Source organism: Oreochromis aureus, linkage group 20, assembly GCF_013358895.1.
Source record: "Oreochromis aureus strain Israel breed Guangdong linkage group 20, ZZ_aureus, whole genome shotgun sequence".
NCBI classification, from domain to species: domain Eukaryota; kingdom Metazoa; phylum Chordata; class Actinopteri; order Cichliformes; family Cichlidae; genus Oreochromis; species Oreochromis aureus.
Window position 1 is genome coordinate 7,224,879 of NC_052961.1, and position 250,136 is coordinate 7,475,014.

General features: G+C 40.0%; 15 protein-coding genes, 2 long non-coding RNA genes, 1 other non-coding gene and 1 pseudogene across 28 annotated transcripts; 11 read left to right on the top strand and 8 right to left on the bottom strand.

Moving 5' to 3' along the window:
- The first annotated feature begins 1,527 nt into the window (after positions 1–1,527).
- On the top strand, positions 1,528–3,296 carry LOC120435128 (P2Y purinoceptor 1-like). The gene has a single exon (XM_039604110.1). It carries the CDS (start codon positions 1,619–1,621, stop codon positions 2,591–2,593), a length of 975 nt encoding a protein of 324 aa, XP_039460044.1. The 5' UTR covers positions 1,528–1,618; the 3' UTR covers positions 2,594–3,296.
- Positions 3,297–11,862: 8,566 nt separating this feature from the next.
- LOC120435105 (P2Y purinoceptor 1-like) lies at positions 11,863–13,632 on the top strand. The gene has a single exon (XM_039604063.1). It carries the CDS (start codon positions 11,955–11,957, stop codon positions 12,927–12,929), a length of 975 nt encoding a protein of 324 aa, XP_039459997.1. The 5' UTR covers positions 11,863–11,954; the 3' UTR covers positions 12,930–13,632.
- Positions 13,633–17,154: 3,522 nt separating this feature from the next.
- Positions 17,155–49,147, top strand: LOC120435060 (UDP-glucuronosyltransferase 2B20-like). 4 transcript variants are annotated; one of them, XR_005609498.1, is made up of 4 exons: positions 25,699–25,769; positions 30,368–30,459; positions 48,718–48,890; positions 48,973–49,147. XR_005609498.1 is itself a non-coding variant. In XM_039603865.1 (3 exons), the coding sequence occupies exon 3, from the start codon at positions 35,854–35,856 to the stop codon at positions 37,447–37,449; it is 1,596 nt and encodes a 531-aa protein (XP_039459799.1). In that variant the 5' UTR covers positions 17,155–17,231; positions 30,368–30,459; positions 35,852–35,853; the 3' UTR covers positions 37,450–37,503. The 4 variants fall into 4 exon arrangements, 3 of the variants coding, with proteins under 3 accessions (XP_039459799.1, XP_039459800.1, XP_039459798.1); XM_039603865.1 differs by lacking the exons at positions 25,699–25,769; positions 48,718–48,890; positions 48,973–49,147 and adding exons at positions 17,155–17,231; positions 35,852–37,503; XM_039603864.1 differs by lacking the exons at positions 48,718–48,890; positions 48,973–49,147 and adding an exon at positions 35,852–37,503.
- LOC116322697 lies at positions 23,749–24,356 on the top strand (annotated as a pseudogene).
- A 3,027-nt stretch (positions 49,148–52,174) lies between the features above and the next one.
- LOC120435307 lies at positions 52,175–54,802 on the top strand. Of its 2 annotated transcripts, none has more exons than XR_005609631.1 (2): positions 52,175–52,210; positions 54,652–54,802. It is a non-coding gene; the product is annotated as an uncharacterized LOC120435307 (long non-coding RNA). The 2 variants fall into 2 exon arrangements; XR_005609630.1 differs by lacking the exon at positions 52,175–52,210 and adding an exon at positions 52,273–52,884.
- Positions 54,803–61,455: 6,653 nt separating this feature from the next.
- Positions 61,456–66,130, top strand: LOC116322021 (UDP-glucuronosyltransferase 2A2-like). Of its 4 annotated transcripts, none has more exons than XM_039604661.1 (2): positions 61,456–61,537; positions 64,009–66,130. In XM_039604661.1, exon 2 carries the CDS (start codon positions 64,011–64,013, stop codon positions 65,610–65,612), a length of 1,602 nt encoding a protein of 533 aa, XP_039460595.1. In that variant the 5' UTR covers positions 61,456–61,537; positions 64,009–64,010; the 3' UTR covers positions 65,613–66,130. The 4 variants fall into 4 exon arrangements, with proteins under 4 accessions (XP_039460595.1, XP_039460594.1, XP_039460593.1 ...); XM_039604660.1 differs by lacking the exon at positions 61,456–61,537 and adding an exon at positions 62,556–62,688; XM_039604659.1 differs by lacking the exon at positions 61,456–61,537 and adding an exon at positions 62,604–62,805.
- Positions 66,131–84,167: 18,037 nt separating this feature from the next.
- On the top strand, positions 84,168–94,569 carry LOC116322004 (6-phosphofructo-2-kinase/fructose-2,6-bisphosphatase). 3 transcript variants are annotated; one of them, XM_031741968.2, is made up of 14 exons: positions 84,168–84,382; positions 89,607–89,732; positions 89,821–89,917; positions 90,153–90,219; positions 90,391–90,465; positions 91,217–91,273; positions 91,357–91,478; positions 91,595–91,802; positions 92,000–92,146; positions 92,716–92,820; positions 93,120–93,249; positions 93,368–93,430; positions 93,522–93,586; positions 93,873–94,569. In XM_031741968.2, exons 1-14 carry the CDS (start codon positions 84,331–84,333, stop codon positions 93,930–93,932), a joined length of 1,374 nt encoding a protein of 457 aa, XP_031597828.1. In that variant the 5' UTR covers positions 84,168–84,330; the 3' UTR covers positions 93,933–94,569. The 3 variants fall into 3 exon arrangements, with proteins under 3 accessions (XP_031597828.1, XP_039459995.1, XP_031597829.1); XM_039604061.1 differs by lacking the exon at positions 84,168–84,382 and adding an exon at positions 88,291–88,450; XM_031741969.2 differs by lacking the exons at positions 84,168–84,382; positions 89,607–89,732 and having other exon boundaries at positions 89,866–89,917; positions 90,153–90,223.
- Positions 94,570–95,110: 541 nt separating this feature from the next.
- On the top strand, positions 95,111–106,641 carry itih6 (inter-alpha-trypsin inhibitor heavy chain family member 6). The gene is made up of 17 exons (XM_031741921.2): positions 95,111–95,258; positions 95,976–96,011; positions 96,783–96,937; positions 98,610–98,720; positions 98,873–99,123; positions 99,343–99,512; positions 99,595–99,711; positions 99,838–100,009; positions 100,134–101,702; positions 101,849–101,881; positions 102,982–102,999; positions 103,111–103,158; positions 103,249–103,269; positions 103,408–103,452; positions 103,543–103,656; positions 103,738–104,121; positions 105,290–106,641. The coding sequence occupies exons 1-17, from the start codon at positions 95,154–95,156 to the stop codon at positions 105,550–105,552; spliced, it is 3,612 nt and encodes a 1,203-aa protein (XP_031597781.1). The 5' UTR covers positions 95,111–95,153; the 3' UTR covers positions 105,553–106,641.
- Positions 106,136–114,567, bottom strand: gdi1 (GDP dissociation inhibitor 1). Its single transcript, XM_031741947.2, has 11 exons — positions 114,278–114,567; positions 113,196–113,303; positions 112,918–113,017; positions 112,003–112,137; positions 111,719–111,917; positions 111,407–111,538; positions 111,205–111,304; positions 110,888–111,059; positions 110,091–110,235; positions 109,904–109,958; positions 106,136–108,919 (listed from the first exon to the last, which is right to left on the bottom strand). Exons 1-11 carry the CDS (start codon positions 114,320–114,322, stop codon positions 108,767–108,769), a joined length of 1,344 nt encoding a protein of 447 aa, XP_031597807.1. The 5' UTR covers positions 114,323–114,567; the 3' UTR covers positions 106,136–108,766.
- A 1,576-nt stretch (positions 114,568–116,143) lies between these two features.
- On the top strand, positions 116,144–122,128 carry LOC116321996 (V-type proton ATPase subunit S1-like). Its single transcript, XM_031741955.2, has 10 exons — positions 116,144–116,307; positions 117,598–117,718; positions 118,559–118,633; positions 118,729–118,922; positions 119,019–119,056; positions 119,196–119,281; positions 119,379–119,605; positions 119,727–119,762; positions 120,837–121,074; positions 121,183–122,128. The coding sequence occupies exons 1-10, from the start codon at positions 116,189–116,191 to the stop codon at positions 121,393–121,395; spliced, it is 1,347 nt and encodes a 448-aa protein (XP_031597815.1). The 5' UTR covers positions 116,144–116,188; the 3' UTR covers positions 121,396–122,128.
- Positions 122,129–122,265: 137 nt separating this feature from the next.
- On the top strand, positions 122,266–125,964 carry LOC116321997 (protein pitchfork). Its single transcript, XM_031741956.2, has 5 exons — positions 122,266–122,778; positions 123,449–123,547; positions 125,091–125,224; positions 125,304–125,421; positions 125,830–125,964. The coding sequence occupies exons 1-5, from the start codon at positions 122,629–122,631 to the stop codon at positions 125,893–125,895; spliced, it is 567 nt and encodes a 188-aa protein (XP_031597816.1). The 5' UTR covers positions 122,266–122,628; the 3' UTR covers positions 125,896–125,964.
- A 36-nt stretch (positions 125,965–126,000) lies between these two features.
- On the bottom strand, positions 126,001–131,609 carry taf8 (TAF8 RNA polymerase II, TATA box binding protein (TBP)-associated factor). The gene is made up of 8 exons (XM_031742030.2): positions 131,455–131,609; positions 129,535–129,694; positions 129,147–129,245; positions 128,999–129,061; positions 128,762–128,886; positions 128,501–128,648; positions 128,247–128,389; positions 126,001–126,503 (listed from the first exon to the last, which is right to left on the bottom strand). Exons 1-8 carry the CDS (start codon positions 131,500–131,502, stop codon positions 126,363–126,365), a joined length of 927 nt encoding a protein of 308 aa, XP_031597890.1. The 5' UTR covers positions 131,503–131,609; the 3' UTR covers positions 126,001–126,362.
- A 362-nt stretch (positions 131,610–131,971) lies between these two features.
- On the bottom strand, positions 131,972–132,871 carry g0s2 (G0/G1 switch 2). The gene is made up of 2 exons (XM_031741988.2): positions 132,784–132,871; positions 131,972–132,652 (listed from the first exon to the last, which is right to left on the bottom strand). Exon 2 carries the CDS (start codon positions 132,632–132,634, stop codon positions 132,281–132,283), a length of 354 nt encoding a protein of 117 aa, XP_031597848.1. The 5' UTR covers positions 132,635–132,652; positions 132,784–132,871; the 3' UTR covers positions 131,972–132,280.
- A 2,409-nt stretch (positions 132,872–135,280) lies between these two features.
- camk1gb (calcium/calmodulin-dependent protein kinase IGb) lies at positions 135,281–146,843 on the bottom strand. Its single transcript, XM_031741996.2, has 13 exons — positions 146,645–146,843; positions 144,672–144,783; positions 141,268–141,393; positions 141,022–141,096; positions 140,787–140,925; positions 139,257–139,380; positions 139,041–139,116; positions 138,728–138,840; positions 138,562–138,640; positions 137,479–137,566; positions 136,763–137,112; positions 136,579–136,675; positions 135,281–136,258 (listed from the first exon to the last, which is right to left on the bottom strand). Exons 1-12 carry the CDS (start codon positions 146,766–146,768, stop codon positions 136,618–136,620), a joined length of 1,464 nt encoding a protein of 487 aa, XP_031597856.1. The 5' UTR covers positions 146,769–146,843; the 3' UTR covers positions 135,281–136,258; positions 136,579–136,617.
- Positions 146,844–151,690: 4,847 nt separating this feature from the next.
- Positions 151,691–175,252, bottom strand: mical1 (microtubule associated monooxygenase, calponin and LIM domain containing 1). 2 transcript variants are annotated; one of them, XM_031741931.2, is made up of 25 exons: positions 175,096–175,252; positions 174,499–174,587; positions 171,093–171,400; positions 170,047–170,254; positions 169,426–169,533; positions 169,155–169,250; positions 168,811–168,966; positions 167,983–168,083; positions 167,460–167,717; positions 166,331–166,446; positions 165,539–165,665; positions 165,129–165,207; positions 164,816–164,963; positions 164,491–164,681; positions 163,269–163,375; positions 162,898–162,960; positions 162,548–162,779; positions 161,815–161,876; positions 157,682–158,495; positions 157,493–157,602; positions 157,104–157,217; positions 156,242–156,335; positions 154,697–154,790; positions 154,360–154,433; positions 151,691–153,038 (listed from the first exon to the last, which is right to left on the bottom strand). In XM_031741931.2, the coding sequence occupies exons 3-25, from the start codon at positions 171,348–171,350 to the stop codon at positions 152,845–152,847; spliced, it is 3,804 nt and encodes a 1,267-aa protein (XP_031597791.1). In that variant the 5' UTR covers positions 171,351–171,400; positions 174,499–174,587; positions 175,096–175,252; the 3' UTR covers positions 151,691–152,844. The 2 variants fall into 2 exon arrangements, with proteins under 2 accessions (XP_031597791.1, XP_039460961.1); XM_039605027.1 differs by lacking the exon at positions 175,096–175,252 and adding an exon at positions 174,696–174,714.
- Positions 160,929–161,047, top strand: LOC116322055. Its single transcript, XR_004199602.1, has one exon. It is a non-coding gene; the product is annotated as a 5S ribosomal RNA (ribosomal RNA).
- A 2,000-nt stretch (positions 175,253–177,252) lies between the features above and the next one.
- src (v-src avian sarcoma (Schmidt-Ruppin A-2) viral oncogene homolog) lies at positions 177,253–208,848 on the bottom strand. The gene is made up of 12 exons (XM_031741948.2): positions 208,409–208,848; positions 188,934–189,195; positions 188,732–188,831; positions 186,833–186,931; positions 185,569–185,672; positions 183,541–183,690; positions 183,203–183,358; positions 182,162–182,341; positions 181,719–181,795; positions 181,483–181,636; positions 181,065–181,196; positions 177,253–179,765 (listed from the first exon to the last, which is right to left on the bottom strand). Exons 2-12 carry the CDS (start codon positions 189,184–189,186, stop codon positions 179,557–179,559), a joined length of 1,614 nt encoding a protein of 537 aa, XP_031597808.1. The 5' UTR covers positions 189,187–189,195; positions 208,409–208,848; the 3' UTR covers positions 177,253–179,556.
- Positions 208,849–211,110: 2,262 nt separating this feature from the next.
- On the bottom strand, positions 211,111–222,750 carry kcng1 (potassium voltage-gated channel, subfamily G, member 1). The gene is made up of 4 exons (XM_031741905.2): positions 222,622–222,750; positions 221,535–221,692; positions 214,873–215,709; positions 211,111–212,705 (listed from the first exon to the last, which is right to left on the bottom strand). The coding sequence occupies exons 3-4, from the start codon at positions 215,653–215,655 to the stop codon at positions 211,926–211,928; spliced, it is 1,563 nt and encodes a 520-aa protein (XP_031597765.1). The 5' UTR covers positions 215,656–215,709; positions 221,535–221,692; positions 222,622–222,750; the 3' UTR covers positions 211,111–211,925.
- A 21,285-nt stretch (positions 222,751–244,035) lies between these two features.
- Positions 244,036–246,960, bottom strand: LOC120435157. The gene is made up of 3 exons (XR_005609555.1): positions 246,829–246,960; positions 245,349–245,442; positions 244,036–244,397 (listed from the first exon to the last, which is right to left on the bottom strand). It is a non-coding gene; the product is annotated as an uncharacterized LOC120435157 (long non-coding RNA).
- Between the last annotated feature and the right edge of the window lie 3,176 nt (positions 246,961–250,136).

A 250,136-nucleotide genomic window follows, 5' to 3' on the forward strand; every position in this document is an offset into this window, starting at 1 on the left:
ATCTCTAAGGAATACAGTGAGGATTACCTGAAATACACTGTTGGCTTGACATTCACTGGGTTTGTTATCCCATTCCTGCATGAGGGCAGGCGCTCCTCTGTGTGTCTGAATAGTGTTTTCAACTTCCTGGTTTACCTTCAAAGATTTCACCAGATTTTTGAGCATTTGTTTGTGTCAAACTACCAGATTGTACCTGTGATGCAAAGGTTTAACAAGATTTTAACATGAATTATTCACTTTGAAATTGTCCCTTACAGTTGGATGTTAATACTGCATTACGTATTACACTGTACTTCATTATCACTCTTTTTTCCTGAATAATAGTTTTGGCACAAATGGCTATATAAATGTATATTCATAGTTTTATCTCCAGGTTTGTTGTTATTCTGTTGCCTTTTATTCTGTGAAACTAAAACCCAGTGGAATGCATTTTTTCTGTGGGAGTGTTCGGGTTGCCTCGGTGGCCACGCACCTGTATTCCATGCCAGGCAAATATCTGAGAACTATTTCACCAAGCACAAATGGCAGCTCCACGCCAGTCCGTTAGTCACCCTTAGTGGTAACTTGGCTCTCTTATGTTTCCTTCCTATTTATACAAGTATTCTCTTAATATTACGCCCTTGTGCTCAGGTCACCATCCGGCATTTGAAAACATCTCCTGCCAGTCCTCCTGCCTGTTTTGCGTGCAAGGGAACTCCCTCAGCCTCCGTTTCTCCCTCCTCGGACTTTCTCCCACGGACAGCTTCCCCTCCGAGCCCTACAGTCTGACTGTGATTGTAACCCGTATTTTAACTCGTGTTTAGTTGTTAACTCACCACTTTCCTGCACTCAGGTAATTGTTCCCCTTTCTGTTGCAGCTTCCCACGGTCCTGATCACAGCTTCCCAGGGCATTTCAGTTCCTTTTTCCTCCGTTTGAGTTATATTATCATTCCCTTTGTTGTTCCTGTTCATTTTTGTTAAAGAAATAAATTTGTACATAGTTCCTGTGAATTTTGTATTGAGTCTGCTTTTGAGTCCCGTCTGTGTGTGTGAACCAAAGTTCATGACACAGACAAGAACTTTCACTTTCACATTCAAAACTCTCACTGAAGGGAAATTTTTACCTTTCTTTTCAGCCATAAAACTGCCCACCCAAGCATTCAGTACAGCTAACCCTGATAAATACATGATGCGCCTGCCCTTGGTCTGCTAAATTCACTCACCTGTCTCTCTTCCTGTTAGAGTTACATGTATTAATACTGACTGCTGACCTTTTACAAAATAACATGTGGATGTTGACTGTGGGTTTCAAACAACATTTTTAGTAGAGCACCTATTTTTATTTTTAGAAATCCCCTTTTCTTGAATTTTAACCAACAGGGTATGTAATTTTTTTAGCACTTCCTTTTTTATGCACAGACAAGGAAACAGCCTACATAGAGATTATACACATGTGTGAATCTGCATGCATCTGTGCATGAGGCGTTACTCTGAGATGTCAAATAGGATTTTGAGATGACTGAGATGTGTCAAACAGGAAGTTTTCTTTGAACAAATAGGTCATACCTTCTCTGCTCTTCAAACACCACCTCTGCCACTGAAGAGTTTGAATGTACTGTCTTCTTCTTAGGAAACAGAATGAATACAACTTACTGGTTTCATTCAGTCTATGAATATAGAACTCTGCCTGCTATTTACACCACTGGTTTCATCATTGGTCTGGGAGCTAATGTATGGGGACTAAAGTCTCTGATTCAGAAATGGAAAATTCTTGGACACATTAATGTGTTTCTTCTGAACCTTGGAATTGCCAATTTTCTGTTCCTGCCAAGTCTCCCATTTTTGTCGGCGTACTACTTTATGAGGAGTAAATGGATCTTTGGAGATGCCTTCTGCAAGATCACAAGATTCTGCTTCAACCTGAATTTATACGGCAGCATTGGATTCCTCACCTGTATAAGTGTGTACAGGTACCTGGCTATTGTCCATCCGATGAAAGTGATGGGAAGAATAACTGTGACTCACTCTGTGGCTATCTCAGTTTTGATTTGGCTGTTGGTGAGTGTTCAAAGTTTTCCAGATATGTTCTTCCCTAAAAACTCAAAAAATAAAACTGAAAAATGCTACCATACCACATCTTATGACTATGTGGAGGATTACCTGAAATACAGTGTTGGCTGGACTCTCACTGGGTTTGTTATCCCACTCCTTATCTTACTTGGCTCCTATGGACACGTGACTCTTGTTCTCTGCCGCATTAATACCATTGATAAGGTGGTGAAACAAAGAAGCTTAAAGTTGATGTTCATCTTGATTTTGCTCTTTTCGGTTTGTTACATCCCCTTTCATATTTTTAAGAACCTCAGCCTTTATTCAAGAGTTTTGATCAAACAGAAGATGCGTCCAGATTGGGATAAGGGAGTGCTTAGCGCTCATCAGATCAGCCGTGGTCTTGTGTGTCTGAATAGTGTTTTGAACCCCCTGGTTTACCTCCATGTCATGGATATTCCTGCTCAAATCAGACAGATGCTTCAGCGGTCTCGTCAGATATTTACTCGTTTCTTTCTGTCAAAGTACGGCAATGTACCTGTGGCACAAAGTGCAGATGTTTAACAGGAGTTTAGCATGAATGATTGAGTTTGTTTATTATACTGTGCTTCATCCAGTTAATTATTGCTCTCTTTTCCTGTAACAACAGTTTGGGCACAAGTTACTATATAAAAGTATATAAATACTTCTATTTCTGTGTTTGTTCTGTTGCCTTGTATGTTGTGAATAACTGAAATCCAGTGGAACACATTTTCTATTTTGGTTTAAAACACATTGTCTTTATTTTTTATGCATGATTGTAATTGCTCTGAATAAGCTTCACTCATTTTGACGGAGTCAGTATCAACAACCAGTTGCTAACATATAATTTTTCTACAATAAATGTAACTTAGTCTTTGAAATATGTATTTTTTAAACACCTTACACCAACAACTTTTACTTCAAGAATAGATCAGGAGAGAGCACTGGCATACTACTAAAATTTGTTTCATATTTAGTGCATTTTTAATTGCTGCCTCACAGACTGCTTCCGTGCTCTTATCAAATGTTTTTTATAGGTGTGGCTGAGTGCGTGTGGTACAAACCACAGAAAAGCAGCAGTCATTGTACAACTGTGACACTGACACCTTTAAAAACTGACTGCATTGTACATTACATTGTATTTAATTCTTTTAAACACTGCATTCTTTTTATTATTGATGCGTTGGAATTAGTGGTCACATATCTGTGCATAGATCATGTTAAACATGTTCAAAATAAACTGATCATTTAGATAAACTTGCACTTGTTATGCCTCGTTGTGTTGGAGTAATAAGATGATTGTTACTGTCGGGGTGGGGGATGAAACCGTGCTCTGCAGGGTTTCTTTCTGTTTAAACACCTGTTAGGGAAATGTTGGTGTCCTGATAATACAAGTAACTCAGATTGTTATTATCATCCTGTATTAGCTTCAAATACTTAGCCAAAGCCACTATCAATGGCAAGTTGTTAATACGAACATTCTATTGACAACAGAAATTCTACAGTTATCCTCCAAAATCTCATAATTTTAACACTTCAAAGCAAGCATGGCATCATGAAAATTTCGAGCCCATTTTTTTCCATTTCCATTTACTTTTGTGTGATTAGTAATCATCCTCAGAATGCTGGCTGTCATTACAGATGATGTAGTGACTGTTGACAAAGATACATTTGTTGTTGCTACGACACCGAAAGCACTTTGTGGATGTTTGGGGCTAAAAACCCCCCCAATAGTTACTTCCTCTTGCAATAATAATGCACAGCACAGTTTTAAGAAGAGGTCAGGGATTACAGCTTCGCTGCCACATAACTCTAACAGGCAGTCATGCTTAACCCCTAATTACTAGTTTGGTCAACCATGAACAGAAGATACATGGTACTCTTGCATATTTGCTCTGGCAAGACTTAAATAAGTGATGAAAAGCATGAAAGTGTTTAAACTTTGAAATTAAACAACCCAGAAGGGTATAGAAGAGTGATGGTTCAATCAAATAACGGGCTCTTTTAACTTCCTCATTTCTTACTTTTATCAGCCAAGCATGCAGGATTTAACACTTTAAAAAGGGAAATTGCTTCATTGCTGCCTACAGCATGCAAACATGCAGAGCTTTCTGCTTGTTTGTGTACAGCAACAAATGACCCTGCTCAAGGCCACAAGCCAAAACACGTTGGTCACTTCATAAAGTTGTTCCCTGTTACTTTAAGTGTGGCTGGAGTCTTCACATCATCAGATTGTTTGTGTGCAGCACCCTGTAAGCTACGAGCAGATCCATGTTAGGAAGGGGTTAGGGATTACAGCTGTGCTGCCACATTTTCAAGTTACATGGAATTTAATTTTATGCTACACTCCAATGAAGCAACAAGCAAACCACTGGTACATTCATAAATTAATTACATGTAAAGTGCCAAAGAAATGTATGCACCTTTGTGCCAACACTTCTAAACATCTGAGGTCTCTGTTTTGACACATGGGCATAAGAGTTGCAAGTTCGATTCCCATCCAGTAAGGGTCCTGGCTAGACCCCCCATGTTAAAAACCAAGCCCTGGAATGGCGCGGTCTGCAGCCTGTCTGCAGCTTGGACACAAAACATTTCACTCCATGTTGTGCTCTGTATGATTGTGTATGTGATGAATAAAGCTTGTTTGTTTGTTAAGTGGAAAGTTTACTGAGATGGTGTTGCTGCACATGAAAAAATGGCAACATGTATGCACTGCAAACAAAAGACGTGTGCCCTATTTAATACTCAGAAGTGAGTCCATGTGGTCAGCAGTGTAAAATGACGTCTCCTTGATTCAATGATTTAAGCATTTTTGAATGAGTTGTTGGACTTGGAACCAAATAGGACACTCTCTTCTGCAGAGTGCACAAGAACCAATGCCTGGCAGGTTGATGCAGGATGCCAGCCCCCTGCTACATTCAAAGTTAAGAAAGTTTGGTTATCCTCCAAACAAACAGAGGTTTTAGACAAACCTCTAAAATCTCTGTCCAAGAAACTGGCTCCATGCTACATTGGTGCTTATGAGATAGAGACAGTAATGATTCCTTCCACTAATGCCAGGTTAAGCTTGTCTTGTTTAGTTATTTGTGCCCTCTAGCCAACCCCCCACCACCTGTCGTGGTTATGGTCATATAGCATACACCCTTAGACCTTCAATACCTTGAGGAGTGGGAAGGATATGATCAGAGGAGCCGTCCTGGATTCCTCAGTCGTTCATCTTGGATCCATCCATCTATCCTCACTAAGTTCTTCACTTATTGGATGAGTGAATCTGGGTGGCCATGGGAGGTGACTGCTGTTGTTGGCCCTCTGTGATAACCTGTGTCTGTGCCTCCTTATGTCCAGCTTAACCCCATCTGGCTCAAGAACATATTACTTACCTGAATCCTTGGAACTGATCTTAACTTTCAATCCCTCACCTGTAGTCTGATTCCTGCTCCTACTGCTCCTACGCTCTAAACAACGACCCCTCCCAAAAACAGACTCATTCAAGTGAGCAACAGTTTCTCAATACATTCTTGGTCACCGCTTGGTCACCAGAAGAGAAACATCTGGAACTGTTGGATTAACTCCCGTCTGCTGTTCTCCTCTCCTGTAACGGCATCTGTTCACAACAAATTGTGGTTGTGAATAATAAAGACTCTGAATCTTATAAAGCTGTCTCAATTGTGTCTGCATTTGAGTCCTCCATTTTGCTTCAGCCTAATGACAATGAGTACAGCTACTGTGCATGCTGTCATGGCAAGAATGGGAGTGATATTAGATGCCTTCAGTTAGATAACCAGATCCTGCTTCAGCTGGACTTTGTATGGCAGCATATACAGTCATGTGATTAAAAAGTGGTTAAAGAAGTGCTTTACAAACAGTACAAAACTGAGAAAATATAATTCTGATTATTTCAGTTCTCTTTTGTTTAGAAGATGTTAAAATATGATTGTTTAATTCTATATATTTATAAAAATAAAAACAATATTAAGGAGTTCACAGATGCTTCAGAAACTCTGTGTTCATATTTTAAATTACCACCAGGGGAGACTCTTACCTGTACTGTCCTTGCTCTGGTGTCACCCTGTAAACACACTTGAACCTGATATATATTACTATTCATCTATACTTTTTATGCTGAATTATTCTCTCATAGATAGCTGCGTGTAATACTAACTGCTAACTAAACTGCTAAACCAGACCATAGGACATTCACTGTTGGTTTGCTGTATGAAGATTTTAAAACATAATGCTTAGCAGCACTTTTTATTATGGCATATGACTAATTTCATAAAGGACATTTAATTGCAATTTTATGCCCTGATTTCACAAAAATTGCACTTTAATTGCATCTGCAATTTAATTTTGGAAGAATTACAGCCTTAGCTGTGCAGTAGATCATATTATAAAGTGCTGCTGCTTAATTAATTGAAAAGAAAAACATATCCACCGTGATATATTTTATATTTTCTTAGTACTTTTCAAGTCATAGAATAAAACGCTTCTTGTGAACAAGCAGTTTAATCAGTTTTATTTTCATAGTGCCTAGTCACAGAAACGGTCACCTCAAGGTGCTTTATATTGTAAGGTAAACACTCCACATCAATACAAACAAAACTCTAGCAACCAGATGATGCACTATGTGCATGTATTTGTCGAAAGGAAGAAACCTCAAGAATCATGCAGCATTACTAAGGGAGGATTCAGGGTCATTCAGGGCCCAAACTATACTTTGGCAACAAGGCTAATTTTAAAGGCAGAGAGGGTGTCTGTCTCCCAAATCTAAACTGGGAGCCTGAAAACTGAAGGCCTGAAAACTGAAGGCTCTGCCTCTAATTCTACTTTTATATACCCTTGGAACCACAGGTAAGCCCGCAACCTGGGAGCAAAGTGCTCCATTGGGGTGGCATGGTACTATGAGGTCTTTAAGATAAGCTGGTGGGGTCCGATTATTAAAGACCTTGTATATGAGGAGAAGGATTTTTGAGCCAGTGAAGAGAAGCCAGTATGAGACACACATGGTCCTTCTTTCTGGTGAGTCCTCTGGATGGCAAAGTGATGCCGTCCAGAGTAAGCATCTGGTTAGATACTTAGTTATCACGTTTCTAAGAAGTACAAAAGCTTAAAATATTATTCATAAGAACGAGCTCATTCAGGTCTTTGTGTCTTTATGACATTCCTGCAGTTTAACTAATAAATGTGTGTGTTATCTGACGTTATGGATACATAAACCTTGGAATCATATATATCTGCATAGCAATGAAAATGTATACTGTGCCTTCTAATAATAGTTCCTAATGGTCACATTATAATGTAAACAGAAAAGGCATGTTGCAGAAGTAAGCAAATGGATGCTTGCTTGTGCAACACGAGATGCACAGATATTTATCTTAAAAGTTACACTTTTTTTAACTTGTAGGGCGTCGAGCCGGGACAAAACGCATATAATCTAATTTTCTTCCACTTCTTTACACTTACTTGCTGGTGGCTATAGCTCAGGAGGTAGAACAGGTCATCTACTGATCGAAAGGTTAGTGGTTCAACCCAGTCTGCATGCCAAGTATCCTGGGCAAGATACTAACCCCAAGATGCTCTCTGATTCATCCACTGGAGTGTGAATGTTAGCTTAAGAAAGCACTGAAAAAGCATAGAAGAAAGTGAATGTGGCATGTTGTATAAAGCGCTCCAATGATAAAGACAAAATTAAGATGTTTATTAAACTTTTAATGAACTTTGCAGATTGTCTCGGTGGAGTTAAATAAAGTCAACTGTCTGCTCCTTGCTATCTAAAATATAACAGGGCATTGGAGTAAATTCTCTACCATCTCACACTGCTGTTTAATCAGTTTTCTGTTTGATGTTTATTCAGCTTTATTCAGCTGTAACTTTAATCTCAGCCGAACCGATTTACTTAGGAACAAATAAAACACTGAAGAAAGCCAAACAATAACATTTTTAAGTTATCTAATTGAGTTATATATCATGTTTAACCTGACCGCAGGGGGTTTGAAAACAATGTGCTGGGAGTCCAGTGTTCTCACCAGCTCTAGTGTACCTTGACCTCCCGGGTCACCTATCGAGCTAGTGGGTAACAGATGTCTCCGAAAACCTTGGAGCACTTTTTGCAAATATGTGATGTCTTGATAAATCGAGCAGATATTTGAAGTTTACACAGCTACATTCTCACCTGAAAATATCTTAAAAGTTTATTTTGTGACCCAGAAAGAGTAATATTAAAACTACGTAGCTGCCGCCATTGTTGGAAACTGGAATTGGCTGGGCCGCGCTATGAATTCTGGGATAGGTTGAGCCGTGAAGAACACACCCAGCCCATTCTTCAAATCTGGGGAAAAGGAGGACACATTTGTCGGCCGCATTTGGAGGAGTCTTCGAATTTGGATAGCCTTCATCGCGTCGTGGTCACATAATCGGTCTACAAATGCGGCCCCCGAAGGATGCGGCCCCTGAATTTGCTGCTTCTTCTTCTTCTTCTTAGGCGTTTAATGCCAGCTGGCATCCTTGTAGATGCATTGCTGTCATCTTCTGTTTCAGTCCGTTATTACACTCTTAAATCCTACTACTTATTCCTGCGTCTTTCAGGATCTTACAAAGCTTCAAACGACGCGTTGACTATTAAATTAGTCGTCAACGATTTTGATAGTCGACGTAATTGTGATGCACCTAATCGTGGCAGCCCTATTGAGGAATTGGTTTCCCTCTCCCGCAGAATTGATAATCGTGCGTGAGAGAGGGAAGCTGAGCAACGGTCCAGGCTTCTAAGACCTGTGTTGCGTCCCGAGTTCCGCACTGCACCGCCTATTCTCCCGTCTGTGCCCGCAGCTACGGGCGCCCGCTTGGCATCACACCCTCCTCCAGAACCCATCGGTAGGTGGTCAGTGAACGGTGTTCCCTTGCCAGAGGAAAGGGAACACCGTTTTCGGGCCGTGGACTGCTTGTACTGCGGGAAGCCAGGACACGGCATCGCGGGCTGCCCGGTTCGCCCAAACGAGCCAGCCCACCGGTAGGCCCAGGAATACAGGTGGGGATTGCTTTAAGTTCAGCAAGACCCCGATTTTTATTAACTGTTGCCATAGTGACCACCAATAAGACCTTCACTGGACTCTGGAGCAAAATTTAATGGACGTTTAGCTAGCAAGAGAGTTAAAATTGCCACTCACACCGTTAGAACCTCCCTCCATTACTCATCAGACTGCACCAGTAAAATTAGTCACCTCCGTAAACCATAATGAATTAATTCCCTTCTTCACTCTTCCTTCTCCTGACACCCCACTGATTCTTGGTTATCTATGGTTACAGAAACAATCCTCACATTGATTGGGCCGCTGCGGGTCTCTTCTTTGTGGGGAAAAAGTTGCTGCATGCAACCTTGTATAGGGCTTTGGAGCGTGATGTCACGGGAGGGGGCATGGCTACGATTTTTGGTCGAGCCGCCATGTTAATAGGCCAAACAAAGGGCTACAGGAGCGAAAGCACACGGAAACATCAGCTATGGCTCGTACTTGCTGTGTTGTCGGTTGCAATGTTAGATCACACGATCAGGAAGGGAATAAGCTGGAAAATGGGCTCTCTTTTTATTGTTTCCCCTCCTGGAGGCAACGCGAGGGATCTCATGTATCTGATGTTACCAAACGAAGACGTCAGGCTTGGATAGCAGTGGTGAGACGAGCTGATATCGAGTTCTCTGCCATCATTTTTTGTTGGTGTGCTCCCGACATTTTCATTCTGGTAAGTTCTAAAGAAATTCATATTGCTCTTTATAGGCTTTTAGTTTTATTTTCAATGCGCTGAGGTCATAGAAAATTAGAACAAACATCCTAATGTGTGATGCAGCAGAACTATGTTCTGTTTATGGAGTAGCTTATCGGTGACAACTCCTCCAGAGTAGCAAGTGGAATTTGCCTTTTTTGCTGACGGCTCCTTTTGCCTTTCACTGCAGACGGTGTCTTCATGTTTTCATGTAGAGCAATTTTTGGGGCAGCTGCTGAGGAGAAGTCAATGTTATGTGCAACCTCTGGCTGTATCCTGGTCATATGGTCAACGTACTCACAACGTGGAGGCTTAAAAACGGCCAAATCTTGTACCCAACCGTTTGTGAATTAGATGCGCGCCTCCAGGGATTTATAATTCCGAAAATGATTCGCCGTGTATGCGCTGACTCCACAGACAAGGTACGAGAATGTATCAGGGTAGGACAATGGCGGTTGGTCTTCAGGGTTTCTATTCCACTGCTGTATTTCATACGGGTCCGCATTACCAATGCATGCTATTTTTTTCCAAGTACCGTCTCTTGGCGTCCGGGCGCAATCAGTCTCGATACAGTCCTTTGACTTTTGAGCTGATTTTAAGCATGGTTCTGGCAGTCGTCCTTCTAACACAGTGTGTTTGTTTTGATTCATGGCCTTCTAAGACGGTGCCGCGATCCCATAATGCACTGCGGCGTTACGTCAACTCCAAAGCCCTATTGATTACCAGGGATTGAATGACATTACCATAAAGAACAAATACCCACTGCCTAATCAATTCTTTTTTTGAGTCTCTTCAAGGGCCCACCACTCTTACTAAGTTGTATCTACAGAACACCTATCACCTTGTTCAGATACATGAGGGGGATGAGTGGAAGACTGCCTATAAAACTCCACTGAGGCACTTTAAGTATTTGGTCCTGCTGTTTGGCTTAACTAACTCCCCTGCGGTTTTCCAAAACCTTGGTCAATGACATGCTCCAGGATTTTTTGAATGACCAAGAAGACCAAGAAGCGACATGCACACTATGCCAGTCTCTGCTGCACCCCAGCCCCTGAATATCGGCCTAGTCTAGTTAGCTGCTAAGAACATCCTGCTGCCCATACATCCAACGTTCCATGTCTCGCAGGTTAAACCGGCCCTTTGTCAGGTCACCGTCTGGCATTTGAAGACATCTCCTGCCAGTCCTCCTGACGGTTTTGCATGCAAGGAAACTCCTTCAGCCTCCGTTTCTCCCTCCTCGGACTTTCTCACACGGACAGCTTCCCCTCCGAGCCCCACGGTCTGACTGTGATTGCAACCCGTATTTTAACTCGTGTTTAGTTGTTAACTCACCACTTTCCTGCACTCAGGTAATTGTTCCCCTTTCTGTTGCAGCTTCCCACGGTCCTGATCACAGCTTCCCAGGGCATTTCAGTTCCTTTTTCCTCCGTTTGAGTTATATTATCATTCCCTTTGTTGTTCCTGTTCATTTTTGTTAAAGAAATAAATTTGTACATAGTTCCTGTGAATTTTGTATTGAGTCTGCTTTTGAGTCCCCACTGTGTGTGTGAACCAAAGTTCATGACACAGACAAGAACTTTCACTTTCACATTCAAAACTCTCACTGAAGGGAAATTTTTACCTTTCTTTTCAGCCATAAAACTGCCCACCCAAGCATTCAGTACAGCTAACCCTGATAAATACATGATACACCTGCCCTTGGTCTGCTAAATTCACTCACCTGTCTCTCTTCCTGTTAGAGTTACATGTATTAATACTGACTGCTGACCTTTTACAAAATAACATGTGGATGTTGACTGTGGGTTTACACCATAAAGACTTTAAAACAACATTTTTAGTAGAGCACCTATTTTTATTTTTTAGAAATCCCCTTTTCTTGAATTTTAACCAACAGGGTATGTAATTTTTCTACCACTTCACTTTTTATGCACAATCAAGGAAACAGCCTACATAGAGATTATACGCATGTGTGAATCTGCATGCATCTGTGCATGAGGCGTTACTCTGAGATGTCAAATAGGATTTTGAGATGACTGAGATGTGTCAAACAGGAAGTTTTCTTTGAACAAATAGGTCATACCTTCTCTGCTCTTCAAACACCACCTCTGCCACTGAAGAGTTTGAATGTACTGTCTTCTTCTTAGGAAACAGAATGAATACAACTTACTGGTTTCCTTCAGTCTATGAACATAAAACTCTGCCTGCTATTTACACCACTGGTTTCATCATTGGTCTGGGAGCTAATGTATGGGGACTAAAGTCTCTGATTCAGAGATGGAAAATTCTTGGACACATTAATGTGTTTCTTCTGAACCTTGGAATTGCAAATTTTTTGTTCCTGCCAAGTCTCCCATTTTTGTCGGCGTACTACTTTATGAGGAGTAAATGGATATTTGGAGATGCCTTCTGCAAGATCACAAGATTCTGCTTCAACCTGAATTTATACGGCAGCATTGGATTCCTCACCTGTATAAGTGTCTACAGGTACCTGGCTATTGTCCATCCAATGAAAGTGATGGGAAGAATAACTGTGACTCACTCTGTGGCTATCTCAGTTTTGATTTGGCTGTTGGTGAGTGTTCAAAGTTTTCCAGATATGTTCTTCCCTAAAAACTCAAAAAATATAACTGAAAAATGCTACCATACCACATCTTATGACTATGTTGAGGATTACCTGAAATACAGTGTTGGCTGGACTCTCACTGGGTTTGTTATCCCATTCCTTATCTTACTTGGCTCCTATGGACACGTGACTCTTGTTCTCTGCCGCATTAATACCATTGATAAGGTGGTGAAACAAAGAAGCTTAAAGTTGATGTTCATCTTGATTTTGCTCTTCTCGGTTTGTTACATCCCCTATCATATTTTTAAGAATCTCAGCCTTTATTCAAGAGTTTTGATCAAACAGAACATGCGTCCAGCATGGGATAAGGGAGTCTTTGGTGCTCATCAGATCAGTCGTGGTCTTGTGTGTCTGAATAGTGTTTTGAACCCCCTGGTTTACCTCCATGTCATGGATATTCCTGCTCAAATCAGACAGATGCTTCAGCGGTCTCGTCAGATATTTACTCGTTTCTTTCTGTCAAAGTACGGCAATGTACCTGTGGCACAAAGTGCAGATGTTTAACAGGAGTTTAGCATGAATGATTGAGTTTGTTTATTATACTGTGCTTCATCCAGTTAATTATTGCTCTCTTTTCCTGTAACAACAGTTTGGGCACAAGTTACTATATAAAAGTATATAAATACTTCTATTTCTGTGTTTGTTCTGTTGCCTTGTATGTTGTGAATAACTGAAATCCAGTGGAACACATTTTCTATTTTGGTTTAAAACACATTGTCTTTGTTTTTTATGCATGATTGTAATTGCTCTGAATAAGCTTCACTCATTTTGACGGAGTCAGTATCAACAACCAGTTGCTAACATATAATTTTTCTACAATAAATGTAACTTAGTCTTTGAAATATGTATTATTTAAACACCTTACACCAACAACTTTTACTTCAAGAATAGATCAGGAGAGAGCACTGGCATACTACTAAAATTTGTTTCATATTTAGTGTATTTTTCATTGTTGGCTCACAGACTGCTTCCGTGCTCTTATCAAATGTTTTTTATAGGTGTGGCTGAGTGCGTGTGGTACAAACCACAGAAAAGCAGCAGTCATTGTACAACTGTGACACTGACACCTTTAAAAACTGACTGCATTGTACATTACATTGTATTTAATTCTTTTAAACACTGCATTCTTTTTATTATTGATGCGTTGGAATTAGTGGTCACATATCTGTGCATAGATCATGTTAAACATGTTCAAAATAAACTGATCATTTAGATAAACTTGCACTTGTTATGCCTCGTTGTGTTGGAGTAATAAGATGATTGTTACTGTCGGGTGGGGATGAAACCGTGCTCTGCAGGGTTTCTTTCTGTTTAAACACCTGTTAGGGAAATGTTGGTCTCCTGATAATACAAGTAACTCAGATTGTTATTATTATCCTGTATTAGCTTCAAATACTTAGCCAAAGCCACTATCAATGGCAAGTTGTTAATATGAACGTTCTATTGACAACAGAAATTCTACAGTTATCCTCCAAAATCTCATAATTTTAACACTTCAAAGCAAGCATGGCATCATGAAAATTTCGAGCCCATTTTTTTCCATTTCCATTTACTTTTGTGTGATTAGTAATCATCCTCAGAATGCTGGCTGTCATTACAGATGATGTAGTGACTGTTGACAAAGATACATTTGTTGTTGCTACGACACCGAAAGCACTTTGTGGATGTTTGGGGCTAAAAAACCCCCCAATAGTTACTTCCTCTTGCAATAATAATGCACAGCACAGTTTTAAGAAGAGGTCAGGGATTACAGCTTCGCTGCCACATAACTCTAACAGGCAGTCATGCTTAACCCTAATTACTAGTTTGGTCAACCATGAACAGAAGATACATGGTACTCTATTGCATATTTGCTCTGGCAAGACTTAAATAAGTGATGAAAAGCATGAAAGTGTTTAAACTTTGAAATTAAACAACCCAGAAGGGTATAGAAGAGCGATGGTTCAATCAAATAACGGGCTCTTTTAACTTCCTCATTTCTTACTTTTATCAGCCAAGCATGCAGGGTTTAACACTTTAAAAAGGGAAATTGCTTCATTGCTGCCTACAGCATGCAAACATGCAGAGCTTTCTGCTTGTTTGTGTGCAGCAACAAATGACCCTGCTCAAGGCCACAAGCCAAAACACGTTGGTCACTTCATAAAGTTGTTCCCTGTTACTTTAAGTGTGGCTGGAGTCTTCACATCATCAGATTGTTTGTGTACAGCACCCTGTAAGCTACGAGCAGATCCATGTTAGGAAGGGGTTAGGGATTACAGCTGTGCTGCCACATTTTCAAGTTACATGGAATTTAATTTTATGCTACACTCCAATGAAGCAACAAGCAAACCACTGGTACATTCATAAATTAATTACATGTAAAGTGCCAAAGAAATGTATGCACCTTTGTGCCAACACTTCTAAACATCTGAGGTCTCTGTTTTGACACATGGGCATAAGATGAATGCATGCCAGAGCAAGTATGGAAAACATACACAGAGGCAGATCTTAGAGCATCAAGTCGCAAGTTCGATTCCCATCCAGTAAGGATCCTGGCTAGACCCCCCCCATGCTAAAAACCAAGCCCTGGAATGGCGCGGCTATGTCTGCAGCCTGTCTGCAGCTTGGACACAAAACATTTCACTCTATGTTGTATTCTGTATGATTGTGTATGTGATGAATAAAGCTTGTTTGTTAAGTGGAAAGTTTACTGAGATGGTGTTGCTGCACATGAAAAAATTGCACCATGTATGCACTGCAAACAAAAGACGTGTGCCCTATTTAATACTCAGGAGTGAGTCCATGTGGTCAGCAGTGTAACATGAAACATGTCTTTAACAGCTGGCAGGATGTGATATGTGCGCTGGCCTCATTCTAAGAAACAATGTATAGGTACTTCAGTAAAAAACTTTACTTTAATGTTGAGCTGATCTTATTTACATGCAAGGTTTAGACTCATGAATGCAGATTTTGCAGGTAAATATTTATTTGTTTTGCCTCTGGTGAACTTTTGCACTAGTTTAATGAGCAACTTGATAGCAAATAAATGCTGAACAGCATATTCTCTAATTATGCCAAATACAAATACAATGTCTGTTTTGCATTATAGGAAAACATTGAAAAATGTGTTTTTAGGTGGGAAAGTATTTTTGGAGACAAGATCTTTAGCACATGTTGAACCCCGAATGATTAGTTTGAAATGCACCGAATTGCGAATAAAAAATGTAATATAAACTGAAGTACAAAACTAAATATATTGCTTTGTGCATAAACTGCCTGATGTGAAGTTGCTTAGTCATGCAGCTTAATGTACTCTCGCTCAAAGACTGCTGATAAACATGGAGCATTAAAATAAATTTTAAAAGACTTAAGTAAGAGACCAACCTGGCTTCTGCTCCGCGGCTGCTGAGTGACCCCTCATCTGGGACTCTCCTCAGCTCTTTCTGGGATCGTGACGCAGCTGCCCCTCTGTTGGTCTTCCTTGGTCTCTTGTGTTCTGGGGGCCTCTGGATGTCTGGAGTTTTGATCTCCTCCATACCTGCGTCATGCCCTGGAGGACGGGGCAGTGGCCCCCCACACCCTCTAGCAGATCATTACATGAAGGAACCTTTTAAAAAAAAAAAAAAAACCAAGCGCGTCCATGCTCACAGGTGTACACACAGGTGATCACACACAAACTACACCCTTTTGGCTCTTACCTCAAAAGCACACTGTGCGCTGTCGATCTTCGTGCTGCACAATAATGTTTAATATTTAGTATTTACTGTCATATTCCCATAGATCATTGTGATGATGTTTATTACTCTCGTTTTCTTCTGCTTGCTTTCTTCTTTCTTTCTCAACAGGTGATCCAGGTGATCGATATATGTATTTTTGTCTGCTTATTCTGTTGGTTTTGGTTTTTGCCCTTTTTCCCCGTCCCTCTTCCCGCTGTTTTCTTTCCCTCTTTCTTTCTCCCTTTCCTTCCCCAGTCAAGTCTGTCCCGTATTCAGCAAGTGAAAATAAAATAAACAATAAAAGGTGAATCAAATGGACCATTACGGCAAGGCTGGGATGGTCCATTTGGTAAAGTAAATCCGTTGGGCATCTTTCTTCGCCTTTAGACAATAATTCTGATGGCAAAAGAGCCAAACGGGACAGGTTAAAAAAAAGAAAAGAAAAAAAAAATGAAATGCACCGAATTGCGAATAAAAAATGTAATATAAACTGAAGTACAAAACTAAATATATTGCTTTGTGCATAAACTGCCTGATGTGAAGTTGCTTAGTCATGCAGGTTAATGTACTCTCGCTCAAAGACTACTGATAAACATGGAGCATTAAAATAAATTTTAAAAGACTTAAGTAAGAGACCAACCTATTAGTCTTTTTGAAGGGATTTAACATAATTATAATGTTCTTTTCCCTTCTTCCAGGTAGAATGTGTGAGGAGATGATATATTGTTCCATTTTAAACAGTTAGTAAAAAAAAAATACATATGTAGATATCAGTAGAGAATCGAAGGTACCTCAGTTTGTTTTATACCAATAGAGTGACAGCTGTAAAATGATGCATTTCAGAAAGTAGTGAAATTCTATAGAGATTGTGTTTTACCAGTAAAGCAGGAGGGTACACCAGAAAAAAAATACGGGTGGGGGGTTAAAAGAGGAATGGTACAGTTTGCTTGGACTCTAAAGGAGCAGAATGGACGAGTTCAACCAAGGACATGTGGAGTTATACATTCACTTGTGCTTCAATCAGCGAGTGAACAGGACTGTTGATAATAGACTCAGACCTTTAAAATCTCCTTCATGTGGATTTGAAGTTAAGCAAAAACTCAGGCTTGAGGTGAGGATCAATTTTACTGGCAAATTTTATCTCCTCATTTAAAAAGGTTATATGGACAGTGTGTTTTATGTGCTGAGCAGATCTATAGAACAGTGCGACTCTTTGTAGAACAAGATTTTGCACCTCTTACATGGTCAATGATCACTTACTGTAAGTGGAGAGATGACTCATAACCAGTGTTGGGACTAACGCGTTATTAAGTAACGCGTTACAGTAACTACGTTATTATTGTGGTAACGAGCACGGGAACTAGTTATTATGCCAAAACCAGGAACGCGTTACTCGTTACTGGGATTTAGATAGGCTCGTTACTCGTTACTTCGTGTGGTGGATATCGCGGAGCTTCCACAGATTCAATAACATTAGCAAGTGGTGGAGGCCAGCAGGTGGATGAAGGAAAGGGAGGCAAGAGCAGAGACCGAAGCGGCCGCCGGTCCGCGTGTCAGGTGAACTGAACTTCAGGTAGAAGTTATGACCTGCAGTCTATCGGAGTCAGATATAAACCAAGTTTAGGTGGAGTTTATTTTCGGTATGCTGACATTTTCGTACTGCGTACTAGCTAGCATGACGGAGTTTCTATACAGCTGGGTGGGTGCTATGTTACTGATGTTGAACTTTATTTTGTTCATACGGTTAATTATTAGAGTTGCCAACCGTCCTGTAAAAAACAGAATCGTCTCGTATTCAGAGAAAATATTACGCGTTTCGTACTGAGGTGAAAAGGAACACAGTTTGTCCCGGACTTCAGCTACAATGAAAAAGACACAAAGCTGAAGCTGCACAGCTGCCTCTTCTTCTCTCATTCTCTCCCGTTTCTACTTCAATCACGAAACTGATCAATGATCAGCTGATCGGCTTTTCTCTCTTGTTTATTTATCGCCCACTTTGCGCCAGAAAGAGGAAACCAGCGGAGGTCGCGCTAAACAACAGCAGCACGTTTAAGCTTGATCAGCTGTTGTTAGAATTTATTTAATATTAATTTCTAGTATCAGCTGATGTTTGCTGGAGCCACAGCTGTAAAGCTGCTGGTCATGATATCAGTTTGGTTATCTGGTGAGAGGGAAACATGCAGATGAAACCAGGAGATGTCCTTACTGAATCATCAGAGCTGAACAGGTGATGGAGAAACAGGTTTACCTTTTAGGTGACATGAATGAGTTGGAGGGAAGTTATGAGCTGTTTCTGAGAGACAAATAACGCCAGGATCCTTTTCTACGTAGCTGACAGCTGGTAACTGTGCAGGGGCGGATCTAGCAAAGTGTTGCCAGGGGGCCAGGTAGGGCATTAACAGGGAAAGGGGGTGACAAGGAAATACTTTTCTTTATTATTCTCATATAAAATGTCTCGCTTTTAAAAAAATAATTATCTGAGTCTTACAACAAACAATTGATAGATTGATACATATATACCATCCGAACAGTGTACATCACTGTCACAACAGTGTTTATTTTCATTCAAAGGCTTTATGATTTTTCCTATAATGGTGGGCGGTCTCTAGTCAAAATGCCGGGGACGATTTTTTTTGTCCCAGTCCAGCTCTGTATGCAGCTCATCTGCAGCCTGGTGTTACCTACATCTTTCCTATTCAGAAGGCAGAATTTCCAAGTTCTGAGTACAATCAAAAGCACCACGACTGCAGTTTTTGTGTTGGATGTAAAAAGCAGGCTAGAATCATGGCGGCGGTCAACGACGGTCCAGGCGTGGGATTTCTCTCGTGGAAATGTGCACATTATTTTTTCCTTTCTATTGGTAGGTGGCACAGTGCACTTGTGGCAAGTAAGCAAGCTAGAAGACTGGCAATCTGGCTGGTATCCAGTTACGGAAGCAACACATTAACAAGAGAATTCTGAGTAAAACCAAAGTTACTTTCCCTAGTAACTAGTTACTCTGAAAGTAACGAGTAACTTGAAGTAACTGAGTTACTTTTTTAGAGAAGTAACTAGTAATGTAACTAAGTTACTAATTTAAAGTAACTTACCCAACACTGCTCATAACCACAAAAATTATTTTAATTCATAAAGACAGCTCATATGTGAAGAAACATGTCCTGTGATGACCCCCTTATCACTTGAGCTGCACTTTATCTCAGTTTAACACTAAACCACATGTTGATCAATAGCGTATCCTAGATGTAGTTGAGCATAATGAAGTGTTGGGTGAAGCTGTGATCAAAATATGTTAATATGAACTGATGATTTGTGATGCAGTCAAAGCTTTAAATTCACAAAAAAACAAAACAGAGCACAAAGAACCTTACTCTAACAAAGCCCCCCTATGTTTCACAAGAAAATCTTGCCTCCCCCAAACACATCCTCCAAACACACACACCCATATTTTGTTTTTAAACTCCATTGCACTTTATTTCACACCTCAAACCTTTAGTAAACAATTAAAAAATAAAAGTAAACTGCAATAAATTACAGGTAGCAATAAGATAAACTACTAACTCTTTTATGCTACGTCCACACCTAGTATTATTTGAAAACGAGTATTTTTGAAAAACGCAGCATTTTCTATGCGTTTGGGCCTTTCGTCCACACGTAAGCGTCGTTTCGAATCACTGAAAACAGAGATTGTTAAAAACTCCTGCCAGGTTGGATACTTTCGAAAACTCAGGTTTTGCGTTTACGTGTGGACAAGGAATACGGAGTTCGTCACGCAACGTCAAAGGTGTGTGCCTTTTTTCACATCCCGCTGTGCGCCACATCACTGTTTACATGAGATGAATTTCTACAATGGTGGACAGAGATAAAATACTGTTGCTGTTAATTTGACTATCTTGAGGTTTTACACCCTTACATATACACACACAGTTACTGTCCCTCCATTTAGAAAGGCAGAGGCGTCATGGTGTAATTATTTTATGTGTAGTTGTTTTTTTCCTGTGTAATAATATTCAACATTGCTATAAATACATTTTTCAAAAAATGACTCTCTGTGCAAAATGGGTTCAAAAACATAAACAGCTGTGGGATACTGTTAGTCTGTCATTTGGACAGGGGTAACAAATTGTGGCAGGATCAGCCTGATATTATTTGTATCCCGCTGTAACTTTACTGTATAAAGAGGTAACATCTCCAACATTTCAGGAGTAGTTAGTCATTATAAGAAGTGTTTGTGAACTAAAAATCAAGAATGTGCGATACTGTTGGTCTGTGATTCGGACAGCCCAGCGCTGCTCCCGACGCAGGGAAAACTAATTTTGCAGGGGTGACCTACCTTGGCACCTGTGCAGGTGAAGCCAAAGGCAAGATATGCTTCATCATATTTTCTAGTCTTTGGCTTGGAAGAAAGTTGGTTTGGAAACGTATCTGGCAATGCTTCATCTTCTGCTTTGTGTAGGAGCCCCGTCAAAAACCTGTCTATTATGCTAGCAGCGTCCAAACTTTCTTTTTTAAATTTTTTTTTTTATACCGCGCCCCCATGGCAAATCTTAATACAACATACACAAAAAGTCCATTTAAAATACAAAAACATGTTCCATATTCTAAAATAATGTAAACAAATGGGCATAACAGGCATTTAAACAAACTCATACACACACATACTGCTTAGCAAATACCAAATAGACATACAAATTATAACTAACTTTGTTCCGTCATTCCACCCATCCATCCATCAATCCATTCAGCCAGCAATGTAGACCAAACTCCTGCAGTGGTTGTACAGGGACCAAATGGCTTGCAGCAACAGGCCAGACACCCTATGCTCCTGAAGCACCTCCAGTGTTGCACTATGAGGGGTCTGGTTGAAACCCTTCTCCGATTCCACAAAACACATGTAGACAGGTTGGGGAAAATTCCGAACACCCTCGAATATCCTTAAGAGCATGATGACCTGGTTCAGTGTTCCACGAAAGGGACAAAACCTGTATTGTTCCTCTGTATCTGAGATTACACTAACACTACACTAACTCTAACATCTATGACCTAGACACAAACCTTCCCAGGGAAACTGAGAAATGGGAATCCCCACACTAGTTTGCCAATCCAGTCTGCCTCTGGAATGGCACTTGCTCAAGGTCCATCCTTCATAATCCCAATAGCCAGACTCAATAGCTGGGAATCAGACTGATAGGGTTCCCACTTTGGCCTCCCATGTACACATTGCACCCAAACCCTAGGGCATTTCCTGTGGGCTGAGCACTCACGAGCATGTAAACACCTCACAGTATCCCATGTAAACTTGGGATAGCTCAAAAATTTCAATCTCTTTGATATCAGAATAATATCAAAGAGCTGCATGGTGCAATGCAGCTATCAAATGATCAAAATCTATATAAATGCCACATTCCAGTTTTGTTGAAAAGTAGTTGAGTAATTGTTTGCTTAAACTAAAACCATTTTCAACAAAAGGGGAATTGTTCTTCTGAAGGTCAAGAACTTTTTGAACTCAAACTATTTATTAATTCAATAATGTGTCTCTTCTGCAGAAATGGGGCCATATCCAGCCTTGGCAATTTTTGTAGTGTTTTCAGCAGCTCTGACTTCCTCGTGTGATGGTGGAAAAGTGCTAGTATTTCCAGTAGATGGAAGCCACTGGCTTCACATGAAAATCCTTGTGGAGGCTCTTCATTCTCGTTGTCATCAAATCACTTTAATACGTTCCTCCACTAGCTGGTACATTTCTGAGGTCTCACCTTATTACACCTCCATCCAGTGGCGGTCCTAGCCTGTTTGGCGACCTGGGCGAACACCCCCCCCCCGACACACACACACACACACACACACACATGAAGAGAGAGAGAGTATGCATAGTATGGAAATGGCTACTAAACAGACATCATAATTCGTCATACCATGAGAACAGGACAAATCAACAATTGACACTGACTAATTAATATTATATTATTGTATATATTGTTTGGAGTTTTAGTCTGTTACTGTTACTATTTTTACCATTTCTTCTTGGAGGAACTGTAACCCACATAATTTCCTTAGGGATTAAGAAAGTATTCTGATTCTTAATGTTTTAGGATACATGACCTGCCATTATCCAATGACACATCTGCTTACCTGTATCTTTTGCTCGTTTCTCCTTGTAGGAGCCATAATTAAATGTATTGAATTTTAATGATCACTGGGTTTTCATTTGTTTGGTTGCTATGGTGATGTGTAACGGGAGTCACGTGGGTGGTAGCGGTGACATTAAGAGGGCGTTGTCAGTCTGTCATTCACTGGTTTGATTTTGACAGAGAGGAGGGCTGGGTAGCCGTAGTTTTTGTTGACCGCAGCACAACGAGTTTCCCCTTGTTGCTTTAGAGCCTGTGAAGTTTTAAGAGTTTGAATCGCGAGCCGATCACATTGCTCTGTAAACTTTTCAAGCACTTTAATAAACAAGCAAGCAATTCCACCTCTCGCTACACTCCTCCTCTTCTTTTCTCTTTTTTTTTAAAACTTTAAAAACGGGTTGTAGGTGAGACTTTAAATCAACAAAATATAAAATATACATTTTAAATTGTTATTGATCCCTTTACCCCGAGTCCTAAAGTGTATATTTATTTTTTTACTCTTAAATATTTATTGTTCGTTTACTTGCACTGCTGTAACTGGGCCTCGTCGTCTCGTCTCTCTATATTCTGAACTGTATGTAGCGGAGATGACAATAAAGTTTACTTTGACTTCAGCAGCGAGCAGGCGCACCGAGGGCTCTCGCGCTCACTTTTGGCGCATAGAAAATTTTGAAAAAACATCTGTGCAAATTATAAGTCTGTATCATAATGTCCGGTGTTTTCGTGTTTGTTGGTTTGTTTTTATTTTGTTTTATTTTGCGAGTTGGTAATTTTTGCTGCTCCAGCCAGCCAGAGAATCCCCCGCCGCCCCACCCTCTCCTCCCTGTGCCGCAAGCAGCAGGCGCACCTCGTAAACGGAGGGCGCCCTCCCAGCAAATGGGCGATAGAAAGCCGATCGGTGCTGACATTCCCAATATGCGCTGGCATGATGTCGGGGCAGCATGAGTACGAGCAATCTTATTTTTTTGCCGATGCCCGTGATGCCGCCCCCCACCACGATGCCGCCCCGGGCAACCGCCCGTGTCGCCCGTATCTAAAACCACTACTGCCTCCATCACAATTACCCAGGAACAGTCCCAAAACATAGAAAGTCAAGACTTCATGACCTCATTCCTGAAGACGTCACTTGAGATCCGGCGCAAAAGTTCACTATGGACATTCACTGAGTTTTACAGCAACCTTTTTAAAATGGTACATGAAAACCACCAAATTGTGACAAAGCTTGTCAGCAGGATTTTTGAGAATAAGACACTGATTAAAGAGCTGAATGAAACTGGATATGATCTTTGTCTGACTGATCCTGCATTTCCAGGTGGACTGCAATTGGCAAATTATCTTCAACTTCCCTTGGTTTACAATGTACGCTGGTTTTTCAGTGGAGAGGCACACCTTGCCATCGCTCCTAATCCATTGTCCTATGTTCCTGCATTGTTCTCCCATAACTCTGACAAAATGGACTTTTTTCAAAGAATCAGAAATATATTTTATCACAGCATATTGATTTACATGCACTACTATGTTGCCAGTCCATGTTACCAACCTCTGTGTGATCATTATTTTGGAAAAGATGTTGAGCTCATTTCTCTAGTCCAAAAGGCTGACCTCTGGCTTGTGCGTGTTGACTTTACATTTGAGTTCCCTCGTCCCACCATGCCCAATGTTGTTTACATCGGAGGCTTCCAAGGTAAGCCTTCAAAGTCTCTCCCATCAGAGTTTGAGGAATTCGTCCAGAGTTCTGGTGAACATGGGGTGATCGTCATGACATTGGGCACCCTGCTGAGTGACCTTGGACCTGAGTTAACAGAGATTTTTGCCTCAGCATTTGCCAGCCTCCCTCAGAAGGTTGTGTGGAGACATGTTGGGAAAAGACCAGCCACTCTGGGAAACAACACCATGCTGGTTGAATGGCTGCCTCAGAATGATCTACTAGGCCACCCCAAAACCAAAGTTTTTGTCACACATGGGGGCACAATGGCCTGTACGAAGCCATTTACCATGGTGTGCCAGTTCTGGCCATTCCACTCATCTTTGACCAGTATGACAACGTGGTGCATATGGAGGCCAGGGGAGTGGCTGAAATAGTTGACGTGACAAAATTGGATGTTGACTCATGACAAGTGTTCTGAAGAATATTTTGGACCCAGAAAAGCCCTACAAACAGAATATGCTCAAACTGTCACAACTTCATCATGATCAGCCCATGAAGCCTCTTGATACTGCTGTTTTCTGGATAGAGTATGTCATGAGGCACAAGGGTGCAGCACATCTACGCACTGAGCCATATAAGCTGCCTTGGTATGCCTATCATTGCCTAGATGTGATGGCAATCCTTGTAGTATTTGGCTTGCTTATCATTGCTTTAGTTTGGTTTTCTTGTCAATGTCTAATTACATTTTTGTTGAAGACAAAGAAGTCCAAGCATGAATAGATGTGATAATAAACTTTATCATGTGACAATAAGTAAAAGATACAAAGTAAGAAGCAGTGTTTTGTGTTACTTTATTTTCTTTTTTTGTTTTAGTTTTTATTTCTATTTAAAGTTTTATATCATCACCTTTATTTTCAGAGTGGCAAATATTCTTCCACCTTACTTTCAAAGAACAGAACTAGCAGGTGGAGCGGTGTTCGGCTGTTTTTTGCTAAAAATTCAAAAGTCAAATCCCAGATAACAATAAATGTTTGACCCTACTGAGGCCCACATCTACAGTTTTCTATGGCCAAATTTGTCCTTGACTGTAAGCATTGACTCTGGTAAATATGGCTACTCCTCTGTTGCTTAAAAAATTTAAGGTCAGATGTTAGAGACCAGAATATAACTTAATAGGTTATTCCAATAACCAACTGAGTTATGTCAAAACTAGTCCAGATCAAGCCCATATGTCTGCTATTTCAGAGCTCTGGGAAGATAGCAACACTGACAAGATGTGCAGCAGAACAATAAAAGTCCTTCACGTGTAAGAAAACCTAGTTAAGGAAACCATTTAAAAGATAGTACAAATCTCAGCACATGTATTACCAACAATTTGTTTCTAAAAAACCTTCATAGCTTATAGCCTCATCTCCTGGTTAAAGTGTCATCCATTTTTTGTGCGTACATTTTGAGCAGAAGAATCTAAGTGCTCTTTGGACATGGTCATAAGGTCATGAGGCCAGTGTAGCTGAAAGAGGGAAAACAACCATTGTGTGCACAGGTGCATTTTCGACAACTAGCTGCTGACTCTGGAGGCACATACGTCATCTTGTGCTCTTCTGCATCTCTCATTTTCTCAAAAGCCCTGACTGGAGCTGCCACACCTCTGAATAATGCAAAGTGTCCATCTGTTGTTTCGACACACTTGGCTTCTTTGTGTAAAAGCAAGTGAGTCACAAAGACAAATATTGCAAAAGTGGTAGAGTCTGATAACATTAGATAAGAAAAAAAATGTACAGAAATCAGTGGCCTCAGTGGATCCTTTCGTAGGTTTTGACACGTGTGTTTTCACTTCCTGGTTTTTTGGGGTTTTTTTAAAATTTGATTTGTCATTGCTGTAAGTAACTCATTTAATACAATCTCACCTGTTATAATTTGAAGTTCATTCTATACTATCTCAGCTGACAAGCTAGGTAAAATTAGAGGAGAAGAGAAGCAACAACAGGGAGAAACCTGATTGCTCTCTTGGACACTCCTTCTTAGTATTCAAACATAACAGTGTTTATGAGAAACTCTGCTGTTTTCTTACGTCTGTGTATCGGTTTTTGTGGTTTAGACAAGGTTATCAAGGTGGGGGTTCAACAGTTTCTGTGTGCTCAGTTTTCACGTTCTTATGCACAGCTTTTTTTTTTCCAAAGCTACAGACATCTAATCCACAGCTTCATACAGCAGATCTAGGTCACGATTTTGTTGCATCCTGTGTATACTTTGCAGTTGGGTGCGGTAATAATGAAAACAACAGTTTAAGATAATGCAATCATTTATAAAGTACACAGAGCTGTGTGCCCAGCAGATATTTAAATCTGAACATCGAAATGTACTTTAATTTTATATATAAAAACTGACTGTCAAGCATTTCTTAATGTTATTCTAAAAACATTTGCATGCACAACTTGTTGTTCATGCTCTAAATATAACAGCAAAACTACATACTTAAATAATGCAGACCTGATACATAAGGATTTGATGCTTGTGCAAGAGCTTTAACTTAGCCAACTTGTGCTGATCATTAATTAATAATTAGAGAAAATAACAAGGTAAATATGGCAAAAGCAAGGCATGCAGTGTAGCATAACACCTATATACATCCTTACTAGGCATTTTAACAAACTCTGACCATGCAGTTCATTATTCTGAATTGCCTTAAGTCCAAACACAATAAACACCTAAATCAGGACAACATAACCACAATGAACTTTAAACAGTGGAGAGGGTTGTTTTATTGTAACACTTAATAACATCACGCTATTACGTGTTAATAAGGTATTAGTAAGTAATAAAGCAATACTGCTCCTTAGTATGTCATGTATAAGTACAGAAATGTTTACTATTTATTAATAAGCTCATATATAATGTGTTCATGGTATCATTTAGAAATTCTAAAGTGTATATATAATGATTAAGATATCAGATCACTGTTGAGTGTGTTAATAGATGTTTCATGAATATTATTTTCTTATTTTAATTCATGGTTAATTCAGGCACTTATTAGATGTTAAGTATTTTGTGAAAATGAAAGTACCTCAAGACTTGAGGAAGTCTCAGCTTTCTTCACAACAGAAAAATGACATAACATTGACAGAACCACCCCAACCCCTCTGTAAACCACTCCAGTGTCAGCTGGAGTTTGAAGTCAAGCTACATTATCTTCAAAATGCAGAGATAAGAAACCACCAAACCCATCACCTTCTGTCACTCACTTAGCTTCGAAATTCTAATTAGTCTCTATTAGTGAAGGGTCTTTAATTTACCATATGAAATGCCCTGAGGTAAGTGTTATTGTGGTTTGGTGCTATGAAAATATAAATTGGATTGAACTGATAATAAAATGCTATGAACAGAATCAGTGACAGAGGGCAGCTTTAGCAGAATCCAACACCAACAATGTGAACCAAGGTTACACTGTTGTATAGGGAATGGATAGCCCCTCAAAAACAGGCCTGATACCACATACCCCTAAAGCCCTCACCTCGATTGTTACATCTCCAGAGACTCACATCTTAGGTGTCAAAGTACCAGTTTTCGCAACACTCTAGTGATTCAACTTCTACATGCCAAATATCATTGGGCAAGATGCTAACCCCAAGCTGTTTTCCAGTGCATCTATCAGAGTATGAAGGGACACAGATGCTCTTACAAGGAACAAAAAGAAAAGTGAAGCTATTTATAAACACAGTGCTACTTCTGCTAAGTAGCTCTGTATGTATAAATATCGCTACTTACCGGATTATTTGCACACAGGTGCAAATAACCAAGATAATGAGACATGGGGTAGTGAAACTAAATACAAGAGACAAATAGTACACAAAATAAAACAAGAAGTAACTAACAAATGTGATAATATTAAAGGATAGACACACACCTAAACAAAGCAATTTTCAACTAAGGTCTAGAAAATTTGAACAAAAAACTCAAAAAGTAAAAGCAGAGAAATAACTGACAGAAAAGCTCGAAGTAAAAGCTCTAAATACTCACAGCTTCTGAAAACTCTAATAATACTCAAATACTGTGGTTAGTTTTAATTAAAAAGCAAATTTCTGTGTTGCTGCATTTATTTTTACTGTTTTTTACTCATTCCCTGGTCTACTTGTTTGCTAAGCTGCAGTTGAACAGCAGTTCAGCAGCTGTTTGATACACTTGATTCTCAGCATTATGTAACAAGTTGCAAAAAAGCCTGATAGCACTGTGGACCCAGGAGTGGTCCATAATGAAGTGGGGTGGATAGCATTTTAATGTCTAATGTACCTGTTCCAATGTTCAAGATGCATTTTTTTGTTATGAAATCTGTGAGATTAGGATCAATCAACTCCATTTTCACTTTTGCACTATATGCTGATATATGGTAAATAGCGAGGTCTGTGGAAGACCTATTGTTTTGCTGGCTACCCTTACAACTTTGTTAAAATATATATTATTCTTGGTTCTAACATTCAGGAAAAAATGGAAATGTTAAAACCAATTCAGTTCAATCTACCAATAAAAGATAATGGTGATTATTTTTCTATCCTCATGAAAAACTTACCTCACGGAAAAAGTACAGCTGCTGATCACTCTTCTTGACCACTGCTTCCATAATGGTAATGAATTACCAAAAATTACTGCCACTGGCCATTCCATGGTATTTATATTGTTCCATCAATCAATATCTGTGCTCTTAATATCCCATATGGAAAAGATATATATAAATCTTATAAAGTTTGTATCTGTCTTGTGTGAAATTTGTATGAAAAGCATACAAGAGTGAAAACAGATGTAAGATCCCTTGAAAAATTACATAAATGAAACTTCTATGTTTTGGGTACTTACTAAAACAATATATGAAAGTAATGAGAAAGTGGCCACTTTCATGAGTAAATCATATAAGCCTTATATGATTCACTATATGGAGTAGGCCACATCTTATGCAAGTCTATTATAAGTTTTTACTATTTCTTTTCCATATGGGATTGTTCTGCAGTCAGAATTGACTAACTTTTCTGAACAATGACTGTGTCGTCTGAGCATTTACTTAGTAATTAGTAATAAACAATAATAAACACTATGTATGAAAGGGTTAAAGGAAACTGTTGCAATTAGCTTGGATACTCTAAGAAGCTCTGGCTGAAATCCTCTTTGGGGGGGTAGGAGTGGCAAAAAAATTTCATAATGAGTCCTGCATACAGGGTGTTCAGTATGTGAGCCCATTATACAACACAACTGGAGTCTATTGGGGTCTGAGGTAAGGATCGATTTTACGGTCTGCATCTGTATCATTTCTCTTACATTTTATGGACCTTTCTTGCTCCCTAAACAGGCCTGCAGAAAGACTATAGAGGTCTAATCCTCAGCACACATATTTTTGCCATGGTCATATATAAATGGCTCATTTCGTGTTTTTTATTTACAGTTTAAGACAAATAATCTAAAACAGAGACACTGCTTTAAGCCTAGAGAATGCATTTTATTCAAATTCCTGAAATATATTACGTCATCTTTTCTTGCTTCATTAGTATAGGAATTTGTGTGTTTACCAACCTGCAGTGCATGGGGCAAACGGTTTAGCAAGAAAACTAATTAAGCTTTGATGCTGTAACTTGTGTTGATCATTACTTCACAATTCCTGGAAGAAATGGCTACGTGTAGCAAATATAGTGTGATAGAATATCAACATATCTTTATTAGGCACGTATACACGCAACAACACACACACTGGCTACTCTTACACAAAGACTAAAATTCAGTTTGAAAGGAAATTAAAAACCCAAACACTAATAAGCAAGTCAAATAAATCTTAAATTGGCAGCACAGTACAAGAAAAGTAAACAAATCCCCATACCAGCAAGTGTAAAGCTTTTCATCCCCATTACACCCCCATGACAGTCAACCAGGAGCCGTCCCAACCAACTGAGAGTCAAGAAAATGTTTGGTAGACAACAAGACACTAATAGGTAGCTGAAAGAAACTGGATATGATTTTCACTGGACTGATCTTGTTTTTCCAGGTGGAATGCTGTTGACACACTATCACTGTATCAGCTTCCCCTGGTTTTAAATGTTTCAGTGATTTAAAAGATTTTCCAGTGGTGAGGCAGTTTGAACTGAATATCTGACTGTCTCAGTGTTCAGATAGTTAAGCTACTTTTTGTAGGAAAGAATTGAGAAGCAAGAATTAAGAACATGAATGAGCCAGCAAAGGGGCTACACGCTCTACTCGTCAGTTTCTCTCTATGTACGTTCTCATGGTAGGGGTTGTATTCAATTTCCTCCCAATCTTAAAACTCCAATACATACTTGTTTAGCTATACTGTCATAGCAGCTGTTTTTGGCATGTATCGAAAGCCATAGTAATCTTTGGAAGGTTTTTATTTACATTAGGTAAAGAGAGCAAAGAGTGAACAGAACGAAAAGTTTAGTCAGACATGTACAGTTATACATTTACTCATCTTTCAACCCGCAGGTCCTCAGTTCTGTTGCACAAGCAGCTCAGATATATAAATTTTCCTTGGCTTGGGCAGAAGGTCACAGGGACTAAAGCTGCAGAGACTTGAGGTGAGAATCTATTTTTTTCTCCTCAGTTTTTGAATATTGTTGAGATTTTGTTTATCTGCTAAAATGTCCTACACAGCAGCTGTAGAGGTCATAATTACAGCTTCATCAAGCACGTCTAGGTGACAGTTTTCCTATATTGTAGCAATAGAACTTTGTAAATGATGCAACATGACATGAATAAACAACACAAAGCAGATATTTTAGACTTTAATGTTTACAAGAACTTCGACTTGGTTAACCTGCCATTATTCGACAATTCCACAACAGCTCAACAGGGAAAAGGAATGCATGCAGTGTGGTTAAATACATTGTGGTTTCTACATCATACTGTAAAAATTTGTTAGCATTTAAACCAGCATACACTTCAGGCATTCGATTCACCATAGACACACAGACCCACACTGGCTACACTTAAATGGAGTTTAATATTCTGTTTAGAATCAGTTTAAAGCCCAAACACAATAGTAATTACAATAAGTGTAATAACTGCTGTTCATACATCCATTTTCAGGTAGCTGATTAAATATCAAATATCTGCCAAAGAGATGAGTTGTTAGGGAAAACCACTGAATGATATTCAGTATTAAATACTTTTGACTTTTGACGCTTTCTTTCAATATACATTTGTTTGCTCATTAGTTTGGATCATATGCTAATTTACTTCTTGCATAGAGGTCGTGTAGAAGTTTACCGCCATGTTAAAAAAGAAATAAAATATTATTTTATTGGTTTAGTAAAAACAAAAAAGGTTATACACATAATAATAAAATTAAGTTAAATAAGTTTATCCATTTGCACTTTGAAGTGCTGTACAGTCGCTTTTCCAGCATTTGGCTGAGTCTGAGCAAAGAGTATAGAAATGTTCATTTCAGTTTTCAGCCTGTTTTTTCTATTATCATTTACATCGTCAATAAACATCACATGACCTGTTCCACTGACAGCTATACCATGCGCCCATACCACAGAAGTTGATCCTAGATTATATTCCATTAAAGACACAGACACCTGGGTACCTAATGGCCAAGTAGTAATTCCTATTATATTTCTTTGATGTCCATTTGAAGTCCGCTGCCTTGAGAAGCATGTATTGTTGGTGTAGCTGTCATTAGGTCGACAGCTGTCAGTGTTCAGAATGGAGTATAATCAAAGCTTTACAATGGTCGCCACAGTGATTCTGCTGTGGAGACATGTACACATAGAAATGGAGGCTAGAATGCTGCAAGATGGATTACGAATTAACCTTTGACACCCAAGTACACTCCATCTATCCATCCATCCATCCATCTATCCATCCATCCAGCCATCTTCTTTCGCATCTCTGGGGCCGGGTCATGGGGGCAGGAGCCTAAGCAGAGAAGCCCAGACCTCCCCTCTCCCCTCTTCCAGCTTGTCCGGGGGAACACACCATGCATTCCCAGGCCAGTCAAGACATATAATCTCTCCAGTGTGTCCTGGGTCTGTCCCAGGGCTGCTCTCTGGTGGGACATGCCCAGAACACCTCACCCAGGAGGCGCCCAGGAGCCATCCTTGTCAGATGCCCAAACCACCTCAGCTGACTCCTTTCAATGTGGAGTCAGCCTCTCTAAGGGAGAGGCCAGCCACCCTTTGGAGAAAGCTCATTTCCACCACTTGTATCCACGATGTAGTTCATTCGATCACCATCCACAGCCCGTGACCATAGGTGAGGGTAGGAACGTAGATCGACCGATAAATTCAGAGCTTTGCTTTTACACTCAGCTCTCTCTTCACCATGACAGACCGGTACAGCGTTTGTATCACTGCAGCCAGAGCACAAATCTGCCTGTCGATCTCCCTTCTCCCATCACTCCTACATACACAAGTAAAAGCATTCCACTGCTTGGCTACACCAAGAAATTCTGTCCATAAAAATTCTGAACAGAATCGATGACAAAGGGCAGCCCTGGTGGCGTCCATAAACCACCAGAAATGACTTCAACTTATTGCTAGCTATGTGGACCAAGCTATTGCAACAGTTGTATAAGTAGGGATGGGTATCGTTTAGGTTTTATCCGATACCGGTGCCAAATCGGTACTTTTGAAACGGTGCCGGTGCTTAAACGGTGCTCGAACCGGTGCTTAAAGAATGGAGAACACAAACTTCGTCCAAAAACCTCTCATGTTTTTATTTTTAGCAGTCTCTTTTTTTCTGCAAAATGATTAGAACCGTCACCACATATAAACATCATCTGTGCAAAGATTTATGTTTTTAAAGTGAAACAGTGAAAAATTACAGCGCTGTCAATACATGAATATCCAGACGTACAAAAATGTCCAATTCTTGCACACAATTGGACACCATGCCAGTTGATTTTTTTAGGTATTTAAGAGCAGTCATTAATTAATTTTATTAACATGCCTAAAAATGCTTTTTTTTAAAAATGCGTTTTTGAAGAATTAACCATACATTTACATGGTAATGGGCCTTTTCTGCCATGGAGCGCTTAATTGGCCTCTGGCCCTTTAAACTCTGAGGGGCTGTAACTTTGGTTTCTTTTGGTCAATTTGCATGATTGACACCTCTTTTTAATTGTTTGAGCCAATAGAGTCACAGTAACGATGCCACGTTCACGTTACGTCAACCAATCAGACGTTGTAATGCCAAAACCCACGTGGGCCCAAATTTACTGCATGTGACGTCTGTCCAGTCACGTGTCTATAGGTGGGTCTAAAATGGAGGTTGTTGACGGAAAACGACTCTGATGCGGCTAGGTAGGCGTGGTAACTGCTGATAATCACATGGCTACCGGCGAAAATAACGGAGGAAATATGGACGGTAAGCCAATTTCTGTCTTAGCGCATTTGCGCCGCTGTGTGTTTTTGTGGTCTTCTTTTGCTGCTCATTCAGTGAATTTTGGTCAGAGTGTGGTGAAACTTGGTGTTTGGAATTGGTGATAGCTCTGGAAGATAACCAGCTTTTCTTTATCCGGTTACATGAAGTCTGGAGAATTTCTGGTTCGCCTTGTTTGTTTAGCAGACTTGTGCGCATTTACATAACTGCTCGTTTAATCATGGCTTGTTTTCGTTGAGTTTGGTGGTTGTAGAAATGGTTTATATGACATTTTAGCTGAGATTCAGAGGTTTCTGTGGATACCACACGTCTGGACTTATATTTCTCACCCCGTGTTATAACCGATCAAAAGTGATCTCCTCCTTTTTGCTCGCGGTACCGGGGGCGTGGGGCTTAAAGCACTTGTTGCAGGCTGCTGAGTTTGCATCTTTTGCTGTGAAGTACAGCCAGACTTTTGACCGCTTCGCCTTGGGTATTTTTAATATGTAGCTCTGCTCTAAAAGAACGTACGTACCTGGGCCCGCCTACTATCCTTGTAAAGGTAAAATGATTGGCTAGAATCCAAAGTGTATGACATCTCAAGAAAAAAAAAAAAAGCACTGAAATAAAGCACCGAAATGTGCGCTGCTTTTCGGTCTGGTTACTACCGTTTATGTCAGAACCAGTACCCATCCCTATGTATAAGGATGGCCTGTAGCAATGAGCCAGACACCCCAGCTACCAAGGGACACTCCGAGGGACACAGTCAAATGCCTTCTCAAAGTCCACAAAACACATTTAGATAGGATGGGCAAACTCCCATGCACCCTCAATTATCACTGAGAGGGTAAAGAGCTGGTCCAGTGTTCCACAACCAGGACGAAAACCGCATTATTCCTCCTGTATACGAGGTACAACTAATGGATGGATTCTGCATTCCAGGACACTGGCATAGACTTTCCCAGGGAGGCTGAGGAGTGTAATCCCCCCTATATTTGGAACACACCCTCTGCCCCCCCCCCCGTCTTAAAGAACCACCATCCTGGTCTCCCAATCTAGAGGTACCGCCCCTAATCTCTACGCAAAATTGAATAGGCGTGTCAACCAAGACAGCCCTACAACATCCAGAGCCTTCAGGAACTCAAGGCAAATCTCATTCAACTTGGGGGTTGGGGGACCTGCTACCAAGGAGTTGTTTAACTGCCTCAGTGACCTCATGCCCAGAGACAGACAATTTGTTCCCCTCGTCCCCTAGATTCTGCTTCCACACAGAAGGGCCCAAGTACAGTTATTAAAGTAATACACTACATTATTGCATTACCAAAATTTAAATGTGATTACAGTAATGCATCATTCTCTTAATAAATAATGAACTACTGTGTTTGTTACTTTGCTTGTTGGCCATAACATTGCATCTGCTATGTTTGACAGATGAGGTTGTATTCTTCATATCATGAGCTGTCTCTCCTCTTCTTCAGAATTTTCTGCTTTCATCATTCTAGTTCGGGTTAATCTTGTTTTTTGTTTTTTTTTTCAGAACTGTGAGTTTTGAGCCTCTGAAAATGGTGGACTGTATAAAAGCTTTTATAATTCCTAAACAGTTAATAGAACATTATTAAATAACTCCATTATAGTCTGCAGTTTAATCACATCTTGATTGTTTGATTGATAATGAAATGTGGCATACAGAAATTGTGTCATCCACAAATATGACATAGTTAGCTTTTGTAGGTAGTGGGGAATTACTTGTGTGTTATAAACCATTAAATAGCAGCAAATTAAGGTGCTAGACAGCTATTATATGAGTGGAGGATGCTACATATATTACATAACTGTTCTCTGGTTCTTTGGTTATATACTTATGCTTTATTCATCAGATTACTGTCTTTGCGATTTGCTTGTTCATTTTGAAGTAATGTTGTTGTTGTATAAGATAGCATCTCCTTTTAAAGGGATTTAACTGCTGAGGTTCTCAAGTGTCAGTAACTTCTGGCTGTTATCTCAAATCCAGAAATTGTCTATGAGCTGAACATCAAGGGTTAAAAAAAGAGTAATGAATAAAAAAGTACCAAAACAAAACAAAAACTTCTTTTGCGCCTAAAGGTGTTTGGTTTATAATATATGTCAAAATTATTAAGTAGAAAATGTGACCACAAGTGTTGTTTCTCTATTTCACAGTATTTGACCCAAGAAATAACTGGTACATGGGTCTGTTATCAAATTATTGGTAAATATATATATATATATATATATATAAATATAAATAATGCAAATATATTTGATGTTCCAGTTACTGTGCAAATGGACAGTTGTTTGCTAAGGTTAAAACTATGATCATTTTGGAAGAAGTCCATATTAGAGATCCTGTGTTCAATTCAGTTCAATACACTTTTATTTAAATCACTCGCAACACTAGTCGCCTCAAGGCACTTTATATTGGAAGTTAAAGACCCTAACAATAACAAGGAGAAATCCCCAAAAGCCAACAATCATGTGAGCAACTAAGTATGGCCACTTCAACAAAAACGGATACTGTTCTTCTGAAGCCCAAGCACTCTTTGAATTGAAAATATTTGTTGATTCAATAATTCGTCTCTTTTGCAGAGATGGAGCCATATCCAGCCTGGACTTTCTTAGTGTCGTTTTTAGCTATGACTTCCTCATGTGATGGTGGAAAAGTGCTAGTGTTTCCAGTAGATGGAAGCCACTGGCTTAACATGAAAATCATTGTGGAGGCTCTTCACTCTCAAGGCCACCAAATCACAGTGCTGCGGTCCTCTTCAAGCTGGTACATTTCTGAATTCTCACCTTATTACACCTCCATCACGATCATCCAGGAACAGTCCCAGCCCATTGAGAGTCAAAACTTCATGAGCTCGTTTTTGAAGAGGTCAATGGAAATTCATCAGAATGACGGCTCACTCTGGGCATTTTTTGAGTTTTATTGGAATCTTTTTGACTTATTCGGACAAAACCAGCAAGTTGTGGCAAAACTTACTTCCAGCATCTTTGAGAATAAGACGCTGATTGGGGACCTAAACAAAACTGGATATGATCTTTTTCTGACTGATCCTGCGTTTCCAGGTGGTGTGCTGTTAGCACATTATCTCCAGCTGCCTTTGGTTTACAATGTACGCTGGCTTTTTAGTGGAGAGGCACACCTTGCCATCGCTCCTTCTCCATTGTCCTACATCCCCATATGCTTCTCCCATAACTCTGACAAAATGGATTTTTTTCAAAGAATCAGAAATATGATCCATTACATCATGATTTTTTACATGGACTACTATGTCTCCAGACCACCATACCAGGCCTTGTGTCATCGTTATTTTGGAAATAATGTTAGTCTCATGTCTCTAGTCCAAAAGGCTGACCTCTGGCTCATGCGTGTTGACTTTACATTTGAGTTCCCTCGTCCCACCATGCCCAATGTCATCTACATCGGAGGCTTCCAGGGTAAGCCTTCAAAGTCTCTCCCATCAGAGTTTGAGGAATTCGTCCAGAGTTCTGGTGAACATGGGGTGATCATCATGACATTGGGCACCCTGCTGAGTGACCTTGGACCTGAGTTAACAGAGATTTTTGCCTCAGCATTTGCCAGCCTCCCTCAGAAGGTTGTGTGGAGACATGTTGGAAAAAGACCAGCCACTCTGGGAAACAACACCATGCTGGTTGAATGGTTGCCTCAAAATGATCTACTAGGCCACCCTAAAACCAAAGTTTTTGTCACACATGGGGGCACCAATGGCCTGTACGAAGCCATTTACCATGGTGTGCCAGTTCTGGGCATTCCTCTCATTTTTGACCAGCATGACAACTTGTTACGTATGGAGGCCAGGGGAGTGGCTAAAATAGTTGACATGACAAAATTGGATGTTGACTCCCTGACAAGTGCGCTGAAGAATATTTTGGACCCAGAAAAGCCCTACAAACAGAATATGCTCAAACTGTCACAACTTCATCATGATCAGCCCATGAAGCCTCTTGATACTGCTGTTTTCTGGATAGAGTATGTCATGAGGCACAAGGGTGCAGCACATCTACGCACTGAGTCATATAAGCTGCCTTGGTATGCCTATCATTGCCTAGATGTGATGGCAGTCCTTGTAGTATTTGGCTTGCTGATCATTGCCTTGGTTTGGACTTCTTGTCAATGTCTAATTACATTTTTGTTGAAGACAAAGAAGTCCAAGCATGAATAGATGTGATAATAAACTTTTTCATGTGACAATAATTAAAAGCTACAATGAAACTAAGAAGGAGTGTTTTGTGTTTATTTTATTTTATTTAATTTTATTTAATTTTATTTGTTTTTATTTCTTTTTAAAGTTTCATATCATCACCTTTATTTTCAGAGTGGCAAATATTCTTCCACCTTACTTTCAAAGAACAGAACCAGCAGGTGGAGCGGTGTTCGGCTGTTTTGCTAAAAATTCAAAAGTCAAATCCCAGATAACAATAAATGTTTGACCCTACTGAGGCCCACATCTACAGTTTTCTATGGCCAAATTTGTCCTTGACTGTTAGCATTGACTCTAGTAAATATGGCTACTCCTCTGTTGCTTAAAAAATTTAAGGTCAGATGCTAGAGGCCACAATATAACTTAATAGGTTATTCCAATTAGCAACTGAGTTATGTCAAAACTAGCCCAGATCAAGCCCATATGTCTGCTATTTCAGAGCTCTGGGAAGATAGCAACACTGACAAGATGTGCAGCAGAACAATAAAAGTCCTTCACGTGTAAGAAAACCTAGTTAGGGAAACAAATTTAAAAGATAGTAAAAATCTCAGCACATGTACTCTCCCTCCAACTATGGGAGAAGCGGTTATTTCACTCAGTCTGAAAAAGAATAAAGACCCTCTCCAATGTAGTTCATACCGGCTGATTTCACTGCTAAACACCGATGTGAAGATTCTCACTAAAACTTTATCACAGCGCTTAGACGTAGTGTTACCAACTATCATTTCAGACCAAACTGGCTTTCTCAAGGGCAGATACTCTTTTTTAAATGTTAGACGCGTCTTAAGTATAATTCATGACTTTCCCTCAACCGATACACCTCAAGCCCTACTGTCACTTGATGTTTGAAGGCCTTCAACCGGGTGGAGTGCGATTACCTTTTCTATACTTTGAGCAAATTTGGTTTTGGCCCCAGACTCATATTATGGGTTAATACTCTCTACGATTCACCAATGGCAGCTGTGCATACTAATAATATGAACTCTTCTTATTTTAAACTCCATAGGGGCACTAGGCAGGGCTGCCCCCTATCTCCACTTTTGTTTGTCATCGCTATAGAGCCCTTAGCATCAGCCATACGGCAAAGTACCAGTATCACACGAGTTGTCCGAGTAGGCCAAGAATACAAAGTCTCCCTTTATGCAGACGATCTATTACTTTTTATAACTGACCCCTCCCTAAACACCTCAGAATTACTAAGCACTCTGCAACGGTTTGGTTCAATGTCTGGCTACAAAATAAATCCTCAGAAAAGTGAATTCATCCCAATCAATGAAGCTGCAAAAAATATCCCATCTAATCTAATACCATTCAAAATCAATAATAAAAAGTTTAAATACCTCAGAATCTGGATCTCCAGCTGTTACAAAGATCTTTATAAAGCAAACTACCTTGCAGAGTCTGAAAAAGGACATCCATTGCTGGAACTTATTATCCCTTTCCCTTTGTGGGAGGATTACTATAATTAAAATGAACCTGTTGCCAAGGCTCCATTATCTATTCCCAAACCTCCCTATATAGCTGACCAAACATTTCTTCAGCTCTTTAGACAACTTAATATCATCATTCATTTGAAACAAGAAGAACCCACGTATAAGAAAGAGCATCCTGCAAAGGCCACCCCCACAGGGTGGACTGGCTCTCCCTAACTTTCTGTTTTATTATTGGTCAGCCAATATCAGGGTACCGCTCCACTGGATGCGTGACGCTGATCATTTAGTTGTTCCAAGCTGGCTCCTCCTGGAGAGCTCATCCTGTGGCCAGGTGAGTCTCGGAGCATTGCTGTGTGCCGAGGATCCTTTCAGTCAGGCCAGTCTCTCACTATAATCCAGTTGTGATAAACTCAGTTCGTATTTGGAACCAGTTTAGGAAAACCTTCAGGCTTTCTCTCTTTGCACCAGTTATTAGAAACCATATGTTTGCTCCCTCCTTATCAGGTGGAGGCTTTCAGGTTTGGTGTAAAAATGGTATTCTGTCAATGCAAGACCTTTACCTTAGCAACAAATTTGTCTCTTTTGAGCAGCTGGTAAACAGGTTTTCCATACCCGAATCTAACCTTTTTAGATATTTACAATTACAAAAATTTGTATCCTCACATACTGATTGCTTCCCCTCTCGTCCACCTGTCTCTCTGTTAGATGATATTTTTAAAGTTGCATTTGAACAGAAACAAATTATTGGTAACATCTATAATAAACTAATCCAACACAGCTCAACTACTCTTAATCATCTAAAAGTAAAGTGGAAAAAAGATTTAAATGTTGAAATTTCAGGGGAAGAGTGGCTGAAAATTATAGGAAGGATCTATTCATCTTCAATTTGCCAACGTCATACTGTTATTCAGTTTAAAACTGTACATCGACTACACTGGTCAAAGACTTAATTGTCCAGATTTACACCAGATCTGGATCCTACCTGTGATAAATTTAAGCAGGCTCCAGCCACCCTTCTACATATGTTCTGGACATGTCCAATGCTTCATCAGTTTTGGCAATTAGTTTTCTCTACTCTTTCAAAAATTTTAGGAGAGCCATTTAATGACCCTGATGATGGCCACAAGCCGAAACACGTTGGTCAGTCAATAAAGTTGTTCATCTTTCCTTAAGTGTTGCTGGAGTTCCTGCACAGCCATTTAATCCATGTCCCTTTGCTGGTCTATTTGGTACCATCCCACAGGGGAAGCATCTGAACAAACATAAGCTGAAAATGATAGCCTTTTGTACTTTGTTAGCTAGGAGACGTGTGTTGTTACATTGGAAAGACTCCTCGCCCCCTTTTGTTCACAATGGATCACAGACATTATGCAGTTTCTTAAACTGGAAAAGATGAGATGCTCCTTCAAAGGATCCACGTCCAACTTCTACACTACCTGGCAACCATTTCTGACATGTATTGACCAAAGTATACAAATATATAATATATTGACCCCGCCCCCTCTTTTCCCCTCTCCTTTAATTCTGGCAGATGGGAGGGTGCGGTTTCAGTTTATAAGCAGTATACTCTACTGCTTGTATGTTAAATTTGTTGTTTGTGATTGTACAAAAATCTCTTTCAAGTTCAAGTTCAAGTTCAAGTTGGCTTTTATTGTCACTTCAGCTATATACAGTTGTACACAGTGAGGCGAAACAGCGTTCCTCCAGGGCCAAGGTGCTACATGCAACATAAATTTACAACATAAATTAACAGAAAATTACTAAACTAGCTAGCTCGAGACAGGGCAGACTGACCTAGCATAAATTACAACATAAATTAACAAAAACTAACTATCTAACTAAAACTAACTATTCTAACTAGGTAAGTAGTGCAAAGATGTTTTTAGAAACCGTAAACATACTTGGTATGTAGGTAGTGCAGGAACAGTAAACATAAAAATTATTGTGCAAAAAAAGAGCATTTTCAGATTGATGTGTAAGTCCAGTCTCAATGCTTTGAGGTAGTTGAGTTGAGCTGAGTGATAGAGTGTGTGTGTGTGTGTGTGTGTGTGTTTGTGTTTGTGTGTGTGTGTGTGTGTGTGTGTGTGTGTATCAGTCCAGTTCCTTTTTGTTGAGGAGACGGATGGCTTGTGGGAAGAAGCTGTTGCACAGTCTGGATGTGTGTGCCCTAATGCTTTGGTACCTTTTTCCAGATGGCAGGAGTGTGAAGAGTGTGTGAGAGGGGTGTGTCCGATCAGCCACAATGCTGGTGGCTTTGCGGATGCAGCGTGTGGTGTAGATGTCCTTAATAGAGGGGAGAGAGACTCCGATGATCTTCTCTGCTGTTCCCACTATCCGCTGTAGGGTCTTACGGTCCGATATGGCACAGTTCCCAAACCAGGCAGTGATACAGCTGCTCAGAATGCTCTCAATAGTGCCTCTATAGAAGGTGGTCAGGATCAGTGGTGGAAGCTGGGCCTTTCTCAGTCTTCTCAGGAAGAAGAGACGCTGTTGGGCTTTCTTGTGCAGGAAGCTGGTGTTGAGGGACCATCCGAGGTCTTTCTCCAGGTGAACGCCCAGGAATTTGGTGCTGTCAACGATCTCCACAGAGGAGCCGTTGATGCTCAGCGGTGAGTGGTCGCCTCGTGTCCTCCTAAAGTCAACAACCATCTCTTTTGTCTTGTCAACATTCAGAGACAGGTTGTTGTCTTTACACCAGTCCGTTAGCCTCTGCACTTCCTCTCTGTACGCTGACTCGTCGTTCTTGCTAATGAGACCCACCACGGTCTCATTAGCAATAAAAAGACCTTAATTTTAAAAAATCTCAGCACATGTATTACCAACAGTTTGTTTTAAAAATCCTTCATAGCTTATAGCCTCACCTACTGGTTAAAGTGTCATCCATTTGTTGTGCCTATATATTGAGCAGAAGAATATGAGTGCTCTTTGGACATGGTCATAAGGTCATGAGGCCAGTGTACCTGAAAGAAGGAACAACCATTGTGCACGTGTACAGTTTTGACAACTAGCTGCTGACTCTGGAGACAGATACATCGCCATGTGCTCTTCTGCATCTCTCATTTTCTCAAAAGGCCTGACTGGAGCTGCCACGCTCTCTGAATAATGTGTCCATCTGTTGTTGAGACACACTTGGCTTCTTTGTGTAAAAGCAAGTGACAAAGTGGCAAAGACAAATATTGCAAAAGTGGCAGAGTCTGATAACATTAGATAATTCAATTCAATTCAATTTTATTTTATTTATATAGCTCCAAATCACAACAACAGTCACCTCATGGCGCTCAAGGTAGACCCTACATTATTACATACAGAGAAAAACCCAACAATCATATGACCCCCTATGAGCAACCACTTTGGCAACAGTGGAAAGGAAAAACCTCCTTTTAACAGGAAGAAACCTCCAGCAGAACCAGACTCAGGGAGGGGCGGGGCCATCTGCTGCGACCGGTTGGGGTGAGAGAAGGAAAACAGGATAAAAGACATGCTGTGGAAGAGAGCCAGAGATTAATAACAAGTATGATTCAATGCAGAGAGGTCTATTAATATTAACATATACTAAGGGACAAAGGTGACTGAAGAAGAAATACTCAATGCATCATGGGAATCCCCCAGCAGCCTATGCCTATTGCAGCATAACTGAGGGAGGATTCAGGGTCACCTGATCCAGCCCTAACTCCATGCTTTATCAGAAAGGAAAGTTTTAAGCTGTCAAAGTACGCCAGCTTCACCCGATTCTTTGATGGCAAGAAGTCACTTGGAGACATGAAGTCCAACTTCAACTCTTTATTCAGCAAAGTATATGCATATGGAGATTGCGCATGTCAAACTGTAGGGCACACAGAGTATGCTCTAAGGATGATCTGAGACATTTCATCTCAATAGAGACTTAGAGCTTTTTATTGTCATTGTGCAGTTTCTTGCACAGCGAAATTGGGTAGCTGGACCACAAAGGTGCTAAAGTAAGAAAAAGAGAAACCAATATACATCGAAGGTGGAAAAAAAATAAGTAAATAAATAGAATAAAATAAAAAGCAGTGTATATATATACATGTGTGAGTGGAACTATATACATGGTGTATGTGTAGGAAACATTGAAACAGACTGGGACCAAAATAATTGCACTTGAGCCAAAAATATTGCACAGAACATGGAAAGACTGAGATATTGCACACAGATGATCAACAGCAGTGTCAGGGTGGATGTGTTGGGGAAGTCTTTACACACTCTTAGTTTCCATTAATAGTTCTGACAGCCCACGGGAAGAAGCTGTTCTTTAGTCTGTTGGTTTTGCACCTGATGGATCTGAGCCTTTTTCCAGAGGGCAGGATGTTGAAGAGGTGGTGGTTAGGATGGAGGTGGTCCTTTATAATTGCCCTGGCTCTGGAGAGACATCTTGAGCTGGCAATTAAGTCCAGGAGGGAGTGGACAGCCGATCACCTTCTCTGCAGTTCTGATGATCCTCTGTAGTCTCTTCTTGTCAGCTGTTGTGCAACCAGCGTACCACACAGGGATGGCGTGCACCAGCACACTCTCGATAGTGGCACGGTAGAAGGACACTAGGAGTTCAGTCTGCAGCCTGTTCCATCTCAGAACCCTCAAGAAATGGAGGCGCTGCTGGGCTTTCTTTACTAGGGCTGATGTGTTTGTGGACCAGGATAGGTCCTCAGATATGTGGGTGCCGAGGAACTTAAAGGAGGACACCCTCTCCACATAGTCACCTTTTATGGAGAGGGGGGGGAGGATCAGTCCTTGTTTTGCGGAAGTCCATGACCACTTCCTTGGTTTTCTTGGTGTTTAGGGTGAGGTTATTGTAGTTACACCATTCTGACAGCCGCTGGACCTCATCCCTGTAGGCGGTGTCATCATCGTTGGTGATGAGCCCCATCAGAGTGGTGTCATCTGCAAATTTGATGATGATGTTGCAGGGGTGCGTTGGGGTGCAGTCACTGGTGTAGATGGTGTATAATAGTGGACTCAGCACACATCCCTGTGGTGAGCCAGTGCTGAGCGACAGGGTGGATGATTGCTGGTTGCCAACCTTGACTGATTGTGAACGGTCTGTGAGGAAGTTTTTGATCCATGCACATGTGGAGGGGGGGGAAGTCCAAGTTTACCAGCTTGTCTATAAGAATGTCTGGGATGGTAGTATTGAAGGCCGAGCTGTAATCAACAAAGAGCATCCTTACTGATGTCCCAGGATTCTCCAGGTGATGCAGAGCAGAGTGGAGAGCAGTGGAAATTGCATCCTCTGTGGACCTATTTGCCCTGTAGGCAAACTGGTGGGGGTCAAAGCTGGGTGGGAGGCAGTCCTTTATGTGTTTTAGGACCAGCTTCTCAAAGCACTTTGCAACCACTGGAGTCAGTGCGATGGGTCTGTAGTCACTGAGGCTACTGATGGTGGTGGACTTGGGGACTGGGACTATTGTTGATGATTTCAGGCAGTGAGGGACAGTGGCATGTGTCAGGGAGAGGTTGAATAGTCTGGTGAACACAGGAGCCAGCTGGTCGGCACAGGCTTTGAGCACTCTACCAGGTATTCCGTCGGGGCCAGCAGCTTTCCTCTGATTCACTGATGCAATAGAGCTACTTTTATACTTTTCCAGTACCCCCCTCCTGCCGTTGGGTACCCTTTCATCCTTTTGTTCTTTCTTTTCATCTTCCACATATGATGCATACTTTCTGACCCTATCTCACAACTTCTCAAGCACCACTCTTTCATCCATCATTAAATTGGTTCCCTTTGTCAGTTTTATGGCCAAACTGAGTCCAAAAGTCTGCAAGACAGCAGTTAACAGTTAATCAGTTTGACAATTTTGTCAGGCGCACATGCTATCTATGCTAAGTAAGGGTTTTTCTCGCCTTCAGGCGACTGAGGCGAGAACCAGAATCTCAGGTGCATGACCAGCAGGGCCGGGTTTGTTTACTGTATAGGCTTTGAAGGGGCTGGACACTACGTGGGACAGTACAGATAAACACAGGTGAACGCTGAGAAAGGGTCCTGTGTGCATACTTCAGCAGTGCCAAGCTGAATTAACCCTATGTTGGACTAGTCACTGTTGGCCATAATATAATCAAAGGTTACTTATTGATCCTAATTATCACATTTTCAAACAATATTGATCAGAGTGTGTTTATACAACAAGTGGCACAAACTTTTCATTAATATAATGGTAGCTATATTTGACCTAAATATATGGGTCACGTGGTTTAAACATACTAACCTGTATGTTTAAACCACGTGACCCATATATTTAGGTCAAATATAGCTAAAAGCTTAACACAGCGACTCCACTATATAAGACACTTCATTTGTCACAGACACACCTGTCTCATTCTGTTTCCCGTTTTGACTTTAATTTTAACACTCTCTCTCATGCTCTTCCTGTTTCCACTAGCCTACACATAATTTCATATCCCACTATCAGGCTCTTTTAACCTTTGAGCAACAACACCTAGCTTGCGTACTGAATATTTACACAAAGCCTTAAAAGTAGAGATAGTGTCTGTCTCCCGAATCCAAACTGGAAGCTGGTTCCATAGAAGAGAGGCCTGAAAGTTGAAGGCTCTGCCTCCCATTCTACTTTTAAATACTCTTGGAACAACAAGTAAGCCTCCAGTGTGAGAGCGAAGTGCTCTAATGGGGTGATATGGCACTACAAGGTCATTAAGATAAGATGGGGCCTGATTATTCAAGACCTTGTATGTGAGGAGCAGGATTTTGAATTCAGTTCTGGATTTAACAGGAAGCCAATGAAGGGAAGCCAATATAGGGGGAAATATGCTCTCTCTTTCTAGTCCCTGTCAGGACTCTTGCTGCAGCATTTTGGATTAACTGAAGGCTTTTCAGGGAGTTTTTAGGACATCCTGATAATAATGAATTACAGTAGTCCAGCCTTGAAGTAATAAATGCATGAACTAGTTTTTCAGCGTCACTCTGAGACAGAATATTTCTAATTTTAGAGATATTGCGCAAATGGAAAAAAGAAGTCATACATATTTGTTTAATATGTGCATTGAAGGACATATTCTGGTCAAAGATTTCTCCAAGTTTCCTCACAGATAAGAAAAAAAATTACAGAAATCAGTGGCCTCAGTGGATCATTTCTTAGGTTTTGTCACGTGTGATTTTACTTCCCCTTCATGTTTTTTTTTTTTTCATTTAAATTGATTCAACGTTGCTGTAACTCATTTAATAGGATCTCAACTCATATGATTTGAAGTTCATTCTATACCATCTCAGCTGACAAGCTAAGTAAAATAAGAGGAAAAGAGAAGCAACAACAGGGGGAAACTTGATTGCTCTCTTGGACACTTCTTCTTAGTATTCAAAAATAACAGTGTTTATGAGAAACTCTGCTGCTTTCTTATGTCTGTGTATTGGTTTTTGTGGTTTAGACAAGGAGAGAGAGACTTAGGTTATCAAGGCAGGGGATCAACAGTTTCTGTGTGCTCAGTTTTTTTTCCCTCCCAAAGCTACAGACATCTAATCCACCGCTTCATACTTCAGATCTAGGTAATGATTTTGTTACATCCTGTGTATACTTTGCAGTTGGGTGCGGTAATAACGGAAACAACAGTTTAAGATAATGTGATCATTTATAAAGTACACAGAGCTGTGTGCCCAGCAGATATTTGAATATGAACATCGAAATGTGGTGTAATTTTATATATAGAAATTGACTGTCACGCGCTTCTTAAGGTTTTTCTAAAAACATTTGCATGTTAAAGCTTGGCTTTAAAGGGTTGGTATTTTGAAAGTACCTCAAGACTCATGGTCTAAGTTTCTAAGAGAGATTTAAGTGCCTGGTGTTTTTAAAAACACTAGAAAGTGATGAGAATTACTTTCATTTCTAAACATATCTGCATGTGTGTATATTAACATGCCGGTCAAAACTGATCAGTGAAACCAGAGGGAGGGCCAGCTTGCCTTGTTCACACCATTCACAGCCATTCACACTCTGATGGATGCATCAGAGAGTGACTTGGGGTTAGTATCTTGCCCAAGGACATTTGACATGTAAACTGGAGGAGCCAGGGAATGAACCACCAACCTTCCCATTAACAGATGCGTACCTCCTCAAATACAGCCACCCCAACCCCTCTGTAAACCACTCCAGGGTCAACTGGAGTTTGAAATCAAACTATATTCTATTCAAAATGCAGAGACAAGAAACCACCAAACCCATCACCCTCTGTCACTCAGTTAGCTTCGAAATTCTAATTAGTCTCTATTAGTGAAGGGTCTTTAATTTACCATATGAAATGCCCTGAGGTAAGTGTTGTTGTGGTTTCCCAGAGGAACCCACCCGAGGGATTAATAAAGTTTTATCTAATCTAATCTAATCTATGAAAATATAAATTGGATTGAACTGATAATAAAATACTATGAACAGAATCAGTGACAGAGGGCAGCTTTAGCAGAATCCAACACCAACAATGTGAACCAAGGTTACACTGTTGTAGGGAGTGGATAGCCCCTCAAAAACAGGCCTGATACCACATACCCCTAAAGTACCCCTCACAAAACCACCTAAAGGGAGAAGTCAAAGCACTTTCCCAAATCCACAAAACACGTATTAACTGGCTGGGCAAATTCCCACACACCTTGAAATATGCTTGAGAGGTAGACTAGATCTTTGTCCTCAGTCTGTGCTTATATTAGAAGAAGATCCTTGAAGTGCTCTTTCCACAGCCAAGCTACATCCTTATTAAACCTTTCTGGGGGTTTTTTGTTTTTGTTTTTTAAACTACAACAACTAATATGAAGAATATGAACATGAAGAAACTAGATTTTGTTTATTTGAATTTATTCTAAACAATAAAGTAGAAAATATATCTTAAACTGTGTCAAAATAGTAAGTGTAACAATGACATTTAAGGAACACTGAAGACTTGTAATTTGTAGTGACTCAATGTTTCAAAAGGGGTAAAATTTTCCATTTAGTTAAAAAGGAAATCAATGTGTTCCTGCATGACGGCTCTATTTTTACCCTGTTTTGCACTGTCCCTATATTCATATCAAATAGTACTCTTTGCTTTCAGTAAGAACATTTATCTGCATATCTCACCTCGATTGTTACATCTCCAGAGACTCACATCTTAGGTGTCAAAGTGCCAGTTTTTGCAACACTCTAGTGATTCAACTTCTACATGCCAAATATCATTGGGCAAGATGCTAACCCCAAGCTGTTTTCCAGTGCATCTATCAGAGTATGAAGGGACACAGATGCTCTTATGCAAATAATCCGGTAAATAGAGTTATTTACCGGATTATTTGCACACAAGTGCAAATAACCAACGTACTGACACATGGGGAAGTGAAACAAGAAGTAACTAACAAATGTGATAATATTAAAAGAGACGCACACCTAAACAAAACAATTTTAAACTAAGGACTAGAACATTTGAACAAGAAACTCAAAAGCTAAAAGCAGAGAAATAACTGACAGAAACCCATATGGAAAAGATATATATAAATCTTATAAAGTTTGTATCTGTCTTGTGTGAAACTTGTATGAAAAGCATACAAGAGTGAAAACAGATATAAGATCCCTTGAAAAATTACATAAATGAAACTTCTATGTTTTGGATACTTACTAAAACAATATATGAAATTAATGAGAAAGTGGCCACTTTCTCATTACTTACTCATTAGTATTAATGAGTATTAATACTAATGAGTATTAATGAGTAACTCATTAGTAAATCATATAAGCCTTATATGATTCACTATATGAAGTAGGCCACATCTTGTGCAAGTCTTTTATAAGTTTTTACTATTTCTTTTCCATATGGGAAGGCTCGAAATAAAAGCTCCATGGGACACCAGGCCTGGTGGGTGTGTCCCGTTGGGAGGCTGGCCACTCCTGAGGAGGAGGATCTCACACACCTGCAGCTGATCTGGATCGTTGAGGGAGCTACATAGAAGTGTAGCTGATCGCTTCCCGACGCTGAATTATCATGTGACTTCACGTTAGTCTCTTCGACAGTTAGATAAGGTTAGTCTCTCACAATTGTGGTGTGTTCTGACGGCTCCCTCTTTGCTATTTTCCAGGTGGAGTGTGGAGTCGAGAGGGCAGTGAGCATGGGGTGCTCATACACTGAGGAGCGGAGACACAGGACACTACTCTGGGACGAGGACAATGCAAGGGAGTCGGGAACGCACTGGGGATTTGTTGTTATAGTATCAGTTTACTTCACTGTAAATAAATGCACTGCTTTGCATTGAAGAGTCCTGCATTTGGGTCCTAATTTCCCCACATCCCCAAGGTCTACCAGCGCGACCGTGACAGGTCTTTGTTAAACTTTGTTAAAATATATACTACTCTTGGTTCTAACATCCCCAAACCAGGAAAAAATGAAAAATGTTAAAACCAGTTCAATAAAAGACAACGGTGATTATTTTTCTATCCTCATGAAAAACTTAACTCACTCAAAAAGTGTTGAACACTCTTCTTGACCACTGCTTCCATAATGGTAATGAATTTTAAATTAGTGCCAGTGACCATTCCTTGGTATTTATATTGTTCCACCAATCGGTATCTGTGCTATTAATATTCATCTGCAGTTGGAACTGACTGACTTTTCTCAACAATGACTGTGTCGTCTGAGAATTTACTTAAGAATGTAACTAGTAATAAACAGTAGTTAAAAATAAACACTATGTATGAAAGGGTTAAAGGAAACTGTTGCAATTAGCTTGGATACTCTAAGAAGCTCTGGCTGAAATCCTCTTTGGGGGGGTAGAAGTGGCATATTTTTCATAATGAGTCCTGCATACAGGGTGTTCAGTATGTGAGCCCATTATACAACACAACTGGAGTCTATTGGGGTCTGAGGTAAGGATCGATTTTACGGTCTGCATCTGTATCATTCCTCTTACGTTTTATGGACCTTTCTTGCTCCCTAAACAGGCCTGCAGAAAGACTATAGAGGTCTAATCCACAGCACACATATTTTGGCCATGGTATTATAAATGGCTCATTTTTTTTTTTTTTTTTTTTGCATTTACAGTTTAGGACAATAAAATAATCTAAAACAGAGATAGTACTTTAAGCCTAGAGAATGCATACATTTTATTCAAATTCCTGAAATATATTACGTCATCTTTTCTTGCTTCATTAGTATAGGAATTTGTGTGTTTACCAACCTGCAGTGCATGGTGCAAACGGTTTAGCAAGAAAACTAATTAAGCTTTGATGCTGTAACTTGTGTTGGTCATTACTTCACAATTCCTGGAAGAAAGGGCTACGTGTAGCAAATACAGTGTGATAGCATATCAACATATCTTTATTAGGCACGTATACACGCAAGAACACACACACCGGCTACTCTTACACAAAGACTAAAATTCAGTTTATAATGAAATTAAAAACCCAAACACTAATAAGCAAGTCAAATAAATCTTAAATTGGCAGCACACTACAAGAAAAGTAAACAAATCCCCATACCAGCAAGTGTGAAGCTTTTCATCCCCATTACACCATGACAGTCAACCAGGAACCAACCAACTGAGAGTCTGTCTTTGAGAACAAGACACTAATAGGTAGCTGAAAGAAACTGGATATGATTTTCCTGGCACGTGCAGAGGGGGGGGGCGGAAGGGGCTTGAGCACCCGCCCCTTTCCTGATGGGTGCCCAAAGTGCCCTTTTGTTGAGGCAATTTTTTTTTTAATTTTAATTTTTTTTTTTTTTTTTAATGTGTGTGTGCGTGTGGAGTCCTGTCTGTGCCCATCAACAATAATATTTAACTATTAATCACATTTTTGCTAAATAAAAGGATCTGGCTTGCATCAGTCACATGATCACCATTAACCAATGATCGCCCTTGACGGCAGAACGCGCTGGTTACGAGCCGGGAACGAGCTCACAAAGAGCACGCGCATTTTTTGCGGTCCGGAGCTGTAGGAGAAACACAAATGACCTCAGAGACACAGACTGATGCGACAAAACCAGTAAGTAGCTGTACAGCGCACACTGTAGTCTGCAGCACACAGGAGTATTAGCTTATTACGTACACGTTGGTAAGCTGTCTTGTGGCAACTGACGAACTGAAACAAACGAGCGTGCTGTGTGTGCAACAGCGCGACAAACTTTACCTGTCCTTTTATTAACTGCACAAGTAGTGCTGGTCATAGCTGCTGGCTCACTGGGTAAGGCTGTCATGGGTCTGTAGCTCTGTCCACCGTTTTAGGGAACATATTTAGTTTTAAAGTAAGTTACAGGGCTTTTCCTGCCTTTCTGGAGGGCTTATATTTCACTTAAAACGATCTAATATGCATGTCCACATAATAATGGATTATTATAATTATAATATTTAAAAAAAAAAACACTGTATTTTAAAGAACATACATTAAGAAACAGATTATATTAGATTTATATTTTAAATAAGACAAAATGCTGATTTTACAGCAGCAAAATTATTGTATCTCTACAGTTTAAAAATGTAAAAAAAAAAAAAAGCTTTCTTCCTGCACAGAGTGGATAGTGAAACAAATGGAATCATCATAAATACATTATTATAAATTTATTATTTTTTTTCCCTCATTGCTTTATTATTGTAGCTCTACTAATAAATAATAAGGGAAGGATTCTGGATCAGCATCATGATGGAAACTTGTGCCCACAGTATATACAGTATTCTGAAGAAGGTCTAAAATGTCACTGTGTGCACGTGCATGTGTGTGTTTTATGTATATGTATTTTTGAATTATTACTCATAATATAACATTGTCCAGACATGGCTGGTAAGGACATGAGGAGGAAACAGTAGGAGCTGTGTGAGGCTACTAAAGGCAGTGGATCCCTCAGCAGCTGGATTACAAAGAGCACAGGTAACATTAACACATGTACCAGTTGTTGGAGAGGTATTCCAGTATAAAAATAATAATAAGCACAACTGAAATGTTTTGCTTCTATAACATTTTTCTGTCATCATTAAGTGTGGAAAATTAAATAATAGTTTATTGCAATAGCAAGTTGTGCCTTGTTCTCAGATGGACAGCAAGTGGAGAGTGACAGATGAAATGAGGGGATGGAAGGAGGAAGAGAGGCAAAGAGTGATTCACAGGCAGGGTCTAGTTTATTTCTCAGTTTTTTGTTGCCTTATGGTTCCAAGCGCTGTCACCAATCTTTGCAATTTGTTATTATCTCATGACACTTGTTTAATCAGCTACCATCTCTCCTATGGACTTTTTAATGTCTACAGTCTCAGATCAACACAGCCCTGCCCTCCAGCACTATCAGCAGCAGGAGCAGCAGCAACCCCTCAACAGCAACATTGTACCCATCAGGTAAAACATAGGCTACGTTTGCTTTGCCTCACAACAGTGATATAGTATGATGCGATCCCATATTAGATTCTTGATGAATGTGTGTTGTTGTTATTCACCCTGGTTCAGTGTGCCCCTTTTTAGCTTTGAGCACCCGCCCCTATAAACGTCTCTGCACGGCCCTGATCAAGACAATACATTAAAGAGAAATACACTAAAGAGAAATCCCACAACACACACTATCACTGTATCAGCTTCCCCTGGTTTTAAATGTTTCAGTGATTTAAAAGATTTTCCAGTGGTGAGGCAGTTTGAACTGAATATCTGACTGTCTCAGTGTTCAGATAGTTAAGCTAGCTAGTTAATTGAGAAGCAAGAATTAAGAACATGACATGAGTGAGCAAAGTGGCTACTCTCATGGTAGTGGTTGTTTTCAAATCCCTCCCAATCTTAAAAATGCCATACATACATGGTTAGCTATACTGTCATAGCAGCTGTTTTTGGCATTTATCGAAAGCTATAGTAACCTTCCAAAGAGTGAACAGAACGAAAAAGTTTAGCCAGACATGTACAGTTATACATTTACTCATCTTTCGACCAGCAGGTCCTCAGTTCTGTTGCACAAGCAGTCAGATATATAAATTTTCCTTGGCTTGGGCAGGTGGTCACAGGGACTAAAGCTGCAGAGGTTTTAGGTGAGAATCTATTTTTTTCTATTCATTTTTTGAATATTGTTGAGATTTTGTTGGTCTGCTAAAATATCCTACACAGCAGCTGTAGAGGTCATAATTACAGCTTCATCAAGCAACATACACACACAGACCCACACCGGCTACACTTAAATGGAGTTTAATATTCTGTTTAGAATCAGTTTAAAGCCCAAACACAATAATAATTACAATAAGTGTAATACCTGCTGTTCACACATCCATTTTCAGGTAGCTGATTAAATATCAAATATCTGCCAAGGAGACGAGTTGTTAGGAAAAACCACTGAATGATATTCAGTATTAAATACTTTTGACGCTTTCTTTCAATATATATTTGTTTGCTCACTAGTTTGGTTTTAGCATTGCACTTTTAATAATTTTTGGATCATATGCTAATTTACTTCTTGCATAGAGGTCGTGCAGAAGTTTACCCCCAAGTTAAAAAAGAAATAAAAAATTATTTTATTGGTTTAGTAAAAACAAAAAAGGTTATACAGATAATAATAAAATTAAGTTAAATAAGTTTATCCACAGCTGTCAATGTTCACAGTGGAGTATAATCAAAGCTTTACAGTGGTCGCCACAGTGATTATGCTGAGGAGACATGTACACACAGAAAGGAGGCTAGAATGCTGCAAGTGGGGGCCTGCTACCAAGGAGTTGTTTAACTGCCTCAGTGATCTCACGCCCAGAGATAGACTCTCTCGTCACTGCTGTGTTTGACATATGATGTTGTATTCTTCATATCATGAGCTGTCTCTCCTCTTCTTCAGAATTTTCTGTTGTCATCATTCTAGTTTGGGTTAATCTTGTTTTTTTTCAGAACTGTGAGTTTTGAAAATGGTGGACTGTATAAATGCTGTTATAATTCCTAAACAGTTAATAGAACATCATTATACAACCCCATTATAATCTGCAGTTTAATCACATCTTGATTGTTTGATTGATAATGAAATGTGGCATACAGAAATTGTGTTGTCCAAAAATTGACATAGTTAGCTTTTGTAGGTAGTGGGGAATTACTTGTGTGTTATAAACCATTAAATAGCAGCAAATTAAGGTGCTAGACAGCTATTATATGAGTGGAGGATGCTACATATATTACATAACTGTTCTCTGGTTCTTTGGTTATATACTTGTGCTTTATTCATCAGATTGCTGTCTTTGCGATTTGCTTGTTCATTTTGAAGTAATGTTGTTGTTGTATAAGATAGCATCTCGTTTTAAAGGGATTTAACTGCTGAGGTTCTCAAGTGTCAGTAACTTCTGGCTGTTATCTCAAATCCAGAAATTGTCTATGAGCTGAACATCAAGGGTTAAAAAAAGAGTAATGAATAAAAAAGTACCAAAACAAAACAAAAGCTTCTTTTGGGCCTAACGTTGTTTGGTTTATAATATACGTCAAAATTATTAAGTAGAAAATGTGACCACAAGTGTTGTTTCTCCATTTCTCAGGATTTGACCCAAGAAATAACTGGTACATGGGTCTATTATCAAAATATTGGTAAAATCATTTTGGAAGAAATCCATAGTGCAGTTTTATTTAAATCACTCGCAACACTAGTCGCCTCAAGGCACTTTATACTGGAAGTTAAAGACCCTAACAATAACAAGGAGAAATCCCCAAAAGCCAACAATCATGTGAGCAACTAAGTATGGCCACTTCAACAAAAACAGATACTGTTCTTCTGAAGCCCAAGCACTCTTTGAATCAAAAATATTTGTTGATTCAATAATTTGCCTCTTTTGCAGAGATGGAGCCATATCCAGCCTGGACTTTCTTACTGTCGTTTTTAGTTATGACTTCCTCATGTGATGGTGGAAAAGTGCTAGTGTTTCCAGTAGATGGAAGCCACTGGCTTAACATGAAAATCCTTGTGGAGGCTCTTCACTCTCAATGTCATCAAATCACAGTGCTGCGGTCCTCTTCAAGCTGGCACATTTCTAAATTCTCACCATTCTCACTCAGTGTTGTGTGGAATTTTGAGATGTTGTGGACCAATGCAGTTTAACGGAGGTACACAGTCTACCAAAAGCAAGTTGTAATAGCATACTGATGTTACGGTGTCGTTCTGTGACCCAGTGTTTATGTATTTTGTGGTTTAATTGATATTCCTTGATTTAGTGTTATTCATGGTTCAGTGAAGAGCAAACTCAGTGACATGAGTTTGCTCTTCCTAGTTTAATCATTTATATTTCTAGTTCTTAGGTTCATGTTCATTTACTCTGTTCCCTTTCACTCTTGTTGTCTTGGCCTTGCCTGTTGTGTCTCTCGCCCCCGTCTGTGTCCCTCGTTCTCTCTGTCTCCTCAGTCTGTCTTGTTTCTCCCCCGGTCCCAGTGTCAAGCAATTGTCTGCGTCTTAGTTAGTTTCCTGTTGTATTTTGACAGTATCTTGTCCTGTGTTCAGTTTTGCTTCCTCCCTGTCACAATGTGTCTGATTACCCCCAGCTGTGTTCCCTCGTGTTTTTAAGTCCTCTGCTTCCTCTGCTTTTTACCATGTCGTCCACATTGCTGTCCGTGTTCTCCCCCCCACCCACCCACCCCCTGCTGCCTAGTCTGCTTCCATTCTTGAGTTTTTATTTTCTAATGTTAAGTTTTGTTATCATGTATTTCATGTTTGTATTTTGCTACAGCGAAGAAAAGCTGTTTCCTTTAGTTATCCCTTTCTGTTCAAGTCCTGCATTCCTTGCATTTGCCACAGCATGACTTTGCCACAAGTCATGCTGCTCTTCTACACCACTACAAAGACCTGTTTGTTTATCAGTCAACTGCATAGTGTGGCAGAAAAGAAAAAGAGAGAGAGGGAGAGGTGACAGGACTAACTAAACACAGCAAACTGAATGAGTTTTCAACAGAGAACGATCACAGGAAATGGGGTGTGTTCGAAAATACCTCCTATCTCCTTTTCCTAACTTCTTTTCCTTAACCTCAATAAAAAATCAAACACTAGCAAAGAAAAGTGGGTATGGGAATTATTAAAGACCTAGGAAAAGAAAAAACCAGCGTGCAGAAAATCAAAATTATTTTGCACTAGTCTCTTCAACAATGTCATACCAGATGCCTGACATTTTGAAACCACAATGTGGCGAAGATGAAGAGCAAATGGCGCATCTAACTTCACCACAAATGTTCTTACCCTCTTGTTTCATGCAGTTCATGTAACAAGAACAAAATACCATGACGAAGGGTGGCATTTTAAAGAAAAGGGGTTTACTAACAGTCACTTTTATGACTGAAAGCCTTGGACAGTGGGATTTTTGCAGCTGGACTTATGGCATATGCCTTTGTATTAGTTTTCCTTTTAGCAGGATGTCTATTGCATAAACACAATTTAATAAGGTTTGAAGCACACAGATCATTGCAGATTGCACTAAATTTAATGCCAATAGTTAGTAGTTGTGATAGTTGTTTCAAGTGTTGCAAAAAAAGTGAACTATTACACACAGATTTCAGATTTATATGGTGGAATATTTTATAATAATTCAGCTGTCCTCTGGACAAACCATCCATTGCACCTGTATAATGGTCATCAGGACCTCATGCACTGTGCCCAGCGACTTACATCAAAAAATTATCCCTTAATCAAAAACATATTTATTCTCCTTCAGCAGCTTGACCCACTGTAAGCATTAATATTATAAAATTTTAGGCTGGAATACAACAACAGACATTACTTATACAAACTGAATTGCACAGAAGCTAGACTGAACTATGTCAGAATTTATTTTCTATATTTAAGGCTATTACCTCGTAATTTGCATCACAGATTTGTTTAATCCTTTACTGCACATACAGGGAGTGCAGAATTATTAGGCAAGTTGTATTTTTGAGGAATAATTTTATTATTGAACAACAACCATGTTCTCAATGAACCCAAAAACTCATTAATATCAAAGCTGAATGTTTTTGGAAGTAGTTTTAGTTTGTTTTAGTTTTAGCTATTTTAGGGGATATCTGTGTGTGCAGGTGACTATTACTGTGCATAATTATTAGGCAACTTAACAAAAACAAATATATACCCATTTCAATGATTTATTTTACCAGTGAAACCAATATAACATCTCCACATTCACAAATATACATTTCTGACATTCAAAAACAAAACAAAAACAAATCAGCGACCAATATAGCCACCTTTCTTTGCAAGGACACTCAAAAGCCTGCCATCCATGGATTCTGTCAGTGTTTTGATCTGTTCACCATCAACATTGCGTGCAGCAGCAACCACAGCCTCCCAGACACTGTTCAGAGGTGTACTGTTTTCCCTCCTTGTAAATCTCACATTTGATGATGGACCACAGGTTCTCAATGGGGTTCAGATCAGGTGAACAAGGAGGCCATGTCATTAGTTTTTCTTCTTTTATACCCTTTCTTGCCAGCCACGCTGTGGAGTACTTGGACGCGTGTGATGGAGCATTGTCCTGCATGAAAATCATGTTTTTCTTGAAGGATGCAGACTTCTTCCTGTACCACTGCTTGAAGAAGGTGTCTTCCAGAAACTGGCAGTAGGACTGGGAGTTGAGCTTGACTCATCCTCAAACCGAAAAGGCCCCACAAGCTCATCTTTGATGATACCAGCCCAAACCAGTACTCCACCTCCACCTTGCTGGCGTCTGAGTCGGACTGGAGCTCTCTGCCCTTTACCAATCCAGCCACGGGCCCATCCATCTGGCCCATCAAGACTCACTCTCATTTCATCAGTCCATAAAACCATAGAAAAATCAGTCTTGAGATATTTCTTGGCCCAGTCTTGACGTTTCAGCTTGTGTGTCTTGTTCAGTGGTGGTCGTCTTTCAGCCTTTCTTACCTCGGCCATGTCTCTGAGTATTGCACACCTTGTGCTTTTGGGCACTCCAGTGATGTTGCAGCTCTGAAATATGGCCAAACTGGTGGCAAGTGGCATCTTGGCAGCTGCACGCTTGACTTTTCTCAGTTCATGGGCAGTTATTTTGCGCCTTGGTTTTCCACACGCTTCTTGCGACCCTGTTGACTATTTTGAATGAAACGCTTGATTGTTCGATGATCACGCTTCAGAAGCTTTGCAATTTTAAGACTGCTGCATCCCTCTGCAAGATATCTCACTATTTTTGACTTTTCTGAGCCTGTCAAGTCCTTCTTTTGACCCATTTTGCCAAAGGAAAGGAAGTTGCCTAATAATTATGCACACCTGATATAGGGTGTTGATGTCATTAGACCACACCCCTTCTCATTACAGAGATGCACATCACCTAATATGCTTAATTGGTAGTAGGCTTTCGAGCCTATACAGCTTGGAGTAAGGCAACATGCATGAAGAGGATGATGTGGACAAAATACTCATTTGCCTAATAATTCTGCACTCCCTGTAGTTATGTATTGTATGGTAGTTTTGGAAGTAGTCTGTAACACTCTGATACTAACAGACACAAGACATAACCCCCTTTCTCAGGAATGTGGATAGGGGTTGTGATTCCTTCTAGACAACAGGGCCATAACTTCTGGTGCTAGGAAATGGTCTTCTACTCCTTTCCCCTTCTCTGACTCTACAGACTTGACTGGAGGACAAGAGGTGGTTGCCACGATGATGTGAGAAGGGTCATCTCCATATAGGGAGATGTCCGAAAGGTGCTGAAGATGAAACCTGAGACAGACATTGGGTCTGAAGGCTTTCCTTCAACTGCTGACCAATCATGTTAACATTCTGTTTTTATCACATGGAATAAAAGTGTTTACTGCCTGGGTGCAGCCGGCAGCCTTTGTCTGCGAGCCAGAGAGACGGCGGTCTATTGCACCATATAAAACTAATCTGAAATTCTAACCGTTTGATAAGAAATTTGAGCATATTTTTCTTCTCTCATGAAAAAAACCCAACAAATTGGCGCATCAACACGGGCCTTGATTGGATAGAAGAGAAGGGGACCATTGCATCTGGGAATCTGGATTGGTGGTGAGAGTTGAGCCTCGGTCTGGTCAAAGCACTGAACTGGTTGAACCGAAGTAACTGAACACTTGTGAGTGAAAAATTTTTTTAAAAGGGGACCCCCCCCCCAAAATTAAAGTATGCAGATTGTCATTAAATTAATTCTGTTGTGAGTGATCAATCTGTAAGGTACCAAGAAATTATTGGAAATCAATCTCTTTATCAATTTTACATTTCTTGACTATAAAAGTTGAGGTTTAAAAAAAAAAAATCTAGAATAATTTTTTTAACTCCTTTAACCCATCCGTGTTGGTATGACAGTCCAGCCAAGACATTATTTCTTTGAAAAAATTTTTTATTTGCTTAACCTCTCTGTGTTGGTATCAAAGTCTAGTTGAGGCCTTAATTGTTATACAACAATTTTATTTTTCATTTTACCTCCAGATTGGTATCAAAGTCCAGTCGAGGTAATGAATTGGTTAAAAAATTGAGGCCGGTAAAAATAGGGAGTACTCACTGTATTTAAAGTATCTTAATCGGAGAGGATAATGAAAGCAACATAGTGAAAATTCTGTGGTACAACATATTTTTAAAGCTGTTTGGGACATCGTACTTCTCATAAAAACAGCAAATCTTTCTCTGTAGTAGTTCTTTGTTTTTCTTTCTAATTTTCCTCCTTATGTCGCGCAAACAATAAAACGGAAGTGGTAGAACGCTAAGGGAAAGTGAAGAAGTAGGAAGCATCGGTCTATTCATCAGAGTGCAACACCCTGTGTCCACAGAGGTTATTACAGCTAAAAAAAAATAGTGCCAACTCGTCGGAGGACTGAGCTCGTGCTATCTGGCTCAATCCGGTGGGAGGGTGATACTGCAGGTCACTCCCCTGTCCCTGGTGGGCGCAGGTGGAACTGAAAATAGATGACAAAATGAATAATTAAATAGAACAAGAACACTAACTAAATTCATTAAACACAATTTTAAGAAAAACTATTTGAAGATATGTCTGAAGTTTCTCAGTTATCCAGGTCATCACAGTCTAAGGAGCTTGGAAAGAGAAGCGTCTGGACTTCTTTAAGTTGCTTAAAGACGTTTCACCTCATTCATTTGAGGATAGGATTTTTTTTAAGTCATTAATTGATTAACAAAAAGACCAGAGTAATAATAAAGCATAAACAAATACTGACAATTTTCAAAAATAATAATAATAATTTAGAGAAAGAAATTGAAAATGATAATAATAACAAAATAACAGTTGAGGTTGAAATAAGTAACGACAAATTAAAAACAGGAAATAAATACAAAAACAAAAAAATAATTTGAGTAGGACAAATTCAAAATTAAGACAAAATAAAATAAAAGTAAATTCTGAGAATTCAAACCAGAAGAGTGGAAGATTTTTAAAAAAGAAATTACAATGGCAACCGCCATCTCTTTACCACTTAAAGAAGAAGAACCAGCACCTCCCATCAATATGAGACAGTTCAAGGACTTTGTAAAAAAACAAAAAAAAAAAAAAACAAATGTTGGAAGGATAAACAGAGAAGAAGAAGAAAAGGGAAAAATTGGAGAAAAGATTACATCTGGAAGATGTGGGAAAGGGAGGATTTGCTTCAACATAGGAACACAACTCCCAACTAAAGATGCAATAAAAGCCCTACATCAAAAAGCAAAAGAAGAACATGATGAAATAGCCTGTACTTGTTTAGCACTTTACTTAGTCCCTAAGGACCCCAAAGCACTTCACACTACATTCAGTCATTCACACACTGGTGATGGCAAGCTACATTGTAGCCACAGCCACCCTGGAGTGCACTGACATAGGCGAGGCTGCTGGACACTGGCGCCACCGGGCCCTCTGACCACCACCAGTAGGTAACAGGTGAAGTGTCTTGACCAAGGACACAACGGCTGAGACTGTCTGAGCCAGGGCTCAAACCCGCAACCTTCCGGTTACAAGACGAACTGACAACTCTTGAGCCACGATCGCCCCCACGTGTTGCATGGGAAACACATGTTCCATGGGAAAAAGGAGGTAGAAAACTTTAGGGTCCAAGGAAAGCTGATATAGATACACATACAGATACAACAAGCAGTAGCAGAAGCCTTAACAGCACAACAGCAGCAGCAACAGCCTCTTTATATATTGAAATGAAGCATAGAACTGAAGACTTTTTCTTTTGGCATTTTTGAAGTGTTCATAAGCTTTAAAAGTGAAAAATGCTCAATGGCTGTGGTCACATGCATACATTTCTTTCACTATGATTCAAATGATGACATTTAGAGGTCATAGTAGTACTATATAAATAGTTAAGCTAATTTATGTAGGAAAGAATTGAGAAGCAACAACTGAGAACATTAGACAAGACAGCAATGAAGCTGCACTCTTGACAGGTCAATTTCTCTCTTTTTACATTCTCATGGTAGTGGTTGTTTTCAAATCCCTCTAAATCTTAAATATCCAATCACAGATGTTTAGATATAACTTCATGGCAACTGGGTTTTTTTGTTTTGGGCATTTATTGAAAGCGACAGTAATCTTTGGAAGGTTTTTTATTTACACTGGGTAAAGAGAGCAATGAGTGAACAGAATTAAAATGTTTAGTCAGACATGTGCAGTTACACATTTACTCATCTTTCAACCAGCAGGTGCTTGATTCTGTTGCACCAGCAGCTCAAATATATAAATTTTCTTTGGCTTGGGCAGAAAGTCACAGGGACTGAAGTTGCAGAGACTTGAGGTGAGAATCTGTTTCATCTCCTCAGTTTTTGAATATTGTTGAGATTTTGTTGGTCTGCTAAAAATGTCCTACGCAGCAGCTGCAGAGGTCATAATTACAGCTTCATCAAGCATGTCTAGGTGACAGTTTTCCTATATTGTAGCAATAGAACTTTGTGATTGATGCAAGATGACATGAATAAACAACACAGAGCAGATATTTTAGACTTTAATGTTTACAAGGACTTTGACTTGGTTAACCTGTGATTATTCAACAGTTCCACAACAGTAACCGCTGAATAGGAAAAAGGCATGTATACAGTGTGGTCAAATACGGTGTGGTTTCTACATCATACTGTAGAAAGTTGTAAGCATTTAAACCAGCATACACACACAAACACTTGGAGTTTAATATTCTGTTTAGAATCAGTTTAAAGCCCAAACACAGTAAGTGTAATAACTGCTGTTGATACATCCATCGATGATCGATGATCAAATATCTGCCAAAGAGACAAGTTGTTAGGGAAAACCAGTGCATGACATTCAATATTAATTACTTCTGACCTGTCACACTGTTGCAGTTAAACTACAGACATCATCACACTGCAATTGAATCACGTCTCATATGTATAACTGACCTCCAAATGTTATCATTTTAATGACAGTGAAAAAAATGTGTGCATGTGATCACAGCCATTGAGCATTTTTCAATTTTAAAGCTCATGAACACTTCAAAATGCCAAAAGTCTTCAGTTCTATGCTTCCTTTCAATATTCAAGATTCAAGAAGTTTATTGTCATATACACCGCAAAACACAAGTGGTTACACAAAGCAATGAAATTCTTACTTTGCGAGTTCCCTTCACACAACTAAATAAACAACTAACTAAAATAAAGAATAAACTTAACTCTGAGCATGAAAAATAATAAAGTAAAACAAGTGCTTATGTAGCACTTGTAGTTTGCATCAAAGCAGTCCTGAAGCACCAAATCAGTCTCGTCACTCTAACTTTAATAATTTTACTTACTGTGGGGGGGGGGCTTGTTCCAGGAGCTGCCTGTATGCTGTGGTCAGACTGTCTGAAAAGGAGGCGAGGCACTGCCTTGTATGCGCCCCTTACGTTCCTGTAGACGTGGTTGCAGTGATTCAAATCCCCGGCAACAACAAACACGGGTGAGCGGTCTCGTGTTGACGTCGTGCAGTAGTCCTTGCGTTGTGGTCCGATCGGACGCGGCGGGATGTAGACAGCCAGCAGAAACACAGCATTGAACTCCTTCGGTAAATAAAAAGGTCTGCACTTCACCATCAGCACTTCGATGTCCGCACAACAGTGTTTCTCCACCACCTGAGTGTCCACAGACCACCTGTTGTTGACATAAACGTATACACTGCAACCTTTGTTTTTACCCGAGGCAGATGTGGGGTCTCCGCGGTGCACGGAGTGTGTCTGTAACTGAATGGCCGAGTCTGACCTACTTGCCGTAGTCCAGGTTTGCGTAAAAATCCGAGCACAGTATTCTTGTGAGGGCGGACGTTAGCTAACAAAAGACTAGGCAGCAGTGGTTGGTGGCTCTAGCCTTTAGTTTAGCATGTAGCCCGCCTCTCTTGCTGCGCTTCCGTCTTGGGTGCGCTGGTCGACGGCCACTCTGAATACTTGAGCCCGGGGGTGTTGCGGGCTGCCGGCTAGAGTCACCAGGATCCAAACACGGTAAAAAGATACAGTCCAAAAGGTCTGAACCGAGCCCATGGTGAACTTTTCCGATGTCCCATAGTGTCTCTCTGGGTATATATTTGCTCATTAGTTTGGTTTTAGAACTGCACATTTATTAATTTTTGGAACATAATTTACTTCTTGCATAGAGGTCATGCAGAAGTTTACCCCCATAGTAAATAAAAAATAATATTTAAATAAAAAATAGATCAAATACTGGAAACAGGGAAATAGACCATAAGTGTTATTTCTCCATTTCACAGCATTTGACACAAGAAATAACTGGTAGATGAGCCTATTATCAAAATATTGGTAAAATGACATGTTTCATATCCTATAACTGGTGGTGACAGCTATTTGGCCGTTGAATGTTGTGATAAATTGTAGAAGGAATGACCCTAGGAACATTTGTAAGGTGACCACAAACAAATGTAAATAATTAAAATAATTGTGATGCTTCACTTATTGCTTATTGTGCAAATGGGCAGGTGTTTGATAAGGTTAACTATGACAATTTTAGAAGAAGTCTATAGTAGATATCATGTGTTCAATTCGATTCAGCTGAATTTTATTTATGTCACCCACAATAATAGTCACTTGAAGGCACATAATATGGGAAGATAAAAAAAAAACTATAATAACAGAGAGAAAACGAAGCAATGAACAATCGTGTGTCCAATTAAGTATGGCCACTTCAACAAAAACAGATACTGTTCTTCTGAAGCTCAACCACTCTTTGAACAGAAAATATTCAATGATTCAACAATTTGTCTCTTTTGCAGAGATGGGGTCAGATCGAGCCTTGGCTTTCTTCCTGTTTTTTTCAGCAACTCTGACTTCCTCATGTGATGGTGGAAAAGTGCTAGTGTTTCCAGTAGATGGAAGCCACTGGCTTAACATGAAAGTCCTTGTGGAGGCTCTTCATTCTCAAGGTCATCAAATCACTGTGCTACGTTCATCCACCAGCTGGTACATTTCTGAATTCTCACCTTATTACACCTCCATCACGATCATCCAGGAACAGTCCCAGCCCGTTGAGAGTCAAAACTTCATGAGCTCGTTTTTGAAGAGGTCAATGGAAATTAATAAGAATGACGGCTCACTCTGGGCATTTTTTGAGTTATACTGGAATTTTTTTAACCTTTTAGTACAAAACCAGCAAGTTGTGGCAAATTTTACTTCCAGCATCTTTGAGAATACGACACTGATTGGGGACCTAAACAAAACTGGATATGATCTTTTTCTGACTGATCCTACATTTCCAGGTGGTGTGCTGTTAGCACATTATCTCCAGCTGCCTTTGGTTTACAATGTACGCTGGCTTTTTAGTGGAGAGGCACACCTTGCCGTCGCTCCTTCTCCAGTGTCCTACATTCCCATATGCTTCTCCCATAACTCTGACAAAATGGATTTTTTTCAAAGAATCAGAAATATGATCCATTACATCATGGTTCTTTACAGGGACTACTATGTCTCCAGACCACCATACCAGGCCTTGTGTGATCGTTATTTTGGAAATAATGTTAATGTCATGTCTCTAACCCAAAAGGCTGACCTCTGGCTCATGCGGGTTGACTTTACATTTGAGTTCCCTCGTCCCACCATGCCCAATGTCATCTACGTCGGTGGCTTCCAAAGTAAGCCTTCAAAGCCTCTCTCATCAGAGTTTGAGGAATTCGTCCAGAGTTCTGGTGAACATGGGGTGATCGTCATGACATTGGGCACCCTGCTGAGTGACCTTGGACATGAGTTAACAGAGAGCTTTGCCTCAGCATTTGCCAGCCTCCCTCAGAAGGTTGTGTGGAGACATGTTGGGAAAAGACCAGCCACTCTGGGAAACAACACCATGCTGGTTGAATGGATGCCTCAAAATGATCTACTAGGCCACCCCAAAACCAAAGTTTTTGTCACACATGGGGGCACCAATGGCCTGTACGAAGCCATTTACCATGGTGTGCCAGTTCTGGGCATCCCTCTCATTTTTGACCAGCATGACAACGTGGTGCATTTGAAGGCCCGGGGAGTGGCTGAAATGCTTGATGTGACAAAATTGAATGCTGATTCTCTGACAAGTGCGCTGAAGAATATTTTGGACCCAGAAAAGCCCTACAAACAGAATATGCTCGAATTGTCACAACTTCATCATGATCAGCCCATGAAGCCTCTTGATAATGCTGTTTTCTGGATGGAATATGTCATGAGGCACAAGGGTGCAGCACATCTGCGCACTGAGTCATACAACCTGCCATGGTATGCCTATCATTGTCTAGATGTGATAGCAGTCCTTGTAGCATTTGTTGTTTTGTTAATCAGTATATTCATTTGGGTTTCCTGTAAATGTCTATTTACATGTGTCATGAAGACCAAGAAGTCAAAGCGTGAATAGATGACGTGACAATAAATAAACTTTGTCATGTCACAACAGTTTAAATATAGAATGAAACTGAATAAAAATCATACATACTGTCCAAGAGTCTGTAGGACAGTTTTCCTTCACAACTTGAAGCTTCTTGTCCTGTGGTTACAGTGTCATCCTATTCATGACCACAAGATTTTCAGCAAATGATTCCAAATTGCAATTGTATAGTCCTGTGATTTAGCCCCAAACACTACTGCTCAATGACTATTAGTAATGAGAAGCATTTGGGAAGATGGTCTGTATCTTTTAATTGTTGGGTGAAATTATGTCCTCTCATCAACTTCAACCCAAATACTCCAATATAATTGAAGACCTTGGGACCACAATCAGAAAGGATACAGGATGCACCCCCCCCCTAAATGTATACCTTGCTACAGCTCTGAAAAAGTGTAACTAGATAACGTGATCATAAATAAACTTTGTCAGTGTAACAACAGTTTAAATATACAATGAAACTGAATAAAAGTCATACATACTTTCCAAGAGTCTGCTGAACAGTTTGAGTTTTCCTTCATGTCTTAAAGCCTCTTTTCCTGTGGTTAAAGTGTCATCCTGTTCATGACACAAAGATCTTTAATTACAGAGTCTAAACTGCAAGTATATAACACATACCATATCTCTGTTACAAATTGACCCAGCACGACACACACACAGTGGTCTGGTTGTTATATTAGTGAGTAGGAAAAACTGGGCAAAACTTGTGGTTTTCACGTCCATATATCTTTTCTATCTTGTTTTCTGTATTTCCAAGAATTTATTTTCTGTAAAGATATGTGAGTGGGAAACATGTATGACTAATCAGTGTTGTGCGGAATTTTGAGACATTGTGGACCAATATAGTACACAGGAGGTATACAATCTACTAAAATCAAGTTGTAATAGCTCACTGAAGTCCAAAAATGCAAAGCCCAAAAGATAACAATTGTCCAAACCACAAGTAAGTTTATAGCACGCTGATGTGTCCCCAAATACTACTGCAGGTCAGCTGACTACTGGAAAAGAGAAGCACTTGGTAATCAAGATAGGGGATTTTTAAAAAAAAAAAAAGTCATGTTGCTCTTCTACGCTTCGATTTTTTTTAATTAATTTCACCATTTCCTTCATGTAAGAAAAGACAACCTCTGATTTCAATGAGCAGTTTTGGGGGTGAATAAACTATTTGTTTATCAGTCAACTGCATAGTGTGGCTTATTCAAATCACTTGCCCAATGACATTTGGCATAACTTGCAGTTCTCAGTTGAGTTTTCTATTGTGTTTTTGGACATCTGTGTCCATCTTGAAGTCTTAAAATTTTTCTAAAGATGTATCGATGCAGAGCAGTTGTTATGGACCAGAAGTCCAGTACACAAGAGGTACAAAATCTACAGAAACAAAGCTGTAATAACACACTAATGGCTAAAAATACAAAAGTCCAAATGATAACAAATGTCAAGAGATAAGAAGAAAAAAAACAGTCTAGTGAACATAACACAAAGAAAAAGTCACCATAGCAAAGAAAAGTGGGTATGGAAATTGTTAAAGACCTAGGAAAAGAAAAGAGCAGTGTGCAAAGAATCAAAAGTGTTTTGAGCTAGTCTCTTCAACAATGTCATACCAGATGCCTGACATTTTGAAAACACGATGTGGTAAAGATAAAGAACAAGATGTGCATCTTCACCACAAATGTTCTTGCCCTTTTGTTTCATGCAGTTTATGTAACAAGAACAAAATACCATGACGAAGGATGGCATTTTAAAGAACCTCAGGACCTCCTGCACACATGCAAATCAAAAACAGAAATTATGTAAACAAGAACAAAATACCATTACAAAGTAAAGGGGTTTACTAACAGACACTTTTATGATTGAAAGCCTTGGACAGGGGGATTTTTGCAGCTGGCCTTATGGCATCTGCCTTTTAAGAGTTCTCCGTTCAGCAGGATGTCTTTAAATTAATGCATAAACATAATTTAACAAGGTTTGAAGCAAATTGCACAAAACCTAATGATAGAAAAGGGATGTCTTATGCCTGATATGCTTGTGATAGTTGTTTCTAGTGTTGCAAAAAAAGTCAACTGTTACACACAGATTTCAGGTTTATACAGTGGAATATTTTATAATAACGCAGCTGTCCTCTGGACAAATCTTCTGTTGCACCTGCATATCAGTCATCAGGACCTCATGCACAGTGCCCAGTGACTTACATCAGAAAATATATCCCTTAAATCAAAAATATATTTATTCTCTTCAGCTGCAGTTCTTTAATCTGCATTTCAAAGAGAAACACATGAATTAAATGTGAGCTTACACTGTCTTATTTGGTTATTAGGCTTTCAACACTCCTTCACACTAGCTCAGCAGGTCTGCAGATTTTACTGCCACTAATGTTTTGTTGTAAATCTGTCCCACAACCTACAAAATTAAATACATTTTATTTAATATATTGGCCTACTTGATAAGGATACAGTCTAACTCCTGTCCTCATCCCTGTTTAGGATTTCTATGACCAAAGTAAAACTCCATCCATCACTTGTCCTGGTTGACCCATAGTAAACATTAATATTATGAACCTTTGGCCTGGAATACAACAACAGACATTACTGATACAAATTAAGTTACACAGAAGCTTGACTGAACTATAATCAATTCACATAGATCAAAATCTTGATTTGAAATGATGAGCTAAATGTGAAGCTGTGAAAAAAATTGAATTCGACAAGAAATGATGACCTGTTCCAAATGTTTCTAAAAAAAAAAAAAAAAAAGGAAGAAACTGAGTTTATTTGGATTCATCTGATGCTCAGGAGAAGGCAGCAGCAGGGAAAATTTCATGGTTTGAGATAGGAGTTCACCTGTATCAGGATCGCTTTCATGCATAATTGAGGATGCCAGTGGGGCAGTGTAAAGACCGACTCGACACACTGTTATCTTGATCACTTTTTTGGAGCGTTTATTGGCATTTCACACATCCAGTTTTGTTTGGTTCAGCACCCGGTTCCACCAACTTTCCAGCTGGTCTCCAGCTCACACTCCTCTCCCTCTGGTCTCGAGCTTCACTATAAAAAGGAGACTCTTCATTAGAAAAATCATCACCACCTGTCCCACCATCCTCCTTGAGCTCACTGCACCACCCCTCCACCACCCCTGCAGCTAAGCAAGGGACCACACCTCCACCTCCATCGCTCAACTGAGGCCAGGAAACCATCCAGCCAAACCTGCCACCCTGGGAGAGGAAATCGGTCACAGCCATCTGCGCCCCTGACATATGGACGGCCTTGAATTTAAAGGGCTCCAAAGCCAGATACCACTGGGTGATCTGGGGGTTGGCATCCTTCATGCGATGGAGCCACTGGAGCGGGGCGTCGTCTAAGCAGAGGGTGAATGAGTGTCCCAGAAGTTATTACAAAGGTAGCCGGCTGCCCACCAGATGGCAAGGCACTCTTTCTCCACTGTGCTGATGATTTTCCCTATGTCCCTTTAGCTTTACCCACCAAGTTGGAGCAATTTGACGTCTTCTGATTTCTAGCAGTTGTTCACCCATTTCAACTTACAATACAGACACTGGGGTAGTTTTAATGGCCATACAACAGAACCTCATTGCTTGATACTGAATTTTTTTCCAAGTTATTTAACAATATTTTAACCGTCGAACCGTAAACAAAACACCCGAAATCTAGAACTGGTCCAATGAGACCTATATATAAAGCTTCTAATGCTGTTCTATCTGCACCCCATTCACTGCCTTTTAAACATCTTAAAATATTCAAAACCTTTTTACATTTCTTAGTTATTTCCCAATATGTGTTTTCCATGTAAGCCTTTTTTAAAAAAAAAATCAAGCCAGATTCCTAAATATTTAAAACAGTCAACCGTTTCTATTCCATTCCCATACAATTTAAGATTAAATTTGTATCTGCTCTCTTATATGTAATAAGCAGTTTTGATTTTGTAACAGAGAGCCTAAATCCCCATTCCAGAGCCCAATCTTCCACTATTTATAGTTCTTGCTGTATGTTAGTTGTGAAGAACCTTATATTTCTTCCTCTCTTCTAAATGACTCTATCATCAGCAAACAATGAAACTTCCATTGATTAATCAATATTATTAAATACCTCATTAATGATTAGGGAAAAATAATATTAGACTAAGAATACTTGTGTAGTACCATTCTGTACCTCATAAGCCGCACTGAAGTCTTTTCCTATTTGTACAAAAATCTTTCTTAAAAAAAATCCTAATCCATTTATAAATTTTTCCTTTAATACTGATCTAATGCAACTTGATCAGGAGCCCTTCTTTCCACATCATATGCCTTCTTAACATCTAAACGCACAACTGCTACACTTTCCTTATTGACTTGGGCTGAGCTACCTGTGTTTTTCCACTGTTTCCCTGTATGTCTTTCTCTGGGCGGAGTTCTCATCAGTCCACTTCCTTAGCTCACCTGACGGAGATCAGGACAACCAGCAAAAGAGTATTTAGGACCAGCGCTGACATCTCTTCACCGCCAGTTCATCAGCTGACCTCACGTTAGTAACAGGCTACGTTTGTGTCATGCTCATTGTTTCTATGTTCTAACTAACCCATTTTCCTTGTTTGTCCTTCTAGTCATCTCTTGGAGCCATCATTCTATTTACCTTCAGCTTGCATTCCCAGGATGCTGGCCTCTGGGCCCCCCGTGACACAAATAAACCTGTGTTAAAGATTCCCTTTGTGTCCAGCAAGTGAGTCCTCTGTTCAGTCTGTTTCTTGACACAATTACTTGGTTAAGTTCAGTATTTAAGCCCATGCAAACGTAGACAGGGATTATACTTCCTGCGTCCAAAAGTCCAGTTGGGTCGCAATGACAAAAATTTCATCATCAGACAGTGAGCACGAGAGCCTGTGCAGATGTCCATGTGCCAGCCTTTTTCTAATCATGCAGACTCAGTCACTGTGTCCATGTCCACAACAGAGTGTAATCATGGCTATACAGTGGTTGCCACAGTGATTCTGCTATAGAAGGAGAAATAGAGACCACAATGCTGCAGGGCAGATTAATGAAGAACCTTTTGTGGCCCAGGCACAATTAGCACAATACTATATTACCAAATTTTATTTATTTCACTAGAGTAATGTATCACTTGGTTCTTAAATTATGAATTGCTGTGTTGCTGCTTTCTTCCATTTGTGCAATATCTCTAAAATTAGAAATATCCTGTCTCAGAGTGATGCTGGAAAACTGGTTCATGCATTTATTACTTCTAGGCTGGACTACTGTAATTCATTATTATCAGGATGTCCTAAAAACTCCCTGAAAAGCCTTCAGTTAATCCAAAATGCTGCAGCAAGAGTCCTGACAGGGACTAGAAAGAGAGAGCATATTTCTCCTGTTTTGGCTTCCCTTCATTGGCTTCCTGTTTAATCCAGAACTGAATTCAAAATCCTGCTCCTCACATACAAGGTCTTAAATAATCAGTCCCCATCTTATCTTAATGACCTTGTAGTACCATATCACCCCATTAGAGCACTTCGCTTTCGCACTGCAGGCCTACTTGTTGTTCCAAGAGTATTTAAAAGTAGAATGGGAGGCAGAGCCTTCAGTTTTCAGGCCCCTCTTCTGTGGAACCAGCTTCCAGTTTGGATTCGGGAGACGGACACTATCTCTACTTTTAAGATTAGGCTTAAAAAATTTTTTTGTTTTTGCTAAAGAAAATAGTTAGGGCTGGACCAGGTGACCTGAATTCTCCCTTAGTTATGCTGCAATAGGTGTACGCTGCTGGGGGATTCCCATAATGCATTGAATATTTCTTCTTCAGTCACCTTTCTCACTCACTATGTGTTAATAGACACATTTTGTGGAGAGTCCTACATTGTTATTAATCTCCGGCTCTCTTCCACAGCATGTCCTTGTGACAAAGTGGGTGAGAACACCACTTGTCCATATTCTTAGTTAACATTCTTGTTTGGTTTAACCATATTTCACATGTAATCTGCAATAGGCAAACATTTACTATCCCGGGTTTGTTTATGTTTTGCACTTTTACAGATTATATAATATAACATCTTGGTTTACGTCAATTCTTACAAGTTTGTTAAGTTAACATGTTATCTATTTCAACTGTTAATTTGTATTGTGTAGAGCTTACCTTACCTACCTGTCTTCCAGAAGCAAAAGGAGGAAATGTAGTTTTACTTCCTGCTTTATAGCTTCTGGGTTTATCTGAGGTCACAGGAAGAGACCAAGTGCAGGAGGGGAAGAACTCTTGTAATTTAATAAAGTTGATTTTAGAGTGTTTATGGATAAATAGATTTAATGTTGTAGTATGTATTGATTACACCATAGAGTTTATTTTGCCAGAAAAGAGTAGTAGAGGTTTAAATATAATTATGTTTATCGTACCTACCTACTGAATGGAATAGTCCAGAGGAGAAATTGTTTGGTTAAGTGGACTATTTAAACAGAAGAACTCAGGTGTTTGAGGGGAAAAGTTCAGGTCAGTGTAGCTGTGTGCAGTTTGACCTTAATTTCTGTTGACTTAAGTTCAGTTATGTTTATTTGAACAGAGTTCATTTGGAGTTGAGTTTCTTATTTGTTTCTTTGTAAATATTGTTTGGGTCACACAATGGTGAATAAATCACGTGCTACACTGGACAGCATCAGTCTCCTGCACTTCTTTGACCGCTTAAGTCGAGTCCTACCACATTTGGTGGCAGCAGCAGTGGTTTTCCAGGCCAATTAAGGAGTGGAGAAGATGTCTACCCGAGCAAAGAGAGGGCTTGTTCCAGAATGTGAAGCAGATGATTTACAAGATGGCAGTGACCAACAAGGGGCAATAAGTGGCCGTATTGCTGGACAAGACAATGTGGCTGAATTGTCCAAACTGTTGCAAACTCTGATGCAACAGCAGGCTGAACGAGATGCTAAACTGGAGCAAGAGCATAAGCGCCAGGAGGATAGATGGAGACAAATCCGGCATCAGTTTGCTCAGCTTCAACAGCAGGTGCAGCATGGCAATCAAGAGCGTCAGTTACTTGAAGTACAAGCATCTACATCGGCTTCTTCAAGAGCACCCACTCCAGAACCCTCTCCCAGCACACAAGAATCAAATAGGCTTGACTTGGAGCCAGTACATCAACCCAGTGAAGCACAACTTTCAACACTGGTGAGACATTCAGGCTGGAAGGGGCCAAAAATGCAACCTTACAATGAAGGTGAGGACATTGAACATTATTTAATCACCTTTGAAAGAATTGCTCATGCTTGCCAGTGGCCGCAAGATGAGTGGGCTCTTCACCTAGCACCACTGCTAACTGGTAAAGCACGTTCCGCTTATGTAGCCATGGATATTGATGACACTATGGACTATGCAAAAGTAAAGTGTGCTGTCTTGCAGAAATATGAAATAAGTGTTGACACCTATCGAATGAGGTTTCGTTCTAGTACCTTTGGAGCAGAGGAAACACCAAGGGAGCTGCAGGTCCGTCTAAAGGAGTTGTACATCAAGTGGATGAATCCTGAAACGAAGACAAAGGATCAAATCGGAGATGCCATCATCATGGAACAGTTTCTCAAGGTTCTGAATCCTGATCTTCGGACATGGGTTAAGGAACGTAACCCAAAAACTTCCAAGGAAGCAGCAGAACTGGCTGAAGCTTTCTTAGCTGCTTGTCGACCATCAAAAGATTTCACACAAGCTAAGTCAAATTCCAACATGCCATTGAACAAGTTAGGTGGTGGCACTGACTGGAAAGTTAAGCACACAAGACAGAACTGGTATAACTCAGATCCTGCCAGATCTGAGACAAAGAATAAAACCAATAAAGCATGTCATTTGTGTGGTCAACTAGGTCATCTTAGAGCTCAGTGTACAAAGATGTCTGTTAGTAAAAATTACATGTGTTCTGCTAGACAAACTGAGGTCAGTGAGAATCACAAAAATGAATTTGAATGCCAGCAACATGAGCCATCAATTGGGGTATTTGTTGCAGACAAACCCTGTGTAGCTCTGTTAGATTCAGGAAGTAATCGCTCTCTGGTTAGACAAGACAGTCTTCCTAGGGATGTGATCTTTTCAGGAGCAATAGTGGATGTATGCTGTATTCATGGTGATAAGGTATCGTACCCAGTTGCTGAAGTTGCAATTGAAGTAGAAGGCCAGTGTTACACTCTTTCAGTGGGAGTGCTGCAAACTCTGCCTTATCAAGTGGTGTTGGGCCGTGATCTCCCAATACTCACAGAGCTAATAACCAAGCATTCCTGTCAGGCTGAAGCCGTTGAAAGTTTGTTAGCGGTCACAAGGTCAAAAGCTAAGGAGCAACAGGTTAATGCTTCGGGTTGGGATGAATTGCCTTTCGCAAATGAGGTTGCACCATTGGACGAGTCTAGCACTCGTTCTAAACCAAAAAAGAGCAAGAGACAGAGGAGACATGAAAAGGTGAAGGGAACAAGAGTAGCTGAACACATTTTAGATCCTTTAAAGACTGAGTCTCTCCCCAGTGCTAGTCAGGTTGCTAGGCTTCAGAAAGAGGATCTAACACTTAAACCATTGTTCTCTAAATGTGTTCCAGAGTCAACTAAAGTTGAAGGAAGGCAGGAAGTGTTTGTGGTTAAGGGAGATTTGTTGTATCGCCGTAGCAAGATTGGTGACCAGTTGGTAATCCCCCAGAGTTTGAGATCTACCATTTTGAAAATGAGTCATTCCATTCCCTGGGCAGGACATTTGGGACAATCTAAAACATTTTCTAGAATGATTCCCAGATTTTACTGGCCCCAACAGTTCAGTGATACGGTACAATACTGTAAAGCTTGCCCACAGTGCCAGTTAACAGCCCCAGGCAGGAAAGCAGATAGAGCTCCGCTTATCAGTATGCCCATCATTGATACACCCTTTTCACGCATTGCCATGGACATTGTTGGCCCACTAGAACAGAGTAAAGCAGGTCATAAGTACATACTTGTAGTTTGTGACTATGCCACAAAATATCCTGAAGCCTTCCCCCTGAAGAAAATAAAGGCTCGTCAGATTGTTAACTGCCTGATTCAGTTGTTTTCCAGAGTAGGTATCCCAAAAGAAATCATCACAGATCAGGGTACCAATTTCACTTCCAAGATGCTCAAAGAAGTATACAGTTTGTTAGGGATCCAGGGTGTCAAGACCAGTCCCTATCACCCACAGACCGATGGCCTTGTAGAGCGGTTTAACAAGACCTTAAAATCAATGCTCAGGAAGTTTGTGAATGAAACAGGGTCAGATTGGGATCAATGGCTCCCATTTTTGTTATTTGCCTACCGAGAGGTTCCACAAAGTTCTGCTGGATTTTCACCATTCCAGCTACTTTATGGGCATCCTGTCAGAGGTCCAATGGATGTTCTGAAAGAAGCTTGGGAGGGTTCGATGTCAGAGCAGAGGTTTAGTGAACTCTCATATGTCCTCAAAATGAGAGACAAGCTGGAACATTTACAAGAACTTGCTAATAACAATCTGGCCCATGCGCAACAGCAGCAGAAGCAAAGATATGATAAAGTGTCAAGAAGAAGAGTCTTCCGTGAGGGACAGAAAGTTCTTCTACTGTTGCCAACTTCTGAGAGCAGTCTTCTTGCTAAGTGGCAGGGGCCATATGAAATCACAAAGAAGACAGGTCCAGTCACATATGAGCTTCATTTACCAGACCGTCGAAAGAATCATCAAGTGTTCCATGTCAATCTTTTGAAAGAGTGGACTGACCAGCCACAGGACTCAACATCCATGTGGGCATGTACAGTTGTGGACGAGGAAGAGCCTCAGGAGCAGTACTTCCCTTCTTCAGCTGTCAAAACTGTGTTTCCAGATTTACACCATTTGCCTTTGGAAAGACGTCAGGAGGTGCAATCACTTATGACCAAGGAACTCTTCAGTTTAAAGCCAGGTCGTACACACCTCATTGAACACAAAATCACTTTGCATTCTCCAGACCAACAGCCATTTAGAGATACCACTTGCCGTATCCCAGCTAAGCTATTGCCTGAGCTGAAAAGTGAGCTGGAGGAGATGCTGGCTGCAGGAATCATTGAGCCTTCGCACAGTGAGTGGTGTAGCCCTGTTGTGCTTGTACCGAAGAAAGATGATCTAAGCTTAGATTTTGTGTAAACTTTTCTAAGTTAAATTCTGTGTCTGCTTTTGATCCTTATCCAATGCCGAGGGTTGATGAACTAATTGATCGTTTGGGAAATGCTAAATTTTTGACTACCCTTGACCTCTGTAAAGGTTATTGGCAGGTTCCCTTGACAGACTCATCTAAGGACTTAACAACATTCAGAGTGCCAAGTGGACTGTTCGATTCACAGTGATGCCTTTTGGTTTGCATGGAGCACCAGCTACATTCCAAAGGTTGGTGGATCGAGTGTTGAGGGGTGCAGAACAATATGCAGCTGCATACATCGATGACATTGTTGTTTTCAGTGGTACATGGGAAGATCATCTGAAACATCTTGCTGATGTGTTTCAACGTATCACAAATGCTGGACTTGTCATAAATGCCAAGAAATGTCACATCGCCAAGCCCGAGGTGCAGTACCTGGGTTATGTAATAGGGGGTGGAGGCATTCGCCCTCAGGTGGGAAAAGTGGATGCTGTTGCTGCAGCACCCTTGCCGAACACAAAGAAAAGGTTGAGATCATTTTTGGGATTAGTGGGTTGGTACCGTCGACTAATTCCAAATTTCTCATCAAGAGCAGCTTTATTGACTGACATGACGAGAAAATCTAGTCCTACAAAGGTCAGGTGGACGAAAGATGCTGAGAATGCATTTAATGATTTGAAAGACTGTTTGTGTCAGAAACCTGTTTTGCAGTGTCCAGATTTTAACCTTCCCTTTACAGTACAAACAGATGCCTCTGAAGTGGGTCTGGGAGCTGTTTTACTGCAAGGAGAGGAAGGTCAGCAGTTGCCTGTTCAGTACATCAGTCGAAAACTTTTTCCAAGAGAAATGAGGTATTCGACCATTGAAAAGGAGGCATTGGCGATTAAATGGGCTCTAGACACCTTACGATATTATCTTGTTGGGAAAGAGTTTGTTCTTGAGACTGATCATCGTGCTTTGCAATGGATTCATAATATGAAAGACACTAATGCCAGGATAACAAGATGGTATTTATCTCTCCAGCCTTTTCGTTTCCAGGTCCAGTATAGACCCGGACATAAGAATGTCATTGCTGATTTCCTGTCCCGTGACTCAGAGGAGTAACGGTCTTAAGGGGGGGGGGAGTGTGACAAAGTGGGTGAGAACACCACTTGTCCATATTCTTAGTTAACATTCTTGTTTGGTTTAACCATATTTCACATGTAATCTGCAATAGGCAAACATTTACTATCCCGGGTTTGTTTATGTTTTGCACTTTTACAGATTATATAATATAACATCTTGGTTTACGTCAATTCTTACAAATTTGTTAAGTTAACATGTTATCTATTTCAACTGTTAATTTGTATTGTGTAGAGCTTACCTTACCTACCTGTCTTCCAGAAGCAAAAGGAGGAAATGCAGTTTTACTTCCTGCTTTATAGCTTCTGGGTTTATCTGAGGTCACAGGAAGAGACCAAGTGCAGGAGGGGAAGAACTCTTGTAATTTAATAAAGTTGATTTTAGAGTGTTTATGGATAAATAGATTTAATGTTGTAGTATGTATTGATTACACCATAGAGTTTATTTTGCCAGAAAAGAGTAGTAGAGGTTTAAATATAATTATGTTTATCGTACCTACCTACTGAATGGAATAGTCCAGAGGAGAAATTGTTTGGTTAAGTGGACTGTTTAAACAGAAGAACTCAGGTGTTTGAGGGGAAAAGTTCAGGTCAGTGTAGCTGTGTGCAGTTTGACCTTAATTTCTGTTGACTTAAGTTCAGTTATGTTTATTTGAACAGAGTTCATTTGGAGTTGAGTTTCTTATTTGTTTCTTTGTAAATATTGTTTGGGTCACACAATGGTGAATAAATCACGTGCTACACTGGACAGCATCAGTCTCCTGCACTTCTTTGACCGCTTAAGTTGAGTCCTACCACAGTCCTTCATCCTGTCTTCCTTCACTCACCCCAACCGGTCGCAGCAGATGGCCCCGCTCCTCCCTGAGCCTGGATCTGCCGGAGGTTTCTTCCTGTTAAAAGGGAGTTTTTTACTGTCGCTAAAGTGCTTGCTCATAGAGGGGTCATATGATTGTTGGGTTTTTTTCTCCGTATCTATTATTGTAAGGTCTACTTTACAATATAAAGCGCGTTGAGGTGACTACAATTTGGCGCTGTATAAATAAAATTGAATGGAATTGAATTGTGTTTCTTCCTGTTTGATGGCCATAACATTGCATCTTCTGTGTGTGACAAATGTTATGCTATGCTTCAAATCATGAGCTGTTTCTTCTCTTCTTCAGACTTCTCTCTTACCATTTTTTTGGTACAAGCTAATTTTATCAATCAACTATTATTATAGCACTGCAGTGGCACAACACTTATCTCTGCATGCTAAAGTTGGTTTCTTGGTTGGTTGCTTGGTCACACACTTCTGCTTTGTTTTTCCTATTGAGGTCTTTACAATTTGTTTATTCCGTTTGTAGTAACTTTCTTGTGGCATAATATAGCACCCTGCTTTCAAGGTAAACATCGAACTGTTAGGATTAATGTTTAAAAGATTAGAAAAATCTTCAGATTAGAATTTAGATTAGAACTGTCATTATCTGCTGACTAATAAATCAGATCATCTACCGATCCAGAAATTGTCTATGATCTGGACATCAAGGATTTTGAAAAACATACAAGCAAAACCAATCAAAGAAAAAAAAACTTCTTTAGGAACTAAAATTGTTTGGTAAATGCAGTATATCAGTATATGCTACAGAATATGTGACCACCAATTAATAAGCTCATGTCCAATCAATCTTAGTCCCTCCTCTGTGCGTCTTCTCCAGTGTCACCTGTGTGTAGTCAGTTTCGTCTGTTTACTAGTGTCAACTTTGTGTCTCTCTCTCTCTCTCTGCTCTTTGCTGTCAACATATTCTCATTGTAGTGGTCATATTCAATGCACTCACAATCTTGAAACTCCAATACATGGACGTTTTAGAGATAACATCATAGCAGCTGGGTTGTTTTTTCATATTTGTTGATCGCTCTAGTAAATTTTAGGATGTTTTTTATTTACTTTTGTATATACTGATCAAAGAGACCAAAGTAGGAAAAGAGTGAACAACTTCAGTCTGACATTTAAAATTATATATTGACTCATCTCGCAATCAGAAGGTCATCAGTTCTTATGCACAAGCAGCTCTGACATATATTTTCCTTGGTTTGAATTTGTGCTCAAAGTCACTGAAGCTACAGTGGCTAGAGGTGAGAATCAGTTTCACTATGAATCTATAGCTGTCACATGCGTCTGCAACATGGTCTGCAATGCACTTTACAAAAAGTATAAAAGAGCCCATAGAGACGTTGCTGTGGTTCTACTGTAGAAATATGTACACATAGAAATGGAGCCCACAATGTTGCAAGACTGGCTGCTCGTCAGTCCCTTTGTTTCACCCTTTGTGGCATAAGTACAAGTAATACACTACATTACTACATTAACAAAAGTTTATTGGTAGACAATCCTTTTATCAAAATACAAAAGTTTAAAGCAGGAGGTGCTGAGTGGTTATTCAAGGACTGACCCTGGGAACATTTGACAGGTGGACAGAAACATGAATGTAAATAAATGTGATGCTCCAGTTATTGGGCAAATGGGCAGTTGCTTGATAAGCTGTTTGCTGATGCAAACCGCTGGGATGCTGCTGAGTAACATGTTGGGAAAAGACCTCAGAATTATATACAGGGAGTGCAGAATTATTAGGCAAATGAGTATTTTGTCCACATCATCCTCTTCATGCATGTTGTCTTACTCCAAGCTGTATAGGCTCGAAAGCCTACTACCAATTAAGCATATTAGGTGATGTGCATCTCTGTAATGAGAAGGGGTGTGGTCTAATGACATCAACACCCTATATCAGGTGTGCATAATTATTAGGCAACTTCCTTTCCTTTGGCAAAATGGGTCAAAAGAAGGACTTGACAGGCTCAGAAAAGTCAAAAATAGTGAGATATCTTGCAGAGGGATGCAGCAGTCTTAAAATTGCAAAGCTTCTGAAGCTTGATCATCGAACAATCAAGCGTTTCATTCAAAATAGTCAACAGGGTCGCAAGAAGCGTGTGGAAAAACCAAGGCGCAAAATAACTGCCCATGAACTGAGAAAAGTCAAGCGTGCAGCTGCCAAGATGCCACTTGCCACCAGTTTGGCCATATTTCAGAGCTGCAACATCACTGGAGTGCCCAAAAGCACAAGGTGTGCAATACTCAGAGACATGGCCAAGGTAAGAAAGGCTGAAAGACGACCACCACTGAACAAGACACACAAGCTGAAACGTCAAGACTGGGCCAAGAAATATCTCAAGACTGATTTTTCTAAGGTTTTATGGACTGATGAAATGAGAGTGAGTCTTGATGGGCCAGATGGATGGGCCCGTGGCTGGATTGGTAAAGGGCAGAGAGCTCCAGTCCGACTCAGACGCCAGCAAGGTGGAGGTGGAGTACTGGTTTGGGCTGGTATCATCAAAGATGAGCTTGTGGGGCCTTTTCGGGTTGAGGATGGAGTCAAGCTCAACTCCCAGTCCTACTGCCAGTTTCTGAAAGACACCTTCTTCAAGCAGTGGTACAGGAAGAAGTCTGCATCCTTCAAGAAAAACATGATTTTCATGCAGGACAATGCTCCATCACACGCGTCCAAGTACTCCACAGCGTGGCTGGCAAGAAAGGGTATAAAAGAAGAAAACTAATGACATGGCCTCCTTGTTCACCTGATCTGAACCCCATTGAGAACCTGTGGTCCATCATCAAATGTGAGATTTACAAGTAGGGAAAACAGTACACCTCTCTGAACAGTGTCTGGGAGGCTGTGGTTGCTGCTGCACGCAATGTTGATGGTGAACAGATCAAAACACTGACAGGATCCATGGATGGCAGGCTTTTGAGTGTCCTTGCAAAGAAAGGTGGCTATATTGGTCGCTGATTTGTTTTTGTTTTGTTTTTGAATGTCAGAAATGTATATTTGTGAATGTGGAGATGTTATATTGGTTTCACTGGGAAAAATAAATCATTGAAATGGGTATATATTTGTTTTTTGTTAAGTTGCCTAATAATTATGCACAGTAATAGTCACCTGCACACACAGATATCCAAAAACATTCAGCTTTGATATTAATGAGTTTTTTGGGTTCATTGAGAACATGGTTGTTGTTCAATAATAAAATTATTCCTCAAAAATACAACTTGCCTAATAATTCTGCACTCCCTGTAATAGGTCAACCTAAAAGCAAGGTTTTTTAACATGGTAAATGGCTTTGCATGTACCAAGATATGTATCATGGTGTGCCAGTTCTACTCATAACTCTCATCTTAGGCCAGTATGACAACTTGGTGCGTAGGAAGGCCCATTAGTGTGTGTCTTCTGTAAATTTCTTATTAGATGTCTGATCAGGGTGAGGAAATCCAGGCATACATAAATATTGTGACAATAAATACATGCTGGCGCCGCAAAGGAAGTTTACACTGAACCGGAATTGACAGTAATTGATAATAAAAAGTTAGAATCAATGTTAGAATGACAGTTTAAACACAAAAATATGTTATTCACATTATTCTGATTATATTTGTGTTTTTGCTATTTGCTGTTTTCTGTAAATGAAAAGTAGATATGAGAAAACTTCAGTTACACTTCCTGTAAACCACACTCTATGACATGGGGTCACTGAGAGAAGCTTGTGGACAAACCCACAAATACCTATGTGCTGTTTCTCATGGGTTCATAAGCTCTCAGGTGTGAAATACAGTTTAAAGTTTGTTTGTTTGTTTGTTTGTTTGTTTGTTTGTTTGTTTGTTTGTTATCTCCAAGGCAGTGTTGAAAATGAAATGTTATCTCCAAGCCAGTCTGTATCAAGACAATCCTATGGCCTTGTTTAAAAAAATTAAATTCTTATATTTACTTTATACTTAAAGTAAAATCATTTCTAGATGACGTTCCTAAAATGTAAATAGACCTAAGAGCAGACCACACCAACCTCCCAGATGAAGAACTACTCAGCAACACAAAGGCTGAGTCTCTGGCAATGGGTCTGGTATGAAGAGCTGGACCAGGACCTGGCATAACTCACACGTACTGACTGAAGATGCTAGCAGCACTCCATGAACACCTGACAGCATATATAAGGGTTTTGCTAACAGCGGGTACTAATTTAGAGGGGGTAACACAGGACAATAATTATGATTATTAAGGATACACACAAGGCTACAAAATTATCAAACTACTGACCGATTGCCTGCCTCCACAAAATGAAAGTTCCTCTCGGGTATCAAAGAAAACTAGGTAAGTAGGCACATGAGTCAATACATGACTACAGATTAGCAGGGTATTGGAAATAACACCAGAGGACCAAAGCACCAGCTTCTCATTTCACCAGGTTGATAAAGTACGACAGGACTCTAAGACCAGGCAGATCAACCTAAGCACCGCCTGGATTGACTAGAAGAAAGCTTATGACTCGATGCCCCAGACATCTGTATTTGAGTGCTTGGCATTGTACAAGGATAACAGCGCACTAATAATGTTATCTCCAAGGCAATCCTAAACCAGATTATTGCAAAGAGCACACATTTAGGTGTGGAGTGGCCATCAACCACTTCCCTGGGTCTGTGTGGCTTCTCTGGCTACTCAGGCTTCTTCCCTCCAACCAAAGACATGCACAGCATTAGGTTTATTAGTGATTTTAAACTGACCATAGGTGTGTATGGTTGTCTGTCTCTATGTGTTCGCCCTGCACCCTTTTTTCTAGTTGCTAGACAGTTCAAAAACCCCTGTGACATGAAGATCGAGCAAACTGTTCACCCCTACCGGGACCCCACCCTGGAGCCAGGCCTAGGGTGCCTGGGCCTTAGTCCATGTGGCCCGGCCAGGCACAGCCCGAAAAACATGGGCCCACCCTCCTGTAGGCCTACCACCCGCAGAAGGCAAAGGGGCTGCGTGCAATGCTTATTGGGCGGTGGCGGGGGCAGACCCTGGCAGATCAATCCCCTGTTACCAAGACTCGCAATTGGGACATGGAATGTAACCCCTCTGGTGGGAAAAGAGTCTGAGTTAGTGCGTAAGGTTGAGAGGTACCAGCTAGACACAATCGAACTCAACTCACATCTTGGGCTCTGGAAACAGTCTTCTGGTGAGGGGCTGGACTCTGTCTCATACTGGAGTTGCCCTTGTTTAGAGGTGGCAGGCTGGGGTGGGTATTTTAGTATCCCCTCGGCTTGCTGCCTGTACATTGGGGTTTTTCCCAGCGGACGACAGGGTTTGTTCCCTTTGCCTTCAGGTCAGGGAACGGGTCCTGACTGTTGACTGCACTTATGCGCCAAACTACGATCCAGAGTGCCCAGCCTTCTTGAAGACCCCGGGCAGGGTGCGTTAGGGTGCTCCACCTGGAGACTCTGTCGTTTTGCTGGGAGATTTCAACACTCGTGTGGGCAAAAACTGTTAGACCTGGAGGACTGTGATCGGGAGGGATGGCCTGCCAGACCTGAATCCAAGTTGTGTTCTATTACTGGACTTCTGTGCAAACCCCACTGTCCATAACAAACACCATGTTCAAAGATAAGGGTTGTTTGGGCTGTATGTTCTGGACACTCAGGTGAAGAGAGGTGCACAACTGTCAACTGATCACCACCTGGTGGTGAGTTGGATCAGCTGGCAGAGGGGGATACTGGACAGACCTATCGGGCTTGGTTAGCATGTGGCACTTCGGAGGCAGCAGATAGGTACCAACAGGCAAAGCAGAATGCAACTCGGGCAGACGCTGGAGCAAAAACTTGAGTGTGGGAGGAGTTCAGAGAGGCCATGGAAAAAGACTTTCGGACTGCCTCAAGAAAATTCTGGGCGCCTCCTATGTGAGGTGTTTGGGGGAGACCCAGGACAAGCTGGAGAGATTATATTTCTTGGCTGCCCTGGGAATTCTTTGGTTTTCCCCTGGACAAGCTGGAGGAGGTTGTAAGGATGTCTGGGCTTCTCTCCCTATGCTGCTGCCCCCGCAACCCTGCCCTGGATAAGTGGAAGAAAATGTATTGATGGATGGATAGAAAATTAGATAACATAATGTTGGGTAGGCTTTAAAGACTTATCTCATGTTCAAGTCTGGGTTTTATATAAATATCACATTATCCCACTGCTTCCAGTGGCCCAACAAGCCCAGTGAGGCCGAACATATATCACACAGTCGACGACAATGATCTCCCTGATGATCTCCCAGGCTTTTTCCCTGTAAATCAGACGTGCGTGATAAGAGATAGCAATTTGACATGAATGCTGCCATATCTTCATTTGCAAAACAGCAACTACCATCTCAATGACCTTTGCACTTATTATGATGCATCCTCTGAGTGCTGCTTCCCCTTTCATTATGTTTGTTGTGAACTCTGGCCCTGGCAAATGGCAAAGGACAAGCCCAGTGTGCTGCTATCATATGTCAGCATGTTGAGGACTCCGAAGAGTGGGAGTGGCGGTGAGCTGAAAATACTTTGGCACTCTGTTCAGGTTCTTTAAAAAGAGCAGTAGTCCTGTTGCCACTGACCACATAATCCTGTCTGTTGATTGTGCTGATGGTCTGTTGGTTGTTTTGTTGGAGTGTTGCACAGAATGGAGCTTCCCCAGCTTGAACACGCGAGGCTCCGAAGACATGATAGCGCAGGTGAGATCACAGATTAACTACCTTTAAAGAGAGCATGTGTCTTAGCAATACCCAGACGAAATACTGCAAGAAAATCTCTATTAATATGTGATTCAACAACACGGACATACTGAATGCAACATAATTATGAGCAAAAAATTTAATGTGTTCATACGAATCAATGAATCAACTTCCATTTTAAATGAAAATAAGAATACAAATCGCCCACAAACAATGAGAAATTGCGTTTGTAGCTTACTTTATTGTTGTTCTATACCATCATCAGTTGCCTTGTTTATAGGTAATAAAGTGATCATGAGTGAGTAACAAAGAAGTGAAGTAAAGTTATGAGATAATAAAAGGCTCATGCACTTGAACAGGTAAACAAGAAAGTAAAACAGAAACTAAAACAAGCTCACAAATAAGTGATCAGTGAGCGTTATCACAGAGATCATGGAGAGATTATTATTATATTCAAATTTTTTACTATTTGGTGTAATTTTCTAACATGTTAAATGACTTCTTTTAAGTTGGATGAAGGATAAAGAAACATTATAAAGCGCTCCAATCCTGCATGGCCGTTGTTTTTGGAAGTACCTCTTAAACTCCTACCAGGGAGAACAGCCAATAGAATAGTATGTTCCTTCTGTTGAGCTTATCTCAAGGCTAGCTGCCCTTTAAACATGGTCCAGAACTGGGTCACGATGTTCTCTGAAGTTTGAGTAGTTGACATTAAGGTTTGAGTACTTGGACTTGTGCAAGTGTTGCAAGCAAATGTCATGAGTGGCTAATGATGGCAGGGAGGATTTTCACAGTACACTGTGTAAAGTACACTTTTTTTCAGAGGCTCAAAATTGATTGGCAGTTGATTGACAAGCGGTTTCATAGGCAGGTGAGACCTGTTCCCTGTTCATTACATGACAGATAAATCTGACAAAATATCTGAACTTGATTTAAAGTGTCAGATTTGTATTTTATAGCTTTTTCTTGTAATTTCAAATATGACACCTAATAAGACTGATAAACAAAAGTAAATCTAATGAAGTGATAGCACAAACTTAAGGAGTTTTAAAATCTGGCTGGCTGATATATTCTTATAAAGGGTGCACTGATCAGCTCAGCAACACCAAAAGCCTTGAAATACCACAAAAGACAACTTGGGGTCACTAATGTTTATTGTCGATAGGACTGCTGATAGTAGAAGTAGAAGGAATTCTGAGGTGGACAGGCCTATACTCTCTGTTCAGATTCAGCAAAATGAGGCAAAACTAATTGGAGAGTCCATCACAGTGCAATAATGGATAATGAGCCAAAGCACACTGCAAACCAAACCCAAGAGATTTTCAAGGCAGAAACAGGATGTTCAATGGCCAAGTTTGTCATGTAATATTTCAGTTATTTAACAAAAAAATGAATGGCAAGAGGCCCACAAACAAGCAGCAAATGAAGCCGACTGCAATAACGGCCTGACCGAGTATCTCAAATGTGTATTAAATTACTCCACTTTGGTTTATGTATGCAGTGGTGCAAAGTTTTGCTCAAGTGCTCTGCTCAAAACTTGCAGGTTGTCTTTTTCTCGACACTTGAAATGAGATTTGGAGTAACAGCACACATAAGGAGCTACTGTTGCACTGAGAAGAGAAACTGAAAGCCACAGGGGATCATTCAAAGCAATTGTCTCCAACTCTGCAGCGCAACTTGTTTTTTTTATTACCATCACCTGACAGATCATTAAAACAAGTAATAACAATGGATATAAAAAGTTTATTTACCCTGGAGCACCATGAATGTACTACACCGTCTTAGCTGAACTCTGGATGTATAGTACTGTGCAAGAATGAGCCACCCCTCATTTCTTTATATATTTGCTAGGTAAGTGGGAAATAGGTGCATTAGTTTATTTTTATTTATTGAAGTATGTGCAAACAAACATAAAAGTACAGCATAAAATGCAAAAACAGACTTTGCACAATTTGAATGACCTTGAAAATGAATGTCTGGTGTGATCACATTTATTCTTACTAACACAGCCTGAGCTCTCTCAGGCAGCTTTCTTGTTATTCTTTAAGGAGTTTTCAGGAATAGTTCTCCAGACTTCTTGAAGACCTTTGGTTCTGTTGTCTGTCAAGATGATCTCATAATGCTTCAATAGTAATAAGGCCTGGGCCCTAAGGAGGCCAGTCCATGACTGACAGTGTTTGATTGTCTGTTTTTCTATCCAGATATCCATGTGTTTGGGATTATTGCCATGCTAACAAAAACAAACCCCTTGCCAATCAGATGCTTTCTAGATGGTTTTACATGGTGGATTAAAATGCAATGGAACTTTTCTGGGTTCATAATTCAAAGAGTCTAGCTGAAATGCCTTGACTGTGTTTTACAGAAGGTTGTAAGCACTCACTGCTGTACTGCTCTCCTGATCTCCTCAATACATATTGACAATAATTTACATGCATTTTCTCCTTGTTTGCCTTCTTTAAAAACTGCTTCTTAACAGCTGCTCTTCCACTGAGAACATTTCTGATGAGGCTTTAGGGAATAGTACATCTGATTGATCATATGCACCTCTCAGGTCCCATCTCAGGTCTTTCTTTCCTATTTCTTAAAGACCTGGATTTGAGATACTGCTTATGTCTTGTATACTTTTTTAGGCCTGTCACTTCTTTTTGTCATTTTTCAGGTTTCCTCAAATTCTTTGAGAACGTACTGCACATCATGCTGTGATATTCCAGGTTTTCAGCTAATAACTCTGTGAGAATCACATTGTTGATACAAAAGTGTTATTTAATGCCTATCAAACTGTGTTATATTTGCCATTTTTCAGAGATTCAACCAAAGAAATGGGACCAAATTATGTTTTGTGACATGCTAGAAAAAAGTACCTTAAGATACAATTTAAATTGCTTTGTTTTCTGTTATTGGTGGACACAACACTGATTTATCCTTTGAGTTCGGTGCTTTTTGTATGCTTGAATGATTCATAGCTCAAGAAAGTGATTTTTCCAACCGCATACAGGCACACTCATTCTTCTTATGCAACCTTTAATTACCCTTTGACAGGAAGTGAGTGACTTTTTTTCAAAACACACGTAGTTTATGTTTACTTCATTGTGTTGCCTTTGTTGTTTGCACTTCAAAGCTCTTCTTTGTATCTTCGCTTCCCACTCAACTTCGAAAGTGTTAAGGTAGGATGCCCCTCCCACTTCTGTCTGAAGCCCCTTACTATTGAAGAGTCCCCCCTTTCCACCATCACCAAATACTTGCTCATAGGGGTAATGTGATCTGTCTAATGTTGTCTACTTTTGTGCATTCTTTAGCCATAATATAAATAACTTTTAGATGACTGTTGATATGAACTGGTGCTATACGAATAAAATCTATTTGGCCTAAATTAGGCAGAGCAGTGGTGGTTAGTGCTGTGGAATCGTTGTTGTTGGCTTATATGGAATTATTTAATTATTTGAAATTTTGACTGTTTTGATTATGAGCAACTACACAGAAGGTCAAAGGCCTAAACTGCCACCTAGTGGTAAGAAAGGAGAAGACTGGCACTGTGCTTTTTATACAGCTTGTGCAGCAGCACCAAGTGCTCAGCTCATCTGAATTCATGAGGGTCCTTCTGTTACACCAGCGCTTCCTTCATCTGTCTCTCTTCACAGTTGTAGCTCTCTGACTAAAAGCTAGCTGTCTCTCCTCACCAGATGTACAATACACTGGATTTGTTTGCTTCCCTGCTGTTTGACTGTACAGCAGAGATTTTGGCAGCTTCTCTCAGGCCTTTTAAATCATGAAACAGATGGAGAGGCAGACAAGCAGCATGGCCTCAGTTCCTCCCCCTCCTGCCTACCAAGTAGCTTACTTCTCCTTAGCAACTGTCACCTGACCTGCAGTAGTTAGTGTTCAGTGCGGCACACATATGCACACAGATCACAGGACTGTGTGTCTCTGTTGTTAACTCCTCGACCTGCTTCACAGGCCACATGGCTTTGGCAATTAATATATCCACAGAGCATAAAAATCTTACACAGACACCTCTGCTCAAGATCTGGGTGCCATGGACTGGAGGCAACTTGAACCGCAGGAGAGGGTGTAAGTTTAGTAAAAGCCTGTCTCACTTTGAGTATGAGATTACAGTGCATTATCTTCCCTGCTGTTTGTTCTGCCTCTGCTTCAACTTATTTCTTGCTCCAGCAGAAGCTTTCATCAGCATCAAGACGTCCAGCAGTCATAAGTCTGTTTTACACTCTAATCTTTCTCTCCTGTTAATTTTGAACTGAGCTCAGGCCTTTCAGGGGAGACGCGTAGAAAGACAGCAGTGTGAGAGAGACATAGACATAGACACAGCGATGGGATTACAGCCAGCCTAGACCAAACCAGGTCTGAGTTGGCTCTCAGTTCAGTGTCTGGCATGGTCCTTTGAGCATTTTGCTGACACTGCATACTCCATTCATAATCGAACAGTCTGGAGGCTAACTCTTTCCATGTCCTCATATGGACATATGCACAGGCCATCCGGGTACTTGTTGGGGTACAGCTAGCCGGCAAGCAACAAAGCAGTCTACGTTATAAATTACTGAACTTTGAGACACAGTAGTATTGAGACTACTGGACCATTCCTTGGTAAGGTAAGATGCATTTATAAAGGCACCTAATGAAGTTTTCCTTTGCTCACTGCTCCTTCATAAATAATAGGTTACAAAGTCTAAACCAATTTAGGTTTTTCCAGTGAGATTAATGTTGTTACACTTGGAAATTGTTGCAGTAGCTGAGCTGAGCTTTAACAACATGCAGGGACATCTGAACATACTTGGAGATTAAAGGCATCTTGTCCTGTCAGCCGTATGGTGCAGTGTGCTTCTCTGGTTGCTTCTAAGATGTGACAACCTAAAGAGGAGAGACCTGTCATTTATAAATCTTCACTTTTCTAAAGTTTTATTTAATTTCTGTTCTGCTTTTGTGTCCGTTTGATTTTTTGTGGTCAGTTGGGCAGTTGTTTTGTGCACACACACCAAACCCGTGCAACTTACTACACCAACCACAAACTTGACATTTGAGCAGCACTGTGAAGCTCTTATTCTCTCTGTTAATGAAAACGACCTCAGCAGCCAGAGACATGTTCTAGATTGCATGTGACCCACTGAACATGAAACAGATGCTCTAATGCTGAATAATGCAGTCAGCTCACAAGTCCCAAGTGTACCTGAAAGAATTCGTTATGTTTTTTGTGTGTTTACTTTGTTCTCAGCCTCTGTGCCTCAGTTCTGTAACTCTCCCACAATGATTGTGATGGTTGGATTGCCAGCCAGAGGGAAGACATACATTTCCAAGAAGCTCACTCGTTACCTGAACTGGATCGGGGTTCCAACAAAAAGTCAGTTTTCCAAGTGAATTCTTGAATCCTAATCATATAAGTGTCAGAACGAAACAGTTAATTTATCTCTGTTTATCAACTCCATCAGTGTTTAACGTGGGCCAGTACCGCAGGGAGGCCGTCAAGATCTATAAAAACTTTGAGTTCTTCAAACCTGATAATGAGGAAGCCATGAAGATTCGCAAGTAAGTACACTAAAGATAAACTACTCAAAGGTGGACCTGTTAAACTCATTTAAAACAACAGACTGGCCATTTTTAATATGGGCTTCTGTAACAGTATGTAAATAACTGAAGAGAATTTTGTAAAATCATGGTGTGACAGATTTGATTTGTCTTCATTTTCACACTACACTCATCAATCATTCATATTTTTGCAGTTTTTGTCCCTTTGCATATACGAGTGTCACTTCTCTCACAGGGCCTGTGCAGCAGCTGCACTCAAAGATGTTGCTTTGTACTTCACAAAGGAACAGGGGCAAGTAGCCGTGAGTAAGAGGACAACTAAAACTGTCCTTCTGATTTTGAAAAAACGTTCTCTATCTATTTTTTTTCTTATCATTGTAAGAGCAAAAATGTGAAATATATGGCATCTATACTGTACAACCTAATTATGTCACTGTTACCATATGATAACACCTGTGTCCTGTCTCATGCAGGTGTTTGATGCTACAAACACCACAAGAGAGAGGAGGGCAATCATTCTTAGTTTTGCAATGGAAATGGGCTACAAGGTAAGTGTTAAAAGGCTATTTAAAGCAATTATTTGGGGGGTTTCTTGTTTAGAATGGAATAAATAAAATAAAATAAATCTTCTGTCACTATATATTCATGAATCAAAGTCATGTATCACAACCAGTTAGCTTAGGTAAGCTAAAGGTCACTACAGGATTTTTGCCCGTGTATTACAAGCCCAAAAGTCCACCAGGCCTAAAATCATACACTAGAGTTTTTATTTTTTTTTATCCTAAAACTATTTTTCTTCACATAAAAAAACAAAAAAAAAAAAAGGCATTAAAGAAAACGATTTTATGGCGTAATACTGTTTTACCTGTTTAGATGATCAGTGCATATACAGCCATAGTCAATGTGAGGTAATTTTTTTTAGCTGTGGCAGTGGTTGAGTCTAGCAATGGAGGCAATCCTGCACAACTAAAAACATCATATATTGCTTTAGTTTAAAAGCTAAGAGTATAATAACCTAAATATTTATTTGGATATATTTTTTGTGTATGCCTTAGAGAAAAGCCAGGCTAGCTGTTACCTTGTGTTTCTGGAAGCTGAGCATCTGGGTATTGTAGCGTTGTATTTACTGTCAAGTCCAAAGAATCATATTGACCTACCAACTTAATAATGTCAGTTCCTGTGATTTTTGTACAGAGTTATATCAACACTTACCATGTGGTTCCTTTATGCTAACCACTAACTATACTGTATTTACTCATGATGTAAAAATACTTTTTTCAACTGACTTCTTGAATGCAGGTGTTCTTCGTGGAATCCATCTGTGATGACCCAGAAATCATTGCAGAGAATATCAAGGTGAGAAGCACATTTATGCTATAACCTTTTTGTGTGTAGACTTCAGTATTTACAGAAGCTGTTGTGCAATTTTTTCTTTTCAGCAAGTAAAATTCGGCAGCCCTGATTATGCAGACCGTGACATAGATGAAGCCATGGAAGACTTCATCCAGCGCATCGACTGTTACAGGGCAAGCTACATGCCTATAGATGATGAGAAAGACAGGTGCGACCTATGACACCTTTCTTCCAGTGAAGATAAGAATGCATAACAAATACTTCCTTGACTTTTGACATTAATTTTAAGTTTTTTTTTATCTTCAATGCCATAAATTTGATCAGGAAACTCTCCTACATAAAGATCTTTGATGTGGGAAGTAGATACCTTGTGAACCGGGTCCAGGACCACATTCAGAGCAGAATAGTTTACTACCTCATGAACATACACGTCACACCGAGATCCATCTACCTGAGCCGCCACGGAGAGAGCGAACTCAACCTGTTAGGTCGGATTGGTGGAGACACGGGCTTATCCCCTAGAGGGCAAAAGGTAATTAGGCTGACAAATAAAGACATATAAAAAATTGACATTTTCTGAAGCAGCAAAATTAGTTATCTGTGGTTTGTAATCTTAAGCATTTCATGTGGTGAGTAAAATTGCAAAAATGTGGTATAAATGCCAGTCCATTTCCTAAAAGGTCAACTAGCTTTTTTAATCATTTTATGAATCATACTCTTTCTCTTTAGTATGCTAGTGCCCTGGCGACCTTCATCAAGGGACAGAAAATCAGTGACCTCAAGGTGTGGACGAGTCACATGAAGAGGACCGTCCAGACTGCAGAGGCTCTGGGAGTCCAGTATGAACAGTGGAAGGCACTTAATGAGATAGATGCGGTGAGTTATAAAACAATAATACCTCAGCAACACTAATTCAATTATTCTAATAAATGATTCATTTTGTTTTTCTAATGCTTGGATAGTTGATATGATTACATAGACAGTATGTTTTTTCCTTTGGTTCAGTCTGTAATAGACCAAAATATATTAAAACCATTATAAAATTATCCGCAGATGTTTTAAGTTTGCAGAAGAGGCAATTTTGAGTGTAACATATATGAATATTTGATCAAGTGTCTTGACAGGTGAGCTGCAACAACAGTGTTTATCCTCTAGCGCCATCTTCAGTCCAAAATGTAAATTGCAAACGTGGTTACTGGCATCACTATGAGCTTCACTGTGTACTTGGTGCTAGTAAGGAAATGTTGCTATTGTACAGTTATACACTTTGCATTTTGCTCACATCACTACTTTTTCTAAGTTGTTAGCCTGGATGTTATAATTTTAATCTTAATCTGCGATTAAAATCTCCAAGATACTGAAATTTCAATACCTAAGAGGTTTTGTGCTTTTATGCCATGGCACACTTGCAAAAAAGATCTTCATGTTATATTTTTCCCACTAAGGGTGTATGTGAAGAACTAACTTATGAGGAAATTCAGGAGAATTTCCCAGAAGAATTTGCACTGAGAGACCAGGACAAATATCGCTATCGGTACCCAAAGGGTGAGGTAAGCCCTGCTCTGAATGAGCTTTAGAAATATATTTTAAGTAACCAAGCAAGCATAACTGTGATTTTAATAAACACACTGCTGACACCTGGAATCTTTCCAGTACAAATACTTTTCTCTGTTGGCCAGTGAGCAGCTTACCAGAAGTAGTTTGCACATTGAAGAAATACTTTTTAGCTATACAATTTGTGTCCCTAACATTTCCGGAAAAATGTACCTTAAGAGACTCAGAATAAAATGAGCCTGGGTTAGGGTCTGCGTCTTGTGTAAAAGCTTTTGAAATGATGTCTTTTGTCCAGTCCTATGAGGATCTAGTCCATCGTCTAGAGCCAGTCATCATGGAGCTCGAGAGGCAGGAAAATGTTTTGGTCATTTGCCACCAAGCTGTGATGCGCTGCCTGTTAGCCTATTTCCTTGACAAACCTGCAGGTAGAACAAAAAAAATGCTCATACTGTGCACAGACATGTGATACAATATACAAAAGTTTCTGATATTTTTTTAATTCCACAAACACTTCTTCTAATATTTACATTTGTCTCTCTGAAGATGAGCTGCCTTATCTAAGATGCCCTCTTCACACTGTGCTCAAACTCACACCGATAGCCTACGGTAGGTGGTAATATATGATATATGATATCCCATCTTTAGTGTATTGCATATTCATTCTATGTAAATCTTTTTCTTACATCTTCATTTGTAGGATGTAAGGTTGAGCCATTTTTCCTCAATATTGAAGCTGTCAACACACACAGAGAGAGGCCAATGGTGAGTTTACATAACTGCACATTTGTTGTAATACTTAGCTTTGCCAATAATTCATCTGTGGAAGTAAAGTTGTATCATTTGTATGTACTGATTAAATAAATATGTGTGCAGTTGTGAAGAAACAATGCTTTTGCTTAATTATCCCTTTTTCACTTACATTGAACTTATTGATAAATGGTAATACTACATACTACTCGTACTAAAGTTAGATCTGATTCATCGTTCTGTTTTTCAGTAACTTCCACTTCAGTCTTGAAAGATTCTTTTGTTGCTTTTGTTTTTGCAGAATGTCAACGTCAGCAGAAAACCAGAGGAAGCTCTGCAGACTGTTCCTGACCACATATAAACACTGTTTGCTGGGAAACTGAGTTATGTGAAACTGGATTTGTTACTACTGATAAGCTTCACTAAATTTTAGAGATGCACTCCAGTCAAAGCTGAGTGTGGGAAAATAGAAGTCAGGAGGTCTTTGAAGCTGAAGAGGTGATGCTAGACACGGGACTACATCAACACCGAAGCACAACGAATGAGTGAAAAGGGCATAACCTACAGCTGGCTCTGTTTTCAGGATGTCTGTGGAATATTTCTGTCTTATCAGACTTAATGTGGTTTTCTTTTCTGAAAGCACACAGTGTTTACAAATGATTTATAGACAGTAATAATGCACTTTGTCTTGAGCTGAAGGCAAGAATAAAATTGTAGATGTAGATGGGTTTTCATTGTCACTCTTAACCTGGGCCTTCATGTACATTTAACTGTGGTACAGATAACAAAATGTGTTGTCGATCATCAAGTTATGTAATTAGGAATCAGCACCATGGACAGCACCCAAACAAAACATTTACTTTATACTTGGATGACTGTAACTACTGTAATGAAAATTAAATAGCATGGTGAGTTTGAATAAATAAAAATTGTACATAGAAAATATATAGGAATAATTATCTCCAACATGTGAGAAAATAAATTCGCATTAAAATTCAGGAGTCTTTGTTTTATTCTTCCAATTGCCACGTGCAACAATTAAATTCTAAAATCTTCCCACATACCTAATGACCAATGTTACTGTTTCCTTTTTTTTTTTTTCTTTTTTCTTTTAAATAATGGCTGTTTGAGGAGTGAAACGAAAACATTTGGCAGTAATTAGAACAAAAATACAACTATGATTATTTTAAGGAGCGCTGTTACGCAAAAGCTGAGGAGGGGGGGATGTTTTGGTGTTTTTCTGAAGTTCTCGTTAAGTCCCCAAAGTTTCCAGTATACATGAATGCATGCTGGAAGCGGCCTCCTCCTTTTCCGTGAAAACTCGTGCAGGTTTCTAAATGAACTTCACTCTCTTTGGCATTTTTTGTTCCACAACACCTCACGGATGTTTGGCTCCTTTCTGAATGTATTTTTATGTCAATATCAAAGCCGCAGTTTAGGTGACGCGAGAGAGGGGGTGGACTGCCCACTGCAAAAAGTGTAAAAATCAGGCGTGTGCTCTGCTCTGCTTGCTTCAGTCAGCGTGAGACCACTGGACGATTTCCTTATTTTTCAGCCCCAAGTCTAAATTATTAAGGGCAAAATGTTTTTAAAGGTTCCCTGTGTTCTAGTCTTCTTCACTTTGTACATGCGAGAGGGATTATCAGAGGATTATGACGCAAAAGTCAGCACGAATATTAATTTACAGGTAAGATTTGGGGGTTTTTTATTACACAGTTAATGCTGCTTTCTGAAATATCATCCCTATTGCATTATGACGATATTAATGACGCAGAGCTTTATATTTAATGTTATTAAATGCAAAAACATTAATTTAAATCCAGTAAATCTCAGTCAACTCTTTGCAAAATATTTAAAATTTATCAAAGCTATATTTCCTAAAGTGAAAGTTTGCACAATGGAGGACTATATAATAAGATCACCAAAAACGATCTTATTATATAGTCCTATTTTTATATAACCCGTATAATTAATGTTGCGTAACTTTCTCTTTAGGGGGTTTCCACACTTACAGCTATTTGTTTATGCTAACTTCGCACCAATACACAGGATATTTGGTAATGTATTGACACAGCAATGACTAGTGTATTGAGTTAACATTGGACACCGAACCGTGCAATCCTGGCCTGGGCCTGCATACAGTGAAAGCATTTATTTCCAGTTCCACTTCCCCTCCATTCATGAATGACTTTGATTCAAACTGTTATGACACTCAATCTTGACCCAACCCTCACACAGGAAGATTGTACAGATTAATTCAAAAAGGGGACATTTTGGACAAATTATTGAACCAAGAATCTCTTGTTACACTTACAAAATGTGCCATTTCCTGAATCCACTTAAAATACCAGTGTGGTTTGTTTTTTTGTTTTTTTTTTTACGTGGTGCCTTGTTTCTTTTCCAGAGAGCAAAACGTCAAAGCAAACCAACAAAACCAGCGGTAAGTCTGTGCATTTTTGTATTAGTGCTGAGTATTGGCTGTTCTGTGGCTCTAACAGCTGTGCAGATTTTATTCTGTTCTGTTGGTTGCACAACCTGAACTGCACAAGAAGCTTCACAGTCAGGGGAAACAACCACCACTGCCTCTCAGGATATCTTCAGTAACTCCACTGTGGGATTTTTCCTTCAGGTTACTTCAGTCTGTAGCAGTTCCCTGGTAACATACAGTAATTTTTGGGCAAACCACAGCTTTCCTAAATACCACTGAGGTGGAAGCCTGATGTGGCTGTCTCTGCCCCCTGCCTGTCGCCTTGTCCTGCACTAATGTGGCCAGCATTAACCAGATTGGTCTCAGTAGGCGCCAGCAGTCCCTAAGTAAACAACAGGAGGGCACAGACACCATGCAGTGAACTGCCTAGTGTTGTTTCACTGGCTTGATGCAGGAGAATCAGTGATATAAGAAAAAAGAAACAAAAAGGACAGCACATTGACAATAAGTTCATATGCATGGCTGTCTGTTATAGCTGGATGTTGGTGTCACATCAATGTAAGTGTGGCAACTGGGAAAGATTCAAACAGGTGGCAAAACTGCACTAAACTGTCATTTATTTTTTTATTTCTATTTTTGCAGTCAGTTGATTTGAATGACGTCTTGTATTTTCACAGTAAAACAGGGCTTTGCTCCTATGTGACGAGAATCTCCTGTAAATCCTTCAGTTTGATGCTTTCTTCTCCAACCTTTAAGTTATTCACTTATTTTTTATGTCTCCAGCTGAAGGTGACAGACTACCTTGTTAAGTGTTCAGTGGTGTCCCGCTATGCTGTTACTACAGTTCAGAGTTCAGTGTGGAACCAGCTCCCAATAACTAAGGAGGCTGCCTTTGAGGTGGACCTGCCCTCCTCTGCTTTCATCTCTAACTTCACCATGTAAGTCAGTCGAGTTTTATCAAGTCTGCTACCTATGGTACCATCTCTTTGTCAGTGTTATGTTTGCTTTACTTCTTCTCTACTTGTTTGCTGTTACTTTAAAAGCCTGAAACGGCACCCAATCTGTATCTCACTCTTTTGAATAATTATCTTCTAGTAGTGTTTACTATATATTGATTAAAATATAATAACCCATAGCTACTAAGTCCCACATGTTAATGTGGGCAAGAAAAAAAAAACACTTTTGATTTGCTATATAGTGAGAAGATACGATACAAATAATAGAAAAAAATGCAGTATCAATATAAATATGTAGAGTATCTCACATTTGAGAATAGTGCAATTACGCAAATTGAAATGAACAAAAGTAAGTGTTTTAGTTGGTGGCCTGAATCATAAAGTAAAACTTGAGACAAATTAGTAGAAATTATTACATGTGTAGATCATTTTTGCAGTAGGAAACTAGAATTCTGGTCTGGAGTAAATGCATAATTTTATGACTGAGAGGTTTCAAAACCACTCTCCTTTAAAAATGCTAAATATAAACAAGACAAATAAGTCAACACTGCAGGCCAAACAGCAAGCCCGGAGTTGAATTTGGGAGCGGAAGCAGGTCAGGAGGAGGAGGAACCCGAGGGCAGATGAATGCCAAGCTTTGTAAACCTAAGTCCGAAAGTTAATAGGAGTTTGCCCAGTTCCCCTTTCTCCCCCACACAGTTTACTAAGGCACTTTGCCAGTTCAGATATGCTGCATAGACACACACTTACATCAGCTGTACATGTGTGTGTGTGTGTGTGTGTGTGTGTGTGTGTGTGTGTGTGTGTGTGTGTGTGTGTGTGTGTGTGTGTGTGTGTGTACACAGGAGGATTTCGACTTGAATTTTTTAAGTATGTGTGAGTTTGGAGCTCGCACAGCTTCTTGCATCCATAATTCTTGACATTTCTCTCTCACTCCTTGTCACACACAGACTTGCATGCATTCATAAATGTTTTCACACAGACATTCAGAACTCATAAGACTGCCTGTATGTCACTAAATACCCAGAGGAAAAAAGTTGTGGTATATGTATTGCGTTAGTTCTTTGGCATTTCGGCTTCCAACACTAAGAACTCTATGTGCAGATCACTGACGTACAGCCGTTCCTTCACCCTTCAGCCAGCCACACATATAAATATAAGCACCTCCACTTTCCACTCTGCTCTCTCATGCCATTCTGCTCTGCTTTTCAAACAAGACCCGCTTCAAGGCTGCGGGTTTATTTTAGTTAGCCCTTGATGTTTTTTCCCTTTGGATATATTTGTTCTGTGGACCTGACCTTAATTTAGCACCTTGTCACGTGCCAGCAGTGGTCACGATGCCTAGAAAGTGCACTGTGTGAATTGAATCTCATTTTTGAGCGCTGGTTTTGGTTGGGATTTAGCTGGAAGATCATCAGCTTGTGAGCTCTCTCGCTCCATTATTGTTATTTTTACATGGAAATTACTCTTTTCCACTCTTCCTGTTTATAACCCTCACCTCCTTTTCATGTTGTATGAACTCAATATGTATACAAGTTTGTGTGCCAGCTTTGTAATTTCTGTGGAAATACGATGTGCAAGGTAAAACAAATCATGTTTAACATCCCCGTGTGTGTCACACAGAGAGGTATTTCTTCTTTCCTTTTCCCATCAGCACTTCCAGCGGCAAGGTGTATGTGGCCCAGGTGAAGGAAAGGGCTGCTGCCAGGAAAATCTACGACGCAGCTAAGAAGCAAGGAAAAACAGCAGGACTTGTCGCTACCAAGTCAGTCTTAGGGAAAATTGGAACTTTTTACCACCTTTGATAACTGCAGAATATTATGTTTTGTTTTGGGGGGGTAGTTTTTTCATGTTTGCAGTATCATACTACATTTACAGAAATACAACTTTGCAAATGTTACATTTATGGTTTTGCAGAGAGAGGGAAATTGAGAAGTTTCGTGTTGCAGTGAGTGTGCCATCAGGGGCTAGGATGTCCTTCTTCCTGACGTACGAGGAGCTGTTACAGCGTCGACTCGGCCGCTATGAGCTCACTCTGGGTCTGAGGCCCAGTCAGCTTGTGCAGAACCTCACATTAGATGTCTGTATAAGAGAGAGGACAGGCATCAGTTTTCTCAAGGTCCTTCCTCTTAGGACAAGCCGAGCGGTCACCAACACCCCAGCTCGAGGTAAAATCTGAACGATTAGCCATCAGAATATCTGCATTTGCATTATTTGACTTAACATACTGTCTAGTTTTTGCTGTCTGTAATTTCATACCACACAGGGATGTTATATTCTTAAATGGTTGGTGAGAAAAATGCAAATAAGTCTACTTACTTTGATGGAAATTCTGTAAATTATCTTCTATTGGTTTTGAGTCCAACCTCATGGCTTGTTTCCTACAGCTAATACCGATGCCCCGGCCTCTACTCATGTCGAGCAGAGTCCTGAGTGTGCTCGAGTCCGCTACACTCCAACTCTAGATCAGCAGAAGAGCATTTCTTCCAATGGTCTTAATGCTGATTTCATCATCCAATATGATGTGGATCTAAAAGACCTCATAGGTGATGTTCAGGTCAGCAGCTTTTCATTCCTGACTTTGTCACCGATTGAAGCAAAGGTTGCTTTTAACAATCTCTTTTCTCACTCACTGTCAGGTATTTGATGGCTACTTTGTGCATTACTTTGCACCTAGGGGACTTCCTGTGGTTCCTAAGGATGTTATATTTGTGATTGATGTCAGCAGCTCAATGATAGGCAATAAGATAAAGCAGGTAAAGTGGACAAAGGCTCATTTGGATGGCTAGAGCTGTATTAAGTGTCTTAAGATGAAGAAACTTGCTCAGATATGACAGCAACGTCGGTTTTCTGTAAATAATTCCAGTAATTTCTGTCAGTAGACAAAGCAAGCTATGAGCACCATCCTTGGGGACCTTAGAGAGGGAGACCACTTCAACATCATCACCTTCTCGGACAAGGTTCACACTTGGAAAAAAGGCAAAACGGTGCGGGCAACTCGGCAGAATGTATGGGAAGCCAAAGAGTTTGTGAAGAGGATTATAGCAGAAGGATGTGAGTCCAAAACTGATACTGACTGAACTGCTGCACCGTAGACAATTTGAATCATTGTATCAGCTGATTGTTAAACTTGTGCTTTCAACAGTAATTCTCTCCTTTTTCCACTCCTTTGTATCAGGGACCAATATCAATGCAGCTCTGCTCTCAGCTGCCCAGCTTGTCAATCCTCCATCCTCTGGCCCTTCCAGACGCACCTCATCTCATCGTGTTCCTCTGGTAATTTTCCTCACTGATGGGGAAGCAACCATTGGAGTCACATCTAGTGAGACTATCCTCAGTAATGCCAAGAAGGCTTTGGGCTCGGCCTCTCTGTTTGGCCTTGCCTTTGGAGACGATGCAGACTTCCTGCTTCTCAAACGCCTGGCTCTGGAAAACCGAGGTGTAGCCAGGATGGTGTATGAAGACGCAGATGCAGCCTTGCAGCTCAAGGGCTTCTATGATGAAGTAGCTAGCCCTTTGTTATCAGACATACAGCTGTCTTATCTGGATGATCAAGCATTTGATGTCACCCGCTCCCTTTTTCCAAACTACTTCCAAGGATCTGAGTTGGTTGTGACTGGGAGAGTTAAGACGGGGGTCAAAGATTTAAAGGTGCTAGTCTCAGCTATAGATTCAAAGCAGCAAATGAAGCTGGAGAACGACGTGTTCATTTCCCAAGAAAATGGGACTACAGATTCACTAGAATGTTCGGGAGATTTAGAAGGGATATCCAGCTTTGTTCATCGCCTCTGGGCATATTTCACTATCAAAGAGTTTCTACTGGCTAAACTGAATTCTACTGATCCTGCAACTCAAAAGTTGCTAACAGATAAAGCAACCAACCTCTCCCTCAAATATAACTTTGTTACACCAGTCACTTCTTTAGTTGTAGTTAAGCCAGATGAAGATGAAGCAACTCAAAGTCCAACCACTCCAGAACCCACCACAGCTGCCACTATAACCACAACAGCAACAACTACAGCTACAACCAAAACGTCAGGTGCTGGTGTAGCAAAAAAGGCCGGCTCACCACCTAACCCTAAGCATAAGAAGTTAAATCCAGGCCTGCCTAAGTCACCTCCAAATACCCTAAAACCCCCCAAAACATCAGTGGTTACATCATCCAAAAAAGCAGCTACAACCTCAAGTCCGAGCTCTATGAAAACAGCCCCTGCACCATTCTCTGCTAAAAAGCTCACTCCTTCCCATAATGACCTGAAAACGTCTCCTCCTTCTCCTCCAGCTGGAAAGATACCCACTTCTCTGCTTAAAATTCTAAAAACAGCACCACCTCCTGCACCTGGAAAGGTCTCCACCCCCCTGCCCAATGCCAAGAAAACAAATACTCCCACAACCACCCCTATGCTGACATTCACCACCAGTATCTCACTGCCACTCAGTTCAGTCAGAACTAACCCTGCCCCCCTACCCAGTACAGCACGGACAGCTCTCCCTCCTGCCAAAGTGACTCTAAGAGCAGAGAACAGCACCTCGTATGCTCACCTGCCCGAAAGCACTCCTTCCCTCACTCAGTTGTCATCGACACTAACCTCTCCCACTCCAGCCCCAGCTCCAGCAGTGGCAAACAACAACACAAACTCAAATGTTGACACAGACCTGAGGATTGCCACCCTAGTGTCAGCTACCTTTGCTCCCATGCCTGGTGTAACAGATGGAGAACAACTGTGGGAGGCAGCTCAGCTTCTAGGTAGGTTACACCTCATCTCATCTGTTGTGTGCTGAGCCTGATTCGCAATCAAAGTCTTTTTTGCAACCTGGGAGTTATAAGGTGGATGTTGAGGAGTAGGCTGTTTGTTTATCATTTATTGAACTGTTTTGTTGTCTCTCCACTAGATGTCTCTTCTTCCATTCAAATTCAAAGACGAGGTAAAACTGGATTTCCTCTCTATAATAACAAACGCTTTGTTAGTCAAAGCGTTATTTGTATATATTTGTATAGATTTGTACCTGTTTATACTGGAGCTAGTAGTAATAGTTATATCATATACTAGAATATAATTTACTTAAAGGGGACCTACTGTAGTGCTCTGTACTTTTATTCTTGGATTCTAGAGTAGGTTATCTTAATTCTAAATTTAGAATAATTCCTGTTCATCTTATACTGAACCTTGACACAGCCCTTTAATTTATCTGCTATATGAAATCAGTTAATAAACCCTTTGATTAAAGGCAAAAAACCCTTGACTGGTAGCACCTCGCAAACAGAAGGCTTCACTGCAAGTGGGCAGGACTAAAAAGTTAGGACACACTCGAGATTATGGACAAGTTTAATAAAAAACTATGATGCACAAAATGAAACTCTTGTATATAGTGAACATACTGTAGTGGTCAGATATGCTAAATGCTGACATCCTGATCACTCTTTGGGTATCTTTATTTGATAGCAGGACCAATTTCCTGGTTCAGTATGGCAAAGGAAGCTCAGCTACCTGCAGGTCACTGAAGAACTCAGCTGATGTTGTTGTGTTGTTGTAAATTTTTCCTGTATTATAGAAAGCAGGAAATTTTGAAAAATAAGGAAATGCTGCACTTTGACCGAGTTCATCCAAAGACAAAGAAAGAGGGATGGACAAATAGGATAAAAAAATAGAAAGTGATAATGGAGCATAATAGTTCCCCTTCATAAAATTGTCTCTGGAAATTAAAGCATCTGACAACATTGGAGGGGAAATTATTCTCTGGTGGAAATGTTTGCTTTAAAGAATTAAAGAAATGCTTTATTTTCAGTGTTGAAGCAAAAACAACATAGGATGTTGTATTATATATATTTTAAAATGATAAATTTGCATTTTAAAATACTGTACCTATAGCGGTCAGATAAATGCACCTGAAAATCATTCTTAAACACAGTTCTTAGATTCAGTAACATTATCTAGCTGTTAAAATACACCATGACAACTTGTTATATGCAGCACAGGAGAAGAATATAAATCAGTAATCATTTGCATCTCTTTTCTATTAAATAGATATTGACCTGGTGAAAGGTAAGCATCATGATTAAATCATTGTATTCTGTTATTTCTAAAATCAACTCCTTTGGTGAGCAGTACAGTGTGAAGTGAATCTACTTTTCATACATTGTTTCCATTTCTCAGATTATGATGCAACCTATGAATATGATTACGATGAAGATCAAGATAACTGTAAGTTTTCAATGTGTATTGGAAGCAATACTCTACTCTCACCTACAACCTGAAATGTTTCTTTACAATATGTGTCTGACTTATTTTCAGGGTATATTACTGACACATTTGGTGAGTATTTTGAGAATGCAAAAGCTGCATATAAGGTCATTAATTGCAAAGATGCTGCTTGCAATACAGTCCTGTCATTGGTTTCAGTGCTTGGGAGTGAGGAGGATTGTCCTTTAGCTGAATGTCTTATGTTTTTAGAGCCTCAACCCAAAATGGGAGCCATCAGGGGATTCTCCTCATCAGGTTGAATCAACATTTTATTTATTTTCTCTTTAGTATGCCCTTAAAGTAATTTCAGTAGTTAATGTTTATCCTAAATATTATCTTTTGCAGTTGATGGAGATCCTCATTTTGTGGTCCAACTAGCAAAGCTTCACCAGAACCTGTGTTTCACAGTAGATGGCAGGGCTAATGATGTCCTCAGACTGCTGGAAGACCCAGAGAGAAGTATGCAGAGCAATAAGATCTATAGTCTGACATTGTCATTTTGGTGTTTAAACATCTACATATGTCTCCTTTCTCTTCAAGATATCATTGTAGATGGCCACCTAATGGGGGCTCCCTCCAAAGATGGTGCTGAAGACCGTTTGCGAAACTACTTTGACCAGCTCACAATCTCCGCGGTCACGGGCAACTCTGGTGACATCATGATTACACTCACGCTGGACGCTGTAGTCGTGGAAGGTGAAGGGCGGGATACGCTTCCCATCAATCAGCAGGGATCAGTGACGAGGCAAGGCGTGACTGTCACTGTGGACAACCACCAGAGCTGCTGGATCGAGCTGGCAGAGGGCGTGCAGTTCCTGGTCCTGTTCCATCATTATAAACATCCAAGCTACCTGCAGTCGGCTCACCTGGGTTTTTACATCACAGATGGGCGAGGGCTTTCTGACTCCACCCAAGGCCTTCTGGGTGCGTACACTAAAGCTTCCACTGAAAATGAATATGTTGTTTTGTTTTGGTACATATGGCATAAAACACTTAAAATACTTAATTGCAGATAAAAGCTCCCGCTTATAAAACCATTTTAAATACGACACTGTTAGCTATTGTGTCCAGTGGTTTAAAAAACAGCTGGCCACAACATTAAATTTTCATTTCTTGATATCTGTGATATCAGTTATAGAAAGAGAGTTGTTTGTACTCAGTCTTATGAGCTTAAAAAAGAAGACGACTGGACTTCTTTAGTTTTCTGGAAGATGTTTCATCTCATCCAAGAGTTCCCTTGAATGTAATAAAAACAAATAGCAAATAAACAAAAATATTCAGGATCAATATCTCTTTCTTAATCTGATTACTAGAAAAAAACCTGCAAACCTCACTGTCAACGGTTTAATGTACACTCTTTCTCATTTCTACCATTGCCAACCTAAACCTCAGCTAAGGGATGCTACAAATGTTTAAATCCCATCGCAACCGTAAGTGTCAGCGGAGGTTCTCAGTCATCCAGGTTAAGGTAGTCTAAGGAGCTAATGTGATTTTGGGTTAGTATGTCTCTTTGCTTAATCATAGACTTCATACAAAAAATGTATGTAGCCACCATTAGCATTACTTTGAAGCCTCTTGTTGACCATTTTTACTATTTTATTTGACTATTTTACAATTCAAAGCATTTCATCATCATAGTTTTTTGAAGTATGTTGTATCATTAATAATGTAGTGGACCTGACAGTGAAAATGGAGGCTGCTGCATATTCATACAGTAGTGACTTGTCAACCACAAAGTAGGCCAACTCTAGTACTTGATGTGATGAAGACTGTTTTGTAATATGCCAAACAAGCATTATGTAAACAATCTCTTGTACACATGGATTTTAGAATTTTTAACAAAAGAATGTACCACACTACAGGAGGCCTTACTTTTTAGACTCAAAGACACTTTCCATCTTTTATGTACAGTCTATGATCTTAGTGTTAAATCTAAGTGATAAATAGAGCAATCAAACGTGCTTATTTACTGAAGCCATATATCAATCAAGTGTCAAAAAATAATAATCGGATACCATAAATTTATAGATGAATACAGGAAGCAAGTTTAAGTTGTTACTTCTCATCATTTCTGTCCTTTATCCATCTGCAGGCCAGTTTCAGCACGCTGACATTAATATAACAGTGGTGAAAGACCACGTGGATGAAGGTCTTCATCGAGTTAGGAAGGAAGAAATTCTGGCCAGAGGGATCCTGAGGTGGGGATCAGAGCAAATGCCAGTTACCCTGCAAGACAAGACGCTGAAGGACTCGGTGCAAAAACGCCACCGAGGCAGCTGCTGGGTGGTGCCCAAGACAGAGATAGAGAGACTACTGGGTCATTCGTATGAGAGCTACGTGGTGAATCATGTGTAATTCTAGCCGTGTCATTTCCACCATGTTGTCTGTTTGCTGCACAGCTCAAGTCACAGCAGGCAATGTGGATAGGTTATCACAAAAGGATGAACCAAAGCTGGGATCCAACTGGGTTAGTTGCCTGAATGGCATTCTGGAAGGGTGGGACAGACTACAGACTGCGAAGAAAAGTTTCCTATAAAGAAGTAAATACAGCAAAGGATTGAATGGTGCCCCTGTTCCATCTCCACCATTGAATTTGAACCTGATTCAAGCTTCATGCTTCGTATCTATGACAGAGACGCAATGTACTCCTGGTCGCATGGCAACTACAAAATATCCAATGGTTGCTGCAGCAGTTTGCGCATGCTCCAAAATGTCTTGCAAAACAACCCTGTTTACAAGTTGTTTATCAGATTATTCTTATATTTTATGATTGAGTTTTTGATAGTCAAAAGCTCTCTTTCAGAATTACTTGTAATCATAGTGTAATTCAATAAGTTGTATTTTTAGTACAAGTGTATATAAAACATTAATGTATGTATGTATGTATAGATAAACTTCCCATGTCAGCATTGCATCTTCAATAAGCAACACAAATCAGTCTTTTCCAGGTTTGCCATGTGCTTTTTATTTTTCTATCATTTCATTCATAGTTTAATTCATTTTATTTGTTACACAAGACATTAGGCATTGTTCACATACTAGTGATCAAACAAGGACAGTAAGTTTTCTACTACTCAGTCTATTTCTTTTGTCAATTTCAAGGGATATTTGTCAATAGTGGTTTTCAAAGGCCATACTAAACAGTACAACCACACGAGGCATTTGTTTTCAATAAATAAAAAAAGAGGATAGTATCTGATGCTGAGGAAGGGTGGGTGGGGGGCTTCAGATATATCTATGTTCAAGGAGTAAACAGTATTCCAGTTATTACCAGATAATGTGTTTCCAGGATGAAGAGCACACACAATGTTGAATGACGCACAGTGTGAACACACAGCTGTATCGATTTTGACTCCCGATCTATGACTGACTGCTGCTGTTGTCCCTCCATCAAAACCTGTTTCTTAGGAATGCTAATAATCATTAAATCATGATGCAACACTGGAATGATCACTAAATTAGGTAAACATAACACATGACACAGCAAATAAACAAACAAAAGATATCGGTGTGCATAACGTTTCAAATCCATTTTATCATCAGAACGTAAACTATTAGCATAGCATATTCAGCATTTGACGTAAACCCTTCCACGATACGTCAGCGAAATTCAAATAAATAGAGCTCAAAGATAAGACACGTCAACACCCCAGACGCGATAACTGTCAAGGGGTTGGTCGCGGTGGATAAAGTGAAATGGAACCGCTTCAGTTTTCAGTAAAGTTAAATGGATCGTGTTTGTTTTGCTCCATAACGAGCCAAGCCACAGATCAATCTGACTGTGAGTGTGCACTGCAGAGATATGAGGAACTGTCTCAGGTGTACAATAACACCTGTGACTTGGTAGGAAGCACCATCCTCTCTATAGTGTTTAGCCAGCTCTGCAGAGCAACTACACCACCAAACTTTTAATGTCAGCAAGCTTTGCCAATAACAGAATCACCAGTTTTGGCACAAGACTGGCCTCCCACTACATGTTAGTAAAAACAAAGCAGTCAATGTTTTGAATGGGTCCAAACATTTGAATTGGACCCAAAATTAAGGCTACAACCAAATAAAAGCATCTTGGTTCACTCTCATGGGGCGGCACTTGGAACTGTGGTTTCATACTTATGCTATGCTACAGTCTTTTGAAAATTTCTTGCTTTTCCTTCTATGTCACACTACAGTTTTTTTCAGAGGATTTAATCCCAAGGGTAATGACTTATCTCAATGACAAACACAAGGGTTGAAACAACCAAGACACAATCTGGTGCTTCCACTGAGAGCCGAAATTTCAGTCTTCAATCTCTTCCCCCGCAAGTGAAACTTCGCCAAAACAACAATCTCCTCACATACATTCTTATCCTCACGGCACATTTCCTTGCATCCCGACATGTTCTTCACCATTTCAAAACCTTCCAGAGTTCTTTACAGAAACCCTCACCTAACACAAGACAAATCCTCACCATGCCTTTTTGCCCCGACATTCCCTTTTTTTTGTAAATGTTCAACTTGAAGACCACGGTTTCATCCTCTGCTCTGTAAACTTCATAACTTCAGCCAGTGAAATGTGCACCAAGCATATAGAAATAAAACTCTTCAATAATTTAAAATGTTAGAAAGTAAACTATTCAAATTCAAAATTGACATCACACAACAGAGATAAACAAAGAAACTTTTTTTGTGTGTTTTTCTTTTTCAGGAGGGAGGGGTTGACAGTTAATAGCCACTGGTTAGCTTGCCTGCTAGCACAGGAAACACAACAGCATTGCAAAGTGAGCACTATCAGCTGACAGAACAGCCCATTTATATGTAACTTTTCATCACATTTTTTTGTTTTGTTTTTTTCTGTTTTTGCCCAACCAACAGATTTTGCCAAAAGGAGCGGCATCTATTGAAGAAACACAGGTAAAAGACCAAGTAAGAGAAAAGTGAAAGCAGGGTTGACAGGAGTGATGCGTGGAATGGTCCAGCCTTCATACCGCAGTGTCATTTGAATCTATGTACAATACTACTGTGTGTAAAAGACGCATGCACTTCCACTGGAGGTGACCCTTCCAGAGGATTCTACACTAAGCCGTTACACATCTCTCATGTCAGAGCTATCTGTTGAGACCTCTCGGTGCCACCAACCTTCCATCGGCCCAACCTCTGATATGAGGAGAAAGATGTTAGAGGAGGAATGAAATGCTCTGGAAATTCACCTCTAATGATAATAGTTAAGACATGATTATACTGTAAATTCTACAATGGAATGAAAAACCATATCAACCCTGCTTTTCAGTGACAGAGAAAGGGAATGTGAGCATTTGAAAAGCGTGTATGTGTGTGTCTGTGAGCATTTATGTGTCTGAATGCGTGCCGAGAGAGGGCGAGAGAGAGCGACGCGAGGAGGTGGAGGCAAACGGCTGAAGACAGGCTCAGAAGCTCAGACGCGCACCCTCTGCACCACTCTCACATTTTACCCTTTGTTTTTAAAGCACTGTTTAGGCAGCCCCAGCCCTCTACCAAAAGCCCCGTTGCCTCCACTTTTGCATCCACCTCCTTTCCCAGCCATGCCCTCTCTCAGAAGCCCCCCCTCTCTAGCTCACTGCTCATCCTCCCCAAACACATCGTTCTGTTTGCGTTTCATGTTCTCAAAGTCAAAGTCGCTCCCGGTCATGCGTTTGTAGATGTCCTTGATGTCGTTGCAAGTGGTCTCGAAATGAGTGGTGGCATCGTAGGACCTTGATGCGAAGATCTGAGGAAAAAGTTAAATAACAAGACTTAGAATTTACAGCAGTGCTAGCAGGTCTGTGGGGCAACGGTGCTCATTTCCACCTTCACATTTTTATTCAAAAATCCACAAAAGTAGCTTTGCATGATCCTTACTCTCAGACCAGGCCTCTGTGCACCTGCTCAGTTCATCTGTCTGAAACAAGCAGATCTATCTCCCATCTCCTAACAAATCTTTGTAAATGACTGAAAACAGAGGGTTTAAACACAACACAGCTCTGTGTCTGATATGAACATATTAGGGATATCCACTCACAGTGACATCATACAGAGGCAAGAGTTAAAAAAACTGAATCTGATTGTTTAGAGCAGTCTGATACTTGCAGCTAAAATTTCAAGCTGGCACCTAAACGTGCACACACAAGCTGGCTTCAAAAGTGAGTCAATCCCCACAGCCTCCTATGCTACCATTTTAGAGCAGGAACAAATGTGGGCTTTATTTAAGGTCTTTTGGGCTATTTTTTAAAACAATTAACTTTCAAATATCTTGCATTTAACAGTATTAATAGCTCTATGCATTTGGTGAGTGAATTCTACCATTCTGTATGGAACTTAGCACTAAATAGCGGGTGTCTGCATCTATTTTATGTGCTCATACAGTTTATGGGTGCCTCTTGCTAACCAAACTTGTTAACTTGAAAGCAATGCAAACTCTCATCCATTTCTGGGTCCAAAATAACCAAGCAGGCCAGCTGATGCGCATAAAATTGAGGCTTCCAAAAAGGAGATCACAATCCAACGAGTGACATCATTAGATCATCACTACAACCATCTTCTATGCACAGTCTACGATAGAATGATAATTACCTATCTAGTACAACATTTCTTTGCAACAAAGTGGTCAACTGACCCTTCAACGCAGCCGTATTAGTTGTGACAGCGTATTAATTTGTTATCTTGTAAAATACAATATTTTTTCTGGATGTTGACCTTGGAAGAAGTGTCTCACCTGGCTCTCAGTACCGTCATCTGTGGGCTCATAAAGGTCGCTAATAGCCACAAACCTGTGGAAGAAAAAACGTGATTTATCCCAGTTATATGTACATGCATCATATTATGAGCATTTTTTTCCCCTGTGTGTAAAACTATAAACATGCATGAATTTGAATAAGCAAGAAGTAAAATGTGGGACTGACTTTTGGTCGATGGGCTCCAGCAGCTCCAGAGCTGGCTCAATTTCATTCTCAGGTTCACTGGTTTCCACTGTGGTGCTGACAATAGCGATGTACTTCCCCTGGGCTGCCACATTGTGAGCGTAGGAGATCATGCAAACATAGATGTCTAGAGAACAGACAAAGGAGTTAACAGGAAGAGATGGTTAAATCAAGAGTTAACTTAAAGCTGGATTAATTGACGTTTTTGTCCACTTGGAGGCAGCAGGAACGAGCTGTATACACACTGACACGTTAGCTTCCCAGTTGAGTAAACAGTTGCCTGTTTATATAAGCATTCATCTGGAGTCATGTTTCTAGCCACCTGCTATGTGTCTAATATCTCATTTCCTTTAGCTTTGCTTTTGTTTCCATAACTTTTTAACAAAACAAATGTCAGGGTTGCTCCAGTATATGCACCAGTTACTTTTTAAAATTGTCTTTCTTCTTCTCCTTGTCAAGCAAGTTATGCATAGTGATTATTTTTCCTTCAGTCTTTTACTTTTTCCAACTTTACTGTTTAAATCAGGTGAATAACGGTGATAGTAAATCAAAAGAGCACAACTGAAACAATTAGCAGAAAGGTGCTAAAAGGCACCGTGGAGCTGAGGGCAGCTGCAGATCTCATCACTGCTAGTTTGTCACCATTTAACATGCAGTCTGATAATTATTGATTAGGGATGTTAAAAAATAAGCTAAATTTAGTTTGTAGTGGACTAGATTTGCAGCATTTCTTTGAAGACTAAAAAGCAGAAATATTGAATATAGAAAATATTGCTCACCCGAGTTGCGATTAACCTGATTCTGAGGAATGATGATCTGACAGGAGTTGGCATCATTAGTGTTTTTGATGGGATGGCTGAGGATGCAGATCACACGGATCACCTGACCCGCTTTACGGACACGGTCTGGGATGTAACTAGGGTCGCAAATGAGCTGCTTACAACGAGCCACCTGCAGTGGGAATGAGACAGTAATGATGTGAGTCTGCTGGATAAGTATATTTGGCTGAATAAACCTTAGGCATAACCACTTTAAAATTTGGAATGATACTGTCTAACTTGCGTAGCTGTGGACAATAAAGCAGAATCTGCTTTACCTCGCCCTCAGACTTTACTCCAATCACTTTTCCACCTTCCATCACAATCTCATCCACAGGTTTGTTCAGCATGTAGGTTCCTCCATAGATTGCACTCAACCTAAGATTACAAACGAGTATGATTCGTTAACTCGAGGAGTGGTTTTGATAGTTATGATAGACTCCATCATAAATATCATAAGTTTAATTTAAGTTAAAATACCTGGCAAAGCCCTGTGGCAGTTCTCCCAGACCATAGAGGGGATAGAGATAAGGGCTCTTGCCATACCGTGCCAGTGATTCACTGTAGAGTTTGATACGGTTGATCGTCTCCAAACAAGGAACATCAAGATAGCTGAAGTGGAGCAAAAACAATGTGAGAACTCCATTAATATCTGTTTAAGCACATAATAACAATAAACCCTTGGTATTCCCTGATAAGAACATCTGTGACTCAAATTTGAAAGCATGCAACTGTGACATTAAGCAGAATTAAACCAATTAAACGGCTGATAATGGGTGATGTTGTTCTTACTCATCTGTCCTGTAGAGGGCCAGGGCGTGGCCAGTGAAGTCAATGACATCCTGACCGAGGTCAAACTTCTTGTAAACATCCCTCATCGTTGTGGTTTTGGGGTCCACGCCCTCGAAGGTCTTGGGGTCATTTTCATCAAAATTGGCCACAAAGACTAAAAACTTTCGAAACCTCCTCTTCTCAAACATTCCCATCAGATCTGTGTATTCAAACCGAGGTTTCAGCATTCTACTGTTGACGTCATTGCGTGCAAAACGTGATGAGACAACGTTCAGGTGACTTACTTGAAGCTAGTGCCTCAGTCTCAGTTGATGGCACCTTGTAGATCTTTCCTCCTTTGTAGACAAAGCTGCCTTCCACTACTTTAAAGTCCAGATACCGTGTCACTTCTGTGTATAGCAGCATCTTTACAAGCTGACCTGCAATCAGGGAGGCAAACACACGCAACATCTTACAGGGGATTTACGGTTCTGTGTTAAATCCACACTACATATACAACAAAACCACAAATCCCTTGAAAGCCTACGATGTAACATGCTGTAACATGCTGTAACATGACGTGCACCTCCCTGGAAATATAAGTATGTTGCGTTAACACATCCCACAACTATTGTATTTGGCCCGTTTAGTCTGGTCGATTCCTCCTATGCATTTCCAGCTACTTTTTTACCCTAGTTTTTGAATGGATCACTAAGAGGACAACAACCACCGCCTCAATGTAAGAACTCAGAAATGTCATCAGATTCCTGGTGGGGGATTTTGAAAACTACTAGAATAAATATGAGGAAATGTACAAAGAAGTGGAAAAACTTTATGGACAAATATGTTGGCCTCTGAAAAAATATTGATTGGAACAAAGATTAAAGGCCAGGAGGGAAAAAAGTCCCAGCATTTTATTTGTTCCTGTCACGAATGGCACTGCTTATAAAACACCAGGACATGGTAAAACACCACCCACAAGCATTAATGCTGGCAAAGGTGTTGGCCACTTAAATAGGTTACATTGCAGGGTCTCCAGAGTCACCTAAACAAGCAGTTAGTGTGTGACCAACCTTGAAGAATTAAAGCATTCTGCAGTTACAGTATTAAGCTCCAGAATTACCCTCTTGAATAGTCTGAAAAGCCCTTTGGCTCTTGTGTACTTATCACGTGCTAACTTTTATGGCATTTCTTTATATAATTAGTAATAGGATCCTAACCGTTGGCCATGAGAAACTTGGGTATGAGGTCAACGTTCCAGTCACGTCCTCTGCCCATTGACTCAGGTGGGGTATCTGGCAGACTGAAGCGCTTGTACAGCTGTGGAAAAGGACAGGAAAGCCTGTGAGGCCCATCGAATCCGAGGCTTTACAGAGGATAAAGCAGTTAGCAAATGAAGACAGTAAAAGGGTGACAGATGGGACTGGAAGTAAAATGAGATATACTGAGAAACATTAAAAGTTTATTGATTGGTTTTATAGATCCCAGAAGTCCTTACCTCCTCCAGGGGTGTAATGGAAGAGCTCTCCCCACCGTAGTAGGGGTTTCGGTCCATGTGCAGAACCTTCTTGCCATTCACGGACATGATCCCGGACAGAATGCATTCCTGCACGAAAGCGGATTTATTTATCCAACACATCAATTACATCAATAACTCTTAGGTATAAAACAGCCCTATAATAAATCCTTCTCTTGTCAAGGCTCCAGTGTTTTAGAGATGTGTTGAATCATTCATTGAGGGGTGTAGTTTAAGTTGTCAAGATGAGAAATGTTTCTATTATTTGGTCTAGACCTTTTTACAGCATATCATTAGTGATAAGCACGCTGCTTAGTTTAGACACTGAATGTAAATGGAAGTAAGGAGGTTCTGACAGAAGGATGCGGGGGACAGTGGAAAAGATGTGCGCATGCGTGATTGTATCGTCTTAACAACGTAGCTACGATAATAATAATAATAACAACAATAATAGTAATAATGTTATTAAAAATGTATTACATAGAAAAGAAAAATCCTGTGGATATGCATCGTCGTATTTGATTCCATTTATAAAACTACCAGAATATCGGCTTCCGTGTATGCAAAGAGCTGGGAGAAAAGCACAGAAAGCGCATTTCTGCCGCAGAGGGTGTGATGAGTGAAAGGAAAGTGCGGCGATAGTGGCAGCAGTGAAAAGCTCTGTCATTTAATAAACCGGAGCTCAGGCCTGCGCCAACCTCAGGATGGAGGCCTGCCTATGCAAAGAGGACCATGACACACTGTGGGGTTACGCCTAAAAGATGCTGCTGGGTGTAACACAACACTGAGCCGGCTGTGACTCTGGGAAAGCAAACAACTCCCGGTCGAGCAACTGTTTGCTTCTTGTCGTGTACAAGCAGATCAGCTGGTGCGGTTTATTTCCAAAGCGCATCTCTTATGATAAATTTCTAATGTGACACGCACGCCGGGATGCAAGGGGCTTTCACTCCTTGGCTAGGATAGAGGATAGCGGGCCTCTGGTCTGGCTAAAACCATCATTTGGGAAGCTGACACAATCAATTCGGTGTGTTTCTGTGCAAACAAAACAAAGCTTGACTACTCACTGTGAGTCCGGTGCCCAAAACGATCACATCATATTCCTCATCCATGTTGTCTCACCGCCTCTCCCGTCTCGCCCTCTTTTTGCCTTGAGAAATGAAGGGTATTGGAAGCAAATAAAACCGGTGAGTCCACAAACCGGGTAACTGTCTCTTACTGTCTCTGCACAGGTGCTTTAAATTGCTCTTCAAAGTTAAATATTATTTATTAATCATTGGGTATAAATGACCAATGGAATACACAGTCCACACTGTCACCGGCGAGGACGACCAAAGATGGCCCTGATCGTGGAGCAGTCTAGAACAATGTCACTGCGCGTCGGTAAATAGTGCGCATCCTCCTTCCCTATTTCCCATCCTGCCACACAATGGACTCAAGCTGCAAAGCGGGAGACGCCGCTTTGAGCCGGCTTTGGCGATAGTTTATTGTGCACACGGGGTGTGCTGTTGTGGAGTTTGGCTTTTGTTTTTGGCCATTTTGAAACCACGGTGTGTGTGTTCTCTAATTTCTTATTCTATCTTTCCTTCCCAGTTGTAGGCGCAGCGTTGCGTGGATGAAGGCAGAGATATCCTTCCGCTGCCACAGCTGTGTGGATGGGAGTTGCTTTCACTGACTGAGCGCACGCACTCAGGCCCTTACAGCAGGGGTGTTTCCAGGCTTTTCTTTTTCCTTTTTTTTAACGGGGTGGTACAGGGGGTGTAGGGTGGGGGACCAGGGGTAAGGCAGGGGATCGTAATGTTTGATCGGATTTAAATATTATTAAAGAAAAGTGTCTTTTCTGCAGCCCTGTCTCCTAATAAAAACGGTGTTACACGAAAAGTAGTGCTGCAAAAGATTTGGATAACCTTTCTGCAAAGTGGCTAAACAAGCATTTAGGCCCCTTTTTAAGTAAATGTCACATTCCTATTTAAGTAGTCTGTTTTGGCTGTGAAATGCTACCTACAGTCCCAAGTAGCTAAAGTAAAAGTATTTGTTGTACAGAGTTAATTATGCAGTCATGATCACTGAATGATTCATATATTATCCTTTTTACATTACAGTGATGTTGAAGTTTATCTATGCCTTACATATGATAATATCATATAGGAGTTCAGTAGAAGGATGTTAGCATAATTATGCTTTTTGGGACAGGTAAAATGCTAAGTAACTACAGCATTACCATAACTGTTATTGGGCTACTGTTTATTTAATTATTAGTAATTATTAATCTCTGGCTGTCTTCCACAATGAATCTTTTATCCTGGCTTTCTCCCATCACCCCAACCCACTGCAGCACACGGCTGCCCCTCTCTGAGCCTGGTTCTGTTGGAGATTTCTTCCTGTTTAAAGGGAGTTTTTCCTTCCCATTGGCACCAAGCGTTTGCTAACAGGTGGTTGTTTGATTGTTGTTGTTTTTGTTTTTTGAGGAGTGGCTTTTCAATTAAAGAAATGTTTATACTGATTTATTTATCTATTTATAATTTACTTAATTACTTATTTGTAATTGTTAGGACATGAAACAAAGAGGGAATTAAACAATTTAACTCTTAAATGCTTAAGAGTTTCTTAGACAATTAGGCTACGCCCTAAGTGAAAGTGAAAAAAAGAAAATATGGATATAAATGAAGTGATAATGGAAGACTCTTTGTTTAAACGCACACACACACGCACACCATACTTTAAAGAATCAATTGTTCTGCTAAGCAATGTGCTGATGGGCAGCTGATGGTACTGTAGCGGTTTCGCTCCTGGAAATGTTAAACTGTTCTCGCCGAGAGAAACTAAATGCGAGCAAAGCTGTAGTGTGTCATTGGTGTCAGCAGCTGCTGTGGGCTGTTCGGGCTGAATGAAAGAAGGAGGAAGTCATCTCTTCAGCACATGACTGTCAGGTGGTGTGGGTCACGTGAGCATAGAGTTCCGGAAAAGTCTAAACGAAAATGGCAGGTTCGAGGAGCTGCACTCGGTTAATGGGTGTTTATATTCTACTTTTTGCCCCTTTTTTCGCCTTGGGGAGCGCCACGTCTCAAGTGCCTTTTCTTATGTGGTCCAGTGAACGGTAATATTTAGTTTTTCTTACTTATTCATTCAGCAGAACTCACTTTAACTACCGGCAAAGTTATCTTGTATGCTAACGCTAATGCTAACTCTTCTAGCTAAGTGAGTTTCTACTTTGCTGCCCAACCTTGCAAACACTAATCGTTTAAAGTCTAGAAGCTAAATATCTAGAGGAGTATTTACACATAAATTGTAGAGATTTGCTTGTGCGTTTTGTTACAATAAAAAAATCCTAAAAGGTTATTGTGAAATCCAGCTCTTGTTCATAATGGCATCCTTTTATTTCTTAATTTTGAAATAATCCACAGAAATAACGATTCTCCATGATTTAACCCCCTAAGCTGACGCTCTTTAGCACTAGTAGATATGTTAATGTTGTTGATCTTCATTTGCAAAAAAGCAAAGTAAGCTGTAAGATTAAAGATAAAGAAGAACTTTATTGTCATTAGTTATACAACGAAATTTGTTGACTTTGTACATTAGCAGCAGACATGATATGGGGTAAAGGAGAGAGAGGGAGAGTTAGCTATTTTGTGTTGGGGGAGCGGTGACACAGGCTACAGCTCTGGGGGATGCGGTTCTGATTGCCCTATATCTCTTCCGCGATGGGAGGGGTACAAAAAGTCTGTGACCTGGATGATGCAGCTAGCTCGCTTCTGTAAACGGCTAGCATAAACGGTGTCAAGATTCGGGAGTTTGGTTCCAATGATCCCCTGGGCAGTTTTGACGATCAGAGCTCGACGGTTTTCTGCAGTGCAGCTGAAGTACCACACTGTGATGCAGTGACAGAGGATGCTCTCTATTGTGCTCCTGTAAAAGTTTACTAAGAGCTGGGTTGGCACATTTGCTAAAACACAGTTTTGCAAGAGTTTTGCAAGTGTACTACACTTCTTTAGGATGGCGCACACAGGAATTTAAAATGTGGAAGTATACTACTGAATGACGTGGTGTGTTAAGCAGGAGGACAAGGCAAGGTTGATATACCAAAATAGTTTTCTTTGATGATAGGATGAATATCTGATTCATTATTTTTGTTGTTGTTGTAGTTGTTGTTATTTAGACATTTATTATTTTTGTATAATGTTATGCCAGCTTTACAGGAAACACATTTTTGTTGGGGACTATTCAGAGGTTTCATTTGATTGACTGATGGGTGGCTTTTCAAAATAAAATGAAGTACTGTGCTTCATAATAAAAGCCGCTGGGGTTTTTCAGCATTTTCAAAAAATGTGTCAATGCAACTGAACCACTTAATATCACAATTCATCTTTATTTTTTTCTTTATGTTTAGCTTGCCACCACTGGCCTCACCTGCAGCTGGTCATATAGCATCTTATGAGCAGCTGAGTGCCTACCTCACCTCTGCCTTCAGCTCTGGCTCCCACACTGTGCTGCTGTTCTTGCAGGACAAGGTCAGTACCCGACACATGAACTAGATTCTGGCTCTGTAATGGATATGTTTATGTCACTAAATTGTTCACCCTTCGTTGATTTGAAAGCTAGTCCTTTTATATGCAAGTTGTGTAAAATGGGGTAGTTGTACTGCATTCCCATGTGACACTGCAACAGTGTGGTGTGACAGTGAGTTTTGGCATTACTTCCCATTTCTCAGTTCCTCTGTGATACATTGGGTCTTTTTTGTGGTGGTGGTGAACACTCAGTGTTGTGACTGAGCCATATATTTATATTTTCCCATGTGATATTTTTAATCATCATTGTAATTGTCATGAAATTGTCATTGTAAATCCTCTATAACTTTTAAACAACTACACAAGCACAAACAAGATATTCCTTTAGATATAGCTTGCGTGAAAAGCGTGAATGCGACAATGATTTCATTCCAGTTTGTTGTTAATTGAGGTATTGTGGAGCCACCAGTTCACTCACATTTTGGCACACTAGTATACTGTCATGCATACACACAACAAGTCACTCAAACAGACATTAAGATTTGAAATGTAGTTTTTCCTAGTATTACTGAAACAAAGAAAATGGAAGAAGTAGCAGATAATAATTGTCCAAATTAATGTAATTTGTTTATACAGTCTGTATTTTTTAAGTATGTTAAATGCAAACTGAGCCATTAAAAAAGAATTCCTTTAAAATAATGTCTGATTATAAATGGCATTAAGTCAATTTAGCTGCTAAAATAAATTAATTGCTCGTGGGTTAATGGGACTGATAAATGTTTTAGTTGTTTAAGTCTTCCTGAATTCAAGAAACAAATATTTTTTTTCCTTTTTTGTATTTAGTTAAGCAAAGATGACTTCACAGTCTTTGGTGGAGTATTTGGGAACAAGGAGGATAGTGCTTTTAAAAACATTGAGGTATGTTTTTATAACACATATGTTAGTCCAAAATTAAGATAGTTTTTCCCTAGACCAACAGAGACTAATAATTCTCCCCACCTGATCCTTTTCAGGATGCAATGCAGTCTTCTACCTCAAAAGTGACACTGCCTGCCTTGGAGTGGTCTGGTTCCTTTAACATGGCAGCTCTGCTGCAGGAGAAGCTCGGTGTTTCGCCTGTGCTCGTCGATGCAGACTCTCTCTCACATCTGAGTATCAAAACATCTGTCAGCAACCTCCTGCTCATCAATCTTCCTTATTGTAGCAGGTGAGATTTTTCAAAATAATTCAAAATTATATTGAATAATCAGTTATCTGTTTTTATTTAATACTTAAAGTGTATTATTTTTAAATTGTTTTGTAGCTTACAGAAGTCATGCAAGGAAGTCCTGCATGAGAATGGTATGTTTTTAAGTGCTGAGGATTAAAAACATTTATAATTGTATATGACGTTTACAATTACAAACATGTATAATTGTAATCAGCATTATATGTTATATTCTGATTTGTGTATAATTTGAATGCATTTTGCTGTCAACAGATGAAATTATTGGAAAAGTTCTGAGTTCAATGAAAGCAAAAAACATCCCATACACTGCAATATACACAGGATTCCAGCCATCACGAGTATGTTTTTAAAATTAGTCAAAATGTGCCACATTATAACACATTCTCAATGTTTGGGAATTTTTTGAGAATGAACAACATTTTGATAACTTTGCAGGTGATTTCAGAAACCCCAATTTCTGATCAGCCAGTGGGTCGGTCCTTGCTACAAGCAGTTGTACCTGAAGTTAAGCCTCCCATCATGTTTAATGTATCTGGTGGTCCCTGCATAATGCTGTGGGCTCAAAATCTCACTGTCAAACTGGGTCCGAGCTCACCATGGACCGACCTTGCTCAGCAAACACCTGACTTGACACACTCACTGTGTAATGGCAGTACCTCACGGTAAAGTGGCCTTTCATTATTTCCCAAAGCAATATCCAGCCTGTGATGAGTTTACTGTTTTGTTTTTTTGTTATTTAAAGGGAAATAATCAGTTACATGTTTTATTTTTTTCTCAATTCAGGCTTGTGCTTACTTACCAATCAGGCTTTACATTAAGGTAAGGCAAAAAGTAGCTTATTAAAGATTCAAAATTGTACCTTTTCAATTAGTTAATAACTCTTACGTGTCCCCAGGATGTGCTTTTCAATTTTCAGCTCAATGTACCACAGCAATAGTATTCTTATGTATTTGTATTTACTGTTTAACTACCACGCTCTACACCCCTGCTTTTCCAAACCGGTTCTTTCAGTGTGTGTGGCTTTAAATCCAGCTGAGCCGCTGCTGCTTCTGCCCACACCCAGTTTAAAAAGAAGTTTGTGAGTGACAGTGTGTACTAATGGGTGCAGCACAGTGCTGGCATGAATGAGGCGTTCTGTTGCTTTGCTTTCTCTAAGAGATCACTTTGTTCTACAATTGAAACACAAAATGACATTTACCTGACATTTAAACTCTTGGAGTCAACAGCTGGTCTTTTGGTGCGCTTTGTTTGTAGCTGATGCATTTTAGTTTTTATTTTTATTTTGCACACATCTTGGAAGCTGTGAGCAGTGGGGGTTGTCTCTATGGACATTTTAGCTCAACGACTATTTTCTGTCTAGTTTCAACATAGAAACTTACACAACTAGGAGGCCAAGCCTTTGAGCAAGTATTAAGCAATTTGATATTTTTACAGCTTTCTTATCACACAACAGAGTTCATAAAATGATCATCTTGAGGCATTTTTATAAATAGGGTTGCTAAATTAATGTGGGTTTATGTTTAAGTGATAAATGGGATCTTCCTGTTTAATTCTTAGTAAGAACGCATTTCAAAAAATGAAGTATTTTGTTGAAATTCCTGAAATCACGGCTTCCATTTGAAGACAGTTTTTTCAAAAACAAAATGTTCTTGTTTTCTAAAAAAGCAAAAATATCTTTCTCAATCTCTGCAGTAGAGATATTATTTCCATGTAATGTTTAATGTTTCAGACTTTTAAAAAAATATATTTTTAATATCACTGGTAGCATCAGTTTATTTTAAAATCCTTCACGGATATGTAATTAAGCAACTAGTTTAGAAAGCATAGTTAAACAGTGATTGTGCCTTTTACACTGATACGCATTCTGACCATCCTTCTCTTGCTGATCTCCAGTTTTTCAATGAGCAAGCGTTTCTATTCTGTCTCTGCACGAGAATGGTTCTCCCTGGATGCAGTTGAGCTGCAGTACTTTAACCTCAGTGCATCTTACATCGCGAGCCGTGACATCTATGCTCCCGCAGAGTATTCCTTTCATTGCCAGTCTGTCGCCAACTTCGGAGATGTCCTGCTCCGCACAAACACAACAGACACAAATTCATCTGAATGGAGGCTAAATTTTGTCGACTTCCAGGTACAAATATAGTGCCGCATTTGCTAATTTTAAAGTCAAACACCAATGCATGAAGAGGTGTGTTGATGAAGGGTTTCTTAAATAATTGTTTTCTTTTTTTTTTTACAGATTCAGGGCTTTGGGTTGTCCGACAGCACAAACTTCTCCTATGCCAGTGACTGTGCAAGCTTCTTCACCCCAGCAATTTGGATGGGACTGGTGACTGTGCTCCTTACGCTGCTAATTTTAGTGTACGGTCTGCACATGATCATGCAGATTAACACCATGGATCGGTTCGATGACCCCAAAGGCCCATCAATTTCAGTGCCTCAGTCAGAGTAAATCACTCCCCCCCCCCCAAAAAAAAAAGTAAGAACATCCACTCCTCAGTTTTTGAGTGCCCCTTTGTTGATCAAAGAAAGTATCCCTTTGCCTTCTAGCTTTTGTGTTTTGGGGTCTTTTTCTTTAATGTATGTTTCTTTTGAGTCCTTTCACAGTTATTTTGGCACATTCCACGTCATCTTGCCATATTTTACAGGTTCCAGAGTGTATTTTTTATGAGTATTATTTTAGAGCGTGTGCCAGATACAGCTGATATTTTTACTAAAATAATTTGCACACATATCATGGAATGACTTCCTTGCCAACACGAATGTGATCGCTGAATGCTGTAGGACCGTTTCAGACCTCAGTTCTTAATTTGTTTTTGTTTTTTTTATTTCCCCGGCCTAACTGTAATTTAAAAACTACTGTTAATGAAAGAAGTGCCTGTGTATATACATGATCATTTGTGATGTGTTGTGTAGTGCTGCTGTTTTTCCCAATAACATACCTTGGATTCAGTTCTGTTGCCAGTCGTCATGGCTTAAATGGCAACACTGATATCCAATGTTTTCTTGGCAAGTAATTTATTTGTATAAAAGGACTTCATTTGCCTTTAAAGTTTACCCTTTGCTTCTGGGTTATCAGCTATTTTAATAACAGTGCCTTGTTTTCAGAAAATATTGACATGCATTTGCAATGAAGTGCAATATGCTTTGTTTAATTGCAAATAAATGTATAAATTCCAAAGTAATTCTTAAGTTGTGGGCCCCTCAGTTGCAGTTGTTTTATTTCATTATTTTGAGGTCACATATAGGCTGAAAAGATCCCAACAAACTAAATGTGGGGTAAAGCGGATGTTTGTGTTCGACAGGATGGGCATCGCTACTTAAGTGGGGAAGCATCTTGAAATTTAGATATGCAAATTCAGCAAACTACAGAGGTTCAGTGTTTTGCATAAATCGCTGGGATGAAAAAATGCTGTGTATTAACTGAGTGCAGTTTTCCCAACTCTTGATCAAGCATAAATACAAGCTGTCAGCCACGCATAATGTAAATTAAAGTCTATCGAAATGTGGGAGCTTTAATAAAGTTTACCATTCAACGTTGAACAGGATATGCTGCTCGGTTTCCATAGTTACAGCAAGCAGAAACACTACGACGGTCACAGGTGTTGGGCAACTAGCAAGTGGCTAGCAGTATTTTTTCCTCTTACTTGGGTTTTCGTTACGTTACCAAACGTTTGCTTCAACGATGCTGACCGCTCCTGCTCAGAGAGTGTGTTTTGGGAGCTCAGTGGAGAGGAGGCTGTTTCCTCTCCATTACGCGCCAGACCGGCTGGGGAACCAAATGCCACAACAGGGACCGCCACATGTCGGCCCGGGAAGCTATGACAACCACGAGGTTTGTGTGTGAGAGAAAGAGTTAAGGGGTACTTTCACAAGTTTTACATATTTTTTTTCCCCTTTCTTTCTATGCATGCAGTTTTTATGTCCGCGTGACCGTTAAAGCTAATTTAGGTGATGCAATGAAGTAAGTCAGCTACAGTAAGTGCATTGAGATGCAGGCAGAGCTGCGAGGTTTGATTTTCGGCTGACTTTTGGTGAATGAATGGTATATTTAGAATAATTATTTACATACGTTTTATAAAGTAGTGCTTCTAAATGTTTGTTGGTAGTTTGCCTTGCTCATTAACATCTGCTTCCTCTTCCTTTAAGGGCTGCTCCCTTTAAGTATCCATCTGACCCAATATTAATATCCTCTTCTGTCACACCAACCCTCCTCATATCCTCCTTTACTACATTCATGAAGCTGCTCTGTGGTCTTCCTGTTTTTCTCCTGTCTGGTGCTCCACATTCAACATCCTCTGTCTCACCTCAGCCTTGCCCCTTTTAACTTTGTTTCCACCTTTTCCAAACCACATATTGTAGCAGGTCTCACTACCACGTTGTAAACCTGCCCTTTCACCTTTGCTGCTTTCCTTCTGTTAAAAATCACCCTGCTCCACCTTGCCTGCACTCTCTTTACCTCTCTCTTGTGTTTCTCATTAATAAACCTTCCATTTCTATCACAGTTTGGCACCATACTTTATGACATACAGAAGACACCTGGGAGTAAGAAAGGATATAGTCTCTCTGCAAGGACTGCTGTGCGTTTTCCGCCTTGTAACAAGGTGCGTGTTATACAAAGGAGTTGCCTGTTATACTGAGAACACATTAAGAATTGTATTAACAGCCTTACTGTATATCAACCTAAAGGGTCATTCCACTTGGACTGTCTACTTACAGCCTTAGCCTGTATTAATGATGGTCAATGCCTCCAGGGCTTGAAACTAGCTCCACTGAATAAGTGTCTGAAATTGGTGTCATTTCTAAGGCCAGCAGGAGTGGTTGCAAACATAAGTTGGTTTGTGAAGAAAAAAAAGGCCTGTGAGGAAGCCACCCTACTGCTACCTTGATTTCTCCTTTGCCTAACCCTGTTGTCATTTTTTAAATATATTTGTTTTTTGGAGGCAAAAATGATACTAGGACTATAGAATGTATAAAAGATGGAGGAAGCTTCCAGGTCTGACCTCTGTAGCTGGAAAAGGACTTCCAGTTGGATAGAAATTGGCCTTTGGCCCCCTTGCTCTGCATCCTTAGTGAACACTTTCCTGATAACTTTCGGAACTCACTGACTAGTTTCCGATTATATTGAACAGAATATTAATTAAATTTTTCAAATTATGATCATTCTAAGAGTCAGAAAAGAGCTTAACCTCCTGGGACCTGGCGTCCACATATGTGGACATCACATTTTGGGTTGTCTAGAACAAAATACTAAATTTTGCTCTACAAGGGCCTAATATCTATCTCTTCTATTCTATTCTATTCTATTCTATATCAAAACACCGAGATGGCAAAAAGGCCCAGCTCAAGGCCTCATAAGAGGACTTCATTCAAATTTATACCATTGATAATTACGATGAGGGAGTAGAGTACTAATTTCTCAACTGTCATTAGCAAGCTTGTATCCACAGACAGGACAGGGGCTTTGCAGAGACATATACTTGGTAATTAGTGTTAAGTAACAGACTAACAAAAGACTAGAACTTTGCTCACCTAAAATTAAGTATAAACATGTTGGACAAACCATGTTTTATGGTTTTTTAAAAAGTGCTTCAAAAAGGACTGAGAGGACACAAGAGCTCCAGTTCAGTGATTCAGATGAGCTCCAGGATGTAAACATGCTTTAAAAAAAACATACTGTAAAGCTGGGAACTTTACCATGGAAGTATTTTATGCTTGCAATTTTCATCTTTTTTAAACAGTTAATGGTTAAGACAGTTTTAAATAGGAGAGCTACATTGCAAGCTAAAGTTGTGGGGTATGAAAGAAGAAAAGTGGGCCTTCACTTAATATAAAGTTTTTCATGTGAAAATGATCAAAATGCAATACAAATTTAGGCAAATCTTTTCCTGGTTCTTATTGGGCCTTTGCTCTGTGACTGTTTACATTAGCATGATTGGTCTGCTTACGTTATTGGCAATAAATCTTCATTACTCTGTCAGCTATCTGGTAAAATTAAAACCAAATTAAGTGAACTAGTTAGAAGTCACTGTATTGTACTTGTTGGGGGGGTTGTCAAAACGTTTTCTGTGCAAGTATAAACCTGCTACCGGCTTTTTAATATGTAACGCTTAATACGAAGATCTTTATAATCCTTCTGATCACCAGGCAGTGACCCCTTCACCGTGGCAGTACCAGCAGGATCAAAGTGGTTCTAGGGTCTCTGCTCCTGGCAAAATACCTTTCAACTCAATAGCACAGAGGTTCAAAAGCACACCGTGTACATCTGAGAGGAGTCCAGGGTGAGACAGAGACAAACTGACACGTGGCTGAAATGTTACGGTGCTAAACTGAGCTGACAGATGTTATTTTGTGACCCAGCCCTGGGACGTATGCCCACGACGGAGTGACAAACAGGAAAGTGAGCTGGCCCATGTGCTTTGGGAGACCGGACTGGTCCAGCCTGCCTCAAATATGCAAGAAGTCACTCAGGGTGAAGGTGAGCGAAGCAAGTTTAGAAATTTAATGGCCTTAATTTTGCTGTTACACAAACTTAAAAGGCACAGCCAGCTTATACATAAAGACCACAGATATCTCTCTAGTATCAGAAATGTTCTCTCTCTTTAGATGTACTGATTCTATGCATGATTACTCAGATAAACACATTAGCAGTAAGCCTGTTAGCCTGGTCTGTTAGTGCCTCTATCCTGTCTGTGCTAGTGCCTGATTTGTACCCTGTTATTGATTTATGTTGATTCTACATGTTACTGTGAAGCACTTTGGTGTGCCTTCGGGTTTTTAAATGTGCTATATAAATAAAATTGTATTGTATTTAATTTGGTGTGATATTAGGTGTGCTCGTCACCTATACCTGTACAAAACTACATGTTTATTTTTCCCCCCACAGCTTGCCAGTGAAAAGGAGTACATTAAACAGAGGAACAGAGTGGCCTACCTGAGTTTGTATTATTAACCCTGAAGGTCATACATGGAAACCTATCGTGACACTGGCGAAGATGTTGGTTTTTTTGTTCTTTTTTTATCTTTCCCCTCAAAATATAAAGAAAATATGAACATGTAAGGGTTTTTTTTCTTTTTTAAAAGAAACTTATTTTCCTTTAATTACAAAATGACAGCATTCCTATGTGACCTGTATGTTACATAAAGATGTTGCTTACAAAATAATGTAGGACCGACTTTTAAACAAAGAGAGTTCCTGCTGAAAAAGTGACACTTAACACAACAAAAAAAGTCATCTTCTGTGGAAGTCAGTCTGCAGTACTGGTCCCACTGCTGAGGCAAAGAAGCCGCTGGTCTCAGCTCACGCAGCAGGTTTCAACCCCGGGCCACTTCCTCTGTGCAGGGAATCACTGACTGGACTGTCATAAGCACCAAAGACTGGAGCAGATATGAGTCTGTTGCTTTAAGCTTCATCCCGTCTCATTTCTTCCTTCTTACTTTGGGCTTCTTGACCGGCCGTAGGTACGGATTGTCGATTACATTGTCCTCACTAGCCTTGGTGGATGGAACTACGCCGCTGGGAGGAAGCATGGAATTCTCTTTGTCAGCTCCTGGATCATCCTGAATGATGGAAACGTAAAATATATTAGCAGTGGATACGGTATATTTAAAGGGTATTCTGGGAAACTTCTTGCCAGCTTATAATTACATGGTAAATAGAAAACTTGAATCAGAGTTAAGTTAGGGTTGGATGCAACCTGTTATGATGTACCTCTGGGTGCGGGTTTCATGCAAACATATGAATGCCACTTTAGATGTGATTAGCTTAGCTGAACATAATGATTGCAATTGTGACAAAGGTACCCTATCAAAAAGTAGAAATTTGCCTATCAACAAACTAAAAGTCATTTACACAATTACATTGATTACAAAGAATTCATAAAGTAATGTAAGTTTGATTTCCAGCAGTAACCAGGATACTAATTATAAGTAATTAGAGCATGAAACACTACTTGTTTGTTTGGTTTTTTTGTATGTATTAAATGAATGAAGCACGTGTCCTAGCTTCAGAAGTGTGTTAGCTTTATTTTAATATTTTAGCTGCTAGCTTTTTCATCCCATTTCTAGTCACTCTGTTAAGCTGAGCTGTTCCTTGGCTGTATTTTCACAATAAAGGGGGGCTGTTATGCACAACATTCAAAATAATCCTTATTAATCTTTTACTGGACTCTTTGTATGCCCCCCCCAAATTCAAGCAAGTCAATCCCCAGAAAAATCCAGCCACCTTAAATTTGGCAGCAGCTCCTAATCAAACTGCAGATGGCTGAGGCGTCTGTGCTCACAGCCAGAGCTGCTCGGTTAAGGATATCCACTCTCACATCTCTCTCACCATCATACAGAGCCAAGAGCCTGTGAGCCAAAAGCCTGAGCTCTTGGCTCACAGATCACATGTGCTGAATCTTTGTTTGAAACTTCTTTAATATGAGCATCCACCATTGTAACAGACAGGGTAGAAAATAAACAAGAAGCATTACAGGTCCCATTTAAAGGGTAAATATAAGGATGATATCAACTGTCAAATATAAATTTTCAGCATAAACAAAACTCTCCCATTTTAAAACTACTACTTTAAATTTTGTGACGTCTTGATGGCAACAGAACTCAACCAGAACATGGAAATGCTCTATGACATAAAAACCCCTATGTTGAAATTACTTCAGTTTCATAAAGCCTCTTCTTACTTCGAAATTAGCTCAAATAAATGTTCACAAAAGCGCCATTATTAAAGTCTATGGAAGGCTTGAGTAGCTTTCAGTTCCTAAGAAAATCTACTGGTTTTCTGAGAAACTTCTTCTGGAAACTTCTGGCACATGTTTGCTAATATACTTGAGCATCTGTACTGAGACTCTCTCTGAAAATCTGATAACGCTGTGCAACTAATGGAGTTTAATACTGAAAAAAATGACCCTGAAATTCTGTTATCACAGTAATGAAATGAATCAGATTCTCACTTAAATTTGTTCAGGCTAATCTGCAACAGATCTTTCCCTGTCACTCTAGTAACAGTAAGAGAAGAGCCACAAAAATATAGAGATCAGATGATTCTGTACGCCTGCCAGGAGCAGCAATTTTTTTTCTGTTGCTTAAAATTTTAATGTGTGATACAATTTTAATAAAAGAAAGATTCAAGATTTTGTGAAATCTCCCAAGAAGATATTCATTTGCTTTACAATTCTTATATTTGCTGCTTATACCACATATACATCCATCTATCCATCCATCTATCTATAAATATATATATGTATATATAATATACATACATACACATTTATGGCACACTAGATCCCGGCCAGGGAGACTTACAGTAATGGCGTTTCCTGCTGTGTTCTCGCCATCAGTCTGGTCATCCTGCTCAGAGGAGTCCGTCTCCTCCAGAGCCTGCAGTTCCAGCTCTGAGGGCAGGAGGGCACTGAGATATGGGATGGTGCTCGGCCGCGCTGCGATTACTGACGACAATCACAGGAATCAGAACTCATGAAAATGCAGCATGCTTCATTCAGTAATCACAAGACATAATTTGGCATTAAATAAAGATCAGCTTACTGAGAATCACTCACATGGGAAAGTAGTGATGTCATCTTTGAATAGGCTTTGAGTTTCTCCAGTCTTGGCAATGAAGCGTGTGAGTGCTCGTTCCACGTCTCTCCTCTGAGTTGCTGCCTTCTCTCTCACCACTTGGTAGTCTGACACGGGCTCTCTGAAAGTCTACAGGAAGAAAAACTCTTAAGTGGCTTACTTTTTAGTACAGTTGTACTTCTATAATACACAATCCAGCTTTCTAGGGATCTCCATAATGAAGTGGAAAAGTTCTGACTCACAGGTGTTTTGATATACGTGTGAGGGTCGGGGAATTCTGGGAAGTGGCTGGGGATGTGGGCTGGATGTGTGCGCTTCTGTCCAGCTGACAGCGCTTTGGGAGTCACAGGAGCATTTGTCACTGGAGCTGAAATTAAAAAATAAATAAATAAACATTTTTCACATCTAAAACCACTGGATCAAAAGGTCTCAAGTCATTCATTTTAATACTAATAATGGAGAGCTGAGTTCCTACTTACGGGCAGTTATGACCATCCTTTGTGATCTTTTAGCATATATGGGCAAAGTATCAACATTGAAACCTTTAATGACACAAACAGAATAAATCGAATCAGTATTGTGTTCTCTTAGCAACGTTTAATCCATATGTGTTATAGGAGGTCTTACCCATTTCAATAAGCGTGACCACTGTGTCTGACAGTGTCGGGACGCTCCTGGCTGTGTGTTCACAGTATGCTTTGGCACATCGACCTATTTCAGTAATATCTAAAAACAGAGACAAAAATAATCAGTTCTGTAAACATGAATCATCAACCAACTGCAAATTCAAGAAACGTCTGCTCTGAAAATAGTCTACAGGGGCTCAGTTATGTCAGTTTCTCAGCTTTTTTTCACCAACCTCTACCAAAATTATTCCCATTAGTGTTTATTTAAGAAAGTAGGTTAAATAAAGTGAGGTGCACTTGCACTGGTGTTCAGATATATATTGTAAAAGTGGCACTTAAAGATTTACAGCTTTCCCAGTGGATGGTGTATACTTAAAAATCATACATACAGCTCTGCAACATCTCAGTTAGGGTTTCCACAGCTGCCTTCTCTGCACTCTCGAAGCCACTCTCAGTCAACAGGGCGCTCACAACGACCTGCAGGGTTCGACGGCGGGCCAGGAGGTAGTTTTCTGCAGGGCTAGAAGTTGCTTTACCAGCACTTCCACGCTGAGAAAAATAACATAAATGTGAATAAGGGTATACAACAGAAATACATATAGATATGCCGTTGTCTTAATGACAAAAATATCTCCTTATAGTCACAACACACTTGGGACTAAAGGATTCTTTAAAAGGCTAAATAAACAGACACATGGTTCCAGAATCTTTAATTGACTTACAGCTAACGGGCACATGGACATTAGCTTTTGTAATTTGAAGTATAACAAACAGAGCATAATGAGCCTAACTTTGCAAATTTACCACACACTGTATGTTATTCCCTTTGCTTGGTGGACACACCAATATGCCAACAATGTGCATGCACACTAAGGTTATGAGGGCTATTACTATAACATTAGAAATAAATGTGACTTCTAACAAATATAGTGGCAAGGAGCCTCTAAACCTACAAAATTGTCATATTTTCTACATTTCACAAACATTTCTCAAGAGTCCTTACTGAACAGACATATTAAACATTCCCAGTGCTGGTGGTGAAAGTGAGAGAATATTTGGGCTCTGGGTGATTTAAAAAGGCATTTTGTTTATCTGAATCAATTCTATAATAATTAATTTTATGTTAATATTAAAATGTATTGTTCTAATTCACCATCCAGCTCTTAGTGAGCTTAGGATGGTGGACATGTTTCTGCAAGATACATTTGCATAATTGAGAGATTTAATTTTTGCCACTGCAGCAAACTGCATTGTCCCTGAGGTACTAAAGCAGCTTCAAACTGCAATGCTCACTCCATTGATTACACTGGAGACTGATGCAACAGTTCTGAGTCAAAGTGATAACACATACTGCAAATGCTCACTGAACCTTCCCCAACCATGTGGACAGAAAACACCTTTAAAATCTGCTGCTGTATTTATTGGGGGGAAAAAACAACAAACAAACAAACTGGACTGTCCTCAACATTTTCATGAATCCAGACTTAGTGGCATGGTTAGCTCATGTAAACGTCAGGGATATCAACAAAGATCAAACATTTTTTTTGAATTTTCGGTTTTTTTTTTCCGCCAGCATTTTTAGATCCAAATAGGCACGATTTATACTTTATAGGCCAAACAAAACAGACAAACATTAAAGCTGCCTAGGGGTGGTCTGACTGTTGGATTTCTTTGTATTATTGTAGGTTTTTTTGTCTATAATATAGAGCGCCTTGAGGGGGCTGTTGCTGTGAATTGGCACTATATAAATAAAACTAAACCGTACTGAATGGCTGTGCCACTTTATTATTAATAATAAAGGTGCTATATAAATAAACTGACCTTGTCTAAAATGTTATTAATAGCCATCCCTTGTAGTTAGCAGACAGATGGAAGTTATAACAGCTCGAACGGTTTGTCGGTCTACCCCAAATATCGATGAAAAATACAAGAAGTGTTGCTAAAACCTTCATTCTCCCTAAATTTAGTGTTTGTGATATTGGTATAGACTCTATTTGTTCACAGCTGTAATTTAGATGAGGATGTGCCCATATGTTAAGACTAAAGAACATGTAAAACGTACCTCTTCCTGTCACTGTAAGGACACAAACGTTTATTCAGACAGGGTAAGCACTGACATAGATGAAGTTAACCCACCTTATAGTCTATAAAAACGTATTTCAAGCTTTCACCGGACTAAATTATATTTATTTAAAGTTGTTAAATTGAATTAGGACTTCAGTGCAGTCTGATTGTTAGCCAAGCACCGCGAATCCGCCTCTACATGCTACATCCGCCTCCTCTCCGTGACCCAAAAAAACATTTCTTACCGCTCCCGCATTCAGAGGGCCTCCCGACGCCACCGCAGGATCCGCCATCTGCAGTTATTAGAAACCTCCTCGTTGTTTTGACCAGATTTATATTTGTATCTCTCCGAACACCGTTTAGCCGCCGTTAGTAAACACGGCACGACTGTATGACGTTGTTTCCGCCACTCTAGCGGAAGGCGATCGTATCACACATGTTGTTTGTCTGTCGCCCCCGAGTGTTCATCTCTAAAACTACACCTGCTTCAACTTCTAATTTGTGAAAATCCTCTGCTGTAAAATTAATATAGCAGGCTTTTAATTTGGTAATTTGTAATGCAAAATAAGTACTTGGAAAAGGTATTTGTGATACTTTTTAAAATATATTTTTCAGTCATAGTTCTAAAATTATTGCATTAAATGAAGAAAATTGAGATTAAAAGATCAGTTGCATCTTTTTAGTTCCATTTTCTCTCTTTTTGCTAATTATAACATGAGTAACCTACCCCACAGATTATATTAAAGTCATGGTCTGAGACAATTGTTTGGAGAAAAAAATATATTTTTATTAGGGTGCAAAACAAATTTAATCACACACATTCCACTTTTACAACAAATCTATCACATCACATTCACAAATATCTGCTGCCCAGCAGCCAACATTACTGTAACCCGCAGTCTTCACTGTATCTCATCTCATTTTTTACCCAGTCAACAGGAGCAAACTGCACATTTAACCAATTTTTGAAATAAAGAATGGGCACGAAGGGACCATTTCCACACAATGACTTGATTTACCAACATTACCATCATCTCTAGTGTCCATTTATGTGAAGAGGAGAAAGTTTCTTTAAGAAGCATGTAAGCGGTTGGCTGAGCTTCTCCGCCTTGAAGTCAAAAGATATTTGGCTTTTTCCTCGGGCATTACTGTATCCACCACATCAACAACTTCACTATCAGCAGAGGCAGTGTGTGGCTTCAGCACCTGCTTCTTCTCCTTCTTCTTCAGGATGATAAGCTCTGCTGGTTCATCCTCCTCAGTATCTCTCTCCACAAAGGGCAGGAAAGCCATCTCTACCAGTCCCCCGACCATACCAAGCATTGCCAGAGTAGAGCCGAGCATGTAGATCTTCAGCATGCTCCGGCTGGGTCTCTGTGTCAGCATCTCCTTAGCAAATGGGATGATCTCGCCAAAGTTTTCCATAATGTGTTGTCGATGAGTCTGTTAAAAGAAAAGGAACAATTGTAACCAGATATTCAGTAAACAGTACAAAGATTTACTCCTGACAACTAATCCATTTAATTAAAATGCAAAAATTCTACTATCCACAAAAAAGAGAGAATAATACTTACTTCAAAGCACACGCTCAAACTCTCTTATTCTCTTTTTCTGTGCGTTCTGAGTAATCAGGCTTTGCAGGCAGAGGCAAAGGCAGAGCCTGCATATTTAAACCCAAGCAGGGCCAGGTTAACGCCCACACTGGGGACACAATGCATATTCATGAGGCCACTTGTACTCCAATTGTTTTGTTGGAGATTAGAACTTGTTTGGGTAAAAGGGCAGACACATCCAATCCCTGTATGTGATGAAATGCATGTGATGTGACATGTTGCCTGAACTCTGCATGTGCAGTTCGTGCAGTAAACATTATATTGTTCTGACAGTAAGTAATGCTTTGCAACATTGGTTGGTACTCATTAACTTCTTCAAGCACACACAGGCACACCTTCTGTGTAAGAAAAGTTAAAAATAAATGAATAAATGATGTAAACATTCAGACAGTTAACATGTTACTGACCACTGAACAACATGAGTCCTGGGTTTGTGCCATGCATATTGATCTTTATCAGGAGAGCTTCATTAGTGTCCAATAAGCGTATGCAGGGCTGTGGAAAGCCAGCCCCATTTATTGGTTAATTGATATTGTCTGACAACAGTATTGGTTACACATGGAATACCCCCTATTGAACAGCAATAGATAAGCCTCATTAGAAGATAAGGGTCAATAGAATCCCCTAAAACATGCTGTCCTGAGCTGCTCTGCTCCTGGACCTAAATCTGTCCAAAATGCTGACAGTACATGCGTGTGTACGTGTCTCAAACGCTCTGCCCTTTGAACCAGTTCCCTGCTGCACGAGAGAAGAGTAGCGAGTTGGGAAATGTGTCTGATCTTTGTCACAGAGACATCATCACTGAGTGAAAATGACAACCACACGTTGCTTTAACATCTGTACACCAGATGAATCATGCTTAACATTTTATCCAGTTTGACTTTTAGCTGTGCTGGTAGTGACCAAATACGTTACAATAAGTCTTTAACTGTCGTATTGCATATTAATATAATTTTCTAAGTAAAGTAGAGCAGTTATACAGATTACTCATGACATTACATTAAAGCATTACTTTTTAATTCAGTACTTTGAGATTTTGAACTGAATAAGGAGGTGAAGATTTTATGTAAAGAATTTCTTACTAATACATCAGGTCAGAGTAAAATACAGAAGAAAATGCTAAAAAGTATCCACACTAATTCCACTCTTCATAGCTAATCCAGGGACAACCTTTCACCCCGTTTGTCCTCTTTTGGATTGCAGGGTTGCCTAAAATATTGCAGGTAATAACGCAATAATTACACAGTCGATAATGTTCCTCTTTGAGCAACTCAGTTTGAGCTCTGGGCATTTATGTTTGCCACTGCTGGGAAAATGTTGAGACTGTTTGGAGACCTTTGCTCCATTTTTTTATTACTTCTGCCTGAAATGAACAGTCTGTCTCTATTCTGGACTTCACCAAGTCACCATGCTGTGGTTGAGGGGGAAGTTTTATGGCAAATGTGGATGTGAAAACTCTTTCAACAGGAGCTAAGGGGAGAAGGAGTTTAGATACACAGTATTTAAAATGTTTATATGTGAAAATAATTACAGAAATTACACACACAGTGACTTTTTTATTTCAGAGATTTTAAAACTGAGTGTTTTACCTGTAACACAGTGTTTGCAGTTAGATTATTCTTGTTGAATCCAGCTTGGCAAATACAGGAAATTCATAAACGGGGTTAACTGAATAATAATGTAAAGCATATACCCTTTAAGTCAACATAAATTTCTCAGCTTTTGACTCCTATTCACATCTTATAATAAAAGCCATTTAAACCTGGTCACAAGGACATGTTTTGTATCTGTTGGCTTACTTGGCTTAATTTACTCCGTCTGGAACCTGCTGTTCTAAGTACATTGCTCCTTGTAATCCTGACTGTGCTGGAAAGGCTGAAGTACAGAAGTACAGCCTGCTAATTGGCTTGTTGGTTAGATTAACTGAGGTTACCAGCTCAGGTTAAATGAGTCCCAGTTTATGATGTATTTATATTAGGATGATGCTAAATAACATGCAAGTTTGCAGAAAGTTGCAGAAATTAACAAGAAGAAAAAAAAAATCTATATTTAGAAAGTAAACACGTCTGACCAAAGCCTGTTTAAACTGTACCCTGAGTTTCCTGTTGCCCACCTGGCAAGGATCCAGTGTGGCCTTCTGCTGCTGTAGCCCATCAGCTTCAGGATTCAATGTGGTGCTAAATGTGCTAAAAAGGATCAGTACTTTGTAAAATATGCAGACCAGCTCATCTGGCACAAGCAACCATGCTACGTTCAAAGTAACTTACTGCAAATCACCTTTTTTTTTTCTCATTCTGATGCTTGCTTTGTATTTTAGCGGCTCATCTTGACCATGCATTGAGCTGCCGGCTGAAATGTGATTGGTTAGCCAGTGTATCTACTGGCAATAGCTTAATTTAATTTGCAAAGTTTACCATTAATTTGTTTCTCAGGAGTGAAGGTAAAACAACCACAGCAAAACAAATGCAGATCCTTTATTTTTGAGTATACAGAGATCCCAGCATAATACATATATAACATTAATATATGTTAAATCCATCATTACAAAGCCACATACTGAGACAAACAGCAGACTGCCCAAAGTAAACCGCTTACAATAAGCGAATAAAGATTTTTAACAATAGACTTTAGCTGAATGTAAAAGTTCTAGTAGGTTTATGGCATTTAATGAATATACTTGTGGCATTTACACTGTTAATGATAGGTTTGTTTAAATATACATTGTTATATATTTTTTTATTTCAAACTTGAATTTGATCTGCTCTATTTTATTTTATTTTTTTTTAAAAAGAAGCAAATAATTAAAAAAATAAATTAATGAAACAATTAACTTAAAGAAAGTAACAAAAATATGAGACAACTTTACCATATTAAATTACATCAGTATGGCTTATTGGATGCAGTAAGCATGCGGTTTTCTTATTCTATTCTATTGTGCTTACAAATGCAGGCTGGCTATAGAAAGTGCTTTACACATGATCAAGTACAATAATTGTCATTGACGTCATTGTGTGTATTATTTTAAGCATGGAATCATGAGCACAAAGTGTTCGGATGATCTGACTTCTGCCCCATCAAAAACCAGTGGTCAGGAACATCGTCACCATAAACGACATGGATAGTCATGCAAAGCCCGGCTAGAGCTGAGCCCATCTCATCCATCGCTTTCCCTCCTAGATCACACAGTTCTGTTGAATACTGTCAAAAATGTTCTGGTTAAAAATGAGACTCGTGCATCTGAGCATGTGAGTTTCGTTGTGGTTTGTGTACTTTGGTGTGGTTTTTGGGAAGCTTCCTAGGCACTCTCTCCAAAATAAAATGCCCCACACAGACTGTGGATCTCCCACACCGCTTGAATCAACCACTTGTTGTTCTCAGTACCTGGGAGCTGCTGACGCAAACCAACTGTATGCTGGGTCAAAACAGCAACACTGACCTGTAGAGGGCAGAAACACATTCAGGGTGAGAAATAAGCCCGTATGGAGCTGAGAATTTAAAATAAAATACACTCAGCATGCTCTAGATTGTTTGCTTTAGGCTCCTCAGGTCACAGCCAGGGTGTCACCACACAGACACTCAGGTGTTTTGAGTTATTCTGCCTGATTTTCAGATTTAAATCAAGAATACCAAATACAATAAATAAATAAAGAGTTCATCTATGGAGATGAACTGTAGTTGAATAATAAAAAAGTATTATATAAATCTGACTATTACATGTATTTGTTCGTTATATCCACATGCTTTAAGTGTACCTACCAGGTAAAATGTTTTTTTTCCATGTAAACTCAGCAGCTTTCACATGATGGCACAAACACCAGTTATGGTCTTGCTATTATTGGTTTTTTTACCGTATCTAAAAGCAAAAGAGAAAAGTTTTAGTCAGCCATAATATAAACTCAAAAGGTCAAAGGTCACAATATGAGATAAAACAGCTACAAACCCATTCAGGTTGGCAGGCTCTGAGTGGTACACATGCTTTCCCTGTTCAGCTATTGTAGGTGCGTGTTGTGTGCTGCACTCGCTCTGACTGGTCTTCAGTGGGTGGCAGTGGCTCTTTAGTTCAACATGGCTTGTGGGCAAGGACATGTGATGTGTCCCCTGCACACTCCCGTTGACCTCTGGCACCTTGGGCTCAACCTTGTCTGGATCAAGATGTTTCCGGTTTTTCGTTGGGGAGGATACGTCGATGACCCTGATGTCTGGGATGCTGGCCTGCCTCAGGACCTGCTCTGAGTGGGCCAGCTGCAGCTTCTTCATGTGGTTGATGGCAACAGCAGCATTGTAGGCTTGCTGTAAAAGCGAATATAAAAAAGAGGTTGAAAAACAGCCTAGCTTCACTTTAGATGTCCTTATATATGGTGATGTTGAGTAGACATTAAATGAAATGTCTTGTTCATTTATCATTGATTGATAAATTGTATATTCATGTTTTAGGATCTTTTCTTCTTTTTTTTACCACTGAGCCACCAAGTGCATTAGATTTCCTTGGCAGTGTATGCACTACATCAGCCCTTAGTGCCCTCAATTACTAAACAGTATCTTATTAAAATCTCCCTGGTCAGGAAGGATTTAGGTTGGCACCCGATTAATCTACTATAAACTGCAGGTCCTCAGTAAGCTTACCACACTGAAGCCAAGACATTAGTGAAGACTAACCTTCCACTTGGACTTGGCAAAGTTCTTTTGAATCTGAACGCTGACGGAATAGTAGATGTCCTGGCTCCGAGCTGTCTTCCCAATAATCCTGGAAAACGAATGACGGCACAGAAAGCTTAAATTTATTTTAGGTAGAGATTAATTCTGAATGCATTTGTAACTGGTGCTGGGCAGGAAGACTGATGCCTCCTGTGTGCAGTGCCACTAAAATGTTCATTGTAGGAAGTTATTTTATGATTTGAACTATTACACATTAACTGTTACAGCGTAATAATTCAGTGACAGTTGTGAATTTTGCTCAAGTCATGCAAATGTACTGCACTAAATGATTTACTTATATTACAAAAAGGGGGTCATTAATAAAAGATTATACATAATTATTGTTTTGTCATAACTATACTGGTACAATGGTGGGTTTTCATGTCTTGATGCATGCTCAATCATGCAGGTAAGTAAATCCCCAAATGCTGATTATGTTCATCTGGACGTAACGTTTTCAGTGATGTCTTCAGTCTCAGCTGACTGCAGGTTTGATTGCAGCCATTCCCCAACTCTGTGTAAATGGTACTCATGGCCATTGATCACTGGTCTTTGATCAATGCTCATTAAATTTGCATATTAATGATCAAGGAACTGACCTCCCAGCCCATTGTTTCTTCAGCTGTGCTAGTTTCAGTCATTATGCAAATGAAACATTTCTGCCACTCAAAACTCTACGTCCAGATGAACAGAATCAACTTTTGGGGTGGGGTTTCATATTAAAAATAATCAGAATCTCAAATAATGATGTTTAAATGCTTTTTTTTTGGCTGCTTTTGGCGTTGGGTCATGTCAGTGAGAGCAGATGTCCCTAATGTGATAGAGGATCTGATAAAAAGAGAGAAAACGCTAAATTGTTTTGTTGAAGATTGTGAATTAACTTATTGTCAGATAAATAAGGATTACAGTAAACTATAAATAATGCCAAAAAGTCAAAAAACATGTCAACATGGGTGAAGGGAGCATAATAAGTTCTATTTAATGCATGAAAACAGTATTTAGACTAAAACTTTCCATAATACAAGTCAAATGAGTGATAGTCACCATGGATGTCTGAGCGCCAGCTCTGTAGTGTAGCGCATCTTGGGATTCTTCTGCATCATGTTACGAATAAAATCCTTGGCTGCAGCAAAACACAATAGATACATTAGAGCTTAGACAACGCTGAGTAGAAACACAGTCGGTGTGAGCCATCGTTCAGTGTAATCACCGGATTCAGAGATGTCGTCCCAGAATGGTGAGTCAAACTCATACTGTGCCTTCATGATCTTGGAGAAGAGCCGTGTCTCACTTTCTTCATAAAAAGGGGGATAACCGCAAAGTCTGAAAAAAACAAATAAATACAAACATTTAGCATCTGTGAAAAAAATCCCCTACATGGTACATGTGTGGACTCAACGTGCTCCATTTTTCTGTATATAGGTAACTGTGTCATTGCATAAGACACAGCTGGGGCCTTTAATCTGATAGTCTTGTTACTAAGAGAAAAATCTGGAACAGGTGGTGAATAGCTTTGTACTTACAGGATGTAGGTGATGACTCCGATAGACCAGCAGTCAACGGCGTTGCTGTAGGGCTTCTGTGCCAAAACTTCAGGAGCTGGTTAGAGAAAATTTTAAAGCTATATCAGTGATTGCTCAAAAAGCATGTGAAGCATCGGTAACATGCAGGATGACCCGCTTCGAGACTCTAACTTAGTCAGTGTGAGATTATTTCTCTAGAATGACATGTTTTCTTACCAACATATCCGGGGGTGCCACAGGCTGTGGACATGATGCCATTGTCTACCATCTTTGACAGGCCGAAATCACTGATCATGATCTTGGAGTTTTCCTCCTGGCTGTAGTACAGGATGTTCTCGGGCTGCACCAGGGAAAAAAGCAGAGACGAGAGCTGTTCACACACTGATGTCCTCAATGAAGAACTTCTCAAATAGTTATTTTACCTGTAGTGGAACAAATTCTTAAATATCTTAAGCAAGAGGGGTAAAAAATCAAAGCAGTATTAACTATATGATTAATGAGGTCTGGACTTCAAATAGCAGTTGAGCTTTTGGGTAACTACTTTTTTGCAAAGGTAAAACCACTCTTTATTTCTATGTTAAGATTATTTCTCTAAGAATTTCTCTCATAAATTAAGTTATTCTGATGAGCTAAAAATTAAAAAAAAACCTTAACATATGACCCCATAAATGATATTCAGGTATGGATAATTAAAAGATGGATAAGTCACAATGGGTACTCTGAAGGTAGCCAGGTTATTCCATCAATAAGCTGATAGTTATAGATCCAGTAATTCATTAACTTTTACAGTTCTAACTCACAATCTTACCAGATAGTTTCTATGAATGCCAGCACTTCAGTTTCAAGCACCACTATGAAAACCCTTAAACTTCACTTTTGACTAACATATGTCTTTTAACCTGCACATAAAAAGTCTCCAGGAGGGCCCTCTTTCACCTGCATAATACTGTCAAAATGAAGAACATTTTCTCAGTGTCTGAGTGACACTGAGAAACTAATCAGGCCATTTATTATTTCTAGGCGGGACTATTGTAATTTCTTGTTACCTAACGGCTCCAGCAGTCTCCAGCTGAGCCACACAATGGAGTTAGTAGCAAAAATGATTCTCTTCATTTGCCCATATTAGATTCTCTTCATTGGCTCCCTGTGAAGCACTGAATTGGTTTTGCTCCAACATGTCTTCAAGTCCTCATAGTAGCATATTTTCCCACTTTAGAACTGCTGTCAGAGAGCAGGTTTAATTGTGGTTCCTCTAGTTTAGAAAGTACAATGTCAGGTAGAGCCTTCAGAAATCCTCTCTCCTGCGGCTATAGACTCAGGCTGCTGGAGGATTTCCCGTGATGTAAGGAGAATGTCTCCGCCACATGTATATCATTCATTTAGATCCTGCTATTGCACGTTATTGTTTCTTTCCTCGAAGTGTATATCTCTGTCTTTAAAGCTGAATGTTCCTGATGTTAAAAGTCCCATCAGCCAGCCAAACACCATTTCATTTTTCATCTCTCTATGGACATCTTTTCCCTTTTCTCTGTCACCTTATCCCAACCAGTTTCCCCCTGAGGTCTCAAAGTGCTTGATCAAGAGGAAAATTGTTGGGCTTTTCTTTATAATACTGTATGTTGTGTCTCTTACTATCTAATGTACCCTCGGGTTTAAGGAGTACGGATGATACAAACGAGTCAAATGTGATGTAAAGGAGAAAAACCACATATTTCACTGGTGTTTGGGATATTATCAGAGTCATACCTTCAGGTCCCGATGCACTACTCCGTTTTGGTGCAGATAGCTGACGGCCTGCAGCACCTGCTGAATCACTCTGCTGGCATCCTTCTCTGAGTACACCCCCCGATCCAGGATACGGTCAAATAGCTCACCGCCTGAAACCCTGATACAGAGCCACCACCAGCATTAAAACTATATCCTCATTTTCCTTTTATCGTGATAATTTGATAATATTGGACACAAAATCTGGAATACTCACAGCTGCATGACAAGATAGTAATGCGTTCGACTTTCATAGAAATCCTCCAACCCCACAACGTTCTCATGTTTAATTCTGTTTGAAAAAGTAACATGATGCTTTCATTATGACATTGCTTTTATACCTATCACAAAGTTCCACATACTTTCAATCCAAACAACATCCAAAAAAACCCCACATCAGTGGCAATCCTCCTCCTGTGCTCACTTCTGAGAGATGAAAGCTGGAGGCTCACATGTGAATTACCTTCGCAGCACAGCGATCTCATTCTCCAGATTCAGATCCCTCTTCTGTTTCTTTTTCACACACTTCATGGCAAATGTTTTTCCCGTCTTCTTCTCCTTCACCATGTAAACCTCTGAGAACGCCCCACTGTTCATTAACACATAAACACATATTGAAAATAGGTTACTGATGATGCCTTCACTGATTGCTTTGAAACAACACACAAAGTCTCCCCTGGTAAGGGGAAATGAGCCTTCTCGCTTATTACAAGAGGGCCGTTGTTAATAGAATATGGGCACATTAACAACACAGAACATTGGACTCCTGTGTGTCTACTTTTATATTGCTCTCGTGCAACTGGGAGAAGCTATTGCTTCATTCAATTTCTCAATTTGTGCATACATTAAATGTTATTGGTTTTCAGCCAACTTTTATTTGAAGGGCTCGTGTTTTAAACACATTATTTTTTAATTAATGACACATCCCATTTTTATTTTCTTTATGATTTAAAGTATAATAACGCAAGTCCCATTTCCTGAATGAGGAAGTGCTGCAGGCTTAGTAGGACATTGGGAAATAGGCTGTTTTCTTCCTGCAGAGTTAGGAGATGAGACTGGAACATTCATTTCCATAATTTTGTTTGTTTTTCTTTTTAAGAACATAAACGTCAGACAAAGATGTCCTCTCTCACATTACTTCACACAGATGTGTTCTCAGTACTGGAACATTCTGCTTGGTTTAGGTGACTAAGCTCCCCGGACAGAGCCTGCAAACACCTACTCTCTAGCTGTGTATTCACCAGGTAGTTACCTGTGCTATTCTCAGAAGTACAATCGGATATACTGATTCATACTGATTATACTGGCTCATATTGACTCATACTCACTTACTGTACTATGAGGTTGAATGTTTATTTCCAGTTTGACATGATACATCTACATACATGCATTCTCACGAGCATCTCTGGTGGGCAACGTCAAGTTGAAGGATGTTGTAAACGTGAGCAAATGGTTTATGTTGAATAAATGATAAAGAGCTGGTTAGCTTTGCTTAGTTTGGAAACCGAGATAAGCAGCTGAATTTACAGAGACTGTGAATAGTGTGGAGCCTTCCATAAACCATATGTATTTTTGTATAGATAAATACTAAAGCTATAAAAGCCAAGCTAAGCTAACTGCGCATACAGGTTTAACTCTAATTTACTGTATCAGCAAGATAATCAAAAAAACATTTAGTCCATTTAAAATTTTGTTAGATAATTGCATTTAATGACTTTAAAGGCTTCTGTTGTGTAACCGTCATTAATGACTTAGTTTTTTTTCTCCCTGTCGTATTGCATCATTTAGGAAACTTCCTGATACTGACTTCTTAGAGACCATCTAATTTAAAATCAACTCAGGGCAGAAATAGCAATATCAAAGGGTTTAATTAAGCTCTTGTAAGGACCTCTGTGACTTAACAATTCACATGTCGGGGGCTTATTATTGTGCGCTGTGCTCCTGTGTCCATGCTATCTTCAGCGTTGTCTGGGAATAGTTGTTCTACTGGGTGGATTAGGTGCTTTATCCCTGACGCTAAGGAAACGGTGGCAGACTCCAGGCACAGAAGGTCAGCAGCGGACCATGTGTAGGTCAGGTCACAGGCAGGTGTCAAGGGCTATCGGCAGACCACCTTTCCCACGTTCATATAAACTCTAATTCCAGCTCAGGTTGGCAGTCAGGAACAAGCAGTCCCTTTACCATTATAGCACCACTTTACATCCAGTCCCTGAATTGCTTTAATTTTTGTTTCAAGGACCTACTTGAAAAAATACTTTGACTTTCAAGAAAAATTGCTGGTCAAGACCTGAAAATGAAAGCTAGGCAACAGCCATGATCAAAAAGATTAGGAGCAATCAGAAATTGCAAGAAATCACTCGATTGTGTGAATCTGAGTGCTTAAAATTCAGTACAGACTAAAATCGCACTGCTTTTCAATGCACTCTGGTGGTTCTTCTTAACCCCGAATAAACTCAGTCCCTATTTCCAGGAAACCATTAGGATGCTGTTTACACAATGTCTGATGAGGCCCAGTGGGAAAGACTACATAATCTCCAGTCCCTTCTGGAGTCTCTTGCTTTTATTGTGACAGAACACAAAAAATCGAGACTGTTCACCCGGGAATGGGCATCATTCAGAGAGTTCACCGAAAGCAAACTTACTGGGTGGCTCAGACAGCAGTAATCCAATCTGTCTTCTCTTCTAGGGGAGGTGCTACAGAAATAACCGCATTACAAGTAATTTTAAAATTTGTTTTCCCACTTTTATGTGAAACTCTTGGTTGTTCAAATTGTTTGGGGGAATAAAAGTAATTGGTGTAGACCAACAGAACCGAACTGAACCAAATTAGATAATGCTCTTTGCTCAGGAGGGCCTTGCCTCCTTCACAGTCCAATCATTGATGATGTGTTAGATAAAACCTCTTGGCAGCCTCTTCAGCCCTCAGCACAGTAAGCTCTATTTTCTCACTCTGGCAGCACTCTAGCTTACATCATGATTTAATGTTAGTCTCTTATCAGTAGTTCTCCAGTCTATTGCAAAATACTCAACACTGCGACTGGTTTTTATCACCGTCGTGACAAAAATTAGGTGAGCGAGTGTCGACTGAATGTGCACAGTACAAAGTTAGATGTTAGAAAGCAATAACATTTGGTGGATTCCTATTTAGTTTTTATTTTTTAATTGCAAATGAGCCAGCGCCTCTGGGAAGCATTTCTCATTCATTCCAGCTCTGTTTTTCCCTTCATAGAAAATTAAATTGTCCTAACTTTGATAAATATTGCTGCTTTTTTTTAATTTAAAGTCATGTATCACGTTATCACATTATCACAGTTTTCCTGTGCAAGCCTCCATCATATCTTGGCAATCAGTCATGAAAACTTTGAGAACCTCAATAACAAATCTACTGTCTTATTATTTGTGACAGATTTATAAACAGATATTGACATTTTCCTCTGTTTTGTTTGTATATAAAACTAAAAAGCAACGATTTGCAAATTAAAAAAATTACAAAAAAATTGTGAATGAACTGCTGCACTGATGCCAAAGCCTGGATCCCTCTGGAAAATCAGCCTAATTGTCTAACAGCTAGAGCATCTTGCTGCCAATACTTAAGTACAGTAAGCCTTATCATGTTAATCCAATCAAATCAGTAATCTGTCCTCTAATTCAAACAGCATGCTGATGGCTATTATCATGCCAGCCACTGCAGTTCATATCAGTATCACTAAAATAAACCATCTAATGGTGCAAAGCATTCGCCAAGGAAGAAACTCAACGTATATGCAAAAAACTGTTCAGTTCCTTGAACATTTAACATAAACTAAACATAAACATAAACATAAACTTTAATCAAAGTCATCTTACAGTGAGTTAAATGATACTTACGATCCCAACTCTTCCATGAAGTCAAAAACCTCTTGGATGTTTTCAGTGTTCTTCTTCCACACATAGTCGGCCTCTTGACGACCCATGTCTGCAGGCGCTTTGCCAGGGAATTCTTTTTGGTTTTAAGGAAAAACGAAAGACAGAAGAATAGATGTCACTCAAAGGCGAAAGCTCCAAACTCCCCCTATTTCCTTAGTTTATTTGCATGCAAATGCAACAAACAAAAACCATGCAGGCTCAGTATTCAGGCTTTCTCATCATTGTAATCGTAAACAAAAAAGTCCTCTGGGATTATTGAAAAGTCCTAACAAAGCAGCTATGAAGGCTGACACGTCTGCTGAGCTGCTCAGACTGTCTACAGGTGGATGCAGCCGGTGAGACTGCTTTTGTCAGCCGGTCTCTGTCTGGCTGACAAAAGGTTAGCGCACTAATCCGTGCTCTAACTAGCACACAGGGAGGTGTAAAGCTATGCCGGGCTTGGCCCACATCAGCACCACATGATGCTGTATCATAAAGCTGTGTATCAACAAGGCTGATACATAATCTAAAAGCAAATTTGAATGAAATGTGAGACTAGTAAGTCACTTTTGTTTCCTGACATTAAAAAAAATCATTTGAAAAATAAAATAACCTTTATAACGGTTGTAAATGAAACTTAAAAAAAGTAAGAAAATACCTTGCAGCTGAGGAATATATTCAATATAATGAGAAAAATACTTATTTTCTCAAATGATGAGCATCTAAAACAAGAATGACTTGTTGAGTAGAACTCAATGTACTGAGGAGGATTAGGAACACTTTAAAAGGACAAGTTACTCAGTCTGATTTCCTGCCCCCTTTTCTCTTATATAATGGATTAACTCCTGATCTGTATACCTGACCCCATCGCAGGTAAAAATACTTCGAACAGCCTAGAACAAATGATTTTAAATGTGACAATACATTTTAATTACTAAAGTGTACTATTACCAAAGTGGTATCTGCTGACAGTGGTATTAAAACATAAAATATATGAATAAAAAACAGTGTGAACTAATCAATTCAGATTTCAATTCAGTGTATATCCAAATTTACCAAAACCTACAGTTCCGAAATATATTTATTCTAATAATCCAGTGTCTAGATTTTGATACATACATATATAGACAGTGATGAGCACTGAGGATCTGATATGAAAGGGGTTTCCTGTTGTTTACTCCTCCCCTGCAGTACTTCTTTTCATCCTGAGCGTGTGTTGATGTTTTAACAGCACAGATCATAACGTAAAACTCAGCAGAAACCACAGTCAGCCACGCAAAACCTAATTTGCAAAGTCAAAACCTGCATCAGTGATTTACATTTTAATACATCCGGTTCCCTTTACGAAAACTTTCACCTTATCTTTGTCATATATTCATCAACTTCACGCTTAAAGCCCAGCCACACGTTTCTGCCCTCATGCAAAAAAAGGAGGAAAAAAAGGAACATCCACGTTATCTCACGCATAGGCACACCGATAAATGACGTGACTAACAGCACGGAGACAGGCTGCTCTGTCCGTAAATGACAGCAGATATGTCCCGTGCGGTGCCTCGCGATACAGCATCGTGCATCATACCAACAGCTGAACCAAGTTCGCTGCGGCATCCGTGGAAAGATCACTCTGCGGCAAACAGGCGAATGATCAGATATTCAGATCAAGCTTGAAGCACACATCTGCCACGCCTGAGCAGAAACACTTCTGAATATACACACATAAATTTACTCAAGACTCGTCTATTCAAGATGTTAATGCAGGACGTTTAAAAACTACCCAATTTACGCGCAGAATACAAATTACACATCACTGGCCCTCTGCCTCATTCTAGGCCGGAAAAAAAAATCTCCAAACTGCAGCTCTTTAGATTTAATTACTGTAGTGGGAGACATCTGAAGACGTATAGTTAATTTGATAAAGAAGAGGTTCATTCATCAGCACGCTGACTGAGACTTACCTAGATACTTTGCGCGGTTGGAGCTCTGCTCTGACTCTCCTGCCAAAAGCTCACCGAGGTCTGGGGAGATTACTTTATCTGGGACCTTACAAGTACCTGTTGTTAAGTCGGAGATTACATCCATGAAGATAGCGGATGGGAGGGGCGGAGAGTCTCACAGGTGCTCATTGAGACTTATGCCACAGTTGAGGCTGATGCAGTCGCTGCTGCCGCCGCTGCATCACATCTTTCCACACAGTTTCAGGTTTTATAGAAAACAGCGCTTCCTGCGTAGAAACGGGCTCCTATTGTAAAACAGCACGATTCATGTAAAACAGCCCACGCCGTGCTCACGACAAGCAAGTAGGCTGTATTTTAAAATATATGACGACTAGTTTTTATGATGCTCAATATAAAATAACTTAATAAAAAATATGACAATTTATAAAAGCTTTATACACAGGTTATGGTTGTTATGCAGAGTCTTTTTAATGTTGTGTTTAAATGCTGAATGAAAGTGGATTTTCTGCAGCTCTGTGACACCAATGAAGAGGAAAGACTTCAGTAACAAAGTGAAGATTGGTATATACATTAGTTATACATTGGTTAACAATTTAATTAATTAGCAATATTAAATTCAATTTAATGAAGTTACTGCCAGTGTAATAAATAATATCCCGGTGTTTTTATAATGTATGAATGTTTTGTCTTTAAAATTAGATAGTAATTCAGTTGGATGTAGTGCAAATATTTCCAAACATTATGTCTACCTGTAAAATATTAATGATTAATTAAAGTGGACCTATTGTGCTCCATCTTCATATTTTCATTCTTGGACTCTAGAGCAGGTTTGCATGATGAAAATACCCCTCATTTATCTGACATCTGTCTGAAACAAGGCTGTTTATCACCATGCCAACCGAAAATTCAGGTTAAAGAAGAAGCCATACGTGAACCTGATCCAGACTGAGGCAACGTGGAAAACAGTTCTGTGCTCAGACAAATCAAAATTTGAAACTTTTACAGTAAAACCTGGACAGTGCATCCTCTGGACTGAAGAGGAGAGGGACCATCTGGGTTTTTGATCAGTGCTCAGTTCAAAAGTCTGCACCTCTGATGACATAGGGGGTGCATTAGTAGAACTGGCAACTTGCATATATGAAAAGGCACCAATAATGCTGAAAGGAATGGAGAGATTTTAGAGTATCATATCCTCCCATCCTTACAATGTCTCTTATAAGCGAGGCCTTGCATACTTTAGCAAGACAATCCTAAAAAGCATACTACATCTATTACAACAGCATGGCTTCGAAGTTGAAGAATCCAGGTGCTGATCTGGGCTGTCTGCAGTCCAGATCTTTCACCGAATTGAAAGCATTTGGAACATTATGAAATGGAAAATATAACAAAGCAGATCCAGGATTGATAAACAGCTAGAATGTATCGGACACGAATGGAGCAAATGTCCTCTCCCAGGAGTCCAGCCAGCAGACGTCTCCTCAGTTCACAGACTGTTGTGAAAAGAAAGAGGCGATGCTAGAGAGTGGTAAATTAGTTTTTCCAAACTTTTCGGAGCTCTGTTGCTACCATCTTATCCAAAATGATTGTATGTTTTTGGAACGGTGCATTTTCTCACTTTATACATTCAATATGTTTTCTATTGTAAATATAATATGGGTTTATGAGGTTGTCAAATCATTGCATTCTCATTTACAATGTAAAATGTGTCCCAGTTTTTTTGAAGGTTGAAGATATTTTACACCTGGCTACCAACTGCTTGAAACTACAGTGCACCATCAGGCCGTGACAGTGTTGCATTATAATCTGTAGCCTGGGGTGGCACCCTTTAACAGGCTTATGCATTAATCTGCATTAGGTGCTCATGTAACCCTTCACAGAAGGAACCATACAAAATGCAATGACAACAGACAGGTCACGCTAATAATACTGCAGGCCTCCGCTGCTCATGTATTCACTCCACACTTCAAAGTGTTTGTGAAATGCAAAAGGTAAATTATTCTCAAACATTTAGAATCAGCCTAACTAAGCTAAAGGCTTCCTAGCAGACAGAACAAACCAGTTCAGCTTTAATAACCTTTAAATTCTATGAGTCCTTTCTGATTAATAAAGAAATGCAGACATAACCTAAAGATAAATCCTGCAGGCATTTTATCTGCCATCCAAATCTGCAATATTAACCTGCCAGGAGAAAATTAATCGATTTGACTACCTGCGCATTTGCAATGTGCTGCAGATAGATAGAAACTATCAAAATTGGCCTTGTTGTCATGGATACCAGTTCAAAATGATGCCATGGTCACATTCCATTTCAGATTTTTTATTTTTTTTTAAGAATGACAAATAGTTGAAGTCTTCTTTAATCAGGAGAGAAGGCACATAGGTCAGCAGTAAAAAGGTCCTTTCATGATGAAAGTGTCACGTTTGATGACAGAGAGGTCCACAAAATTAGCACAGTTGCTAGGCTAGAGTTATTGCACTAAGAAGATGAGCTACACAGAAAAATAGTTTTAAATGCCAAGCAGTTTTCAGTACAGCCAAAGATTTATTTGTTTTTTAAGTGGACCTATTGTGTTCATTTTCAGCTCAATATTTTTTATTCTTGGACTTGTATTCGTGTAGCTTTGGACAATTCACGTGTGAAAATAATCCTTATTATCTCATACTGGGCTTTGGTGCCATCCCGCAGTTAATCCTCTGTTTGAAACAAACTGTTTTCGCTGCTCTCCCCTAGAGGCCACCCTTCCTTTAAGCCAGCTCAAACAAAAGATTTGAGCAGCAGGTGGGTGGAACTCTGTGCCAGAAATCTCTGTAGTAGGGATATCCTGTCTCGTTGATATCCTACATATCCAAAAGAACAAAGAAAGTAGAAAAACATGTTAAGAATAAGTTGAAGGACGATGTTCTGACTCACTATGGCAGTGTTTAATATGAGGAGCAGTTATAAATAAAAATTAGGCTCATATTAAGTTTACTGTGGGGCACATCTCCTGCATAACAGGTCGCTCAGTGTCCACCTTAATCAGTGTGTACAGAGCTTTAAATATTTGCAAATATACATTTTACTTTTATTTAAGTCTCAAATAAGTCAAGTCTTAAGAATAGGCAACACATGTGAATGTGAATATGCTGACTCACTGCTGCTTCCTGTGTAGAGTCTGCATATTCTTCCTGTGCCTGACAAGTTCCTTCTGACTGGTCATGAATAGTTGTTTCTTCCTCTGTGTTTGCACTATAATTAACTAATAATCTCCCCAGGGTGTACCCCACTGCCTAAAATCAGCTGGAATAGGCTCCACTCTCTCTTGGATCCTACTGCACAAATTATTAAAAGCGATATATCATGATATGGTAAATTATTATGCAAATCAATTGGAACATTGCTAATGGATACATTACAGAGAGAGAGAAAGGCTAGGAAACGTAACAAGTGGATTCATTGCATTAACCCTTTCACTCATAGTGGTCACCACAGTGGACAGCTATTCAAAGGCTGTTTTCTTGTATTTGTGCCAGTGTTGATGGTATGCTTGCACATAAACCACTACATTGGACACTGATGTGTCACTCCATACCAAATTCATAAGTCAAAATGTATGTTGTCCACCTAAGTGGACATGTAAAAAACTCTTTGAAAAGTCCATGTTTAAAAAAGTGAATTTCAAAAATCTTTTTGTCATGCCTAAAGATGAATAAAAATACTTAAGAAAAAAATCCTATAGAGAATACACTAAAAGTATGGTGCTAGATCTTGAGTATGTACTGTTATGTGTCTGGTAAATGTCAAATAAATTAATACATTTTCATAAAATACTTTTAATTGTGATACTTTTCAGTAGCTTTTCAAATCCCAACACATTACGCTGCAGTACTTGTTGACAAAGATTGATAAAACAGCGACTCGTGTCGCCTTACATCATTCAGTGTGAACTTTTTAATCCCTGCCACGGGGATTATCCAAGACTATGTCATTAAAGGGATGTAAAACAAAGCTCCCCATTCTCTTCACAGGTGCAACAAAGTACCTTACACCACCTCAGGCGCTTAAGATCCATTGCAGCTAAATTAATGGTCAATGGGATTACAATAAATGGATCAAGGAATCTGTGCTCAGAGCTATATTTACACAGCTCCCATGTGGGAAAAAAAGTCATATAAGCATATATATCTTAAAAAGATCCAGCAAATGTTACCAGGATTTTAATCCAAACAAGCATGAGTAAAGTGTTTTGCAAGTTATTTTAATCATTGCTTAATATATTAAGTGCTTACATAACCTTAGATTAAATACAAGTGAGTGCTTGCAGAAAACTAGCGACCCGTGTGTGACATTTGCACTCAAACTTACAGAAAGCAATTATTTGCTTTATGCAACTACTCCAAAAAAAACATGTTTCTTTGTTAAAAGTATTACATAATGCATATTGTTAACATTATCTTCACTGTAAAAACTGTGAGCAGTCTACCTGTAATGATGTGCTGCAATTATTCACTTTTATGTATCAATTCAGAACATCTGACATTGTGCTCATCCTCCGCACTTCCTCCGTGAGAACACAAGGTCTGATAAATATTCCGTTAGCAAACAAACACGCACTTTAATTAACTCAGTAACAACCTTCATTTATATCTGCGTTGATGTTGCCCATAAACACTTTTTTAAGGAAAGAAGTCCTTAAAATGTACCTGTTAGACATGGATGTGACACTGTAAAGCTGGTTGTTGCTCACACTGACTGAGGTTTCCCTGCACTTCCAAGTTCTTCTGATAGTTTCGGTGATTATATTTGTTTGTTTGCTTCAATAAAATTACAATTTAGGACTTTTGCTGCATTATATTTTTCATTTTACTGACTTGTGGACCTTAATAGTAAGGAGCTTCTCCACTACTTAAATCTGAATCAAGGCCAAGTATGCATCCTAGAGGTTAGGAATTAGAATAGCAGGCCAGTCAAGTCTTTATGGCAACACCTTATATATTATGAGGAATGCATTAGTTATACTGCTCAGTGTTTCAATATAAGACTAAATGCATAAATAAACAAAAACAACAAAGTGCATGATCTTTATTTGATATACTGTGAATGGCTGTCCAGATAGCACAAAATGGCAGCAGGACAATGACTATATAAGGCTCCTTTTCACTTATACAAGAAACGGTCTTTGTTTTAATTTTGGCCATTCATCCAGCACATGAACAGGAATACCTGCAAATAATAAATATTGGCATTTATAAATAGATAAATCTGATAAATCTGTCCATATTTTTTCCCCCCCTCAATCACCTCAAATTAATTGCGTCCACTAATAAAGTGCAGCCAACTGTTGAAGACTATCACTGGAAAACTAACTCTGACCCTAAAGGACTGAACAATCAACCCCTGAGATTAACTATCCAATGTGCTTGCAGGACAGGACACGGTGAACAGCTGTAAGTGCTACAAAACATCAACATCGACAAAAAGAAATGAAAAACAAAGTTTGAATATTTGTAATGTTTAAATGTCACTTAGTTTCTCTTTTTTTTCTTTACAATCCCATCACATTTATGTAATACAAATACTAAAGATAGAATTAGGATATCATGTGTTTGTGTACAGTAGCACTCACCATGATGAAACAGGTCAAATCAACAGGAACATCAATCTATTTTCAAAAACACCACCTGTCCTGTATTATCAGCCTAGAACCATCTCTAAGGAGACAAAGTCAGGTACAGCAGCTTTCCAGCCACTGTGATTTCATACTGCTCTGTCTTGGCTTAGTGCTCAAGTCACATATCTGACAGTAAATCAGGCCAAGTCCCAGGCTGGTTACTGATCATCATTTGTGTGATAAATGTTCAATAGTTCAGTATACATTAAAGATCATTTTTCCTATGCGGCTATGTTGCTATGACCCCAATATGGCAGGCAGATTTTAGCTGCAGAGTCTCTGGGCATGTCAGCTGAAAGACTCAGATCTCCAGGCTTATGTCTCCCTCTAGGGGGTGGATTGCAACTGACACTCTCTGAGCCTCCGGACTCACAAGCCTGAACTAAATTCTACCTGCTGACTGAGTGCTTGTGGTGTGTTACTTTCCATAACGAAGCTCGATCATCTTTGGCTTTGCAAATGTACATTTCAGGTTCCAAGTCTGAAAGCAGCGAGTCTCACAAACAGAAGATGTGAAATAATCACCAGCACGGGACATGCAGGTTCACCCTACGCCCAGTGAACCTGAGATCCTCCCTTTGATTGCCGTTTGGCCTCCATGATGCAGAAAGCCTCTTGCTCCTCGCTTATTTCCTTCTGCCTCTTCTCGTCCAGAAACGATACCAGAGAGTCCCTCATGTCCACCACTTCGATCATTTGCTGAAGGATTCGCTCTTCTTCTGCCTGCTGCTCTGGTGTCTTATCTGGCAAACGAAACATATGCACACACCCAATTCTAATTAATCACAGACACAAACAAGTCTAAGCTGAATAGTGGTTCTTGCAAGTAAACTCTCATCCTCTCACTAATTAGGGGAAAAAAATGGATACGTGGTACTGTACTCCTCCCTTCCCAATATCTGCTGACTATGATGCAAAAACCTTTGTGACTATTCCTGCTCGGAAAAATTCCCAGCCTTTCTTGTTTTTACTTGCCAGGAATTTATTTTATTTTTCCATAGAAGCAAAAGGCCCCTTAGTGAGTCATTTCAAACTTTAAAACAGTTAAAGTGCCAAGGCTGAGGTTTGTACTTTTTTTGTAGTCACTTTAGTTTTTCCTCTCCTGTCCATACTTGCCATAAGGAGAAAACTTTTCCAACGAAATTCTATTTAAAAGACATGGAACAGAATTCATTGCCCTCTTTCGGTGGAAGAACACATTCCATACATTTCCCCTAAATCTAATTGAAGCTTAAGCAGACTGGAAATTATCTACTTGATATGTCTGACTCAAAATGCTGAGCCCATTATTGCACTGTTGAAAATGCTTCAAAGGCAGTCTGTGGCCTGTTTGGGCCAAACCGGGGACTCTTTGACCTTTGTTTGATGTTTTCTGGAAATAAAGGCTAATATGAACTTCCTGCTCAGTGCACCAGTCAGTGTTAATTAATTGTAATATATTTAAAAATTGTCATCAGGTAACAGATGATGGTTATGAGACTGCATTTTGGCATGTGCATCCCTGTTTTTTTGCTCTTTACATGGACTGTTTACCTCCATGCAACCAAAACCTGATTAAATGTAATTAGACTAAAAAAAGAAGCCGAATGCTTCTGGTGCCAGAAATCTTATCTCTTGCCAAAAGATTCTGCATATTTGTATATTCTTATATTCAGTTATTTGTTTGCAGAAAGTGGTCAAAATTTGTTTTACTGCACACTAGGCTACCTGGAAACTCCAGGAGGAACATTATGAACAGGCGTAAGTCACTAGTTTAGTGGCATTAATGCTAGAAGAAATTATGGTCAATAAATAATCAGATGATATGTAATTTGGTAAAAGAAAAAACACAGTCCAGTAGTGTATAGTGTCCTACAAAATGCAGGACATTGCTATATGCAGAACTGAGTTAATGGGACAACAACTAAAGTGGCAAAGACAAAGAAAGCATTGATGTGCTCATTAGTAGGACAAACATGCACCGCAGCACGGGCCTTGCTCGGCCTGGTGCCTGTTTAGAAGTTAGGCTGCTCTCTTTAAATACATCAAAGACACTTTTAGTTACAAGTCTTTCTGTGTGCACACCATTTATCTCCATGCATTTCCTGAGCTCCAGCTCCAACATGCTCTGCTTGTCTTCGAGTTCAAGCTGTCGAGACCTGCAAGAGAAACAAGCATCAGCAGAGTCCTGTCAGTCGTAACGCTGTATGTTATCATGAGGACAGATGACAAATGACGTTTGACTGTAAAGAAGACTGGCTTTTAGCATTGTGAGGACAGCCAGTCACCGCAGTGTTTTGATGTGAGATCTGCTCCGTCTACCATGTCGCTTGTATACAGATGCTCTGTTGTATTACTTGTATGACTAGACAAGCTTTTACTCTTTGAAATAAAGAATGAACCAGTGAGGCTGTAGACTTACGCCACCATGAGTTCCGACTCCTCGGAAACCAATGCATTCTTTTCATGAACAAGCTGGATCCACTGTTCGATCATATCAGGAGAACCGCTGCGTTCTGGAAGGAAAAAATGGTGCATATTTTCTCTAAGAAAACAGGAAGATGTGGTTTTTTTTTGGGTGGGGGGTTGTGGGGGTTCTCAATAAACTGGTGAGGAGGAACCAGATTTATTTGCGGCATCTGACACAGCACCCATGTGAGTGTTTGTCTACAAGCCCACACGCTAACTTGCATAAGGATTCCAAGAGGCTGTAATAAAAAGAATTCAGCTGACCTACAAATTTAGGGCCAGATTTACTAAACAGACCAAAATAGCATAGGAGTGCAATCCCCAAATAGCACTCATGTGTGGTTTACAAAGGTTTCACGGCTTTCTAAACAGAGATGCAGTCAGTTCATTTTTATATCAAGAGCAAATAATGAGACATGCTGGTTTGTTTGGCGTTAAAATATCGGCGTAGTTAGCAGTAAATTGTGTGTTGCAAATCTCAGTAAATCAGTTTGTGCACTTGATTTGTTTAAAAATACTGCTAAAAGGTAGATTGAAAATACAGATTCTAGCTGTTCAACAGTCCTGGGTCTTCTATCTCATATTTTTCGAGTCATCATGTGTCAAATGTTTTCAGTTGGTGAGAGCTCTAGACTGTAGGCAGACCAGTTCAGCACCTGGACTCTTCTACTACAAAGCTATGTTGTTGTAAAAGCTGTTGTAAAAGCTCACAACAGCACATTGTCATTCTAAAGCATGCAACATGTACAGACAGCTTTCAGTACTGATGCCGTCTTTCCGGATGTGCAAGCTGCTAATTCCATAGAGAACATACCATTAGAGAGGCATGCTTTTAAAGTGAAAGCTGTTAACAAACTGGATGTTTGTCTCTCCTCTGTAGGCCAGAGGACACAACATCATTTCCATAAACATTTTCAAATTTATCCTTCAGTCCATTTTAAAAGAGCTTAAACCCAGAGGAAGTATTTCTGAGCCCAGGCTGTGATTTCCATGACAAAATCATACCTATTTTTCATCCAGAGCCATCTGAGAGCCTAAAGACCACAGGCATCCAATACTTATTTTCAAACTTCTCCCTTGCACATAGAGATTATTATGTACTATAGATGACGAGATATTAACACTCAGGTTTTTCCAGATTGATGAACCTCTACTCATCTTTACCTGTGAGGAATTCTGCCTCTCTAAGATGCTCTTTTTATACCAAAACATGTTACTGACTTGTTGCCATTTCACCAATTATTTGTAAAAATGTTTCCCAAGGTGTTTCTTTTTACTACGATTTACTATCCCCGTCGTTTGTTGCCCCAATTCAACTACCCAAGTAACATCTTGATGATTTTACTCCACTATGAACCTTTATTTATGCGAAAGCATAAACTTTTATATTGACTTTATACTTCCAAAATAAGCTATTTTTCATCGCAAATGTCAGGAGATATAGAACAATACACCCTAAGTTCTTTAAATATGTAAAAACAAGATGATCTGATCTTACCAGCCTCTCCTCGCAGTGTCCGCTCCAGCGTCACACCTTTGTCCTCCAGGTCTTTGTAGGTCACTTCAATCTCCTCCAGTCTTCTCTGGATGGACTGTGAAACAAAAAATCAAGAAGTACATTTTGACAAATATTTTAATGAAATTACTTTAATTTCTTGAAATAGGCTTTGGTGACAAATCTGAATTCCCCAGAGGGCAGATATATAAAAAAATACAATTGAACCAATTCTTGTAAAATGGATATGGATGAGTTACACTCAAGGGTTCACCCTGCTTCGTGGCATTGCTCGATGGGGTGTGAAGACAGATGATTGACAGCTACTCTCCCTCTCCTGCATCCTCTAATAACTGTGCAAACACTGAGGTGCACCTGATTGGATGAATGCCTCTGAAGCAGATGAATGGGCTGTCTGCTTTTGAATTTTAAACATAAACCAACACGGTGACTCATCTGCAAACTTTCTTTAATGTTAAGAACAATTTTCAGTAAAAATTTGTTTCTCTTAACATTTTAGTTGGGATTAACAGCTGATTACAGGCTGATGAATTTGTCTCCTCTGTAGATTGCCAACTTCTAGCTGCGTTGTGATTTGCATGTGTTTGCATTTACTTATAACAGCCTGGATTTCAGTTTTATGCAAATGATAACAGACTGCTAGCAGAATGCACTGCATGACTGGTTGCAGTAAAAATGACTAGTAAGCATGGATTCACATAACTTTACAGATGATAAAAACATATCTTAGAAATGAGATAAGTTACAATATTGCCAATACAACTATATAATTATGTGCATATTTATTGCTCCACTAAGTGAAGTTGTAGAAAAACGGAGCAGGAATGAGTTTTAGATCACTCACCTGAGCTTTGCGGAATCGCTGTAATTCACTCATCCTGGCTCGCCGCTCCAATGTCTTCATCCTCTTAAACTCCAGCTTCTCTGCCTCCACGGGGTCTGATGGCACACTCTGAAACTAGAGGTAAAGTAAATATTACTTCATTAGAGTTATTTGATACCATGTCTTGCACTATCCTACTACTGTACATTACTGTATACTACTATTCTTATTGTATATCATCTTATTTATCTGTTCCTCTGTCTCTCCTGCTGCTTTGAGCATGTACATGACAAAAGAATTTCCCTCGGGATAAATAAAGTTATTCTTATTCTTATTCTTAATATTACAGTTAGTGTAAAATATCCTCTCCCTGAAAAACTGAAACAAATGAACTCTACTGATATCCTTACTTGTTCATCAAACAAGTCAATATCCTGTTCATCATCGTCATCATCATCGTCATCGTCATCTCCTTCGACGCCCTCTTCTGAGGTGTGGTGGACATGTCTGAATGTTGTTTCTGTGGGAAAAAGTAAGAGTAAGTGTTGCAATAAGCCTCCAGATTGAGCTAAGACCAAAGCGATGAGTTGCCAGCTTACCCACTCTCCCCGGCTGATTAACGTGGACACTGAGCCGGGTGTCTCTGCTGATCCTTGGTGAAGAGAGATTCCACGGAGAAAACTTTGATCGCACTCTGGCCTGTCCGCTCGGCATCTCTTTTCTTTTGAAGCAGCGTCGATTCCTCTTCTCCCGCATTTGCCCAGCAGTGCTCCCACTCCAGTAACCCTCCTCTTCTTGCCCATCCAGGCCCTCTGTTTTAGGAGGCCCTGCATTTGCTGAGGAAGAGGAGCAGGAGGAGGATCCGCCATGGGTTTCTGAATCCGAGTCTGCGCTGAAGCTGTGAAGATTCACCAGCTGGGTTTTTTCCTCATCGGTCAACTGAAGCTTCCGCAGTGACTGTTTAGGACGGGAGTCTGGTCTTGCTTTAGAGCCCTCCTCTGTAGGAGTCGGAGACGAAGGTTCTTCTGGGACGGTGAGACTGATGAGGTGGACTGTGCGAGGCTTTGCTACTGGGGGAGAGGGCTGATGGCTGGGAGTAGTCTGCCGAGAGCGACGAGGCTTTGGAACTGGACCTGGGGTCATTTTTTTTGTCTCCTCCTCCTCCTTAATGGCTGCTGCTACCTCAGATTTAGGTGGATGGTCTGTGGGAGTTTTTGACACAAGTGGTTCTTGGGAGTCTTCTTTTGACTCAAATGTGTGGTGGTCCTTTTCTTCGGATGTTTGTGACTGTGTGTGAGTAGGAGGACCACAGTCCAGGGTGTTTCCATAGTCCTCATCCGATGGCGATGGAGTATATTCATCACTGGAAACTCCGTTTCCTTCTTCTGTCTCTCTGTGAGTTCCTTTGCTTTCCTAAATTAAGAAAAAGCATGAAAAAAAATGTTTAATTTAAATTAGCCCACAGACTATATACAAATTAGTTAAGTTTATTTAACTATATATTAATAAACTATACAAATTATTTTAGAGATTTGAAATGAAAGAAGATGCAATTATAGTTGCAATAACTCAGATTGAATTAAAAGGATAATTTGGAGTAATTGCAGCCATTTTTATATCAAGCCATATATAAATGTATATATTTAATATGATGTCACATTAAATATTAAGACTGTCTTTAGTTCATATGTGTGCATGTCCCCTAGTTTTATCTTTTGAGACAGGGAAATGAAATGAAAGAAATGTATGTGCAGTTTGGTTGAGATTAGGCATTTCCATTGGCTATTACAGAATAATCCACTTCTTTAACTCCAGTAATGTAGTCCACTCCACTTTGCTGCCTCTGGCTGAATGTAAGCAGGCAGTATTGTACTGTATGCTTCAGATTTCATCCAGCTGCTTCTGTCATCTGTCACTCTGTCATTTATCATTAATAAAAGCTAGTGACTCAGAGCTTTTAGAAGCCATCCATGCATGGGTCACACTGCCTACACAGTTTTACTTTGGATTATGAGCAATTTATGATGTCTCCATGCTTTTTTTCTTCCCATCACTCTGGCACAGGTTAACCTACCCTTCAGCTGTCCAAACAATGCTATTCAGGAGCTGGTCTGGCTTTTTAGGTGATTTTTTTTCCCCTTCTTATCACCGCTTTACAGCTTGTGATGAACAGTGCATTTTCTCTCATAACTAAATCACCATGATCCTATAATCATACATCCCTATAGTCAGTTGACTAGGTTTTTTATCTTTTTATGTTGTTGAGAGTACTAGTTCACTTTTTTTCCCTCAGAATGTAACAAACGGATGATTTGTCCACTCCTAACGTTCCCGCTTTCTCTTTGATGCTTTGTTTTGATTTGCAAATGAAGGATAGACCGCTTCTTTTGCATGGAGAGTTCCTTTGAACTCATGTTGTGGGTTTACAGCCGTTGCCTCAAAATCCAAATACTACACTTGGAATATCTTTTAACTGTCCATGAAACAGTGAATGATACAATTAGGTTTGGCCTCTTGGAAAAAAAACTAAATAAAACCCAAAACACAAGGCTACATATAGGCTATAATTCTTAAACGCTTCCTCCAATTTAGATGTAAATAACCTTGAATTAAAACTGTGTCTGCACTAAGCTTATCTTCATCACATAGCTTAAAATGAAATATGTTAAAAAAACAAACAAAACTGAGTTAATGCCCAAATAAGATTCACCAGCAACTAACCCTTCTTAAAATTTGTATCTACAAGTTCCTTCAGCCCCTCCCTCCTGTGCACTTATTTGAAACGTCCTTCTGTTGTTGAAAAATCGAAGCCATCTACCAGTAAATTAAATCCTCTTCCTGCTGTCTTGATTAAACCCTGCTCACCATAATGACTGTCACCATACATTTCCCCCTTACCTCTGTTATTGTACACTCTTCTCTTAAACCAGCGGCAGTAACGTCTATACTTGAGAAGCCTGCTGCAGACCACAACAATGTCAATAACTTTTAGTCTAGTGTATTTAAAATCCTAGTCTCAACTGGAATCACTGACACCTCTTTAAACTGGTTTCAAACCTCTCTCTCTGGCCTCAGTTCAAATCCCACCCATTTCTAATTACTTCTGGTGTTTCTCAGGGATTTGTCCAAGGGCCTCGTCTATTTATCACTTATCTACCTCATCTTGGCCATTTCTTCCATAAATTTAATATCAATTTCCAGGTTATGCTGATGACACCGGCTCTATCTGTCCACCAAATCCTCCTTTGCTGTCCCACCCACATCCTTCTGTGTTAGCTTCTAGGAAAATCCAGTTCTCCACCAACTTTCTCAAACTGAACAGTGATGAAACTGATGTTCTCCTCATTTGCACCAAAACCACCTTGTCAAAATCTAACAGTTTTTCCCTTCACATTGACACCTCCTCAGTTTCTCTCTCTCCCCTTCCCGGATTAAGAGTCTGTGTGTCATCCTTGACAGCACACTTTCCTTCCTTCCAAGCTCACATCAGTAGTGTCACTCCATCCTCATACTTCCATCCTCATGACATTGATCGCCTCCATCCATCTTTCACACCCAACAGTATTCCTGTCCTCATTCACACCTTGGTTATATCTCTTACTGATTACTCCCGTCTCTTTGGTCTTCCTCTTATTTTCATCCTCGAACTGATCCGTAACTCTGCTGCTCGCATCATCACCAGAATTCAGTCCGTTAGTCACATCACACCTGTCCTTCAGCAGTGCTCAAGTTAAATATTGCACTAATTTCAATATTCTGTTCCTCAGTTTTAATGCCATCCTTAACCTTTCTTCACAGTACCTCTCTGGGCCTCTGCACATCAACAAACCCGTTCGCACTCTTACAGCTTACGGCCATACCACCCTGAGCACGCCCGATCTTGTCTGATCTCGGAAGCTAAGCAAGGTTGGGCTTGGTTAGTACTTGGATGGGAGCCCGCCTGGGAATACCAGGTGCTGTAAGCTTTGGGGTGGCTGTAGCTCAGGAGGTAGAGCAGGTCAGCTGCTGATGGGAAGGTTGGTGGTTCGATCCCTGCCCCTCCCCCAGTTTGCATGCCAGGTATCTTTGGGCAAGATACTAACCCCGACTTGCTCTCCGATGCATCCATCTGTGTATGAATGATAGTTAGACAGCACTCACCGTATAGATGATAGTGCTTGTGTGAATGCGGCATGTTGTATAGAGTGCTCTGAGTACTCCAGGAGAGTAGAAAAGCGCTATATAAGAACCAGTCCATTACCATTCACTCTCAAGTCTTTTTCTTCTATCCATCTCACTGTGGCATCCATCCACGTGACTACCATGGGATCTAGACCCTTCAGCTGCTTTGGCCGACCTGTGGCTTCCCTCCCACTAGAGATCCATAACATAGACTCTCCCTCTGCTTTCAAATCCTGTCTCAAAATGCACCTCTATAAATTGGCATACTCATTATGATTACATTCCACCTGTCATACAAATCTGTGTTCCTAATGATTTTATGTATTGTAAACTTGTTTTGTTGTTATCATGATTACTGGGCTCTAACTGTATGTTTGGAAACAAATATTCTCATTAGATGTATCTCCGCAATCAAGCGAGTCCTGCTGACACTGAACCCATCAGCCAGAAGGATGATGCAACTGAAGATTGTGTAACAAGAGCATAATGAATAAGAGGACTCAACATGGTGTCTGGAGTCATCAGCAGCAAGCAACAGCATGGTTTATATCAGTTCTCTTTAGTGACCCACCTCACAAGATGTTGCAGGCCCATTTGCCAGCTCTTCAGAGTGTAGCTCACAGTAAAATTTCCCTGTGGAGAAATCAGAGACAAAAAAAATGTTAAAAAAACAAAACAAGAAAAGTTGAAATTTGGAGACAAGTGAACGCTAAAGAGGGAAACCCCTGCTGTTTTCTTAAATTATTCATCTCCTTTTAGTCTGAGTACAGACCCCTTTGAAAAGGGTCTCAGCGCAAATGATTAATTATACACATAAATAATTAAGCGGTGCTTCACTTATAGCAGCAAAATCTGATCTTGGCTTTGAGAGAACAATCGCAGTACTGATGCAAGAGCTGTTGAAAACATAGATATAAGCACTTTATACACAATAATACAGCATCAGGCAGTTTCACGGAGGATTGCTAGATAGGCAAAAAGACAATAAAAGTGAAGGAGTTAGACCAGATATGGACTAAAGCTGCCTCTTTGACAGTAATCACCAGCAAATACTCGAAGCCTCAGCCAGCGTGGGGCGGATGTCTAATATTTGATTCTATAACAGCTTTGAGAAATAAACCAACACTATATAATGATAGTTACTGTAGCGTTACTCTAGAGTGAAGAATAAGACGTTAATCAGTGGATCTAGCTAAGATTGTATATACATCTATAGGTAGAGCGACAGATATAGATATAGTTGAAAACTTGAGTCTATACTAGTCCCAGTATAGACATGTATAAATTCAGCAACTAGGAGTCACCTGTATCTTGGTCAAAGGTGTATCCTCCTAGCCTAAGTGTGATTTTGCATCGAGCACAGGTGAAGCAGGTCCGATGGAAGAACTTTCCCTCAGCACTGATTCGCTCCAGCAGATAAACCCTTTCACCACAGAAGTAACACTCCTCACTGTTTGCCATCAGCGCAGGAGTATCCGGCTCAGGAGCCACCTCGGCAACAGGATCGAGCTCAGAGGAGACAGGAGATGCCAATGTCTGAGGGAAAAGGTCAGACAGCAGAATGGGATTTAACAACAGAGCATGATGGTTTTTAAAGCTCAGTATCATGCAGAAAGCTTCCACAGTCCAGCACGAGTTGTTGAATCACACTCACACTGTCCTCATCTCCCATTCTTGTCTCTGTTCCAGTGGCTTGTTTGTTTGCTGCCAGCTTTTCCTGCAGAGAAAATAAAATAAACTACCACATGACCTGATTTTGTTGAGAACAGTTATAAAACAAACACAATTAAACAATATCAAGGAGTAGAACAGCAAAAGCCACTTCCTCTGAATTAACATCTAACATCTTGTCATCACAAACAGGAATCCCAGACAAAGCAGACATGTGAGTCACCAACAGCTCAAGAACACAGACCGAAGGCCCCGGAGTGAACTCCAGCCAACAAGCTAGTGTGTTTGAAAATATCTTTATCAAAGATTCCTCCGTGCTGTGTAAACAGTGAACTCAAGGCACAGTGGGCGTACCTTACGTCTTTGCAGAGAGTTGTGCTTCAGCTTACTCAGGAAAAAGACAGCTGACTGTGTCCGGGAGAGAGACAGAGACTTGGACGATGGCTGGAAGCCTGTGGGCTCTGTTGCCAACAGAAAATGCAAGAATGAAAAATGTCAAAGAGGGACACACAGCAAAATCACCTTAAATTAGACTAGAGTGCTAATATAAAGACACCTGAATGTGAGTGTTGGCCTACTTGCAGCTCTTCAATACAGCTGCCCAGTATATGCTTAGGGTACCGTTTAAAAAATTGTCAAGATATTATAATTTATGTTTAAATCTCTGTCAGAAATATGACAAATCAGTCTTAGTTGAATTTTCAGTGGCGTCACATCAAGCAGCAGTTGGATTTAACTTGTCAATCTGCATAAAAAAAAACTCTTCAGCTGCAGCTCTGACTATCACTCCCACTCTTTCATCATTCAGATAAGGTTACCCGAGACTGACAGCTCCCTCCTGCCTGCACATCAGTCAGCGGAGCACAAGCACAGCATCACAGCATCACAGAGTATATCACACCCACCTCAGCTCATTCAGTACCTCCAAAGGCTGAGCTCACATCCACACTGAGTAAGTCCACATACTGAAAAAAGAAACTGTACGTATACCTCTACAAAAAGCCAGCGGAAACCCCTCCTTCAGCGCAGGAAAAGCAGAACCCCTTCTAGAGGCGCTGCTCCCATCAGACCCCCGATAAGTCAGCTCTACACGGTGACTGCTCTGTCTGCTGCTGGGCTGGCTCAAGTGCAGGAGAGCAGCACAACCAGTAGAGGCTGGCTCTGAGCACAGCACTAGCCACTTAAGCCAAATGAATTCTGGGTAATATGCTTCTTAAAGGGGTAGCACTGATTTGAACGTTTCTTGAACATTTTTCAGTGGGAGGACACCTGAACCTTTTAAGGTGATTCTAATGCTGCGCTGTGTCTAGGCAACCGAGTTATGTAAGACTGATAATGCTGTCACTAATAGCTACTAATATATACTACATATATATATAAATATATATAAAATATAAGCTTATATTTAAAGAGAAGTTCGATGGACTGTGGGATTTTGCAAATGCACTGATTAAATTTGACTTTGTTAATATTTGCATTGATGATAAATGTCACAGTTTTGTATGTGTGTATGTATGAATGTGGGTTGATTGATTTGTTTATGGCTTTTTTCTTTATTCTATTCTAAAACTTTCACCTTTTTTTGGTAAAGCGAAACCGCTTTGGATCTGGGTGAGGTAGAGAACCATGGACAACTTGTCTATTTGATCAGTGTTAGCCAGGCTGTTGGGAGACATGACAGGGGGGATGCCCAGCTCCTTCTCCAGGATACTGAAGGCCAGTTGGTTGTTGTGAACACAGTTAGACTCATCCAGGGAGGACATATCACTTGGAAAGAATGAGAAAACAGGATCAGTCTTTTCATAGCAAAGACGATGTGTTACGTTGATTAGATAATGACTGATTGATTAGATAATCAAAGCATTCTTGTACTGCCAGATAAAAACTAAGCAGGAACTCACATGAGGTCAGGTCTGAAGTGGTGGATCAGAGCACACAGAGCCAAGCCGGACCTCCAGGACTGTGTAAAGTCTTTTACATTCACATTTTTATAACCGGCAGTGTGTTTCTGATACCATTTCAATAGCTCCTCAGAACCGCCAGCTGAATCTGGGACAGCAATAAACCAGACAATAAATCAGAGAAACCTCTAACAGCTTTTGCAGTTGCATATTTCATGCCAATGCTAATCGCAATCGTGTTTCCTGGTTCATTTAGCAAGACCAGGAAAGAATAACCAGAATAACCAGAATAAGCGTCAAAGGAGTCGCTGACCTTGACGCATGTGAAGTGAACTCTCTTTTTGTTTCTTGAACGATGGATGAGTTTTTTCAACATCATACAGGTGCTGCACCTAAGTTGAGTGACCAGGAGATAAGTCAGTACATACAAAGAGGACAGAGTCAATAAATCAACATTCAACCTGTTTAGTCCACATAGATCTATTTGTTTAAAACAGCAGGTGTGTTGACTAGAAGCCGAGGTCTGATAAATGTTAAACTGCTCTCATCAATTTTCATATAAAACTTCAGATTTGTTTCATTTCTTGACACAGCTTTGCTTTGAAGAGCAACTGAAGAGCGTATTAGACTGTTTTCTGCCTCCTTAAATAAACTTTAGGATGAAGGCTTAAAGAAACTCTGATTTCAATCTCTGTTGACTAAATAAAAGATAACAGCACTGACCTGATGAGTCTGGATGGCGGACAAGTTTACTCTTTGGTACCGTGTTCTGGGGTCGATGCTGTAAGCAGCATACTTTTTGCTGGTGTTCTCTGGTGTTGTTTGGGACAGGAGCTGGTAGACACTTTCGCTGCGTATTTGTAGAGACAAGCAAAACCAAAAACAATCAAAAATTGCTGTATATTGCAAGTAAGGGATAATTACTGGTTAACTGCCTCTGACATTGTCGTTTTTTTAGCTGATCTGCAGGTACACACCCTTATTTTTTTAACACTTTGTGGCTAAAGGATGGTATTTTATGAGGAAATAAGCTAAAAGTTCCTTTATTATGTAATTCAAGTTTTACAATCCACACGAACATTTATCACTAAAAGCCTAATTGTTTTATTCTGGTCACATCAAGGATTCCTGCTGAAATAATAATAATGCCTGTGCAATCAGAACAACTATCCATCACGCTGATTATGTCAGGATGGGTAGTGTTGCTGATGATGAGACCCACAGGCAGGCTGACAAATTCTAGTGGGATATTTCTCTACTTTATTCAGTAGTTTTCATTCAGTGTGATGCATTTCTTTAAAAGTTTAACGTAATTTCCCTGTGACAAAAAATTACGTTAATATTAGAACTGTAGTCTTTGCTGTAAGGAAACAAAAAGTAGAGCTTTCTTTTAATAAACATTCAGTGTAAGAAGTAAACAAGCTGGCAGCAACTGCATTAGGAAATCTAATCTCAAAATATGAGATCATGAAATAAAACAGTGTGCAGCTTATTAGCTGTATAAAATGTACTTACCGCTCAGCCAGGACTTTGAGATGTGGGACCCCATTACCCCAGCTCCTGACCATCCATGCTGCATCGAAAGCAGCAAAGAACCCACGAGCGATGCCTGTACCCAGAGGCCAGAAAGGCTGCAGAGAACACGCAGTTAATGTCACTTTGTAACAGAAAATGTCACTTAATCAATTAAATAATAGTAAATGGAGTATGCTGTGTCATCAACCACAGAAACATGTTAACCGTAAAAGCCTGTGTGGTGTAAAATGAAACATCCTGTCAACCTTATTTTGAGAAAACATGCAGAGGCTTATCTAGTCAGTCACACACAGAGTGAGCAGACACGTTAGACTGTGCTTCCTGCAGAAACATCAGCTTGCTAAAACACTAAAAATGACGGTGCTAATTTTTAGTGTCAGAGTCAGCGCACGCACGCACCATGTGGATCGTTATATGGTCAACACTGTTGTTAAAATTATGAGGCAACTGTGTGGAAAAATAATTGCTTCATGCTCATCTAAACACATAGTTTCATGCATTTCTTTCCCCACGCTAGGTATAAAAAAAAAAACCTAATTTCCTCAAGGATTGATAAAGTAGTCTGTTTCTAAGTCTGACCCTGATGATGTCAGTGAGACTGGATATCACTAATATGAGGACAGCTCTGGCCACAACCCCAAAAATCTGCTGATAAAAACTTTGCATTTGTGAAGGGCAGCCAATTACAAGAAAGTTGGCTCAAACAAAGGGCGGCCTTAAAGGAAGAGGAGCTAAAACTACTTGTTTTAAATCGTGAATGAGGCAAAACTACTCTTGTAGAATCCAAAAATTCAAATAACTGTTGTGAAAATTAGCTTAATAAGATGCCTTTATTAATGTGTCAATTCACTAACAATGACTGTTTTCTACAGTCATTGTTCACTAATTTAGTTCTTTGATTCGCTTTGGCTCATTGCCTGCAATTGCCTTGCAATTTTCTGCAAGTTAACTAGAGGTTACTTTTATTTATTTTATTTCCAGTGTTTCAGTAACTGTATGGCATTAGGAAGCGGCATAATATAATTCAATACAATATTCTGTCCCACAGTTATCTAGCATTGTTAATGATATGAATTAAGGGAAAAGACCTCAAAGTGCTGCTCCCTACCTCCACGAGGCAGTCTCCAACAAGACCAATTAACAACTTCTTCCCTCTCCTCTCCTTGACCAGCGAGGCATTCTCAGCACGGTGCATGCAGGTGAAGTCGAACATCGCCACATCCCGCCGGCCGGCGTGGTTCTGAGCAAACTGGAGGTCAGGCAGTCCGCCGCCAGTGGAGAAGTCGGCAGCATCATAAGCATAGTTGCACAAAGCCTCGTAATCCACATTTGCAGGGGCCAGCAGCTGTTCTGCATCATTATAATCCTGCAGACATAGAGGGAGAAGTGTATCGGATGACTTCTGGCACCTTCTCTTACACAGAGGACATGTCTTACACTCAGCCACATTAGCTGAGGGGCCAGGCAGCGGAGAAAGAAGAGATGATTGACAGTTTTTAGTGTTGGTACTCTGAAGCAGCAGCAGGGCTGTTTCAGCTATGTGGTTTGTTTCTTTTTCTTTACTGGCCAGAGATAGAGCTTGTGCCAATAAGAATCACACTCTTCCTCGGTAATAGATGTGTTATTCTCACCTGTTTAATGACCCCTTTCTTTAACAAGCTCTTCTTTTTGGCAGTCATGACAAAGTAGTGGGTGTCGTCTTTGTAGTAGACAATATTCTCCAAATCAATACCTGGAATGGAGAATGGAGAGAGAGAAAGTATGGAGGAGAGGTTGAATGAGGTAAGCTGAAAGCAAAAGCATTTCTGCAGTTTCTTTCAGTGCCATATTTCTCTCAATAGAATGTTTGCTATTCTCTTTTGGTTTAACCAGTTTGAAAATGTAAGAGCATGTTGGCCTACACAGGGAAAGTCGGTGTGGATTAGAATTAGACAGTCGTTCAAATGGGTGTGAGCACAGTAAACACAGTTCAGTTCCTCTAAAGCGTTTCACTGATACGAAGGTGCAGTAGATATAAATTAGCTCAGAGAATTGGGGCAGGTTGACCCATAGTTAAGAATCTGACAGGAAATTAGATGAGGATTGAAACGCAGATTAACAGCACTGCTGTTTGTTTCACACTTCATGCTGAACCCGAAGCGGCAGTGTGAACATTTATTTCGTGCCTTGAGGCTTGCATTCAGCAAGGTGCGACAAAGGAAAAATTAAATGAAAGTAAAAGCACTCATGTTGTTATTAAAAAATGTTTTGGTTAGTGACTCTACTTCCCAATTCAGGTTCTCGCTTAGTGAAAGCTGCGGAGTAAAACAAGTTCATCCGAAGCCAACGATTTTCTCTTTTCTTGCTTTAATTTTTAAACATTATACTATAAATAAGAGCAGACAGCTGCTTCACTGCAAATTAAGATGTCCTCCTCCTTTTTTGCCAAACATCACTGCAGATGTCACAGGGATGCCTACCAGTCTCATTGAGTAGCTCTTGGAAAAACTTCTGGTTATAGATGCGGGCTACACCGCTGATCTCCTCTACTTGGGTCTCAGCGGCTGTGTGTCTGTTGATGAAATTGGCCGTGATGCCAATTGCCAGTCTTCCTCGCAGCTCTTTATGCTTGAACCCTGAGAGTTTGGGTAAGAAGAAAAACAGGAAACTTAGCTGATGAAATGCTACATTTTGACTGCTGGGGTAAGTTTGGATTGTGCATAATAACTATGTGCATCAACTAGGCCTTGTGAAATTGCTTAGTAGCCCTTGTTGCATCAGTGGGAAATGAAAGTATTCAAGCATGCATAAGTATTTGTCTCACCGTCAGGGACAAACCTGCCTCCCCCAGCAGAGATGAAGACATCAAACTGGAAGGCTGCAGCAGGATGAGACCGGGGCTGCAGTTTGGCCATCCAACCTGTCAGAAACACATCAAACTTTTATGTGTTCTGCACCTCAGCGGTTTTCATCACAAGTGCTTTACATGTTGGTGGTCTATGAATATTTCCAGTTTTGAAAAACAACAACAACAGTGGATAAAGCAAGCAAACTTAATAGAGAGGATGATGAGGATGGTTGTTAAACGCACATACCATTTTCTCCTGAGGGCTCAATCAAACCCTGGAACTCCACTCCAGTGTGCACCTCTACCCCGAGGAGGAGTGCCACCTTCAATAGAACCAACTGCAGCTGACGGATGCCTAAAAATATATGTGGGTGTCATGAGAAATGTGTGTGTAGCATAACCAAAATGCTACAAATACTATCAATCGTGCACAGACCAAAAAAATGGTTGCTAATATTGCAATTCTCTCTTTAAAAACTCTTCTATTAATAAAATTCACGAATGTGATGTGTGAAATTTGCTCGTATTGACATAGCAGAACTTAAAGATAATGGAGCCATAAAATATAAATGACAGAAAAATACAGAAATCATGAATCTGAGAAGCAACTTTGCTTGATTAGCAACTATTAAGTAAAAAAACAACTATTTAACAAGCTATTATTTCTGGTCACAAATCCTACCACAAGTGACTAGTTCGTGTGTTGTAGTTACACGGTTGAAATTTGAGATTGTATCATGCAATACTAAAAGTATGGGAGCTCCATAAACAATGATAATGAAGTGAGTTTGTTTAATTCATTTCAGACTGGCTAAAAACGGTTTTATATACAGACTCTCACTCTCTAATAACTGACTGAGGCACTCACTGATGTGATCCAGAGAGCCAGAGCAGAATTTGCCATAGAACTTTTTGGCTCCGAGCTCGCGGAGGTCATAGATGGTGTAGGGCCACAGATGGAGAACATTGTTTCTGGAGAATGTCTCCCGCTTCTCCAGCAACACCACCTGAGCCCCCAGCAGGGACAGTTCAATGGCCACTCTCAGGCCACATGGACCAGCACCCAACACGAGGCACTAGGAGAGAGGAAATCAGCAAACCCTCAGCATGGACGTGATAATAAAAAATGGTTTTAAAAGCAAAACGTGAGGACAAAAGAGAAAGATTTTAAGCCCCTCTCGAAGGACAATTAGTATAACGCCATTTGATGAATGTGAGAATGTCATGAATTATATATAAAGGACAAACATTTAACAAGAAATTAAAGGGAAGAGATACAAAAAACCCACAGAGTCACAGCCCACAATCAAATATGACTTCTGAATTGAAAATAAATTGTGGTTTGATGGTTGCAGTTATTGATCCGCAAGTGCAGCAAAGGTTCTTAGAAAAAAAAAGGCACTTATAGATAATCTGTATAATCTTTTTAATTTAACTTTTATTGTTATAGTTTTAGGCTATAAAAGTCAGGAAACAGCATTATTATCACAGGTTGATACACATTGTTCTGACTAAAATAAATGCATTTACCAAACTGTAAGTTTGTGAAAGATAAATGTCATAAAATGCCAGAAAGTCTTCGTGGACAGCAGTACTCATGGCCTAACCTAATCGATTAATAATCCACATATTGCAAATGCTCTTGCAAATTTAACCTACTCGAGTCGAATTTCTACAATGACCCACAACATAAATGGATAAACTTGCTCTACTAATGAAGATTCTGTGACACAATCCAAATCTCTGGAAAAACTACTAGACCTGATTTAACTCTTTTAATGTAGCTGCAATCAAAGAGGAATCTCTATCGTGCAAGTAGTAGAACGACAATCTCAACTTCTTACATCAAAATCTTTTATCCCAACCTTTCAAATCTTTTGAAAATGACAACAAATGACCTTTAGTTGTCTGTACCTTGTTTTTAGTGCAGGCCTTTCCTTGCTGATAATCTTCATGAGAAGCTCTTTTATCAAGCTTGGTCCACAAAGCTTTGGCCTTCCAGTAGTTCAGTCTTTCTTTTAACTTTGCGTAGAAGCTCCCGAAATCCTTCGGATCGATCTCCAGCTGCCTGCAGAGCTGAGTGAAATGGTGCTTTACATCCTTACAGGTCTGGGCTTGGACGAAGAGGTCAAACATAGCATGTGAAGGGTTGACAGGACCTTGGCTCGCCATAGCTGAGGATGTCAAGACGACCAGTTCCTTTTGGTCACTGGGTTGGGCAGCTGTGAAAGAAGGCGTTATATCGTGACATTAACTCTTCCTACCTGGAAATAACACCTCCTCGGGATAGGTTCATGTAAATGATCAAATGTTTTCCCACTGTTTACAGCCTTTGTTGGTGTAATGTTTAGAGGTGGTCCAGTCATGTAAAACTCCTACATGCCTTGTTGTGGGAATTTCCCTCCTCGTGTGCTCTTAATTATAGTCCAAATGTTTGAAGACTGATGGCTTTATGTCACCTGGTTGGCTGAGTCATTACTAACTTCCTCCATGGGGCCTCTGTGGCTCTCTCTATCTTTCTTTTGACAACTAAACAGCCCGCCCACAGCTGATGTGTCATTCTCACATGCAGTCTCAGGAAATTTACTTGCTTGTAAGAAAGAGTACACAGTGTAATAGAAACATGCGGCTTAAACACATATGTTCTATATGTTTACTTTTTAATAAACAAACGGGGTGAAAATGAACATGTAATGTTAATCACATAATCTCGGATTATTTTATGATAATCAGATAATCTGCTGATTCTTTTGCTATTAATTGATGACGGGTAGTTAAAAACACATGGTGGACAGGACCTAGCTTCGAAGATCTTGCTTTGTCTGCCTAACAGTCCAAAGTCCAAAGAAACTCACACTAACAAGGTGGCATTTAAAGCACGTTTTCCTGTGTTTGGTCTGCCGGGAATTCTTTTGTCTTAACCCTGGCAAAACCAAGTTATATACAACTATTTCTTTTTAGGACAGACTTACAGACTATACATGCTTCAGTGATGTTATGGTTCAAAGAAAAGTGACCAACAAGAGAAGATGAAACATAAATCGAATATAAGAGAACAATAATGGCCTAGATTTTGACTTCTAAAGAATCTTAGCAATTAAAGAAATCTGCCCGTGGATCTTTTTTCAACCTCACATCTCTGGTTGCAAGTCATGCACAGCGTTGCGTGAATATGGGCCTGTGAGAGGAGGACCTAACTCTAAGAACACGGAAACCACATTTCTGTACTATATTATTGCAGATGTAACACTGAGTACAAAGAGTAGAGCTACAGGTTTTCAACACCATCTGACCCTAGTGTCCATTGGATGAAGCGTCTAAGCTGTGTGTAGAACAAAATATGCATCAATGTTAAAAGGAACATAAACACTGCTAAACAATACGTGTCTCATTATGGGAAATATTTGGTTTAAAATAGGAGCTATGAGCTCACATATTCTCTGTCAACATTTACCCAATGTTGGCAAAGATTGTTGACTAACCTAGAATTAGTGGCACTCCTACCAACATGCTAATCTTTTAAGTCAACAGCATCCTTAAGCAACAAATACACTGGTGAAGGTGAATTCTGAAAATTTACCACAAGTTAACGCTTTCCTAACAGCAAGCTGAAAAATATGCAGATGACACCATAAGTGTGAGGCTGACATTTCCTGTAACTGTCACTGTACCATTTGCTGGCATCAATAGTTACGCTTCTCTTCTGTAAAGTTGTCAGCTCTTGCCCTCCACCTCAGACATAAAGTCTTTCATTATAGACAGTACACCTGCATGTTTTGCATGATTGCCTGCGTATGCGTGTAAACAAAACTGCATTTTAGCTGTTACTAAGGCCAACATTCCCCTCCTCACATTTTACTACAGTTTCCTGAAAATGGACATCAAAATGAGGCAGATTTTGAGCCCATATGACAAGATGCTAAAAAATTAAAAATAAATCACTCCTCTTATTCTGTTTATTGACTTAATCCTTGTTACTGTGCAGGACAGTTTTCAGTCAACAAAGAGATATCCCAACCTACCATAAACGCAAAGATAAACAGTTGTGTTGGTGTGTTAGATAAACCTCCATGGAGATGCAAAACACTAGCTTCAAATAAAAAGGCACAGTGCAAATGAAAAAAACAAAAACTCGTTCAACTAAAATATCTAACGGTATATTTTTACTTTAATACTTGAATGTTTAACTTGTTACATAGCTTAGAAATTTTTATTATTTTTACCCTTTTTGCATTTTATGTAGATTTTAACTTACTGAGCCCCTTTATTTTCTATTAAGGATTTATTAAACCTTAGTACTTTATGTAATATTTTGGCTGCTTTAACGCAGGAATTTCCCAATTACACCTTAAATCATCTTATTTTATTATATACAGCTATCGGCCTTATATACATTTATATATGTATATAATACTCTGTGTGTTTCACTCTCTGTGTGTTTACACACCACTCAGTGTTTAATCATTAGTTATTATTAATCTCTGGCTCTCTTTCTCAGCGTGTCTTTTTTCCTGTCTCCCTGCCCTCACCGCCAACCGGTGGTAGCAGATGGCTGCCCCTCCCTGAGCCTGGTTCTGTTGAAGGTTTCTACCTGTAAAAAAAGGAGATTTTCCTTTCCCACTGTAATCAAGTGCTTATACAATATAAAGTTCCTTGACTTGAGTGTTGTTGTATTTTGGTGCTATATAAATATAACTGAATTGAACTGAAAAGAATACACAGCTACAGGCTATATATAGCAGACTGAGGAGTCACATATGACTTGGTGATTATTTGTCTCCAAGCAGGCTATGAAGTGAACCGCTCCTCGCATTAAAAACAGAACATTTAAGAAGAGTGAGGTGCTCTTTGAAGACAAAATAAACTGTCAAATCTAAAAACTAAAAATAGCTCACACGCTGACTTGATACTTTGATCTAATTCTCAGGGAGGCTGCTGTTTTTATAATCTGTGGTCATGTTCTTTTTTTTCCCTTCTTAAACGTGTAAAACTGCACAGCTAAAACCACAAAACCACAGACATATTTCCTTTTTGTAAGTGTTACAGTGTTAAAAAAGAAAATATTCTCACACTAAAGTACAAGTTTAAGAATGGCCACGCTAAAGGAAGTGCCATCTGTGACAAAGGTAAAACAACATACAACCACCACCACCATCATCATCATCATCTGACTTCTGTTAAGCAATTCTAGGCAAGAAGCAAGTCTTCTTGGCAATGTTGTTCCTGACAGCATGATCAGACAGAAACTAGCAAGACTGAACGGTAATTTGACCTAATTTCCCTCACTGCCAGTGGATTGGATTCGAGTGGATTGACCCACCTTATTACACGTGTACGCTCCGTGCACTTTGTTTGGCAGCAACGCTGTGTTTATCAGACTCTTGGATGGATCACATTCTCTTGTCCAGCCTGGCAGGTTTTACAGAAGGACATAAAGGAAGAGAAAGAGAAAGGAGAATGAGGGGTGCGGAGAGAAGACGTGAGAGGAAACAGAGAGAATATTTCCTGGACACGTACCTAGACTTTGTACTGGCATTTTTTTTTTTAAATACTTATGATCTCACAATCCTAGGAAGCTGTTAAATGAGCAGGCGTGGCACTGATCGCGTTCTGCTATGCCAAAGCAGGATGCAGTCCCAACATGTTACTGTATGCAAGCAGCCAGATTGCAAAGTGCACCCTGATGCAGGAGCTGAATTAAATTCAGAGAAAATATAGCTTATAGAGCTGCATCATAAAAACGAAAGGATTTAATCACGTGTTTTATGATGGAAGAGAATTTTAAAAGATACGCTTCAGACACCAGCACGTGATGACCTACATAATCAATCAATAAACTTGAAAACTTACAGAAAAAGTACCCGCCTCAAAGATCGAGAGGGGGGAAATACAGGCACAATATACAACATTACATTACCAGCTCTGAGGTCGAACTAAAAGCGGGTTTCCGTGAAACTGTATCCATGCTGTCGCTCCCATTTTTTCGTTTTTTCTTCCTTTGTTTACAGGTAAGGACTGTGGACTGCCTCACCTGCGCCTCGCGCCCTCACTACACAAGTGGAGCCTCTTCCGGGACATTCTGTAAAGCTACACAGCGCGAGCCCCACGTGATGAGCTGTGAGGCGATGCACCCGGACTGCAAGTTCTGTGATCACAGCTCAATATTCATGTTAATTCTGCTATACTTAATAATAATAATAATAATAATAATAATAATAATAATAATAATAACCCAATTATACTTGGCACCTGTGAAACATGTCATCGGTGGGTTTTACACGTTAACAAAATGCATGGAGCAACCATATCGTGAAACAATGTTTAATGTCAAAGGAGAACTTGGACTCAATTTATTTAACTTGAATATTTCCAACTTTCTACTCCTACTTCATTCTCTTTTACAAGAGAAACGAAACAAATAAAAGGATACTTGAAAATAAATAAATTACAACTTCTACCATTACTTCATAATGGCACGTATAATGCAGGCTACATAGTCCCCCATATATAAAATACTCTAAACATCCCCGGAATGAGACCGGAAAGAGACATAGGCCTAAATCCCTTGGAGACTGCGACAGGAAGGGCACCCGGCGTATATTTGAAATATGCATATTCATACGGGAGCAGGCGAAAGAAGCTTCTTGTGCTATATCTATCAAATTATTTTACTTAATTATTTGACTCTATGTGTTAGCCCTACATCTGACTGGCGACCTGTCCATGGTGCACTGTGATAGACTCGTTTGGTATTTAGTATGACCACCTTTATTCTTTAACACTCCTGAACTCTCTCAGGCAAGCTTTCTTGTAGTTTCTTTAAGTAGTCATTAGGAATAATTCTCTTGGCTTTTGAAGGACATTCAAAGCTCATAAATGGATGCTTCCGTTTGTTTTGTTGTCTGTCAAGATGACACCCTAGTACTTCAGTAGTGTTGAGGTCTGAGCTCTTTGGAGGCCAATCAAAGGCTAATAATCCTCCATTATTTGTTGTTGTGTCCAGGTTTGGGATCATTTTCCAGCTGAAACAATGAAGCCACTGCCAATCAGACCAGATGACATTGCATTTATATTTCCAACAATTCTGACAATTTTGAGAAGATCCCCAACACCACTGGTTGAAATGCATCTCTAAAACATGTTTTACAGATGGCTGTAGGACGGCTCTCTTCTTCAGAGCCATCCTTCACCAGACCCATTTTTGATGAGGATTCGGTGGACAGTAGATGGAACCACTGAAGGGCCAAATGCATATCTCAGGTCCAGTGTCAGTTCTTTGCTGGGATTTTTCCGATTTCTTGAGGACATGACCTTTAGATACTGTTCACCTTTTGTAAAGACAGTACACCATACTGAGATATGCCAAGTTTTTCGCTAAAACTCTTCAGGAATCACATTGCTGGTTCAAAAAATACAATTCATGTCTGTCAAACTGTATTATCTTTGGTATCTTTTCATTGAGTCAATTAAACAAATGGGAACAGGTTACATGCTCTTGTGACAGGCAGATAGTAACAAAATGCCTAAAGATACAATTTAAAATTGGTTCGCTCCCAAGTTGTTATGTGTAGATATAATACCGGTTCATCCTGTGAGTTAGGTGTCTTTTTTAGGCTTGAATGATTCAGCTCATTGTTAAGTGGCACAATAAACAAAAAAACATTCCTCTTAAAATATTCAGGTACAAGGACTAGACTGAAAATGAGTGAAAAACCAGACAATATATGCAGAGAAAAACTTTGAAAGACCCTCAGATTCCTGAAGAACTATTGCTTAAAAGCACTTTCAAAAATTAAGAAAAATTGTGACTCCTTGGAAAAGAAATAAAGACTATGCAAAAGTCTTGTAATTAGACTATTTATATGTAGATAAAAAATTTTTTTGACACTACTGTTCGTTGCATGTTGCTATAAATATGCTTTCAAATCTTTTTCGAGGTCAATGGAAGATTATCTTTGTGTCTTAGAACAGGATAATCAAGTATTTTGTGTACATTACTGCTTTGTGTGGGTATGTTTTTCTTTCTTTTTTAAAGAAGCATTTGTTCAGTTAATAAACAAGAGCACGCGTCATAGGCAGTATACAAATTTTATTCAAATTTGAACAGTAATCAGTAGGATTTAACAAAGAGTTATTTATGTGAAAATTCCCATTGGATACAGTAGAAAAAGAGTATATATATAGGAATATCACTGATTTAAAAAATATCTGCATAGCCAGAAAGGAGACCCACAGAACCCCACAGGAAATGTCCTTGGCTTATTAGCAAGGCTGCATACTGACTATATGATCTTTTTCATGCACTTTATCCATATTTTTGCTCAAACATTCAATGAGACAGCAGGAAAAGGGAATAATGCAAACGACCCAACTACACCTGCAGGCCATTGCATTCTTTATCCGTGCAACACAGCAGATGTAACACAGATATCAAGCTCCTATTCATGGCAGCTGCATCATCTTTTTGTGTGGAGTTACTCAGTCTTAACCAGTAGTGCTTTGCGAATTCCCGGCTGGAGAGCCCACTCAAGGAACAACAGAAGGTGGCAGCACAACACTGTCGAACAGATCCATAAAAGCAATATGTCTGACAAGAATGACACGTGATTACCTGCTAATTTCTCAGCCTCTATAGCAGCATCAAAATGATCTAAAGGTCATCACGATGTAAACATTGTGGTATTGATTGTATTATGGGAAGCATTGATGCTGGTAGATTATCAGTATGTGGCGAGAAACAACTGGCACGTTAATGTTCAACTGAGAAAGGTTTCACAGAAATACGTGCACAAAGAAACATACCTGTGCTCAGAAGTGTTGCAACAATGATTAATCTTATACTGTAAGATGTTATGTAACCCAGAAAAGTACCAGAAAGAAAAATTAACAATTGGGTTATTCTTTAAAGTAATAAATTATAAAGATATATACAAATATTATCATTAAGAATATTTACAATTAGGTTTCAAGAAGCCAATTCTTTTTGCTATACCTGCCACCGTGTTCACGGGAAAGCTTTGTAGTCTGCCTCCTACAGGCATCAGGGAGGCATAACCATACTGCTGCTCATTTATCATATTCAATAAGAACACAATGACAATATCTCCAGTGTAACATTGTCCTAAAACTTGCACTCATTAGTGAAATACTACTTCTGGTTAAAAATAGTCTTCATATCCATGAAGTTGAGAACTGAGCGGGGACATTCACCTGATTTTAACGCGAATGCTTGAAAGTAAATCTAGATTAAAATGCATGCTGGTGATCCAAAAGTGTACACAGATGCGGGATCTCACAAACAGTGGATTATCCTTTAGAAGAACAGAACAGCATAACCTCTGTTTAGATAACACAAGCTTCATTATAAGAAAAGTCCAGAGTATTAAAATACACTTTTACACAGTAGAAGAGAGTAAAAAAGACATTTTTCATTGGCACAAAAATCCTCACAGAAGAATTCTTGTTTTCTCCATCCTGAGATGATCTTTAGTGATCAGTAGCCATTTATCTTTATAGATTAAGAAAAGTCACAATTAGCAAATAGAGACAGAGACGGCCTCTTTTCTTCTTTGCGTTGAGCTGTATGTTGGTCACAGCAATAACTCAATTAGTCCGGCTGGTGAAAGAGACTTTCACATCACTTTCACATCACAAAATCTTACAGCAATCCAGAAACAAGCCTCAATGTTGCACAGGGGAAGTGTGGTGCTAAAAACTGAAGTATTATCGTGGAAAATTTCCAGTTGATCCAGGTATAGTAGCAAAAATTTCTTTAAAAAGATCGATAATATCTTAAAATTTGATGTTGGTACCACATAGGTGCTTCTTGAGCAGAAAAATGGAAGACGGCGTCTGAGCGTGTGTTTCGAAGGGGATCCCAAAGAAAATGTGGCAAAAAGAGACATCCTGTTGTAACCAATAAACTTAATTCTGTGGACACCCACCCATGTGTGACTGATATGCTGTCTTGTAGGTCATGTTGTGTTATTGATGGTGATAATTATGAGATCAGTCAGGAGAAATAACATAGGAAGAACCCACAAGGAAGGCTTATTAGGACACCTTACAAACACATAAAAGGCAGACACACCTCTTTGCCTGTTTGGGTTGTTGAAAAATAATACCATACATTGAAAACAGTCTCTCAAACTGGACATGTTGGAGAGACTTTGGAAAGACTGGATTTTGCTGATTGGTTTGATGTCACTCAGAATCAATGATTGTACCCAAATATGTGTCAATTCTTTGCCCCATCAGACAAAAAAAACCCCCAAAAAACCCCACCGCCCCACACACAATTATCCATGCACTTTAAAGACGATGCACATGCTCAGTTATGCACATCCACACTGTGTGCACAGATATGTTGCCAGCTTGGTTACAGGTTCTCTCCTGGCTGGTACTGAGGCTCTGTGGAGGTAAAGTAATCCTCCAGGAAGCCCTGCAGGTACTCGAAAGTTGGCCTCTCCTCAGGTTCCTTTCTCCAGCAGCTCAGCATCAGCTCATGAAGGGATTCTGGGCACTCTGTTGGACACGGCATCCTATAACCACGCTCCACCTGGTCTAACACCTCCCGGTTCACCATACCTGGTAGAGAAAATAAAGCATTATGAAAGGTATGCGGCTGAAAAGCTATATCCATAGTTGGAGTACTAAGTAAGACATCTTTATGCTATACACAGAATACAGAATTATTAGGTAAGTGTGTATTCTGATCTTTTTATTATTTTTATGCATATTTTACAATTATTTTCAGTTGATTCAGTTACTTTCACTAAGTTATTAATAAAAATCCCAAGGGCTGACATTACAGCAGCACTTACCCTTAACACACATGTAATCCAAACTGGATTATCGAAATATAGGCCAAAATTTTTACTTAAAGAACTTTTTCACATTTGTATGATCGTCACAGAGTATTTAGAGAAGTCAACCAGCTCTTATTATGGCTGTCTTGCAAATCCTTCAGGTCACTCAGTCAGAAACCTTTCTGAGTGCATGCTAACTGATGCCCCCTAGTGGTTACATATTTTATTTTTATTTTGAAGCAGCCACACTCTACAGTCTTTCCCATTTATTACAAAAACACAGACACACACACAAAACTATCAGAAACCCATTATTATTTAGTGCCATGATATTCCAGAAAGACAACCAAAAACAATAAGATTGATACAATGAAGCATTAGGATCAAGCCAAAAGAATAAATAAATAAAAATAAATATAAACTAAGAGTGACTCTTGATGGACATGGTAGGTGGGCTAACTGATGCAGATGACCACTTTCAGGAATCTGGTTAGGGCTAGCACTATTAAGGATGAGCTAGTGGGAGTTTTCCATTCTGACTAGATAGTCAACAAAGGCCTCGGATATAACCCACATATGAATGCAATCACATCATAAACAAATGCAGGCTTTCCCCATTCTTTCCCCATTCTTTAACAGCATTTTGAAAGCTGTGGCTGGTCCTTCAGCAAAAACTGACATACTTCAAAAACAGAATGACTCCTGAGAGTTACTAAAAACAGGATGACCTTTTTTTAAAAAAGGGGTTGTGAATATTTTTGAAAAGCCAAAAATGTTACAGTTACCAAATTTAGGAAATGCACAGTCTGTGTAGGTTCTGAGTCATCCAGGTCACATGACCAATAGTGGGTTAATGATCCTCAGAACAAGGGGACAGACACATACTATGGGTTTATTATCTGGGATTATCTGTCCACCAGTTGTTTTAGATCTCAAATGACCTTTAGGATTGATTTTTTATGCATTATCTAGTCTCTCATAGGGAAAAAATCAACATACATTTCCTTTAAGCATTAAGTTTTGAGGTTAAAATTCCTTCAACCATAATAAAGGCTTAAACAAAATTATCAATACTTGCCTGGGTATGGGACTCGGCCTTTAGTAGCCAGTTCAGTCAGTAGGATCCCAAATGACCATACATCTGATTTAATGGTAAAGCGGCCATACAGCGCAGCCTCAGGGGCCGTCCACTTGATGGGAAACTTGGCACCTGCAAGAGAACAAGTTTATCAGGAGGCTGAAATTAGACCATTGTAAACAGGCTGAAACAAAAAACCAACTGGCAGAGCTTCCTGCTGTTCAACAGCTGTGAACATCACAAAATCACTGATTCCTTACACAAAAGGAAGGAACAAAATCCAAATAGATATGTGATGCCTTTGAAATACTCTATATTCGGCCTGGTGTTAGAAAAACTGAGAGAAAGGCTACTGTGTCACATGAAAAAACAGCATGATAAAATAAATGCTGTCTTTTTTACCCTTTTATACTTTTACCTTGCCTGGCAGTATATTCGTTATCCTCTATGAGGCGAGCCAAACCAAAGTCAGCCACTTTGCAAACCAGGTTATCTCCCACCAGGATGTTAGCAGCTCTTAGATCACGGTGCACATAGTTCATCCTCTCGACATAAGCCATCCCTGAAGCAATCTGAGAAAGGGGCAAATCTCTGTTTTACAACAAAAAAGCAACAAACAATTAAATAATAAAACGTGATATTATTTGCACTGACCTGTGCAGCCATGTCCACCAGCTGGGGAAGGCGAAGCATCTTACCCATGTCCCCTTTCAGAGAGTCCAGTAGGCTACCTGTTAGTGCAGATTAGAATAAGTTAATCACCACTGAACCTATGAAATTCATTTTAAATTTTGAAAAAATGTATGCATAAATGATGTTTATTTATAAATAAATTCATTGTCTAGAACTTTCTTTTTTCCCCAGGTAGTAAACACATCATAGTTTAACTCAATTTTTGGCTGTTTCTGCTTAATCACATCGCCTTTTTTAAGACATGTGTCCATCTTTTAATTAGACTTAGAAATATGATTTTGATGAGTCATAATCAAATAATATTTTAAGTACTACACATTTTCATTATTATTATTTATATTTACAAATGAAAAAATGTACTCGGAAAATATTTAAATGTGACAGAGTGAGGACCCCACGCTGACCTTGGCCCATGTACTCTGTGACGATGTAAATCGGCTCCTCAGACACCACAGCGTAAAGCTGAACCAACTTTTCGTGTCTCAGTTTCTTCATGACCTGAGCCTCCTGCAGGAAGGCCTCCGGGGACATGGTGCCGGGCTTCAGGGTCTTGATAGCCACCTGCGTTGTACCGTTCCATGTTCCTGATTGAAAGCAAATGTTATTAGTATAACATTAGTATTGATTGTTAGAACTTAAACAACTCAACTCCAGCTTTCCCCCATTAAAATTGAAGTCATTTAAGCTTTAAAATAATTTTCTAATGCACCTCTGGACAGTCTTGTATATAGTTGCTCCATGACCATCCTTTTCTGACAACAAAACATTTCTGCTTAAAAACTAATTACTAGTTTCCAGTAATTAGTCAGAGCTCAAGCAAATGGGAGACTACTGTTTTTTCACTATGAATTTGCCCCAAAGGGAAAGACAAATGATTGCTGATTTCTACTGTTATGCCTTGAGACATTTGTGGGAGGACAGTATGACCTGAACATACCTGGGTGTGCCTGAAAACACAAGAGCTTTGTGGTCGCACCAGCACCAACCTCCATTACACTTAATTTGCCTCCCTGTCAGTTCACCCACGTTTCCAAAATGAAATTCTAACTGACAGGTCATTGTTTTCATACACTGGAGGAGATTCATTGCACACTGCAGTGGAAAAAATGCAAAGCGACAGAAACGAAGATCTACTGAACAATTCGAAAAAAGCAGCCACACTGAAAATGTTCCAGAAGTTATGTTGGCATATTTAAAGGGCATATTGGCCAAATTTCTAAAACGTTTGGCATTTTATTTTCACTGGCTTCATCTTGTTTGCACATCAACAGTGATCATACAATAATATTCTAATCAGAATCAGCTATCAGTTACAACAGTAACAGTTATAGCTGTGCAATTTTTCAGTCACGCAGGGCTAAAATATTTTATGCACTTTCTCTGGTCAATAGCTGTGACCAGAGAAAATAACTGAAGATCCATTCAAGGAATAAAGCACGACTTACCCATCCAGACTTCTCCGAAGCAGCCCTGTCCAAGCTTTATGTCAAGACGGAGGGACTCTCTCGGGATCTCCCAGGCGTCCTTTGCTAAGCCCTGAGTCTGAGGCTTCAGTACAGGACATATGTCTGTTAGGCTGTGACACAATCCATCAGCATGCTCTGGGGAGGGAAGATGGTGAGGCTGGTCAGTGGTAAAGCAGATAATGGGCAGGAAACACAGGAAAGGTTTAACTAAAAGAATAAGTGAATGAATATTAGAGCTGCTTTGCTCACTTGTGTAATTACTAATGACTCTGTTAGGGAGGGGAAGCTAAAAAGCATTTTGTCTGCACTGAACTCACTGCGGTAATGATTGACAAGCTGCTGTAGGGAGTTGAACTGGGTGCGTGATGTGATGTAGAAGCCTCCACTGTCCAGCTTCCTGATCTTGTAGTGCTTCACATTTAACCCTTTTGTGTTGTCATAATCCAATACAGACAGACAGTAGGCACCTGGGGGAAAATGACAACAAATTAATACAAAGAAGCAAAGACATTGATAGCACTGATGGCTTGAATGATGTTAAATCTGTGTTCTTTCTTTTAAATCACCTGGTGGAACAGAACATTTGACAAACAGAATGAAGAGTAATTGGAGTCCATTTTTGTGGGCAGTGTGTTCATTGCAACACCAGAGGGCAGTGCTGGTCAACCAAGAACCAGTCTGAATCACAGATTGGCCCAAGGCAATGCCTAGCCTTTCTCTTTATTTTTGAACTGGGCAATATGGCCTGTGGCTGTACAGCCTCAGCTCCACAATGACCTAATTCTGTCTCGCTCACTCACCCAGTATTTCGCCTCTGCTCCTGCTCACCCACCTACTCCCCTTCTGCCTATCTCTCCCTACCTTCAATCTTTTCTCAGTCTATCCAGATTCCATATATCCGCTCCATAACAGTAATCCTGTAATGTACCAGTGTGTACACGCGACATACACACAGAACTGACTGAGCCCGAAGAGACTGTTTTACTGCTGCAGCAGCAGCCGCAGCATCAGAGTAGCTGCCTATCAGAACCATCTCTCTACACTGAGTCCCACAGGCATCACATCCAACCTTTTCCCATCTGCCTGATTTGTTTCTCTTCTGTACCCACGTTGCCACATGACTGACACGGCACAGCGGGGAGCACAGTGAGCAGCAGGGAGGCTTGCCTTACTGTAGAAAGAATCTGCTTTCTTCTCCTCGGTGCCTTTTTAGTCTGATATGTCACAGAACAGAAAATTCATTTTGAAATCTGAACATTTTACAAGTTCATAGAAAGATACACGAAGAGGTGTAAAAATAACTGCACACTGTGTTTCTGGGATTTTAAAAAAGTTCCCCGGGTAGACTGGTTTAAAAAATTTAAATCTACATGCCCAGGCCCTAAAAGTTTTACATTTACAATTTTACTTTCTCATACTCTGTTGTAAAGGAAAACTTGTGAGAAACCCGAAGGCTGGTGTTTGAAGGATATCAGAAGTCATTGATTCAGGAGTAGTTTTGTTCAATAGGGATGAGTGTGGTTTGAAAAAACACTTTTTTAAAATCAGAAAAACAATCACAGATCCTAAAAAAATGCAGGCAAGCTTTTAACTGCTTTTCCTTGTCTTAACAAAAAGTACATGTACACAGCTTGCATGCCTGAAACACCTCAACTACTTATTGTATGACTAAAAACTGGAAAAACTGCACTGTAAACTAACAGATGTTGATGGTGTTTCCACCTACAATAGAACTCCAATCAGAAACTCCCATACAGCACATTAAATATTAATATTGTATGCATCTGTGTTTTCAGTTCAGTATCCTTTTATTCACAATATATTAAAAAAACACAAAACAATCCGACACTGATGTATATCTACATGCAAATCATATCCCTGCCTCACTGTGTGTTGTATGCCATCTTTAAAACTCTGTGTTGTGGATGAGTTAGTGGGAAGATCAGCTAAATCAGTAGGATAACACATGATCTCTTGATCCTTGCTTGTGGTGAATTATCCTTTATAGGTTTCTTACAATTTCCAGAAGCAATAATGTTTTTTGTTTGTTCAAAGTTTTTTAACGGATTAAAGGGATCAGTTTGTACACAAACTACACTTTAGAAAATCTAAAAAGGATATCTAGGTGATGTTTAAATACGATGGAGGGCAAATAAGGAAAGTAATGTTGTAGATGCCGGCACACCTTTCATTTTTAGAGCTACTTTACAACCAAGACTAGATATATTTAACAAACAGTCTGATAATGAGTGCCAAAATAGTAGTTACAGGGAGTTTCTGATTAGAGAACAAATTAAGTAAGGCATTCAGATACTTCACCGTATTCCAGTTGTGATTCAACTTACCCTTGGTGGTTTCACTCTCTCGCACCAGGAAAGTCCCTCTCCTGTTCTCTAAACTCAGCAGCAGCCTCTCAGAATCGCGGCGTGTGATTTTGCCAAAGTACCACCTGGTTGAGGTCAAGACACAACACATGGGACACAAGGGAGCAGATTGGTGAGGGGAAGGAGATATGAGTGGGAGAAAGAGAGGGAATGGGAAATCGAGGCTGAACTCGCTTATAGTCTCAGAAGGTTTAGGTTATTCCAGATGCAGTGCATACTAGTGCCTACAGTGCAACAGCTGCTTACCTGGACTCTAGAGCCAGTTTGAGATGACTGATGGAGAAAGAGGCAAAGGTGAGAAACGAAGTTGTTACAAAAAGTTAGTTTGTGAGTTTTATTGTAAGCAAGCAGGTTAGCATGAGAGGTTTAGCAGAGAAAGTGGTTTCTGAACTACAGCGAGTTAAATGGATAGTTTAAGATTTCGGTGTATTGACTTTCATCCCAGCATCAAGCCCAAGATCACGTCAGTATTACATTACAAAGACACTCACTTAGTTTAGCTTACCTTAAAGACTGGTAACAGAGGCAAATACAGTCAAATAGTAACAATGTTCACTTGCCAGCAAGCCCAATTTTTATGCTCTTTCTAGTCCTTTTGCTAAGTTACTACTACTTTAGTAGCCTCATAGTGAGCTTTAAATGGGACCTGTGACACTCATTTCCAGCATTCTTGGACTTCACTATCTGGTGGTGCTTCTGCCCTCACAGCCAGAGCCGTGTGCCTGATATGACCATATAATGGACATCCACCTTTGCACGGAGCACAGAGTATAAGAGACTGTCTGAAATCAAGTATTTAGAAGCCTAAGCTTTTGGCTGAAGTATTATTTTCCACATACACTGACCTCATTACTTCAAACTTGAGGCATAATATGTAGCAGTAGTCCCTTTTAAATGGTTAGGCTCATGTATTTCACTACTTTTAGTGAGAACCTGGCTAGCTGTTGTGAACTCGCTGTAGCTTTGGTGCTAATTTTACATAGCTATCAGCAAAAAAATGAAATGAAATGACCTCCCAAAATGTAAAACTATTCCTTAAAGATCAAATTTCTAATTCACAATAAAAGTAATAAGACTGAAAGCTCCAAAGAACACAAAGTTTGAGGGTTAATGTTTCCATGCGCTTGGTGAAAGACAGATAAGTGTCACATCGAGAGAGAGAGAGAGAGAGAGAGAGAGAGAGAGAGAGAGAGAGAGAGAGAGAGAGAAAAATAAAAGGGTTTACTCTTCTGCTTGGATGGAGTCAGATGGAGCCACATAATTGCTGGGGATATAACCGCTCTCTCCAGTGGTCAGGGAGCGCGCCAGCCACCAGTCCCCTTCCCTGCACAGACGAAATGATAACACACAGCTTTACCAAGGCTCATCACAAGTCCAAAACACAAATGTGAATTTTCGGGCTGTTTATCAAGTGTCTCAGACCATAAATGAAAGGATAGAGTTTGTTTTGCAATTTTAGTAACTGCTGCAATAGCTGTAGTATTTCAGCTCTCAGCTCTTGGAGAAGCTTGATGAATGTCAGCCCAGGTTCTTTTGTTGTTATGCAATTACTAGGGTTGGGAATCGCTGTAACTAACAAAACGATAATATCATAATTTACTGCGCAGCAGAGCAACATGATCTATGCGTCTACAATACATCCTGATATCTGTAAGTGAGAAGATATCCCTGAAATGACGAAATGCAGCAATTATATACACCATTGTGGTGTCAGTGTGGGTATGTATTATCATCCTTATTCAATTAATATTATTATATAATAACGTGTCGGTTCAGTTAATTAGTTCTCCGATTTGCTTTCCCCCCGGCTAGTTTCTCCTCTGAGAGTTTCTTCTCCATCAACACATGTGAGTTAACTGTTCCCTTCACCCTCTTTCATTTGATATGATCCATAATTAGTTGTGGTAAATGAAGCAGTGATTCTGGTAAGTCAAACTGGCAAAGGGACTCCATCTAGACCATTTGCACGCTTTAATAAAAATGCTGATGTTTACTGTCAGTGTACTCATGACATATCACAACAGGGGATGATATTCATGTGATTCCCATCCCTAGTAATTATAGAATCATATGGATATTGCAAAAGGCAGGCTGATGGTGCATGAATGCTACACTTTACGAGGGGTTGAGCTGCTGAAGCTTTGCAGCACTATATTCACAAGTTGAATTTTAAAGCAATATGTTTATTTGCTTTGATTATTTGCCTCCAATTGATAGTGCTGCAAGGCTTTCGACCAACTGCTATGGGGCAGAGGCATCAGTTTCACATATGCTTCATGTGACACAAAGAACACAGGCTCACAAGTGGTTGATTTAAACACAGTTGTAGAGAAGCTTCACAAACCTGCAGTTCACCTTCCTCCTATCAAAATGTGACGGTTTGTGAAGGAGAAATGGGAAAGAGAGGTGAAATGGTGAAAAAGAAGAGCGTTGGAGAAATACAGAGAGCATATTATGAGCAGTGGCAGAATAGCAAAGTACGCAGAACAAACAGACTTCAGCACAGCACATATGATAAAGCTTTGAACCTAAACTACTTGAACTACTGTGTATTGAATGAGGCACAGTAATGAGGCCAGGGAGAGAAAAAAAAAGCAGAGGGCAGAATATGATCTTGACAAAAGCCCATTGGCTACTATGCATAGCTTTACTAATCCAGTGAATCTGACCAAACAGAAAACTAGGACAAGCCTATCTGACACTTACATTAACAAGTCTTAGACTTGGTTCGAGGAGTTTTAGTATCCTTGACCCATTAATGGGCCAGATCTCTGGCTTAGCGGGTCAATGATAATCCACTATTGTTCCAAACTGCCTTCTTGGTCAGTAATTTGTCAGTGGGCAGGCAGCACTGGGGGTGCATGACTACACTATATGGTTCACTGCATAGGTATTGAGTCAAAGAGCAAGCCCGTACTTAAAAAAAAACAGTATAGGCAATAGGAAATGTCTCACTTGACTGTAACAACAGAAGTCTTCAGTAGACAAGTGACATCAATTTTGGAGAGCACAGTAGCCAGGTGGTGAGCAATAACTTATGCCTTTATACTGTACAACTTCAGCTATTCTTGAATTTATCAAGGTGCAAAAGACGACAGAGAAGGAGTGTGAATGTTTTCCTTACGTATTGTTTACTATCTGGAGCCGTTCACCCTTCCTAAAAGACAGATCTGTGGCTGTTCGAGATTCATAATCGTATAATGCCACAAAGGTCGTCACCCCTCCTGTAAGAAGATAAAGTGTGGGTTTTGATAAAGTACAGTTTAAATAACCAGCACAACAAGGTGGTAACTGTAAAACTGAAAGCTCTCAGCGAAGGTTCTCACCTGCTCGCGTTATGCAGTTTGAAGAGGTGACACTGTTATTGTCCACTCCTCCAAAGAGCGTTAGCTCTGCAGTATTAGCCATTGACTGATTCCCACTGAGACCTGCATCCATAGTAGGGCTGCGGTTTGGTGTTAAGGACTGTTGAGTGGAGTTGAGGTGGTGGCCGCCAGCCCCTCCACCCGAGCTGAGGTTGCCATCGAGGCTGCGTGTTCGCTGGCCTACATCCTTGGACTTGCTCTTGGATCCTCCCATAGCCAAGGCCTGTTGTGCATTCAAAGACAGAGAAAACTCTGTGAGACAGCAGATTAAGAATAAACTTAATTCAAATTGAATTTCCAGGCACTGTAATAGAAAAATTACACTATAATTTGGCATCAAATGAACTTGCTTTCTTATGTCATTTTCTTAGAATACATTCTCTGGAAAAATTCCTCTGACTGCCACAAAGCCAGATGCAGAAACCAGAGACGGACCGGAGACTACTATTAAACCCACAGAGACACGGTGTCACACAGACCACATGAAGCAAAACATCTCCAGCAGACGTTGGAGCAGCTGCCACTCTTCGGTTTCAATACACGAGATCCACTTTACCCCACTCCCACCAGCAGCATGAACACAGACAGCAGTTATGTCACACATGCAAGCATGAACATGTGTCAGAAGCAGAATAATTCCAGAGAAAGGCTGAAGCATTTTGAGGTGGCATTCCCATTGCTTCTATTCCCCAAAACTTATTCACGTTCATGTCTTCTTGAGGGGGAAAAGTCTTCATTTCAACAGCAGTGCTGAGTAAGTAAACGATCGACAGAAGATTGGTAAACATCAATTATGGTAATAATTTAGAGCCATTACGTGAGTGTGGCTAAAGTAATGCCCACATTCAGGAGTTTTAGCATTTAAATGTGAGGATTTACAGCATTGAGTCACTGGAAATTCAGCTGCAGACTACTGAGAGGGCAAGTTTGAGCACTGACAGCTGTGATGAGTACTTTTCAGTACCTCTAACAAAAGAAAAATAACATATTAAAATAAAATAAACACAAATGATTTTCTTTTAACTGAAACAAGCTATAGAAGCATTATTACCCATAGTGTTTTGCATTGAATGTGTTAGTAAGTCCACTATACAGTTATCTCTCAGGCTGCTAAATACTGCACTATGTTCACCAGCGTTCTTCTCACTCTGGTTAATCAAAGCATGTTTGCTTTCAGCAGCGTCCTGCTGTTTGCGGAAACTAGACCTGTGGGCATGTCAGAGTTGTAAAAGCTGTTACCAGGAAAAACAAAAACAAATGCACAATAGAGCTGACTCAGATGATAATTTTCTGATTGACTGATTCTTTAATTTAAAACCCGCCCACACATAAAGTGCAACTAAATCATTTTTAGCTGCAAACCTATTTTGTACACCACAACAGTGTTTATCCTAACCCAGTATGTCCCTGTGAGGTGTAGGTCTGCATATACTAAATGCAATGACATATCACAACAGGAGATGATATCACTATTTAGCAAGTTGGATAATCTGACCACTTGGCAAAGTAAAATGCCCATTATGTTCAAGAAAACTGAACAATTATCAAAACAAACAAACAAACAAACAAACAACTAAATAAATAAATAAATAAATAATACTGTTATTACAGTGCAGGTGATCGTCCTCTGGCCCTCAGACTGCGTTGGGGGCCACCGTGCTGCGCAGGCTAATTTGAACAACACAGAAATGGATAAATAAGTCTGAACAGCCAGTCACCAGTTATAACTGATACATTTAAAATGTGATGTTCTTTGGTAAAATGATAAACTAGTGCATCTTACACATAGCAGATCATTCATCAGTGTTGATGGTGTTCAAGTTGTCAGTAAATTACAAAACTGAGAAACTGCACTAAGAAGATGAGAACAGAGGAGGCCAGTTTTGGATTGCTGCTTAGTTTTCATTTCTGAACCTGAGGAGGTTCATGAACTCTAACCACAGCTTAGTGCAGGGAAATCCTCACACTAATCCCAGAATAATTTAAGGACTGCTATCATGGATAGACATAGCCACAGGCGATCTGCTAAGAAATGTTAATTTAGAAAAGACAGTAAGGTGGGATAGCTTGGAAACACTTCTGATAAGCAGATAAGGGTAAAAGTGCATTTGGATAGTGTCGAGTTATTTAGCCTGCCTGACCTTTGTTATTTAGGTGGCTGTGAATCTGCTCAACTCAGCCAATACACAGCCTACTGTTGTTAACAAGCGAATGCAAAAACAAAGCCAGCTACAAAATGTTGGATAGCAGCCACTCAAAGCCATGAATGTATGACAAATGGTGGAAAATATCTTACTATAAAAGGACTCAGTTCACTATGCAAGATAAGGAAATGAAGTTGCAAAGCTGGTTCTTGTCTCTTATTTTGACCCTCCACCAGGAGAGGAGAAGCAGAGGCGACAAAAGGAGATATGGAAGTTATTTCTGTGTTTACAGTTTAGAAGATGCCTGTGGCCATATGTGCAAGTGCACATATGAACTCATCCAGGGACGATTTAATACAAAAAAATATGTAAAAGCATTCTAAGGAGAAAAATGAAAGGGAGGTGAACATAACATGGGGTTGATTTTTTTTTTTTGGGGGGTTATCATCGTGAAATGGGAGGAAGGAATAGGAGGAGAAAGGGATGAGGGGTCACTGGGGCCGAAGAGTCGATAAGTCTACCCCCTGGGCATGTCTGCATTAAGGGGTGGAGGGGGGGTTGCATGGGTTGCAGGTTAACACAAAAACACAGACACAAGAGAGTAGACACAAAGATGCCGGGTGGCTCAGGGAGCTGCTCTTTGTGTGTTCTGTGTTCTCCCCCAGCAGACTGTTTGCATGGTTAATAAGCTGTTTGAGGCAGAGCAGAGACCTCTCTGATCTGCAGTCGTCAGTCATGTAAGAGGCTTCCCAATTCCACACGCAAGACGCTTATTCTTAAGGGACGCTGCCTTAATAGGATCAATCAGATGGCATTTAAATAACACATTTTGTGGAGAAACTTTGGTAAACACGGGTAAATTTTACTCACTTGGTAATTATGCTTTCAGGGTTCAGTAGCAGCAGTGCATGTATAGGATCTGATGAAGTGAACAAATTAAAAAGAGCCATTAAGACTTTTCGCAAATTTCAAGACTGAATAGAATTCAGTTCCTTTGGCCAACAGTGTCCTAGACGCAGACAAATGCACTAAAACCTCCCTGGAAAGGAAGACTCAATCGAGTAAACATGAAACGGAGCATTAAGAGAGTCTCGTTTTTTTTCCCTTCACACTCAGTTTCCAACAAAGCCATCTTTTGTCAACTCACAGCAGGCAGCATAAACAAGGCACAGAAGCAGCCTGTGGCCTGTGGCTTTCTGGTTGCCAGATCCTAGCGTGTTTTAGCTCTAACAGCCATTAGGAAATATGGAAATGAAGTCATGAAACCAAACATTGTCATCATTTGCAGCAGAGTAAGTGGAATCGTGTCTCCACGTGTACTATCGGCAGTAGTCAGTGATAATAAGAGCCTAATATCGCTGAGATACTGTAATAAGCACCAACTGTCTGAGGCATGGCTGCATGAAAATCCCTCCAGCAAGGCAGGGGGTGTGGCTGGGTTGGTGGGAGGGGGATTTGCTTAATTATGCATAAGATCTGGCAATGAATTCCAAATCCTTCAAGTCTCCTGAGCTTTTGGTAAATGGGTATAGTCTTTTAATATTGCTGCTGCCCCAACCAGAACAGGATACAGTCTATCCCTGTTCTGCTTTCTTTATCATTTCTTGTGAAAAGAGAACAATTACAGTTTCTGAATGGTATCCTCTCATCCAAATGAAAAGATGTGTCATTCATTCACCGCACAAGTCTTTGTCATGGTACCAGTCCATTTCACCAACAACACAGCCTGTCGTGTTCTGGCCCTTTTAAAAAAGCCTTTTCATCTTTTGGGAAGGATCAAACAGTCGCGAACATCAAAATTGAACAAGCTAGCTTAAGATCTTCTGTATGCGGGTTTAATGAGGGCTTTCCCAGTATGAAACTGAAGCAAACTCCAAGTAATACTGAGTCAGATCGTGAAACTATGGTTCTGTGAAGAAGCATGTTAGGGCTTGTATCTTGCCATGACAACTGCAGTAGACCCCTCATATCTGTCTCAGGAGAGTTGTTCCTGTCGGCCTGGCATCTAATACATGATTGGACAAGTTATGACAGTCGCCCTTATTGGAAAGAGTTGTGTGTCATATAGACCGCCCAGGTTAAAGGTCACATTTAAGTTATTGCTGTGAATGTATTATTACAACAAATTAGTAACATGTTCTTTCTCTCTATTCAACTTTGATGATGAATATTGAGGCCAAGCAATATGGGATTTGCTGCAGAGCTTTCAACAGTTTTACTGGCATCACAGACATGCTTTTATTTACTCTTTATGCATTAATGGCCATGTAATTTCATTATCACGCCTGAGGTAAATAAGCTGAAAAAAAACATGAACTGATGTGTAACCAAGCTCAAAATTAATCACTTCATTAGGGACATTGTGGATGATACATGCAAACTACTGTCTGTCAAGAGTAATTTAATTTCTTGTTTTAACCGCTCTGTAAACCTTCGGGCCTGAAAAATTAATTTGTAAGCGCCAAGAACAGTTCCTTTTGTGGCCACCCGAGACGGGCTCCAAATGTGACTCAGTTGTTACAGACTTCTATGTTAAAATGGTAGTGCAGAAATAAACATGTTTACAGCCTGGAACAAAGACACGCTGTTGATACTGGAATTCTCTCCCATTTGATTGGAGTTACCACAAAAAAAGAGATGTTAGTTGAGGATGTTTTCCTGTTGATGGTCCCATTACAGATAATTCTCAAATTCTAAAAGGTCACACAGGTCAATTGCTTGGGAGAAATGTGTTTTCCCCGACAGGTTGGCAAGTACCGTATTTTTCCGCACTATAAGGCGCACTTAAAATCCTTTAATTATCTCAAAAATCAACAGTGCGCCTTATAATCTGGTGCGCCTTATAATCTGTTGCACCTTATGTATGAATTCTGGTTGTGCTTACTGACCTCAAACCGATTTTATGTGGTACACGCCGCTCAAAAATCTGTCAAAAAATGTTTTAGTACTACTTTGCTAAGCTACGAAGCCGCACGACTTGATGGATTGTCGAGCATTATGGCTACTGTAGTCAGGAGCCTCGTGGAGTAATCTGGGTCCAAAACTCTGTCCGCTTCAGTTCCCAAAGTCAAACGAACACTGTAGTAGAGCAGGGCGATATGACCAAAAATATTTATCACGATATACATTTGAAAATTTGCGATAACGATATAACTGACGATATAATTGACACTAGACAAAATACTTTACAACTCCACAACTTTATTAGCACAAAAAACCCATCAATGTATTTTCACTTAAACAAGCAGCTGTTTTTTATGTGCATTAAAGTGATATAAAAATGTAACACTGCAAATTCCTTGCTGACAGTTTAACCAAAAGGCATTTCCAGTGGAAATTGGCCGACATATTCTCAGCATAACCATGTATAATATCCACAAAACTTAAAAAGAGGTTATACACACACAATATGGTAATATTATGTTGAAGCACAGTACGTATCGCTCCGCGAGGCGCCTGCCTATGATAGCCGTAATGCTCCGACAATCCATCAAGCGGTGCGGCTTCGTAGCTTAGCAAAGTCGCACTAAAACATTTGACAGATTTTCGAGCGCTGTGTACCACATAAAATCGTTTCGAGGTCAGTAAACACAACCAGAATTCATACATAAGGCACACGGGATTACAAGGGACACTCGATTTTCAGAGAAATCAAAGGATTGATTTTAAGTGTGCCGTATTTTCCAAACAACACGGTAATAACGACGGCCCGCTAGCATGCTCTACCAAAAATAGTGCTTTGTTGTGTGTCTGACGGACGAAAGCTAAACCAGTTCCACACCACTGAAGTTGCAGCATTTTTACAAACCAATTCTGGTTTCTCTCCGGTCTCCCTTCTCTTTAAGAAGGGAGACCGGAGGGTGTGTTCCAACTACAGGGGGATCACACTCCTCAGCCTCCCTGGGAAAGTCTATGCCAGGGTGCTGGAAAGGAGAGTTCGTCCGTTAGTCGAACCTCGGATACAGGAGGAACAATGCGGTTTTCGTCCTGGTCGCGGAACACTGGACCAGCTCTTTATCCTCTCAAGGATACTTGAGGGTGCATGGGAGTTTGCCCAACCAGTCTACATGTGTTTTGTGGACTTGGAGAAGGCATTCGACCGTGTCCTTCGGGGTGTCCTGTGGGAGGTGTTGCGGGAGTATGGGGTGTCTGGCCCATTGCTACAGGCCATTCGATCCCTATACAACCGTTGCAAGAGTTTGGTTCGCATTGCCGGCAATAAGTTTCGGACTCGTTCCCGGTGGGTGATGGGCTCCGCCAGGCTGCCCTTTGTCACCGGTTCTGTTCATAATTTTTATGGACAGGATTTCTAGGCGCAGCCAAGTGGCGAAGGGCTTTCACTTTGGTGGCCTCAGAATCTCATCTCTGCTTTTTGCGGATGATGTGGTTCTGTTGGCTTCATCGGGTGAGGGCCTCCAGCTCGCACTGGAGCGGTTCGCAGCCGAGTGTGAAGCAGCGGGAATGAGGATCAGCACCTCCAAATCTGAGGCCATGGTTCTCAGCCGGAAAAGGGTGGAGTGCCCACTCCGGGTCGGGGATGAGTTCCTGCCCCAAGTGGAGGAGTTCAAGTATCTCGGGGTCTTGTTCGCGAGTGATGGGAGAAGGGAGCCGGAGATCGACAGGCGGATTGGTGCTGCGGCTGCAGTGATGCGGACGTTGCACCGTCCGTCGTGGTGAAGAGGGAGCTGAGTGTAAAAGCGAAGCTCTCAATTTACCGGTCGATCTCGTCCCTACCCTCACCTATGGCCACGAGCTGTGGGTAGTGACCGAAAGAACGAGATCGCGGGTACAAGCGGCAGAAATGAGCTTCCTCCGAAGGGTGGCTGGCCTCTCCCTTAGAGATAGGGTGAGAAGTTCGGCCATCCGGGAGGGGCTCAGAGTAGAGCCGCTGCTCCTCCACATCGAAAGGAGCCAGTTGAGGTGGTTCGGGCATCTGACAAGGATGCCTCCTGGGCGCCTCCTGGGTGAGGTGTTCGGGCATGTCCCACCGGGAGGAGGCCCAGGGCAGACCCAGGACACGCTGGAGAGATTATATCTCTCGGCTGGCCTGGGAACGCCTTTGGTATTCCCCGGATAAGCTGGAGGAGGTGGCTGGGGAGAGGGAGGTCTGGGCTTCTCTGCTTAGGCTGCTGCCCCCGCGACCCGGCCTCGGATAAAGCGGATGAAGATGGATGGATGGATGGAATTCTGGTTCATCCGTTTCATTTAATGATCCACTTTCGCTCTTCTCATTCTGCGTCGCCGCCATGTGCGTATGTAAACATAGGCACTGCGCATGCGCGTTTTACCCACATTCTATCGCGATATTTCATTTTCCTATCGTTGCCCAAAATTACACCGGTATTACCGTGAACGGTATGATATGGCCCAGCCCTACACTGTAGCATCACTGAGAGTTAAAAACTGTCTAAATTCTTTCATCCTTAATAACATGATCAGTGTTGCTGCTCTACCAGGTATAACAATTAAGTTTAACATCCAGGCATCCATTAAAAAACAGAATTTATTAAATTTAACAGAGTTAGAAGTTAGCAGGAAGTTAGCTCGCTAGTTTCCACCTAAACATGATATAGCATGTTCTGACTGAGAGATTTCTGAAAAAATTAAAACGTACAGTTCTGCCATCACTTCCAACATAAATGAAGACAGAAAACTAAACAGCAGTGACATTTGTAGGGTTACTGAAGTTGGGCTAGCTGGTCTATAATGATGTGCTACGTGATCGCTAGCGACACAGCTATGTTAACATAACATAAACAGTGAAGCTGGAGGATGAATGCTAATGCTTGTTTTGCTTAATGCACCTTATAATCCGGTCCGCCTTATGTATGAAAACAGACCCGTTCATTGACAGTGCGCCTTCTGGTCAGACAAATACAGTAGTTGCGGAAAGTTGCTTCTTGGTGAAACTGGTGGAGGTAAAATGGTTCACCTTCAAAGTAAAAGTTGTGCCCTATCAAACCAACCATCACATTTCAAGAAGAACTTTTACTGTGTCCTTTTGCAGTTCGTGTCACGCCGTGGAGTGAAAGTTTCATTATCACCCTGTTGGCTCCAAATAGCAAGATAGTCTCTCCCCCCCAGGTTGATGTTTGCTAACATTATAGTGATGCTGATAAAGAGTGACGATAATGAGTTCCCTCTGTATCAGCTCAATCAGTTAAAATGTATATTTAAACTACAGATCAAAAAACAAGATTTATGCTGAGCTGTTACAATCCTGAATGCAGGCACAATGCTGGAAAATGTGACATATGATATAAGAGAGGCATAGTGACATTTATTTTCTGTAGGCCTCCAATAAAAGTCCACTGAGTGAACAACAGCTGCCAGACTGCAGGCAGGAAGATATCATCATGTTGTTATTGCATTTGCATAAACAGACACCAGCCGTTAAAGTGGGGTTTTGTGCGTGAGTGGTCTGATCACATGAATTGAAGTGGATGTGTGACCAGGCTGTATGAGTTAAAATCAGAACTGTGCTAACAAGCTCACACTTGACCAGCTGCAACATCGTTCCAAAGGGGTTTTCTATTTGATCGCGCTACAGCGGAAAAACATCCCTGCACGCTGAAGAGGCTGCTGATAAATTCAGGGTTTCTTGCTTTTAAAGAATACGGCTCATTTGAATCGAGAGTGAACAGAAGGGTTAGGAAGCATGTGTGCACGCAAAGAGAACATGCCTGTGTGAGCAAAAGCATGTGATCCTAATGTCAGCCTGCCTGGTGTATTCCTTCATCTTAATGCTCTCTATGTAATTACTATGGAGGGAAAAGTAGGGAGGCTTTGGCTTCTGCGTCACCAGTCGCCAACTGTAGCATAATCCAAGCCTGCTTGTTCTCTCCAGATTATCAACATCTATTCCCTAATCGTATTCATCAAATGCAGTGAGGACATTCCATCTGGGGCCTACAAACAGCACGAGTGCTGCAATGACAAGACAGGATAAACCGGTCAAACCACTCCTTCGGCTGCGGCTGCCGCTATTCCTCCAAGCTCTCGTATCCTGTCCCAACAAATCCGTCTGCTGTGGGAAAAACACTAAAAACCTGAACTCAGAGCAGTGAGAACAGTTTACACTCATCATATACAGGTGAGCTGCTTCCTGGTGCTGAACAAACACTCGGTGTAGCTTCATGTCACCTTGTTTTCCCTCTCTTTAAACAAACACGAATAGAGGAAATGGCATATTGGACATGTTTGCACAGCAGTACTACCCCTGCACAGGTTTGTATCTGCGTTTGCCCAGGCTTCACGTTTCGTTATTCATTAGGCTGATCATTACTGAGCTAAAATGGAGTGACATAGCAAAGAATACGTCACAAAGCCCCTGGCATTTCACCTCTTTTGTAAAGTACATCCATCCTTTATCAAACTGTGAACCACTCAAAGCCAAAAAACTTCACCATGTTTGGATATCTGAAGGTAAACACCCCCCTCCCCATATCAGGACTTTGCTGAGTCTTGGATAAAGTGTGTACCAAATCCCCCCCCACCCACCCACGCTGTGCTCCTGCCACGGACAGACACAGGGATGGGGAGGTGATGAAGTCAATATTTACTGCTCCACATACACACACAAACGTTGCCATGGAGGCAATTCCAAGCATTCCACAAACCAACAAACTGCACAGATGTAGGATAGCTACGCGCAGACACTTTCTAGGCCAAAACACTCAGAGAGCGCAGCGTGCCTATCTGACAGAGAGAAAGGTAAGATTAGCAGAGGCTCCATCTCGCTGAATTATGTGGGATGTGTCACTTCCTGAAAGCATTATAAAAGGAGAAAGAGAGAGATGAGTGTGAAAGAAAAAGCGGCGCAGAGAAAGATGGTGAGATCACCTGGAGAAATGATTCCCATTGTTGTGTTTTCAGTTATAGCACAGGCCGATTCCCACAAGGAAAAAAACAAAAGAAAACACCCTGTTTACCCATATTCCCTGCCTCTTAGGAGCATGCAGTGCTCTGGCTTCTATAATAGGATCAGAGGCTGTGAGCTCTTATCCCTTTCACTGTGTGAAAATGTATGTGTGTGTTTGTGTGTGTTTGTGTGTGTATGTGTATTTCTCTGCAGTGCTTTTTTTTTTTTTGTTGCTTTTTTCTTTGCTGTAAAAGCAACCTGCAGATCACCTTTTGCTGCCAAACACCACAGCCAACCTGGCCTTGACATCTCTGGGCTCGTGGAGTCGAGCAGCTGGCCACTCTGTCTTAAACCCCGTGCTTACAGAGGAATTTTTGTCCACTTCCAAACAACAAACACTGCTGGCAGCAACTGCAGGTTCAAGGATTTTCGCTTATCCCCTGCTCCTAATCTGAGTATGACATATATCAAATTATTTTGGGATTGAAACTCAAAACGAAAAAATATCTGGGCCATTTTAGATGAACGATCTGTTGCCTTTTGCAAAGGTTGCAAAGTAACAAAGAGGGAGAGCTACTTACTAAGGATGCAGAAATATGCTTAAATGTTTCATTTGCATACAAACTGAAATGTAAAAGCAACAACCTGTTTTCTAGGTAGATTACATGCAGCAGTACTTCATGGCTTTTTAACTGTGACAAATTCAAGTTGTACGCTACTTTTTTTGAAAAACTATTTAAAAGACATTACTGTAGAAGACCTGGCAGGAGCAAATATCTGTTAACTGGTTGAAAGCAGTAGGATTGACCAAGTGAAGAAGGTAAGTCTCTTCAATTATACTGAACTATTCCTCCAAGAGAACCAGTAAGATAATTAAAGTCTAAGCAGACATTTTTTCACTTGTTTCCAGTTCCTTCTTTCCATCCTTCAGTCCCCTCATGAAAAACCAGCTCCACCATTCATCCCCTACATTATGTCAAAGCTCACAAAGCGACACTTGAGCCCAACACTTCCTACTTCCACAGCTAACACTGTCATTAAAATCAGAGACGTAGCCACGTTGCTGTTGGACATATTTCATATAGACGCAAAGAGCTGGGCCAAACTTCAAACCGTTATGTGATCACATTATAACCATTTTAGCACATAAACTCAGAGTAATTTCTTACCCTGCAGGATTTGGTCTGCTTCAGATATGTTCTAACTACTGGTTTAGGCTAAGGCAGAGCACGCAGGAAGAGACATGAAAACACATGACTAGCTATAAATTATCAGTGCATCTTCTCACTAGCGCACCACACAGTTAGGGACCTACATGTAGTATGTAGAAGTCAAATCGAGCTGTATCTGACATTTGTGCTCTTACTTACAGTATAACTCCATCAGGTAAGAGCTTACCTGTACCAAATCTGTGGAAGTCTATGTATTTCAATAATTATTCAGTAAATCATGCCCTCTTTCTACTCCAAGTTTCTTAAATATCTCTCTCAACAGAGTAACTTGAATGTAGCCTTCCTAGTGCAGAACTAGTAAAAAGAAGTATCACCTTTCTTGCACCTGATTTACCTGAGACCTGTGACTAACCTTCCCAGTCTGGGTGTGACGGGGGCCCAGCTCAATCGAGACAGAGCGATGACATTACTGCAATTCCCTCTGCTTAGCTCATCATGTTTGTTGCAAAACAGCAAATATATTCCAGCACATTAACCCATAGTTAGCGTTTCACAATTTCACCATTTGCAGGTTTATGTTTATGAGGAGGAGATTTTAAGTGAAACATTGCCAGCAGCTGAACCTCAAAGTCTGTTTTGGGCCGTTCTGTGTCACCGGTGATGAATACAGACGAGGATCAAAATGAAACAGCAGCAGCTCCTGAACAACTGAGATCTGAGGCATTTGTGGCATGCACAGTACTGTGACTGCATTTAAGGGACCTGAGGGTGTTCACTTGTGTTGACGGTGTGAGAGGCAGAGCGCTGTTCCACTGTGGTATATTAAATGCCAAGAATAGACTGGTTTACTACTGTATTGTTGCAATATGAGGTATCTCCGCTGACAAACGTCCAGGTTGTGTGGCTTCTGGGACTTACTCCAACATCAGCTTCATACCGTGCAGCTCTCATCTAAATATGGTCATTATGCGAACTGAGATTGATGAGCTGCGGTCATGTGTTCAAACAAGAAATGGAGGAGAAAGAGGAAGAGAGGAGAAGAGAAAGATAATCCTCAAGGGCATTGAACCCCCCACCCCCACTTCCCATCCCCATCTTACTCCCTTACACTTGGTCTATCTCCCTTCTCCCACTCTATCCTCTATTCTTTCTCCAATCCCTGAAGAAATGGTGGAAATAAAGGATTTCATTTCCACTGATGTGTCAGGCACATGTCACGTGAGGTGGAAAAAACAATGTTTTTCTAAAACACTGCTGAACTGGTAGTGAGCTCAAAGCGGTTGAGGAACATATTTGACATGAGAAAACGGAGGGGTCCAAAGACAACAAAGACACTACAGATGCAGGATCAGAAAGTGCTTCAGTCTTCTGCAGTATCACATAGGACTGTGTTTTACTGCTTCAGAATATGTCGCCTACAGTGAACTCCACTGCTGTGATAGCAAACCCTTAAATTCACCTCATCTCATCACATTTCAAAGAGGAGGTATTTGATCTTCTCAGTTTCCACAGAAACTCCCTGGTGCCTCACGCTTCAGTAAGCTAAGGCTTTTCAAGGGCTTCTACCGTTTAACTTCTCATCTGCACAGCCAGGCACTAAGAAATCCCTGCAGCTCCTGATCCACCAGGAGGGAACGTATATAACATGCTGTTTATAATGCACCCTATATACTGTACTGTTTTACACTGTTTAATGCAGGAAGAACTGCGCTAGATGTGCATTTTACCATCCGAGGTTTGTTGCAGCAGAGTGACTGAGTTCAGTCATTGCTAAGGAATGCAGAGAGGAGGACAAGGCGAGTTTCAACTGCTCTCCTGCTCACACAACCCAAATCAGGAATGTATGGGGAGCAGGTAGAGACACTGTCTCTTCCTAGATGTTCAAAAGCACAAGTTTCCTGCAGCTACGCATAACACCCACTCCAGAAGTTTCCCTCCACTGCCCGTCAGGGTAAGAAACGGCAGCATCACGCAGGAATTTTTCACACAATTAAAGAACAGGAATGCAATTCAAGGTCGCAACACACACGCGAAAAACACCCCCAGACTTCTTATTGTGTCAACAGAGATAAATGTATGCTAAGAATGCCATGCTGCAGCTGATAATCAGCTGATACGCCTCCATTATTAGGTTTTCTTCAGTGATAAAGCTGAATATTTCAAATAGATCAGGGTTATAGCCAAAGTTATGCACTTCTGTGCACACCCAGCATAACTAAAGCATGCTCAGTCTACATTTCTATAGCTGCTTTGGCTTTGAATTCAAACTGAAACCAAGACACAAAGAGCCCAGTGTTGAGCACTGCTTCCTTGGAGATAGACAAATAAAAGTATCAGAGATGCAGAAGCATTAAAATATTAAAATGTACCCATGTCACACTTCATCATCAAAACATAACTGCTCCCTGCCATGACATTTCCATAACAGATTGGAGGACGAGGCCCCCAACACTGAAGTGATTTCCTCCAACTCTTTTAAACCAGCCTTTGTTCAGTAGGCCCTGATTTCAATATTCAAATGTTACTCTGTGGGGTGGTGAAGCAGAGACTGAGACACAGGTTGCGAGGCAATCAGTAAAGAGCACTGAGTTGATGGTGCAGTTGGAGGTTTCATAAGCTGCAGATGGGTTGGGCCACTAAGCTGCCTCTGCTGAGGAAGAGGAAGATGTCTGACTCACCTAACAACAGACAGGAGTGATACCAGAGGTATCGAGGCAGGAAAGATGAGGTACAGCAATTCCTACTATCTCTGTGACTATCACTGGAGTCATATTTTTCATTAGAGATGAGTAAAAAGAAAAAAAAATGATGATGAAGTCATGTTTCATGATCCAAAACTTCCATAAACACAGTGAGCTAATAATTAAAGTCAGTGGATTGTGAACATATTCTGAAATGTCAGTGGATGCAGAGATTTTGGTCCAAAGAAGGCGATGAGCCAAAAAGCCAAATTTAAAACTGAGAAATCACGTCATTTGGGAAAATAATCCCTGAGTCATCGGTATTGTTTAGCAACCACACACTGAGTTTCATTACCTGTTTTTACTTGCAACAAAGAAATAACATCTAAACTCCAACCAGTAATTTTTTCATCGTGAAATGATTTACCAATTATATCAGCTGGTTCTGTAAAACATAAAAAAGAGATTTAGTCAAACCAAGACCCAGGATATGACCCGACATGGCCCAGTCGTTTCTGTCGCAACTGAGTCATTTGAGTAGTGGCACAGCTGTCGCGAGCACAGAAACACTTCATTCAAGCAAATTTCTCTTCATCCGGATTTTGCTTTTCATTGCCTGACATGACTCACTGAAAGGATCACAAATCATATTGAGTACCCTCATCCCTTAGTGCAGCTTTGCTCCACAAATTCCATGCATGCTCCTGTTATCTGGTTTTGGTGAGATTATAAGATTTGCCTGGTCCAGAGGTTGATTCTGACATGGTCTGTGCTCCCTGCCGGAACACGATCTGTGTAAAAACTCCCATGTCGACATACGTGGCGGTGATTCTCAGAGGATGGACAGCCTCACGTTTTGAGGGAGGGGAGAGCAGCATGCGCTCTTCCCAGCATCTCATCAGCCTGACCAGGCTCGCACAGCTGCGCCTACACAAAGCTACACAGAGAGGCATCTTTTTAAATGCCAAAGACGCTTTTCCTGTCACAAGAAATGCGAACGGAGCGATGGGAATGAGGGTGTGAGAGTGATCGCTTTTCCACAGAGGCAACAGTGGGTGGATTGAGAGAAGATGCGTGGCCTGTGTCACCCTGGCTAATTCCCAGAGCACAGGGACAGGAAGTGGCCAACGATCCCGGGAGGATACAAACCCTCCTCTGTTTGTCTGTATCAAACCACTATCAGATACTTCATTCAGACGGCCAGCAAGCACAGACCCCTCTGAGTGAAGCCTTGAAGGGATATGTCAGAGCACTTCAGTTCTTCATCTTTATTATTCAAGTGCTTTTACTGGGTCAAATGGACAGCTTTGTAACTTCATGTTTTATTGGTGTATACACGGTGACCCGCATTTCCTCTGCAGACACTAATTCAAGCAGTGACACCGTATGGAGTAGATAAAAACTAGAATTACAGTAAAGGATTAAAAACTATGCCAATGGTGCACAAAGCCTAAACAGAGAGAGACAGACAGCATGTGAGTGATGTAAGACAGGGAGAACGAGAGAACAGGTGGCACTGGCATTCCCATGCTCAACCATATGCCCTTGAATGTAGCTGGGCACTAATTAGCAACAAATCTGGGCCAGAGCAACAGAAGTTTAGTATCTGCAACATGAAAAATTCAAAGGCTTTTGTCAGCAGGAAGCCATCACAAATTTCATGCCCCCTTTTCACGGATACAGTCTTTCTCTCTTTTTGGAGCGCTTCGCGTATCTCCTTGGCAAACCGAAGAGGGGTTGACGCTGGCATCAGACAAGTGTTTTGTTTGTTAAGTACTTGAAAGCCAAAGGGGAATAGTATGTTGTTTTAACAAAGCGCAGCCACACTACTACTCCTACTACTACTACTGAAGCCCCAGATCATTTAGATTCTTTTTTCATCTCTGGTTCTCTGGACCATCAGTTATACTTCTTCTTTTTAATTAGAGCCTCACTGATTATACACTTTTTAGGCCTATGCCCACAAAAATGTTTAGAGGGTAAAAAATCTGGATTTCGTGAGATTCTGGCATTCTTCAGTTAAACTACAGTGGTTAACAAATTATGAAACCACTTTTCATTAAAAACAGGAAAATTATCAAAAACTTGTTTAAAGCTGAAAACGAGTTATTTATTAGGCAAGTCACCAACTGAATTCATGCTTTATAACCAAATTTGAGCCGGCTGGAATTAATCAATCGTTCGACCACTAAAACACATTTTCCTGTTCAGGAATGCAAGTAAACAACTGCAATATGGTATCTTTTATTTATTTTTTTTTACATTGAGGAAGCCGTTTAACTAACAGTAGTTTGGCTTTCTACATTACTTTTACTTTCACATTTTTAAACTTGTAATTGGAAAGAAAGAAGAAAAAATGTAGTAACAAAAAAAAAAAAAAAAAATACAGTTTGGTATCTTAATATAAAAGAGGTGCTTTAATGTTTGTTTGGGTTTGTTTGTTTTTTGGTAAAACCTTAAAATTGAAAATGTATTTCAAACAACAACTATATTATATTTTAGTATTACAAAATATCATTTAGATTAAAACACTTTCATTGCATTACCACCACTGGTAATCTAAGGTAGCTGTTTCAAAAACCTTCCATTGGACTAATAAATTTATTAAGCACTGTATGTAAGTTATAGTCTTACTGGAAAGGGTAAATTATTCATTTATTAATTATTTATTAAATTTCTTGATAATTCGCTTTCTTTCCAACTTCCTATTATGACCTGGATGACTGAGAACTTACACAGACATATTTAATAATTATGCTCTGTGGTCCCTGCTTGGCCAAATGTGCTACAGACAAGAACAGTATTGAATACACCAAAGTCGGAGAAGTTCTACTGACATATAAAGTATTGACAGTATTGCTAAATTATCCTGAGCATCTTTTTCTGCAATAGGTTTTATAATATGTTTTCAAAGCTTCAAACATTACACAACATGTAGATTTACACAGTTCAGATTTTTATTATTATTACTGCTAATAACTCTTGATTGGTTTGCGATGACTGAGCTTTAGAAATAAAAGCAAGACTGTCCACTGGTAAATCAAGTTTGGTTGGTTCCATTCTGTTAGACAGATACAAATGGTAAAAAAAACCATTTTAAATGTTAAAATCAGCACTAAAATATTATCTGGCGACCCGCCTAATAAATAAGCCGATGTGTGGGAAGAACTGATATAAATGCCAATGCTGACATCAGTTGGCCTTTATTTATAACATATCACAACTTTGTCCTTAAGCTCTGTGTGTGTAATTATGTTTTGATATTTAACATTGGAATTAAATGATTTTAATGTAGCTACACCAACAAATATACACAAAAGGCAAATCCTTTTAAAATTCTAATTACAATATGTCCTCAGAGCTCACTGCCAATTAATCCTCATCTGACCTAAAGGAAAGTGGAACATGAGCTAGATCAAATGATGAACTCAGCAAACTGCCAGCTAGAGTGAAAGCTGTTTAACGCCACTGCTCACTTTGCTTCAGTGCAGTTAAAGGCAGAGACAAATACACACATCAGTAACAAAACGCTTAGCTGAAACTCCTGAGAAACAGTTTCTCTCTGCAGACCACCCCAAATCGCTTTCCTTCCTTCTCTATGAATAGGTGCACAAAGGCATTTTTGAAAGTGGAAGCAACTTGTCTTAAAGACGCTGATTCTCCCAGTCTGGATAGCTGCGGAAACAAGCAGTTCATTGATGCCAGGCGCAGTGCATCACCCTGACAGACAAACCACTCCAGTATAAGAGGGAACAAAGCGGCCAGTCCACATCCACGTTGCCAATTAGCAGGAATTTCAGCCTCAAGAGCCAGTTTAGTCTCATTGGAGTTGACATAAACATCTATGGCTTTCACTGAAGACATTCATGGGATTCCAAGGAGCATTAGGTCCCCTCTGCGGAGCCTGAAATCTGGCAGTTAGAAATCACAATGGACCATCTCGTACCACTTTGAGAAACACTTCTCACTCACTGGTTGCAGGAAGCATGCTAATACTAGTGAAAATGGCAACATCTGACCCGTATTTACATTAGCTGAAAACACTTATGAAGAGAGAAGATAATGGTTAGCAGAAATGATCAAGCATGTCCTGCTTCATCTCCAGCATCAGCTTGCGTGTTGCTGGATCAACTTATATTGAACACATGGGAAATAATATGTTGTTTCTGCCTGCTGCCAAGCATTTTAATGCTTTCAGGAAAAGACTAAACATTCACGCACATAGACACACACACACACAGACATGGGAGGAAAAAAAACATTAGAAAATCTGTAGAGGATTAGTCTAAGGCACTACTGATAATCAAATGTAACAGCAATTTTATTATCATTAAACCTCCACGGATGTCACTGAAATATGTCTCCGGAGAAATGTTTGACGTTTCCGAAAGGATTAGAGTAAGAGAAAGAAAATAAGCTGAATGTTTATATACAATATTGCGATCTTAGGCAGATCAAAAAGCTGCGACAACACACTGCAATAGTGGTACAGCAGGTTTAACTGTGTGTCTGTGTGTGTGTGGAGAGCACAAGGGCTGTGCCAGCTGTCATATCTCAACAGCCATGATAACAAATATGCCGCACGGTGACGTCTTGCAGGAATTGAGAGACCAATATTTAAGTGTCTGCGAGAAAATCTCGTCTAGACACTAAATCGGTTTTAATTTTTGACACAAAGGCTAGGTTAGCAGATCTGTGGGATGATCCTAGATCAGCGCTCTGGCTGAGAGTCGGGACTGATGTGTACACTAAATACAAGCCAATGACTAATCACAATGTTAAACATTATGGAGGACTGAAACTACAACTCCTCAAGCGCATGGCTTTTTACATTATATTACAGACTTTTATAATGACTTTGAAATATGCACACCTAGTCTTTCAGTTATTAGCTACTACACCACATTGGAGTCAATATTTAGACCTTTTGAGTCATGTTGAGTGGGAGAGACTAATCCTAAGCATATGACAGTCATGTCTTTAAAGTGTGTGGGGGAATTTGAGAGGGAAAATATGTGTCATGATGAGTGAACAAGCAAAATCCTACGATACATACATACAGACATAATGAATCTAAACTGATTTCACATTTCATATAAATAAATCAACTGGAGCAAAAGCCAGAAAGTTTCACTTGTGTAAACTCCCTCTCAGGTAGCCATGGCTCTAAAATCAAGGATGTGCAACTAAAAGGTGTGGTGTGATTGTTTCCAGAAGCCGCGTACAGTAGAGGAGAGACTCCTCACACCCAGTTAAGTTATTCTAAAAAAAAAAAACTGTGATGATTAACTTTGAGACTGGTGTGGGTGCAACGTGGTTTAATTTATTACATGGTGCGAAAACTACCAGCTGCTGGTCACCATTAACAGGAGCATTTGTTTACAAAAATCTACACACTGAATAAGATGTTGAGTGTAAATTTAGATTAGAGATGTTTGTTTGTTTTAATGTCCCAAAGAGTGAGGCTTTGTCTGTACTTATTTGATGCACGGCTGAGCTCCAACCACTCATTCATTTTTTATTAATCCCTGTCTGTCCGCCTGTCAAGCGACTAAAACAACAAGTTGGCTTTACTCACCGTGAAGCGCAGGCTACCGGAGATTTAACGGCGTCGCCCTTCTGTCGATTAGACCGGATGATTTGGCATCAAAGCATTAATGAACTGATCAGAGACACTAAAAAGCTTCTCGATTCCTAAAACTGGGGCTTTGGAGAAGATGGGCAGCTGAAGAGAGAGTCGGTGCCAAAGCGAGCGACACAGAGGCGATGAGGAGGGATCCCATTCAACTGGAGGGACCGCCCGGTGAAGTCATGACGGGGAAAGCCTCTGAAGCTGTGGAAACATTTTTCACTGACACGGTCTAAATGAAGAAAAGCACCGGAACGTCCCTGATTAAAAAGTCCCAGCTTTGCGCGTAACAGAAACCCCCGGTTTGCGACAAGGCTGAGCAAAAACACCAAATCATGACCAAAACACTGGGATGTGCTTGAGGCAAGGAAGGGAGGAGACTTCGTCGCATTGTGAAAACTCTGATTGGTGGGAGGGTTTTTGCACTGTGGATTTGCCCGATTTGCGTGAATGGCATGTCATGGAAGCCCCACCTCACCTGAGAAGTGCAGGTTCAAACGCGGTTCGTTGTACAATTACTCATCCTGTTCTTGGCGGTTAAGACTGTGTAGCCTATGACACATGAAGCGTGTTACGTTTTGTGATGTGAGCCAACTTCACACCATTAAGTCATAACCTGGACACAAATACTGTTGAATTTCTCACGTAAAGTTTCAAAGGCTGACCTAAAAACCTGGAGATATTTTAACTGTAATATAAATTTAGATCGTTAAAAAAGTTTTTTTTTTTTTTTTTTTTTTTTTTTTTTTAAATCTGACATCATGAAAGAATCCCTAATATCACTGAACTGGAGTGCGAGGTAGTCTGATTTTCTATTATTCTATTTGTTAGCGTGAAAATCAAAGATCAGGCTTGCTTGTGATCTTTCTATTTGATGACACGATGCTGCCACCTGCTGGCCATGAAGCAGCATTTCTAAATCGAAGTAGCTGCTGCAGAATTAGAGGCTTCTGTCAACTTTCCACATTAAACTCAGAGGAAAGAAGTACTTCAGTTTACTTACAAGTACTAACAATACCCCTGCGATAAAAAATAAAAAGCATACAAGCAAACATGCTGGCTTGTCCCAGGAGTATCCTGTAACCTTTCTTCTTATACGGAGAGGGAAGGAAACCGTTTTATGATTTCCCTCCTTGTCCTGCACATGTAGCGAGCTAACAATTAAAAAACTTGCATGCATGGCATTTCTGGCTTTTTGCAAGCATTTTAAAACTTTGCATGATGTTTAACTAATCCTAGACGAGTGAGGTCGGGGGAAATTTACGTAAACCTATGTTATACACATACTAAACACCTTATTAGAACCACTTTAGCGATCTAGTGTATTGAATTCAGCCAACCAAACTGGGAGCAATGTTGACGAACTGCACCAGATGGTATAGGTCTTCCAAATACAGCCCTTGGTTAGTGTGCAGCTACTGCCTTGCCTTTTTTTCTCTTCTCTTTTTGTAATCTGTATATTCTGTATTAAAAATATAAATAAAAAATGTATCTATTAGCTGTAAGACAAATATAGAGTAGCAAGAAGTATATTTTGCACTGAAGGGTATTACCGTATTAAGTAAGTGAAAAGGAAGCGCATAAATAGAGTATAACAGACAAATACTTCATTAGAATACTTCACTAAGTCCATCACTGCTTTGTACCTCTGACTTGTACCTCTTTGTGTTTCATCACTGCATTTATGTCAGTACCATATCACCCCATTAGAGCACTTTGCTCTGGCATGGCAGACTTACTGGTTGTTCCTAGAGTATTTAAAAGTAGAATGGGAGGCAGAGGCTTCAGTTTTCAGGCCCCTCTTCTGTGGAACCAGCTTCCAGTTTGGATTTGGGAGACACTATCTCTACTTTTAAGATTAGGCTTAAAACTTTTCTTTTTGCTAAAGCATATAGTTAGGGCTGGACCAGGTGACCGTCAATCCTCCCTTAGTTATGCTGCAATAGGCATAGGCTGCTGGGGGATTCCCATGATGCATTGAGTATTTCTTCTTCAGTCACCTTTCTCATTCACTACGTGTTAACAGACCTCTCTGCATTGAATCATACTTGTTATTAATCTCTGTCTCTCTTCCACAGCATGTCTTTCATCCTGTCTTCCTTCTCTCACCCCAACCGGTTGCAGCAGATGGCCCCGCCCCTCCCTGAGCCTGGTTCTGCTGGAGGTTTCTTCCTGTTAAAAGGGAGTTTTTCCTTCCCACTGTCACCAAAGTGCTCGCTCAGAGGGGGTCATTTGATTGTGGGGTTTTTCTCTGTATGTATTATTGTAGGGTCAATAATAAATAAATAATAAATTTAGCATCACAACATTTTCACTGCTGTTTCATTGCATATATTTACCCTGATCGTCCACATGCCACCTGCAGTGAAACTGCCTATGGCCCACAGTTTGGAAACCACTGGTGTAAGCCATCAGTAACAGAATAGATGAGACTGAAATATCAATTTATAACAATATAACTGATACAGTCTGGAAAGAGAAGCTCACCAGGAGAATCTGGTTCCCATGGTTGATGTCTTTAGGCATCGCTTTAGTAAAACAGTTTCCATTCCCTGTTTCTAAAGTGAAAAGTTGAAGTTAAAACAAGAGGCATCAATGAATCATCAACAGAAAAAAGGAGAGATTCCACTCAAATCCAATTTAAAGTGAGATATAGTTTATAAACAGCTATGCACAGCAAATGCAGTAATTACAAGAACAATAATGCTATTTCCAGAACGTGTTCAAAAATTGCATATGAACCCCAAAGTGTAGAAGAAGGACAGTTAGGACATCATAAGTAATGTGTAGATGCTGGCTGTGCCACAGTATTATTAAGGAACCCCGACATAAGTTTGAATGGTTTCAAAGCAGTTAGAAAATAATGAGTTGATCAAGGGTCAAATTTTAGTTGGGAAAGAAATTTATACCTTTGGGACTTAACAAAAGCAAACAGCATCTTCAGTTAACTGGCACTGTCCCGAGAGCACACAACATCACCAAATCCACTGAAACCAGAGATAAAGAAACATCACAATGCTGTTGAATGATGTGAAGCTGTGACTGTGCTCTTCAGGCATGTCTTCTGTTCATAAACACATGTTTTAGAATATGACTGTTTTAACACTACAGGTCACTGGTAAGCTCGAGGTTTATGCGTATTTTATCTTTTTTGTCAGCTGGATTTATGTTTGCTCTTATATGCGTTCAATAAAGAGATCCTTTTTTGCTGTTCTTATTTTTTCTCTCATCTCTTCATCATTTTCTTTAAGTGTATACTGCTACAAATCAAGCTGCATTTTTGGGAAGAAAAAATAATCTCTGTCTCTTCTGTGTCTCACTTTTGACGCCCCTTTCAACCAGCCAATCCATCAAATGTCAGCCTCTCTTCCTGTCTTGGTTACACATTCAATCCCATGCGTTACCTCCTTCATCCTTGGTTTCTATTCTAGACCCGCTCTCTCATGTCCTCAGTTGTCCTGCAGTCTCAGTCATCCATTTCTCTCGTGTCAGACGACCCTATAGGAAAGAGCATGTCACTCTCTAAGGACAGGTTGCTGCCTAGCCCGGCCATGCGGCTCCGCAGCAGAAAGTGTGTCCTCCTCTGCAGGAGCCTCTGCTGCTCCTGCTTCAGCTCCACGTAGGAGCGTGAGAATGTGTGGAAGATGGAGGTGACGGGAAAGGCCATGAGAAGGATGCCACTTAGGATGCTGCTCAGAGCCACCACCTGACCTGGGATGCTCCTTGGCACCATATCCCCATAGCCCACTGTTGTCATGGTGATGACAGCCCACCAGTAGGTAGCAGGGATGCTTGTGAATTCCTGTGTGGTGGCCATTTCATTCTCAATCAAGTACAGCAGGGGGGAGTATAGTGCGATCGCCACACACAGGAAAAGGAGTAGCAGTCCAAACTCCCGTGTGCAGCGGCGTGCTGTCAGGCCTAGAGTTTGCAGGCCCAGGGAATGGCGAGCTAACCGCATCACATAGAGGATACGCAGGGCCCTCAGCACACGCAGCACCAAGCCCACTTTGTCCAAGTAGGTGTTGCCTGAGCCCAGCCTCTTCTCTCCTTTGGAAGTGCTGTCCACCACTAGTGTGATGTAGTACGGCAGGATTGCTACCACATCAATCAGGTTCAGGGGCTGTCTGAGGAAAGTCAGCTTGCTGCGATCTTGGATGAAGCGCAGGGTGAACTCCAGGGAGAACCAGGCTACACACACAGTCTCCACAATGAAGATATTATAGCACATCTGGGAACAGGTCCCCTGTTTAGGAAAGAAACAAAATGTGGTCACCAGCATGTAGATGAGGTCGAATCACTAGAGGGAGCCACCTCAGTGTGAAATTCAAACGCTAAACAGTGGTAGGAGTCTGCAGCCCTCAGCACTGCAGCCAAGACAATTAAAAAATAAAAATAATGGCTCATTACAGATCTAACCACCAGTTTTGGTTATGGGGAAAAAAGTAATTTTCCATTTACATTTATGATGAATGTCATTAGGCACTAAATCTTAGGTCAAAGCGTCTAAAATGATACCGCCACGCTTCCAGAAGCAGTGTATTTTTCTTCATGATTCAGTGCGTGGTTGAAATATGGTTCAAAGCATTTCAAAGCACATACTGTGATAGCCGCTGAATGCAGTCCATATCAGCGAATAATATCATTATTATGAAACATACTCCCACAGAGGAGGAAATGGCCTGACCACCTGAAAACTCCAGATAACCTGAAACACTTGTGTACTTTTAATGCAAGACTTTGTCGTCTTGTTGAGGAGCTGTTAGAATGAGATCATCGGCACTTCTTTTTAAACAAACGAATTCAGACTCTCAAGTGAGAATACAGTGCAAGGGTGTCAGATGAATATATCAGTGACTAAATCAGACAACAAGCAGCTTTTCATTTCCTTTTCAATTTTGTTTTTCTTATTTTCCCCTCCCCCGTTTTCTTAGGTAGTTATTGGTTTAACAGTGTGACAGAGGTGATGTTTAACTCATCTGCAGCTAATGCAGGGGTGGGCAACTCCAGGACTCAAGGGCCGGTGTCCTGCAGGTTTTAGATATTACCCTGGCTCAATACACCTGAATCACATGATTAGTTCATTACCAGGCCTCTGGAGAACTTCGGGACATGTTGAGGAGATAATTTAGCCATTTAAATCAGCTGTGTTGGATCAAGGACACATCTAAAACCTGCAGGACACCGGCCCTCGAGGCCTGGAGTTGCCCACCCCTGAGCTAATGTCTCACTGTACAGGAGCGAACGTTTTGCACTCCACCCATTTCCCACACTTACTGTATCTGCACTTGATTATCTGAACAACTTGAAACAGAAAGAAAGAAAAAAACAACACAAACTTTTTCCCCCACAGTGGAAATCAAAGAGTTTGCAGTCAATCTGCACTTCTATCAAAAGCCTGCTTTATTTAATTTTCACAAAAGCTTCCAAGACACATCAATTAATTAATTCAAAACCTGTTTGCACTTTACTCTGCGAGAAGATTACGTGTGTGGCTCAGATATTCAATTTTCCTTTGATTTGACTAAAAAAGCTGGGGTGCTAATTATGTTTGTGATTGAAGTCAGACATAATAATGGAAGCATTTCATGAAAGCAGCCTGAGACGTCTTCAAACATTTATTCTAATTTGGGAAAAAAACTGCGGCTCTCTCAGCAGCCTTCCTTCTCTTACTGGGATGGGGTTTTAAAATGACATGACATTATTAGCATTTTCTTTAATGGCTAAGGGTTGTTTTTTTTAAAGCACTTAACCTCTTTTTGGATACATCAGTTTAAAATGGATGGATAGAAAAAAAAACCTGACATAAACCTGCTGGGTTCACATATTCATTGTCAGTATGGTGGCGTCTCTTTATGTATTGTGGCTGTGCAAAGCACTTTTAATGACGAATACATTAAAATGAATTAAAAATATATAAATAGAAATTAAAACAGAGTACATGTTTTGGTAAAATGTTTTAACTATATTGGTTTCAAAAAGAATTCTTATATTTGAAATGTTTGTCAAATTTAAAATGAAATGACTCGATTTGCAAAGTTTGTGATATTCTCATTTTTTCCTTATTAATACAAATACTTCAAAAACTAACTATATTTAGGCACAAGTTACTTTTCTGCTTCTTCTGTCTTCATTTAGATAATTGGTTAATCATTAATTTAACCAAAACTAAGCAGTTCTTGAATTTTAGACACTGGAAATTGAGTCTTCTGGGCAACTATTTTGAAAACTTGGATGCCATAACAATATTAACCACATTTATCAGCTGTAAGAGCCTCAGAAGCTGTTGTTGTCCCAACTGTACCTCACAGAAACAATAAGTTTTGTTTTGCGTTTGTAGCCTTATAACCTCTTCTTTTTTATATAATTTTTTAATCTTCATGTGCTGTGTTAAACATCACGTTTCTACTCACCGACTCCTCCTCCTCCCTCATGGCCGGCATGGTGCTGATGGATAAGTTGATGGCAGTGATGGTGACAAACAGCACGGACAAACAAGCAAAGATCTTCCCTGGGAGGCCAGAGTGAGGCCTCTCCACCATGTCCCTCAGCTTAGCCATGCACCGACTGAGTCTAGAGTCAGCCACGCGTCCCCTTTGGCCACTGTCTGAATCCAGCAGATCCTCCAGGAGTTCTTCCTCCTCCTCTGCTCTCTCCATGGCTTCAAACTCCTCCATGCGCTGCAGCAGACGCCTGCGACAGCACCACTCCAGGCTCTCCTCTGGAACCCCCCAGTATAGCAGCTCCTCTCTGAAGGAGAGGGCGCACATCTCCCTGAGGGACCGCAGTTTGCCCGCCCGCAGAAAGGTCAGGATGTTACGGAAGGCGCAGGGGCTGCGGTCAAAGAAGAACTCGTTGTGTGTGACATCATAGTCGTCACAGATGCGCATAATCTCATCGAAGCTGCTGCAGAGGTGCAGCTGGCCCAGACGAGACAAGGGGAAGTCCTCTAAGGTGGTCCAAGGCAGCTGGTAACGCAGGCCACCCACGTTGATAATGGCATGGAGTTTACGGGCACTGGACAGGAGTGTGTTATCGTGGATGGTGCTGAGCTCAGGGGCAGGCTGCGCCCTTTTATAGAAGGCTCCCTTGTGAGCCTCCTTCTCTTGTTGGAGGGGAGGGTTGAGGGAGTTATCAGAGGCACAGCTCAGGGCACTGTAGTCATAGTCAGAGCCATCACCCGCCAGCAGGGTCATCTTTACTGGTGCGCTCACATCCCTGTGCTCAACCTCCCATCAACACACTGTCACCTTCACAGAAACAATAGAGAGTCTAAAGTTAGTGCACCAGTGCAGGTTTGACAAAATGGGCCAAACTAATTAAATAGTGAAGTTTAAAAATCTCTTTAGCAACAGAGTCCTGACCAAGGTAGTCACCATTACAGTCAGCAGTATTACACAGACTAGTAATGCACACAGAGAAAGAAAAGTCCATTATTATTTGATAAAGAGTAAAATGCAAACAACAGACAAAATTATGAGGTTCAAATATAAGGAAACTTGAGACAAAAAGTCATGGCGTCCAGGTCAGTTAAAATCATCATATCACTGTGAGAAGTGCTTCAATTCACCTGCCAACATACTGAGCAGTACACTCTTACCAAATGAATACCATCACAATGCACTTTACTGCAGCAGGAGGCACTCAGACTGTTTGCATTATAATTCAAATGGATACGTGTCATTATAAGAAAAGCAGAGCAATATGTAAACAATCTCTGCCTGCAGAACAGCCCACTCACTGTAGAAATGAAAGCAAGAAAGCTGCGTGAAACATTCTGCCACCAACACAATTTTCAGATATTGTAAAGCTACAGCGGGGAAACTCCAGCGAGCATAATATTAATATGTGTAAACATATTAGTGAAATCCTAGAAGACTGTTTTCATTAACATGACTTCCATTAAATATGTCACACTGACTTGTAGTGAAACCTTAATATTCTTCTTTTTAAAAGTGTGATGAATAAATAGATTAAAATATGCACGTTTCCCCACTCGGATGGTGTTTCCTGCATGTTGGAGCCTCAGGCTGAAGTTTGAGCCGCACTGAAGTCATGAAGCAGTAGCTTTCATTAAGTCTGCGCCGCAGAGCAGTGTGCCTCAGGGTTTACAGGAATCTGCAGCTGTAGACATTTGTAAATAAAGTCTTTCTTGGTTTTATAAGGCCTTCATTTGAAAATGTCTTTCAACATTTATTTTGTCATAGTGCACTCTAGCTTAGTATCTAGTCCCTTTTAGAACAGCGCCATTGGAAAACTTTTATATTTTATTAGTATTTTCCTACTTTCCTTATTACTGCTTTAATGTTACAGCAAGTATTTTTCTTTTTTTTACTATTTTACCTATTTTAACTTGATATTATTGCTTCTGTTTGCTTCCTTATCTAATTTACTAAACATGAACCTGTAACAACAACAATAAGTAAAGAAAGTATGATGATGATGACAATAATAATATTTGTTGCTGTTGCTCTGCCTTGAGGTAAATGTTTAGTATAAAGTGAATTGCATAACTTTACAAGGGAATGAACTGAGGTGACATTTACATATTGCTGTAGGTTAATTTGCATACTGTTTATTGCCATTCATTCAAACATAACAATATTATTCTGGTCGTTGAACGATATTTGCAGATATCTCCTTCCGGTGTCTGGCTCGATCACACACACTGGTCTCGGTGAATACACCGTGCTATATAGCCGCAAGGTGCAAACTCTCAACGCTGGAGAGGTAAGCTGTATTAGCCAATGAATGGCCACTAGGGGGCAAAGATATCTGGTGAACATAAACAGAAATTCAACCCTGCTTTGCTACATGAGATTCGTATATTTACTGTCTTATACATTTTAAAATAGAATGTGTCCTCAGGTTAATGGCAAAATTGATACCACTCTGAAGTTTCTGTGTTAATTATGGAGTAACAGAGAGGCACTGTTCAACTTTACTTAGCATGAGGAGACAAAGAAGAGGAAACAATGCTTTAGCGACAACAGTTTAACTTGTCATATGTTTTGAGTGGAATAAACTAAGCTTTGGGGGACAATTTGTGGATTTATGTAACTTTGGAGTGAACCTGACTAACTGTGTCCCCTTTTCTAGACTTGATTCCATGTATTTACCCCAAAGTCGTACTCTTACTTTCATTTGAAAAGGAGGGCAAATAACAATCAGGGATTAGTTTCTTTTGACTGAGACAACAGATCATGATTAAATGTTAAACTCTTAACAGTATACATTTGTGGGGGCAACAATTTCACTCCTCACATTTTGTATAAAGATTTGTCACCCAGTGATGCTGTACTGACTCAGTAATTCACTGATGTAACTGTTATCCTACAGATACTGAAGAGGCTGTTTTCAAACACACTTAATAATCCGTCTGTGCTATTTCTGGCCCTCTCACATTTAGAGCGGGAGGCTTTAAAACGCAGTTAGGTGTCGGTTGAGGTGTGTGTGTACTAACGTGCAATCACACAGTTATGCAGGTTGTTCTGAGTGCCAGCTTATGCACATTTACCAGCAGAATAAGAGACGAGCACGAGAAGAAGAGCAGCACTATCTCACAATAAGAAAGAGAAGGAACTGGAAAATGTTTACCACTTTATCACCACTTTATCACCAGTGCAGTGACGGCCTTGTGGCCTCTGTCCAAACTAATTTAATCAATTACAGTGATTTAGGGGGAGGCAGGTTAGCCAGTTAGAAATTAAAATGTCAGTGCCTGGATTGCTGCACGGCCAAATTCTGAGTAAGGATTCTAAAATGGGGATGTGAATGTGTCAACTGAATGGTTATTAGGCACCTGCATTGTCAGCCTGTGTGAGCCACTGATTACAGTCAGCACCATCTTTCACCCCTGAAATCAGAGCAAACCCACCCGAAGCTTTTCTCGTCAGTGCTCTGCCTTGTTGCATTAACTTCCTGATGATATAGATTTTGGGCTTTTATTGGACTGGTCACATGTGGAATACCCCTGAGGTCAGATCATAATAAAACCCCAGTGCAGTCGGGGAAATCATGTAGGCCATCAGCAGATGCAGATACAGCCGCTTCCCACTTTTTTAAATATAAACACTGTCTGCCAAATAAACAGTAGTGCCATTAAACAAAAGCAAAGCACGAGAATGAAAATAAATTTTCAAAAAATGTAAAATCCCTCCTTTTTGATTCTTCTCACATTCTCCCTCCATGCGGTGGAGGTCATCAATACGCCTACAATGCATCGCCGGTGTGGATGTGCACAAGCCTACGCCACTCTCCTACTAGATTAAATCACACTTAACCCCTTGAGGCTGTTTGATTTCTCACTTTGCCTTTAAACCGATTGTGCTTTTCCATCTCCGCAGTCACAGGAGCATTTTTTTAAACTCTTGTTTTGTTTTGTTTTCCTTTCCGTGCAATGTTGCGCCTCTGATGTTTCCTCTGGGGGACAAAGTCTAGAAGGAGAAGGAGAGATGAAACGCTGCAAAGACAGCGAAGGCTGTTCTCCCCACCAGATCGGCTGAGGTCTGGCCTCTTTCTGTGCCAGCGTTATCACAGCTAAGCCACAGGGCATGTTCTCCAGATTGCCTGGTGAGTCACTGGGTTGTGAGTCTCAGTTGCCTGACAGTATTGTGCATGCATTTCCCATGGTTCCCTCCTCAAGAGTCTTCGGAGACTTTTAATACCACCAATATTGACTGAGATCATTTTAAAGAGCCCAGTAGTGATCGTGACCACAAGATCAAAGAGCAATTTAAGAAAAATCATAAGCCTTTTAAAAATAAGGAAATGTGTTGTAACTGCTGAGATCTGTCTGTTATTTTCATTTTACCTGCCTGCAGAGGCATGTGTTAAAGAATTTTGTTCAGTATGGGTGGTTCATATTCAAATTTTAATAGTAAAAATGAACATCTGAAGAGTGTCTGTGTGTTTGTCCCAGCAAAGAGATACAAATAGTTTACTTAGCGATGACTATTTATTGCTGCATATCTCCATATTGCTGGAAGTGCTGTGTAAGACAGATTTTACCAATCTGTCTCTGAATCAAAGATTTGCAATTCAGCTTGACTCATTCTGTGAAATACAGACACATGGTAATTTGATGAGTATCGAATTTTTGTCAGTGTTTCTGATGAAAATCTAAACCTCTAAGCTTTCCAGTGGCAGCTGTTCAAAGTGTAGAGTTCGGTCTTATTTTCTTGCATGTAGCCCTCCAACCATATTTAAAGCAATAACGTGCTGTAAAATAAATGCTCTCTATAAAGATGTTCCAGAAAAACGCATGTCACCTGACAATGAAGTCATGTCAGTCATGTCCTCTCAGGCTTAATGACCATTTAAACCACACAATGTTCCTTTTGTTCTCCCCAACAACCACTTCTGCTCCTATTCCCTTAACAGCTCACTGTTCTCTAATGGACTATAAGAGGATGGTGTTTCCAGAAATGGACCGCAAGAGCTGCCAAGACCCAACTGTCTCTCTCTCTCTCTCTCTCTCTCTCTCTCTCTCTCTCTCTCTCTCTCGCTGAAATCTGGTTAAACACTGAAACAGTCAGACATGCCAGAAGCAATCCTACCCTGAAGACCTTTCCTTACAGTAATTCAAGCAGGAATAGTTGTAAACAAAAGTGTTTCTTTTTTGTTGGCTGTGGGTGGTATTAATGCATGCCGAGAACCCTGGAAGAAGCTACAGTATAGCTCCAGGGCAATAAATGTCTCCCCAACTCTGTCTGTGGTCCACCACAGTGCGCTGCTCTCTACTTCTGAGGTACAGACAAGTATTCTGTGCAGATAATATGTTTCAGTAATGAGCTATCTCAGCACTAATGGCCACTCGTTTTCATCCTGCTCACTGTTCAGTTTCAACTGGAGTGCAAAACTCCAACAGAATGAAATGCATCTGTAAAATAAACCACCCTTCATTTTATAAAAATGTTTTTTTTTTGTGATGTTGTTTTAAAAGCTTAAAAGTCAGTTATTGAAATGAAATTCAAGTACTTCTTCGTGTCTCGCTTGGAATAAAATGTCGTGTAACAAAGAGCAAATGAGAAGCATCACACCTCTGTCATTTTCTGTCCACAGTTTATTTTCCAATCTGTCCTCTGCCCGTCCTTCCTTTTTAAAGGGCTCTATTCCCCAGACGCAGTCTGAGCCGGCCCACCGACTCTCTAGGCTTCTACCTCACTGCTCCATAATATGCCTCAGCACTTCTCGTCCTCTGATCCCTGACAAACTGTGACACACAATATTTAGTCAGCACACAAAACACCTCAACTTTACACCCATCACTCACATCCGATGTATAACGACAGCATGTGTTTTTCTTTTTCATCTCAGGAATTTTCCTGAGTGGATGATTGCACACTCTCACCATTTGCGAGTGCTCCTCTAACTTGATTATATAAAGATTGCATAACATTAAGTTCTCTGCATCGTTTGTGTGCATTAACCGATACTCACTTTTCATCTCTTGCTGCCCTTTTCCTGTCGAGCTGCAATCATCCGACCACCTAATCTTTCAGGGCTGTGTAAATAATTTGTTTTTCACAAGCAGTAGATAAAAGTGGCTCTGACAGCAGGCATGTGTGCAGGCATCACAACCTCACTGCAGAGAAGACCCGACTGTCTGTCACTTTAGACAGAGTGTTTCAAAAGACCTCTGCACTAGGGCGCAGCGCAAGTCCCTGCGGGCCGAAGTGACAGAAGGTGCTCGCACCGGTTGATTAAAAGATCAGCAAGGAAAAAAGAAGAACTCAACTCAACTTAAAATAAGCTGATGAGATGGTATAAATGGACTGTAAACTAACAGTTGCACAGGTCTTTCCTTTAAGTGGGAAATTAGACACTTGATGGTCAGTGTTGAGTGTAGAAAATAAAAGCTTTCTTGTCAAAGGACACCACATCTGTGTGTTGGTTAAGTTAGTTGTATTTTTACATTTTAGCACAGCGTGAACTGGTTAAAAACCTAAACGGTCAAATCAAAACATGAAAGAGCCAAGGGTTTCCATCGTTTTAGAAGACGGACTAAATTCACATCCGAGTCTCTGCAGATAGAAGACTTCAGAAGGAAAGAAGAGGACTTTGTCTTACTTACACTTTCAAAGCACATCCATCGCCCGATTTGTATTGAGTCCGAGCCCTGCCTGCAGATCTCTTTGGGTACCCACTGGTGCTCAGGGAAACAGCAGATCAGGATTTTGCTCCGGTGACACCAGAGGCTATGTCGCTCAGGCACCTTAAACATAAAAGCACCTGAGAAGCATACTATAATTACTTTATGGATCTTTTTTGTGGAGTAGAATCAGAGAGCCACTATTAGTTATTAGAAGAGGAAAAGTCATTAGTTCATCTCATTAGAGTCACAATTACCTGGTGGAGGGAGAGAGGATGATGGATTACATATCATATATCACTGCTCCAAGGTCTCCAAAGAGGGATTTGCATTGCGGACTCCTAATCACATTATGGGCCATTATCTAAAATCATCTTCAGAATGAAACCATGTGCTGTGTTTGAACTGATCTCATATGGATTCACTGACAGAAACATAAGCTGTGATACACTGTTTGAGGACTTGAAGTTGTTCCCACATTCAAAAGTTTCTCTTGCATCAATTTTCAACTTAAAATTAGATTTTGAAAAGTGTTTTTAATGTCTAAGGACACTGCAAAGATAATATATATATATATATCAAATGTATGTCCCTGCTCAGAGAGCATGGCAGACAAAATCTGTCTCTGCATCGAACCCTGTCTCAGTAAATGTTTACACATCATACAGTGTCATGCTGCTGCACCCTTGTTACCATGGCGTACATGCAGCGCATCGGGCATGCAAGTCTCGGTCATCTGTTCGAGACAGATAATTCCTCGTTTAATGAAAAGTGGACTTCGCAGGAAACCATTAATTAGCTCAGTCTGATTACAACGGACACTGCTGATGGACCCTTCAAGTTACTTTAAAAGAAATACTGACAGCACATCAGTGTGATCTACAAAAACACTAACAGGTAGACACATGGTGCACACAGTTATAATATCAAGCCTGAGGAAGCAGCTATTTACATACATGAATAAGAAAAACTCCTAAAGTGTCACTTACAACTAAGGAGTATTGTTTGTTTTTTTCTATAAAACAAGCATTAAGTTTAAAAACAAGCAAACAAAAAAATTCATACTCACTGCGCTCTCAGATCAGTTCCTCTGCAGCTGTTAGTTTGCTGAAGAAGCCTGAAGGCGATGAGAGGAATGTACATGAGGGAAAATATGAAGTGTGTTTTCAGGCACTGCTGCTACCTCGTTCAACTCTGGTCCATCTATGCAAAGGCACTGGGCTTGTGGAGTACGAGAACGCTATTTGATAATCATGAGCAACAGGCTGCCTCCCCTCCTCTCGCCCTCCCTCCCTCGTTCCCTCCTTCCCTTTCCTTTTCCCTCGACTCTCGCTTTCTCTCTCGAATCCTTCTTCCCCCCCTTCCTCGAGCGCTGACATCAGAAGTGGGATGTGCCATTATACCAAAACCTTTTGAGAGAAATCCATGGCAACCACCATCTAGAAAGAGCCGTACTTCCCCTTCACCTTTAAAATGAGAATAATCACTGTCTTTTGATTGTAGACTCACACAAAGGTTTATATTTGTCCAGTGGGTTACTTGGCTGAGGGAGGAGGGGAGGGCCGGTTGTAGGCTGGCTCACACTCACCAGGGTGTCCAATTTTAGACAAGTGGTGGGAAATGCTAACATGAAGTATGATGATGAGGTGGAACGCATGGCTCATACTGAGAATGTTCATTGCAACCAGAGTAAATATATATATGTAATTTTCCTTTATGATTTTTTTCTTAAATAAATACTTGTTTTGAATTCCCTTTGGATGATAATGCCAGTTTTTAGCAGTATATAACCATCAGAAGTGAAAGCCAAACATCATCAATAAATCTGTAAAAATAATATACAAAGAGACTGAGGAAATGAAATCCAAAAGAGTAAACAACATAAAATCAATCTATTCTGACTTATGTAGTTCTGCTATATGGTACCTCCACTGAGAATTATCACAAAACCTATTATTTATCTACTTAAATCGAAACTGCAGAAGTAAAGATATATCCACATGTGACAAGTCAATCTCAGCATATTATTCCCCCTTCGGTTCAGTTATGACCCCATAATGGTGAAAAAAAATAAATGTGCACATTTTTTTGTATGTAAGAGTCCAATTTTGTTCCTCAGTCAGCGGTGTGTGACTGCAGTGTGTAAAAAGTACTATTATTTTATGGTTGCGCTCAGTATGCTTTTTTCAAAAAGACATATTGGAAGGAAAAGGAAGGGTCAGGTGTAATTCCTGTGAGCTATTGTGTCTCAGAATAGAGTTGTTAGAGCTGCTGTTAGATCGGTGACTGAAGGCAACTAAAGATTGTGATACAGTCCTGGAATGAAAATAGCACACTCACAACATTTCCTAGAAAGAAAAAGAGACAGAAATCCCTGTGGCCAAAAAAATCATAATATCCTCATAATAAACTCGCCTTCTACAATGCCGATTTCATACTGAGGGGCATAAGAGATATGTCTCCTGTCAAAACAAACAAACAAGGTTAAATGATTATCATCTCTGTGCGCTGTTGCAATCCAGACTGCACGTCAATTTGACTGAGCTTACACAGAGCCAATCCACCGTAGCAATATTGTGTGTTATGTGATCGTTTCAAGATTAACAAGCGCCACCATATTCAAGACTGCGAGACAAAGGGGCTTCAATGCAAGCAGGGATTATGAAGAATGTCAGGTTTATTGATTTAGCACATTCCAAACAAGATGCACAGTCTAAATGTGTTTTCAAAAAAAGGCTGATCATACATGACAGGAGCAAGGGTATTGCCCACATTAAAAAAATGTCAACTAAAAACACAAGAAGGAGGAGGTAGTACAGCAAAAAGGAATCAAAATAGAAGGAATACAAAGTAATAATGACACTAGATTCTAAAATAAGCAGACCGCAATGAATGAATGTGATTTAAAATTGACTCTCATTATAGTGAGGAGACATTTGTTTGTCTGAGTGTTTATTCAGTGACATTGTCAACAATGGAGGAAACTAAGCCAGTCATATAAAAATCCATTACAAGTATGTCGAGCAGTACTGTAAGAGCATTTCACGGGGGGGGGGGAAGGGGATGTTTGACACCTTCTTTTGTAAATCCAGGAAAGCAGCATTACAGGAATCTTTACTGCTAATAAATGTTTGAACCAGTTTGTAGACTTTAGTCTGCTTTTACTTATCTAAATACTGCAGATATCATTATCTGTCAATAGATTCTGTTAGCATCTAAAATTCACATGTGTTTTGTGGCTTTACATAGTTTACAAGTATAGAAGAGTTTACAAAGGAGTGAATCTGGTAGCTTAAGCCTTGAGACCTACCTAGAGAGTCTCTGATTCGTCCTAATTTACCTGTACTTTTTCCATCCAGAATCACACACAGCTATTTTACTTTATTTTATAAAACTTAGCAAATGAATTGTATAAAACTGACCCAAGTCAAAGCACAGAGAAATCATTCAGCAAAGCAAAAGCTGTATTTCTTCTAAAATGAACATTTATTCTGTTGGATCTATTTGGCACAGATGCTTACGTCATTAACAGACTAACACGGTCACTTTTAGGGCTATGCTGCTAAAAATATGTGTGTTGCAGCCTTTGTCTGCAGAGTATTTTTATTTTCCCATTAAAGACAGCCTGTTGTTTTTCATGACTAAGTCTTAATATATGCAGATATTGGCTTGACACTCGAGTGGGCCAGTTTATGGGCGCTAGGAGAGCTCCAGCTATGCTGCAGTGCTCAAACAAGGGGCCTAAATAGATTCTGAAATCACAGTAGCAACAAATCCACCTTTGTTGGATTTGCAATTATTAGTTATTAATCAAAGTATATCAGGATTCAGACACGCTGTGCTTCCTCATACATATGAGCAGCAGCCACCAGGTGACTTAGTGTAGAACATCATCCAAATATTATACAAAAAGAGTTAAATAAAACAAGAATTGGATGCTTAAACTGGATGTTTAGTGAAGTGTTTTCATCAAGCCAGCACTGGCAATGATTGTGTCTACAGGTGTTCACCTGCTGATTGCTGATTGCTAATTGCTGATACACTTTTAACCTTTTTGTTGAGAATTAATGTACCCGAAATTACACCTCTTCACCACTTCTCTCAATGATTAATATTTTCACCTTGGTTTACTGATTTAAGGGTTGAATTTCCAGCATTGAAGACACTCTGAACCCCTAAAAGTACCTAAAAATAAAATGCAGACCTCAAAGGCAACTTTATCTCCAAATGTTTACAGATAATGAATAGTGACTTCCTGATAGCAGTGGTATCATAGGATCAGTAGATACCACACATAATAAAATATAAAAGGGACCTTTTAGGCTGGGTACATGTGAGGAAATTAATCACTTTCTTGCACAGTATTAAAGCTACACCCAAATGGCATGCTGTGTCTCAAATTTTGTACTTCCAAACTTGCATGTGCTATTTTAAGTGTATGCGCATGTTAAAACTGACAAGTACGGTATCAGGCATTATCGTTTCATATCTTGTCACAATTCTATGCATGTTTAATGTATCTTCAAAGGTTTTAATCAGTGCAGCGTCTCACTTTCATTTTTAGAGAAAATTGTTGTAGGCAGACGCACATCTGCTAATTAAAGCTGAGTAGAAAAAGAGATATTAGAAGTTCACTCAACAAAACTGAAGCAAAAAATTATTGTACAGTCTGTTCCTCACAGCGAGCCATGTTATTTGTTCCGAAACACATTAATGGCACCAACATGATTGAGAGTCCCATTTCAGTCAGTTTGTCTATCTATCATCATGCTTTGCATATTTACCTTCATTCGTTTCCTGATGTTGGTGATGTATGTGAGACTTCTGCAGTTTTATGTTTATACATCTACTGGAACGGGAAAGTTCAGGTAGCATCTTCCCTTTCTATCTTCTTAGACATCTGACATTCCACTTCTAATTAGGATGAGTGTTCGGCAAAAGTAGCGGTTGATCTGAAAAGCACTCCAAAGTTCTGATTACTCTACAAAGTGAAATAAACTCGTTTTCTGTCAAGTCAGGAAGTTTTTCTTACTCACAGCTATGAAATGAGGCTTTGTGAATAACGTCTTTAAAGTGTGGCCGCAGTGGTCTTAAGCAGCAGGGTAAAGCTGGGGCACCAGACTCATTATTTCCCTCAAGGCTAATTGACCTCAAGGACACGATCACTCAGACTGCTCGGCACATAAGAATGGACTTGTACCCACAATAACTGTGAAGATGGACCCACTAAGTTTCAAGAGTTAAATATCGATTTTCTAAAAGCTTGTGGTTTTAAAGAATAAAGCCTGCTGGTAATCATTTAAATGTGGCCAAGTGTCTCTGCATTTATCCACGGGCATTTTAACATTGACCTGCTGCAGAGTACTAAAAGCCTTTTGGCCACTGTTTGGCTCGACAGTTTCAACTATGAAGGGAAAAAGAGGAAAAAATACTCTGTGGGAGGCATTCTTTGAACATGAACAAAAAAGGATAAGTTCTTTATTTCCATTCAAACAAAACAAACAAGCCGTCTTACTCGCATAACTGCATTGTTTCAACAGCTGCTCTTTCCCTTTTCATTGCCAACAGAGTACCCAAAATGGCTTTGCTTTTTTTAAACAGTCCTTTCAAATAGTTGATGCTGGTCATGTACCGATCCTGGTGATACTAATTTAAAAAATCCTCTGCAGTTTGAGTTTGACAAAGGCCTTGAAGCTAATGAGAATCACACTCATTATCTCTGGTTATTACCAGTTTGACTAAATGGCAACATACTCGAGGTATTACTGTTTGGGCTTCTCATAATAATGCTCTGTATGATCTATCCAGCCTTGCATAATTTAAGAAACTGAATGCGAGTAGGAGGGATAAATGAGAGTGATCGTCTAATTTTCTCATTAGTTGACCTGTTGTGGCAGGATAAGAACGTTTCTCTGGAAGAATTAGCCTGAAGGTTTATGAAGCCAATGCAACAAGGTGAGATACAATCTGCAGCAGTGATTACATTATTGAAAGAAATATTCGAATCATTTAACAACATTTACCAACAAAAGAAAGCTAAAAAAAATCCATGTCTTCTAGGAAGAATTTTAACGTAAAAATGTGTCACGTTAGGACTAAAATATTGTTCTTCAAGACTAAATATAAATAATATACACTATATGGATACATATATTGGGGAATACCTTCATCTTTGGTGTTTGCAGCCCCCTTGCTACAAGTGTATCACATCAATCACCTGTCCATGCAGTCTGCCATGTATTGGTCCTTTGAAAGAGTCCTCATTGCAACAGGTCAGCTCCTGAAACATCTTCTTTCCCCGATTTTTGTAAGTGGTATAACTGCAAAGTGGAAGTGTTTAGGAACTACAGCAGCTGATCCATGAAGTAGCAAACCACATAAAGTAAAGGCGTCTCGTCAGACTGCTTTGCTGAGGATGCGTAAGTGTGGAAAAGTCACCAACAATCTGTTTTAAAACTCCTCTAGCATTAACATCGGTGCACAAACTGTGTGCCTTCATGCATACATATGCTAATATATGAAGCCACTATTTTTAAATACTTTATGTAAATAGCTTAATGCAGTAGTTCACAATATTTGGGCCTCGTTGAGAGCACGCAAGATAAATCTGTTGGGTTGTAAGATTATTACAGTTTTTTGAGGTCTCAAGAATTATTGAAATTAATCTTATAAATCTTAGAAGTTTAGTGAGTGTTTTACAAACGTATGTTTGATTGAATGAAATCACAAGTCACAGTGTATTTATACTACTTGACGTAACATATTTTATGTAATAAATATTCTCTGTTGATAACTGTATGGACAGTAGCTTATAAACAGATGGATAATTTTCAGGATTTGACAAAAAGTGGTCCAAAATGTGATTTCGCCACCAAAGAATCGCAGCTGTGTCTGTTTGACTGAGATCACTCATAAGTCTTTGCAACTTGGCAGTGCAAGTGTCAATATTGTAACTTCTTTGAGTGGGAGAAAATGGTAAAGATGACCTCAGTATGTGCTGGAATAAAAGAAGAGAGAGAAGAATTAATATACAATAAACCAGGACCAGCTGTCACAGGGTGGAAGAGTACGAACACAATTTATGACAGTGTGTAAACGTGTGGGAGGTCTCTGTGACCCCAGCCTATTTTCCACAGCTAACAGGTCACACAGTTTTTTTCAAACAATGCACTGTTAATGGTTTTTACATGTAAAAAACATGCAGTCTTTCACTAATGGCTGCACAAGGCCATAGGTGATCAGCGCTACTGATTAATATGGGAATTGAACTGCCTACTAATTAGTATTTATTTAAGCTAACATGCAAGTAATTATTATAACTTCTGTTAAAACACTGACTCCACCTGGGTTTAAATCTACCATCTGGCCAGGGCCTGTGTAGTACTTCAGACTCCTCCCACAGCCCAAAGACATGCAGTTAGTGGGGTTAAGTTCATTGGTGACTCTAAATTGCCCATAGGTGTGCGAATGGTTGTCTGTTTCTCTGTGTTAGCCCTGCTAACGGCTGCTTTGGTACATCTGGTTTGTGGAGGGTGAGTCATCCATCTTCACAAACAGACCTTTTAAAACAGGGCAACAGATAAGCTAAATATAACAGGAAGAAAGGAATTGAAAAAGAAACAATACACACATAACGTAAGATATAAAAGCTGAAATGACAGTAAGCCATATAATTTAACTGCATTAAATATGCTCCAAAACACACCATGATTGAGAGATTGCTGGCACCTATCCACTGCACCTGCCTCTAAGGCCCATGTCCCTACTTTAAAGTTTAAAAAAGGTTTCTGTGGATGAATTTTAACAAAATTCAGATATGCATTTTGTTGTGAAGGTTTTTTTTTTTGTTTGTTTGTTTTATTTAAGTAGTCATTTACACACTGGGGTCTCATGGGATCCCATTTTTGAGGATCTGCTCTAAAGCCCCTCTTGTTTGCAGTGATGAGGTCAGGCAGTTGTAAGGAGTAGCAGTAGTGAAGGTGAACGAGATTAAATAACTTGGATCAGCCAACAGTGCATAAGAGAGGAAGAGAAGAATGCGACATAATTATAAGAATGGGGCAAAAATCAAATAAACATCTCATATGAAAAAAAGTTCAATAGTTTTCGTTAAACGTTTTCATACAGTCATCATGGGCATAAAGTCATTAATTAAATTCAGAGTCGAATCACTACAAGAGTCGCCTCAAGGTGCTTAAAAATGAACAATGCATGCTGGATCATCATTTCACTCTAGAAAAAGAACAGTTCAAAGAAATCATTAAAAGCCCCAAAATTACCCAAACTCAATCAGTGCAGCAACTATCTTAAATAAATCAGAGTGTGAGACGTTTATGTTGTATGAGCAAATAAACATTTACTACTGGAGGCAATGGGAATTTTGTTTTCTTTCTGCATGGGTTTACTGGAGTCCATAACATATAAAATCATCAACCTGGATGCTCTAAAAACTGCATGTTCCAAAATAACCCAAGAATTTATTTCAAACCCTTTTTTGGCAGATGTAGTGGTCCATCTGTTGAGTAAAGTAGTTTGGATAGTTTCTAAAATTTGAGCTCAGCTTGAACAGCCTCCTCTCAAAGTAATGCTCTATTAAGCAGAATAACAAAGACTGGTGAGCACACAGTGGGCTTAAAAGGCTTAAAAGCAGCCAGAGCACACCGAGGTTGGTGGTAAAAATATTATCATTTATCAGATTCAAGTGCATGGTTTTAAATTATCTTGAGCAGGGGAAAAGTATTATAGACCTATCTGGTGTGTTAAAAAATCTGACATCCTCTCCCCCGACTCACACCTGACTATGAACACCTCTCCAGATTCTGCAGTTAAGAGTCGCAGCTATAATTTACGTATGTGATTGAAAATATCTCTAGTAGACTGACAGTTATGTAATTTTACACTTTGCATTGTATCAGATATCATTATTTCACAGCCCGTATTCAACATTATAAACACTTTGACAGATGGACCCCTGCCTCCAGTTTTATTGCTTTTTTAATAGAAAGATTAGATTGGAAGCGAAGAAACCACAAGAACATCTCCGTCTAAAACAAAAGTGAGATTAATTGCTTTCCAAAGTGAACACAATACTTTTCAAAGTTTTAAATTATCTCAACCACAGAGTAAAGATAAGCTCAGCTCTTGGAACCGCATTATACGAGGACCACTTTTTATTAAACATCATTAATCATTTATTAACTAGTCAGTGTGGAAGCACACATTATAGAGAGTAGAAAAGAAATAAACAAATAAATATGGTCTTAAATTGATGTGATGGCATGCTGGTGTAAGGATCATGATTAGAAACTAATGCATTTCAGTTGGAAGTATGTCTCATGACAAAACTATGGCAGTTATCTCAACTCTCTCTCAATTAGAGTGGAGAGCATACGAGGAAAGGACTAAACACATCCCACAGCACTCCAGGCTTTTAGCAGCACAGATACGGAAAGGTTTAGGATTACCTGACCCAGCCCTGACTATTAGCTTTATCATTTTTAATTTTTGTCGGTCTAGGACAGGGGTGGGGAAACTCCAGGCCTCAAGGGCCGGTGTCCTGCAGGTTTTACATGTCCTTGATCCAACACAGCTGATTTAAATGGCTAAATTACCTCCTCAACATGCCTTGAAGTTCTCCAGAGGTCTGGTAATGAACTAATCATTTGATTCAGGTGTGTTGACCCAGGGTGAGATCTAAAACCTGCAGGACACCGGCTCATGAGGCCTGGAGTTTCCCACCCCTGGTCTAGGAGGTCGTTCTGTAGGGAGGGGAACCTGGTAGCTATCCTGCTTCCCATTCTACTTTTGGAAGCTCTTGGAAGTCAAAGCGATTCCTGAAGCAAACAGATTTTGTAAAACGGTTCACAAAAGTTCTTACTTTAAATGACCTTCATTTTGTCTTATTCACTGGGCCCACATCCTCATTTTATGTTTGACAGTGTTTTAGTAGGCAAAGGTGAATGGCTTGGACATGAATTGAGCTGCGGTTTGGGGAAGGCCTAGAAGGGGACTGGCAGTGGGTCCCGTGCGTGGCAGATCCCCATGTACCAAATAGAAGTGAAGAAGTTAAAGAACTGAAAAGGAGGAGCGTGTATGGAGGCGTGGTCCTGCTCCTGAAATTCTGATACCTAATCTCCAATTGTTTTTAACCCATTCCCCCCACATGAGCATAATTACACTAATAAAAACATTTATGCTCAACAATTTTCTCTCATTTTATACATGAATTCTAGTATATATATCGTCTTGATGCATTCTCAATCATCCAGGAAAGTTGATTCTGTTCATCTGGACGTAGCGTTTTGTGGGAGAAACGTTTCATCACTCATCCAAGTGACTTCTTCAGTCTCGAGACTGAACTTTTGGAGATCTAGTGTATATATATATTTTTTTTTTCTCATTTCTCACGTTTATCAGCCACAGTACTGAACATTTTTGTGCCTGTCTTCATAGTATAACAAAGCAGGGAGCTCCACAAAATAAAGTAGTAAACCAGCTCATATAGTTTCCCAAGCAGCAAGCAAGTCATTTCCTTTCTCAAATGACACAGGCCATTAACCAGGACCTGAAACAGAGGAAACAAAAGCCTCTTATTATGCAACTAAGTGTAAGGAGTGCACAATTCTCATGGAAAGTCCAATATGTGTACATGGCTCTTAGAAATCACAGGAACATAACCTTGTATCACTGTGCATTGAGTACATAATGCACAGGGTTTAAAAGCTGAAGAAGCACATTTTATTAGACACTGACCATTAGACAGGATATCTGGAAATGGATTTTTTGCAACAAATTTAGAGGAATACTTTTAAAGCACAGAAACCTCCCACAGTTGGAAGCGTTGCCCCTGCTCTTTAGTCTCTCAGTATGACTAAGCACACCTTTGTGTCCTCTCACCAACGTTAGACATTTTCTTAGCCAGGTAAACAGGTAAAGGTGAAAAGAGGAAGTTTAACAGTTTCTTCTGAGTCTCTTTGATCATGTCTTCAGAGGAAAATCAATGATGGGATCGTGGCATTTGAAGACTTCTGGTAGCAAAAGGATGGTAAGATAACAAATTTAAAATAAACAGAATGAGCATGTGCAGTGAGATGTGAAAACTACTCTCTTAGTGCTGCCTTTGGTATAAACATTGATTTTTAAATTCAAGTCACACGCTGCTCAAAGTGAAACTATCTCCCCTTCACAGAAAAATACATCTGTACATCATATCACTTTACAATCTCCACTGATTAACAGCGACCATGTTACCCTCACATTCTGCAGTAGTAAATTTTATATGCAATTTACATGTCACTTTTCACTCGACGGGCTGATAGGGGAGTACTGGAGCACAAATCTTACTGAAAGTCCAGAGTGAGACGTCTTCTGTCAGTCAGGGGAGAGAACAACCTGCTCAAGCTGAACATGACAGTTTGATGACTCTAACCCACTTGCCGCCCTGTCAAAGACTCGTTGAGCCACTTTGTTATTATTATTTATTTGTTCAATATTTCTTCGTGCACATATTTGATCATCACATGGCTGGAACTCAGTCCATTTAAATGTGTAGATTTGGTCAAGATGACCTGCTGACGTTCAAACCAAACATCCAAATGAGGGAAAAAGGTATGCTAAATATGCTTCGGCTGCTGGAATATTTAGGAAAGTGTGGATTTACTGGAAGTTCTCTAAAGTTTACAGAGAATGGTCTGAAGAAGGGGAAAATAACCAGGGAGAAGCGGTTTTTTTGGTGAAAATGCCTTGTTGTTGCCAGATGTCAGAGGGGAATGGCCAAACTGCTTTAAGCTGAGAAAGGAAATAGTAATCACTACTTACAAGCAACTATGCAGAAGAGCATCTCTGAACACATAGTACATCAAACCTTGAAGCAGATGGGCTATAGCAGTGTTTCCCAACCTTTTGGAGCCACGGCACATATTTCACATTAGAAAGATCACACGGCACACCACCAAACAAGAAGGCATGCACCAGGCATAGCAATTGGCTCAGTTTGTCCAGTATACCCCCAGTATTTTTTGCTTTCTTCTACTCACGCTAGGGCCTTCATCTCAGTCAGAATTTTCTCCAGGACCCAGGTCAGACTGACTACTTTTTCTTTTCAAATATTTATCCATTGCTATTACACACTGCGTTGTCTCACTCACAGCATGACTATTATGTAATTTCTTCTGCGTCTTCTTCTGTTTTACTGGCAGTTGGCAATCCATTTAATTAGAGCAGGTAGTTGTACTGCCCTCTAGTAGAAGAGAAGGTCATTATTCTGCCCATTACTCATGCCTCTCGCTTAGATTACTAATCAGGTGGAACCAAATAATCTTCCATGGCACACGTGATCATTTCTCACGGCACACCTATGTGCCACGGCTCAGTGGTTGGGAAACACTGGGCTAGAGAAACAGAAGACCACACCGGGTGCCACTCCTGTCAGCTATGACCGGAAAACTGGGGCTACAGTTCACAAGGGCTCACCAAAACTGGACAAATAGAGGATTGGAAAAACATCGCCTGTCCTGAGTGTTTCTGCTGAGACATATGGATGGTACATACATGACAGCATGGCTCCATCCTGGCTTGCATCAGGGATCAGGTTGTTGGTTCTTGGCACACTTTAATGCTACTTTAGTAGCAACTAAGCATAAAGTAGCATAGTAGTACCCTTTCTCACCTCATTATGCCCATCTTTTGATGGCTGTTTCCACCAGTTTAATGCAACATGTTGTTCAGTTAAGTCCATCTAAATCTGTTTTTTTTTTTTTTTCAACATGACGATGAGTTCATTGTACTCAAATGCCCTCCACAGTCATTGTATCTCTATGGGACAATCACATCATGGATATGCAGCTGACAAATCTGCAGCAACTGTGTGACTCCCTCCTATCAATATGGACCACAACTCTCAGAAATGTTTGTAGCACTTAGTTAAAATTATGCCACGAAGAATTACGTGATTGTGAAGGCAAAAGTGGGTCTAAACTGTACCTACTGGCAACTGAGTGTATATGTACCTGACACACAGCACAGTACCTCTAGGAATAATTAAATCTGAGTACCTAATTAAAGATCTGCAAACCCTCTGCGAGTCCAGTAAATAGGGTAATTTCTCTCAGATTAGATTTGATTCAGATTAATTTTACAAATTAAATTAATCATTTTCCCCGTAAGTGCCTTGCAGTAACACAAAGCATTATTTCATCTCTAGTTATAAAACTAAAAAAACTGAGAAAAGCTATGGATTGTGACAGGTTAGAAAAACACCATCTGAACTACTGAATGGCTTTTGTTTAATGACAAGCTTGGTGATTATGTGTTAAATATGTTTGTAAATGGGAACACAGTCAGCTTGAAGTCAGTTTGAAAAGTGAAAATATTGCTTACAAATCATAGATTAGCTGTGCTGACTTCCAGTCATTGTTTATTCCTTCTGTAGTCATGCAGAAGTAAAGTCGCTGTCTGAAAACAGAATTATTAGATTGGTATTAAGTTCAGTTAATTTTTTTAATTTAGAAACGCTGTTAAAAATATTCAAAGAAATCTGTGAACCGACAGAAGAAGAGCAGAACAAAAGAATCGTGTTAGGAATTCATTACAGCTTCACAGTGAGATCGCAATTAAAATATAACCTTATTCTCTGTGTTTTCAGCTTTTGTATTAGCAATAATACACAGTTTAAAATAAATTGTCCAGCATTCACAAGACCTTATAAAGCCGACATGAGACTGTGAGGATCTGTAAGAATCCAGCACTGGGGAGCTAGCTGCAGCTGTTTGATGACAGAGTGCAATTATATCACTCCTTCACATAACACAGAGTCGAAAACACAGACACCATAGTTCTGTCATAGCCTCTGTATTGGCAGCACACATGGCCATAAGTCAGGAGCTCACAATTGGGCACCAAAAATAGCAAAGGGTCAAAGCCAAGCAAATGATTAACCCAAGACGATGCCTTTGCTGTAACAGAATGATGAATTCTTCTTTCATCGCCGCGTTATTAGCTGCATTTTTGCTGTGAACGAGCTGTTTTTCTCTTCCCAGCTTCCTCTCCAGAGATTAAATGTTCAGTTTGACCCGCATAACCTTATCCATAATTCCCCTAGTCCCCTAGAAGGCTAATGCTAGCACCGAAACCTCTGTTAATGCAATGCCATTAGCGGGCTAATATACAGGAAGAAACATCAGAATTGTCTATAGAGTACTGTTTATGCCAAAACTGTTTCCAGTGAAGTAAATTATGAGAAAATGTTAGAATATATGGCCCTATTAGAGATAATTGTCAATGGTTTCACAACTGCAAAAATTATTACAAGATTATTGCATACTTGCAAAATGTTGAGGTTCTTTCTAATACAGCAAGCCAGATGTTAACCCCTATAATGCCAAGTGTATCATATTTGATACATGGGTTTTTGTGAGTTTTTGAAACCTCTCCATCATCAGTGCGATTTTGTTGTCCCCTGAAAAACCTAAACTAATTCTACAATACATTTCTAAGCCATAAATTGGATAAAACTGCCAGATGTAGACATTTTTCATGTCGTGTTACAGATGGAAAACCCCATTCGGAACTAATAACACTAATGAACCATGCTTCCCGACATTGCTGTGTGACTGTCAGAGTTAATATGATTTGAATGTTAGTTTCCGGATGTGATGTGTGAAGCAGGCAGATTTAGGACTCGGAAGCATGACTAAACTTAAAGGCAGCTTTATTTTGGGGGCTTACAAGAGACAGAATACAAGGAACTTAACTAGGAAGCTATAAATGAAATACTGGACACAAAACTAGAGGAGAGATGAGAGAGATCAGAACATATGATAAGGAGAAACAGAAGGCTTAAACGTACATGATGTAATCAGAGAGATGGAACACACCTGGGAACACAGGTGAACTAAATCTGAGTAACAACAGGGGCAGACATACCAACTTGGCACAAGGATGAAAGTATCCCAAACACACAGACGAGACTGAGGTGATTCAATTCAATTCAATTTTATTTATACAGCGCCAAATCACAACAACAGTCACCTCAAGGTGATTTATATTGTAAGGTAGACCCTACAATAATACATACAGAGAAAAACCCAACAATGAAATGACCCCCTATGAGCAAGCACTTTGGCGACAACGGGAAGGAAAAACTCCCTTTTAACAGGAAGAAACCTCCGGCAGAACCAGGCTCAGGGAGGGGCGGGGCCATCTGCCGTGACTGGTTGGGGTGAGAGAAGGAAGACAGGATAAAGACATGCTGTGGAAGAGAGCCAGAGATTAATAACAGGTATGATTCATTGCAGAGAGGTCTGTTAACACAAGGTGAGTGAGAAAGGTGACTGAAGAAGAAATACTCAATGCATCATGGGATAAGGCTGGATAAGGAGATAAGACAGATAGATAATAACTAAACAGATGAGACAAGGACAGACACAGAAACAAAGGCTGATAAGTAAAACAGCCAAATTTCCTTACGGATTACTAAAGTATTCTGATGGTGCGATAGAAGAGGATGCTGATCATATGAAGGCAGATGATTCACTGTGGTGACTCCTTAAAGGGAGCAGCTGAAAAGCGAAGAAGACAAAGACTTGCCGTTTTATTACTGAGTAATGAAAACAGATGAAGTCATGCATTACCGGAAAACTGCAATCAAGTGAGAACACACACCCTTCCACACAGTCAAAGGCCAATAAGGCCAATAAGTAGAGTTGAGGTCACAATAGTTTTCCACTGCAGCTTCATATTAAATAAGCATAACATTTTGAAAATACTGTTGACAGTCACAGAGTTATTACGCTCTCTGACTCTGGGGATACCTTGGATCCAATTTTTAATATAAGGTTACCTCTTAGTAGCCACTGTGTCTGGATTTCATTTTAATTTCTCTTTTGTCCATTAAAAATATGTGTGGAGGAATGACAGTGAGCTACTTTAAGAAATGAAATGGACATGCAATGGAAATTTCAGCCAGCTTCCCCCTGGGTTCTCCTATGTTTAACTTGAATGGACTGGAGAAACACCAGAGAGGTTCAGCAACAAGGAATCGATGGAGCTTATAAAACAGTGTTTAAACAAATTAATTAAACTTACCAAACCACGCAAACTAAATGTATATTATATGTAGGTTCAATGAGGAAGATCTGTGGCCTCACATCTCTCCGCTCGCAGGTGCTGCTGGCTAAATCTAAGCTTGATCTCTTCGACTTTCCCACGCTGTCAAACTGTTTGTTTCATCACTGGTCTAGTCCAATCACCCTCTCCCAGCCTTCTCCAAGCCAATCGGCATCCACACCGCCTACTTTAAATCTCACTGTCATTCTCCTTTGCAGACGCCTTTGTGCAATCCTCCTCCTCCCCATCTCTTCAGTCAGGCTCCATTCAAGCCACCTTCATCTCCACCACCAGCATCTAGGCTCCAGGGGGTCCTGCTCTAATCCCTTTCACAGCTGGGGCTCAGTTCTGCTGAGACGCACCATCAGAGTCTAACCACCTCATCCTCCATCCTTTTCAGTCACACCAACTCTCTGTCTTCCTTTATGACATCAGTAAACCAACGCTGTGGTGCTCTTCTTTTCCTTGTCCCTGGCAGCTCCACATTAAAATTCCTTTGTCCAATATATGCAACATTCCCTCTGCCACCACCGTACAGCCTCCTATCTGTTTCAGATTGCACCTTTGACATACAATTTAGTCCACCTGTATGCACCTTCCTCCACTCTTCACCCCTGTTCCTCCCTCTTGTTGACATAAGTTTTCACTACAGCCATTTCAGTTATTTCAGCAGTGGATGCAACTATTACACAAGTGACTGTAAAGTTATTCGTTCTTCCTCAGCTCTGCTTTCATTCATGATTCCTCAGCAACAAAAAAGAAAAAAAAAGTTGCTTTCCTGTTAATCACTCCACAGGAAAGTGAGAGTTCCCACTGTGCAGCGAGTTTTTAAGACTCTCATCCTGCTGACGGTGAGCAGCTGATGACCTTTGGCTTCATGGACAGCAGCAGGGCGCATCCCTGCAGAGACACTGTCATCTGGTCACCGGGAGAGTTGTGAAAACGAGAAACATGTACTGTACATCATCTTGAAAATGGTTTGAAAGATCTCTCAGATTACTGAGACTTTTGTTTACAGATATACCTATGAAGCTTCTATAAAGAACCAGTCATTCAAAGAAATATAAAGCAAATGCAGAGTGGACTTGATATCCTGTCTACAGCGTCTATAGTCTATAGTGTCTGAAGTAGGGTGTGAAAAGAAAATTTCATAGAGATACTGAATCATTAGACTTTTTTGTAGTTATTATAATAGCTTTCCTTTTGTTTGCATGATCAATGAACATGACTCAGGACTCCAAGCCTTGCTGATCTCCATTCTAACTATGCAATAACAGAACAGTTTAAATCGATATGTAGGGTGGCTATAATTATTAAACTATTAAACTAGACAAGAACTGAATCTCAAAGACCAGAGCTGAAGACTATTGTGTTAAAAACGGTATCTGTTCAGGCTCCGGGGAGTAATATGCCACTGTGAAGTAATGAGTCCAGTGCGAAGTAAAGTCCCAGCAAATCTATTTAGTCTGTTGAATAATTAACTTCTCTGCTTCTTAGTCTGGAGAATCTTTTAACAAGCTTAGAGCAATAAAATATTGAACATCCACATTTGATTTACCAATAAAAAAAATAGGCAACTCCATCCATTTAGGCAGACTGTAAAATCAGATCTAAATGTATTTTGTTTAAATTGAGTTTTTGTTCAGCTTTATGTTTTCTGGGTTATTATGAAACTATAAGGAAAGCTATAACTGTAGTTTCAGGTGTCATTAGGACATTAAAAAATACCTGTATGTAAACCCCAGTCAAATCTGATTAAAACAACATGTTGAAAATGCTTAAAAAGTTTTATGATTCCTCCCTAAATAAAGTTTTAAAATCCATTTTTTTCATACAAGTTTTATCTATTTAAAATAAAGGGCATTCAGCAGCAAAAAAGCATATATATATTTACCTGCATGATTTTTTTTAAAAAAGCTCTGGAGCAGGTAATGTGGTGTTTTTCCAGCATCTGAAGTGAATGAATGAACTTACCATTATTACGTTCCAAGTTGCTATTTTAGTGTTGTTATACCTGAAACGAACAACTAGAACATCTCAGGCAGTCCCTCGATTAGTACAAAAACAAACACAAAGAATAAGCTTTGCTAGAATAGCATTTTCTATTCAGGGAATTTGTTGATGAAAGTTTGTTATAAATATCCTTTGTTATAAATTTAATTCAGTTTCTATGGAGACCAAATTGTTGCTATGTGACGGAGTTGAGGCATGAGCTGAAGAGTGTAAATGTAGTATGTATGAACATGCGATGCACATGCAGTTTGATGGATTTGTATTTTTATAAGGGTAAACGCTGTATTTCCATCCGCCAACAGCAGGGGAGATCCATCTTATGAAACTGGTCTCTTTGGATGCTTTTTTATGCAACAGACTGAAAACAAATTAGTGTGTTTTTTACTAAAAAATACACAAGATCTGTTTTCTAATTAGATTAAAGTCAATGGTGGGGATTAACCACTCCTGTTGGGCTGAATACTGAATATGACCTGTTTGGCAAAGGGCTTAGAGTAACTGAATACCCAATTAGTTGTGGTTCATTAATTCAGCAAGGCCAGATCCAAGGTCTTCTCTTGGTTTTTTGCATTGTTTGAAGCCTCTTTGTTTGCGTGGTTAGGCTTCATAGAAACGCGTAGTGATTAAAAAAATTCAAATTACTGGGGGAAAGCACAGAGATGCCAAAAAGTCGTTCTCCTCTTTCCTCCACTCTCTCTCTCTCCTTCTACTCTGCTTTTCTCTAAATCTACTTTAAGCGCCAAGAGCCAACGTCTGCTGTTAGTGTTAAGGAGATGTCAGCTTATAACTCAGCAGGTCTGTTGATCACTATGGCTTTGATTATAGCTGTGCAAAATAACAGCCTCTCCTCTCAGCGCAATCTGTGCAGCCAATACTCTATCTGCTCTGTTGTGTGCCATTTAATGGGGTCCCACGTCTCTGTGATGTCTCTGTGATGATGGCTATTATTAGCAAATTACAACAATGTCATTCTATTAAATGTCACTTGCTTAATTACAGGAAAAAAATGAATGAAAAATGCATTTACTTATCTATTTTTTGTCTTGCTCAAACTTTGTTAGAGAAATATCATTATTCAATGCTGTTCTTGTCACTGTCTCTGTAATTATTGAACACATTGAAAGGCATTTAAAATGCAGCTGATCAGATATCAATATTTAATCGATGAATGTGAAACTGAAGATTTAGTGGTGGTGCTTTGGTTTTGTTTGTCTACCAGCTCTCTCTTGGGGAGGTTGCACAACCACTTAGATTTTTTTTTTTTTTTTTTCCCAGATTTTTCACTCATATTCATGTTTCCGCTGGATGTAAATTAGCTCTTGGATTTGATGTATAAGTGAGATGAAGTAACAGGACGTCTGTGGTGTCAGTTTTCAACTTGACAGGTTTTTTTCACCCCTCTTTGCCAGTTTTTCACCACTAAAGACGATTCCTTTTTTATGACACAAATTCATAAAGTTCAATAATTAAAATTATAATACAAAAATGTAATAAATTGAAAAAGGAACTAATTTAAAAAGCTGTGAAAGCGGTTCAAATATTTTTTTTCTTGTAAAGGAATCAAATACGGTACAATTAAGTATAGTCCACACCAAAATTCAGCCTTTGAATTTATTGAAGAGCGTGCTGAACAAGGTCATCCCAAAAACATTAATGATTTAATGTAGTTTGCGGGCAGATGAACAAAATTTTCAAAAGGCTCCATTCACAATTATATACCCAGCTCTTTACGGATAGGCAGAAAGCAGGTTTGACTAAATGATAATATCTGCACACTGGCAGTTATGACAGGGCTAACATGCTAATATCAGCGAACAGTCATGTGAAAAAGAAAGTATATTCTCTAAGGTTTCCTCTGGTCTTTACCAGGTTCTAAAATTGTAAATACAACCTTAGATGAATAACAACACATTAAATATTGCACTGTTTCATTATTTATTAAATGAAAACTACGCACATACTCAACAGCTTACAGAAAAACCTTTAGCAGCAGTAATTTCAAGTAATTGTTTTTGCATGACTGTAAGTCGTAATCAGAATTCTGGCCCACTCTTCTTTACAACATTGCTTCAGTTCATTGAGGCTGCAGGTATTTCTTAATGTACAACCCTCTTAAGGTCCCACCACAGCATTTTAATCATTTTGAGGTCTAAACTTTGACTGGACAATTGGAACACCTTAATTCTTTTCTTTTTAGGCAATTCTTTTGTAGATTTGCAGCTAGCCTAGGGGTAATTGTCCTGTTTGATGACTCAATTTAGCCAAGCTTCAGATGCCCTGAAATTTGACTGTAGCATACTTTAGTACAGAGAGGAGTCGTCAACTCAATGACTGGGGGGTGGAAAATGCCCCGGCCCCATGGCTGCAGAAAAAACCCAAATCATTCCTCTTTGCACTGACCATTGACAGATGGTATGAAGTGGTTCTGGTGATATCCTGCTTGGTTTTCATCAAATGTGGCACTGTCCATTAATTTAATTCAAGTTCACTCAATTTTGTTTATATAGCACAAAATCACAACATTTGCCTCAAAGCATTTTATATTGTAAGGCAGAGAAGGCCAACTCCAGTCCTCGAGAGCCGGTGTCCTGCAGGTTTTAGAGATCACCCCGGGCCAACACACCTGAATCGAATGATTAGTTCATTACCAGGCCTCTGGAGAACTTCAAGACATGTTGAGGAGGTAATTTAGCCATTTAAATCAGCTGTGTTGGATCAAGGACATGTAAAACCTGCAGGACACTGGCCCTCAAGGGCTGGAGTTCGCCCACCCCTGCTGTAAGGTAAAGACCCTACAGCAGGGGTGTCGAACTCCAGGCCTCAAGGGCCAGTGTCCAGCAGGTTTTAGATAACACCAGGGGTAATTTAGCTCAGGGAGGGGCCTTCAATTACAGCATTTCCACGTTGGTCTAGTCTGTCCTCATAAAACTGAGGCTTTCTCTTGCCAACATTTGTCAACATAAAAAAAAAAAATACTTATTTTGTCTTGCCTTTAATTAGACTGTGATTAACTGTAACATCTAACATACTACCTGAGGGATGTCTGGGATGTAGCTTGTAGGTTTTTACAATATCTCTGAACATTACATGGTCTGACCTTGAGGCAAATTTGCCAGGACATATTGGGAAGATCATCTTCAGTACTTTTCACTTGTAAAGACTCTTTCTCGGTGCATAATAATGGACCTCATATTATTTGAAAATGTTTATAACTCTTCCCAGATTGATGGGCAGCAATAGGCGCTTCTCTAAGATGGTTGCTGATGTCTTTCCTCTTTGGAATTGTGTTGACACACAACTGAATGCTGCAGGGATGACATGATTCCTCTGACATAAAAGGTCTGATTTTATCCAAGTTGCCGGGAAAATGATTTTTCAACTTATTACCATAACTTACTGTAAACACAATAAGTACATTTGGAATGAATCTAAGTTACTGACTGTAAGTCTTAATCATATAATCATACAAAACAAATTGATGTTCTGGCAATTTTAGTTGTATTCTTGAGTGCAGAACTGGAATACAGACAATTTACTTTTATTTTTTTCGGTGTCAATTTATTGTGGATGTGTGTTTATTTTTTTATAAACTTTAATAGCACAAATACATGTCTTCTGCTGCTTTCATGTTTTTACTGAGAGGGACAAATGCATGTTTTCCAGGTTTTGCAGGGGACATCTCCCCTGCTTCACTCTTGAAAACTGCACATTTAAATGATGATTCCCGAGATAAAACTCCTGATGCCATTTTTATTCTCCTGAGGCGTCCACGCAGTGAGTGCATGTGAAATGTGAGAGTCCATCATAACAGAGGTCTTTGTAATTTGACTTACTGGTAGCACTTCACTGAAACACAGGAACAAGATGCAAAAAAGAAAAAGGAAAAAAAAGCGCCATTGTGGGTGAACATCTTCGCACCATCAAGTTCTTACTGCTTCTGTGATAGCCAAAAATAAATTGAAAAGCGGAGGAAACAGTGGTAGATAAGATCTATTAGTCTTACAGCATTATCAGCCATAGCACCACAAAGGCTTGCTGTGGTTTGTCGCTTCAGAGTAGCATGGGCTGATGAATTTAAGCATAACCGTGGGTTAGAAAAATCAAGAAGGGCAAATTAAATTAGCTGTTGTGTGCTCCAGAAGTCACCCACTCCTCTGCCACAACAATAAATGCAGAAATATTTATGTGGATGTCACATGACCCTCAAATGACACCTGTCACACTGCAGGAAAAGTCACATTTATGTCACATTCTGTATTTGCAGCAAGAATGTAGTAAAGATACAGAATTATTGCAGAAATTTCATCATGTCAATATCATATCAAGGGTAAAATGTGCAGCATAAAAATTTTACCGTTATGTCTGTTTTCAATTGTTAGAGCATAAAATTAAAGCCAGCGAGAGCAGTCTACAACAATGCTAACAACACTGAAGAAGTAATAATTACATTTAGAAGTTCAGCTCAGATCAGCAACATTGTTCAAGAGACATAATTAGCATTAAAAACAACTAAATATATCTGTGAATGGAAATGTCAGTTTTATTCACTGTGGAAGCATCTTAAATGTGTAGTGTTCTTAATAGCCAGCAGGGGGCGACTCCTCAGATTACAAAAACAACAGAGATTGCAGGGAAGTCTGTGGGAAACCTCTTTGGCTTCCTTCGATGAGCTTAGTGAACCTTTTCCTGGTCTCAGTTGGTAGTTACGTCTTATTTAATCAATCCATCCTGTTGATTTTTGTAAATGATGGTCCAGGTTAGAGTAAAAAAGAAAGATAAAGCATAGTAAGGTTAAGTTTCCTAGTTTGTGATGTGATGCTACCATATGTCTGCAGTGTCCCATGGTTGCTCATTCAGATCCACCCCTAACCTGTCATGTGAGGTTTCAAAACATCAAAAATAGTGATGGTATAAATGCACCGCTCAAAGTTGCACAATACTGAATCGTTCAATTTAAATCACAAATATGAAGTTATTACCAGAATTAACTTTCATAATTTTATAATCTTTAATATCCAAAATATTGCAGCAATCTCTCCAGTTGCATTATTTTGAAAGTATTTCTGGGCCCAAGCATTCGGCAATATGACAACCAGCCAACTCTCTTATGATTAAAGAAAGGGATTAGATTCCTCATAGACCTCATTGACAATACAATGTTGTGTATTTCAAACAAAGGCTAAGTCTATCATAAGCTCGCAAAACTAGATGACCACCAACCCTGCACCCACATGTATGCCCACCTTTAACTGAAAACAACAAACACACACCTACTGACAGATGCTGGAAGTCAGTGTGAAAAACACAGGAAATTGCAGTGCAAAGAAGGCGGCACAAGGAGGAAAAGAACAAAGCAAACATCTATCATAACAATGGAAAGATTGATTGCAGCTGAGTGTGTTTCGAGTGTATTATTATTTCTTCAGGAAAATATTTGCCTTCGACATACAACAGATGAGATGTCACTAAGCACGGTTTCAAAATAGTGCCTTTTACATAAATCCACATATGTATATATTCAGTGGTTATCCTCCCGATTAGTCCCCTAAGGACTACAGTATGAAGAAAGCATTATGTAAACACAGGACCTTTAACACTGCTTCCTGTGGAAGGAACTATAGAAATGAACTATATATCAGTGTGTTGCTTGTGCTGGTGGTGGGCGGCAGCTGTATTTACCAGAGGAGCCTGTTTCCTCTGATTTAATGAGCCTCTGGACCACTTCAGAGCTGATGTCACTGTTAACCTAGGAGCAAGAGTGGGATTTTGCCACCTGGTGATAATAGATAATGAACCATTAGAACAGTTTGTTTTGCTCTCCACATTCACTGCTTTTGTTTTGTCGCTGTAGGTGTAAATTAAAATGTGCTCTGCATCCAGACATTTATCATTTGGCACTGAAATTTTATGTGGGGATGTAGCCCATTTTATAGTATGTATATACATATTGATCTATCTACCTGGATTCGAGCAATAAATTCAAGGTGCAAAAAAAGGAGGCAAAAAACTAACAAACACCCAGAATCTAAAAAAGAGACAGACCCTTACCGAAGCTCATCCCTCTTTCTTGTAAGCCCCACTAATGACATGACCACAGGCATACCCACCTGCTTCTTATGGAATCAGAAAGCCAAACCCGAATTCATGGCTTCACAGGGGTGAAATTCCTCTGCCCTAAACCCATTGCACCACCATAGCCTTTTCTCTGCATGAACTGCTTTGCTCTTTTTACTATTTTAAGCTACTTACCTGATCCAGTTTCTCTGATCAAGTGTATAAGATCTGTGTCCCTCACAGGCTACAAGCATGAAAACAAAGCCTCAAGGAGGTGCGCCAGTCTACTTCCCTCTCAGAGCACTTAAATTAAACTGTGCTGAAAGGTTATTATTGATTTCTTTTGTCCAGTGATGACAAAACATAAAGTCTAATAGACTATTAAAGTCAGCCTGTGGATGTTTTTGGCCTTGATCTGCACAACTGAGAAGGCATTTATTTTGTTTGTCTCATTTGCCTTGAATGCAAGGATACACATGCATACCAGCCTGAGGCATTATACAGTTCTTTCAGGATTTTCACATTAATATATTGAAGGTGTTTTGCAAAATATAATTTGAGGATGTTAGGTAATACATCAAGGTATCAAACGAGGTATCAAATTGCTTGATGAGTAATGCAGAATATAAACCTTTTGTTTGTCAAGTCAGCTCCAGAGAACAAACACTAAAAGTCTAAGAGACTACAGGGGAGAGGACAGACAGTTGTACCACAGCCAGGAAGCCAGCCGCCCACTGGTGGAACACTGATGGTATTTTACCTTTGAAAAGAACAATGCTAGCCAAAAACCAACACTGTAACTGAGTGGACTCCCAGTAACCAAACCAGTCTCACCTAAAACAAAGCAAAGCATTTAACTGTGTCACTGCTTGGCATTTAAAAATAACATCCCCCTTCGCTGTTCAGCTTATAACAAATTTGTATTCTCAATTTATTGGTTGGCGTCAAATAACAATCTGAAGCACATCGAACAAGAGCAAGTAACCTCCAGGGGTTAAGGTTAATATTTTTATATTATTAAATTACAAATAACTGTTAGTAATTTATAAAAATGCACAAAGCAAAGTGTTGATGTAAGTTGAGTTTCGTTGTGAGCGCTTCTCACCGTAGTCAACTCCACAGTTTCCAACAATCCTTTAAGACTTCCAAAGCTGAGGTGCTCAGCACTCACTCTGTCTTACTGTCACTACATAACTCTAAAAACACTTAGACATTTAACAAGTTCCACAGGCGTTCAATTTTTAATGACTCTTGAAAACAAGTGTACAGAACAGTCAGTCCCAGGAACAAGAAGGGCACGGCACACAAAGAACCAGCATTTTCTGAGTCTGCCCTCTTGCACACCTGCTCCCCATGAAGCTACTTTACCACTCAGGTCGTGACCCTCACCTGACTGGTTTCTGCCCCTGCAAATATTCCCTTCGAGATTTATGCACTATAGCCATGGATGCTCAGTTGAGTTGTCACATAGGTGAAGAATAATCCAATAGAATATAGCATATACAAGTTACACACAGACACATACAATATATGTCATGCTCTTTTTTTACAATTAGGTCCATACATTTTTAGAGAATGGCCAGTTTTTTGAGGTTTTGCCTTGGTACATCACTACACTGGATTTTAAATAAAACAATCAAGATGTGATTGAAGTGCAAACTTTCAGGTTCCAATTCACAGATTTAACAAAAGTATTTCATTAACTGTTGGCTTGTTTAGATGTTTAAATGCCAGAGTCTAATCTGGCCTTCTTGTTCTTGAGTGCAACTTTTCACCTTGCTGTAAATCCTCTGCATGTCCATTCATGGCATCTCTTGTTTGTAGACGCTGACATTAATGCACCTACCACCTCGACCTGGCCAGATGTTGTGGAGTTGTTTTTTTTCAACCAAAGAAATACACTTCAGCAATCTTCTGTGTTCATTCAGGCCTTTAGATGCTACTGAGCTAAATAGTGCGTTCCTTCTTTTAATAAATGTACCAGATTATTGATTTGGCCACTCAAAGTTTTTGCAGTTTCAACACTTGAAATCAACTCTGGATCTTTTACTGCATAAAAGAAAAACAACAAGGGGGCAGGCCTCACCTGCCCATAAAACTGCTTGTTGGTCAGTTGTCTAATTATTTTTGAGCCTCTGAAAATGGGCAGATATGTATAAAAATGGCCATAATTCCCGAGAAAGACTTTTGTTAAGACTTTTGATGTAAAGCTGAAAGACTGCACTTCAATAATATCTTAATTGCTATATTTAAAACACGTTGATGGTACACGGGAGCAAGAATACAACAAATGTGCAAAAATGTATAGACATAACTGTACTTAGGAGTTAGATACATGTAAATTAGTTGGAAGACTTAATTTTTTGTCTTGTTCATGATCTGTATCCTGATGTAACAGCCACCGACTCTTAGTTTTTTAAGCTAACACAACTATTCTGAATCAGTTTGATAGGGTTTATGCAGGAAGATAAATAATCATGTTAATTGTATTCCTTCTCATTCTCCATTCTCTGGAGTTTACTGTCCAGGCAGAGATTTGTTAGTTTTTAACTGATTAAATTAGTTATTACAGTGTGCTCAACGATCAGCTCATTTTCTAATGTAGATCTCAATACATCTTACATTTCCGCATGTTTTACAGTCTGCACAGCACACACATCTCTTACTAACCTATCACTGAGAGTCCTTGAAGCACTGATGATTTAGGCTTATGTTATGATTATAAAGTGACATCCACTGTGTATATTTCCCATGCCAAACACATCTGTAACTGTGCACTTCTAGCTAACCATAAAGAGGCTCTTTCCTGTTTGTCAAATCTATTTTTGCCCATCAGCTCTTTTATGTAATTTTCAGTCTTTTTTGTTCATCCAAGGGAAACTGAACCCCATTTAGAGCAATGTGATTCAGACTTGCATTTGTATTTCATAAGCTGCATTTGCTGCATCTGCTTTGAGCGTACTGTTTAGCTGCCAAAAATGGTTTCAGAACGGTATAACATCTTAAAATGTATTTAAAAGGCTAATTTAAGCATGCAGCTGTTTTGTCAAAGAAGCTTTTGTGAGCTGCTCATGTGTGCCCCGTTAAATTCAATTTGCAATTCTGAAATGAGTGAATTTGCCAGTTCAGTGGTTGAAAAAATACAAAGCAGGCTGTTGAAGTACTCCCATTATTCCAAAAACGGTGTACTTGAGTTCTGTACCTCAGTAACTGTCTCTTGATTCCAGTGGAGAGCTGTCAAACAGCCCCTCCTGTTTCAGAACTCCATTCACAAGTTCTTGTCTCCCTCTGCAGGACATCAGCAGAGCTCAATACTTACTTTTAGTTTTCTCTCATCTCACTAGCTGTCACTGTAATACAGGCTATAAATTGTGCATGTTATGTTTCATCATTTATAGCTGGGATACGTGATATATATACCAGATTTAATCTTTTTTAAGGTTGTTTCCCAATCTGTTTCACCTGAGTCAAAGTGAGATTATGATTAAAAGTTGGTAATTTTAATTTCTGCTAAATGGACGTAATCAACAGAATATTTGTTTAATTAAAATTAAACCATAATATTGCCAAAATGCATCATGTCTAATTATGTTCTTTATGTTTTTTATAGCATTTAAAGTTTTTCACCCACTGAACCCAATACTACGAGGAGCAGTTACTCACCTGAAGCCAAGGACACTGACTCATGTCTGAAAAAATGAGTCTTCAAAGTGTCTGCAAGAGGATAAAGCGACCTTTATTCCACACAACTGTTGCTCTGCAGCTTCCCCTGCCATATTTATTCATATTTTAACGCCATATCAATGCACCTAAACGGCCGGCTAATGAAGAAATTAGCCAGTTGTGACTTGGGCATGTTCTAAATCTGGATTTAAGTGTGGCGTTTCATTTGCAGTTAACAAAATACAAATTTTGTGCTCAGTTGGGCTTGATGGCCTTTTTGTGAGGATGATCTCAGAGCACTTTTTTTTGGGAAATAACACAAAAATGAGCTGAATGAAATGCCATGCTCATCATGTATTTCATTCTTAACCGATTTCACACAGTTAATCTGTATGCACTCCAAACTCATTACACCATAGAGTGCTAAAGGGCACATTAGTCATCCAGGCATATCTGTGCGCGAGTGGGCCGCAGACGCCTCATGCAGAGAAGCCCACGTGCTTCTTTTTCACCCATGATGATGTCATATCCAGAGACTTCCTGAACACAAGGTTCATTCACACAGCCCTCCTCCCGAAACAGGGGCCGAACACCAAACAAGCTGTCTCCATAGCAACTGCAGCCTCAGGGTAGCATGTGAGTCCCCTTCTTGTTATTATTTGTTATTTGAAGGAGGATTCAAAACTGTGTGTGTACTGTCCTCCCTCACGTGTGCCCGTGTAAATACCACATGACATTCAAAGGGTCGAG

What these genes read in the sequence shown, in the direction of transcription:
- kcng1 (XM_031741905.2), bottom strand. Translation starts at nt 215,655, where the DNA reads ATGACCCTGCTGGCGGGTGATGGCTCTGACTATGACTACAGTGCCCTG. An exon ending in TGAGGGAGGAGGAGGAGTCG is followed by an intron (nt 212,706 to 214,872) that starts GTGAGTAGAAAC and finishes TTTCCTAAACAG; the next exon opens with GGGACCTGTTCCCAGATGTG.
- gdi1 (XM_031741947.2), bottom strand. Translation starts at nt 114,322, where the DNA reads ATGGATGAGGAATATGATGTGATCGTTTTGGGCACCGGACTCACA. An exon ending in CAAGTTTCTCATGGCCAACG is followed by an intron (nt 112,138 to 112,917) that starts GTTAGGATCCTA and finishes CCCTGATTGCAG; the next exon opens with GTCAGCTTGTAAAGATGCTG. An exon ending in TCAGGTTAATCGCAACTCGG is followed by an intron (nt 110,236 to 110,887) that starts GTGAGCAATATT and finishes TCTGTTCTCTAG; the next exon opens with ACATCTATGTTTGCATGATC.
- src (XM_031741948.2), bottom strand. Translation starts at nt 189,186, where the DNA reads ATGGGAGGATCCAAGAGCAAGTCCAAGGATGTAGGCCAGCGAACACGC. An exon ending in CTCCAGATAGTAAACAATAC is followed by an intron (nt 186,932 to 188,731) that starts GTAAGGAAAACA and finishes TCGTCTGTGCAG; the next exon opens with GGAAGGGGACTGGTGGCTGG. An exon ending in AGAGAGTGAAACCACCAAGG is followed by an intron (nt 183,691 to 185,568) that starts GTAAGTTGAATC and finishes ATTTTCCCCCAG; the next exon opens with GTGCCTACTGTCTGTCTGTA.
- g0s2 (XM_031741988.2), bottom strand. Translation starts at nt 132,634, where the DNA reads ATGGAAAACTTTGGCGAGATCATCCCATTTGCTAAGGAGATGCTGACA.
- LOC120435060 (XM_039603865.1), top strand. Translation starts at nt 35,854, where the DNA reads ATGGAGCCATATCCAGCCTGGACTTTCTTAGTGTCGTTTTTAGCTATG.
- camk1gb (XM_031741996.2), bottom strand. Translation starts at nt 146,768, where the DNA reads ATGGATGTAATCTCCGACTTAACAACAGGTACTTGTAAGGTCCCAGAT. An exon ending in TAGTGCATCGGGACCTGAAG is followed by an intron (nt 139,381 to 140,786) that starts GTATGACTCTGA and finishes TCCCTGGTGCAG; the next exon opens with CCCGAGAACATCCTGTACTA. An exon ending in TGGCACCCCCGGATATGTTG is followed by an intron (nt 139,117 to 139,256) that starts GTAAGAAAACAT and finishes TTCTCTAACCAG; the next exon opens with CTCCTGAAGTTTTGGCACAG.
- LOC116321996 (XM_031741955.2), top strand. Translation starts at nt 116,189, where the DNA reads ATGGCAGGTTCGAGGAGCTGCACTCGGTTAATGGGTGTTTATATTCTA. An exon ending in CAATCAGGCTTTACATTAAG is followed by an intron (nt 119,763 to 120,836) that starts GTAAGGCAAAAA and finishes GCTGATCTCCAG; the next exon opens with TTTTTCAATGAGCAAGCGTT. An exon ending in TAAATTTTGTCGACTTCCAG is followed by an intron (nt 121,075 to 121,182) that starts GTACAAATATAG and finishes TTTTTTTTACAG; the next exon opens with ATTCAGGGCTTTGGGTTGTC.
- LOC116322004 (XM_039604061.1), top strand. Translation starts at nt 88,342, where the DNA reads ATGGCTTTGGCAATTAATATATCCACAGAGCATAAAAATCTTACACAG. An exon ending in GAAGCCATGAAGATTCGCAA is followed by an intron (nt 89,918 to 90,152) that starts GTAAGTACACTA and finishes CTTCTCTCACAG; the next exon opens with GGCCTGTGCAGCAGCTGCAC. An exon ending in ATAGATGATGAGAAAGACAG is followed by an intron (nt 91,479 to 91,594) that starts GTGCGACCTATG and finishes AAATTTGATCAG; the next exon opens with GAAACTCTCCTACATAAAGA.
- LOC116322021 (XM_039604661.1), top strand. Translation starts at nt 64,011, where the DNA reads ATGGGGTCAGATCGAGCCTTGGCTTTCTTCCTGTTTTTTTCAGCAACT.
- LOC116321997 (XM_031741956.2), top strand. Translation starts at nt 122,629, where the DNA reads ATGCTGACCGCTCCTGCTCAGAGAGTGTGTTTTGGGAGCTCAGTGGAG. An exon ending in GAAGCTATGACAACCACGAG is followed by an intron (nt 122,779 to 123,448) that starts GTTTGTGTGTGA and finishes TTTCTATCACAG; the next exon opens with TTTGGCACCATACTTTATGA. An exon ending in AGAAGTCACTCAGGGTGAAG is followed by an intron (nt 125,422 to 125,829) that starts GTGAGCGAAGCA and finishes TTCCCCCCACAG; the next exon opens with CTTGCCAGTGAAAAGGAGTA.
- taf8 (XM_031742030.2), bottom strand. Translation starts at nt 131,502, where the DNA reads ATGGCGGATCCTGCGGTGGCGTCGGGAGGCCCTCTGAATGCGGGAGCG. An exon ending in GCCCTCTGAATGCGGGAGCG is followed by an intron (nt 129,695 to 131,454) that starts GTAAGAAATGTT and finishes TATTTTTCTCAG; the next exon opens with CGTGGAAGTGCTGGTAAAGC. An exon ending in AACTGAGATGTTGCAGAGCT is followed by an intron (nt 129,246 to 129,534) that starts GTATGTATGATT and finishes CTCTGTTTTTAG; the next exon opens with ATATTACTGAAATAGGTCGA.
- itih6 (XM_031741921.2), top strand. Translation starts at nt 95,154, where the DNA reads ATGTTTTTAAAGGTTCCCTGTGTTCTAGTCTTCTTCACTTTGTACATG. An exon ending in GCAAACCAACAAAACCAGCG is followed by an intron (nt 96,012 to 96,782) that starts GTAAGTCTGTGC and finishes TTATGTCTCCAG; the next exon opens with CTGAAGGTGACAGACTACCT. An exon ending in GCAGGACTTGTCGCTACCAA is followed by an intron (nt 98,721 to 98,872) that starts GTCAGTCTTAGG and finishes ATGGTTTTGCAG; the next exon opens with AGAGAGGGAAATTGAGAAGT.
- mical1 (XM_031741931.2), bottom strand. Translation starts at nt 171,350, where the DNA reads ATGGCGAGCCAAGGTCCTGTCAACCCTTCACATGCTATGTTTGACCTC. An exon ending in TGGCTCTCTGGATCACATCA is followed by an intron (nt 169,534 to 170,046) that starts GTGAGTGCCTCA and finishes ATATATTTTTAG; the next exon opens with GCATCCGTCAGCTGCAGTTG. An exon ending in GAATGGGAGATGAGGACAGT is followed by an intron (nt 162,780 to 162,897) that starts GTGAGTGTGATT and finishes CTTTTCCCTCAG; the next exon opens with ACATTGGCATCTCCTGTCTC.
- LOC120435105 (XM_039604063.1), top strand. Translation starts at nt 11,955, where the DNA reads ATGAATACAACTTACTGGTTTCCTTCAGTCTATGAACATAAAACTCTG.
- LOC120435128 (XM_039604110.1), top strand. Translation starts at nt 1,619, where the DNA reads ATGAATACAACTTACTGGTTTCATTCAGTCTATGAATATAGAACTCTG.